This window comes from Ictalurus punctatus, chromosome 13 (genome assembly GCF_001660625.3).
Source record: "Ictalurus punctatus breed USDA103 chromosome 13, Coco_2.0, whole genome shotgun sequence".
Classification (NCBI taxonomy): Eukaryota; Metazoa; Chordata; class Actinopteri; order Siluriformes; family Ictaluridae; genus Ictalurus; species Ictalurus punctatus.
The window spans coordinates 8,754,525-9,042,882 of record NC_030428.2 but is presented as its reverse complement, the minus strand read 5'-3'; the positions used below and the strand labels follow the sequence as shown (position 1 = coordinate 9,042,882).

General features: G+C 40.1%; 10 protein-coding genes across 53 annotated transcripts in view; 7 read left to right on the top strand and 3 right to left on the bottom strand.

Moving 5' to 3' along the window:
* ank3b (ankyrin 3b) overlaps window positions 1-33,498 on the top strand; it is a 189,386-nt gene extending 155,888 nt beyond the window's left edge. For 15 of the 35 annotated variants that reach the window (XM_053684955.1, XM_053684948.1, XM_053684950.1 and 12 more), the window contains 22 exons: window positions 2,181-2,287; window positions 2,541-2,573; window positions 4,720-4,944; window positions 7,147-7,301; window positions 8,703-8,914; window positions 9,404-9,611; window positions 10,122-10,218; window positions 10,380-10,608; window positions 10,811-10,936; window positions 11,304-11,426; window positions 11,854-11,880; window positions 12,559-12,640; window positions 21,458-21,532; window positions 24,602-24,733; window positions 25,069-25,212; window positions 26,710-27,346; window positions 27,483-27,702; window positions 28,003-28,089; window positions 29,067-29,150; window positions 30,942-31,106; window positions 31,458-31,536; window positions 32,094-33,498. In XM_053684955.1, coding sequence (XP_053540930.1) covers window positions 2,181-2,287; window positions 2,541-2,573; window positions 4,720-4,944; window positions 7,147-7,301; window positions 8,703-8,914; window positions 9,404-9,611; window positions 10,122-10,218; window positions 10,380-10,608; window positions 10,811-10,936; window positions 11,304-11,426; window positions 11,854-11,880; window positions 12,559-12,640; window positions 21,458-21,532; window positions 24,602-24,733; window positions 25,069-25,212; window positions 26,710-27,346; window positions 27,483-27,702; window positions 28,003-28,089; window positions 29,067-29,150; window positions 30,942-31,106; window positions 31,458-31,517 — 3,228 coding nt within the window. In that variant the 3' untranslated portion in view covers window positions 31,518-31,536; window positions 32,094-33,498. The other 20 variants (XM_053684962.1, XM_053684954.1, XM_053684965.1 and 17 more) reach the window with 11 other exon arrangements.
* Window positions 33,499-39,852: 6,354 nt separating this feature from the next.
* ccdc6b (coiled-coil domain containing 6b) lies at window positions 39,853-66,893 on the top strand. 2 transcript variants are annotated; one of them, XM_017484063.3, is made up of 9 exons: window positions 39,853-40,215; window positions 43,189-43,338; window positions 47,581-47,709; window positions 50,855-50,958; window positions 51,114-51,274; window positions 52,188-52,344; window positions 54,567-54,667; window positions 61,641-61,762; window positions 64,539-66,893. In XM_017484063.3, exons 1-9 carry the CDS (start codon window positions 39,943-39,945, stop codon window positions 64,701-64,703), a joined length of 1,362 nt encoding a protein of 453 aa, XP_017339552.1. In that variant the 5' UTR covers window positions 39,853-39,942; the 3' UTR covers window positions 64,704-66,893. The 2 variants fall into 2 exon arrangements, with proteins under 2 accessions (XP_017339552.1, XP_017339553.1); XM_017484064.2 differs by lacking the exon at window positions 61,641-61,762 and having other exon boundaries at window positions 64,539-64,703.
* A 1,632-nt stretch (window positions 66,894-68,525) lies between these two features.
* slc16a9b (solute carrier family 16 member 9b) lies at window positions 68,526-73,767 on the top strand. The gene is made up of 6 exons (XM_017484062.3): window positions 68,526-69,090; window positions 69,696-69,929; window positions 70,902-71,045; window positions 71,519-71,614; window positions 71,699-72,538; window positions 72,641-73,767. Exons 2-6 carry the CDS (start codon window positions 69,725-69,727, stop codon window positions 72,823-72,825), a joined length of 1,470 nt encoding a protein of 489 aa, XP_017339551.1. The 5' UTR covers window positions 68,526-69,090; window positions 69,696-69,724; the 3' UTR covers window positions 72,826-73,767.
* A 21,924-nt stretch (window positions 73,768-95,691) lies between these two features.
* On the top strand, window positions 95,692-113,402 carry fam13c (family with sequence similarity 13 member C). The gene is made up of 10 exons (XM_017482614.3): window positions 95,692-96,248; window positions 100,735-100,927; window positions 101,272-101,413; window positions 104,592-104,673; window positions 105,683-105,888; window positions 106,260-106,343; window positions 106,456-106,551; window positions 107,315-107,499; window positions 110,402-110,503; window positions 110,940-113,402. The coding sequence occupies exons 1-10, from the start codon at window positions 96,080-96,082 to the stop codon at window positions 111,052-111,054; spliced, it is 1,374 nt and encodes a 457-aa protein (XP_017338103.2). The 5' UTR covers window positions 95,692-96,079; the 3' UTR covers window positions 111,055-113,402.
* On the bottom strand, window positions 112,839-142,744 carry phyhiplb (phytanoyl-CoA 2-hydroxylase interacting protein-like b). Of its 3 annotated transcripts, none has more exons than XM_017482615.3 (5): window positions 142,582-142,744; window positions 120,488-120,684; window positions 117,749-117,923; window positions 115,616-115,733; window positions 112,839-114,525 (listed from the first exon to the last, which is right to left on the bottom strand). In XM_017482615.3, the coding sequence occupies exons 1-5, from the start codon at window positions 142,685-142,687 to the stop codon at window positions 113,988-113,990; spliced, it is 1,134 nt and encodes a 377-aa protein (XP_017338104.1). In that variant the 5' UTR covers window positions 142,688-142,744; the 3' UTR covers window positions 112,839-113,987. The 3 variants fall into 3 exon arrangements, with proteins under 3 accessions (XP_017338104.1, XP_017338105.1, XP_017338106.1); XM_017482616.3 differs by lacking the exon at window positions 142,582-142,744 and adding an exon at window positions 134,281-134,478; XM_017482617.3 differs by lacking the exon at window positions 142,582-142,744 and adding an exon at window positions 122,701-122,913.
* Window positions 142,745-157,655: 14,911 nt separating this feature from the next.
* On the bottom strand, window positions 157,656-232,244 carry bicc1b (BicC family RNA binding protein 1b). Of its 5 annotated transcripts, none has more exons than XM_053684976.1 (22): window positions 231,777-232,244; window positions 213,450-213,496; window positions 204,009-204,078; window positions 188,424-188,503; window positions 182,606-182,764; window positions 179,385-179,438; window positions 176,890-177,078; window positions 175,349-175,600; window positions 172,623-172,754; window positions 170,508-170,724; window positions 169,601-169,762; window positions 168,718-168,765; window positions 167,337-167,509; window positions 167,068-167,209; window positions 166,128-166,281; window positions 164,226-164,382; window positions 163,795-163,834; window positions 162,947-163,101; window positions 162,468-162,624; window positions 162,077-162,237; window positions 161,650-161,749; window positions 157,656-160,718 (listed from the first exon to the last, which is right to left on the bottom strand). In XM_053684976.1, the coding sequence occupies exons 1-22, from the start codon at window positions 231,964-231,966 to the stop codon at window positions 160,588-160,590; spliced, it is 2,970 nt and encodes a 989-aa protein (XP_053540951.1). In that variant the 5' UTR covers window positions 231,967-232,244; the 3' UTR covers window positions 157,656-160,587. The 5 variants fall into 5 exon arrangements, with proteins under 5 accessions (XP_053540951.1, XP_053540952.1, XP_053540953.1 ...); XM_053684977.1 differs by having other exon boundaries at window positions 162,468-162,621; window positions 231,777-232,242; XM_053684978.1 differs by lacking the exon at window positions 168,718-168,765 and having other exon boundaries at window positions 231,777-232,243.
* Window positions 232,245-238,468: 6,224 nt separating this feature from the next.
* On the top strand, window positions 238,469-248,408 carry zgc:171971 (RNA_pol_Rpc4 domain-containing protein). Its single transcript, XM_017482630.3, has 9 exons — window positions 238,469-238,567; window positions 240,112-240,280; window positions 240,999-241,045; window positions 241,124-241,272; window positions 241,360-241,484; window positions 241,594-241,696; window positions 244,365-244,630; window positions 244,719-244,871; window positions 246,530-248,408. The coding sequence occupies exons 2-9, from the start codon at window positions 240,113-240,115 to the stop codon at window positions 246,671-246,673; spliced, it is 1,155 nt and encodes a 384-aa protein (XP_017338119.1). The 5' UTR covers window positions 238,469-238,567; window position 240,112; the 3' UTR covers window positions 246,674-248,408.
* Window positions 248,260-256,099, bottom strand: tfam (transcription factor A, mitochondrial). The gene is made up of 7 exons (XM_017484448.3): window positions 255,771-256,099; window positions 255,462-255,589; window positions 252,769-252,839; window positions 251,916-252,065; window positions 249,366-249,461; window positions 249,180-249,236; window positions 248,260-249,056 (listed from the first exon to the last, which is right to left on the bottom strand). The coding sequence occupies exons 1-7, from the start codon at window positions 255,851-255,853 to the stop codon at window positions 248,790-248,792; spliced, it is 852 nt and encodes a 283-aa protein (XP_017339937.1). The 5' UTR covers window positions 255,854-256,099; the 3' UTR covers window positions 248,260-248,789.
* An 826-nt stretch (window positions 256,100-256,925) lies between these two features.
* On the top strand, window positions 256,926-265,592 carry ube2d1b (ubiquitin-conjugating enzyme E2D 1b). 2 transcript variants are annotated; one of them, XM_017483753.3, is made up of 7 exons: window positions 256,926-257,212; window positions 261,827-261,890; window positions 261,983-262,014; window positions 262,152-262,229; window positions 262,314-262,419; window positions 263,491-263,584; window positions 265,072-265,592. In XM_017483753.3, the coding sequence occupies exons 1-7, from the start codon at window positions 257,189-257,191 to the stop codon at window positions 265,115-265,117; spliced, it is 444 nt and encodes a 147-aa protein (XP_017339242.1). In that variant the 5' UTR covers window positions 256,926-257,188; the 3' UTR covers window positions 265,118-265,592. The 2 variants fall into 2 exon arrangements, with proteins under 2 accessions (XP_017339242.1, XP_053540960.1); XM_053684985.1 differs by lacking the exon at window positions 256,926-257,212 and adding an exon at window positions 257,240-257,262.
* A 3,951-nt stretch (window positions 265,593-269,543) lies between these two features.
* Window positions 269,544-288,025, top strand: ipmkb (inositol polyphosphate multikinase b). Of its 2 annotated transcripts, none has more exons than XM_053684984.1 (6): window positions 269,544-270,235; window positions 273,210-273,295; window positions 275,988-276,084; window positions 278,876-279,048; window positions 283,020-283,101; window positions 285,292-288,025. In XM_053684984.1, exons 1-6 carry the CDS (start codon window positions 269,890-269,892, stop codon window positions 285,777-285,779), a joined length of 1,272 nt encoding a protein of 423 aa, XP_053540959.1. In that variant the 5' UTR covers window positions 269,544-269,889; the 3' UTR covers window positions 285,780-288,025. The 2 variants fall into 2 exon arrangements, with proteins under 2 accessions (XP_053540959.1, XP_017339243.2); XM_017483754.3 differs by having other exon boundaries at window positions 269,905-270,239.
* Window positions 288,026-288,358: the final 333 nt, after the last annotated feature.

The window sequence follows — 288,358 nt, the reverse complement described above, 5'->3', positions numbered from 1 at the left end:
ACAACAATCTCTTCAACAAAGAGCGCCTCTAAACCACTGGACATTCTAGTTTCTCTTGTTTGCTTTCTTAGGGCTGTATTCAGAGTTGGCAACTTAGAGTAAGATTAAAAGTTACATCAGTATCTACGAGAGGAAAGTTACTCGTATTCAGAGTCGGGTTATGCAGCCCAAATTGTTGGTAAATTGTGGGACGGCCCATTCAAATGATTCAAATCACCTGCATATAGTTCAGGATCCGAGGTTGCCGGATTTGGCTTCAGTAGAAGCATTTGTGTCTTCAGTAGTGTCTAGACTACTGTTTTGAAACAGAATCATTTGCCTTTAAACCGCCACAAAAAAAGAGGAGATTTGGAGTGAAGAAGGAACTGGTGTTTTCTTCTTTGCTGTCAAATGGAATGTTCCATCCATCCATCCATCTTCTATACCGCTTATCCTTTTCAGGGTCATGGGGGAACCTTGAGCCTACGCCAGGGAGCATCGGGCACAAGGCAGGGTACACCTTGGACAGGGTGCCAATCCATCGCAGGGCACAATCACATACACACTCACACACTCATTCATACACTACGGACACTTCGGACATGCCAATCAGCCTACCATGCATGTCTTTGGACTGGGGGAGGAAACCGGAGGAAACCCCCGCAGGAAACCCCCGCAGCAAGGGGATAACATGCAAACTCTGTACACACAGGGAATCGAACCCCCGACCCTGGAGGTGTGAGGCGAACGTGCTAAACACTAAGCCACCGTGCACCCCAAATGGAATGTTATGTCTTTAAAAAGTTTTTTAAATTAAAAAATGGAAGAAAAAAAAAACAGAAAAAAAAACAGACCGAAATACTGTATGAATAAGACGATGGCAAGCTTTGACATAAACATCCTAATCACATTACTCACTGCAAATCTGCTTGAATTTAACTTTTTATACAGTTTATTGTGTGCACAACTCAATGGAGCCATGAGATACTAAATCGAGGTCATGAACTTGCACTGTGTGTGCAGGATGTTTTAAATCACTATTTTTAAAATGACAAAATAATGCTAATTCGACATACTCCCCTGTAAAAAAATAAAAAACAAAAAAACAAAACAAACCAGGCTTACTTTAAGTTACTGCCTTTCAATTCATATCAATGAATTGTGGCATATTGATATATCCAATATTAACTTAGAATGGCATTCCATTGTTGTTGTTGTTGTTTTGTTTGTTTGTTCTTTTGAGACGGTTTACAGCCCAAACCATACATTTCAGTGTGAAATATTGTGATGACATCAAAATTATCAGACAATCGACTGCTCCCCACGTGCTCTGATACCACACAAGACTAGATTTGCATGTAACCGAGATACACCTCTGTTTTAGGCAAACTCCACCACATGCATGCAACTCACACAAATGCTTGCGGTCCGAGTACCACTGCGTGTAATTTCAGTATTAACTCCCCACTACAAAAACGTGTTCATCAACTCTGAATACAGTCCTGAATCAACTCTGAATATACTTTGTTTGTTTGTTTTTTTTATTCCTAAGGAGAACTATGTGTTTAGCTCAATGAGTGCTCATTACAGTGTGTTTAAAAACCATTCTCTTCTTCTTTAAATGCTTCAGGCTGTCTGTAAAGCGATGCACTGCGTTGTTGAGCCCCATAATAAGGTATTCAAGTCAATGAAGGATGCAATATTATTTTGCCGATCTTCAGCTCAAATGCAGGCAATATACGATATGAAGAAAGAAAAAAAAAACCCACAAACAAAACACCTGCATTTGCATAGTGGCCGTTAAGCTATATGATGCCTGAATTCCCTCAGCTGTCTGAGAAGCACTTGTTTATTTGCTGCTCTGTGATTTGTCGCCCAGTTTTCACTGCTTTAGAGTATTCTTCACATTATTTGCTTCTGAAATTTCAGTTCCTACTCTCCACTGCCCCTACAACCTGTTTTAAATATGCATGTATTCTTTGGACGCTTTGTGCCATCAGCCGCTCAGTGAGGTGATAAGTGTGGGGTTGAGATGCTAATTGCAATGTAGGCAGCACGTCTCAGCTCCACAACACTTCCCTTCGAGCGCTGTTTTATTGCCATGCATTGAAACTGAGGTCTTTGTTGTTGGGGTTTACCGCCCAAATAGAGTATTGACTGTGTGTGTGTGTGTGTGTGTGTGTGTGTGTTCTCACCCTCAGCATCTGGCTGTAGCTAAAGAGTATGACACTGACTCTCTGAGGCGATACAGTTGGACAGCCGACACCCTGGACAACGTCAACTTGGTCTCCAGTCCAGTTCACTCAGGGTAAGACGTGCGTGTGTGTCTAAAATGACATACGCCAAAATTCTATTGTAGAATAACCAGTCTTTTCCAAATGCATATAATGTTCATGCTCTCTCCTCGATTGTCTCTTCTACTGCTCTTCATGGATCCATCACCTGTCTGTCCTCTGTGTTCCTGCAAATGAATAACATTGCTCTGGTGTTGATGAAACTTGTTGATTTCATCCTTCCTCCGCTGTTCCGTTTTTTTTTTTTGTTTGTTTGTTTCGTTGCAGTGTTTCTACTCCGCTTCCTCAGTATGACTCCAGGTGATGACGGTTGTGTCCTGTGATTACACTTTCCTTCTTCTTCTATGCCTGCTGTTTTCTTTCTGTTGTTCTACACCTACAGAACAAAACTAAGTTGAACTATGCCGGACGAATCGGTAATACATGACCACTAATCTGATTGGACGAGCAGCGTTTTTCATTTCAGCACTTATATTTCCTATAACCGCACTCCGCTAGTTTGCTGTTATAACAACCTCCACTCTTCTGGGAAGGCTTTCCACTAGATTTTGGAGAGTGGCTGTGGGGATTTGTCCTCATTCAGCCACAAGAGCGTTAGTGAGGCCAGGCACTGATGTCAGGATCAAGTCACACAGCGACCATGGAAAAGCATGTCTTCATGGACGTCGCTTTGTGCAAAGATGCACTCTAATGCTGGAACAGGCCTCTTAGTTCCAATAAAGAGAGATCTTAATGCTACAACATACACAGATATTCTAGACTATTCTGTGCTTCCAACTTTGGAACAGTTTGGGGAAGGCCCTCGTATTTGTGTGATGGTCGAGTGTCCATATACTTTTGGCCATATAGTGTAAAGTACATAAAGAGCTTTTAAAACGTATCCTTCAGAAGACCCTCGAACTCGCACCCTGATCAGGTCTTGTGCAGAGCTGTAAAACTCCTGCAGGAACACGGATTGCTCCTAACACTGATTAGTAATCAGAATCACAACTACTTTCTGTGTATGAGATTCAGATGGCTTAAAGACATCAGCAAAATCCACGTGTCAAGTTTCCAAAACAACGACAAAGAACTTTTTAGCCAGTCGACTAAAAAGAAAGCTCATATCATCATAATATCATTTCTCAGTCTTGTTTGAAGAAGTCAGCGACCAGTAAAACAAGATGTCCTCGCATGATTCCCGATGAGCTCCAGGAATTCTGTGGTTCTGCGATGTCAGTCAAATCAAAAGTAGGAGGTTCCTGGCCACAAATCTACCATATTCTTTTGCAAACGCTAGCAGCCTGGCTTGCAAGGCTAATTTCAGACAGATGACTGTTTTTAAAAGGTCAAAAAGGATTGTATAAGGCCTTGAATCCAGTACAGGCTTAAAGTCTTTATTGGTCACGTATACATTACAGCACAGTGAAATAATGTTCTTCACATACCCCAGTATATCATAAGTTGGGGTTGGAGCGCAGGGTCAGCAATGATACAGCGCCCCTGGAGCAGAGAGGGTTTTCTCAAAGGCCCAACGGTGGCAGCTTGGCAGTGCTAGGGCTTGAACCCCCAACCTTCCGATCAGTAACCCAAAGCATTAACTGCCAAACCACCACTGCCCATTGTGGCGGCTGCCTTGCAAAGTACCACATGTTAACCGCACCACTGGTTTGCAGTTTTCCATAAGACACTGATTTGTGATCAGATTCACAAACTCAATATTTGATTTGAATGTTTTAGATACAGATAGCTCTGACAGTATCTGTTCAGTAGGCTCTCAAACAAACTCAGTGCACTGATCTGTTCAGGCACTGGAGCTTAGAGATGTATCATGAAGGTGTTGAAAATCATTTTGATTTCCAATGTTAAAGAACCCATCAAGAAAAACAGAGACGTTTCGATATTGACATAAACATGATAAAATTCCAGTTGCTGAATAAATCATTCTTGGTGAAATCACCAGAAATGAAAGCCATGCGACCAGTATTGTTGGTCAAAACTCTTATTTCCTTACCTGGTTTTTAAAAAAGCACAGAAACACGTTTGAAGACGCTCTTTTTTCAGTAACACTATTTTTTTTTTTTTTCCAGTACCACTAAATGACCACTTTTGCTTGCAGAGTGATCTGCCTTGGCAGTTTGCGAAAAACTTTGACTTATAAGCCATGCTTGTTCGATTGTTATTATAAATCAACAATAAATAAGGATCTAGAGATTTGCATCTCCCAGACATACGAATGCTGTCACATGACACACCATACCAAATGCCTCCATGAATAAACTGCCAGGGCTGAGCTCTCATGGTCTCACTTTCTAGCCTCTCTTCTGGTTTGCTTCTTTCCTCTCTGGTGTTTGGTTGTGTGAGTTCTTTATCACAGCATGGACACGGTTCTCACTGGTGATCACTGAAGGGCAAAGCCTCTTTCTCTCTTCCCCTTTTCATCACTGTGCCATGTTGCTCCTTACAGGTTCCTGGTGAGCTTCATGGTGGACGCTCGCGGCGGCTCTATGCGAGGCAGCCGCCACAATGGGATGCGCATCATCATCCCACCACGCAAGTGCACAGCCCCGACTCGCATCACCTGCCGCCTGGTCAAGCGGCACAAACTTGCCTCACCACCGCCCATGGTGGAGGGAGAGGGTCTGGCGAGCCGCCTGGTGGAGGTGGGACCTGCTGGAGCTCAATTCCTTGGGTAGGTCATGCAATTCTGCCATTTCTGTGTTCTTGTTTCTTCTTTACTCCCCATTTCCATGAAACCCATCTGTGTTTGGAGCGTGTGGTGGCTAGGAATTTCGGCAGTGACTAGCGTCAAGCCAGCCTCCGATACTTGACAGTAATGCTGCAATATACTGCAAAGTTCAATGTAGCCCACTTCATTTGCTATGTCCCAGTGATGTCATCCTCCAAGCAGATGAGTGAACTTCCCTTGATCGTGTGAGCAGTAATTTAGAAACAGTAAAGACTTCTGAAGGAGCTCCACCATAACGAATGCACAGTAGGGACTATAGTATGTGGAGAGGTTTAGAAGGCTAGCTTAGTTGAAGTGACTAAATGAAACACTAGTATTCCTGCAGCAATGACGGACTGTTTTGTGTTCCTCCTTTTTGTTCCTCTAATTGCTGCATGGATGTTATTCAGTAAACTCCATCTTCCCCGAAAACTCCCCTCTCTTAATGAGGGCGAGAGCTTCGTTAGCCGAATCCTGCAGCTTGGGCCTCAAGGAACAAAATTTGCTGGGTAGGAGTGTGCCGCTGAGAAAAGACGACACTGCTCTTGGTTGAAGCCATTGTTGGTTTTTTTTTTTGTTTGTTTTTGTTGGGTTGTTTTACTTTCCAGTCACCTGTTTCTTTAAGGCTTTCAGCTGACTTAGCGAGGTCGCTGAAAGTGGATCATGCTCGCTGTACTGTGCTTGTTGGGCATGTTATCTGCTGCTGTTATGGCTGCCAAACTTTTGCCCATGTTTGACCAAACTCAGACTCCCACTGTGCCATCCCATGTGGGAGATGGATTCATTTGCTCTTTTCTTTCTGGAGAAGGTATCATTCTTCTTGCAGTTTCAGAGAAAGGCATGACAGTCAACGCTGTACAGAATTATACTATAGGAATAAAATACATTACTTGATGTACCATACAGAATGGAGCTAATATTTATTATCACGTAAGATCATGAAATGCAAAAGAACAGGAGTAACATAGTTAAATATACTGAAAGTCAAAAGTTTTTAAACACCCTATATTTGAACAAGCAATGGTCTAATTTTTTTATTATTATTATTTATCTTATTTAAAAAAAAAAATCTAATTAAACTAATTAAAAGGCCTTTAACTAGGCCTTTGTAGCACATAGCATGTATTTGTGTTATATTTGATATAGGCTCAGCTGGATTATCCTCCTAATGCCCCTACCATTAAAACAAGCACTCATACATTTAAGAGTCCATTTAAGATATCTCTCTAGAGATGAATATTTAGATCCTTTATGGAACACTTATTTAATATTGTTCTGTATTTAATTGACATCCTGCCCCTGAACCTATATGTGTTGAAAAACTTCTGACTGGCAGTTTATATGTATTATTTTCATGGTACCTTCTCTGGGATTATACATTGAATGTAATTTTCTTTTTTTCTCATAACTCAGTGTGGACATTGTCTTGCTTGTCTGTATCTAAATGTCAATTTATATTTATATACAAATGCATCTATTTGACAATGTTAGCTTTAACTTCTACTGTTGGACAATCTAATCTAAATTACTAACATATGCTGAATTGTTTAAAAATAAATAAATAAATAAATAAATAACCTTCTATCTCTATCTATATTTTACGAATTAAGAAATGGATTAGATCAGTTTCTCAATCCTCATACTAGAGTACCCCATGTCCTGCATATCTTGGTGGTTTCCTTCCTCTAACTCACATAGTTCAACCTAGTTTAGACGTGATAATTAGCTGATGAGTTGAATCTGATGATTTGGGAGCAGGGACAACAGCCAAAAATGTGCAGGGTGGTGGTACTCCAGTAGCAGTATTGAGAAACTCTATATTAAAAAAAAGACTTTAAACGTTCTTTCTTAATCCTTTTAGTGCCCAATTTGAAATGTTGCATTCATTCAATCAGCCTTTTGAATCGTTTGTCTTTTTGCATCTCTTTACAATTCTGGGGCTTTAAAGCACAAAGTATTGACGCTTGGTGGACATTAGTATATATCCCTGTGTGTACAGTAAATAAAGACTTGTATATAAATGCTCTTATTATCAGGTGTACCAAGTGGTCCTCTTTTGCACTGCTGACGTATGCCCCACGCATACAATCACCAGTCATTTATCAGTTGAAACGCCACTTTAAAAGCATAGTCAGCTCTTTAGTGGTATATGATCTGTCCTTGCAGCCCTGTGATAGTGGAGATCCCTCACTTTGGCTCCATGAGAGGGAAGGAACGTGAGCTGATCATTCTTAGGAGTGATAACGGAGAGACTTGGAAGGAGCATCAATACGACTGCAAGACCGAAGCCCTCAATGAGCTGCTTAATGGCATGGACGAAGGTAGGACGCGCTAAGAACCTATAATTAGAATAGTTTGACTGTACCACCAAGAAACATCCATTCCGCCTCTAGCATCTAAATTCATATTAATGTGATTAAAAGTAAATCAGCAAGCATTTGGTGGAAGCTTCCAACACTTGTTGGTTGGAATTCTCCATGAGCAGCAGTATCAATAACAGCAAGAAATGACAGAAATAACAAGAAAGGTGAGGTCCTGAGGTCCTTCAGAACAGTGTGACCAGTGGCAGCTTTAGCACAGTGGTTTAGATGTTGGACTACTGATCTGATCGGAAATCCCAGCAATGCCTAGCTGCCACTGTTGGGTCCTTGAGCAAGGCCCTTAATCCTCAAATACATGCATGTAAATGTGTGATCACATCTTGTCTAGAGAGCCAGCCATCCTCTGAACGTGCAGTTTTGATATGTGTGAAATATTCTTGCGTAGTCATTGACCTTGTCATTCTACTGAAGGCTCTGTCTGTGTAGTGGTTCACTCCAAAGCGTCTGCTAACAATGCCTGCAGTATGCCAGTGAATTCTTGCCCTTGAACTTGGAAAGCATTAATGCACAAGCTGGCTATATGGCTAAACATTTCAATATACACTTACACTCGCCAGCCACTTTAATAGGTATGCAAGTATCCAATCAGCCAATCATGTGGCAGGTCAAGAGAAGTTAACAGGTCAAGAGCTTCAGTTTTGTTCCAAATTTCAGATCACTGGGTTGAGTAGTTCAGAAATTGCGGATCTCCGAAACAGTCTATAGGGTTTACACGGAATAATGTGAGAAGCAAAACAAACAAAAAAAAACATTCCCGTGAGCAGCAGTTCTGTGGGCGGAAGCATATTATTGATGAGAGAAGTCTCGTTCAAGCTGACAGGAAGTCTACCATAACGCTGACAGATAGTCTACTGTATCAGATCAGGCAATATTTTTCCAATCTTCAACTGTCCGGTTTTCAATAAAACCTGTGGGCACATTTCCTGTGCCCACTGTAGACTCAGACTCCTGTTCTTGGCTGACAGGAGCAGATCCTGATGTAGTCTTCTGCTGTTGTAGTCAGTCCACCTCACGGTTCGGCATGTGGAGCGTTCAGAGATTCTTTTCTGCTTATCGTGGTAGTAAAGAGTAGTTCTTTGAGTTACCAAAGCCTTCTTGTCAGCTTTAACCAGTCTGCCCATTATCCTCTGCCCTCTCTCACCAACAAGGCATTTCCAAGTTTTTTTTCCACACCAATCTGTGTAAACTCTACAGATTACAGTGCGTGATTGCACGAATGAGCAAGGGTAAAGGTGTTCAGAAGCTAGTAAATGACTAGCCATCGGTTCAGTGGCTAGTATATTTTCTCCATTTATATATCTCATACAAAAAATGATAATTGTACATGGTTTGTCCCTAAAGAACTGGACAGTGTGGAAGACCTGGAGAAGAAACGCATCTGTCGAATCATCTCTAAAGACTTCCCACAGTATTTTGCGGTGGTGTCTCGGATCAAGCAGGAGACTAACCATATGGGTCCTGAGGGAGGGGTTCTATCCAGCATGACTGTTCCTCAAGTCCAGGCCTCTTTCCCTGAAGGAGCTCTCACCAAGAAGATCAGAGTTGGACTTCAGGTATGCAGACCCGTCAATGCCAATTCAGAGTCTATACAGTTCTGTTATGAGGATTTTAGATATTATTGCGAGAACAGATTATTAGATATTTTTGTATCTTTACTGCTGCAAGATGCTTCTAACTCCCACAAGACACTATCAGGAGAATGAAGAGCCCCTACTTCAGAACAGTCTAACAGTTCGTATTCAAGATTTGGGGAATCCAAGAGAGCATAATCGAAAAAGATTGAAAAGATGCGGTGGCTGGCTTCACGGATCTCGGAGGAAGCGTGTGCTAGCTTTCATCATGTGATAGGCGAGAGCTAGCTAGAGAGCTAGATAGTGGGTGGTGGATATTGTCAAATGGCCAAATTGTGTGAAAAGGTGCTAAATAAAATAGGAAGGAAGATCATTAAATCTAACAGAAAGCCATGTTTCTGCTTGCCTTTGTTACTTGATAAAGTGTAATTAATAATAAAAAAAAGTATTAACCACTTGCTCGCTTTCCAGACCCAGCCAGTCCCAGACGAGACAGTGAAGAAGATCATAGGCAACAGAGCCACGTTCAGCCCCATAGTGACAGTGGAGCCACGAAGAAGGAAGTTCCACAAACCCATCACCATGACCATCCCTGTGCCTCCTCGATCAGGGGAAGGCATGAACAATGGCTACAAAGGAGATACAACACCTTGCTTACGCCTTCTGTGCAGCATCACAGGTAAGATTGGTCCATAAAACATTGCTTCTTTACATGCCTTTGTCACTGGTGGCTCCGTCTTTCGGATGAGACGTTAAACCGAGGTCCTGACTCTCTGTGTTCATTAAAAATCCCAGGACACTTATCGTAGAAGATTAGGGGTATAACCCCAGTGTCCTGGTGAAATTCCCCCATTGGCCCTTCTCTATCATGGCCCCGTAATAGTCTCCATTTCTGAATTGGCTACATCACTAATAGCTAGTGTGTGGTGGGCGTTCTGGCGCACTATGGCTGCTATTGCTTAATCCAGGTGTATGCTGCACACTAGTGGTGCTTGAGGAGACCCCCCCACCCCAATACAATGTAAAGCGCTTTGAGTGTCTATAAAAGCGCTATATAAATGTAAATGTAACTAACTGAAATCATATAAAAGCTTTCCTAAAGTGACGTCCTCATCTCCAGCTTTCAGTTGATGGCTTTGTGTGTCGCACATTTCCTTTTACATATGTGCTTATGAGGGCTCTTCCACAGGTGGCACCTCCCCCGCGCAGTGGGAAGACATCACTGGCACTACTCCTCTCACCTTCTCGAATGACTGCGTCTCGTTCACTACCAACGTATCTGCCAGGTATTTGGCTCAGGTTTCATTATGCTTCAGAAAAATGTCACAAATATATCAATTTCCATCAACATCATCAGCGAAAACAGACTCAATAGCAGCATTTATAAGGCGTCACAGTTAGCGCCTGTATTTAACTACAGTCCTAAGCTTTTGGCTTTTTTGAACAGGTTCTGGCTTGCAGACTGCCACCAGATTCCGGAGACGGTAGGTTTGGCCACTCAGCTCTACCGGGAACTCATCTGTGTGCCCTACATGGCCAAGTTTGTAGTGTTCGCCAAGATGAACGACCCTGTGGAATCCAATCTGCGATGCTTCTGCATGACAGATGACAAAGTGGACAAGACCCTGGAGCAGCAAGAGAACTTTGAGGAGGTGGCCAGGAGCAAAGACATTGAGGTTGGTCATTCAACAACAACAAAACTTCTACTAAAATTCAGGTTTAATTGACTTTTGTTCTGTCTTAACAAATATTGTACCACTGTACTGGACATCAGTGGAAGGAAAGTGAAATGCATTTATTCATTTAATCTTTTCAGACTGCACACAAAGCACATAATAGGACCTTCATGGCTACTTAACACAATTTGGATTTTTACAGGTTTTGGAAGGGAAGCCTATCTATGTGGACTGCTATGGCAATTTAACACCTCTGATTAAAGCTGGACAGCAGCTGGTTCTTAACTTCTATGCATTTAAAGAGAACAGACTGCCATTCTGTGTAAAGGTAATATAGTTGGTTCTTTTTTTTCCCCCCCAACTTGTACACAATACATAGAATATATCCGTCATTAGAGATTGAGCTTTTGCACTGTATGTGTGGTGGCCTGGGACAGGTTTTTGAACAGGTTTTCCAAGACCACCAAACATATGCTAATCTTATATAACTTTATTTAACTTTCTGAAATGTCCCTACAACTACAGTCACTTATACCCCAATTGGTCATTTTTCTTTAAGAGAGGGGAATTCAAGAGGGGCTATGGTTATGATTTATGTAAAACTGTTATAAAAAAAAAATAAAAAAAAAAAAAAAAGAAATGTTTTACATGTGTTGTTCATGCTTATCTGCTCATTCTACACCGAATCGCCAAAGGTGAGGGACAACAGCCAAGAACCTTGTGGACGGCTGTCCTTCCTCAGAGAGATTAAAAATGCAAAGGGGCTTCCACAGACTGCTGTCTGTAATTTAAACATCACTCTGCCCACGCTCAAAAAGGTAAGGTTGTAATGATCAAGTCATCTGTGTCATATCATGCCATCTTCATACTCAGGAAAGGTAGATCAGTGTTTGCAGCGATAAGGGATAAACTTGGTCAAAACTGCCTGAGTGTGTCTTTTATCTGTTTTGAGCTTCTCTCTGGTCGTTGCTGTGGCTATGGCTGACCAAATCAGAATTTTGATTTGGAACCATGCTTTGGCTGACGGTGCACAGGCTTATGCTTTTTCAATGGTATAATTTGTGGTTGCTTCCTGTATCTTTTTAGTTCATTTTTTTATTTCTGGTTTCTGTTTCTTTGCTGTGGCTTTGCGGTGGCTCTTTTTCTGTGTGCTCACAATCGCCCTTTTCACATCCTGATGTTTCTTACCCCTTGCTCTCCATTGCGTTATTCCCCGTTTCTGCAATGCATCTTGGGAACCAAAAGGATATGGACTCAGATCCCGATGAAGAGGTAATAGTCCTGTCCCCTCAGTTCCATGTGGTGTGCTGGTGATTCATTTGCTTTAGTTTTTAGGTATTTGCTCTGTGAAATCACACATTGTTCAGCTATCGCCTGTCATGGGGCTTTAATTGTATGATTCAGTCAATTTGCACTGGCTTAACTCCATACACTGTAAGACCACATATATTTCATATCACTGGCAAAAGATTACCATCATTTTTATTTACTCATCCTTGTACTCTGTCACATTGCTTTAAAGATAGCCGATGGCCTAGTTTAATGCTTTAAGATTGTTACCTCGAGTTTTAGATGTAAATGACATAACATGTCTACGGGGAATAAAAATAATGTTAATTGTATAGTCCATGTTTCGCATTTTTCTAAATTCTTTTAAGGTTATTATCACAGAACAAACATTGAGAAAGTGTATGGTCTTTTACAGCATAGCACCAACTGCCCCATATAGAAATATAAACGCTTTGTTTTATTCTCAGGTGTGCATACGACAGTTTAGCTGAAGTTATGAATACAGAAATATCATTTGATATAATGGCACAGTCAGACAACTTAACGTAGTAAAAGTCAGGTTACAAATTCTGAGAGTAAACTCTAATTACTAACATAGCTTGACATTCAGGGCTGATAAGGGGGGGAATTTATAGGACATTTTTGTTATTGTTGTTGCAGACTGAAAAGCCAGAACGACGTCATACCTTTGCATCTCTAGCCTTACGTAAGCGGTACAGCTATCTGACTGAGCCTGGATTGAGTGAGTGTGATATTTCATTAACATTCTTGGGAGAGTAACATTTAGTAGTGTGTACAATTAACATAAAAGCTAACATGTGACCAGTATAGACTATTTACCAATTGAAAATGCAAATGTTATATCTGCACATTCTTGCCATGCATAACAAAATCCTCATGCTTGTTCTATACAGTTTATTTTTGCATGGGTTATTATGATATTTAAGTTGCTGTGCTGTGCCTGCTCACTTTGTTAGATATTGTTCACTGTCTATGTTCTCTTTTTTCTTTTCTTTTTTTTTCATTGGAAAAGAAACAATGAAATGACCCATTTATTATCCATAATAATTTTCTTTACTTGACATTAAAGTCATAGTCTCCTCCTTTTTCATCCCCCTCCTACAACTAGTATTGCTCCTTTTGGCTTTGTGATTGTGCAGAGTTTTCATTTCTTTTTTGACAGAAATGCATGGAGAGTCACGAACAGACATTCTCTCAGATGCTTTCACAGTTTGCACTGAATTGCCTGTCACCAAGACTACTCAGTCCTGCATGATGAGTTATTATGGACTTAAGACCTACTCACTTAGCCTGCTTTTTGAAATAGTACAATTTGCTAAAGCACAGAAAATAGGATAGGATATTTTTTGGTTTAGTAATATTAATTTCTGGTTTGTCAGAATACCTGAATTTGGAATGAAACAGTTTTTTTTTTTTCCAAACAGATAAAAGGCACTTTAGTAAAAATCAAGGTAGCCAGTAACAGGGGAATGTAGCACATCTAAAGTCAAAAGAGAAATCGTTTTCCTCTGGGTTCTCTGCATTTGTCTTGCCATTTTGCAGTTTGTTTTATTATCTTGGTCATTATGTCGCAGTGTGATTTTGTTGTTGTTGTTTTTTGGGAGGGAGGGTCTTTGTCTAAGTCATCTCCTTTGTTGGATTTAAGTTATATTATGTATGCCATTTGTGGACCATGGATCACAGTGAATTTTCTTTTTTTTTTTTTTTGGCTCTTCATCATTCAACTCATTTATACCACCATGAAAGTATTGTTCTTCTTTCTTCTATGATACAAGCACCACTGACCAATTTTTTCCCCTCTGGTCTCTCTGTTTCTCAACCATTTTTGTTGATTTTTTGTTGGATTTTAATTTGTATGTTTAAAGAAACAGTTGAGCGAAGTACAACAAGAACACTGCCTGCTGGTTACCCTCACAAACCTGTCTTTTCAACAAGATCTTACCAGGCATGGTCGGCTGCTCCTGCTACCATCCCTGGGCAAACAAAATGTGGATTGGGTTCCCTCTCCAGCTCACCTTCCAACACGCCATCTGCTTCGCCATTAAAGTCAGTCTGGTCAATAACCTCAGCTTCTCCACTCAAGTCCACCCTGGGAACCACCAATGCATCTCCTGTAAAGTCTGTTAGCGACATAGCGTCACCAATTAGAACATACAGATCTCTCTCTTCACCTATAAAAACTGTTGTTCAGCAAGGCCAATACCCTTCTCCAGTTTCTAGTGGTCTCATGTCTTCATCTTTTAAAACCGGCACAGATCCTGTGTCAATCAAGGGACTTGCTGCTTCATTGTCTTCAAGACCTAACTCGGTACCACCATCTGGTTCCATACTTGATAGAACATTCACCACAATGACCCCCCCTGAATCTCCAAAGTCAGTTGCAAATTTGTATACTTCAGCTTTGTCACTCCGATCGACTCTTACTTCCGCATCTACCGTAGCAACACCCACGTTTAAAACCTTAACAAGTCTGTCGTCTATGAAAACATCTCCAGATCGAGGTACAGTCTCCAATGGGACAGTTCTCTCATCGCTTTCTTCACCAGCTGGGCCTACTGTTGTCTCTGCTGACACAGTCCTTCTTAATGGATCTGTGTCACCAGTCAAATACCCCTCTTATTCTTCTATATCACCCCGTCTACTCTCAGACGGATCTAGCAGTTTGCAGGAGAGGATACAAGCTACAACACAAGCAGCTGCTTCCAGTGTTAGTGCAGCTTTTTGTGAGGCTGAAAAAACTCTGATAGGCTATTCTACATCAAGCTATGACACAATAAAATCCATGACATCTCCTCTGAGATCAAATATGTCAAATTCAGTGTATAGTTCCTATAGAGCCCCTGGTCCTTCCGGTACCCCACTATCAACTAATGCTATGACCGTTCCAGTTTTCTCGCTAGTGAACGTTCTTCCCGAGCCTCAAGAAAAAAAGATATCAGACACAACTTCACCTCAGACAACCACTCATACACCATCATTTACTCCCAGATCTAAACCCTCAAAACCCCAACTCTTTATCCCTTCAGCAGCATTTAAATCAGCCACTGCCTCGCAAATGTCATCAAATCAAGATATTTTACGGGACGTGGCAGACATGAAAGAGGGTCTTATAAAAATGACTGCCATATTGCAAACTGATGCCGCTAATGTATCGAAGACGTATCAGTCCCAGGCTACCATGGCTAAAATGGAAGATGAGGAACCTTTCAGTTTAGTCGAGAAAGTTAAAGAAGATCTTGTGAAAGTTAGTGAAATCCTCTCGAAGGATGTCCTGAGTGAGACAAAAGTCTGCACTAAGGACAAAGCATCTGAGGATGAGTGGGAAGAGTTCTCTAAAGACGAAATAGAGGAGGCTCAACAGAGTGTCCTGAAATCCCATCCCACATTTGAATCCACCCTCCCGGTTAGACCACAGTCAGTGCAAGACAAGGACCTGAATTTAGCCAAGGTGGTTGACTACTTAATGAATGACATTGGTGCTAGTTCACTTTCGAAAATTGCTGGTGAAAAGAGCAAATACAATGAAATGAAGGAGGGGGAGGAAAAACAGAAACGTACATTCAAATCTGAGCATAAACTCAAAATGCCACCTCCAGGCATGCGCACCTCTCCTTCAGAGAAAGATTTATGCAAATTATCCGATTCGTACAGTGGTACAGATGCAATTTTGGAATCCCCTGATGACTTTTCCCATGATCAGGATAAAAGCCCACTCTCAGACAGTGGGTTTGAAACCCGAAGTGAAAAGACTCCTTCGGCTCCTCAAAGTGCAGAGAGCACAGGACCCAAACCTCTCTTTTCAGATGTCCCTATTCCCCCAGTCATAACAGAAACCAGAACAGAGGTCGTTCATGTCATCAGAAGCTACGAACATCCCGAAGAGACCTGCGAGCCCCTACTGGAAGAAGCTGCCGCATTGCAGACGCCTGCCTGCATCGAACCGGAGTCAGCTGCTGGCTCGATCAAAGACAAAGTAAAGGCCTTCCAGATGAAAGTCAGTTCTGAAGATGATTCTGTAATGAGCAAAAGTATGTGTCTGAAAGAGGAAACTCATATAACCACCACAACTAGAATGGTCTACCACAAACCCCAGTTAAAAGAGGCAGGCTCTGACAGAATCGAAGAAACCATGTCAGTTCGAGACATAATGAAAGCTTTCCAGTCAGGAAGAGACCCTTCCAAAGAACTGGCTGGGCTATTTGAACACAAGGCTAGTAAGGATTCGATCAAAGGAGATGAATTAACACCACGATTCCTTGACAAGGACACAAAACCCAAAGTTGAAAGAATAATCGAGGTTCATATAGAAAAGGGCAACACAACAGACCCAACAGAGGTAATAATCAGAGAGACAAAGAAACACCCTGAGTATGTATGCAAAGGCCGTAGTCTGAAGGAATTTTCGAACAGGGTAGAGGGTGATTTCGGGGCTCTGCAAGAAGACGAACTGTTTACTGCTGAGGAAACAGTGCCCTCTTTCTTAGAAACCTCTAGATACAGTACGTCTGTTTCTCAAGAGGAGGAGAGTCGACCCGGTTCTGCTCAGCTCATTGCTGATGACTCATATAAAGCTTTTAAACTCCTAAGCCAGCAGTCCATTGAATATCATGACGACGAATTGTCCGAGCTGAGGGGAGAGTCGTATAGATTTGCCGAGAAAATGCTTCTTTCTGAAAAATTAGACGCGTCACAGTCCGATACAGAGGATTCAGTCATTAACCAGGGAAACGGTGTCACTCCTGAATTAGGAGCAGAAGGATTTTATGGCCCCAAAAAAGAATCGGTTTTCAGGTCAGCAAGGGACACATCTGACAATTATTTCCATAAAGATCAGTATGATAAACTGACTGTGTTGCACTATACAACAGAACCTGGCAGCCCCAAACATACAGTCAGGATGCGTTTCACCCAAGATAGGCAAGACAGAAATAGAGAGAAACTTATATATGAAGATCGTGTCGACCAAACTGTTAAAGAGGCCGAAGAAAAACTAAGTGAAGTTTCACAGTTTTTTAGAGACAAAACAGAAAAGCTAAACGATGAGCTTCAATCCCCTGAGAAAAAGCCTCCCATGAGAGACTTCAGAGAGACAAGGTCAGGCCCAAGCTCAGTGTGCAGTAGTCCTCAGAAAACAAAGCAGAAAACTGAGATGAGCTCTGAGGAATGGGATAAGGGGAAGCAGAAATTGTTTGGTAGCATGAATGAAAGAAAAAGCACTAGTTTGCCAAGCAGCCCAGAGAGGCGTATGCAGTCATGCTTAAATGAGGACAAATCAAAACAGGAAAACAGTGCTTGGCAGTCAAAGCCAGGTGATATCTCTCCCCCGGTTCAAGTTAAGACTTCCACAGTGAGCTCTGTTAGGCTCAAATTCGAAACAGAGCTCCAAAATCAAGATAAAAGTATGCCAAGTACACAATCAAAACCACCTGTGAAAAAACTCCAGGAAAGTAAGTTACCCGTGTATCAATTTTTTGCTGGCTCAAAGGCTTCGAAGGTAGATTCCACAGAGGAAGGAACGCCTCTGAACAAAGCCGCAGAGAGTGATAAAAGTAAAGTGACCTACGGGCAAAGTTCATCTTTTAGTAAATTTGGCATTGCGTCGTGTTCATCAGAAAACCTTAGCGACGCCAGTAAAATCAGAACTAGTGAAAGTGGCAAGGAACAAATCCGTAACGCCGTAAAAGATGCTAGCGGTATCGATAAGCAGAGCACGATCAGTGTTGACCTTAGGGGGCAACATTTTAAAAATGATTTACTTGTAAAGGAGATCCAGTCAGATTTGACATCAAAAAAGAACCACGTTGACAGTGACGATACACAAATGAAGACTCTGAAAAAAAAGATCACGGAATCACAAATTCCTGTGAGGATGTCATCTGGTCACCCTGATGCCGATCAAGCAAAGAAAGCAGTTGTTAAACAATTGGAAAAGAGTGCGTCACATATACCTACCTTAGCTAAAACGAGAGTTCAGGGTCGCTCAGAACAGTCTAGAGATCCAAGTTCAGGTAACTACAGTGACACTAGTGCAGTGGAAAAGGTTACCACGGTCACCACCAGAGAAAGTTTCAAAGGACTGAAAACATTACCGGTTTATGTGAGTGTACAAGTAGGAAAACAGGGTGAGAAAGATTTAGCAGGAGGGGCGAATGGATCTTTCAGGAAAATAGTCGGGTCAGAGAGCCGAACGATTTACACGGTCAAACAGAGACAGCCAACGTCCCCTCAGGGTAGCCCAGACGATGACACATTAGAACAGATATCTTTTCTCGATAGCTCTGGGAAAAGTCCCATGACCCCAGAAACACCTAGCTCGGAGGAAGTCAGTTACGATCTCACTTCACGAAACCCTGAATGTTTCATGGCATTCATACCAGGCAGCTCTAGTCCAATAGCTGAAGTCTCAGAAGAATCAGAGGATTCAGAGCAAGACAAAGCATTTACATTTAAAGAACCTGCCCCAGAAAAGCTCCTAGACACCAAGCCGGCCAACAGGAATCAGGATACTGGACAGACAAGTAAAGACAAACGAGTTGCCTACATAGAGTTTCCTCCTCCCCCTCCCTTGGACACGGATTCATCACAAACAGAGAAAAAAGGGTCCTCTCCTTCCCTAGAGATAGACACTGATATGATGGAGGTCAACCTCCAGGAGGAGCATGATAAGCATCTACTTGCCGAGCCCATAATTAGAGTCCAGCCTCCATCCCCTGTGCCTCCAGGAGCTAATGACAGTGACTCAAGTGAAGATGAATCAGTATTTCAGCCCATTCCTGTTAAGAAATATACCTTTAAAATTGATGAGCAGGACCACGAGAAGGAATCCAAACTGAAAAAACACGACAGAAATGGCAATAATAGAGAACCTGGGATAAATGGTAATGGCAAAGCGGAGGATAATGACTATGAACAAAATGGCAATGATCAGTCCATTACAGACTGCTCAATAGCAACCACTGCCGAGTTCTCTCATGACACAGATGCCACAGAGATTGATTCTCTGGATGGGTATGACTTTCAAGATGAGGACGATGAACATGATGTGAAATCATTTGGATTTTCCAGCGAAAACAGAAAAGACATTTGGGCGTCAGAAAGCATGCTCAGGCCCAGTGACCGTTCTTTCAGCCAAAGTAAACTAGAAGTAATCGAAGAGGAATCACCAACTGAGGAGTACAAAAAGGCGAAACCTAAGAGTGATCCTTCTGTTAAAAAAGCTGAAAATGGAAAAGACAACGAAAAGGACAAAAAGCAATCAAATGAAGAAGGACTGCCTGACACGTACTTCAGCTACAAGCTTGAGGAAGAGTTTAATACTCCATTTAAAACTGTTGCAACAAAAGGCTTGGACTTTGATCCTTGGTCGAGTAAAGGAGGAGATGATGAAGTCGTTGATGCTAGAATTAAAGATGATGAGCCCAAGCCTTTCGGGCTAGCGATAGATGAGAAGTCTCAAGCGACTACGCCTGACACGACTCCTGCAAGAACTCCAACCGATGAAAGCACGCCAACTAGTGAACCTAACCCGTTCCCCTTCCATGAAGGGAAGATGTTTGAGATGACCCGCAGTGGTGCAATTGACATGAGCAAACGGGATTTTGTTGAAGAGAGGCTGCAGTTTTTCCAGATTGGTGAGCATTTATATGGACGGAGACCTGGGAATAATAGGGAAGGGGTCACAAATCCAAGTGTAGTCACATCACAACCACAGCAAGTAGAGCATGCACAAGTTAAGATGGATAACAGCTCAGTAATATCATACAATGTCATTCAGATTTGCGCTGATCGCTCGGACACTCCATCTCATGACAACATTATGGAGCCACCCTCATATTCAGAAGTCAGTTCTAATTTGTGTTCCTCTTTTAAGATAGGAGTCAAAGACACCTCTGGTGAGAATAAGGATTTGGTGTGTAAGGACCGGGACAGTTTTACACTTAAAACATCGCTAGCTTCAGAAGGCTTCAAACCAGAAACAAGTACAGAAAGCCAATACGAGCAAAGGACAGATTGGTCAAAGACAGAGCAGAATTGTATCCAGACACAGAACTGCAATAATAATAATAACCTACAGGCCTCAAGTGTTGCAAATACGCACATGCAGTACAGCACGATAGAACAGCATCAGCACTCACATCCCGAGTCCAGCTACTTTAAGCATATTCCAGAGGATTTACTCAAAACAGACTCAGATTTAGTGAGAGAAGAGAGCTATGATATGAACAAGGCAAATGTAATTCCACAAGGCCATGAACAAAGTGCTGTGAACAAAGAAAAGTTAATTCCACAATACAAGGATGCTAAAAGAAAGCCTCTAAAGTCTAGGTTGCCAATACTGGAACCCCGTCCAACAAAAGCCTATAGCAGTGCAGGTATAAGTTTACAGCGATCAAAGAAAGAAATGAAACCAGTGCCCAGCAAAAGACTAGATCCATTCCCGATGGTGAAGCCTAAATCTCGCATCCCAGCGTTGAAGGTTAAAAAAGATCCTAATAGTTCTTCTTCGATAGGAAAATGTAAGACAAGCACATTAGTGAAAGAGAAGAGAAGAACTCAGGTATTAGTAGCTAAAAGTACATCCAAGACAGACTCTCCAAGCACATCAAAAAGTAAGACAAGCCAGAAGCAGGTGCAGGCCGTGGGCAAAATCGCTAACTCAAAGGCTAGTGAAACAGTAAAGCTTGTGGACCGCCATTCCAATGAAGACAAAAAGATGCAGGGAGATGATAAGGATGAAGAAAGGAGCACATCCAGGAACACCTCTTTGTCAGAAGCATCCCAGCCCTCCACTACATCCAGGTCTGCTAGAGACGTGAGAGCAGAGGTTGAGCAGGCCGGCAGAGACAGGAGGAGGAGGAGGAGGAGTAAGAGGACGGGTGGAAGTGAAGGCAGTCAGGGTGCTGGGTCTCAAGTGGCCCCCCGCGTGGAAATCGAGCCTAGTTTGTAAAATTTTCCACTTGTATGATATTAGTTGCATGAACCATTGTGATTGCTTGTGGCGTGATTTAACTGTAGATGTCTATCATTATTTCATCTTTCTCTCTTTGTGTACTTGTGTCTCTTATTTTGATTTCACTCTATATGATGTAGTCAGCTTTACTGTAGCATGTTAATATGAGAGGGGCGCTGGACAGATCGTCGCCTATGCAGAGTACTATGCAGTTTGCATTAGCTTGTATGAATTATTTGACTTTTGGTCTTATGCAGAAGCATTTGAAACAATTGTCCATTGTTCATTTGTGAGTCTTGTACATCATCATGTATCCAGTGAGGTTTTATTTTTATTTTGTTTTGTTTTGATTGTGAGAGGAATTATAGATTAGTAGCAAATTGTTCTTTGCTAACTTACTCTAACACCACTGACAAATTATTAACCAGATGCCTTGAAACACTGCATTTGTCCTAGTTTCTCCTCAACATATCCCAAATTTAATTAATTTCTGGGGGGAAGGTTATACCAGTTTTCTCATTTTTATTATGTTAAATTTGATTTGTTAATGAATTTATTTACTTATGGCTATTTTGTTTTTACTGATAGGCCCTCAAAGTCCTTGTGAGAGGACAGACCTGCGAATGGCTATAGTGGCCGATCATCTTGGCCTTAGCTGGACTGGTAAGAGAAACAATCCTAACAATCCTGGAGCAGTGGTTCTCGATTTGGGGGGCGTGGAGAGATCGGAACGGGAGCGCGAATTGTTTTCAAGGAAAAAACACAGACAGGGCATCATTTGGGGACTCGTGTATTTTTAATACTTTTCAAATAGAATGTGTATGATTGAAAAACCCCTCGTTCCCTCTCCCCCTGTATTTGCTTATTGCTGGGGAGAGGCGGAGCTTATCCTACCTTTTATCTAGTGTATATTTAAAAAGTGTATTTTTAATACTTTTCAAATAGAATGTGTATGATTGAAAAACCCCTCGTTCCCTCTCCCCCTGTATTTGCTTATTGCTGGGGAGAGGCGGAGCTTATCCTACCTTTTATCTAGCTATCAGTGCAGACCAGCGCTGCCAACTTAACGTCTTTTCAGACCCCTTTAGCGGCTTTTTTTTTTAGCGGCTTTTTGGACAAATCTTAGCAACTTTCCAAATGTCGCCAGTACTGTCGTGCAAGCGCACTCTCACTCTGTTCAGTGAGTGTCTGAGAGTCGGAGATTTAACAATGCCATGGATAACGAGACGCGCCCTTCGTCCCAGTTTACATCATTCATATGTGAATGTTTTTAGAACGCAAGATGAATGTAATGCAACATGTTTTACATGTAAAATAGTCCACATTATTACAGCCTAGTTCTCTTGTTCAAAGTAGTTATAGCGTTCAGAAACATTTTTCATCATTCATGTTCCAGACCTGTCCGTTATATACAGTGAGGGAAAAAAGTATTTGATCCCCTGCTGATTTTGTACGTTTGCCCACTGACAAAGAAATGATCAGTCTATAATTTTAATGGCAGATTTATTTGAACAGTGAAAGACAGAATAACAACAAAAAAATCCAGAAAAACGCATGTCAAAAATGTCATAAATTGATCTGCATTTTAATGACGGAAATAAGTATTTGACCCCTCTGCAAAACATGACTTAGTACTTGGTGGCAAAACCATTGTTGGCAATCACAGAGGTCAGACGTTTCTTGTAGTTGGCCACCAGGTTTGCACACATCTCAGGAGGGATTTTGTCCCACTCCTCTTTGCAGATCTTCTCCAAGTCATTAAGGTTTCGAGGCTGACGTTTGGCAACTCGACCCTTCAGCTCCCTCCACATATTTTCTATGGGATTAAGTCTGGAGACTGGCTAGGCCACTCCAGGACCTTAATGTGCTTCTTCTTGAGCCACTCCTTTGTTGCCTTGGTGTGTTTTGGGTCATTGTCATGCTGGAATACCCATCCACGACCCATTTTCAATGCCCTGGCTGAGGGAAGGAGGTTCTCACCCAAGATTTGACGGTACATGGCCCCGTCCATCGTCCCTTTGATGCGGTGAAGTTGTCCTGTCCCCTTAGCAGAAAAACACCCCCAAAGCATAATGTTTCCACCTCCATGTTTGACGGTGGGGATGGTGTTCCAGGGGTCATAGGCAGCATTCCTCCTGCTCCAAACACGGCGAGTTGAGTTCATGCCAAAGAGCTCCATTTTGGTCTCATCTGACCACAACACTTTCACCCAGTTGTCCTCTGAATCATTCAGATGTTCATTGGGAAACTTCAGACGGGCATGTATATGTGCTATCTTGAGCAGCGGACCTTGCGAGCGCTGCAGGATTTCAGTCCTTCACGGGGTAGTGTGTTACCAATTGTTTTCTTGGTGACTATGGTCCCAGCTGCCTTGAGATCATTGACAAGATCCTCCCGTGTAGTTCTGGGCTGATTCCTCACTGTTCTCATGATCGTTGCAACTCCACGAGGTGAGATCTTGCATGGAGCCCCAGGCTGAGGGAGATCGACAGTTCTTTTGTGTTTCTCCCATTTGCGAATAATCGCACCAACTGTTGTCACCTTCTCACCAAGCTGCTTGGCAATGGTCTTGTAGCCCATTCCAGACTTGTGTAGGTCTACAATCTTGTCCCTGACATCCTTGGAGAGCTCTTTGGTCTTGGCCATGGTGGAGAGTTTGGAATCTGATTGACTGCTTCTGTGGACAGGTGTCTTTTATACAGGTAACAAGCTGAGATTAGGAGCACTCCCTTTAAGAGTGTGCTCCTAATCTCAGCTCGTTACCTGTATAAAAGACACCTGGGAGCCAGAAATCTTTCTGATTGAGAGGGGGTCAAATACTTATTTCCCTCATTAAAATGCAAATCAGTTTATAACATTTTTGACATGCGTTTTTCTGGATTTTCTTGTTGTTATTCTGTCTCTCACTGTTCAAATAAATCTACCATTAAAATTATAGACTGATCATTTCTTTGTCAGTGGGAAAATGTACAAAATCAGCAGGGGATCAAATACTTTTTTCCCTCACTGTAATTGTATAAAAGTATTTTTTTTTAAATCATAAAAGTTATGAAAAATCATTTTTTAAAAAGTACAAAAACACAAAAGCAAAAAAAATAAGTCTATGTATGTATTTGTATGTATGTATGTATCTATCTATCAAGCTATTATTATAGATTATAATAGCTAGCTATATATATATGTATATATGGTGTGACACATGATAGGGGAGGCTTTGGGGGGGGGGGCTTTAGTTACAAAAGGTTGAGAAGCTCTGATCTAGAGGATTAAAACTGTGATGCTCACATTTATATGACAGTTTAACTTTTATTTATTGGAAACTGTTAAACTTCAAAAATGAGTATTTGATAATGCTGTTTGCTGACCTGCAGCTTTATAATGATTTATAATGAGTCTTTATTGATCAAATATACAAATGCACGGTGAAATTATTTACTTCACATACCCTAGCATGTTAGGAAGTTGGGGTCAGAGCACAGGGTCAGCCATGATACAGCACCCCTGGAGCAGAGAGAGTTAAGGGCCTTGCTCAAGGGCCCAACAGTGGCAATAAATTTATACTGAGTAAATTTGTTTGTTTGTTTGTTTTTTTGGCATTGTATGCCCAGAATGGTCCTAGGTGTGATCAGTAGGCAGTACCATCTGCATTCTCCTGACCCGCCTGCACTGCAGTATTATGTACATGAGTCTGGAAGAGAGACAGACTGGTAATCTATTTTTAATGTGTTGCAGAGCTGGCCAGGGAAATGGATTTCTCGGTTGATGAGATAAATCACATCCGTGTGGAGAACCCCAACTCGTTGACAGCTCAGAGTTTCATGCTATTAAAGAAATGGGTCAGCAGGGACGGTAAAAATGCCACAAGTAAGTTCCTGCATTGTTTTCTTTTGCTAGACACTAAACAGCAGGGTCTGTTACATACATCATACCTTAAACGTCACAGAGATACCGCACATGCACTGTAAGCCATGGCTAAAAAGCTAAACGGCTCAAACCTTGTGAACATCGTGAAGACAATTCATACCGCTGCTTCTTTCAGAGTGGCTTTACTTTATAAGAGTCTGGTATTCTTGCGCAGAAATCTAACTGAGTGTAACTGTCTGAACAGGAGTTATAATTCTACTCTGTGTTTTTTTTTTTCTTCTTCTCACTCATATAACAAGTTCTGAAACTGAGTGTATTCTTTTCTATCCTTTTAGCGGATGCCTTAACTGCAGCACTGACAAAGATCAATCGGATGGATATTGTGACATTGCTGGAAGGGCCAATATTTGATTATGGTAACATTTCAGGCACAAGGTGTTTTGCAGATGATAACGCAGTTTTCCGGGATCAGGCTGATGGTAAAGTTTAGCCCCATCTAGCTGAACTCTGTTTCTCCTTTTATTTCTTTCTTGAATCTTTGCAGAAGTAAAAAAAAAAAAAAAAAAAAAAAAAAAAACCCCAAAAACCTAAAGGCTAAACACTTACTGATCTAAATTCAGATCAAGAATCCCAAATCTAAATTGTACTCGATTCACGTTTAAACCCGATGACTACATTTGATTTTTCAGTTTTTAATGCTGCTCCTTACTCAAACTGGTGTGACTAACCAGCGTTGGGCAGTGTGATATGATTGTGTTTAACTGTATGGATTGATATAATGCATGACAGTTATGAATATTAAAACTTAATCCCATCTTAGAGAAATGAAAACAATCATTAATCGCATCTTAAAATTGGGTTCGTTTGAATTGGGTTTTTTAATTTTTAATACGAATTGGAAGAAATGTTTCACGCCTGCTTTATGATTTGGTGTTGATGTGATATGATGGGATTAACATTTGGTCCATGCTTAAGGTTCATAAGCATTATGTTTATATGTATATGCCGTATTCTAAACAAAACCTATTTGCAAAATTTGTGGTAGTTCTGTTATACTGTAATTGAGCGCATACTTAGATACATGAAAACATAATGATAGCTACATTGCTTTTATGTAACATGCATGCTTTGACATGCTTTGTTCTACTCGTTCCGATAAGAATAACCGCTATAATGCAGTCTCATCTAGCTCTTCTGATAGCATGGTGGAATGTCTGCTTTGTTGGTGCCTGTAGAGCTTGATAGTTCTCTAGCATCCCAGTCTCTGAACCTTCCTGCTAGAGTGCCTTCTTCTAGTCTTCTGCAAAACCAGACCCGCTACTCTTCAAAGCCACCTGGCCGCTTCCACAGCGACTCCTCTGTGCATTTGAGCAGCACTCTTGGCATAGCTGCTGCTGCTGCTGCCTCCTCTCTCGCTATCTACTTTCTCGTAACTGCACTAATAATGCAAACTCTAGCTGCAGCTCCCTACTCACTGTCAGCTAACTCTGAACTGCTAGCTTCATTGTATTGGTATTCACAACTAACTCTGCATTATCATTCTGAGAGCTTTTTTTCTTTTCAAAACTACACCCCTATGGCGTCCTTGATCTTCTTCCCCGATTTCCCCCTTCATCATTCTCTGCCTCCTTACCTGTTATAACTGTGTTATCTGTTTGCAATATTCCAGTGCTGTGTTGTTTCTTCTTTTCCCTCCATTTATATCTGAAACCCACAATTCCTACATGGTATAGCCACATTATGTATGTGACACTCACTCTATAGCAAATCTATACTGGTAAATGAATCTGATACACATCATAACTGTTTTGCCATGTAATATTCTTTCATTTCAGAGTCATTACCACTGTTCCATTTTTGTTTAGTGTGTGTATTCAAAAAAAAAAAGCTCACCTAACAAATCTGTTGATGTGGTAGAGGCATTTTGGAGTTGTGGTGTTGCATCCACCTCAGTCCTGCTGTGTTGTATCACTCAGGTTACCACGACATCAGTCTGGAGCTGCAGAGTCCCTCAGATTTGTCCTATGAACCCCCGACCCCTCTCCGCCTCGACGATTTCTTTAGTGAGGATGGTAGTGTAGTCTCTCCCAGTAGAACCCTCATTAGACCCAGTGAACTGTCCTTGGCGACCACCTCCAGGGATGCACTCTCCCCAAACGCAGCACCCCCTACTGTGGTAGCTGAGGATTCCTCAATAGGAGGCAGAGGGTCTTGTAGTCGAGGAGGGGGCTCGACTGAAGATGACCTGGAGGTCCATGACAGTGACGAGGTGTCTAGACATCCGGAAGTGTTCGCAGAGAGCGCTCTCCGAGAGCAAGAGGTTCCTCCCAATGGAGCTTGTGGGGCTAGAAAATGTGGCAGGTCTGGTTTTGAAGAGGACGAGGAGGAAGAGATGACACAGGAAAAGTCTCCTTTTAAGGGCATTATCTTGGAGGAAGGGTCAGAGAATGAGGAGATATCCAGAGAAAGAGTGCAGGCAAATCTCTCACAAGTGCAAAAGACAGACAAAGAGATGTCTTCGATTGCAGGGTTGCAAGAAGGGGCATCCAGTGTGAGCAAGGAGATCTCTTCTTCAGTTCTGCACACGGATACACAAATGCAGCAAGAGAGGAGGTGAGATCGGTCAACTTTCCCTTTTTTTCATATTGAAAACATGGCATCTTTACTTGATATCCTCTAACAAGGCCTTCACATCAGCAGACCAAGCCCCAGTGGACGAGCTCATGGCCTAACTCTAATCTCTTTTTAGCCAAAAGCCAACATCCACTCCACCTGTGCTGCAAGCTGAGAAACAGAACGGGGAACATCCAGAGCTCCAAGCCGGGTCACTCCTTGAGGCCCAAGAACCACCCAGAAAGATGAAGGGCAAAGGCAGCAGGGACTCTGAGAAAATGGATAGGATCACCCCAGATGACACCACCGCTGGGCCAAGCACCATGGACCAGGAGACGGCAGAGCCTAAAGCTAAGGTACTGTTGTTGAGATTCATTTGCATTGAACTAAGAGACCCAGAACTCTGAACACTTTAGAGACTCAGAAACGTGCAAGTGGTAATATATGCTTGTAAAAATAACATGGTCCCATTCTTGTGGAGTTTGTGGTTAGGTTTGTTAGTCCTTTCAAATGCAATTCATTTTACTGCTTTAAAATCCAACCGTTCTTGAGTTTGGGGTAAAACAGTAGCTTGATGAAGGTGTCCTTTTTTGACGAAACCTAATCTACATGAGTAACGGCTCTGGGCCAACCAAAATATACTGAACTGCTTTCAGCAGGGAGCAGATAGAGACAATGAGTCCAGTTCTGATGAGGAACACACAGTCACCACCAGGGTGTATCGGCGGAGGGTGATTCTGAAGGTATTTGGTGTTTCTAGCGCAGGGTGTGCAGTGGAGTTTGTGTGTGTGCTTATTTATATATGTGTAGGCATGGATTGATGCACTCACTGCTTTTCCATTATAAGGTTCTCATATTTTCTTCATAGGTTATCATCTCTATACCGTTACTTATTATTCTCTTCATCTCTTTTTGTCTCCTTGACTTTACAGACTTTTCTTAAATCAATTCTGTCTTATCCTTCCAAAGGCTATTATTTGCATCACCATACATCTGATTCAGTGGCACTTATAAATGTTTTAAATAATGGAATGGAAATGTGGAATACATTTAGTTTTTAAATACTATTCAAACAGGATAAGCTTTATGTACATATATCTGTTTAGTAATGTCCCCCCTTACTCCCAAAATATTTCTTTTATAGTTCCACATTTTAATCTTGGCCAATACTATTTGGGGTTCTTTTTTTCTTTTGAGACAATGGAACAGGACACTTTCTGGAGTGACGAAAAAGCTAAATGTCTTCCCCTTAAGGATATAATGGAGTCTTCACTAACATAGCAATTTGGACAGGATATATGTATTACCTAAAAGGTAAAATATGGCGCAATCTGGATGAGACTAAAGATACAAGTAATAATTAACATTACCCCACCTGCCCATGTAAAGCTAGCCCAGTCATGAATAGGCCTTTAGACCTTACTTTGCAACGTTGAACGCTTGAATACATATTGACATATCCGATAACACAGTGTTGTTGTGAGATGTTGGTTTTCCCAACTTTATCCATGGCCTATTTTCTGTCAATCAAACTGAATACTTGATGTCAGTCATGCTATCACTGCATTACACACAACCAGTGGTGGAAATGACCACTGACAATGCCAGATCATACTGCTTTATGGAACTGCGTGTGGCTTGCACAAGTCTGCGTGTCTGTATGCGCATGTCTGTGCTTATTAATACATGAGTGAGTCTGTTTATACATCTTCCTCTATAGGGTGATCAGGCCAAAAACATTCCTGGTGAGTCAGTCACAGAGGAGCAGTTCACAGATGAAGAGGGAAACATTGTCACCAGAAAAGTAACCATGCAAATCAAAGCACCTTTAGCCATTTGTTACATTTCCATCCATCTGTGTATATATGTATATATACAGTATCTCACAAAAGTGAGTACACCCCTCACATTTTTGTAAATATTTGATTATATCTTTTCATGTGACAACACTGAAGAAATGACACTTTGCTACAATGTAAAGTAGTGAGTGTACAGCTTGTGTAACAGTGTAAATTTGCCGTCCCCTCAAAATAACTCAACACACAGCCATTAATGTCTAAACCGCTGGCAACAAAAGTGAGTACACCCCTAAGTGAAAATGTCCAAATTGGGCCCAATTAGTCATTTTCCTTCCCCGGTGTCATGTGACTTGTTAGTGTTACAAGGTCTCAGGTGTGAATGGGGAGCAGGTGTGTTAAATTTGGGGTCATCGCTCTCACACTCCCTCATACTGGTCACTGGAAGTTCAACATGGCACCTCATGGCAAAGAACTCTCTGAGGATCTGAAAAAAAGAATTGTTGCTCTACATAAAGATGGCCTAGGCTATAAGAAGATTGCCAAGACCCTGACACTGAGCTGCAGCACAGTGGCCAAGACCATACAGCGGTTTAACAGGACAGGTTCCACTCAGAACAGGCCTCGCCATGGTCGACCAAAGAAGTCGACCAAAGACGTGCTCAGCGTCTTATCCAGAGGTTGTGTTTGGGAAATAGGCGTATGAGTGCTGCCAGCATTGCTGCAGAGGTTGAAGGGGTGGGGGTGGGGGGTCAGCCTGTCAGTGCTCAGACCATACGCCGCACACTGCATCAAATTGGTCTGCATGGCTGTCGTCCCAGAAGGAAGCCTCTTCTAAAGATGATGCACAAGAAAGCCCGCAAACAGTTTGCTGAAGACAAGCAGACTAAGAACATGGATTACTGGAACCATGTCCAGTGGTCTGATGAGTCCAAGTTAAATTTATTTGGTTCAGATGGTGTCAAGCGTGTGTGGCAGCAACCAGGTGAGGAGTACAAAGACAAGTCTGTCTTGCCTACAGTCAAGCATGGTGGTGGGAGTGTCACGGTCTGGGGCTGCATGAGTGCTGCCGGCACTGGAGAGCTACAGTTCATTGAGGGAACCATGAATGCCAACATGTACTGTGACATACTGAAGCAGAGCATGATCCCCTCCCTTCGGAGACTGGGCCGCAGGGCAGTATTCCAGCATGATAACGACCCCAAACACACCTCCAAGACGACCACTGCCTTGCTAAAGAAGCTGAGGGTGAAGGTGATGGACTGGCCAAGCATGTCTCCAGACCTAAACCCTATTGAGCATCTGTGGGGCATCCTCAAACGGAAGGTGGAGGAGTACAAGGTCTCTAACATCCACCAGCTCCGTGATGTCGTCATGGAAGAGTGGAAGAGGACTCCAGTGGAACCTGTGAAGCTCTGGTGAACTCCATGCCCAGGAGCGTTAAGGCAGTGCTGGAAAATAATGGTGGCCACACAAAATATTGACACTTTGGGCCCAATTTGGACATTTTCACTTAGGGGTGTACTCACTTTTGTTGCCAGCGGTTTAGACATTAATGGCTGTGTGTTGAGTTATTTTGAGAGGACAGCAAATTTACACTGTTACACAATTGTACACAATTTACATTGTAGCAAAGTGTCATTTCTTCAGTGTTGTCACATGAAAAGATACAATCAAACATTTACAAAAATGTGAGGCGTGTACTCACTTTTGTAAGATACTGTATACAGATCCTTCCATCTTCATCTGCGTGAGTGTGAGAAGCGCGTTGTATTGCTTGACTTTAGCCTCTCTCTCAGGTCATCCGGAAAGTGGTGCGTCGAGTGCCTGGAAAAGATGAGAAAGGGAAGAAGAAGAGAGGCAGGCGCTCCAGACAGGCCGCTAGGGCAGATCGTCCTGCTGAAGAGGGAGAGGAGGAAGAGGTGCCCTCTATGAGCGCTGAGTGCCTTAGTGAAAACTCTGAGGTTGGGAAGGTGTGCCGTGTGCAGGCTTGATTTCCACTGGAGTTGAAAACGCTTGCGTGTGACTCACTGGTTGTGTTTGAAACATCTAAGACTTGGATGCTTGTGTGGACAGGCTGTGAACAAATGCTGCATTCTGATTTATGAACGAGAGACAGCATTCCCTTACCGAGTGGCCATCTCGCAGTGTTGATTAGTGCTTATCTGCTTGAGTGTGTTATTGTTTCCAGGTTTCTACCAGCTTGCACTCCAGGGAACGATTTTGTGGCCTAACCTACAGTATGGGACAACCACGAATGACGTGATTTGTGAAGATTTTAGCCGTCTCACCATCTCTTTCTTTCTCTGCTTCAGGTCGGAGAGGGAGACAAGAAGAAAGAAGGGCGACAAAGAGGGAAAAAGGGTCAATCGTAACAGTCATGTGTGCTATCCGGTATGTTAATATCCAGAAGTCATTGATACCATTTAATGTATAAGTTCCGGCTGCAAGTCCATGAAAAGAATCACGCTTCGAAACAAATCCAACTGAGATGCAGTCACACGGCTGTACAGACCGCCACATTGTTCCCTGGCAAACAGCACGGTGACCTGATCACTAGAGAATGCTCTGAAGGCCTTGAAATTCTGTGCGCTCACCATGCAACCAGCCAGATAACCAGTTTGTAGTAAAAAAAAAAAAAAACAATTAGTCAGTTAGTATCCAAATCTCCGTACCTACTTTACAAACAACCATTTATAATCTGGCACTTCATAGGAAATAAAGTAACATATAGAATGCAGTCAGCTGATAGAATGCAGTCATATGAAAGGCGTTTCTTCTTCTGTTGTCTCCGTTGCCACGGTCGCCGCTTAGTTTGCTGATTTCATCCGGATTTCAGGCAATCGTTGTGACAATGTTTATTGTTAACAGTGCTATACAAATAAAACTGAATTGAATTGAGCATGAAAATTAAGAGACGCTCTCTGATGCTTTTTGTGTTCCTTTGCTAGAGATCTGAACTTGTTTTCCTGGGAAAAGGATCACTGGAAACACAACGCAGGAGATCAGGACACAGGATTGTGCGTCTGCAGCCTTTACATAAACGCATGGTTTTTGGGAAGAGGACTTTATGATTTCGCATGAGCATGGAAAACCTCCGACTTTCTGTCAATGACACAAAGCATCTGATCGGTGCCAGGAAATGACACATTCGCTCGAGACTGTTGGTGGCATGAAGCGTCTTCTGCGCCTTATGTCGAAGGAGTGCCAATGACTAGAAAAATGGCACTGAAGCATTTCCATGACCAAAGATGGTACAAAGAGCATTGTGGACTGACAGAAATTGAAGAACATGTTTTTAAAACCACCTTCAACACTCACCTTACCTCCCCCTTCCTCCCACACTGCCCCCCCCCCCCCTTCTCGGACTAGCGTCGGGCTGTATAATGCTGTTTTTAAAGATCCTGTACATAAACCAGAACTGTACAAATTCTAAAGTAGCTCACAAAATTGTGAATGCACTGGCAAGAGAGAGTCACAATGTGTGTTGAAATGAAATGAAATGAAAAATGAAATGAATGCTGATATTAATTCCAACTTGAAAGAAAACGTTTAGGGGGTTAACTCCACAGGTACTTGTACACTTACACAAAGAAAAAGAACCTTTTTACACAAGAACAAGTTTGCTTGATTTCAACAGAGTACATTTCTTTCTAAGCATACCACAAGTCTCAATAATGACAAGACACACATAGCTGCAGTTGTGTTAAAAGATTTACTCAGAATACTAATATTTTGATGCATGTGATTCACCTTATTTTTGATTTGTTTCCTATCTACATAACCAGAGGTGTGGTAATTGTTCTATCTGTGTGCACACTCATAGCCTTGGTATTTGTCACTAATACTGTTTTATAATGACACCACTGTACCACAACAGACTCACAGGAAGTGAATGGACTTGATGGAATGGTAAAATTCTTGCAGCTAAAGGTTTCCTATGCTATGCAGTCGCGGACAAGCTTGGAGTGCGAGAGAGCGCGTCACGTCAACTGGCACACCGTTAACTTTTAACTGGTCTCATGTGAACTGGCACTGAGAAGTCTTTCTGTAAGCCAACCATTTGTAACCATTCTAACAGTGTATTACTAGGTTCCAAGGCTGCTGTGGTCATACGGGGCATTTTTTTATTTGGGTTTGGTGAAATATTTCCTTATGTTGAATATACTCAAAAAAAAGAGAGAGAGAGAGAGAGAGAGAGAGAGAGAGAGAGAGAGAGAGAGAGAGAGAGAGAGATCGAGATCACCTTCAGGTATTCATCGAATGATCTGGTAACAAACATGTATGAGAAACCATACACTGGATGATTGAATTAATTATTTAAGCATAAAATAAATTGTGTTCAAACTCTGAAAAGGTGTGATTTGAACTTTTATGTGTATGATGTTGAAAGAAGTATATGTGGCTCTTTTGTGTCAAAGACACATAGATAACTGTTCTCTAAGACTATATATATAGAATTGGAGACTTTCAGCTGTTTGCGATGAACAAATCAAACAAAAGCAATTGAAATAGTTTAAACAACACAACGAATGCTTCAAGTGGTTTCCCCAAATTCAACTGAAAATGCAACATATAATGATTTCTCCAGTCTCAAAATGATTCAACCCCCTGAATAGAATCCCTCACAACAGCACAAATATGCAAAACAGGTGTTTTCTCAAACACATCTGATGCAACTAATCAAGGACTTCATTAGTTGCACCAGCTGAGCTTGAGCTGGAACAGATGAAATACCTGAACTGGCTAGGGGTACAAAATATATTAAATACCTGGATGGGGGGGGGGGGGGGGGGGGTATTTGTTGTGTTGAACTATTTCAGTAGCTTTTGTTTGATCTGTTCATTGCAAATGGCTGAAAGTCTGAAAATTTGGACAGCAAACCTGACACACGTGCATATACATACATACATACATACACATATACATACACACACACACACACACACACACACACACACACATATACATATATATATGTTTTACACCACGTGAAATTCCTCAGTGTAAAAAAAAAACACTAAGCTTAGAGGAATATCATTTGATAATAGCTTGTTAGTTGCTGAGTTCACTGTGGTGAAGTTGACAAAAAATCCTTAAACTTCCCATTTCCCCTTCTATTCTCAGAAGGACAACTAATGGATACAGTATCACATGCTAAGATGTCACATGTCACACATATGGGTTGTGTAATGCATCATGTGTGTCAGATTTGTAAGACTTGCTCTCACTACCCCTTGAAAGACATCTAACCAGTATACCAACCTGCAGGTCCTATGCACTGTACATTTCAAGCCCTTTTGAGCTTAGCTTCCTTCATACACTACACTTCTACACTAACAAGGCGGTAGCAGAAATTGATTTGGCTTACTTGCACCAAAGGAATGGGATTTGAATCCAGTCTCCTTTAAGAGATTATGAACTGCAAGGCCTGCACAGAAGAATTATGAATATAATAATGTCTATTCTGCACATATATTGCGATTCTGCATCAGTCTGTTCCTGGTCTTATTTTAGCCAGCTGCCGTTGGCTCAGTGTGAAAGCAAATATTTTTTTCGTAAATGTAAGTGGGAAATTACTTTGTTCAGTAAAAAGTCTCATAAAACTGTTGGGACCAACCACAAACAACCGCATTTCTCATGTTTCTGAGACAAAGTTATTCGAAATACTTGCTTGTATTGATGGCAAACCACAAATTGTGCTTGTAGCCCAGTCAAATGAGCAGTGACTCTTTTGACCTTTTAAATGATGATGAAGACCAGGATCACTGTTTCTCAGCACATCACAGACGTCATCAGCTCACATTAAAATTGTGAAGCTATGAATCTATATAGTTGTTATTCATCTAAGCAAGCGTCATCTTAAGCAATCCCGGATAATTTTTAGGTGTTAATATTTTTTAAGACGTAAAAGTAGGACTGCAAGTGTGTTAAGAGGTACAATGAAAATGGAAGACGATGCGATAAATACTATTTCATCATAGCAAATGTCCAGAAATAAAGCCAGAAAGTACTCACATAAAGAGCTGACGATGAAGTGGGATTTGGAGGGACAAAATGCCTACTCACGGTCCTCATTTTTGTTAATAATTGGTTTAAAATATCTTGAATGCTGTGAATAAGTTCAAATATAGATACAGATAGTACAAACATAGATACTACACTTACAGTTAAATTAAATCAGTAAATGAAACTCAGTCTAAATGCATAAAAGGTAGCAGATCAAGTTTTTCCAAGACTATTCTGAATATAGCTAGATCATTACAAAACAAACTATATTAGCATTTTGATTTTGTTACAGGTATCTTAAGGTATGTATATGTAAGATAAGGTATACGAGGAAAAAACACATTTGCTTAGGGCTAAAATCTAACTGTGTCTAGCTAGCCATAGTTTCTGTAATAAATTGTTAATAAAATATATCTTTAGACAAAAATTGAAGTCACACCAATAAATCTAAGTGTTTACGTTTGGATGTATTAGCATTGCGGGGGTTTCCTCCAGGTACTCCGGTTTCCTCCCCCAGTCCAAAGACATGCATGGTAGGCTGATTGGCGTGTCCAAAGTGTCCGTAGTGTATGAATGGGTGTGTGAGTGTGTATGTGATTGTGCCCTGCGATGGACTGGCACCCTGTCCAGGGTGTACACCGCCTTGTTCCCAATGCTCCCTGGGATAGGCTCCAGGTTCCTCGTGACCCTGAAAAGGAGTAAGCGGTAGAAGATGGATGGATGAATGGATGTATTAGCATTGCAAATGAACTATGCTAAGAAACAAACAGCAAATAAACAACAACTCTGGCAGATGGAGGTGCTTCGCACCTTTCAGAAGCACCTTATAAAGAGCTACTAGAGAGTCCATGGAGATGCGGTATGGTGCAAAAGCCACCACATACAATTTTAGTTTAGCTGGGGACTTGGCATTGCCAAGCAGTCTCTCAAGAATAATGAATATTTTGGCATTCAGGCAATGCACCAAATCTAGTTAATGAGTTGCATGCCATTTTCAGAGCAGTTTCACCTAAGGCCATTCAAGGCCACACAGAACTGTTTCCTGGAATGCTTGGTCACAGTTTTCAGTTGGCAATTCATTGCGAGGATTCAAACTCACAGGCGCTGGTGACCTGGCTGGGGGTGTGTCCATCCATGTGGGACAGCAGATCTGCTTAGGAAGGAAGCCACCAGGGTGTTCTGAACTAATAAAAGCACCAGTGGAAACTAAGGTCTCTGTAGTATATGGTGTGCCCAGTAATGGGCCAGTATATCCTGTTCCAGCAGGCTGCCCAACTTCATCAAAGATAAAAAGACAGCCAAGAATGCGTTGACTTGACATCAGCGAAGAGGTTCAACTGGACATGCAAAACTTTTCCCCAGATCTAGCTTACCAGTTATGCGTGCTGATGCCACTCTCCTGGCCAGACTTGACAGCATGTTTGCTGCACCTTTGTACAACCCTAGTAGATAAATTGCTTTCAGTGAGATGTACGTAATTGTGGATGAGCCCACCTGAGGAGGTAGAGAGCGTTGTTCAACCTTGTGTCTGATGGTGTATATACCCGACCTTCACAACATTGGCTGAGCAGACCTAGATAGTGCAATTTCTCAGAACCAGTAAGAAAAACTTGAGGCCCAGGTGGACCAACCTCAAATCTAACTGCGTTCCGATCTCACACCAGTGAGCAACACAGTCCCTGTGCCCCTTGTCACACCACACTGCTCCCCAATTAATAAGGGAAGCTTGTGTAGTTAGAAAAACTTCCGTATTGAATGTTCCCTAGTAAAGATCTCACCGGGAGTTCTCAGACACAGCCGTAGAGTCCTCCAATGACGAATATGGAAAATGAGTAGTCGGTGGGCTCAGTTGAAGGACATTAACATCCAACTTGTGTGAGCTGAGTTCCTGAATCATTGATTTCAGCGGAGCCATATCTCTTACTAGTCATTAATAAATTCATCTATGTAGAGAGTAACTCAGACCGCTCTGTGGGCTTCTGGTTATATCTCAGTTGGCAGATGTGGATGTTTATATCAAGTGACTTGTTTAAGTTGTGGGGTTTTGGTCAGATTTGACTCTGAGTTAGGGTGTAAATCTGCCATACAAATGCACCAAATTGATAATGACACTGCCAGCATTCAGTGCAGAAGCAGTCCAAGCCAGACACTACATCCTTAGGATGATTTATGCTGAGGCAATGAGCACATAGCTGGTGCCTGTCACATATATGTGGGCCTTCCCCAAACTGTTGCCTCAAAGTGTGAGTCACACACTTGTTTACAATGTCTTTGTTTGCTGTAGTATTACAATTTCCCTTCACTAAGAGGCCCAAACCTGTTCCAGCATGACAATACCCCTGTGAACAAAGCGAGGTCAAGCCCACTGAACACCTTTGGGATGAAAGTGAAAATGGATTGCCGAATGAACCCCAGCCCTGCTCACCCAACATCAGTGCCTGACCTTACTAATGCTCTTAAGGCTGTATGATCACAAATCCCCACAGCCACGATCTAAAATCTAGTGGAAAGCCTTCACAATATAGGAAGAGTAAAGTGTAATGTGATTTTCAAAAAGCACATATAGGCTATACACAGGGTGTCCCAAAAGTATCCAAACATATGGGAAATTAACACTTTTTAGCAAAATGTCTTCCAGAATTGTTCATACTTTAAGAATGCCTTTGACAAAAGGAAATCGTTCTCATGGCTGGATCGGGAAGCTGTCGCAAGGTTGCGATGGACTTTAACAGAAAACATGGTAAGCACATCACACGCAGGACTGTTGCCAAACTTATTAACAAATTCAAAAAGACTGGAAGTGTTGCGGTCCAAACAAGAAGTGGACGTCTACGAACATCCACTGACGTGATACTCCATACATAGGGGACTTTTGGGACACTCTGTAGTGTAGTTTATAGTGTGAGTCTCTGTTACAAAATGACAACAAAACACAGGTCAAGCTGGTAGACCATTCCAGAAAGGAAATGGTTTCTGAATTATTACTACTAAGACAGAAAACAAAACAAATTGTGAACAATTTGAACAAATAACAAGGAAATTGGGTAGCTTAATGGCTAGCACTGTTGCCTCGCCCCTCCAGGGTTGGGGATTCGATTTCGACCTTCGCCCTGTGCATGGAGTTTGCCTGATCTCCCCGTCCAGGAAGGGCTGGTCAATCCATTAGGCAGCTGCCTAGGGCATCACCATATTTTGGGCACAGCCCCACTGCATCCGATTAACAGTACCAAGCCACATTTAACATTCCTCCGTCAGGGTTAAGGATGAATCTTGCCTAGGGCACCAAATGGGCTAGGACCGGCAGTGCGTCCAGGGTTTCCCCTGCCTTGTGCCCCAAGTCCCCTGAGATAGGCTCCAGGCTCCCTTTGACCCTATATAAGCAGTATAGAAAATGGATGGATGGATGGATGGAACAAGGAAGCTTGCAAAAATAGTTTGGACCAACTTGACTTTGGTTTTGGTAGCTGGTATCTGCAGACCAAGCTGGATTTTTCAGCAGGATAAAATATAGGAATGGGGCCCTATTCAACTGGGGTTGTGGGGAAGGGGCTTGCGTTGATGCTGCCGAAATAACAGAGATATGAATCCTTTCAGTGTTTTAACAGTGATGTTTAAATTTTCAGCATACATTATTTAGCATTAATCATTAAAAATATATATATAATTTGCATTTTTAGGGGGCCCTTGGCTTCTGGGGTCCAATGCAGTTGCCTAACTTTGCCTCATGATAAATCCACCACTAACTAATCCTTACAGCCTAGTACAGGTTAAAATGGTCTGCACTACTAAATTATATTATTTTATTTAAAGTGCACCTATTATGGTTTTGAAACGTGCCTAATTTTCTTTAAACGTTTCATACAATAGGTTTACATGCATCCAAGGTAAACAAACAAACAAACAAACAAACAAACAAACAAACAAACACGTTAAAGTGCTCATAATTTAAACTGCAGCATTACCTTTTTTTCCCCTCAGTGTCACAAACGACTCGTTCTAAAGGATGCATTCTAAACTCCGCCTTTCAGAGAGCATACTCTGCTCTGATTGGTCAGATGTCCCAGTCTGTTCTGATTGTTCTACCATTGTCAGCGATCAGCCAATGAAGACCAGAGGCGGGTTTTGTTGTTGTTGTTGTTGTTGTTACAAACCTTCGTAGGTTAGTACAGGAAGTAAGTCTGGAATCACTAACGACTCGTTCCAAATGTTCAGAATCGGTTCCTTCTTTTGGGAGTCAATAACTCCGTTTGTCGTGCGCTTTGATTTTTGAATCTTTGCAGACGTTTTTACATTCACAAACAGCTCTATAACACACTACATGAAAGGTAATAAATGAAAAACCATAGTAGGTGCACTTAAACAAATTATACACAAACGGCAGCTATATTGACTGCTGACCACTCCTGAGCTCAGAAAACGGTTTCGTTTTGAGTCTCCAAGCGGTTTTGACCTACTGTTTCGTTATTTATAAGTATTTATGAGGTCACTCAATCCACCCTACCACCCCCCAATTATTATTATTTTATTTTGTCCTCCTCCACTCCGGCGTTATTTTTCCAAACTCGCTTTTCGTCAATTCCCGCCTCCTGCGCTGTGAATGGCTGGCAAGCTCATACCGACAAGCAGTCCACCTATCATAGAGAGTCGGCTGAGATTCCCAGCCACTCACAGCACAAGACGCCTGGAGAGGCGGGGTTTGTTATCGAATGCGGGTGGGAGGAGGAGAGAGGAAGAGCTGAGAAGTGAAGAGAATGACGCTGCTGAGCTACACATTGCTGCCGCTTGTCTCAGATGCTCGCAGTGATCATGGCGGACAGCGCGAGTGAGAGTGACACTGATGGAGCGGGGAGCAGCTCGGCTACTCCCCAGTGCTCCACTTCTTCCTCTTCCAGCAAACAGCAGGGGTTCGTGATTTCCCCATTCCGTCTGGAGGAGCTGACAAATCGCCTAGCGTCCCTGCAGCAGGAGAACAAAGTGCTGAAGATCGAGCTGGAGACGTTCAAACTGAAGTGTAAAGCATTGCAGGAGGAGAACAGAGACCTGCGAAAAGCCAGCGTCACGATTGTAAGTGCAGGACCGAGCAGCGTTCACTCGCACCGTGTTCATCCGTGCCTGCGCTTCAGGGTTGTGCGAGGCGTGTCGAGCTTGGACTGCGTCTAGCTAATTATTTGTTTTGAGTGGTGTTTTGCTAGGTAGAACGCGCCGTAGCTAGCTCATGTTGTTAACCTTCCCTGTTGCCAGGTTAGCTTGAAGGCAGCTTGACATTGCTGTCACTTGTGACGCAAACATTTGTTTTCGCACGTGCATGTCTACTACTACTAACTCACCGTGTTGAAAATATTAGCTGCAATGCTAATCTCACGTTCTGAATAACATGACATTCTCTTCATTTAGCTGTAAAAGCTAAACAACCTCGTTAGAAAATAACACACTAAAGCACTACTGACAGTTTTAAATACTAAATTCCGTCTTTAAAAAATAAAATAAATAAATAACAGTTTTATCATTACCTGAATATAGTAATTGTGTAGTTTGAGCGTTGAGCTTGTTAGCTTAGAGGTTTGTTAGGCCCTAGCCAGGCTGGAGGTCAGATAACTGCTAGGAGTAATAATTGTTTGGAAATAAAACATTATATATCCAGACAGCTGTCACTGCTGTTAAACTGTTAAATTAAAGCCCTATTTAGACGGGATGAGTTTTACTTCAGGAGGTGGGGGAGTGTAATTATGTTATTAAGGGTATCTCTGGGATTTTATTCACGTTAGTAATTTTATTTATTCATTTTTAAAATGCATGTTCATTTTATTTATTGTTTGAAACATGGTAGAACATTATGCAGCATTTTAAAGTATTTAAAATGACTTGTAGAAATAACCTCATATCATACAAACCATCTGTGCGTTCAAGTCCTCCTTGGAAGTCTGTGTTTAAGAGTTGGGAAGCCGTACTCACGACATCACTTTGGTCAGAGTAAGATGCCGGTGTACCTTCTCTTAAGCCGGGTTCACACTGTACGGTTTCGGCCACAAGTTGCTCGTCTGAGACAAATTTTGAGAATCCTAAAAGATTTCTATAATCCTAGGCCAAAATCTGTAGTCTTCGATTCGTAGTTTGACATGTTCCCCGACAGCCGATTAATGGCTGTCGCGATCAAATTTTCCGTACGAGTCTTCTTGTGTTGTCCGTTTTTCATGTCTTGACTGTCGTGCAGTCTGAAGTTAATGACAACTGAGATAATACAGTGTGACATGGCTTACAGCGGGGATCGTGTTCGTACAGTCTGACAAGCAACAGTCGCAAACGACTATTAAAAATCGCACAGTGTGTACCCAGCTTTAATCAACTACAAAAAAAAGTTGCTTGAAAACAAATACCGCTACTTCCAGAAAATGAACAACGAATGTGCTTCAGACACGTTTCTTTAATCAATTTATGAAGCTGCTGTAAACTTTATCGTTACTTATTATATTGTAATTGTACAACGCTATCGTATTTTGTTCAGGCAATTAGCTTGTTTTATTGTAAATTAAAAAAAAAAAAAACAGCTTGACAAATACTTGCTGCATATACCAAACACGTAATAACTGGAATCGGCTTCTGAGATGCATAAACGTTCAATTTCAACAAATTTACCGTCAACTTCAAACGTTGCATCCATCGATTCCACCTTGTTTTCTTACTGACCTCAACTCGGAAAATCCAGAGTTTCCCACTCGTAATTACGACTTTGTGGTGCCGTTTATGTGTGCTCAAATCCTAAATACGATCTTTCCAACAGGACTTGAACGCGCCACGTGTCCAGACTGTAAAAGATTCCATAATGTCCTGTTCTTCCCAATAAAGATGCCCCAGGAATATCTTTTCTATCACTTCCTGCCTTAAAACAAAATATACCAAATATTGTCAGGGTTTAAAATGCTGTACAATAACATATAGATGTGTTTGTCAGAGAAGCAACAATTTTAATGTGACCTACTGTTGATGAAGCGCAACCTGAGCAGCCACAACCCTACAGGTGTTAATAATAAAGGTCACAGCAATCAGTTTGTATTATTATGAGGTGTATGTGATGCACATGGAACTTTATATGTGACAACCATGTGTACATCGTGTAGACGCTCATCTCTGTGATCAATTATGAATTTACCATTACCAGGTCTGAATTTGGTTGGGTAATGGGCAAAACAGTCCATTCAATCCACACAATCACTAACTGGATCATATTACAAAATATCCGACCATACTGAACCAGGGCTTCCCCAACAGAATTTTATATTGATCCAGATTTGCATGCTAGATCGGTTTTAATAGTCATGAATAGTACGCATGCAGTGAACTCGTGCAACGCATGCAGTGACCTCGTGCAACTCATGCATTTCTCTTTTTGTTCCCTCAGGATTATATTGCAGATGGACCGTTTTGTGTTTTGCAATAAAATTTATTATGCGATGGTATTAAAGAGAAGTGAAACTATCGCAAAGACGTTATTTATACAAGCTTTCATCAACACGGAAACTCGGTGGTGCCAGCTTTGGTGACTTTTTAGGCGGCAAATTGTAGCAATATGAAAAAAGCACTAACATTTAGTTAAACGCACCAGTATATTGTTATACTTTTTGCACAAAAACCAGTCTGTGACCCAGATTGTTATTGCTCAGTGTGTGAAATGTAACCTCGAATCACATCAGACCGCCATCCAGAAAAGTCATAATGTATAGTCATGAATGTAATATGAATTCAGCTTCCTTGTTTATATTCACCACTCCAGCTTTTTTAGACTGTGTGTCCTTGCTTGCCAAATAGCTCATAAATAATTGATAACGAGTCAACTTTTCATCATGGAACGCATTTGCCTGGAATGAATGTCCTTGAGTCCTTAATTGCACATTTACATATTTTCTATGGGTTTTGGTGCTTTTGACAGCTCACGTTAGAGACTTCGTGATTTGTCAAATAGCCCTCAACTCTTACTTGAAGTGCACACTTGTGGACTTGTAATTGCTTTATTTTTTAAATGTCACACTTTCTGATCTGCAGCAAGCCCGAGCAGAACAAGAAGAGGAGTTCATCAGCAACACGCTGTTCAAGAAGATCCAGGCTTTGCAGAAGGAGAAAGAAACTCTTGCTGTCAATTATGAGAAGGAAGAAGAATTCCTCACCAACGAACTCTCTCGCAAACTTATGCAAGTAAGTGCCGAGGCTCAGCAGAGACCGGGCTGGCTTTAAGTTTGCCCGCAAGACATGTAGGCCTATGGAATCAAGACTGTACTGAGAGCTGCCTTTTATGTTCTGAATGCTGCTGGGTAAAGTGACGATATATATAACCATCCCCTCTGAAACTATTGGATTGGCAAGGCCAGTTTAAAAAAAAAATAAAAAATTTAAATGAAGACATTTGGGTTTGAGATCAAAAGATGAATATGAGAAGAGGGTTTAGATTTCAGCTTTTATTTCTTAGTATTTATATGTAGATGTTAAAAGACAGAACATTATGTAGAACATTTTGCATCAGACCACCCAATTTGTAGGAGAGCAAACACATTGGCGCACGTGACTGTTCCTTGTTACCCAGGTGTTTCCTGTTAGATTGATTGATTGTTTAAACAATAAATAGATCTGAACATCTGCTATTGATTTTAGCCTTCACTTTCACCTGTGAAGACGGAATTTGTTGTTAAAAAGGATAAACCAACATGATGATCAGAGAGCTGTCTATGGGAGAAAAGCAAGCCATTTTGAAGCTGAGAAAAGAGGGGAAAATCAATCCGAGACATTGCAGATACATTGGGCATAGGCAATTCAATGACTTGGAATGTCCAGAAAAAGAAAGAAACCACTGGTGTACTGAGCAAAAGACATCGAACGGGTCGGCCAATTAAAACAACAGCTGATGACCGAAACATTGAGAGCTGTGAAGAAAAACCCCAAAACAACAGCCTCCATAGGGCAGGGGTGAAGGTAGCACAATCCACCGTTCAAAGAAGACTTAGAGAGCATAAATATAGAGGTCATACCACCAAGAAAGCCAGATTGGAATTCACAAAGAAATACAGAGATGAGCCACAAAAGTTCTGGAACCAAGCTTAAGCTCTACCAAAGTGATGGAAAGGCCAAAGTATGGAGGACGAAAGGATCTGTTCATGATCCAAAACAAACAAGCTCATCTGTGAAACATGGTGGAGGTAGTGTCATGGCTCCTTCTGGTACAGGCTCACTTATCTTTACTGATGGTGTACCTAATGATGGTAGCAGCAGAATGACTTCAGAAGTTTACAGGAACATTTTATCTTCCAGTTTACAGAGAATTGCATCCGAATTAATCAGGAACAACTTTATCATGCAGCAAGACAGTGATCCAAAACACACTGCCAACTCAACAAAGGACTTCATCCGGGGGGGGTGGTGGTGGTGGAAGGTTTTAGACCGACCAAGTCAATCATTCCCCGAAACGAACAGCAAATGAAAGAGGCTGTGGTGGCATCCCAAAAGAAGAAACGAACAATTTGGTGGTCAAGGAGTCGCAGGCTTATTGCAGTTACTGGAAGCAAGTGACATTCAACCAAATATTAAGTGTTATTTACTTTAATATACTTCAAGATTTATCTGGTTCTATACTTTTGCCAAAAAAATTGGGTGGAAAAAATGGGTTTTATGTTGTTTAAGACATCCAGATGTAAATATTAGGAAATCAAAGCTGAAATCCTAAACTCTCATGTCGTATATATCTTTTGATCTCCAACCCAAATGTCTTTGGTGTATAACACAAAGAAATGAATACGTTCAAATGAACGTACACACAATGTCAATATTTTATAATGAATACAAACTCTGATTTTAACAGTTGATTTAAAATTCTAAACAGACTATTTATACCTAAACAATTTATTGTTGTAGATCTTTTAAATGAAAGTTTAATTGGACCTTTTTATTTCTGATATCCTGATATGATATTTTTGTCACATCACCCATCCCTAGTTTTGACCTAGCTGGTGTTTTGCTTTAACTAGGTCACGCGAGATGAAAGAGGCTTCTAGAAGCTGCGGTTGTAATGGATTCATTATGCAGCTGTGAAGCAATGCTTTCGTCTGCTTTAACTTAATAATGACATGCACTGTGGATTGTGAATTGGCAACAACGCTGAGACATGAACTATCCTGACCGGCTCTATTTTTAGAACCTGGAGTGCTAAAATCAAGCTAAACAAACACAGCGGTTCCTCCTTATCATATCTGCATTGAAGACATGTGATCAGGACCTCTTGGTCTTTTTTTTTTAAAATTTATTTTATTAGATTTTTTTTAAAAGCAGTTTTAGTATGTGTACATGTACAGGACAGAGAGAGTACTGTGAACAGTTTGATTATTGTGCTAACTTGATGTAAAATTCGTTGGTAAAATGCAGACTATCAGTTCCTGTTTCGAAGGAGGAAACTAGGTGGGACGTTACATGATACGAATCAGAAGAACTTCATTTCTGCTGTAATCGGTCTTCAGTAGGAAAATTTCATGTCATGATTACCGTGACCAAAAAATATCACGGTGATCGGTATTATCACTGGATTGTTCAAATGTACTGAAAATGTACAAAAGGTACGGAGACACACACTGAAGTCATTTAAACAGGGTTTATATTTGACTATGAAGTGATGGATGGTTGTCACTGTTTTTTAAAAAAAAAATTATTTTAAATTATGTGTCAGATTTGTTGAGACATGAAATCCACAGCAGTGGTTTTGTTGGCCAAAAAAAACAGGGGAGCTGAACGGCTTTTGTTTTCGTTATTGCCGAACACGTGACGAGTAAGGAATAACCCGTCTGTACAGGATTTCAGATTTCAGTGCCACTATCCCCCACAGTGTGTTATTCTGCTTAAACCACAGCGATTTGCCCACAATTACAATGTTTAGATTATTAATGAGTGACATTTTTAAAAGTTTGTAGTTAGATTTGATGTTTGGGACATTTTGCTCACCACAGCTCCCTTTGTCCTGGAACTTTGACTGATACAGAGTGTTTACTACCAAGACCTTCTTTTTCTGCACTTTCTTCTTCTTCTTCACCTTCTTCTTCACCTTCTTCTTCTTCTTCTTCTTCTTCTTCTTCTTCTTCTTCTTCTTCTTCACCTTCTCCTTCTTCTTCACCTTCTTCTTCTTCTTCTTCTTCTTCTCCTTCTTCTTCTTCTCCTTCTTCTTCACCTTCTTCTTCTCCTTCTTCTTCTTCTTCTCCTTCTTCTTCACCTTCTTCTTCTTCTTCACCTTCTTCACCTTCTTCTTCTTCACCTTCTTCACCTTCTTCTTCTTCACCTTCTTCACCTTCTTCTTCTTCTTCACCTTCTTCACCTTCTTCTCCTTCTTCTTCTTCACCTTCTTCTTCTCCTTCTTCTTCTCCTTCTTCTTCTTCTTCTTCTTCTTCTTCTGCTTCTTCACCTTCTTCTTCTCCTTCTTCTCCTTCTTCTTCTCCTTCTTCACCTTCTTCTTCTTCTTCTTATTCTCCTTCTTCTCCTTCTTCTCCTTCTTCTTCTGCTTCTTCACCTTCTTCTTCTTCACCTTCTTCTTCTTCTTCTTCACCTTCTTCTTCTTCACCTTCTTCTTCACCTTCTTCACCTTCTTCTTCTTCACCTTCTTCTTCTTCACCTTCTTCTCCTTCACCTTCTTCTCCTTCACCTTCTTCTCCTTCACTTTCTTCTTCACCTTCTTTTTCTTCTTCACCTTCTTTTTCTTCTTCACCTTCTTTTTCTTCTTCACCTTCTTTTTCTTCTTCACCTTCTTTACCTTCTTCTTCACCTGCTTCTTCTCCTTTTTCTTCACTTTCTTCTTCTTCTGCTGCTGGTGCTTCACCTTCTTCTTCTTCTTCTTCTTCTTCTTCTTCTTCTTCTTATTCTTCTTATTCTTATTCTTATTCTTCTTCATATAGAGTTGGGTTGTCATTATGGACTTGCCTTTATCACCTGAGGACAGTGTAGGAATGCCTGGTAGCTTTACGATGATTATTTTGCTCATTTGCATACGGTATATCAGACAGTGATGAGGCAGAAAAGTAGCACCTGGCCTGTTGGTCACCTTCTGCTGACCCGTCTCTTGCATCTGTATTAAATAGGAAAGGTGGAAAAGCGCTATCCGTTTGTAATTTGCTTAAAAGAAGCATAATAATGCTGAAATTTTGGGGGAAAGTCTTGCCAAGCAATTAAGCAGTGAGTCATATGCTTTCAGGGAACGATTTAAGAGAGTGGATTTTGTCGAGCTGTTTCCCAAGGTCACATTCAAGGCTTTCAGATGTGTGTGGGTTGTTTATTTATTTATTTTTACATGAAGTCGTTTGCATGGAACCGAGTGGATTCTTCCTCCTCATTGATATGCAACTGTCAGCATGAATATTTCATAGAACCTCTCTAAAAGCTTGTTTCTCCTTTCTTTCTTCTCTTCTCTCTTAGCTTCAACATGAGAAAGCTGAGCTTGAGCAGCACTTGGAACAAGAGCAAGAGTTCCAGGTCAACAAACTGATGAAGAAGATCAAGAAGTTGGAGAATGACACCATCTCCAAACAGCTCACCTTGGAGCAGGTACACTTGAAGATTCCTGTTTAGAAAAGTCCTGCCCAGTGATTGCAGCCTTCTGAAGTAAAGCACGTTTCATGTACTTGTGAGAGAAATTCACCAGCAGGGTTTTGAATGTGAATTGCCAAACCAGTTGTAGTTCATGCTGTCAGGATTCTGCACTTTTGGAGGACTCTTTACAAGCAAGTCTGTGCATGGCTGATAGCAGAGCAGCATTTTCAGCGGGATGTAAAATATAGAAAAACCTTTTTTAATCCTATCTGTGTCTGAACCTGCAATGTGCCGTCTGCCTAATTCCAGCATGTCAACGTCTGTAAGAGGTAATAAATGGATATTCCGTTTAGGATGGGGGGGAAATTGTAAAACATCTTTCACGTATTACTTGATTTTTTGCTTTGTGACATGTTGCGTTATCATGCTGGAAGTAGCCATTAGAAGATGGTAAATTGTTGGCTTGAAGGGATGCACATGATCAGCAACGTTACTCAAATAGATTGTGACGTTCAAGCGATGGTTGATTTGGTAATAACGGGCCCGAAGTGTGCCAAGAAAACATTCCCCACACCATTACACCACCTCCACCAGCCTGGACTGTTGACACAAGGCAGGTTGGGTCCATGGAATTCATGCTGTTGACGTCAAATTCTTCCCCTGACTTCTGTGTTCCTCAGCAGAAATTGAGGTTCCTCAGACCAGACTACGTTTTTCCAGTGTTTCCATCAGAGTGAAAACGTCCGGTCCTGAGACAAACCCAAAGCCGCCAAATGCAGCGTTCACTGCCGTCAGGACGTTACGGCCATCTGTAACCCGGGAGCCAAGGGAATAAAATTGGCCGTGCTCTCTGGGTGGACAGGATGGCATTACTCCGTCTCCGCTGTCAATCACAGCAACACGGGTCATGGGTATATTGTAAGAAGGATATACTGGGCAGATAGAGCTGGCTTCATGTGTTTCAGCGGAAGCACATGTTAGCCATCACACTCCTTGGTTGGTAGCTGTCGTATGATGTCTGGCAAGTAGGAATTGGCAAATGAGGGAGAAAATACGGAAAACCAGGCGAGGTTTTTCTTTTTCATATTTATGACTGATTTCATGTAGGACGTAACAAATACCCACGTAGTGATTTTTATTTGAATATTGCTGCTACAAATGGTCAACCAGGTATTCAAATACCTGTAAGCACTCCAGTCTGACCGAGGAACTCTACAAACAACGGTATTGAGTAGAAGCTAACAAAACAAGTAGAATTATATTATGTCACGGTGTATGCTCCGATGGTTACCTCACCGGTAACTATTTATTTATTATTATTTTCAAAATGCCGGTTAAAGTGGATTTCTATCTATTATCATCTACCTGTCTGTCAAGTTCCTTACTAGTGTGGTGCTCATCCCTTTTTGTTTGGATTTCCTCATCCGACGTTGGCTCTATGGCCAGCTGCCCTGCGTACGATATAATGGCTGCATATTTGTGTGTGTTGACTTGAGACTTGACTCTGACTTGCACATAGCGACTTGTGAACGTCTGACACCTGCTGTGTCCACAAAACCACAGCCATATATGCATGGGTTTTGCACGTAGCAACATTTTACAGCAAGTACATGTGGTGGTGTTGTAGTTTGGCTCAGATGGATTTTTAACATGTGCTCATCGTTTATATGTGCATTGTATGTATTCCGAACGAAGCTTCTGCGCAAACGTACAGCGTCTGTCGTCATGCCAACCATACAATCGCGGAGAAAGAAAGCCGTGGACGTGACCCCGAATTACCTAATTATTGGATTTTTTTTTTTTGCTTTGTTGACAAATATAAAAACATGTCAGCAACGTGGGGGGGGGGGGGGGGGGTGTTTCCCACCAAATCTTAGTCACTTTAATTTGTTCTACTGCCCGACTGAATCCTCCAAACTGCATTTCCTCAAACACTTCTTTGAAGAGATCGTTATTACGAACATTTCTTCCGTCCAGTCTCTCGACAATCTTTTTGTCTTTTAGTATGTTCAGCAAATATTTTGTCTCCTCCGTCGACCAGTTCCTTCCACCGGACGCCATATTTAAGACGTCAACCTACACACTACCGCGCATGTGCACGAGGAATTTTTTAATCTGATTGAGAAAATAATAGGATTCAAATGTTTACATGGTCATTTTTTTTCCCCCATCTCGATTGAATTAGAAAAGGAATAAACCCGCCCCTTCCAATCGATCGGAATTTCAATCGCGTCGATAAAGGGGTTTACATGAAGGCTTTTCGGTCCGATTGAGCCGTCAGTCGGATTACTGTCGGATTATTTGGTTGCATGTGAACGTAGCCAGTACGGATGTGTGATATGGACTTGAAACTATATCACGATATGTTCTGGTATTTATTTCCGATAACGATATCAGTGATGATATAAATACAGTACCGTGCACCGCTGTCTTTGGCTACAAGTGACGGCTGTGTGCGGTCTTGAGAGCCTCAGAAACACAAACATTGATCTAAAAGTAAAAGTGATTTTCTGGAAGCAAACCAGTTCCAGATCGTAGAGGTACAGTAGCTCCTCGTTTAGCGATGAACTCCTCCTCGGCTTCACGTCCGCCTTCCGCCGTACTCGTCTTCGCTCTGCACGTGAGCTGCGAACGGGTCGCACGAAGAAATACGTCATCGACTAGGCTTTATCGTTATTATCACGGGAAGACTCATTATTATCGTGGGGAGAATTTCTACCGGTATATCACAAATGATAAGATGTCGCCCATCCCTGGTAGCCAGTTATGCTGAATTCTCAAATCTGATTGGTCAGGTGTGTTTTTATTTATTTTTTTATTTTTATTTTCTGTAACAGCAGTGCTGAGTAGTGCGGACTGTGTAACTGAGATCACCGTATTAGCAACTTATTCACAGGGACACATTAATGTAAGGATGAACCAAAAATGGATTCATTTCCTATAACAGCAAGCCCTGTTTTGTTTTATTCTTTAAAAAAAAAAAAAAAAAATCACCCACCACCTATCTTCAAGTAATATTTCCTGCCTTGTCACACGCCTTTATCAGAGCCATTAATATACTCATGTGTGTGATGAGGCATGTAAGGACAAATGAGTTTGCGTTCTACTTGGTTTTTCTACATTGTTTTTTGGGATTATTTAAAATTTTGTTTTATTCCAGCTCAGACGAGAGAAGATTGACTTGGAGAACACACTGGAGCAGGAGCAGGAGGCGCTGGTCAACCGACTGTGGAAACGGATGGACAAACTGGAAGCTGAGAAAAGGTTTGTGGTGATCTGTTCTTCATAGTGGAATAGAGACTCTTGTTAGAATTGCTGGCCCATTGTTCGAATCTTAGACACTTTAGCACGTAGCCATGTGTCATGCTGACGGTATTGTATTCGTAACATCCCGGTCCTGCCGTGTCCCGTCCGTACAGAATTCTTCAGGAGAAGCTGGACCAGCCGGTCTCCGCTCCTCCATCCCCCAGGGACATCTCCATGGAGATCGACTCTCCGGAGAACATGATGAGACACATCCGTTACCTGAAGAGCGAGGTGGAGAAGCTGAAGAAGAACCTGCGCACTGCTGAACTGCAGCGTGAGTGCTAAAAGCCCACTGAGGTCCACGTTCTCACCTCTGCCTTTCAGCAAGGCTTGTTGTGTAGGATACGACGTAGCAGGAGGTGCTGTATGTGGTTTTGTTTCAGCTCTCTGGTTGACACATGATGAAATATGACACTTTTAAGAAGGCTTTTTTCTTTCCCGTGAGATTATTGAGAGCTATGGGCTGATGACGGAGATGTTTCGGTCAGTGTCCACTAGATGGCGCAGCTGCATATAGCAAAATAAATCCTTTCCTGAGCACCACGCTGATGAAATCCTCAGCTTGATTTCCTCACATATTGCAACTGGGTCTCTTGGGGAATGGACATTATGCCAGAGGCAAACATTTATTTACGTCCCTGACAACTGTCACCATCCCATTGAGTAAGAAATGCAAGGCTTGAGTAAGATCATGTAGACTTGCTCAAAAATATTATTTTTAATCTATTTAAAAAAAAAAAAAAAAAAAGTGGTGTAACTGTCTACGATTTTGTCCTATTATCAGGAGATTGCAAGGTTGCAAATTCCCACCAGGGAAAAGGAGCTTGGATGTCCTTATTTTCCTCTCCTTTTGAGTTTGTCCAGACCAAAGGATCCAAACTGCAAAGTATTTAGTGTGGTCCTGGTTAAGGCTTTCTTTTACTTTCAAATTACTTTTATTGAAGTCTAATACCATGCATGGGATATGCAGTCTTGCCCTTGTTTTTTTTCCCCCCACGTTCTCATGATCTGAAAGACAGTAATGACATTGTCAGTTAATCTAATGACCTGTATTAAAAATCTCATTGGGTACAAGTCAAATCCAGTCCTGATTCGGTCCGGGCATCCCTGTCGCACGTATACATATACACGTCTCTGCTGTCATTGCAACGTTATCGAAACATCTGATGTTGTGTATGACTTCTCAGACACAGAGAATCGAGCTCAGTACATCGAGGAGGAGCGGCTCATGCGGGAGGAGAACATTCGGCTCCAGAGGAAGCTGCAGCGGGAGGTGGAGCGGCGCGAGGCTTTGTGCAGGCAGCTTTCTGAAAGCGAGTCCAGCCTGGAGATGGATGACGAGAGGTACAGAGACAGCGATTTAAAAAAAAAAATAATAATAATAATTCAAAAAAAAAATTTAAGATTATTTTTCCTTACCTTCAGCTTTACTCATGAGCTTGTGCATTAATGCAGCATTAAGAGAGACAAAAGGAAACATTAGCAGCATGAAGTGTGTTTGCCACAGGGGTTAACATGATATTTTATGCCTACAACATGACTACAAGCAAATAGCCAATAGCATTATCGTGCCTACACACACACAGAGACCATTATTCACGATCCCCTCCCTTCAAAAGCTAGCTTAAAAAGGTATGTTTTCAGCTGAGATCTAAAAACCTCTAGATGGAGCCTGCCAAATACAGAGTGGAAGACAATTTCTACTGTTAAAGCTCCGTTTGACAACAACTTAGAAAATTTTATCCGTCGATCTTAACGTCCTAGACGATTAGAAATCGGAGACATGTTGTGAACAGCTTTAAAAACCCATAATAAAATCTTAAAATCAATCCTATACTGAACTGGCAGCCAATGGAGATAGGATAACACTTGAGTAATGTGCAATCCCCCCGCCCTTTTTTTTGTGGTGGTCTACGGCGTTCTGTGCAAGCTGCATACGAGATAATTGACGCTGACTGATCCCTGCATAGAGGGAGTTGCAGTAATCTAGTCTAGAGGTAATAAAAACATGAACAACAATCTCCAGATCTTTAAAAGTACGAAAGGGTTTTAGCCTAGAAATCAGTCAAAGTTGATGAAAAGTACTTTTTCAGATTTTTATCTGTTTTTCAAAGCTGAGGGACGAGTCGATTATGACAACCCGTTTAACCGTTGTTTCTAGGGAAGCAATAGTGCTGGTAATCCTCTCTCTAACTTTTAGTGGACCAAATATTATTATCTCAGGTTTTCTTTCATTAAGCTGAAGAAAATTATTAGACCTCATTAAGACAGACCAATAGGGACTTCAGCTGCGTGTCATCTGCATATATATGATAAGACATGTCCTAGCGAGGACAGATGGACCCCAGCAGGTGCATACAATGAAAACAACGTAGGCCCCAGAATAGATCCCTGAGGAAGACCAGATTTTAAGGGGAACCACACAGGATGACGTGTTTGCAAAATTAGCAGAGAATGTTCTGTTCTGTAGATATGAATAAAACCATTTTAGAGCCGTCCCACATACGCCTTCCTCACACCCCAGACGTTCTAAGAGAATCGAATGCTCCAATATAATTAAGACAAACGCCATCCCAGAATCAACCGCCATCGGTAAATCGTTCACAACTTTTACCAGAGCGGTCTCTGTACTGTGACCAGCTCTAAAGCCAGAATATCATTTTCTGATTCAAAAAAAGTGGTTATTTAGGAAAGAACAACCTTCTCTAAATGTTTTTGTTAAAAATGGTAGGTTAGAAATTATTCAGCTGTGTAAAATCAAGGCCTTGTTTTTTAATTAAGGGAGAAACCACTGCTTGCTTAAGACCGGGTGGAACAACACCTTTAACTAAACTATTCACAATAGATAGTATACTAGGGCCCATGGTTTCAAACAGAGCTTTTAAAAATCGAGGAGGAATCGGATCCAGTGGAGTAGATGACTATTTCATGTGCGTAACGTTAGCTGCTAGGAACTGGAAGAGAGACCAGATCAAACCCATCAAATATACAAGAACTTGAGGGCTCAGAAACCTCAATAATAGAAGAAACTGTGTTTGCTGCATACGCCTCAGCAAAACGATTTGCTGTCACCTCCTTTACCGGTTGAACATGACAAATCAGCAGGTCGGCTTTCAGATATAAAGCAGATATATACGGTAACTATCCTCTGTAGTCCCATTACTGATAGACAAACCCATGGATAAAACCAGGTCAAGTAGCATCACAGACTGACTGTGTTAAGAGTCAACAAGGTCAAATAACTGCTTTCCCAAAGGATTATACCGGCAATACATGAAAATTAAAATCCCCGATAATTAAAACATTATCAGAGGTCAGAACAGTAAAAGAAAGAAAATCTGAGAAGTTCTGAATAAAGTCCTTCTATCTCTCTCTCTCTATATATATATATATATATATATAAGTTTTTTTTGGGGGGGGGTTTGGTTGGGGGATACAAATTCTATGTGCTTTTACTATAAAATTGTAAGCATCCTATAGTCTTGGAAGAATTGACAGCTGTAAACACAATACATACATACAAACGTATTATACTCTGATCAAATGTCTTTTCTGTTTTTCTATAGGTACTTTAATGAACTGTCGGCCCAAGGCCTTCGTCCTCGCACTGTGTCCAGCCCGATCCCTTACACACCCTCCCCAAGCTCTAGCAGACCCATATCACCAGGTACACACACTTCTTGTTAATGCTCACCAATAAAATTAAAAGAATAGTATTTCAGTGCAGTTGCATGTTCTAGAGGTCGACTGATTGATCGGTTTTGCCGATTAATAGCTGATAACACGAGTGAGGTATCTCACTATGGGAAACGCCTGGGGCGTGACCGATCCCAGAAGCACCAATTACACCACATCTGTCAGTTGACGGACAAATCACGACAGTGATGCAGGAGTCCCGCTTCCCTCATGTATATCACTGCAAGCGGTCCCCACTTCATTCTCAGCATAGCTATACTCCGTACGCCCATAAATGGTTCCCATGAGGTAGCCCTCAGCCCTTCCGGAGGACCGAGTCCCATGCTATTATAACCTAATATAATCGCTTCCACTCCCCAGTGGGACAGGCTCTGACTTGAAATAGATTTACCCTTATGAGAATCAGCCCATGAAATACATAACTGATTACTCTTCCTTAGTGCTTTCATCCTGTCCACATAGTGACGCGGTGCACGGACAGGGCACGAGCAATGAAGCCGCTCATCCTCTGATGAGGAAAAAGCCTGCGGATGGAAAGCCTGTAAATCCACCTGTTTACAGGCGAGAGCTGACTTGCTCACTTTAGGCACAAACGCTGGATTAGTTTTGAGAGTTATTCTAGAGTAATCCATAGCGAACTGCATACAGGAGTTATGAACTGACAAAGTGTGAAGTTCGCTAATCTGCTTTGCGGTCGAAAGAGCCAATAATAAAATAGCCTTTAGTGAAAGGAGCTCTAAATCAATACAATCTATAGGCTCAAAAGGGGGTTGAGAGTGTGCACTAGGGACCACAGACAGCTCCCATGGTGGAATCGGTGGCTTTGAAAGCCTGTGCAACATCATGCACCTCTAAGGCTCCAAAACTTATCCAAAAGTTCCTGCAGAAAACATGACTCATCCGCAACAGAACAGAGAAAAGGGACGATGTGTCTGTGTGCGCACCATCGCTTAAACACACTCTATTTCCGATCACACACAGAGTGCATTGAAGCCGCTCTTGCATTCTGAATATTCTCAATCACCCTCACAGGCAAACCCGTAACACTCAAGTTTAACCTCATGGGCCAGGGCCAGGAGCCACTTTCCTGGGGCCGGGTGAAAAATCTCCCAGTACACTTGAGAGAGGAGTTCCCTGCGCAGCGGGAGAGGCCAGGGCTGGTCGCATAGGAGTTGAATTACCTCAGTCAGCCATTTCCCTGTCCAGTTCGGGGCTATTCGTATGACTGGGTGACCGCAATTACTTACTCCTTTTTAGTGTTGGTACGGTCAGGCTCAGTGGAGTAAACGTGTACAGTAGTGCGTTTGGCCATGGGTGCACCAGAGCATCCACAGGCGCGTAGGCGCACCGTCTCTCACCAGAGAGAAGAATAGAGGGCAGTGAGGCGAAGAGATCTGCAGCAGCTTGGCTGAACCTCTCCCACAACTGGCTCACTACCTAAGGGTGGAGAGTCCACTCTCCGTACAGAGGGTTCCCCCTGGACAGGAGATCCGCCCCCACATTCATTACTCCCGGGACATGCATTGCCTGTAATGAATGAAAATGCTTCATACCCCACACACTCGACTTTCGTGCCAGACTGTGAAGCTGAAGAGATTGTGTGCCTCCCTGGTGATTTATGTACGCCACCACCGTTGTTGCCTGATCTGATCAAAATGTGGTGGTTCCTTAGGAACTGCACAAAATGTTTCAATGCGAGAAACACTGCTAACTGTTCTAGGAAGTTCTGTAGTGAGACGGCCCATCTCCCTTTCGCTATCCTGCCCTCGCACACTGCACCCCAACGTGTGAGTGACCCATCTGTTGTAACCACCTTTCACAGAGAAACTGCCCCCAGCAGTGTCCCTGACTCGAGAAACATGCAGAGTGATACGATCACTCTGCGGTAGAGGTGGCGTTTTGGACACAAACGCTGTGCCGCAGTCCAGTGCTGAAACTCTCTCATTCGCAACAGTCCCAGTGGAATAACCGAGACAGTTGAGGCCATCAGTCCTAACAGACGTAAAGATACGGGATCTTTTTCTCTTTCTGGAAAAGGGATAAATAGCCACGAATTGACCTGATGCGCTCCTCCGACAGAAACTCTTGATACAGGCCTGAGTTCAGTCTGAGACCCAGGTAGATTATCTCATTTTGGCACCCATCAGCTCTTCATCTCGTTGAACATATTTTAACCCTAACTTCTTTAAATGAGACACTAGCATTTTGCGCTCTCTCTCTCTCTCTGCCTTCTGCCATGACGGAGCGCACACCAGCAGATTGTCCAAATAAGCTGACACTCTAAGACTCATTATTCTCACTGGTGTGAGCGCTGCTTCGACACGCTTGCTGAACACCCTTGGGGCTAAAGAGAGCTCGAAAGGAAGTGCCAAAAGCCTGTGCCCCGATAGGCAACCCTGAGGGTTGTTCTGTGTGCCGGGTAGAGGCTTATGTGAAAATATGCATCCTTCAGACTGACGTAAGCCAGTCTTTGGGGCGAATAAATTGTGATAGCATCTTTAACGTCAACATTTTTGTACTTGTATTTTATGAGGTGTTTGTTGAGGTTCCATAAATCCAGAATGGGATGGAGACCCCCCCCCTTTTGGAAATGACAAAATACCGGGAGTAAAAGCCATGATTGCTGTACAACCCGAATGAAAGAGGTTATTTCTTCCTCTAAAATCTGAGCTGACTCCTCTTCTGCTGCTGACATTATTTATTGTGGATAAACCCCAAGGATGTACTACACAGGTGCACCGACTCTCCGCGTGAGCAGCAGGCGGTCTGTTGCAACTCTTGCTCACTGATGGCGCGGTGGCGGAGCTGGGGGTTGCAGCTCTGAATTGGACGTTATCGTTTTTATTTTCACACAGGTCTGTGCCCTTGGCCCACTGCCTGGATGCACAAGGAACATTTGCATTTGTTTCACACACTGTTAACCTCCTCCTCTGTCTTGCTGCATAACCCGGCGGGTGGAGAGGGGAGAAACAACATGGGGAGCACTGGGTGAACTGGTGCCAACACTCCAACCTGAGAACTGTTTTCCTCTGAACTTGAATTGGGATTGGGTGTTGAGCAGTGAGCTTCCTGGGGAGGCAAGTAACAAAAGCCTCTACAACTTTCTTGCGAAGGTCACGCTGCTGCCGCATATTTGTCACAGCACCTCCGAAAAGGGCTTTCAGCTCCACTGGAGCATCAAGGAACTCCGCCTTGTCCCTTTCCGATAGGCCTGATGCTCAAATCCACAGGGCGGGTGGGTGGGGGGATGACAACGACATCCCCAGCTCCTCCATACAGTGAGGGGGGAAAAAAGTATTTGATCCCCTGCTGATTTTGTACATTTGCCCACTGACAAAGAAATGATCAGTCTATAATTTTAATGGTAGATTTATTTGAACAGTGAGAGACAGAATAACAACAAAAAAATCCAGAAAAACGCATGTCAAAAATGTTATAAATTGATTTGCATTTTATTGAGGGAAATAAGTATTTGACCCCTCTGCAAAACATGACTTAGTACTTGGTGGCAAAACCCTTGTTGGCAATCACAGAGGTCAGACGTTTCTTGTAGTTGGCCACCAGGTTTGCACACATCTCAGGAGGGATTTTGTTCCACTCCTCTTTGCAGATCTTCTCCAAGTCATTAAGGTTTCGAGGCTGACGTTCGGCAACTCGAACCTTCAGCTCCCTCCACAGATTTTCTATGGGATTAAGTCTGGAGACTGGCTAGGCCACTCCAGGACCTTAATGTGCTTCTTCTTGAGCCACTCCTTTGTTGCCTTGGCCGTGTGTTTTGGGTCATTGTCATGCAGGAATACCCATCCACGACCCATTTTCAATGCCCTGGCTGAGGGAAGGAGGTTCTCACCCAAGATTTGACGGTACATGGCCCCGTCCATCGTCCCTTTGATGCGGTGAAGTTGTCCTGTCCCCTTAGCAGAAAAACACCCCCAAAGCATAATGTTTCCACCTCCATGTTTGACAGTGGGGATGGTGTTCTTGGGGTCATAGGCAGCATTCCTCCTGCTCCAAACACGCCAAATTGAGTTGATGCAAAGAGCTCCATTTTGGTCTCATCTGATCACAACACTTTCACCCAGTTGTCCTCTGAATCATTCAGATGTTCACTGGCAAACTTCAGACGGGCATGTATATGTGCTTTCTTGAGCAGGGGGACCTTGCGGGCGCTACAGGATTTCAGTCCTTCACAGCGTAGTGTGTTACCAGTTGTTTTCTTGGTGACTATGGTCCCAGCTGCCTTGAGATCATTGACAAGATCCTCCTGTGTAGTTCTGGGCTGATTCCTCACTGTTCTCATGATCGTTGCAACTCCACGAGGTGAGATCTTGCGTGGAGCCCCAGGCCGAGGGAGATTGACAGTTCTTTTGTGTTTCTCCCATTTGCGAATAATCGCACCAACTGTTGTCACCTTCTCACCAAGCTGCTTGGCAATGGTCTTGTAGCCCATTCCAGACTTGTGTAGGTCTACAATCTTGTCCTTGACATCCTTGGAGAGCTCTTTGGTCTTGGCCATGGTGGAGAGTTTGGAATCTGATTGATTGATTGCTTCTGTGGACAGTTGTCTTTTATACAGGTAACGAGCTGAGATTAGGAGCACTCCCTTTAAGAGTGTGCTCCTAATCTCAGCTCGTTACCTGTATAAAAGACACCTGGGAGCCAGAAATCTTTCTGATTGAGAGGGGGTCAAATACTTATTTCCCTCATTAAAATGCAAATCAATTTATTACATTTTTGACATGCGTTTTTCTGGATTTTCTTGTTATTCTGTCTCTCACTGTTCAAATAAATCTACCATTAAAATTATAGACTGATCATTTCTTTGTCAGTGGGCAAACGTACAAAATCAGCAGGGGATCAAATACTTTTTTCCCTCACTGTATTAAGTACATCCAGCCTAGAGAAACCTTTAACAGGCACCATGAGAGAAAAGGTTGTCCCCAAAACAGTGCATCTCTGCAAAGCAAGCTGGGATGGCTGAAATCAGCTGTTTGGCTGGGGGAGTGCGTGATGGCAGTCTCTGCCCATCATATAAATCCCTCTCTGTGCCCTGGCCTTCCTGTTGTGATGGCCAGTTGATAGAAAGTTTAGCAGCTGTTCTTCTACACATTTCAATAAGGTCCAAGACCCCCTGTATGGGGGAGGGAGACTCACCTGTCGCACTGCTAGGTCTGGAAGAGGGATTAGGAGGGAGAATTGCTTGATCTTCCTCCACATCATCTTCCAAGAGATGAGCAATCGCCTCATCTTCCTCATCCTCTTTATACCCTGCCAAGGGGTCTGATTAAAGGTGTGGGGGGGGGGGTTATTGGGAGAGATATCATCCATTAACTCTCTCCAGCTATACTGGGTTTGCTGAGCAGCCCCGTCTTTCTCTGTGGGTGGTGCAGAAAAACTTGGATCCTCCTTATTGACGGCAGCAACTCGCATTCTGCGCTCTGATATCCTTAACGGGAAAAGGGAGCAGTGTGGGCAGCACTCGGGATTATCAAGCACGGCCTGTGTTTGTCTAAATCCCAGACACGCAATGCATAGAGGATGAGCGTCTTTGGATGAAATCATCGACCCACTAGCACACGAGCAAGAGGGATCTTTACACTTTGTTGTGCTGATGGGTAGCAGTCACCTTAAGAGATGCAAACAATAAGATATAAACTCCGTACACCACTCAATGTGGGAGGATAAAGGAAAAATGAGCTGTAACGGCTCGTGAAGATTGAGAACTCTCCTCGACACACTAGTTCTGACCAGAAAACGACAACAGAAGAAAAAATTCCCTCGGAAGAATAAGGGAAAAATAGCTGCGTTCGGAGACGTACCTAAAAACATGAGCTCGTCGAACGAACTGTTTAGCAGCCACTCCCTGCGAGGATCTGACGAGGATAGCTTCCGTATAACGATCTCAAGGGAAAGAGAACGAGAATGACTCAGGGACCGCTTGCAGCGATATATATGAGGGAGGTGGTACTCCCACGTCACTGTCGTGATTGGTCTGTCAACTGACAGACGTGGTGTAATTGGTGCTACCAGGATCAGTCATGCCCCAGGCGTTTCCCATAGTGAGATACCGAGCGAATGCTTGAAACTATCGGTTATAGGCAAAAATCCACACCAGGGGTCTGCTTTTATTATATAGCACAAGAACGGCCTCTAGAGGCGAAATAAAAACCATCACTGACAAATTTTGTTGTGTTATTTATTTATTTATTTATTTATTTACTATTATTCATTTTCGATTGTCTCTTTATTTGGGGTTTTATTGCTTGGTTCAGTTTGGATGTATATCTTTTTTATTTAGTTTAATATTTATTAATAGTTGGTATTTATGTCAAAAAAGTACAGTACATTTTCACGATACAGTCAATACTGTTTGTAATAAAGCTCAGAATTACTCTACTTTTCAGTATCAATTAAAAAAATTATTCAGTATCAATTTAAAAAAACTATCGGGTGATTAATCGGTTATCGGCAGGTACTGCACAACTTGGTTATCGGTAAAATCCACTATCGGTCGACCTCTAGCATGTTCCCAGCTTTGATAGTTTTTGGTTACTACTATAACTTTAGGTGAAGAGTGTAACTAGAGTTTGAAGTTAACTACACAGTTAATAGATGTTTTCGGCCTGTGTTTTCTCACACCTCCATATTCAAGACAGAAGCCCAACACATTACAGGCCTGGCTCACACTTAGAAAGAATTCTTTCTCATTCTTTTGATCATGGATCAAGAGTATTCATGACAAACAAATACTGTAGTTTAGCCGTGCTTTAAGAAACAGATGATTTGTGCAGGTATTTTCTCTTTTCTTCGATCTGTCCGTGTAAAACACCACCTTTATAGAAATTCCATTCAACGATGCAATGTGCTCCATTTTAGAGTCTACCAAGGTTCTATAGCCTGTTTCTGTGATGTGTCATAAACAATATGCTGTGTTCCTCTGGCAGGGCTGTCATATGCCAGTCACACGGTGGGCTTTACCCCTCCAGCCACACTGACCCGTGCAGGCATGTCTTACTACAACACGCCAGGCTTACACGTTCACGTGGGAGCCTCACATGGCATTGCGGTGAGTCACTATCAGAATGTGTGTTTCATTTCCTCTAAACATCACCTGCAAACCCTGCACTTCATATCATTGCACAGTGCCCTGAAAGTCTGTACGATTACCAGCAATCTTGGAGGATTTTGAATCTAGAAAAACATCATTGGATTGTGTTTGTGTGGAAGGAAGGAGGACTTCAGTGGCTGCTTCAGTTATTCTGTTTGTGTGTGAAAGCTGAATCTGAAGCGTATAAGAGAGAACTGCAGCGTCCATATAAATCCTTATGACAAAAAGAGTGCTTGGTAGTGCTTGGCTTGGCAAATTAAAAATTGCACTTGTTGACAGTGTTCAAGCGAGCCACGTTGTACTCGAGTACTCAAGCTGGGACCTACGGGTCTCTGCCTTTTCTATTGGAATCTTCAGTATTTGTACAGTTGTAATAACAATTATTCAACCCCCATTGCAAATCAGGTTCATTGACAAAATTTACAGACTTTCTGCTGTTTGCAATGAACAATTCAAACAAAAGCAATTGAAATGGTTCAATGCAATGAACGCTTCAAGTGGTTTCCCCAAATTCAACTGAAAATGCAATTTATAATGACTTCTCCAGTTTCAAAATTATTCAACCCCATGAATAGAATCCCTCACAACAGCACAAATTTGCAAAACAGGTCTCAAGCACACCTGATGCAAATAATCAAGGGCTTCATTAGTTGCAACAGGTGTGCTTCAGCTGGAACACATGACATGAAATACCTGGACGGGGCAGAACAAGGAAGCCATCAACGCCTGCAGCCAGATTTCTGAGAAGGCAGGTTGTAAAAAACCCTCCAGTGACTTCAAAAGACCTGCAGCAAGACTTGGTGGCAACAGGCACTGAGGTTTCAGTGAGCACAGTAAGGCGTGTACTAAACACAGAAGGCTTCCATGCCAGAACTCCAAGACATACAGCATTACTGACCAAAAGCATAAGAAAAGTCGCTCAAATTCATATAAATAAGACACAGGAGTTTTGGGATTCTGTTGTGTGGAGCGATGAAACAACACTGGAACTTTTTGGTACGATGGATCAGCGGTATGTCTGGAGAAAGAAGAATGAAGAAAGAACACTCTGTCCACAGTCAAGCATGGTGGTGGCTCGGTGATGCTCTGGGGCTGCTTTGCATCCTCTGGCACTGGAAACCTGCAGCATGTGGAAGACAAGATGGATTCATTGAAGTATCAGGAAATCCAGGAGAAAACATGCTGTCTGTGAGGAAGCATCATTGGCCCTTCCAACAGGACCTTGATCCCAAGCGTACCTCAAATTCCACCAAGGCTTGGTTGCAGGAGAAGTCCTGGAAGATTCTACAGGGCCATCACAGTCACCTGACTTCAACCCCATAGAAAATCTCTGGTGGGATTTGAAGAAGACGATTGCAGCACGCAAACCCAAGAATATTACTGAACTGGAGGCCATTGCTCATGAGGAACGGGATAAGATTCCTCAGGAACGCTGCCAGAAGCTGGTGTCTGGCTCTGCATCTCGTTTGTAAAAGGTCATAACAGCAAAAGGGTGCTCTACTAAGTACTAAAGATGATTGCCATTAAGGGGTTGAATAATTTTGAGACCTGGAGAAATCATTACAAGTTGCATTTTCAGATGAATTGCGGAAACCACTTGAAGTATTCGTTGTGTTGAACTATTTTAATCGCTTTTATTTGATTTGTTCATTGCAAACAGCTGAAAGTCTACATTTTGACAATAAACCGGATTTGCACTGGGGGTCGAATCATTTTGCAACTGTACCTTCAAAAACAAAATAGATGTACAAATGGCTTAGTTGAATTTCTCAAAATGCAACACAAACTAGCAGAAATGCTTTTGATCCTATAGAGTGCTGACTTCACAGCACTTTTATTTTTAGGCATTTTTAACTTCCATATGGTGGTCGTTTTATGGCGTTTCCAGCAAAACTCTAATCAACAAACAGGGCATGCTTGGTTCTCTCGAGTTCTTCTTCTTCTATACAGCGAGGCCGCCCTTACTTATTTTGTCCTTCTCCTGTCATGCTCGTTGTGATCCGTGTGACAAGGGCCTTAATCACATTCTGCACAACCTTTCCTGAACATGTTTGGTTTCTGAGACATTAAACAATGCTTTCCTAACTAGAGGTCAACTGATAGTGAACTTTACCGATAACTAAATTGCGCAGTACTTGCCGATAACCGATTAATCAACCGATAGTTTTTAAAATTGATACTGAATGAAGGCGTAACACTCAAAAGTAAAATATTTCTGAACTTTATTACAAACAAAAACAGTACTGACTGCACCATGAAAATGTACTGTATTTTAATGAAATATTCATATATATATTAACTATTAATACATATAAAAGTAAATAAGATGTATATCCAAACTGAACGTAAAAGTAACACTCCAAATAAAAATAGACATCCAAAATTAATTTTTAAAAAACACTTCAAATAACAACAAAATTCGTCAGTGATTGTTTTTATTTCGCCTCTAGAGGCCGCTTTCGTACTGTATAATCTGTACTATGCAACGGAAACAACCGGGGAAAACCCCAGAAATCAGTGTGGATTTTTGCCGATAACTGATTGTTCCAGCAGTCAGTTATCGATGCCAATTAATCGCCAAAACCGATCAATTGGTCAGCCTCTATTCCTAACTATAGAAACTTAGCATTCCAAGCATAATCTTTTTCCCCATTTGAACAGATTTCACATAATCTCTGAAATGGACTCCATGATCCCAAGCCTGTTTTACATGCTCCATTTCATTCTCTGACAGAGGCCATCCCCAAGAAGAAGTAACAGTCCAGACAAGTTCAAGCGCCCGACGCCACCTCCTTCCCCGAATACGCAAGCTGGAGCTCAGCCTGGACCCCCTCCTCCTCCTCCTCCTCCGCCCCCTGCAGCACCAGCGCAGCAGCAGCAGCAGCCCGCACAGCCGTAATGCATGAGTTCAGAGTGGACTCGGACCAGAGCTACTGTATTCCCGCCAAGCCAAAGGCTTATCTATCCTATGTACATGGAATCAGCATCTTCCTCTTGCACTGAGAATCAAATAGGCTTCACTGTTAATCTGTGTTGTTTTTTTGTTTTTCTTCGTTATTTTTGGTTTCGACGGCAGTTCAGTGGTCTCGTGGCATTGATTGCAACACTAAACCTGCTTGTGTTTTTTTTTTTTTTGTTTTTTTTTTCTTCCCTTTTTCATTTCTTCCACTAGAAATCCCTCCTCTGAAAGAAATGCGTATAGCAGAGCGTGTTAGAGAGTGAAGGTAATCAATTTCTTGTTCAGCCTCAGCTTTTGGATTGATGGAGATTTTAGCACGCCTGTAACGCAAAAATTACCGCAAGAGAACTCTCATCCGCTTTGCTTGCAGAAAAGGGAGATGGAAAAATATGCGATAAATTAAATGGCTAGCAAGTTATGCCATTTTTACATATAAATGAGTCTTCTAAACAGTAGCACACTAGGCACGTGCAGCCGCTCAGGTGCTGCCGAGAGTTGCTTTTATAGGCACCAGATGGGTTGTGGGAAAGTGCAGCTAATGGCTTTTAAGGGAAGCGGAAGAGCAACCATGCAGACATGGTCAAATGACCAATTAGCCAGAAGCGCAGATGCTGCGGTGCCTGTTCACTTCGTGCTTAATAGCAAAATATGCTCACGTGGCAGTAAGCGTTTGTCCGATTTTGATAGACTGATTAGAGCATGCATGAAATGCAGCCTGGCCTTGCTAGGGAGATGATTGGCTTTCTATACACATGGTTCATTTATATATCTATATATAGAGATGTATAGATATAAAAACTTGTTGTTTTTTTTTTGGGGGGGGGGGGGGGGGGGGTTTGGCTAAAAGCGTGAAAGCATTCTTAATGGTGCAAAGGGAGAAAGAATGCTTTACTTATATGCTGCTGGTGGTGTATTGAAGTTTGACTCTGCCTAACTGTCAACATGTACTGATACACCAGTTTATTCTTTCTTAACGTGTTCGAATGAAACGCCTTGGATTAGGCAGAAGGACAGAGGTGTGTACGTTGTTCTCGTACCCAGTTCACCTCCACCCACATCCTATCCTTAACAGTGTCTGTAAATGGTACCACTGTGATTCCGCCCTGCCCCTTTCACACCCCCGTAACGTGTTCTCAAATATAGATGTGTGAATTGTTTTTTGAAGAGAAAAAAAAAAGAAAAAAAAGGGGGGGGGGTGTTGTGCTGTATAGACCCTCAAGGTATAAGTCTGTCACCGAGAGAAAGTGTAAATAGACATATGCCCTTTTTGCAGTATATGCTGGGACAGAAAATTTCAACCTTTTTTGGTGAAGCATTTGAAATGTCTCCCTGTGATTAGTATGCATCTGTGATCTCGTCTTCGACCTTCTCGTCTATGGGTGACGCTGGTTCGTATTCATTTATACAGCCTGTTCCACGTTACCAAATAGCATTCAGTTAGTGCAGCTAAAAAACATGTAATAAAAAAAACAAGGCAGAACAAGAAAACATAAAGCACTTACTGTCTATTGTGAAGAACGCTAATTTATTGAAAACAGATCAAAATGAAAATCAGCTCGGTGATAGAATTACCGGTACTGAGCAGCTCCGTCGTGGTTAAGGCACAGCTGTGTAGTGAGAACACTGTTTGTGGCATCGGGCCTCTGCAGTGTAACGACACCACGTCCTCCACCACCTGCTCCACCACTGCTGCTTTGGAGGAACTGCCTCAATACCAAACCTGTTTGAAGTTCGTAGGTGTATCTGTCTCTCACCGTCGTCGTCGTCCCCCCCCCCCCCCCCCCCCCCCCCCAAAAAAAAAAAAAAATCCCTTAAGGGGCCCTGGAAACATACAGGGCCCCCCATTTGTTTCCCTTTTTATCATTTCAATGTAAATGTAAATATTCGTTTCATTGTGTAAAGGAAAGACTTGTTTTACCATGGTTGCAAGTACATTTTGTGTTTTCAAGTTTGTTTGCCCTTGTCATTTTCTTTTTAAGACTGTTGACAAATGAATGTAACGTTTGCTCATGTTTTACTGCTATCTTCAATGTATGGAACACCTTTGAGCCTTAACTCACTGTGGTATTGCTAAATGTAAGCATTATCTAGCTTTTCCCCACATCAGATAATTAAAGCCTTAAGAATGTGGTTTCATTTGCCTGATCTTGAATCGTTTCAAAGTAATAACAGTTTTGTTATTACTGTAAAAACTTGTGTACTGAGTTTCAGAGAAGTGTTTACTACAGGCTAGGATGAGGTAAGAACCTGCATTGTACGCAGTTGCACTCTGTCCTGGATAAAAGCTTCTGCCGAATGACTAAAAGCATTATTCAAATGTAATCTGATTTAACTTTTCCAATTCAAACAGTTCTCACGGTAAAGGCACGGGATGAGCGTTTGCTCTTCTGTCAGAAGCTGCTGTGGAAAGTGAGCTCTTGACCTTGCACTCGGAGTATCAGTAGGAAAGTCCTCTATGCTGGCACGCATGCACTCGGATTCATGATTTTATCTGCTTGTGTAAACCGGATCTCGGGTTAGGCAAACGTAGAGTGGCTTTAAATGTTTAAATCCAGGTGCCCGTCATTGAAACCGGCGCTGGGTTGATCAGGTTTGCTGTAACGCACACGAATGGTGTACGCGTGCATGCTTCTGGACTTCAGCACCAACATTTGAGCAGGATGATCTGTGTAAATTAGTATTTTGTCATCTCGGGAAACTTAAATAGCTTATTATATAGTACTAAATTAAATAAAATTTTACACCGATCATCCTGTTAAAAAGTTTAAATCCCTCTGACGTGCAAAACTGGATCTTGAAATTACTGTTTTACTTTTTGATCATACAGTTGCCCCTTTTTGCCATCTCAGATCTCCGGTCCTTAGTTCGATCCTAAGCTTGGATTCCTTTCAGTGTAGACTTTCCATGCACGTTCTCCTCGTATCCAAGTGGGTTTCCTCTGGGTTCTCTGGTTTCCTCCTATCTCCAATTTTTATTTTTTAAATCGGTGTAGGTGACACTAAATTTCCCAGTGTGTGAATGAGGATGTGAACATGTGTGCGTTTGTGCAAGATGCATCGAAATGGACTGACGTTCCCATCTCATAGTGTTCCCGGGATTGCCTTCGGATCGTCCTCAGCGCTGACCAGGATAAAGCAGTTACTACAGATGAATGAATGAATTTTGTTGTTGATATATTTGTGCCGTATTGGACAATTCTACTTCCCTTACTTCTTTACATCCCTTAATTTATCTCCAGGCTATGTATGACACCACTCTGCCCTGCTGGAAAAAAAACTAATGGCTATAATGGGAATTGTATTGCTTTTAATGGAAACTGTAAAGGTCCCTGTGAGTCTTCTATCGGTGGCATGTTATGTCTAGCGGATACCATTAAGTACCGGTAATGGTTTTAATGGTTAGTTGATGGTTTGTAATGGTATTTGTTTCTATTGTGTGTGTGTGGGAGGGATGGGTGCATTTTTATTTTCCATTTTTCACTACAACCACCTATTAGAAACGTCCACCAAAGAGACAGCTTTAACTCTTCAAGAGTAAGCATTTATTCCAACTCTTGTTTATTTGACATCCTTTCCCTGGCCACCATTTGGTTTCCTGGTTGCCATTGGTGACCGCAGCGGTGCTGGCGTCCTCTCAGACTGCATACTAGCGTACTAAACAGCCAAGTGCACACCAGTACAGGCATAAACGTATAGTGGTATACTATTTAGTACGGTAGTATGATGGTTAGAACGTGGCACGTTTCGGCTGTAGACACTGGTGGCAGTTATGTTGTCTTTAGTAACCGGTTTGGACCGGAACAGATACACTTGCTGCTAACTGCTAATAATAATCATAATAATACACACGCGCAACATGTTTAGCATGAATGCTAACAAAGTGTTGATGATGTCTGGCTTTTCCTGTCTCGTTTTTCACAAATTTGTCCAATTTGCCTGGTATTTCCCTTCCAGACTAAACGAACACTTATTCAGTAGCTATCAGACATACTGTAATTGGGCTTTTCTGTGGTGCCTTTGTCTGGCTGGGAAGTTATAAGAGCATCGAAATGTGAGCAGACCAGCAGGAACAGCTTCAAACCGGTTTCAGCACCGCCGCAACAAAAGCGGCTCCAGCACACTGCCTGAACTCAGAGAAACACACACACTCACACGCAGTGGACAGCTGGTATGATTCAGCTGCATAAGAGTGTAACCAAAATTCGTTTTTTCTTGTCATTTATCCAAAACGTCATGATATTACGGTTCGGTCGTGTAGCGGTCCAAAGACGCAGTTCAGCATCTTAACCGCGCTCTTTACATTTCAGCGACTGGCTGCACATTTCTGGGTAAGTCGTGTTTATTTTTTTATTATTATTATTTTTAAAAAAACTTTCTAATCATTTCGTTTGAATTCTGTTAGTTGTTGTTGTCAGAGCTAAACCAGAATGATCCATATTTTTTATTTAGCACGGTTGTTACTTTCGTTTCCGTGTTATTTATTTATTTATTTATATTTTTTATCCAGATGCATAGGCTGTTGGCTTGTTTACATTTTTGACATCCGGTTTAAATGGAGATAAAAAAAAAATAATAAAAATAAATAAAAAGCACAGCACAGCAACATTGGCGTCATAGTGAGCACAACAATATTAGAAACAAGATGGCTAATTCCCTTCCAAACGACTCCATATACCCCATACAAGTGCACTAGATAGGGTTTAGAAACCATTATTTCACACCCTATGTTATAATGCACTATAGGGACCCATTTTATAATCCAACTCCTGTCTCTTTAGAGCATGGCCATGCATGGTGTTCAAGTTGATGTAGTGTACAGTAAGTGGCGTTCTCGTTAACGAATAAGTGGGGTAAAACTTCACGTACGACGACAACAACAACAAAAAAGTAGTGGTGTGTTTATATAATGTACTTTTCTTCTCGTTCTGCACAGGATCTCTTTGAAGAACCTAGCCTCTAAGAATGAGTCTACAGAGCTCTAAGAAAGCCATGGATGGAGGCTGGGGCTGGGTCATTGTCGTGGCCTCGTTCATAGCCCAGCTCCTCGCCTACGGCTCCCCCCAGTCTGTTGGAGTGCTGTACCCCGAGTGGCTCGATGCCTTCCAAGAGAGCAAGGGGATGACCGCGTGGGTGGGTTCTCTCGTCTCCGGGGTCGGCCTCATTGCCAGTAAGTTGGACAGGGTGATACATTAAAATGTAACTGCGGTAAAAGTTTACCCAGGTCACAGTACGGACAGATCCGTAGGACGGTCAGTCGGTCATAAGAAGGCTAAAACTGCAGGGAAAGTATGTATATTCCCGCAAACTACTCTTTGAAGCCTCTGCCGTAAATTCTTTACTGAGTAGGCATGTGCTCTACGGGGGATCGTTTCATATAATAGCCTAATACTTAAGAGTAATCCAGGTTAAGCACTCGCACTGAACTCTACCCACTGAGTACCTTTCAAATTAGGTGGTTACTCTTAACACCAAATGTTGGATACAATGAAGAGCTGTGGTTATCAGTGGGGTCCTTCTTCTGCTGGAAAGTTCAGGAATAAAGAAGTTTCATGGCTCTAATAAATGGACAGAATACTATTGTACACATTTGAATAACATGGCTAATATTTGAATCATTGGCTTATGTTCATAAAATAAATCTGTACTACTTTTTGTAAAAGAAAAAAAAGAAGCTTCAGAACCACTGCCTTAGAAATCATATACAGTACAAATGCAAGCAGTAATCCTATCTACAGACTCAGTAACTAGTGCTGATGAGTCACTTTTTAAACATTATTTTGGCAATGAAAAATGATGAAATGCCAACATGGGTGTTACAATGTTCTCAACCCCATTGAACTGATAAGTCCTGACCTGGCCTCGTCAGCATTTCTTCTTCTGAAACAAGCTATTAAATATGTGAAATAAAGTGCAGTGTGATAATACATGTTCCATCACACTATTGGCAAGTCAAATTGTTTTTTGTCCCTATTGTTGTTAGCCAAATATGTTGCTGCAAGAATCCTCGGAGTGCATGTTCAGTTTACTGTATACTGGCTTGATTATAATCCACTGCTTTTTTTAAAAAATGATATATTTTTATCATCATCTCCACGGTGTTGTTTTTTAACAGGATGACATTCTCATTTTTTTTGTGCAGGTCCCATATGCAGTGCCTGTGTGGTAAACTTCGGAGCCAGGCCTGTGACCATTTTCAGCGGAGTCATGATTTCTGGAGGCCTAATGCTTAGTGCCTTCGCTCCCAATGTCCACTTCCTCATGTTTTCCTATGGCGTAGTCGTCGGTACGTTCTGTGTTTTATGTTTGCAGAGGAAATCCCTTGCCTCATGATAGTAAAATTAGGTCAGTGGACTAACAATGGCAGCAGGATTTAGGGTTGAACTGCTATACGTTTCTATGATCATCTGAGGAGGAATGTTTAAAACATTTAAACAGTCCTATGGTACATTGGACCTTTTTTTTGCATTAATGCTGAAATGGAAATTTGAATGATATCCTTTAATTAAATGAAAAAAAAAAACAAAACATTTATTTAAAGAGATTATAATACAATACAACATTTGTTAGTTGTTTGGAATGGGAAAAGGGTGGAAAGCTACAGAAAAGCTATATCTAATATAAATAAATATATATATATATATATATATATTAAAAAAAACATGCATTCCTTTATAATCACATTTAAGCAAATAACTATAGTTTGCTAGTGGATTTGTGTAATTTCCCTCTAATAACCTTGTGCTTTCTTTTAAACAGGAGTCGGCTGTGGACTTGCGTATGCTGCTACTGTGACCATCACATGCCAGTACTTTGATAAGAAGCGTGGCCTTGCTCTTGGCATCGTTACTACAGGTAAAGCCATTAAACATAGTTAATGCTGTGTTAATAACCATTAGCATAAAATGTTGTAATACTACATTCATCATCACTTTTCAGGTACAAGTATTGGAGGATTCCTTTATGCCACTGCACAGAACGAGTTCATTGAGCTTTTCGGTCTTGATGGCTGCCTGCTGCTCATTGGATCGTTTTCACTGAACATCGTTGCCTGTGGTGGACTGATGAGACCATTACACTTGCCAGCTTACTACCTCAAGCAGAGAGCTGCCCTGGTGGAGAAGGCTGAAGAGAAGCTCAATGAAAGGCCCCTGGCCCTGGACCACTCCATCAAAAAGGACCTGCCCGTCACTGATCTGCTGATCCCAGTGGAGACCAAAGACACCTTGGCTTCTGAAAAGGAACTGCTGATCTGCTCAGCCTTGGTCAGACTGCTCAAGAAGAAGCAAAAGGCCTACATCGAGTACTTGAACTCCATTGCTGAAAGAATGAAGGATCGGGTATTTGTAGCTATGTGCTTGGCACTGTTCCTCTACACCGTTGGGGCATTTCCTCCACTGCTCTTTCTGGAGGACGTAGCCCAAAGTGAGGGTTTGATTGAAGGTATCAGCGTTGTCCCTCTGGTCTCAATATTTGCTATTGCAGGGGGCATTGGGAAGCTTCTCCTGGGAATGGTGATGGACGTCCGCTGGATGAACAGCTTTTTTCTCTACGGAGTCACACTCGTAGGCAGTGGCATGGCACTGCTGCTGATCCCTTTCACTACGAGTTACGTAGGGCTCCAGGTGATCTCAGCAGTGCTGGGTTTCTTCTCAGGGAACTGGTCTATCACACCCTACATGACCACCAAGGTGGTTGGCATAGAGCGGCTCACAGAGGCCTACGGGATCTTGATGTTCTTTGGTGGATTTGGGATCATGCTGGGACCTCCAGTCGTAGGTAAGCATAGTCGTTGCTGTTTAACCCAATACCACTATCTTGGCGGTGTATCCTGCTTGCTGCCAAATGATTACGCTGACGAGTTCCTCTTGTTGCTTGCAGGCTGGTTCTATGATTGGCTGCAGTCCTATGACCTGGCTTTCTACTTCAGTGGGAGTTGTGTGCTGCTGGGTGGAGTGCAACTTCTAATCTCTGCCCTGTCCTGCTGGGACAAAACCCACGACTCATCTGCCAAGCCTGAAGCAGAGTGCACTCATAACTGTGACCGCGTGGCTGCCGTAGCCTAAAGGATGGACAATCTTTTCTTTGCCAGTGATTTGTCTGCTCAAAACCTTTCTGAATCTGAAGATGTTTTTGGTTGATTTTACTTTTATGCCTTATTGTTAGTTGATGTTTGAATTTTTGTCATTTGATGCTTCAGTCGGTGTTTTGCAAACACCAATGGACTCAAACTCATCCTGTTTTCAGTTGTCTTTACCTAGCCTTGTTTTATGAGGCTACAGGGTATGCTGGCAAATTTAAAAAGAAAAAAAAAAAAGACTAATTCTTCATTATTGATGCTGTCTGTTTTTCTTGAAACGCATGTCCATGCATTGTGTTTCTTTTATATTGTAGTAACTGAGATCATTATACCATGACACTCATTCAGGACATGATGCAAATGTCCAACATGGTTGTATTGAAGATGGACCACTATACTATGTTCTGGTCCCTTATTAATGACATCTTCAATTTGATTGTTAGTTGTTTGTGTTAATGTTGTACCAAAGTTTAAAATTTTTTTTATTGTATTGGACAAAGGGTTAAATCGACAATCTCATGCCACAAATTTTAAACCCGGTCTGTTTTTGTGCTGCTGAAGTCGTCTTTTCCATCTAGTGTTGGCCTGTGATCATCAGGAGCACAGCATGTTTCAACAAGGTGACTAACCGGACTCAAAAACTATTCAAGTGTTCGATGTGTGTCAGTCCACTTGGATTTCATTTCATTTCAAGCAAGTCAATATATTTCAAGCAATATGTAGATATTTTTTGTGTCTATTTCTATTTGTTTGCACTAACATTTTTAGACTGTTGTATTTTTTTACATGCACTGAAGTAGGTTGCACAGTGTTGATTTTCTGTATCGTTCGTGTCTTTCTTATATGAAGAGTTATTTTACTTGAACAGCTGCTGCATGATATTATTATTATTATTATTATTATTATTATTATTATTATTATTATTATTATTATTATGTAAAAAAAAAAAAAAAAAAAAAAAAAACCTTGACAAATGATCTTTGGTTAGAGTCATACCAGGTGTGAAAGACCCATACACTGTCTTCGCACATGATGCCACCTGTGATATTTATGTATGTTGTTTTTTCTTTTTTAACTTTAAAATTAGAAATAAACTAAGCTTGATTAAAGCAGTTGTCAGCATCTATTGAATATAATTTATCAGTACTTTTTAACACAGGATGGTGAACACTGGCGATTTCAATCATAACATACAAGTTCAGAAGGTGTTGATTGATTAATTTTTTAGAACAGCAGCTCTGACCATAGCGTTGGCTGCAAGGCAACTCACAGGTTTATATTAATGCACTCTTTCTAATACGTTATCATTTCTATAAGAACAACTTATTCACATGAACAGCAGATCATTTATGATCTCCAGATCATTTATGCCTAATATTGAACGGATTTCTCCCGTCATTTATCAAAGAGAAATGTATAGTCGTTAATATTAAAGTGAAGTTTCTGTAAGGATATGTTAAATAAACATTTTATTTAAGCAGTCTCTGAGGTCAGCAACAAGTTCTCAGTAATGACAGAGTCTTCATGACAGAGGACTTTGTACTTTATAGTTTCTCAGTAGCGAGACAAGCTGCATTGTCTCTCTTAGTAGCTTCAAGTGAGGGGGAAAAAAAGAGGCTGGTAAAGGAGATGACTGTTTATGATTGCTATAATGTGTAAGTAATAATAGGAAGTATTATTCACATACGTTCCACAATATTAAATATAACTATAAATTGATTTAAAAAAATTTTTTTTTACTGAAATTAAATTAAAAACGTGTTAATCACTGGAAAATTGCTGTGGTATAAAAAAATCATTCATATTAACCCCTTTGTTGGTTATATTCCTATGAAAGCATGCCTTATGTTTTATTCCTTGCATATCTCACCTTCTGGGAGTTCTTTAAATTTCCTGCAGAAGGTGATACCTTTTATAGTCCTGTTCAAACTCCTGTTCAACTCCTGTTTGAACTCCAAGTATTGTTTTATTATATGCAGTTGTAAAACCTGGAAAGTACCTGACCCCAGTGAGCTTATCCTGGTCAATGGTGATATAGGTTCTATAAAAGTATAATCATATGTATAAAAAGATTGCAGACAGACTTCCATTTATTTCCTGCAGACAGTGTTGGAGAAAGTCTAGCTTTGGATCTTGGTTGAGACACTGTTTCTGTCTGTCTCATGTCATTTGACCTGCATCCTGTGCTTTATTCATGCCATTGGTCTTGTATGTTTTTCCACATTCATCAACTTATTGCTTGCTTTTTTCTTTATATTGCATGATATACTTTTATAAATGATTTCTCCCCCAATCACTTTTAAGGAAACACTGACTTAAATATTCGCCCGGACAGAGTTGACTATAATGTTCTGCTGAACATTTAAATGAACCTCTGACAAGCAACCAAAATGGCTAGTGCTTTCATGATGAAAACATTCTGAAACTGGATTACACAGTACATGCTTAAAAATACAGTGGTGCTTTAAAATGTAGTAATTTTCTATATATCTGCATAAATATGACCAAAACATCATATTTTCATACAAGTTCTAAAAGTAGACAAAGACAACCTAATAATAACTTTGGTCAAAATAGAAAAATAGATCTTTTTGGTTTAAATGAGAAAGGTTATGTTGGGAGAAAGGAAAACACTGCATTCCAGCATAAGAACCTTATACCATCTGTGAAACATATTGGTGGTAGCATCATGGTTTGGGCCTGTTTTGCTGCGTCTGGGCCAGGACGGCTCGCCATCATTGATGGAACAATGAATTCTGAATTATAGCAGAGATTTCTAAACGAAAATGTCGACATCTGTCCGTGAACTGAATCTGAAGAGAAATTGAGTCATGCAGCAGGACAATGACCCTAAGCTCACAAGTCGTTCTACCAAAGAATGATTAAAGAAGAATAAAGTTAATGTTGTGGAATGGCCAAGTCAAAGTCCTGACCTTAATCCAATAGAAATCTTGTGGAAGGACCTGAAGCAAGCAGTTCATGTGAGGAAACTCATCAACACCCCAGAGTTGAAGCTGTTCTGTACTGAGGAACAGGTTAAAATTCCTCCAAGCTGACATGCAGGACTTATCAACAGATACTGGAAATGTTTCACAGCAGTTACTACTACACAAGGGAGTCACAGCAGATACTAAAGAAAAGGTTCACATACTTTTCCACTCACAGATATGTCCTATTGAATCATTTTACTCAATAAATAAATAACGAATAATAATATTTTTGTATTATTTGTTTAATTGGGTTGTCTTTATCTACTTTTAGGACGTGTGAAAATCTGATGCTGCTTTAGGTCATATTTATGCAGAAATGTAGAAAATTCTAAAGGGTTCACAAACTTTCAAGCACCACTGTTAATCAGATCCTCTGAGACCCGTTGAGTCAAATTTAAGTGAAAAGCTTTGCCTTACAGATTAAGAGATTTCTATAAAGCTGGGAACATATTGGAAACCAAATGCTATGAGACAGAATACACTTTAACTAAAGGTCATTGTTTGGAGTCAGTTATATAAACGTCGTAATTGGAGTCAGATATTTGCACGATAAAATGATCACATATTTAACCTCCAGGAGTGCTTAATTCTGCCATTGGTTTTAGGTTAGCAGAGTGTTTTTACAGTGCGCCTGTAATCATGCTGTTACAAGCAAGAGCACACAATACAGACACCACACCATTTCATAAACAGAGGCTCCCATCAGGGTGTGTTGATCTCTGTAGTTCTTAAGTGGAGTTCTGGGTTACTGGTAAACAGATACCTGTCCTCCTAAGGAGAAAAAAAAAAGGTTGTGCAAAGAAACCTGTGAGTGTGTGATGTTTATTTTTCCTTGAAACTTTCCAAAGCCCTTTCCCCTGGGTGTGCCTTGTTCGACTCTTGTTTGGTTACACTTTCTTTTCACTACTACTTCTCAATACATAAATCAAGATGACATTATCATATTTCCTTTCAAACTTCCAGATAACATCCAGCCATTTAATGGACAAAGTGTCATATTGACAATATAAATCATAATAAAGAATCTTAATGTAAGTCCTGTAAGTTACAAGGTAAGGCCTACATGGACGTGTTTGTCCCACAGATGCTAGATCGGATTGAGATCTGGGGAATTTGGAGGCCAAGTCAACACCTTGAACTCATGTTCCTCAAACCGTTCCTGAACAATTTTTACAGTGTGGCAGATCACATCATCCTGCTGAAAGAGGCTACTGCCATTAGGAAATACTGTTTCCATGAATGTATGTACTTGGTCTGCAACAATGTTTCGGTAGGTAGAATGTGTCAAAGTAACATCCACAAGAATGCTCAAGGTTTCCCAGCAGAACATTGCCCAGCGCATCACATTTTCTCCACCAGCTTGCCTTCTTCCCATAGTGCATTCTGGTGCCATCACTTCCACAGGTAAGAAATGCACACACTTGGCCGTCCACATGATGTAAAAGAAAACATGAATCATCAGAGCAGGCCACCTTCTTCCATTGCTCCATGGTCCAGTTCTGATGCTCACATGCCCATTGTAGGCGCTTTTGGTGGTGGACAGGGGTCAGCAGGGGCACTCTCACTGGTCATAGCCAGCATGAACTTTTTCAGCAGTTTGTGCTATAATAGCTCTTCGGTGGGATTGGACCAGACGGGCTAGCCTTCGCTCCCCATGCACATCAGTGAGCCTTGAGCGCCCATGAGCCTGTCGCCGGTTCACTGGTTATCCTTCCTTGGACCACTTTTTGTAAGTACTAACCACTGGATACCATGAACACCTCACAAGACCTGCCTTTCATCTAGCCATCACAATCTGGCTCTAGTTAATGTCGCTTAGATCCTTACACTTGCCCATTTTTCCTATTTCCAGCACATCGACTTCAAGAAATTAATGTTTACTTGCTGCCTAATATATCCCACCCCTTTACAGGTGCCACTATAACGAGATAATCAACATTATTCACTTCACTGTCAGTGGTTTTACTGTTATGGCTGATTATTTTTTCCTACCCAATTTATTATTATGGGCAATTTTGTTTAGATTTATGACATCCTATCTAATGACAGTCCTATACTTTCTGCACATAATCAGCTTTGAAATTATACACAGGTATTATTGCATTTTAGTTCATGATAGTCTTGTCTACACTGGAAGTTTGGCTTGCGTGGTTTAAGACAAGAGAACTACATCTACCGCAGGACCATGTTCTGTTTCACCCTCCTGAAGCAGCAACAAAATAAAAATGTATTATATTCTCATAGCTTTATGCTGGAATGAATGACTGTCGTGTGGGAAAGTCTGAGAGCTTTATGAGAGTATAATAAACAATACAATGGTGTATTAATGGTATCCCTACAGGCTATAAGACCTTTATTCCAGGATGGTACCTACATGTATGCTGTTGTTAGATAACAATGTATGCCAAATGAATAAATGCAAATAGAATAAAGATCCAAGGAGGAAAAGGGAGCCTAGTATTCATGAATGTAAGCAGCTCACTAACTTGTATTGTGCTGACCTAATCATTCTTAATACTTATCGTTTCACGTACTTAAGAATATGTAGTTATCTAATAAAATGTTCGAAGAGCATGGTGCAACCTACTCTTAACACCAGAGGGCGCTATTTAACTTTACCATGTTGTTCCATTAAAATCATTTTCAGTGCATACACAAAATTTTCATTGCTTGGAACACATTCATTTGTTTTGAGCAAAGATTAACGATATGTCAATGCAAACTGATTGTGCTAATAATAATAATAATAATAATAATAATAATAATAATAATAATAATAATAATAATAATAATAATAAAAGACAATACAAAGTGGTATTGAGAAAAGCTTCTGCATGTCAATTCTTGAACTATTTTGGCTGTATGTTGCAAATGTGTGAGATAATATTATTGTAAAGAAATCAATGGCCACTTGGGTGACCATGGTAACAGGGCAAAGGCAGGAGACGTAGTGCTTCTGTGACGTGCCGTGTAGATTGCACTGTTTGATCAGGGTATAAATAGCACAGCAAGGCCTGAGCTTTCCTCTCTGCTCATGCACACACCCATACACTATGAACACACAAACATACACAGATTAAGGGCTCGGTCTTAGCAACTGACATTAGATAAAAAATAGTGCCCTAAAGTGATCCTGACCCACTGCTTTCAAATCTAAACCTGCAGTGAAAGAGCCCGGTGTAACATGCAACACAGAAGGAGGAGGATAGATTACAGGCTAGAAGTACACTAAGCTCTTTAACATTAATCCCTGCCTGCCTTTTCCCCTTAATCAGTATGTTTATAATTATATTTTATAATGCGATTTATAGTCTTTTTTTTTCTTCTTCATCTACAGATCATTTAATGAGTCTATTTCTTTTCATAATTTGTAGCTAATTCATTTCTACCACTCAGCTCATTTTTTGGAGTTGAATATCCTTGTGTGTCCAGCTAAGCGAGGCTCCACTCAATTTAATTGATCTTTTGGGGTTAATTTGTTTAGTTAATTTAAAGGCTTTAGTTAATTTAGTCTTGGGAAGGCTTTGTAATCCCAAATTGGATCAGGTTGTGCCAACACTTCAGCGCACATGCATTGCATGTGTTTATGTGTCATTTTTGATACATGGGTCGGCTCTTTTTTTAAATGAAGGGTGTCGATGATCCTGAAGAAATACATTTCTAATGTCATGTCTTCATGTGTAGAGCCTTGCTTATCAAAAATGGTTCACTGAGATTATACAGCAGGTCATATAAGATTACAGTAGACCAGTTTATTATATCATTACATCATTTATGGCCCAGTAAAGAAACTACAGTTAACTGATATAAGGCATTTTTAGTACCCTACAATGAGATCAAATAATCTCTATAGTTACAGTAGAGTTTATCGTTCTGTTTATAGAAAGTGGTTTACATAGTTAATGAATATTATAGACAAAAGCAAGGTTTTCTGGAATTGTTTCATTATATATATATACATATACATATACATATACATATATATATATATATATATATATATATATATATATATATATATATATATATATACACACACACACACACACAACTGACACCCTGGATGGGATGAAACCCATCACACACCCATTCACACATTACAGACAATTTAGAGATGCCAATCAGCCTACAACACACGTCTTTGGACTCGGGTGGAAACCACAGTACCTGGAGGAAACCCTTGAAGCACAGGGAGAAGACTACTGTTGGGTCCAAGTCCACCTTTGTCGAGTTTGAGTCAAGACCAAGTCCTTAACCAATCAAGTCCAAGTCTGAGTCCAAAATGGGCCGAGTTGGACTCATGTCTGAGTCCTTAATGGTTGGGTGCAGGTCAGGTACAGCCGAGTCCAGAAAGTAATTAAATTCAAAAAAGATTTGAAATAGCAAATGTGAAAAATGGTTTCAAAGAAAAAAGCATGCAGAGGTATATGTAGAACTTTTATTATATTACAAGTGTATGAGAATACAAATGAAGCTGTTTTGTTATTGTATCACATTACACTGTGTCCTCCAGATCGAGTTGACATTTCAGTGATTTGCTGCGTCTCCCCCACAGTTATATAGTCTGAGAGAGAGAGATAGAGAGAGAGAGAGAGAGAGAGAGAGAGAGAGAGAGAGAGAGAGAGAGAGAGAGAGAATAGAGTATAGAGTATAGAGTAGAGTTACATTTAGCAGCAGGTCATAACAACAAGCTTCATGCTTTATTACTGCTTTTAATCTGTCTATGATTCACAACAAAGTCATTTCTGAACACAGCTCTGTTCTTGTAACCTTTTCATTTTAATTAATTAAAATCATTATCAGCAGGGTTTATGATATTTACTTCATTAAGAAGTACATTTCACATGAAATTCAAGACTGGAATCACTAAACGCGAATGTTTAAGAGTGGGCGATATGACATATGATATACGATCTTATTTCACGATAACGATACGTTTTCTCAGGTAGTTCTATCAGTAGTACTGAAGTAAGAAATACTATGGAAATTGAATAAAGCAATTAAATGTAAAATAAAATAGACTTCACTGCATGACAGTGATTCTTATGAAATTTATTGAAGTCAAATGAGTAAGTGAGTGATTTTCTCTGGGTCTTTTGTTGTTTGATGAACATTAATCACACAGGCAGAAGCAGGTTTATTAGACTGCTGTCACTTTAAGACCTGATGCACAGATCCAATATACTGTACTGACACACCTCCGATTTTTTTCCCAACTGTTTACATTCACTTAAGACATAACCGGCTGTGTTTACATGAATACTCGACCAGACCTGCATTCTGACATGTTGTGTGTATTTATTTGACGATCCAAGTGTAATAAGTTGCTAAAGAGAGCTCAATTCGGTACTCACACGTTAAGGAGGCTTTCTCTGCGCATTAATTTCTTGTTATCTTTATTTTATTTTATAGTGCTTTTATAGCGAAATCTGTACATAGATGTATATTTTGATCTCTAATGAGTCAAGCACAGGCAACAGTGGCAAAGAAAAACACCCTGAAAAGACTTGAGGAAGAAGCTGAATTAATTTTATGACTCAAAACAAAACAGGGACTAAAAGAACTTGTAGCAAAAACATAAAGACTAGGAAACATAAACACAGAGAATTAGCCAGACCGAAGCAACAGCAAACAAACAAAAGACAATGAGTGAAGTGCAAAACGTGGCTTATGTACTAGTGATTCATAACCCCAAACGTGAATCAGGTGCAGACAGTCATGTGACATGATCAGGTGAGGTTTCCTTGCTACGGTCTCCTTTAAATTATAAATTTATATCTGTATTTCTGTAAAACTGCTTTGTGGCAATGTCCATTGTTAAAAGCACTATACGAATAAAAGTGAACTGAACTGAACTGGGTATCTCACCTCTGAGCTAGGTGTTGGAGTTCCCCCAGAGATACACACCATAGCCTGTTTCTCCTGCAACTTTTCTTCATGTGAGCAGAGTTCCATTTGTAATTCTGAGAATGATCAGTTATTGTTAATTGGCCATTCCTGGTAACACATAGATGTTATATACTTCAATTTAAATTGTGTTCTTATGTGATTTGTTACTTTCTGTTGTTTTATACAGTGTTCATCTAAAATGTTGGGAATTTCAACTCCTGGGAATTGAAGGTATTGTGCGGTGCAGGAGCTCATAATTTTGTGATTGCTATTTAATTTTTATTTGTTTCAAACGATGTAAGTGGGCAAGCTAAAGAATATATTCATTTGTTTTCTTTTTCTTTTATAAAATTAGCCCCACTGCCGTACTGTCAGAGGTAAAACTTGTAGCAGCACTATAGTCAGATCAATTACTGAATAAATGTAAATCTAAAGAACCCTTTAAATGTGTTCCTGGTGGTAAATCTAAATCCACGTTCACACATTTTTGGTACCAGGAGTGGGGTTGTTTATTCAATTTGACCAATGTGCAACAAATAGCATAGCTAAGCTAAACAATACTGCAGTGGTGAAGATTTTGTAGTGGGGTGTGTGTCGTGGTTAAAACGTCACCCTTATTAACTACGTAGCCAATGGGCTCTCAGCCTACCACACTATAGAAATGGTCGTTAAGGCCTCTCAGAAGGCATCATGGTTGAAAACCCGCACCTTCCTTTCGATGCTATGGACTACAGAGGTATGTGTTTTTAGCTTTGTTGCTTAGCTGTGTGATGCTAGTGTTGTTCATTTACCATGCGATTTACTTGTTTAGTGTGATGTTGGGCTACCGAGACTGTGTGTAGGTGTGATATGCTGCCCAATCTCAGTGCGGTATGCCGTCAAGGCTCCCAACTGTGTAACATGGTAATTTAACGTAGCTCCGGTCGGAGCACCAGCTGTCGTCGTCACAACTATTAAAGACGCTATCATGACTTTTGTATGTACCATCGTGAGTATCATGTCATCGGATCACGGTGGGTAAATCGTTTAGTTCTGTCATTTGAGCTAAACTATTTTACATGCTTTCCAAATTGAGGTTGTAACACCTGTTTGTTCTTAGGGTCCTCGATTTTGCATGCGTTAAGGCGGGCTGAGTGAGATGTGGTCATATCGGTATAGCGCCTCCCCCTCACTCACAGAGCCACGTTGCTGTTTGGTTGGTGCTTGATGCTCCGATTTGGTTTTATTTTGTTCTGTTGTTTTACTTTGTGTTGGTTACTGTCACTGAGATCAGCTTTCTTTAATTCAACTGTGTGGTAACAGTCTTTATCAGTTATGCTGATACTGCTACGTGGTAATAGTGGTTTTGGTCAGTTTTGGTAAACTTGCTACCTGTAATCAGTTTGAGCTCGGGGTTATGTCTGTGTTTTTGTGACAGTAAGTTTGTTTTTGCTTTATTTTATTCTTTTGTTTGTCTGCTTTGAGCATATTGTAATTGACTTTGTGTTTTTGTTTTCTCCTTGTAGGAGCTGAGTGCTTCCTTCGGCTGGGGGGGAGTTCTTTGCTGCAACTTTAGGCTTTACTTAATTAAGGGTCATCATTATTGCTGTGTTTATTTGCAGTGAATTTTGTGGGTATGATTCTGATTAGTGGGGTGCTTTTCCCTTTTGTATAGCTGGTGCTGTCGTATTAGCCTGCCTGTCATACAGGAAGCTTCAGCCCTCCTATGATTATTGTTAACCTGTGACTGTTTTATTTGACCAATGCCTGACTGCGTTGGATGTTTCTTTTAAAATAATTCTCGGCCAGTCTTTTTATCTTTAAAATAAAATGTATTTTTATATTGAAACCCATGCCTCTGGCCTGTTCTAAGTGGAACGTACTTGCGTGTCTTTATTTGGGTTATTTCCCCGTTTTCTCAGGGTGGTGTAGTTGGTAGAAAATGAAACAAGCAAACCACATTTCTATATGTGGCGTAGTTTTTATTTTCCCCGTTTCTTCGGGGTGGCGTAGTTGGTACAAAATGAAAATAAGAGCCACATTGCTACAATTTGTAGGAGCAGGTTTTGGAGGCTGTGATCAGCATGGGACTGGTTTTCCAGTGTACTGGAGCTACTGCAGTTACTACACAGCCTGGTTCTGCATGGAATAGTTCCTATAGCCAAAGGTTTAGCTCCCAGGATTTCCCGGGTGCATCCCGGGGCAGTGTGCCAGTGTGCAGGTGTGCCCGAGGTACTTAAGGTACTGAGAGGACTTAATGAATTTTACACCAAGGACATTAACTCTGAACAAAATCGATTTAATCTCGAGAAATTCCTATCCGACCTACTCTTGTAAAATGTCAGACTTGGAAGAAATGCCGGTAGGGGGTGTGCAGGCTCCTGTTGAGGGGGCTGTGGGTAATGATGTACTAGAGCAAATGAGAGGTCAAATTCAGGAGTTAAGGGATTGGAGGAATGATACCCTGGCAAATAGGGCTACCAGTGGGGGCAATCTGACCCGCTCTTATATTTATGTTCCTCGAGAACGTCAGGTTCAACCTTTTAGATGGGAGGTCTGTAGAGGAGTTTATTGAGGCGGTGAAAAGGGTTCTAAGAGCTAGAGACCAAACTCAGGAAATAACAGTTGGACTTCATTGTCTCACACTTGAGGGGCTCTGCACTAGAAGAGGTGCGTTAGTGTGTGGGAAATCAGTCCATGCAGGCTGGTGATCTCTTCACTTTCTTGCGTGAGGCATTTGGGGAAGGGCGAAGTAGGACTCAATTGTTACAAACCTTTTACAGTTGCAAACAATTAGAGTGTGAAAGCCTTCGTAATTACTCTCACGCATTTTCTCGCATTTTAAGCTCTATTGCAATCTGTAGGAGGCTTTGCTAATGAGCAGGTGATATTGCCTGATCAGTTTGTGGAGGAGGTGCGGGACACTTCGTTAAGGCGGGAACTGCGCAAGATCATCAGAGAAAAGCCCAACTTCATCCTGCTAGAGATTCGTAATGAGGCCATTCTTTGGCCCATGGAGGAGACCAGGCCTGCAAGGGCTGTGAGTAGCAGACCAGTCCATTCAGAAGTGCTTGGTGAAATTGGGTGTTCCTTTGTTGGGGTTGAGAACAAAATGTCTACTGTGTTAGATGATATTTTACAGGTCATTTCTCGGCAGGACAAGCGAATAAGTGAGCAGGAACAGAATGTCTCAGAGCTCACTAAAGCAGTTAAGGAGTTGACTTTACAACGGTCGCTGTCAGTTCCTCAGGCTTGTGCACCTTTGTCTAAGGCCCCTCCAAGGTTTACAGAGGAGGGAGAACCTATCTGTTTCAGGTGCAACGGGGTTGAGCATATAGCTAGACGTTGCACCGTGAGACGAGGCAGGCAACCCAAAATTGTGTTGAGTGTTGCCAAAACTACAGAAAAGCAAGAAAAACGAGCTTCCTCAATTATTTTGAGCCAGGCAGCCCAAGGGTCCGTTTCTGGCTTACCACCAGAAGGAACTAGTCGAGACAGGTTCCTTGAATGGGCCGTTGGAACATGCCGATGGTGGATCTGAAGATCAAGGGTGTGCCTGTGTCATGCTTACTAGACACTGGTAGTCAGGTCAGTACTATTACTGAGGGTTTCTTCCGAGAGCATTTATTTGGGGATGAAAGTGATGTGTTGTCTACATCTGGTTGGTTAAAGATCACTGCAGCCAACGGTTTAGATATTTCCTACTTAGGTTACCTGGAATTGGATGTGAAAGTTCTAGGGATGGCTTTACATGATTGTGGGTTCTTAATTGTTAAAGAAACTCCAAATCCATCACCTGTATCAGTGCTCATCGGCATGAACATTATTAGTAAATGCCGACAGATAGTATATGCTGAATTTCATACCACTTTAAACGGTCGACTTGATTCAGACTGGAGGACAGCTTTCCAGCAGGCACAGTCAGTTGAGTTAGTCAAACGGGTGTCCTTTGCTCGAGTCGCAGGTAAGACTGTGGAGTGTGGAAGTAGGAAAGCGGAATGGTTCTATATGGTTATTAGAATCAGCGAATATGCCTTTACCAGAAGGTTTGGTTGTAGTGCCTACATTAGTCACGTCTGAGTTACCTGTGCGCCCAGTAAGGGTCCTTAACCTGTCATAGGAAGACCTTTGGCTTCAGCCTAGGGCCCGCCTGGGAGTGTTGTTTGCGGTAGACAGGTCCAGTGCGGATGCATCCTGGGAGGTGAGGTTTCAGAGGATTTCTGCAGACACAGAGCAGGTCACGATAGGTGCAAATCATGGTGGTGAGTCTCCGGGTTAGTATGGGAGGCAAGCCTGAACAGCAGGTCCAGTTGAAAGCAGTGCTGAATAAGTACTCGTGTTTGCGTTGGAGGACGAGGATTTGGATTATACCGACAAGGTTCGACACGAGATACATCTGACTGATGACATACCCATGAACCAGCCATACAGGAGAATTCCCCCTAACCACTATCAGGAGGTTAGAGAGCACATTGCTAGGTTGTTGAAGAAGGGTGTTATTCAGGAGAGTGCCAGTGCTTATACCTCTCCAATGGTGCTAGTGCGCAAAGCTGATGGCGCACTAAGGTTATGTGTGTATTACAGGAAGCTCAATGCCAAAACGAGGCGTGATGCATTTCCTTTACCCAGAATTGATGAGAGTTTTGATGTCCTCAGGGAAACTAAGTTCTTTTCAACCATTGACTTGGAGTCCAGGTACCATCAGATTGCGGTGAGTGAGAGAGAAAGGGTCAAGACAGCTTTTACTACGCCTTTTGGTTTATTTGAGTATCAGAGGATGCCATTTGGGGTATGTAATGGGCCGTCGACTTTTCAGCGGCTCATGCAGGCCATCATGAGTGATTTGATCTTTCAAGTGTTGATAGTGTACTTGGACGATATTCTGGTGTTTTCACAGATGTTTGAGGAAACACTTGGAAGATTGGAGATGGTGCTGAAACAGTTGGCTGAGACCGGTTTAAAGGTCAAGCTGGGGAAATGTAATTTTCTCCAGGAGGCGGTAAGATTTCGTGGTCATCAGGTGTCAGCAGAGGGGATTGCACCTGATCCGATCAAGGTCGCTGCTGTCAGTGAGTGGAAGACTCCGGATACCGTCAAAGAGTTGAGGTCATTTTTAGGGTTTTGTAGCTACTATAGGAAGTTTATCAAGGGCTTCTCAAAGATAGCTGGACCCTTGCATGACCTGGTGAATGCTTACTTGCGTGAAGGCAGGTGTATGAAAGGTAACCGCCGTTGGTCGTCTGAATGTTACAGTGCATTCAACCAGTTGAAGGAGTAGCTTACAACAGCCCCTGTACTAGGGTTTGCTGACTTCACCTGTCCTTTCATCCTTGAAACATATGCAAGCCAGAATGGTTTAGGAGCCATCCTGTACCAACTGCAAGGTGATGAGAAGAGGGTCATTGCATATGCAAGCAGGAGGTTATGCAATGCTGAGAGAAATGCCCGCAACTACAGTAGCATGAAATTGGAGCTACTGGCCCTTAAGTGGGCCATAGTCAAGAAATTTTGGGGCTACTTACTTGGGTCTAGGTTCGAAGTGATCACCGATAATAATCCTCTCTGTCACTTGCAGACTGCTAAACTAGGAGCCATCGAACAGAGATGGGCAGCACAGCTGTCTGTTTTTAATTTTGAGGTGAAATACAGGCCGGGCCGGAGTAACGTGGCCGCTGATGCTTTGTCTAGGCAGGAGTTTGCAGGGGAGCCTGAGCCTGATCCCGATGCTGACTGGGATGAGTGTGTAGCGATTTGTAGTGTGGTTAGTAGAGGGACAATCTTGGAACCTGAACTTGCCTTGAAAGGTGTTGAGTGTTGTCGGTTGAGACAGGTGCGTGCATTTGAGACTGGTGAAGTAGCTATCACTAACGTTCAAGGTAACACTCCCATGCTTCCCGGAACCAAAGAACAACTGGCTGAGTTTCAGAAAAATGACCCAGTTATCAGAGAATTCAGCAGGTTTTGGTATTTTGGTATTAAGAATAGACCAGTTCTTCTGGTAAGGAAGACCTTAGCTGGGCCAGTGAAGCGTCTTTTGAAGCAATGGGACCTCATAAAAGAAAGGAAGGGGTCTTCTGAGGGGGGATGCTGGCAGCTGTTGTTACCAGAGTGCTTGAAAGAACAAGTGTTGAGTAGTGTGCATGATGGTGTGGGGCATCATGGCACTGAATCCACAGTGAGTTTGCTGAAGCAGAGGTGTTTCTGGGTTGGCCTTTATGAAGATGTGGAGGAATGGGTAAAGAAGTGCCAGCATTGCATCCTTACAAAAATGCCTCAACCCAAAGTACGTGCCCCTGTGAGAGCATTTCTAGCCTCCAGGCCTCTAGAGGTGATTGCAGTGGATTTCACAGTCCTAGAGCCTGCTTCTGACGGCCGTGAAAATGTTCTCGTTGTTACCGATGTGTTTACAAAATTCACACAGGCAATCCCCACAAAAGTTCAGAAGGCAGACACCACAGCAAAAATTTTGTTTAAAGACTGGTTTATGTAGTATGGAGTCCCAGAACGGCTGCACTCTGATCAAGGCAAAAACTTTGAAAGCAAGATTATTGCTGAACTGTGCAGACTCTATCGGGTGAAAAAGACTCGTATGACTCCTTATAGGAGTCAGGGAAATGCCCAATGTGAACAGTACAACCAAACCCTGCACAACCTGTTACACACGTTGTCTCCAGAAAAGAAACGCCATTGGCCGGAGTACTTACCCGAAGTAGTCCACGCCTATAATGTGACTCCGCATGCCACTACAGGGTTTTCCCCTTATTATTTACTCTTTGGGGTTCAGCCACATCTGCCCATAGATGCATTGTTGGGTAGGGACAATCTCAGAGGGAATCTCAGAGATCTCAGAGGGAAGCGGGACTGGTTGTCTGTTCATCAAGAGAGACTAAAGTAAACCCATGAAAAGCCTAGGGAGTACTCAGAGCAAAAAGCTCAGGAGAGGGTGACCCAACAGAATGAGAAAACTTTTTGTCCCCATGTTGGTGTAGGAGAGTTAGTGTACTTGCGCCATCGGCCTGCAGGCCAGAATAAGATTCAAGATCTCTGGGGTCCGCTTGTGTACAGGGTTGTAGATGTGTTAGGAACTACTTACATGGTGGAACCTTTGGAGGGCGGGGCAGTTAAACGGGTCCACAGGACAGAGTTGCATCCGGGTGCCGTGCCCATTCCTAGGCCAAGTAGTAAGATAAAGCCACCCTTAGGTAGACCACCTGTCCCTGTGGAATGGTGTGAGACTTCTCAGGGTACTTTTGAGGTCGACGATGACAACTTGGAAGGTAGCCAGGTACAAATACCTGTTGATACTGGCAGAGACTCTGTGGAATCAGAAGGTGTTGCCCTGAATGCAGAGGTTGAAGATGAGCAGGTTCAGTTATGGGAATTTGAGATGGGTGTCTTGGGTAAAACAGGCAGGAGAGATGTGCCATCTCCAGCTGTGAGGAGAAGTATGCGGACAACTGCTGGTGTTCACACAAGTCCTTTTCATGTAACCAGATCCACTTGTAATGCAGTGAGTATGAGCACAGATATGGTGTCCCAGGTGTTAACCACTATTGGTGTTGCCTTGTTTGAAAAGGCATTACAGAGCGCCATGAGTGCTGAAAGTTGAATGATTTAGTCATCGAGGACTCTGACTTAATGGGGAGAGTATAACCAAGTGGTAAATGGTCTGATTATTGCCTAAGTTAGAAAAGCTGTTATTGCCTAAGTTGTCTTAGAGGTGTCAGTAAGTAGCGATGTTAGGTACAAGTGAAGAGGCTAGGCACATGCACACACACTACGCAATGTTCTGTGAGAAGTGTGGGAGAGAAGTCCGCTCTTAGATTTGCTTGGTAGATTTCACACCATCCAGTGGTAAGTGTAATAGTTCATGACAATATTTTGGTTAAATACCACTTCTGGATGTATGTTTTCTTAGCTTATGGCAACAAAATATCATATTAAGAGAGTTATATCGCGTGTAATGTCTGCGATGGTATGATGCAACGCCATGTGGTGCAAGGCTATTTATTTATTTATTTTCCTTTGCTAGTTCACAATGTTATATACTTCAATTTAAATTGTGTTCTTATGTGCTTTGTTACCTTCTGTTGTTTTATACAGTGTTCATCTAAAATGTTGGGAGTTTCAACTCCTGGGAATTGAAGCAACCAGCTAAGCAATTAATAATAGTGCTAACTCTAATGTTGTAGATGACCTTCTCAAAGTAGCTATTAGTATAGTCAGTGTTATAGATTTAACCAAGTACTGTGTCTGTATGTTAACTCATCTAAAGACAATACGGCTATAAATTAGTTTAAAAGTAAAGAAGGGGACTTCACACTGATCACACTATGAGCAGCCTTGGTTAATGGTCTGAAATTTTAAGTTGCGGGGGTGTTTCAGGTGGTTTTTCTGGTTGTAGACAGTGAATTACAAGTTGTTCTACCCTCTTCTGCATACATGAGGTCACAGATGCCCACGATTGGCTAGTGTCACTGTGACTGACAAGGGGAGAGAGTATGCCATCTCTCCCAGCAAGAGAGCACAGCAAAAATTGGCTCACATGACTCCCAGCCATGGATGTCTGTGGCATATTTTAGGATTTGCATTCATGATCTCCTGACAATAGAGTGAATGCTGTTTATTGAGTTTTAATCTGCTCTAATTGAGTTTCTGCCAAGTCGTGTATACCATCAGACTTGAGATTGGCAAGGACTGGAACTTTTTTTTTTTTTTTTTTTTTCCAAAGCATTTCAGCTTTTTGAAGCACCCAGGCCTGAAAGAGGAAGTAGGGAGGGACAGCTTGAACTTTATTACAGTGATTCGCTTTGGTCTGTCTGTTTGAAATGGAGATCAGTGCCATAATTGGACGTCTCCAGTGTGTCATCTCTGCCAGCGTCCATGTGTGGAGATGAGTCAGGCCATGAAAGCTTCAAGATCTACTTTGCTGGAGTGACTCAGGCTGTCCTGCTCTCTCACATCCATGCGACTCTTTTATACACACAGCTCACATCAAACAACACAGGATTGCCAAATGGCACATTAGCAAGCTTTCCACTGATGGTTTAACACCTGTGCTCCGTCATCGTGCAAAGCTGGACCAGTAAAAAGCTGCTGAAGGTGATAATGAAATTCCCACAAAGTTTCATGCAAATAATTAACATGACACAGCAGGTGAAATATAATATTCTTCAAGTCTGCAATGAATATCACAAGATGAATGATTGTATGTATTGGGAATAGATTAAAACACTACAGCAAGCTAACGTGAGAATTTACAATGTTTTCCCAGTATTGTATGAATCCTATAGATACCAGATTAACTAAGCAACAGAGCAGCAATAATAATTAAATAATTAAATTGTTCTTTTAATTAATGCTTATCTGAAAGGCACCTGTTAAGTGATTTGATAAAGGCTAATGATGGCATACAGCAGACATTAGTATAGAGTTGTCTGACTATATGTACTGCATATACTTCTTTAATCAGTGTAGCGTTTACTTTTATTTTATATCTGGACCTTTTTTTGGCATGAATGCTCATTTCTCTAAGTGTAGATTAAAAAAATTTAACACAAGCTGATGAATTATTCCATGTTTATTTATTTATTTATTTCAATTATGGAATTATTGCACCATGGTACATATTGTTAATCATTTAACTTGCTGGCTACTGTAGCATGTCAGTACTCTGTAGCATGTCAGTACACCATGCCCCCTTGTTGTAGATTTTGTTTCTGCTTAGAAAAGTGCTATATAAATAAAGTTTTACTTACTTAATTTTTAGCTACACAGGTAGCTATCTAGCTACCTAAATGGTTGGTTTTATTTATGCAGATCTTTCCAGATGTGTTGCTCAAAGTTCATACACTGCCTTGCATCAATATTTACCCTCTTGAATGTTTCCACATTTGTATTATGGACTTAATTATGATTCTAACGGAATATTTAATGGTGCTCAATACTTTGTATTGTGACACAAAGATATTTGTTGGGTGCAGAAGTAATTGCCCCTCAGATGAATACTTGATAGAACCAATTTTGACTTACGGCTGCAAGTCTTCTGGGATACGTCTCTTTCAGCTGTGCACATGTGGATCTTCTGTTCTTCTTGGCAAAATTGCTTCTGTCAGACTGGACTTAGACAGCAATATTCATGTCTTATATTCATGACTGGAACAGGCTTTCTTCTAGGATTACCCAATATTTCTCTCAAGCCCTCAACCCTGAACAGTTTCCCAGACCTACTGATGAAAAACATCCTCGCAAGAAGATGCTACAACCATTATGCTTCATTGTGTGGATGGTATTCTCAGAATAATAAGCAGTGTTGGGTTTTCTGCCAACTATAGCGCTTCCTGGCATGCAAAAAAAGTTTCATTTTGGTCTCATCAGACTTGAGAATCTTGCTGAGTCTTCATCATACCTTTTGGTAAACTCCAAATTTGATTTCCTATGGCTTCGTTTTTCAATAATGGCTTTCTTCTCACCACTCCTCCATGAAGCGCAACTTTTTCTATATGATACATTCCCAGAACTTTGTCATGGACTTTGATAGCACCTTGTTCATCCGGATGCTGTGTGTTTAGGTTTGTTCTCTAACAAACTGTATTTACACTGAGATAAGGGGACACTTCAATTGAACACGTGTAGACCTCATTCAAATAATCATGTGACTTCTGATGCCAACTGGTTGCACCAGAACTAATTTAATAGGGCTTCCATGCAGAAGGGTTGAATACTTATGCTATTACAACTTTATATATAAAAAAATTGTAATTAATTTTACAGACTATAGTGATTCCCCCCTCACCCCCACTTTTTTGTGCAGATTCATGACATCTAATCCCAGTAAAGTTCATTTTAGTTTCAGGTTAAAACACTCAAAATGTGGAAATGTTCAAAGGGAGGTGAATAGTTATGTAAGGCACAGTAGCTTAGGTCAAAGTATCAGGAGGCAGCATTAACCTGCGGGTTAATGCTAGAGATTTCATACTCATGATCCAAACAGACAGACTGAGGTCAAAACCAGAAAACAGCTGAACTCTCTGAGACACCATCAGAATCAGGAAGTATCAACATAGGTTATTATTAATTGTGACTTTTCATTGTTGTGTCTAGATTCATCCTTTGTGTTTCAGACAGTCACAAATGCAGATGTTTACAGAAGCGATGATCTGACTTTTTTTTGGACAATTCCTCCATTTCCATGCACTCACTAAACATCACTCTCATAGCCTTCACTGAAAAAATGCCCAGACTTCATAACTAACCATGATATCCCTATGGGTTTGTGTTACAAATAGCAATACCCGCGCTCATGTCAGTGAAACCACAAACCAAAAATAAAGCTGAACGGAAAATATCACAGTATCCAGTGAGAAACTGATTTTTAGTTATTATGTAACACAAGACCAGCAGGATGTGTTGCTTTGTTGTGCTGTGAAAAAGAGAGGAATTATATATATTTAGTGTGAATGAAAATGGTCTGCCCATGACATTAATTCATTAGTTGTATTGACTGTAAAACAGACTTGCATTTCCCTTTTGTCTAGAGTGTTTTGTCATCTCCAAAATTATTGGCATGGTTTTAAAAATGGGCCAAAATGATATTTTTTTAATTTTACAGTGTGTCCCAAAAGGTCTCCATACATAGGGAAAATTAACACTTTTTAGCAAAATGTCTTCCTAAATTTTTCATACTTGGTTTATATTATATATATTTTTTCAGATATCCTTTAAGAATGCCTTTAACAATAGTATTGAAATCATTCTCATGGCTGGACTGGGAAGATGTCACAAGGTTGCACTGAACTTTAACAGGAAACATGGCGAGTACATCACACATGACACTGTAGCCAAACTTAGTAACAAATTCAAAAAGACTGGAAGTGTTGCACACCAAATGAGAAGTGGACACCCACGAACATCCACTGATGAAGGCACAACTGATGTGGTGCTGGTAAATATAATGCCCTATGTATGAGACTTTTGGGACACCCTATATAATGATATACATTACATATTGCACACTAATGTTCCAATGAACCGAAAGAAAAGACTGCAAATTGAAGAGGAATTGCTCTCATGCATATACATTCATGTGAAAAAATAAATACACCCCATGGAATTAAAAAAAAATCGTAATAAAAAAATTTTATATTTAAAAAAAAAAAAAAAAAGTAAGTCTTCCAACTGTTGGTGTGAAAGTGCATGCTTCTACAATCAGAAAGAGATTGCACAAATTTGACCTACATGGGAGGTGTACCAGAAACAAGCCTTTGCAAGAATACAGTTTGCCAATGAGCATATAGGCAAAGACCAGGACTTTTGGAATAATGTGCTCAGGACAAACTCAAAGATAGTGCTGTTTGGCCACAGTAACAGCAGACATGTTTGGTGCAGACCAAAGACAGCTTTTCAGGAGAAGCACCTCATACCAACTATGAAGCACGGTGGTGGAAATGTTATGGTTTGAGGTTGCTTCACTGCCTCAGGGACTAGACAGCTTGCATTCAACTATGAATTCTGCATCATATCAAAGAGTGCTTGAAGATAATGTGAGGCCATCTCTCCAAAAGTTGAGGTTGAACTGAAAGTGGACCTTTCAACAGGATAGTGATGCTAAGCACACTAGCAAATCCACCAAGGAATGTCTCAGAAAGAAGAAATAGAGGGTTGTGGAATAGCCTAGTGAAAGCCCGGATTTGAATCCCATTGAAATGTTGTGTGGGGATTTGAAACGGACAGTATATGCAAGAAAACCCTCAAACATCTTGTAAATGAAAGAATATTGCATGGAAGAGTGGTTAGAAATTCCAGCAAGTCGATGTCACAAGAAGTTATTTCTGCTAAAGGGGGCAATACTAGCTTCTAAGGCCAAGGGTGTACTTACTTCTTCCACAAAAGAACATTTCTGTTGAATAAATGATTGAAAATTTTCAAGTATATCAACTTTATTAACAGGCACTGTTTCAAAGATGATCAAATGTGTTCTTGTCCAAATAAATAAATAAATAAGCCAACAGTTTCCATGGGGTGTACTTATTTTTTCACATGACTGTAGCTTTTTTTTTTTCTCTCCTGAAAACATAAAATTCAAATTCAAATAAAACATACTAGTGGATCTTTGATGTTTTAGAACTATATTGTGGTTCAAATGAAAATGAATTGCATTATGATTTCAGTCCTTTAAGTACTTCCCAGGGAAGGCAACAGGAAATATTAATTGCAAGCATGCAGATCATTTTAAAAGCAGAATATTATATGTGCAGAACCCCCCATTGTAACCATGCGGTTAAGCTCAGAATATCATTGATATTACTGCGTGTGTGTTTGTTGAATATATATATATATATATATATATATATATATATATATATATATATATATATATATATATATATATATATATATATATATATATATATATATTTATGCTCATTTTCAGGCAGGGCTGCAGCTGACTTCACATCCATGCACAAAGACACTAAATGCTGACGTGATGTGTGTCACCCGTGCGCACAACCACACAGTTTTTTTCCCAAAGGAGAGAGAGAGAGAGAGAGAGAGAGAGAGAGAGAGAGAGAGAGAGAGAGAGAGAGAGAGAGAGAGAGAGAAGATAAAGAGAATAAGGAGGGAAGGGGCTGGATGACTCATCCTCGGTCTCAGTGAAGCTTGCACAGCTCAGTCTCCTCTTCATATGGCTGTCAGACAGCGAGTGGAGGATGCAGCAACATCAAAGAGAAAGACATAATTTCTTGACGTTAGTCCGTGCGTTTCTGCATGTATGGACTGCTCTCTCCTTGGCCTGCTGTTGGAAGCTGTATTTTCTCCTCCTCCTCCTCTTTTTTTATGAATGGATAAGGGGAGGAGCTATGCACTTGTATCACAAATTATATCACGTGTGAGAACATTGTCCGTCCCTCAGATGCGGGAAAAACCTCCATGCCACGCCTGAGAAACCCCCGCCTTGCCTTCTTACCCCACGCATCCACTCCTCACTCCTCACTCCTACTCCCTCACTCCAGCCAGTTCTCCTATCGTTTCAGCCGGTCTCATCCGGCCTGGCCTGGGGCTTGCTGACGCTAGCAGACCCCCCCACCACCCCACACACACCCCTTCTTTCTCTCTCTCTCACTCTTTCCCACCACTGCATGAATAATCCAGGCAAAGGTAGGAACTGCCGCTGCAGCATTCATATGATCGGAGCACATTCACTTGCCTCCCTCTTGAACACGCATGTGAGCAGCAGCAGAGGCAGGGCTGAGTGCCGTGTGTGTATGTGAGAGCGAGACTGCAGAGGCATTCCAGCTCTCCATCTCTTCGTCTGATACCCGCCGGATTGCTCAGGCGGCTCCTCTTCCTCCATCCCAGCCTTTCTGCCTATACCTCGTTGGCATGTTTTGCTTCTGCCTGCAGAGCTCTCTGTTGAAGCTCCAGGCTTTGGAGGAGGATGCCAGCTCGCCGCCGGATTCTTCTCCCGATGAAAGCCCAACCGGCATGGGTGGCAGGGACGACACACCACCCCCCTCACGCGGCAGCCTGCGGGATGAGAACAACCCTCAAGGTAATACACCTTCACCATGCTGATCCGGCACACCATCTCAGTCATGCAGCTGTGCATCTGCTAGCATCCTGATGCAGGTGGAAGATGTGACGTAGTATATTTCTATATGTCACGCTTCCTGGAGGCACTGGATCCTGTGTGATACGCCATGATATGGATAAATGCACGGCTTTGCGCTGACAGGTTCATCTCCCATTGATTAATTTCTGAGAGATTGACTGGAGGAGAATGAACGATTGAGAATGGGATTTGTGGGGATGTGGTGGCCACCTGCTTTTGTTTTTGGCTCGTGGTGCCATTTCACGCAGGTGTCTATTAATAATGCGGCGAGTTGGAGAGATATGCAGCGTGGCCGCACCTCCTCACAGCATGGCTTTCTCTCTTTCTTTCACTAACACACCCCTTTAAGCTGACACCTTCAGTACATTTCAGCGTTCTACTGTCATTATTTTCACCTTCTTTGCCTCTCTCTTTACTTCCTGCTATCTTTCTTAAGCAACCGTTGTTGATTAGTTTTTAAAATTTATTTATTCTCTCTTGTCTTGTCTCGTCTATTTATAGATCATAAAACAGGGTCAGGGATCGCCCAGAGGTTTTGCTTATATTTTTGCCATCAGCCGAGAAAGGTCTGATGACTCAAAGGTTGTTATTCCTGCATGTGTGTTAGTAAATACATATGCATGTATGGATGCATCCATGGACATTAATTCTACCTGCTGTTTAACATTCATCCTCTTCTCTAATTTGATTTACACTCAAATCTATGCTTACAGTCTGGTTTCATTTTGAATGTTCACATATGATTAATGTGATTGAAAGCATAAAGTGAGTAAGGTTTCAGTGCTCACGTTTGTAAACACCTCTTACGAACCTGTAACCTGCTGAGAAAACAACAGTCTCTTTTCAAAAGCACCAGCAGTAAGAGAAGAAAGTGCATACAGGATTAAAAGTGACTTTTTACCCAAGACATGTCACAGTAAAAAAGCCTTTCCGAAATCTCTATAAACCAGCCTGAAATGAATCCAAATCATATCCACCCACTAAAGGCCATTTTTTCTGGCCCAGTGTAGATAAAAATAACCTGATATGGGAGGTAATCTGTCAATCTGGCAACACTGGGTAATTACAACTGTGCATTTGTTGCTGATGCAGAAAATACCAGGATAAACATGATCATATTTTCCCTGTATTTTAAACCTTGCATTGCTTCTTGTCTTGAGAATGACAAATGCGTTTTTATTTTTCATTTTCGTTGCGGTGTCGTCACATATCGAAGTGTGGAACTTTCTAGATTTAACTTCAGTGACTGGACTAAATGATTGGGGTTAATCTCTGCTTTTGTATTTGAAGGAAATATGTGTCTGGTGTTTAGCTAGAATCAATCCACATCACAAAGGCAGTTCCAGAGTATAACGTGAGGTGATGATGTATTTTCGGAGGTGTGATGAAACTCGCCAGCTTTTCACACATGCACCGAGGTCTGGATTTGTGAATAGTGACTGTGACGCTTGCAAAGACTTGTTGAGTTGCCTTGAGATCTAATGATATGAGGTGCTGTTTTAGGCCATTATACAAAGTTTACATAACATATTCATACAAATTATGTGATTGTGCCCTGCGATGGATTGGCACCCTGTCCAGGGTGTACTCCGCCTTGTGCCCGATGCTCCCTGGGATAGGCTCCAGGTTCCCCGTGACCCTGAAAAGGATAAAGCAGTATAGAAGATGGATAGATGGATGGATTCATACAAATTACTCTCACATTCACCAGGCTACCTCCCATATGCAATACTTTTACCTCAGATATTTATTTGAAAAGAGTCACATTCATTCTTTCTATAGATTCAAACATTTGCATGTTGGAGGGAAAGAGAAATGCAAGTCTATTTTACAGTTAATACAACTAACAAACCTGCCATGGGCAGGTGAGACAACAAAGTTAGGGTGCTTCCATCCATTTTCCGTACTGCTTATCCTGCACAGGGTCACCAAGGAGCCTGGAGCCTATCCCTGGGAACTTGGGGAACAAGGCGGGGGACACCTTGGACAGGTTGCCTGTTGCCAATCCATTACAGGGCACAATTGCACACACATTCACACACTACAGACAAATGCCAATCAATCTACAACACATGTCTTTGAACTGGGGAGGAAACCAGAGTCTGGAGAGCAACCAAACTCTGCACACACAGAGGCAGGATTTGAACCCCCAACCCTGGAGGTGCAAGGCAAACGTACTAACTACTAAGGCACCATGCGCATTAGGGAGCTTATTTGAGATTAAACATACAAAATTCAAATTGGTCCGAAGATAGTGACTACTTTTCTATAACAGTAGTGCTGGCTCCACCACAAATCACAGGTTTAACATAATGCATTTGTTTTGATAAGTTTCATTTTTATAGTAACAGCTCATTCTTATGGACTTGTACTCATGGACAATAGACTGGCTGCTGTTCAACATCAGGGGTGTCAAACTCAAATTCTGCCTGGGCCACATCAGTACTTTTGTGAGCCCTTGATGGGCCATAATGTAAGGCTGAGCAATCAGCTCCATAGTTCAGTAGTCAGGGCACTGATCATGGAGTCGGCCATTTTAAAGGCTGTCTCAATCGCAAAATCCATCCAGCGCACTAAAAAATTCCCCAAAACCAGAGAGCATCGATGCTCACTATGTTCCCTTACAGGAAATGACATCATATTTTCTGAAGCCTCTCAGTTCGAAAAAAAAAAAAAGCGGACAAACTACAAATGTAAGTAGCTTGTTATCGTTGTTGTTGCTCTCAAATAGTTCTTACTTTAGCGATTTTTAACTTTATTTGACATTCTATGTACGATTTGTTTGAGTCTTAACGACTTTTAAATGTTAAATGTTTTTAAAAAAATACACTAGCTAGCCAACGATCCTGCTTGAAGTACCATGACAGAACAGTGTGTGATTACGCTAACAAATTTATGTCATATAATGTCAGAAAGATATCGGTCCTGAATGTTGTTGATAAATGCCAGTGGTGACGTTTTACAATGTGAGTACGTGGTCATACGTGGCCAGAAATTGAGTCATCAGTGTCCTGATGTATAGTGATCCAAGGTCTTTACCAGTGCCCGAACTTGTGTACACGATATACTGATTCACGATGTAGGGAGCTAGGGAGCTGATGAGACACACCCTTAGGACAAATCTAGGAAAAAGAAGGGCTAACAGAAACTATTACATGTATCATTTATTAAACTGATGAAAGTTTTTTTTGCGTATCAGTTTTCCAAATTGAAAACAGATAATTTTCAATACTAATTATATATCTATAATTAATAATAATCTGAGAAGAACTCACACAGGCCATGAACATATAGTACAAGTTCATAGTCTTTCTTTCTTCCTCAACTTTTCTGTTTTCAGCATATTCATAGTTCTCTACACTCTGTGATACATTTTGAGATTTGGCGTCGGAGATTTTATCGCACTAAAGGCCAACACCTGACGCATTTCTGAATCTTATTTTAGACATGGGTCTGACATGCATTAAACTCAGCAGATAGGCGTTGATTTTAACCAGCATTTTAGCTCAGTGAGATGTGATGCGAGCCCACACAGGCTGTACAGTGTTGTGTATGGGAATGTAGGCGGTCACTATGCTATGGGTGGTGTGAATTTTAGACATTACTGGACTAGCGGTAGGTAGGTACTGTGAGCATCTTTAATGTTCACGCAGACAAAATAATACGAGGTCGACATAAATAAAGTCTAATAATAAATGGATTAAAAACATGCCGTTATATAACAAAGGGAAAAAAACATAATTGCTGATATGGTTAAGCTTTCTGTGAGGAGAGGTTTAACATTTATGGAAGGAGTCTCAAGTGTCAGCGCTAAGACTAAGAATGGAGGTTACAAGAAAGTTGGGAAACTCTACTGTATAGTTGTTATAATGTCAGTAATATGTATCATTGCTGTGGTATAAGAGGAATAAAACACGTCAGGATGGGCTGTTATTGAAAAATAACCAACCACCCCATTGTTGATTATTTTCCTAGGAAATATAGAAGGAAGCATCAAAAAGAGAACAAACACAAACAGAAAAACAAGGGAAAAAACTAGGAAATCCCAACTAGATCTAAAGAACTAGGAAACAAATAAAAAACCTTAAGTAACACAGGGGAAGAAGGCTCAGAGATGCACATTAACATGGGGTAAAACTTCACAAAGAAAAACAATGATGAGGATATGTACAGACAAACTAATCAGGAACTAAACCGGTAACAGGTGGATACAATCAGGATGACGTGCCTATGACATAACAAGGGGCGGAGACAGGACCAGGAAGCCAAAAAGAAATAATGTCACAATAAAAGCATAGGATATGCAGATGGTGCAGGGGATTCGTGACACCTTACACATTAATGTAAAGGCCTAAATGGCACCTCATATAAAGTTTCAGAAACAGTTGCTCTGTGTGTGTGTGTGTGTGTGTGTGTGTGTGTGTAGATCGTAGGCAGTCTGAAAGTGACTACAGCAGTGAACTCCAGCAGAACCCTGGTCCCAGTCGGCTCATCTCTTACATTACAGATGGGAACAGCCCTTTACTCTCACCACGCTGCGCCAGCCTCAGCCTCAGCCAGCGCTTCAACACCGACCCTGAGAGTGCACCATCACCTCCCTGCACACAGCATCTCATCCTGTACGATTTCTCTCACACACACACACACACACACACACACACACACACACACACACATACAGACCCTGAGAGTGCACCATCACCTCCCTGCACACAGCATCTCATCCTGTACGATTTCTCACACACACACACACACGTACAGACCCTGAGCGTGCACCATCACCTCCCCGCACACAGCATCTCATCCTGTATGATTTCTCTCTCACACACACACACACACACACACACACACACACACAATCACACAGTGTTTGCTTCTATATTATACAATGTAGAACACCACCACCTGTTTATGCCTCAACAGATGAAGAATTAAACCACGACTGTCTCATTCTCTCTCTCAGGCCTCGTTGGATGGTCAGACCGGAGACGTCTGATGATGATAAAGACACACAATCTATTCCATTACTCACTAAACACATCCAGACGCTGAAGAGAAGGATACGCAAGTTTGAAGAACGCTTCGAACAAGAGATGAACTACAAGGTACGAGGTTGCCAGATTGAAGCAACCGTCTAGACTCTAGAGTGTAATTACAAACAGTCTCCAAATTACATTAATATCAAATGCTGATGTTTTTGGTGGTTTTAGGTTATTTCCATTCAAGCAGTATTCTTGTTATTGTTGTATTATCTGCCAATACTCCGTATATACATGCCTATTTCAGCACTTGGTTGTACATCTAATTCAAATGCTTCATTCAAGATTTTGAATATAGATGAGCAGAAGCCATTTTAGCTTAAAACAGGACCGACCATGTGGGTGAATTCTTCTTTTGAAAAGTGGCATCGGTTACATAGTTCCTCTAAGTTAGAATATATCTTACACAGTATTGCTTTACTGTAGTAAGTTCGATGAAGAACCTTAAACTGTATTAGGCTAAGATGAGCACAGGAAGTCACTGTCTTTTAAGCACTTCAGATATTTCTATACCTAGTTCGTCTACCCAGCCTGCTCAGATCCTATCTAATGACACATTATTGTGTTAATTATACTGGAAATCTGGCACTTAAGGGCCTTAATATGCAAGAGAACAGGTCACTAACTAGCATGGAAACAGATTCCATGAGAGAGAGTTGATACGATTGTAACACGTTTGTTTTCTTTAAATTCATGCATACGACTGTGACCCAGGGGGCACAGTTACTGGTTAGTACGTTTGCCTTGTACCGCAAAATTTGAAGGTTCAATTCCCACCTCCGCCCTGTGTGCATGTTATCCTCGTGCTTCGGGGGCTTCCTCTGGGTACTCCAGTTTCTTCCCCCAGTCCAAAGACATGCAATGCAGGCTGATTGGCATCTCTAAATCGTCCGTAGTGTGTGAATTTGTGTGCAATTGTGCCCTGCGATAGATTGGCACCCTGGCTAGGGTGTCCTCTGAGTTCCCTAGAATAGACTCCAGGCTCCACCCCGACCCTGTGTAGGAAAAGCGGTACAGAAAATGGATGGATGAATGAATGTGACCCATTTATGTGCATATAGGGCATCACTTCTCCATGTCTGTTTGGAAAAAAGTCAGATTTGTACACTTTTTCTAGAGCTATTTGTAACAACAACAACAACAACAACAACAACAAACAGTTTGTGCCAAGTAAGTCAATATGGAGGGAGAAATATATGTATATACAGTGGTTCTTGAAAGTTTGTGAAATATAGAATTTTCTATATTTCTGCATAAATATGACCCAAAACTTCATCAGATTTCCTCAAAGTAGACAAAGAGAACCTAATTAAACAAATACGACAAAAATATTATTCTTGGTCACTTATTTATTGAGGAAAATGATCCAATATTGCTTATCTTTGAGTGGCAAAAGTATGTGATCAGGCTGGAAAAGGTGACAAAGAGTTTGGATTCCACTAATCCACAGTCTGACAGACTGTGTACAAATGGAGGAAATTCAAGAGCATTGTTACCCTCCCCAGGAGTGGAGAAAAACAAACATCACTCCAAGAGCAAGACGTCTAATAGTCTGCGAGGTCACAAAGGAACCCAGGGAATCTTTTAAACAACTAAAGGCCTCTCTCACATTGTCTAATGTTAATGTTCATGAATCCACCTCCAGGGCAACACTAAACAACAATGGTGTGCATGTCAAGGTTCCAAGGAGAAAGCCACCACTCTATAAATAGAACATTGCTTCCTGTCTGCACGTTTGTTAAAGATCATGTGGACAAGGCTAGTAGAAAAATGTTTTGTGGATAGAGGAGTCCAAAATAGAAATTTTTGGTTTAACTGAGAAGAGTTATATTTGGAGAAAGTTAAACACTGCATTCCAGCATAAGAACCTTATCCCATCTGTGAAACACGGTGGGCCAGGACTGCTTGCCAATATTGATGGATCCATGAATTCTGAATCATACCAGTGAAATGAAAATGTCAGGACATCTGTCCATGAACTGAATCTCAAGAGAAAGCGGGTCATGCAGCAAGACAATGACCCTAAACGGTTAAAGAAGAATAAAGTTAATGTTTTGGAATGGCCAAGTCAAAGTCCTGACCTTAATCCAATAGAAATGTTGTGGATGGACCTGAAGCAAGCAGTTCATGTGAGGAAACCCACCAACATCCCAGAAGCTATTCTGTACTGAGGAACGGGTTAAAATTCCTCTAAGCCGACGTGCAGGACTGATCAACAGTTACCGCCAACGTTTAGGTACGGTTATTGCTGCACAAGACACTAAAAGCAAAGGTTCACATGCTTTTCCACTCACAGATACGTAAATATTGAATGATTTTAATAAATAGATAAAGTTGTACTCAAAATTATTCAACCCCCATTGTCACTTTTACAGACTTTCAGCTGTTTGCATTGAACAAATCAAACAAAAGCAATTGAAACAGTTCAACACAATGAATGCTTCAAGTGGTTTCCCCAAATTCAACTGAAAATGCAACTTATAATGACTTCTCCATTTTCAAAGTTATTCAACCCCTTCGTGGCAATCATCTTGAGTACTTAGTAGAGCACCATTTTGCTGTTATGACCTGCTGCAAACGAGATGTATAGCTTCTGGCAGCGTTCCTGAGGAATCTTATCCCGTCCCTCATGTGTCCAATACTTTAACTCAAACCAAAAAATGTTATGTGATCCAGCTCTACCCTATATAATTAAAATTTCCATATTGTTAGAAACTGATACATTTTTAACATGACTAAAGCAGTGACCTGGGATTTAACAAATGTGTAAATAACTTTCTAAAACGATACACAGGTTAAAGCAGATGACAAGGTAACATCTGAACTTTTTGTTCAGATACTGAGTGCAAATTGCTTAGCCAGACTTTGACAGCACTGAAAGATAAGGAAAGTGTGATAAGGTTTGAAGTACCATAATTGTAATAGATAATACGGTGACGCTTAGGATTCACACATATAATAAAAAAGTGTTGGAAAGGTCATGAAACCCAGTATACCAGTATATTGGTCAGCCATTCACACAATTATCTCGTACTGATCCCCTCTTGTGGTAAACAGAGTTACTGCACCTTAGTGAAATACAAAGTTGCGTTTTGAGACAGAGACCTCACAAGTCCACACTCTTTGCTCATATTACTCTATTAGTAATTAATAGGCCAGCCTTAAATAAGGAATGTAATGTAATGGTGTATGTAAGGGTGTACCTGATTGTTTCTTTCTTTTTCTTTTTCTTTTTTAACTCTAGCCCTCCCATAATGACAAGACTGCTAATCCAGAGATATTCCAGCTCATGAGTGAATTGGCCAAGTCTCGCAAGCAGCTCAAAGGTGGGTAATCTTTATTTTATCATAGCAATCGTCTTAAAAGAATATTTTCTACCATTTGACAGTTAAAGCTCGGGCCAACACAACCTATATTAAAAATTATTTAGTTATACTTTATGATTTACAGATTTATGTTACAAAGATGATGTTCAGGTCATTTTAACTCAAGAGTAAAACTATGAGCTACAAAATGACAAATGAATGAACAAATAAATGAACAAACAAACAAACAAACAAACATCTTTAGTACATCTATAATAGAAAAGCCTGACCTCGGAATTATACATTTCTAACTATGAAAAATACATATCCTCACAGTACCCTGTCTTGAACATCATAAAAAATGTGTAGCTCTTAAACATGATGTGCATGACAGACCGCTGTAGATGATCCCTGAATGTTCTGCAAGGAAAAGTGGGTGAAAATTCAGTAAACATGCATAGAAAGACTCCGTATGCCGCATGCCGTGATATCTGCCAAAGAGGATGTTATTAAGTGCTAACTTAGTAGGGTGTCCAAATTTTTGGACATGCCACAATTATCCCACCTCCCCCCCACCACAGTTCATCAAATATAAAATAACCTTGCATTAACATTTTATATATTAATTATTTTTTAGTAGTTTGCTATAGCAGTTGTGTTCACTTTAAAAAACAATAAAATATGTAACTTGGCCAGGGGTGCCCAAACTTTTGCACACAACTGTAAGTTGAACTGTAAGTTTTACAGCTGTAAGTAAGTCTTAAGAATTACAGTGTCAAATTCTTATAGAATAGTCACATAGAGCCTTTGTTGTGTCCAATAATATTTATGCTCTACTTAGGGTTACTATATAGTGATCAGAACATAAGCATTAATAATCAAACCCAAGTTGAAGTGATTATATACGCATTGCCGTACCCGGACCTTTTTAAATACACCTAGCTGACTGTAATAAATGTAATCTGTCTGAAATAAGAGGCTCTTGACTGTTTTTTTATCGCTTCTTTTTCTGTTTTCATCTGTTCTTCAGATCTGAAGCTGAGGCAGTCAGTGGAGGAATCACGAGGCCAAGAGAACGACCAGCCCACAGGCACCTGTAGATACTCAAACGGCCAGCATGAGGCGCCGGAGCAACAGCAGCAGCAGCACAAGCCCTCTCTGGAGGAGACGGTGGACATGCTGCTAAAGCGACTGAGGGAGAAACGCCAGGCCCTTGGCCTCCCAGACAACATGAAGGTAAGGCCATCTGTGGCTACATTCTATTTACACAGTAGGCGAGATCTCAGGGCAGAAGAGCAGAAGATGATTAACCTTTATGTTACATTCACTGTTTAGAAATAAATATTCTGGTGGTCACACTGATGTCACATTATAGAACCATAACTTGAAATTGTTTTTAAATAATATTATTTAGATCTTATCGTCTTCATATTCATGTCCACAATGTTCATAAGAATGAAGACGTTGGGGATTTATTTACAATAATAATGTGTCTGCAAACACAGGTTAACACATTTCATATAGTGAATTGGAAAAAATAACTTTAATAAAAAATTTGAAACGGCTCTTTCTGACCCATGCTTAATCGTACCTACTCGTGTTCTCAGGAGATGACCCAGAGGCAGATGGCACTGGAAAAACTCACACTGCAGAAATGCCTGCTGTATTTCGAAAGTCTACACGGACGCCCTGTAAGACCCTTTCCACCACCGACATGACCGATTCATTATTAGCATGGTCAGAGAAAGCTAAAGGCACATTTTGCTAAGCTTTGTGCTAATCTCTTGTTGTTGTTTTTTTCAGGACACCAAGCAGGAAAGGAACCTTGTGAAGCCACTCTATGACAGATACCAGATGGTCAAGCACCTGCTGTGTGCCACTCCCACCATAACCACCATCGTACGTGCAGCTTCACTATGCTCTCAGAAGAGTGCACATAATACCAAAATATATATTGCACTGGTTTCTGAAATGGAATGAAATTTCAGGATTTGAAATGACATCAAACTAAAGACCAGGAGATGAAGGAAATTAATTATGTTTGTTAGTCCTATTTTCTTTAAAGATTACCATTTTCATTCATAAATAAATAAATAAATAAATCATCTTTTAATGATTAAGGTGACGTGTTCTTAACAAGTAAGTCAGAGTTGATTCTGTTTCGGTATTTCTTTAAGCCTGTTCCAGCATCAGCTTCTGAAATTTCATTGTTCATGATTGAATGTGTACGTTCTCCCTGTGCTTCAGGGGTTTCCTCCGGGTACTCCGGTTTCCTCCTCCAGTCAAAAGACATGTATTGTAGGCTGATTGACATTTCCAAATTGTCCATAGTGTGTGAATGTGTGTATGTGTGTGATTGTGTCCTGCAATGAGTTGGCACCTTGTCCAGGGTGTCCTCCGCCTTGTGCCCCGAGTTCTCTGGGATAAGCTCCAGGCTCCCCGAGACCCTGTGTAGGATAAACGGTATGGAAAATGGATGGATAATTGAATGCTAAACCAAAATACAATATGTTATACCATAATTGAAGCAGCACCCATTTTAATGAAAATCCTCTCAGATGTTACATCGATTTGCACTCTTCTTTAAGTTCCTCACATGTAACTACACTACATAGCACAGTTGAAATCAGCAGACTCACTGCTTTTCATTCTTGGGCTTAAGGAGGAAGAGGAAGGGTCTGATGAAGAGTACGTGCAGCAAAGTCAGCCCCCGCGGCAAGCAACCCCAGAATCAATGGAGGAAGATGAAGAAGGGGACAGCGACACAGCATTTGTCTCTCCTCTGGATGAGGTGAAAGCGGTTCGACAGCCTGTGCTCAACATGTCCAACCTCCACGCTGCTTCAAGGTGGGACACACTTCAGTTTCATTAACATGGTGGTAGGAACACTTCAGTTATGCCAGTGTTCATAAGACTATAGGACGTAAGCTCTTCCTGCCAACTGACGTGAATATTTCTAAAGATTTAAAGCTGTCATTAAGACAGCTTTAGTCAATTTTTACATTTTTGAGTCAAATGACATATATTTTTGTTGACATATGGTGGTGTTATGCTTTTTTCCAGGCTTAGATTAGAACATTATGACAACGAATTTATAGCTCAGTGCAATTCTGTCACATAAGGGTAATAATGTGACGTCAAAATAAAATCAACCTCCATATAATTTAGGGTCAGAAAAAACACACGTACAGTAACACTGTCATTATAGTGTCATGGCATTGGTATAAGTGGTCATAAAAAATAAATCTCACTTAACACTTACGTCTCATAACACCAAAACCTTCAAGAAAAATCACTCACTTGACTCAGGAGTTAAGCCACATTCACACATGCAGTGATTTTATTGTTGCAAGTCGCCAGTCTGTGTATTATCAGGTAAGCCAGTAGACGTTCCTACTACTGGTTGCCATAGTGACATTGATCAGAGGGCGGCACAACTAGCATTCCACTTAGCACTGAGAACAAACCAGTTTGTCTTGCCGCTAAAATGAAACATTCTGGACGGAAAGTGTGCGTGTATAAAATTCACCAGTGTATTTATGCATCATATCCTACGAGATGAAGGAGAAGCAATGTTTGACACTTTGGCCATTTATCTGCAGAGAAAGCCCAAGCGCCGGCCTGTTTGGGTCCACAAAACAATTCGGACACTCAGGCAACATGTCGGATCACAGATCACGCGCTCTACTGTCTTCACTCCCATTAGTAGTCGCTGCACCAATTCGCTCCAAATTTGCATGAAGTGAAACTTTTCTCAATTTTACCGTGTCACTGGACACGCCCACATCTAGTCACCAAAGGTCGCTGTCGCTCGAAGTTGCCAGCACTCAATGAAAATGAACGATCTCCGGTGGCTTTGTCGCTGCGAATCGCTGTATGGGTGAAGGTACGTTTAAGCCATTGTAGACATCCAAATTGAAAAAAGCGTTCCTTTTGACTGTTGTCTGTTATAAGCCTTTATAAATGCTTATGTAGTTTTATGTTAGTTGTCATGTAGCTCTATCAATACTGCTCTTAAGGAAAGTGTTAACCAAGCTCTGTACATGACTAAGACTATGAAAATAGCAATCTCAGGAACTTCACAGAGCTAATGTCTTTACAATGGTCAAAGTGATTATCATCTTATGACAGTCTCAATATGTTGAGAAGATTATGTTTAAATCCGTTAAAATTTGAGATGCACCGATGATAAAGGCAATTTTTCCGCTATCGGCCATCGGTTGATCAGGGTCGATTATATCCTGGCAATCAAAAGGGGGCGGGAAAACACACCGATTTCGTGCTGTGTGTAAAGAAGATGTCTCTTGTGTGGAATGATGACAAAACTGCAGTTTGTAATCTCTGTAATCTCTGCACTGCTAAAATTTGTGGACGCTAGAGCAGTCCACACGAGTCTAATTTTTATTTATTTATTTTTTCCCTGCACTGCTCGAGCTGAATTAAAGCACCAGTACACCGTTGAAAGATTACAATGAAGATGAGTTGGCAAAAAGTATATATTGCACAGAAAAATATATTTGTAGAGTAGTATATTTCATATGCAGTTAATGTTAATATATAAAAGTTGATATTATATTTGACCAGTTTGATGTCAGTGATGGAGTAGAAATGCTTTTGTTTGTGGTGAGTGAATGTGAGACTAACAGGAGTTTTTTTTTTTTACACTTCAGTCAATGCTAATATGAATTAATAACATTCAATAAGTTAATAATCTAACTTTAATCTTCAGAATTGAGTTCATGTGTTAATGTTAATTAGAGTGATGTGTTTTGTGTTTATGAGACCAGTCACTGTGAAACAACTTGTTGAAATGGAGAGAATAAAGTTTTTATTTACATTTCTTTCAGAATTGTGGAATTAATTATTATTCATATAAAAGAATGTATAAAAGGCAGAACTATCGGTATGGGTTATCAGTACCAGCGATATCACTCTGAATAATGGGTTATCGGTATCGGCCGAGAAATTTAGTATCGGTGCATCTCTAGTTAAAATGTTTCATACCTGTAAGCCACAAAAAGAGCACATTCATTTGAAGGAAATGTGAAAGAGATTCGCTTCCTGGTAGCATCCACCTTCTCTGATTTCTCTCATGCCCAAGAAAAACTTTTGGGCTGGGGGTTGGTGCCACATCTTACTAGACGACTCATCATGGAGGACCTGCTTATTAATATGGTTTCAGGACACCCTGTTTTATAGCAGCAGTGTGCACATATAGTATTTATGGGGAAAAAATGTTTCACAAACTAACTATATAAACCTGCTAATAAATATTCATTCATTTTAATAAGCTAACAAGCTAGTAGCGCTTAGCAGTCTGCAAATATTAGCTAACATAATAGCTGAACCATGTCACACCAGGAACGCTGATATTTACATAATATATTTGATAATGTGACTTAAAAATCGAACAAAATCTTACAAATATAAACTAATGATTATCTCTATAATCATTGAACTTGAACTTGAACTATAATGGGAATCTCTATCAGCTGATTCTCAGCTTTACAATGATCTTAAGACCCTAGACTGTAGCCTTACTGTACAATCATCCGAGTAATCTCTCTAAGAGTGCAAGTGATTCTCAATTTTTTTTTTCAAGATTTAATCTATAACAGTTTAACCTATACTATGAACTCAAACATTTTAAAGCTCACGAATGAGTGCAGTTTATAATCTGAGAACGATTAATAAAGGATTAAGGTTTGCTGAACACCGTGGTGTAAATGAAATGCTTAATGATTTGCAGATCTGAGCTGCTGCGGTTTCTGCGCGAGACCCGTGCAGAGAAGAAGAGGAGACGGAAAGCCATCAGGGAGTTCGAGGAGCAGTTCTTCAGACAGATGGGCAGGTAACACTCGAGGGACACACTGCAGTGGCGTTAACATGTTTTAATGAATACGTATGTTACATTTGGCGCTCGCAACACATGAACAGCAGGAGAAAGAAAAAGATACACACATCCACGAGGCATTTCAGTTTAGTTAGTGTAATGCACATCAATACAATTGAGAAAAATAAACTGGCAGAGACGGGAAAACTCAATGCATCAAAAACACAAATGATTCTGTACACACACACACACACACACACACACACACACACACACACACACACACACACACACACACACAGTGTTTCAAATGTCAAATAAAATTTCAAATAAAATCCATTTTCTTTTAGCTGATATCCACTGACACAAAACTATTCCAATAAGGCAACACAAGGTCTCTAGTAATGTTTCCTCCTCTCCTTTTTTGTCTTTTTCTGCTCTCAAATCACACAAGGACTGCACAGAAGGATGACCGGATTCCAATGACAGAAGAATACCAAGAGTACAAAAGCCTGAAAGCCAAACTACGCTTGCTGGAGGTTCTGCTTAACAAACAGGAAACCACATAGACTATTCGTACATACATACATGTGTATATAAATGTATGTATATGTGTATGTATAGTGCCCGCCACTAATATTGGCACCCTTGGTAAATATGAGCAAAGAAGACTGTGAAAAATGGTCTTCATTGTTGAATCTTTTGATCCTTTGTTCAAAGAACAAAACTTTCTTAAATATAGGTGTGCAGCAATTATTGGTAACCCATGAATTCATATGAGAAACATATATTTGAAGTATATTTAAAACAAATATATTTTATAGTACACCTGGGTGACTAGGAACAGGAAATTGTTCAACCATGACTTCCTGTTTCACAGGGGTACAAATATTAGGTAACACATAGGCCAAATTCCCTTAGTCATTCATAACAAGGGGTAAGAGAGAGGAATATAGCTGTGATGTGCGGCAAAAGGTTGTTGAGCTTCACAAAATGTGAAGTGTCTATAAGAAAATAGCACAAACATTGAAAATGCCCATTTCCACCATCAGGGCAATAATTAAGAAGTTCCAGTCAACTGGAAATGTTATGAATCGACCTGGAATTGAATGCGTGTCTATATCGTCTCAACGCACTGTGAAGAGGACGGTTCGAGTGGCCAAAAAATCTCCAAGGATCACAGCTAGTTGCGTCCGTCTTGGGGTCAGAAAGTCTCCAAAACTACAACATGAAGTTACCTACATCACCTCAAGTTGTTTGGAAGGGATTCAAGAAAAGGGAGGTAGTAAAATGTATTGCCTAAAAGGGTGCCAATAATTGTTGCACACGTATATTTAACAAAGATTTATTTTTTTGGATAAACCTGTGTTGTGTTTGCAATTGTTTGATATCCATGAGAGCAGAGTACTTTTTATGAAGGTTTTTAAAAAATGTCAAAATATTAAACAATAAAGACAATTTCTCAAAGCCTTTTTTGCTCATATCTACCAAGGGTGCCAATATTAGTGGAGGGCAATGTGTGTGTGTGTGTATATATATATATATATATATATATATATATATATATATATATATATATATATATATATATATATATATTTCCTGGTTTGCCTTTCAGTACAGATCTAGACATTTGGACCAAACCATGTTTTTACTTACATATTACATGCTTGTGCCATAATAACACTACAATGCACTTTAACTCTGATTCTACGTTGAGCTGCCCGGACGTCCCAGACACAGGGTTTGATCTATCACTAAGAAGAAGAAGAAAAAAAAAAGCCTTACATGGCTACTGCATGACGTACAGTAACATGTAAATACAGGCCTCTGTTTTGTGCTTATTCTTCATTCCAAACTCAGCGGAGACTGACAAATCATGTGTGTCTTAAAGAGGAAATGAAATTACAAAAAATTATGAAATATGGCACTTTATATTGTTTTTTGAACAGATGTTTTTTGTTTGTTTGTTTGTTAACCAAAGCCTGAATCAATATGCAATTTTCTTGGTTTCTTGTTCTGAGTTTTTTGTCATTCTGATGTAATCTGAAACAAAATGACAGTGTGCTCTCAGACGATCGGACCATGATGCTCAGGGTTCAAGACGGGGACTTTGTCATGAGCGAACGCCGAATTTTTATGCTAAAACCCAGAGCACTTAGATTTATAATCATATGCAAACTCACCAGCTGCTGAAGCACACAAATGCTTGTGTTAGTGGCAACTGATATACAGTGTGAACTATCGTGACCTATTGTGAATGTGTCCCTCTATTACACTTAGTTTTTTCACAAAAATGAAATGAACTGAATGACTGTGACACATTAAGAAGCCTCCTGAAGGACTGGCAGAATGACAATGACAAAGATTTATTTTATTTTTTTTAAAGATATATAAGAAACTGATCTATGCTCTACCATGAAGCACAATGGTCCTTTTTAATGAAAGTCTGAAAGTGTAACACACTCAAAAGGAAAAGAAAAAGAAAAGAAAAAAGCCTTGAATTTCTGTTCAACAATCAATACAGATGTTACCAACCTTGTTTTGCCGTTTTAACCGCAACGACTTATTCCAATCATGTTTTGTGTCTTGCATGCCAGCCGACTTCGAATTGTTGAGATCTTCTACAATCAATTGTGGTTTGTTTGGTGTCATGCTGTGTTTGCTGTGTTCCAGACTGAAATTGACGTACACAGACACGATGACTATATTTTGCTGTTTGAATGAACGCTTTTAGTGCATGTTAATTTTGCATTGGTTTTTGCAGTAGATTTGTGCAAATTTGATTTCGAGAAACTCTTTCTGCGCTAGAGTGTGCCTCCATTTCTGGTCACAAAGTCCTCGGTATTGTGCACTTCTGGTTCCGTCCCGTTTTCTAAACACTGGTTGAAAAATAAATATTTTTCTATTTCTACTACTTGGCATGTTTATTATGTGTCAAACACGGTATAATAGGTTTTTCGATTTGAATAAATAACATGAAACACTGCAGAGCAGCTGTCAAAGAAGTGCTGATGTCATCGTTTTTTCAATTTCAGAATCATGCTGCAGTGATGTCTACTGTGCTCGTTAGAATGATCTGAACACTGTGTAATATTAATACACACTTATATATATAAAGCCATGTTATACAGTATATCCAGCTACATTATCAGCTTGACCAGTATGCTACTTTATGTTGTCACCTTTGGCAAAATATGACATTGTAACTCTAAAACACGGTTTAAAGTTTCACAGCCAATAAGGATTAAAGGAGAAAATGTCACTTTTTTGACAGACACAAGGGTAGTCCGAATGACGCCTCCGGACATAGATAGAAAAATAGGGCTACAGTATAGTCGAACTCAATAAGAGATGAGTGTTTGCTTAAAGGCTGAGAGACACATGCTGCTGAGGAGCCTTGAGACTCCTAAAGGGTTATTAAAGGAGAGTTAAAGAAAAGACCTCAAGGAAAGAAAACAGGAGAACAGAACAGAACAACAAGGGGCGCTTGAACATGGATTTAGCGGCCAACGCTGATGTTACAGGTCTTGCAGCTGGGGTCCTTCTTGGCGTTGATAGTAGACAAGCTCATGAGCTGGTGCCCACTGATCTCAGCCACCGTGCCCAGGCTCAAGTCCACCGGGTCTGTATAAATCACCTCAAGGATGATGTCCTGCGCATGGTGGAAAGAAAGGTGCCCCTCTTCATCCTCAGAACACGTCAGAAACCGGTTGTTGGCGATATCCAGCAAGGGGAGCCTTTGCTTGCAGAATTCATCGCCTGGCGAGCCACGTGGTGCCAGCACTACGATCACATAGTGGTATGCCGTGTACATGCAGTAGAAATCAGCAAAGTACAGGTTGGTGTCGTGGTTGAAGAGAGCCTTGGCTGGCACCTGGAAGCGGTATCGGCCGTACGGTGAGTCCTGTGGCGGAGCACCTGTATTGAACTCGGTGTTACAGCTGAAGAAGATGCCTTCCAGCTTGCCACTAATGGGTGAGCCGTGGCTGCCGCTGTTGTCCTTCACTGATGGCAGCATCTTGTTTTTCTGCGCATCCCTGTAACGAGGGTGCATTTATATGTAAATATCTAATCATAGCAATTCATCATGTTGCATATTAACATATTAGACTTTACTCATTAATTAAAGAAAACAAAGACTCGAGAAACAGCTGCACTCGTCAATAATCAGCGAGTTCTCAAATAAACCTCACCAGAAATCTGTCAATTACAACTCAAACATCTACTTGTGTGGGGACGAAACATAACTGATGGTAAAAAGACGGAAAAAGCTATTTGTTTAAACAGGATCACATACATGAATGCTGAGCTACAAGCAGCACTGACACAACTGTTTGATACAGCAAAGAGTGAACAGAGAGCAAGGCTTAAATGTATGATTAAGCGATACAGTATAAAAGAGATGCTGAGAAATAGAGGAAAATAGATTGGAAAAGCAGCTTATGTAAACACCTAAAATCTCTCCATAAAGTCTGTCAGAGGCAAATGCCTCTAACAGGGCCCTGTGGGACTCTTTTGTGGAAGGTAAATGGAGCTAATTAGATTCCAAGGTGCTTCTCACATCTCATTTCATCTCTGTTTTTCTCTTTTGGCAGATTTAATATGGCTCTTTTGTTGGCTCCATTAACTTTGGCTGCAGAACCAATCGTCTCACTCCTTTGATCTTTTTACAGTCATCGCAAGCATAAAAGAATGAGGATGCATCGACAAATCAAAACTCGTTCACTTTCAAGCTGCCCTGCATATGTTTCCACATAACATCTGTGACACTGCGAAAAGTGGGCTTTTAGAGAAACTGCATGAGTGGGATTAAAAAATTCACCCAATACAGGTTTATATACTAATCGGATACAGATATGAATATTTGGAGCACTAAAGAGATACAGACACACATACAGATGCAGATTGTGACATTGCATAACACCCCTATTGTATTATAAATGTTGAAAAAGAAGCCTAAAGCGGTAATAAATTGCAGAAGTCTAATGATATATTTTCCTTTACCTTTCTATTTCCCTTTCCAAAAAAACTGTCTGTTGTATCAGTACCAGTATCTTGAATATATCAATAAAAGTGTTAGTAGTAGAGAAAATGTTTTGTTTTGGTCAAACCAGCAGATCTACATGCCTTGCATGGTCAAAGTACTCCTTGTTCTGGTTGCGATAGAACACAGAGAATGGCAACATTCTGCCTGCGATGGCCTCCGCTTTCTCCAGCAGCTGTGTAAGATGGACCGTGGAGTAATCTGGGTGTAAGAAAAGGGAAGAAAATGAGGAAAGAAGCCAGAATGAGTTTCAGGTAGTCAGATGAAACCATAGCAACAGAATTTGCAGATAAACACTGCTAAATTATTCTTTTATAACTAAAAGATAAGTGGTCTCAGGAAAAAATATCACCTTTTAAACTTGAACAAATATTACAAATTATAAGTCCTTGAATAGACATGTACAGTGCCCTCCACTAATATTGGCACCTTTGGTATATACGAGCAAAGAAGGCTGTGAAAATTTGTTTTTATTGTTTAACCTTTTGATTTTTTGTTTAAAAAAAATCACAAAACCACTCTGCTGTCATGGATATCAAAATGTATGATCAAAATGTATCAAAAAATATGCAAACAAAACACAGGTTTATATATATATATATATATATATATATATATATATATATATATATATATATATATAAAGATTTGTTAAATATAGGTGTGCAACAATTATTGGCAATCTTTTAATTAATACTTTGCACTACCTCCCTTTGCCAAGAAAGCAGCTCTGAGTCTTCTCCTATAATGCCTGATGAGGTTGGAGAATATATGGAAAGGGATCTGAGATCATTCCTCCATACAGAATCTCTCCAGATCCTTGAAATTTTGAGTTCACCCCACAGGTTTTCTATGGGTTTCAGGTCAGGAGACTGGTATGGATCCATGGCAGGATCTTGAGTTTGTGGTCAGTAAACCATTTTTGTGTTGATTTTGATGTATGATTTGGATCATTGTCCTGCTGGAAGATTCAACCACGGCCCATTTTAAGCTTTCTGGCAGAGACAGTCAGGTTTTCATTTAATATCTGTTGATATTTGATAGAGTCCATCATGCCATGTATCCTAATAAAATGTCCAGGGCCTCTGGTAGAAAAACAGCCTCAAAACATTAGCCATCACCACAGGTTGTAGATTTGGAGACTTTCTGGCCCCAAGATGTAACTAACTTCTGCAATTCTCCAGCTGTGATCCTTGGAGAATTTTTGGCCACTCGAACCGTCCTCTTCACAGTGCGTTGATACAATATAGACACTTGTCCAATTTCAGTTTGATTCACAACATTTCCAGTTGACTGGAACTTCTTAATTATTGCCCTGATGGTGGAAATGGGCATTTTCAATGCTTTCAACAACCTTTTGCCACACATCACAGCTTTATTCCTCGGTCTTACCCATTGTTATGAATGACTAAGGGAATTTGGCCTATGTGTTTCCTCATATTTATACTCCTGTGAAACAGGAATTTATGGTTGAACAATTTCCTGTTCCCAGAACAATATCAATGGGAATATACCTCAAATATTTTTTTTTCTCATAGAATTCATAGAGGTGACAAAAGATCAAAAGTTTAAACAATAAAGACAAATTTTCACAGCCTTATTTGCTCATATTTACCAAGGGTGCCAATATTAGTGGACGGCACTGTATAATAATTATGAAAAACCACACATTTATTAAAGATATTACAGAGATTATATTCAGGTGACAGACCGACTCATTGTACAAAAATGAGTCCAATTTAATTAGTTTCCCCAAACAAGTACAAGCAGCCAACAAGTGCTCAGCCAATTTGGGAATTTTAAAAGTTTTAGCTTCCTCATGAAGTCGATTCAAAACATGCCAAAGAGTGTTTAAAGCTTCACGGGCAACCCGCCAAAACATTTTAAATCAAAAATCAGTTAACACTATTCTTGGTTACTGCTTAATTCCATATGTGTTATTTGCTAGTCTTAATGTCCTCTTTAATATTTCAAAATAGTAGAAAATAAACACAAGGAAGCATATAGGTGTGTTCAAACTTTTGACTGGTATCCTACATCTTATTTACATGAACCACACCCTAATTTATGCAGGTGTTGCGACAGAGAGCCAATAAAAGGAAAGGACTCAGCAAGCTACAGTTATCCAATTATCAAGGGAAATAATATCTAGTAACACTAGTAATATAATGAAGGGAGAGAATGTGTTTATGTGAGTATGTGTGTTTTGCTCTCACCAGCTGTGCAGAACTCCACGACCTCACTCCACTCGGAGACGGCGTAGTCTCTGTCACTCTGTTTGGATGCTGTCTGGACGGCTACAGTGTACTCTGTGCGTGGGCTCAGAAACCAGTGGCCTCTCACTGTCATGGGCAGAGGCACTGCCTTTGCTACCAGCTTAGTGGGTACATCCTGGGGCATGCAGAGGGCAGAGCAGGATATTCATTAAATATTCAAAGCAATTAACCCATCTCAACCTCATCTGAGCTGGTTTTGAGTTCAGATTGAGCTCCTGAAATACCTTATGACACTTCCAAATGCTAATTTGCGATTGGTTAACCTAAGAAACATACAGCTCAGCTCATTTTTTATGAATCAAATAACATCGTTCTGCACAGTTATTTTATGTTCATAAATTGTCAGCAAATTCATTGTTATGATTCCATATGTAACCAACAATATGTAATCAGGGGGCAGTGGTGGCTTAGCGGTTAAGGGTTACTGGGTTACTGATCGGAAGGTCGGGGGGTTCAAGTACCAGCACTGCCAAGCTGCTACTTTTGGGCCCTTGAGCAAGGCCCTTAACCCTCTCTGCTCCAGGGGCGCCGTATCATGGCTGACCCTGTGCTCTGACCCCCACTTCCACAGGCTGGGGTATGCAATGAAAACAATTTCACTGTTCTCTACCGTATATGTGACCAATAAAGACTCATTATCATATTTTCCCCAAACATCAAATGGTCTTGTTTTATAAGGTAAAATGAAGTTTTCCCCTATTACTAGAATGGTGTTTTAATTCATCATTTTCAGTGGAACTGTTGTATTTTATGTCAAAATTATTAATATGGCTGGATTGGGTGATGGTAGTTCATGCCATAAATGATTAAATAACAAATGTGCCATTGCATTTGTACAGATCAGACAGTGATTATGCCACTGTGCATGAATACTTCATTTTTTAACAAGTCCAAATAAAATTACATTAATCAGCATTTGCCTTTTTTAATAGTTGATCTTTAATAAGCTAAGAAGGCAAGCCTTCACGTACAGTGCCGTACACTAATATTGGCACCCTTGGTAAATATGAGAAAAGAAGTCTGTGAAAAAGTGTCTTTATTGTTTAACCTTTTGATATTTTGTTCAAAACATTCACAAAAATACTCTGCTCTCACGGATATTAAACAATTGCAAAGAAAACACAGATTTAACACAGATCAATTCACACCTTTAATATCTGTATACCGTGTTGATATTTCTGTAAAGCTGCTTTGAGACAATGTCTATTGTAAAAAGCGCTATACAAATAAAATTGAATTGAAATTGAATTTATCAAAAAAAAATCTTTGTTAAATTTAGGTGTGCAACAATTGTTGGCACCCCTGTTAATTCATATGAGAAAAATATACTTGAAGTATATTCCCATTGATATTTTACATGTTTTTAAAAAAAATTTTTTTTTACAGCTGGGTGACTAGGAACAGGAAATTGTTCAACTATGACTTCCTGTTTCACAGGGGTATAAATATTAGGTAACACATAGGCCAAATTTTCTTAGTCATTCATAACAATGGGTAAGAGCGATGAATATAGCTGTGATGTGCGGCAAAAGGTTGTTGAGCTTCACAAAATGTGAAGTGTCTATAAGAAAATAGCACAAGCATTGAAAATGCCCATTTCCACCATCAGGGCAATAATTAAGAAGCTCCAGTCAACTGGAAATGTTATGAATCAACCTGGAATTGGACGCGTGTCTATATTGTCTCAACGCACTGTGAAGAGGATGGTTCGAGTGGTCAAAGAATCTCCAAGGATCACAGCTGGAGAATTGCAGAAGTCTCCTACATCACCACAAGTTGTTTGGAAGGGTTTCAAGAAAAAAGCCTCTACTCTCATCCAAAAACAAACTCAAGTGTCTTCAATTTTCCAGACACTATTGGAACTTCAAATGGGATCGGGTTCTATGGTCAGATGAGAACTACATAGAGCTTTTTGGCAATAAACACCAGAGGTGGTTTTGGAGCACACGGAGAGGTAGCCATGTGGAAAAGTACCCCATGCCCACGGTTAAATATGGTGCTGTCTCTCTGTTGTTTTGGGGCTATTTTTCTGCCAGAGGACCTGGGCATTTTGTGAGGATACATCAAGGCATCATGGACTCTATCAAATATCAACAGATATTAAATGAAAACCTGACTGCCTCTGCCAGAAAGCTTCAAATGGGCCGTGGTTGGATCTTCCAGCGGGACAATGATCCAAAACATTCATCAAAATCAACACAAAATGGATTACTGACCACAAAATCAAGGTCCTGCCATGGCCATCCCAGTCCCCTGACCTGGTAACCTGTGGGGTGAACTGAAGAGGAGAGTCCACCAGTGTGGACCTCGAAATGTGAAGGATTTGGAGAGATTCTGTATGGAGGAACGGTCTCAGATCCCTTTCCATGTATTCTACAACCTCATCAGGCGTTATAGGAGAAGATTCAGAGCTGTTATCTTGGCAAGTATTGAATAAAAGGGTGCCAATAACTGTGGCACACATATATTTAACAAAGTTTTTAAAAAAAAATAAACTTGTGTTTTGTTTGCAATTGTTTGATCTCAATGAGAGCAGAGTATTTTTTGAATGTTTTGACCAAAATATCAAAAGGTTAAACAATAAAGACAATTTTTTCACAGCCTTCTTTGCTCATATTTACCAAGGGTGCCAATATTAGTGGAGTGTACTGTACTTAAAATGGCACTAATTATGTATACCTTGTGCTTGAACTTGTTGGCATTCTTGTTCTCTTTCTTGTTAAGGTCAATAAAGTAGTGTGTGATGCGCTCCTTGGCCCTGGAATCCATGTCCCAGCAGATCTTGAAGGAGTCACAAGTGATGTTGCTGATTTTAATGTGCTGAGGAACAGGGAGCTCCTCCATCTCTGCAATACCACTGTCCTGGGACTTATTTCCTGAGAGGGGGAAAGACACAGAGAGGGATATAGAGACAGAGCTTCTTAAAAAATACAAAGAGGTCCCTGTGAGCTTGAGGACTCTCTTTCTGGAGGCTTCTGCTTTAGAACAATAGGCGGTAAACAATCCAACACCCAGCTGGGGCCTGAATATATCCTATATGGCACTAAGTATGAGCTTACATTACATTTTTCATTGTTCAATCAGTTCAACCAGCACATGGAAATGCATACACACAGAAGTGCAGAACCAGAGTGGATTCTTTAAAATTCTGAAGGTTGTGACAAGAAAAGTGTACAAAACATTTTAGGCACTGAATGACCTTTGGGTGGTGCATCTGAAGCTGAGACTATATTTCCCATAACTAAGTCAGGGTAAGGCTCAGGGGGCTCAATATCAGCGATATTGACAGAGCTGAGCTGGACAGTGAGAAATTCTCAGTGACTAATAGTGACAGTGATAGTGAAAGCTCAGAAACAGAAAATACGCTAATTGGTATACTTAGACAAGAGCTGAGATGAATAGAGGATCAAAGATAGGAGACAAGCCTGATGCTAGCTATGGAACATTTGCTAGGCTGGCACCAGAGAACTAGAAAGTGTCCAAGATGAGCGAACACAAGAGTTCAAGACAGTCCCAAGTGCAAGAATAGACAGCAGGGACAGAACAGATCATTGGAGAATGCACAAACTCAAGAACATGAGCATGATCAGAGGCAGAGACTGAGTGAGGCATAGAAACAGAAACTGAGCTGACAGAAGGAACAGAATCAGACTGATTTTGGAAACAGAACAAAAGATTAACAAAACAGTTGCTGAGTGAACAGAATGAGCACATACAGAAGCTAAACTAGGAACACAGGCAGAGACAGGCAGTCCAAATAAAACAATTAAAGCCTACACAGGGGACTTTGAAGAGAAAATGAGCACCGCTCTTGCAAGAATGCAGTAAACAAGTTTACAACATTCACTGCAGTATTATTACCGGAGGTCAAGTTCGAGTAGAAATCATATTAATCATTGCATTTAGTAGTAGTAAATTCCAATGGTGAGAAAATATATGTGAAAATGTAATTCACTAGTCTGTTTTAAACAAAAGTCTGTTTTTAGCAAAACACAGCAAAAGGTCGCTAAACACATATACACATCAGACAATTTGACATTTATTTCACTTAATAGTTTTTTTAATTAGGTTGAAGTGCATTGTGATTGGCTGTTGCTTTCAGACCTACAAAAGAAAGGGAAGAGTATTTGTAGGCAGTCACAGCCATAATCAGAATGGACAAGATGGAGCTACTGAGCTAGTAGAGAAAGAAGCTGAGCCTGAACCAGGAGTATGAGTAGAGACAGGAAGTAAGATAGCAGGGACAGGGGCTCACAGATCAAGAAATAGAAGTAATGGCACCAGTAGATTAGATGGGTTGAATTTGAGGCTGGGGTTAGGGTTGTGACATGAGAGGTTGGACAAGTGGTGAACACAAGTGTTTGGTGTCGCTGGCTAAGGCACACAAGCAGCTTAATCAGTGGTCAGGCTAATTCACCTTCTGTGCTATTAGCCTGGGATTCACAGCCTCAGTTCCCTTGACTGTACACTTTCTTGTGAATTCACTTCTTATTTTTGAATGTCAAACTCCACATGCAAAAGGATTGACTGATCTCGGTTGTGAGGGAAATTATTCATTTTTACTTTGTAATAGTTTTGTTCTTGTTCTATTTCATTCTCATCAGAGGATAACGCCTAAGAAGGCCATCACTGAGATCAGTACAGAATGTTTATCTGCTTACAGAGAAACAAACATGTTCTTCTGTTCAAGGTTCATCTGTCCAAGATTCTAAAACAAAGCCTGTTTGAACTGCCTCAAACCGCTTCTTATTGGTACACAGAATTATGTCTATATGCTCTGCGTTTCATATATATAGTAGTGATTTAGTACAAGGGCTTCAGAGCGCTCTCATTATTCTATCCTGCTTTATTCTAAAGTGTATTAACCATCTTTCTGTAATAAATCTTTTTACCTTCAGAGGACGAGTCTGCAAGTGTTTTCTAATTTCCACGACAATTTGGCTTCTCCTGGCTGGGCTGCGCGAGTCTTTCAGGTTTTCTGGACAACAAGCAAACCAGAGGACATTCGTGGAAAAGTTTCACCCTGAAGCCTGTGTTGACGTGAAGGCAGTTTGTCCTTTATTGAGCAGAGCGAAAGACCTACCACTGACTGGTAGGAATCATGGAGAATTTAGAATTAGAATTAGAATTTTATGAAGTCACTGTGTATTGCTGTCGGTATGGAAGGGAGTCAAGAATTTAGAATTAGAATTTTATAAAGTCATTGTGTATTGCTGTCTGTATGGAAGGGAGTCAATGATATAAGAAATGCGTGTATTACATTGAGAGAATTATTATATGGAGCAATTTCTTATAAGAAGTTCCAGGAACTTCACCTCTGCAACGGCAGAGAGATTGGTGTTTCTTAGATCACAGCTTCAAAACTAAGATATATACCAACAGGTATATATATAGAGAGAGATAATAACGGTAAAAATATTTGCTAATAGAAAGAGTCCGTTTCGAGGAATAAATAAGTAAAGAGAAGCGCAAGAGGTGCAGTATTTTTACGGCGGATTATTATCAAGTGGCATGCCCCATCGACTCATTCCCTCATATCAGCGCTACATGATATATTTGGCAAATTTAACACACAAGTAAATGTTACTGAGATAAAAAAAAAAATTTAAAAATAAAATAATAATAAAATTCTTTAAAAAAAAAAAGAAGGGAAGAGAAAACTGTAAATCCTACCAAATTGCTGTATGTGGACTCGCCCTCACGGGTAAACTCTTTTACATTCTTAAGGTTTGCTCTACTGAACCTATAGGTTATATGATTAATTGAATGTCTAGAGGTTTGGCACACATTTTGAACCTTTTCTGTCTGTGCACGAGAATGCATATTCACTTGATTTTCATAGCACGTTAAGTTGATTAAAACTTTGAAAGTTATAGAAGCTGTAAAAATAAAAATAAAATAAAATAAAATATGGAGAAAACATATAGCAAAGCACATCCTGTGACAGGGTGCTCATATGTTGATCCTAATGTCATGTTTATGCGTGTGAATTATGGGGAAGGATGTTTGAATCAATATGATGTATGGGTTAATGAATCTGCTTTCCCAGAAAAAGGTAGTTTTAGCCTCAGACAGTTAGAACAACTGAAATTTAATTTGGAGACAAGGGAGAGAGAGAGACACCCCTAAAACAAAGAGCGAAGTGCAGTTTTTAGCAGACTGGAAGGCATTTGCTGAATGGCACATAAAAGAGAGAAAAAATGTCAGGGAGGACCCTCATCTGTTTCTCAGTGCGCTAAATTGCAGAAAGCCGATCCCGACCTGGACTCCGCCCCACCGCGATGCCCACAACCAGTAAGGAGGGAGGAACCTGCAGTTTCAGAGGCACCTCCTCACGATGAAGCGGCCCAGCCTATGCCACTCCATCCGAACCTGTCAGAACTGCGCCACCAACCCCCCCCGAACTATGCTCCAGCTGTCCTCCCGTCACCGGTGGCGTTACACACGAGATCCCAAGTGAAGGGACCAACAACATTGCTGCCTGAGGGCTTCAGACCAACAAAACTGGACAGAGAAGGGACAGTGCACGCCGTGGTAAATGCCCCAATGCTAGAAGTGTCCAGAGAAGGATGCTCTGTGCTAGTTCACAGACCCTGGACATTGGAAGACATTGGAGCAGCATGACGCATCTGCCCGCGCTCCACGAAGTAGGAGGATGAAAGTTTGGGGATAAACTTCAGATATTCTGCAGAGAATTCAGACCCACTACTCATGAACTACGACGACTGCTCATGGCAAAACTTGGTACGGACTGGATCAAGGTTTCACGTGAGTTCCCAGAGAACAATGTGGGACGATGAAGTCAACACAAGGTACAGAGCACAAATCGTGGTGCTCCAGCAGAAGCTGACGAACACCTTTCCTGTACGAATGGACATGACAAAAATAGTTTTTGGGTAAACAACAAGACTCAGAGACTGTATCACAGTACCTGTCCAGGCTCACTGAGATCCATGACGCAAACTCAGGCTTGGAGAAACCCGACGCTCTGGCAGATGGGCAGGCGGCCGTCACAGCATGGGAGGCACATCTCAGAAACAGCTTTATGAACGGCATTAAACCAGAAACTGCCGCTATAATCAAACAACAATGTATCACCTGGGACACCGGAAACCTCACACAAGTGGAGAGGTATGTAATCCACGTTGAGAAGCTCCTATGAGAGGCAAAGGAAAGAAATATGGAAAGGAGAGGAAGACCAAAAGCATGCAGACGAGGAAGACCCGGCTGTCAGGGCTATGGACCAGGATTAAACTGTTACAACTGTGGAAAAGTTGGACATTTTGCAGGAGATGGTCCAGAGCAGAAGCGAACTGATGGGCGGAGCTAAGGGAAGGGTGAGGCACCTGGGAACAGAAGAGGTGACATCAGACACCCAAACTATCAGTTAGCTCACAAAGAACAGGAATATATGCACACACTCACATCCAACATTAGTCAGACTGACAATTCACAAATGTCTGAACCAGTCATGACCCTTAACCTATTAAAGTATAATGCCTCTCCTTTTACACAGTTACCATGTATATCTCTTGTAGTTAATGGACAAAGTGTCACATTTTTGGTAAGGTTCAGGAGCAATGTATTCAGTAATAAAACACTTTGAATTAAAAGAATCCCCAAAAGATGAGTTCACGGTCACTGCTCTCCATGGGTGTAACAGTACATTCAGTATTAGACCAAATTTCGTCTTCATGTCCAGTCAATCTACTGGGCAGGGACTTAATGTGTGTTTTACTCATCATTGTAACTCTGTTTGTTAAAGAAACAGAGCTCTGTGTTTATCAATGGTAAATGCATAACGAGCCTAGAGCCTGTGCTCGTTTGTTGACGTTGGCACATGATAAGATGAAGGACAACTATGTTGATTTTATGCCGCCCTCTGCCCTTCATTGCACAGTGCAAGTGCATGAAGGAAGAGACTTTAATTTTGAGAAAGAATGGTTTATGGATATCCCAGAAAGCAAAGAGCTGTGTCTGACAAATTTTGTGCATGTTCAGTCAAATTGAGTGACATGCAGTGGTGTGCATTTTTCGTCCCAGAATCAGCGCCCTACATCTAATCAGCTAAAATAAAGAACAAACAGTAGAAAGGTGTGGGACTGTGGGTCAGATTATGTGAGAGTGGGAAAATTACAGACTGGGAACAGAAACCCACCTCCAACATGTGGTACAGCCTGACGGTGGGAATTTATAAAAAATTATTTCTGGAAATGTGCAAGGTTAACCGGGATGTTATTAGAATGTTTATTAGAATGTTTCTGAACCTTGGGACAAGCCCCCCATCCCTAGAGATACACCCACAATTAAAGAAGGTGCCGCTCGGGCTGTGGGCCCAAGGGAAACATGACGTAGGCTTGATTAAAAGTGCACCACTAGCCGCGATCACGCCCAAATCTGACTTTAGGCCCAGACCATCTCAATACCCTCTTAAATCAGAAGCTATCGAGGGCAATGACCAGGGGTCATTGTTCCCTGCCGTGATTTGTCAGTGCGCACTCCAATATTTCCGGTAAAGAAAGCAAGAAAAACCATACAAGCTGATGAATGGAGATTTGTACAAGATTTGCAAGCGGTTAATGCAGCAGTCAAACAGAGAGCTCCAGACCTGCCAAATTCTTACACTATATTAAGCCAGGTTCCAGCAGATAGCCAATGGTTTTCAGTCGTAGATTTAGCTAATGCGTTTTTTCAGTATATGTCTTGATAAAGACAGACAGTTTCGGTTTGCATTCATATTTGACGGACGTCCTTACACTTTCTTGCTCGTGTTAAGGGAATTGAGAGTCACTAACAATATACAACCAAATGCTAGACAGCTTAGCACCTCAACCACTTTGTCCAGGGCAAAGTGTGAAACTGACACCATTAAATTGTTGCAGCATCTTGCCAAAGAAGGACACAACACAGCCAGTCTCTCCAAATTACAGTATGTACAACAAGAAGTGAGATTTCTAAGGCATGACATTTCTGCAATGGGAAAGAAACTCTCAGCTGAAAGAGCATCTGCAATCCAGAAGATTCCCAAGCCTTGGACCAAGAAACGGGTTCTATCTATCCTAGGTATGCGTTCGTATCGCAGAACTTTCATTCTAAACTATACCATTCTAAAAGCACCGCTCAGAGAGTTGGATCCAGTTTCCCCCATGGGTACGTGCAGTAGCAGCAGCTGAGAAAGCTGTGATGGCATCCAGAGACCTGGTAGGTTACACAGAATTGAACCTCTTGGTTTCACATGAGGTGTTGTCACTCCTACTTGAACAGAAAACCTCACACCTGTCCACCCAATGGTGGCTGCACCATAACACCATACATGCAGAATGTCACTATAAAATGATGTACTTTCCTTAACCCTGCTACTCTTCTTCCAACAGAGGGAGACGGAGAACCACATGACTGTGTTGTACTGACTAATGAACTCTGCTCTCCTAGAGTCGACCTGAAAGATGTTCTATTGGAAAACTCAGATCTGATCCTCTTTGTGGACGGGTCAGCGACACGTGACCCAGAGACAGGTAAAAATCGAGTGGGCTATGCAGTAGTAGCACACGAGACGGTCTGTCAGGAAGTCTCCCCTCAAACCTTTCAGCACAAGCAGCTGAACTGTATGCCCTCATAGAAGCATGAAGACATGATGAGGGACAGTCAGTAAATATCTACACAGACAGTAGATATGCCTTTGAGGTAGTACATAATTTGGGGACAATTTGGAAACACAGGAACTTCCTGACGAGTTCAGGAACACATATAGCCCACCACAAACTATTCTCTGAGCTGCTGGACGCAGTCCTACTCCCCAAGACTATTGCAGTATGCAAATGTGATGCACACACTAACAAATTAGACCCTGTTTTCCTAGGAAAGCTTGAGTGGGCAGTGCAGCAAAGCAAGCAGCTGCGTCTATGGTCCCAAAGCACAAAAGAAAATAATCACTCCTTCTTTACAGCTTTCAGACCTCCAAGCATGGGCTACGCGGACGAGGAAAAGGCTGTGAGGTGCAAAGCAGGCTGCATGGTTGTTGACGGAGTTTGGCGATGCCCCCAGGGCTGTCCTTGTCTTCACAGGCAGGGACCATGCGTCAAAAGGGGGAATGATAGCTGCGATAAAGCATTAGTTTCTCTAATTACTCTAAAAAAAATAAAAAATAAAAATTGTTTACGCTGTTTGTGCAACTCATAACAAGAGTTGAGGTTTGAAGGTAGAGAAGGCCACGTCCCTACGTTCAAACAGGACTCAGATGTGGTAGTGATAATGATAATCTCCAGTGATTATGGCACACCTTTTGTGAGCCATGCCCTTAAGTAGGTGGGTGAATATTTGGGTAATGAATTAAAGCAGCACCGTGCATATCATCCAGCTAGTGGGGGGGTGGTAGAGCGAGAAAATGGGACACTAAAAAACAGACTGAGCAAATTCTGTTCTGAAACAGGTTAGGATGGGCTTAGCCCCTTTGGGATACTGTTTGGGAGACCTCCACACACCTTGGGAGTGTGAGTGGGAGACCTTCCTGATGCTGTAGCATGTGATGATGCAATGTTAAATTACTGTGCAACCCTGTCCTCTGCTCTGCACTCTATCCACAAGCAGGTAAAGGCAGCACTTCCAGCTCCAGCCACGGGTCCGCTGTATGATCTGAAGACCGGAGAGTGGATCATGATCAAGGACTTCCGCAGGACCAGGTGGAACAATCCACAGTGGTCTGGGCCATTCCCGGTTCTCCTTGTTACTCATTCAGCAGTGAAAGTCAACCAGAGAGCCACATGGATGCGTGCAAGCCACTGCAGGAGGGTGCCAGAGCCAAGCATTGAGCTGGAGAAGACAGGACTTCGGCAGGAGGACTAGAAAGTGATTCTCTATCAAGAGGCCTCTAGGAGGACCAACGCTCACGAGTGACGCGCTGCATATACATGCCCACACAAAGTCACACTTCCCCTCGTCATGCAGACACATAATGGTTATTCTATCATTGAACACATGAGGTCTGCGATACGCAACCCTCCACAGACTAGCGAGATGGGGTTTGATTGGCTGAACTCAGTACTCAGGGGATGGGTCTCGTGGATATTAACCGTCAGTCTACCAATAGGTGCAATAATTCTTCTTGTCTTGCTCATTTTTCCTTGTATCGTTTGTCTTGTTTGGAGCAGTCTCTCACGCTCGTTGAAATCACTAATGACCAAACGCTGATGTGGACAAAGACTGAGTACGATCCCTATGATGGCCAACCTGACTTGTATCCTAAACCTGACTGGGTATCAGATCCTCCCAGCGGCACTGATGAGGACGACCCATTGACATCCATTTCACAGCTCTTGTAAATATTCCTTTGACCATGACGATTCTCATTTCACTGTAAAATAAGCTTGCTTGACGACAGGATACTTTATATCCGCAAAACAGCCTTAGCGCCTTCATTATGTCTGTTTTATAATGAATTCAGTTGAACCGTGAAAGGTTTCTGAAGTTCTGATGTACTCACAGAATAGTAATTTCTCTGTCAATTTTAGTTATCATATTTTGTAATGATAAAATGGGGGAAATGTGAGGGAAATTATTCATTTTTACTTTGTAATAGTTTTGTTCTTGTTCTATTTCGTTCTCATCAGAGGATAACGCCTAAGAAGGCCATGTCATTTCACTGAGATCAGTACAGAATGTTTATCTGCTTACAGAGAAACAAACATGTTCTTCTGTTCAAGGTTCATCTGTCCAAGATCCTAAAACAAAGCCTGTTTGAACTGCCTCAAACCGCTTCTTATTGGTACACAGAATTATGTCATGCTCTGCGTTTCATATATATAGTAGTGATTTAGTACAAGGGCTTCAGAGCGCTCTCATTATTCTATCCTGCTTTATTCTAACCTGTATTAACCATCTTTCTGTAATAAATCTTTTTACCTTCAGAGGACGAGTCTGCAAGTGTTTTCTAATTTCCACGACAATTTGGCTTCTCCTGGCTGGGCTGCGCGAGTCTTTCAGGTTTTCTGGACAACAAGCAAACCGGAGGACAGAGGACATTCGTGGAAAAGTTTCACCTTGAAACTTGTGCAGAGTGAAAGACCAATGCAGCCTTACCACTGACTGGTAGGAATCATGGAGAATTTAGAATTAGAATTAGAATTTTATGAAGTCATTGTGTATTGCTGTCTGTATGGAAGGGAGTCAATGATTTAGAATTAGAATTTTATGAAGTCATTGTGTATTGCTGTCTGTATGGAAGGGAGTCAATGATATAAGAAATGCGTGTATTACATTGAGAGAATTATTATATGGAGCGATTTCTTATAAGAAGTTCCAGGAACTTATTCCTCTGCGACGGCAGAGAGATTGGTGTTTCTTAGATCACAGCTTCAAAATTAAGATATCTACCAACAGGTATATATATATATATATATATATATATATATATATATATATATATATATATATATATATATATATAGCAAATTTAATGCACAAGTAAATTTTAGGAGATAAAAATAAATAATAAAATTATTATTATTATTAAAAAAACGGTTTTAGGCAGACACGGTTTAGTGTATCTTGCCGTTATATCATTTAGAGCACTACAGACTTAGTGTATGTGCCCACTCCCCAGCAAAACTTTGGGTGCTTCAAGAATAGGTCTGAGATTGGTATTCATTTCCCTAATTTCATTCTCAAAAGCATCAATTTGTGTACTAGACCCTATAGCTAAGCACCTTCTTAAACAAATACTACCAGAAATACTAACTCCTCCATTAGTATAGGCTATGAACCTAAATCATAAACTAGCACGTATCAGATCAATTATTAAAAACTGACCTTAACCCTATAGGCCAATATCAAACATTCCCTATATCTTCAAGATCCTAGAACAGGTGGTAGCTCAGCAGCTACAGTAATCTAATACTAACAAAGGAATGACGTACATTAAATCTTTAAGTCAGGTTATAGGCTTCATCGCAGTACTGGAACAGCATTGGTTAAAGTAGTAAATGACCTACTACTGGCCTCTGATCAGCATTGTGTCTCCTTGCTTGAGTCAATCTCAGTGGAGCTTTTGATACTATAGATCTTAATATTCTTCTAGAAAGACTGGAACATTTTGTTGAAATTAAGGAAATTTTTTTTTTTTTTTTTTTTACTGGTTCAAGGCTTATCTGATTGAACATTATCCATTTCTAAATGTAAATGATGATGTATATAAAAAGCCATATTTGTTGTTCCACAAGATTTCCATGTTTGGTGTTCTTGGGCCACTGCTTTTTTCATTGTATAAGCCACATTTATGTATAATTATTCATAATGATGGTATTAACTTCCACTGCTATGCTCCCACACAGCTGTATGTTACCAGGTGTGCCAGGTGACAAACACCAGCTTAATAATGCTGAGGAATATGCAAAGGAAATTAGACACTGAATGCTGAATAACTTCCTCATACTATATTTGGACAAGACAGAAGTATTTCAACTACGGCTACAGGCAGCTAGAAGTAAACTTTCTGTTTATGTAGCAACTTTTGAGGGTGTTTCATTTCCTTTCCATCTTGGCATGATTATTGACTCCAGTGTCTCGTATATAATATAAGACAATGAATTTTTTACTTAGACAACTGCTGCATTTCCATCCTGGTTCCTCAATAACTTATGAAGGAAAGAGACAGACAGACAGACAGAGAGAGAAAGAGAGAGAGAGAGAGAGAGAGAGAGAGAGAGAGAGAGAGAGAGAGAGAGAGAGAGAGAGAGAGAGACAGAGAGAGAGCTGTACTGTGCTGTCCTCTTGAACAAGAGCTGAAGATTAAAAGTCACACCTTAATGAGAGGACCGAGTTATCACACAGATGTAGAGACAGATACTCTCTAGTCTGCTGTGCTTTTTAATCTTCATCTATTCTCTCCTGCAACAAAAGGAACTCAAGGAATAAGAGCTCACCTTCAAAAATCATACCAAAGATTACAAGGAATCTCTTGCTGATTCCCTGATTAAAAGGCAGGGAAAGGATGAAGACAAGCACAGATTTTTGGAAAGGTATGTCTATATCTAATTACAGAGCAGAGTGTCTATACAGGTCATTGAAGCAACAAATTAATAGCCCATCTCTCATAACACACACTCACGCATACTTGCTGGCTGTGGCATGGAATTAATTCTGATCTGATAACCCTGCAGCAAAAAAATACAAACTGAGATTAATTTCCATACTTAGGAATAATTCAGAGTTAATAAAATTCCCCATAATTAACAATAGGGCAGGAACTGTGCTTTTGTAGATGTCTGTCACATATGGATCAACTTTCCACATTTCATATTGTTCAAATGGATTTCTTTGGGATTTTAGGCCACTGACCCACACAAAATAGTCCAAAATGTCACAACAAAAAAACCCAACCTATATTCTTTAATTTGTTCATTTGTAGCGACCATCTTGGGAACACTGTGCATGAGGCGGGAATACACTTTGGATGTTTGCCCGTCCATCACAGGGCATCATGCACATACTTTCACACACTTATTTACACCCAGGGGCAACCTAGAATAGCCAACCTACTAGTATGGTTTGGGGGTGGGAGAACAACTGGAGAACACAGAGGAGACCTACATGGACATGGCAAGAACATCTAAAACTCCACATAGACAGTAATGTAAGCTCAGGATTGAACTGGGAACCCTCTTAGATGGCAATGCTACTCTATGCCACTGTGCCACCAAAAAACATGTCAATAAGAAACTGAAAATTTTTGACTGCACATATAATTTTTGACTACACTCACCCTCTTGAGACAATATTTGGTAGAACAACTTTTTTTCTGCAGTTACATCTGTGACTCATTTGAGATCTCAGTCCTGCAAATTTTGCCCTTTGTTCTCTGTCATTTTTGCCCAGAATTCTCCCCAGGGATTTTCAAGTATTGTCACATATTCTCAAATGGCTTTGGGTTTTTCCTGCTGAGAGTTAAATCTCTGTCTCAGTCTTAGATCACTTGCAGACTAAAACATTTCCCCTGGTTTTGCTGATGAAGGGCATCCCTACAATATTATTCTACCACCATCTGGCTTCATATTGTGGACAGTATTATCTGACACATAGCATTTCGCTAAGTCCAAAAAGTTCTCATCACACCAGACCAGAGACCATTTTGGGGCCATTTTGCCTCTCACATGCCTTTTGGCAAACTGGGATTTGATCTTGATCTTTCTTCTTGGCACTGTTCCATAAAGCAGTTTCCCCCATTTCTGCTATTGATCTGTCCAGCTTCAACCAGGAGGCCAAGAGGTACTCTTGGCCTCCTGGTTGTTTTTCTGACCATTACTTCCTTACCTGATCATGAGGTTTTGTTGAATAGCCTCTGTATTCTTTTCATTTTTCAGTAATGGATATAATGGTTTTTTTTTTTATTTTGAGGTCATGTGACTCTTTAATTTTACACAGCCAGACTCCATTAAACTAATTATGTGACTTATTAAAACAGCTGATAGCTAATTTTACAGCTTTTGTCCCGTTTGACAATATGGACTATACTGTGTAGATCTGTGACATACATTTCCAATTAAATGTTCATTCCAGAAAACTGAGAATGTCCAAAGTGGTTGAATACTAATGCACGGCACTGTCTGTTTCCAAATGAAATGACAATGCATGCACCATTAATAACTGAACGGCTTACAATCAGAGGATTACAATCAGACAGTGGCATTTTAAATTTTAGATTAAAATCTGAAACTTAATGCACAGATGTTTGTGCTTACAGCAATCTTTGACCTTAACTAAACTCCATTAGTAATAACAGGCAATAAAGCTAGCAGGTGACAGAATATGACCAGTGCTCTTTAATATGCTTAGTGTTTTACTGTCAATGCATAATTAATTCCACTCATCTGTAACAGTCAGTCAGTCTAATTCATACCATATATTCTGCATAATCTAAAGATGATTTATGAAGCAGAAAACCCAGAAATCAACAATAAACAACTCATGCAGCACTAACCACTTGCATTACAATCACTGTCAAACAGAAAAGAAAAAAAAACCCAGGCACTTCTTCCACTACATGGAGCCAAGTTTTCATTGCACTGTCCTGGGAATACAGAACCTCACAAACTTTTCTCCTTGTAAGGGCATTTTAATGGAAACCAAACCAGAATCATTATTTAGGGGTTTATTGCTGGACTGTCCCAAGATACAAATTGTTCAAATCAAATATAATATTATTACAGACTTTACATTTTCTTGCAGCATGCATGCTGTTACATTTTCAGTTCCATGTGATGGTATTAGAAAGATAACCAACTTGAATAGATACGTCTTATAAGAATCAAATGAGTAAGCAGAAAACTTTTTTAACCAACCCCATTGGTGGCAGGATATATTTTCAAAATTCAGTAGATTACTCTTCCCTCCTTTCCAAATGTAAACTTTAGCCCAAACCAAAACAGCTGGTGGTTTAAGAAGGTCTGGAAAAGATTAGAGTCAAAGAGAAAAGTACCTACCAGCTCAAAAAAACACCGTCTTGTAACAGCTTCTCTAGATGTCCTTTGCTCATACTGTGTGAAGCACACTGTGGTGTCCTAACTAAGTATGCACAAGTGTCCAGCTAAAGCACTAATGCTACGTGCCTGTGCACTTGCCTTAAAGGGAGACTGCCATGCTCCCAGGGGAGGAGCACGGATTATGTCATCAGCTAAGGCTCTCATGATTAGAACCTGTCAGAAATGAGAATGAGCGAAACAAAGAGGGAGGTGGAATGAGATGAATTTTTTTTTAGCATGATAAGCTCCTGGCTGCAGAAGCTGAATACAATTCCCATTAGGAAGAGAAGTCCGAATGTTCTCACCCCCGCCCTTCTGTCTGCTTTCTGCTCATTCGTTCACTTTTTCAAAAGATTGCGTCATTTTTTTTATTCGCCAAGTGATCTACTTGATCCACGTTCATTAATTATTTAAATAATTGTACTCCATGCACTATAAAGGGTTAAATTTTGTGTCTCACTCACAGCCATTCGGTTATTACAGCTAATCCAGGTCTCTGAGGCATGTTTTCTTTTGCCTTTCAGACTATCTGTTCCTGTTCCAAGTTAAAGCTAATGGAGGAATTTCCACCCACACACTGTATGGATTCTGTACTGTATATAAGTCCAGGGACACTCATGTGACCAGATCACAATAGACAGACAGAGCACACAAGGCTGCTGACAAAGCGTGTCTTCATTCTCCCTGCTCTCCCTGATCTTCACTTTACTGAGCCCTACAAGGACGTTATTCAGCACAAGGACCTTCCCTCTGAACTGTGTCACCCTCCTCACCACCACGCTGAACAGCGTGGGGAAAAGACCATGCTTTTGTTCTATTCATCCGGAGTAGTAATTAACACAAAAACATGGCATTGAGGGAGGCTCATACAGTACAAAGCACTTAGGAAAGTCATTTTGGAACCCAGTGCGTGAGCCCCACTGCCTATTAATAGCATTTGCCTTCTTAAGATTCCTTTATATGGAGGGAACAGTAGAAAGGCACCAGCAATACTGTACAATGCAGAAGAAGAACAATGCAGCGCCTTACTTAAACATTGTCGCAGACAACGAAAGGGTCTAGTATCAGCCTAAAAATGACTCCCATTTAAAAAGCCCCCTGTGTAATTTAGTCTTATTATAAGTTGCACTAGCTAAACCTCTCATTAAGTAGCATCACTTGAACATGAATGGGCATAGCAGGACAGAGCTGGTGCTGTCATGGTGAGACGACAACACAATCTCGCCTCATCTCCTCTCAGGCTCATAAACTATGCAGGTGCACCTGTGAGCACCATGTCTGACCATGTAATGTTTCTCCACATTTCTCCATTGAGACCTATGCTGAAGATGGAATAAAAGAGAATAGAAGAGCTTGGGCTTTATCAGACCATTCTTGTGCCGGCAGCAGTGCTTAAAATTTTGATCAGCTGCCCTATAAATAACCTATGCTTCATTGTTTAATTCTTAAATCAGTCTGGGAGGATGGTGGAGACAATCTGTCTTCTTGGTAGAGGTACAGGAGCAAATGTTAACCTTCTGAGGGGAATTATAGGGATGGTGTTTACCATGGAGGATGACTCATGGCTAGGATTCACCCAAAGTAAAGACCAATCCTGAACACATACTCATAAAACGCACAAAGATAGACAGTGCAACATGTCAACAGAGTTAACATTTTGACATATTAAGGGTCTTGTAGAAGTATTCACCCCCTTTGAACTTTCCCATATTTTGTGGCATTACAATCTGGAAGTGAAAAGGACTTAAATGGGATTTCTACTATTTCATTTACACAATATGCCTAACATTTAAAGGTACATTTTGTTTTATTATTGTGACACAAAGGTTAATTAAAGAAAATAGCAGACATTTGTTGGTTGCGTAAGTATTCACCCCTTTGGATTTGGCTACAATTACAGCTGCAATTCTTCTATCATATTTTCCCGTATTTAGCTCCAACCATCTTGCCGTCAACTTTGACCAGTTTACCAGTGCCTGCTGGTGATCCTCACAACATGATTCTACCACCACCATGCTTCACTGCAGGGGTGGTGTTTGCAGTGTGATTAATAGTTTTGAGTTTCCAGCAAATGTAGTACTTTGTAGCATGGCCAAAAAGTTCCAGTTTGGTCTCATCAGATCAGAGAAAGTTATAAACGTGTTTTCACCACAAGTGTCCACCAGGCCTTTTGGTGAAATCCACATGGGTAATGACTTTAATCTTGCCACTCTTCCATAAACCCAGGTTTTTTGAGTGTCAGGGCTATGGATGTCCTGGGAACAGCTTCTCTCATTTGAGCTATAGATCATTACAGCTCTTTCAGAGTTACTCTTGCCCTCTCGGTTGCTTCTCTAACAAAATTCCTGCTTACCCTTTCAATGACTTATGGTTGATGGTCTCCTCTAGGCAGAGTCATGGTTGTGCCATAATATTTACATTTCTAATAATGGATTTAATGGTGGTTTGCAGGATGTTCAAAGTTTGGTTGACTGAAATTTCACCGTCTGTCCTGATCAGAAGTGCACCATGGACACACTCCATATATTATAACGCTGGCAACACTTCAATTGTTTAAAAAAAGGACACCGCTTCTTCACACTGAGTCAAGAGATTTTTAGCAGATGTAATTAAAATGCACCCATCTTAATGACAGCTCTAGATAGGCTTGAATTTCATTATGGTTAACCACTTGGGCTTTCGTCTGCCCCAGAGAGCAAGCGCTCATCTTATGAAACAGCTGAGACATGCGTCTATGCTTTATAAAGTCGAGCACCATTGGACAGGCCTGTAGAGGTGCAGTAAGATTTGCAGATGCACTTTTTGCTTTCTTTTTCCAGACACTATTTTTTGTGAGTAAAATAATGCATAGGATTTGGGTGTTATATACAGTATTCTTAGTATTTTTATGGCCATTAGCAATAAGTTGATGAGAAGGGGCATGTATATAAAACAAGGTTGGGTTAGAATGCAGACATTATCAAGAGACACAGCTGCAATATCCAATTAAATCAGCACCTCATTAAAAACTGTGGACAGATTTCACATGATATTTTTAGTGGTAGAATTTACTAGCAGACTGAAAGAACATATACAAAAAAACATGTTCATTCATGTGAGCAGTCAAGGAAAGCATTTATATTGACTAATTCCTCATTTTTACATGAGGCAATGAATTTGGATTTTGTGAGTGGGGTATTTTATTAGTTTTAGACATTATGGATTCTATAAATGAAATGATGTGTGATAACATGTCAGCTTTCTGATTTGCATTTACTAGCCATGGCAAAGATGTTTGATTTTATGGCCCTAGTTAGCAATAGGGTGATATTTATACTGAAGTGAGGTGATGAAAGTATTGAACATCCAAAATATGTAAGAAATGGGACTGCACTTTTTAGGCTAGTCAGCGAAACACAGAAAAGAAATTCTGGTGTACGCTCAAGCAAATTATCAATAAATTATCATTATATTAGCCTGCAAAAAAATAGAACCCATATACGTTTGGTGCTTTCTGGATAATGATAGTAATATCAGTGATATGTTGACATGACAAAATGTTGACATTTTGAAATCAAAGAAAATGATGTTGTTATTGTTTGCTTTAATCCTGTGATAATTGCATTTCACAGTGTCTTCACATTGACTATGAGATTTATAAATGCATCACAGGACATGCCGAAAACTTCTTCAAAGAACACAAATAATTAGGTTTATAAATAGAGAGGTGTTAATTTATTGTTAGGTGAAAATGCAGCTGCTCTCTTACAAACCTTTCATGTGTACTGTTAATTAGGGACAAAGTGTGAAACCATGAATTAAGTGGCTATGATAGGAAGCAGGGCAACATGGCTAGTGAAAGTGAATGTTGGCAGTCACCCATAGTCCAGTATGTCTGACTGTGCAGTCTCGCCAGGTGCTGAGGAGAGTCCAAAATCAGCGCATTAAGCCAACATTAAGAGTACAGGAGCATATGGATGGCCCAATAGGGGTGTCTACAAAACCTGATGAAGCCTGGAACCTCAGCACCTCACATGCCATAAGAAGAGACCTATTTTTGGAGGATATGTAACAGTTTCTATAGTATATTTAACAATATACTACATTGTGCGTGTCTGGCATTCTTGGCAATTGAACTCACAAATATCTGGTCACTATCACCAGTTCTTAAATCCAGATACACTAAGAACACTTAATACATATAAAATATTCTCTTAAAGAGCATTTGAAATACTTTTACACTTCCACAAGCTGAACTCTGGCAGAATTTCAAAAGAAAATATGCAACCCTGAACTTTTCCACCATGTTGGCCCTTTTGGGCATGCCCATTATTTCAGTAAACCCAGCAGCAACTAAAGGTTATACACAAATGTCACTCTTCAATCTCTGAACAGGCTCTCTGAGGGTTAGGTTTGCGTGTAGCATTCAGAAATTTGAACCAGTTTTCAGGGAGCATTGGCTATAATTGTATGCTATTGCTCAGGGTTAAGCAACTAAGAATTCTATTTTCATAGTATACATTGTACTTACTAGCAATTTCAATGAATGTTCAGGACACTGTGATAAGTCTGCTAGAGTCTATTGCAAATTCATGCATCAATATTTTATATCAAGATTTTTGTACTGTAGCATTACACATTGTAAATCATTTTAAGGCAAGTATTTTTACCTACTTACGAAACTTTTGGTCATGATTCCAATCTTGCTTGTATATAATAATGTAATATATATAAATCTTCTAAATACACACACACACACACACACACACACACACACACACACACACACACACACACACACACACACACACACATATATATATATATATATATATATATATATATATATATATATATATATGTATATATGGTTTGGGTGTTCTATATATAAGCACAACCAGAATTATTTTGAGAGATTGTCAGAAACATATCTCTTTAGCATTCATCGGTCTGTTCCACTGGCAAAGTAGCAGATTGTGTAAATTTTTGTCAGATATATACCAGGCACCCATGAATAGAGCGGCAAATATGAGATGTGACTGTGTAACACTCTGCATTCAGCCAGACTCAGTGTGGTTACTTCATACTGTGTGTGAAATATAGCTGTCATTGATACCACCCCACTTGCAATGTGTTTTGAAAGGAGGAACGGGAACGGATATGATGTGCTTGCACATGGAGACACAAAACATATCTGGGACTATCACTAGTCTTGAATTAACACCTTGGACACAAAAGAAGACTTAGAAGACAGGGCTTAATTCAACACGGGGGAAGGGCAGCACAATCCCACTGACTGGTTTGGCAGTTGTAGTTGTATGTAGCTGAAGGTTTTGCTAGAAGTAAACTTTTTTATTGAATGTCAGGCTGCAAATTCTGGGAGCTTTTTTATTTTAATTAATAAGTCATAGAGCTATAATCTCTTGGTTTCAAAGTCCACTGGCTTAAATGACCCTTGTATTATTGGTTTCTGCCTGCGCCTAATTAAACACAGTAACACCATTGGCGTAGACGCATCCAAACAGCCAATACTGCCACACTAAGCATGAATGGGCTAATAATGATGAATCAAATCTTTTTTTCTGCCCATGTTTGTCTTTTCTCAAAGCCACAAGCTCTGCGGACACAATTAGTAAATTGATGGCCTGTGCTAAATTGCTCTATTCATTTGTTAGGTGGGTGGGCAGGCTTGACAGATGACAAAGTCTCCCCTGGACCCAGTGCTCACACACACAGCTGGACCATGCAGAAGCAAGCATTTAAAAACTCGCACCATCAGTCTTCCTCGAAAGGGCTGCCCCAGCTGGGGTTTCTAGGGCTTTTCCCAAGGGTTACATATCCCCTCACCACATTATAGTCTGCCTATCTTCACATATTAATGACTCTGGATGGAAACCAAATGAAGTGGCTGATACAAAACAACACGTCACCGGTGAGGTGAATCAGGAGGTAGAAAGCACAGGGATGAGTTGGGACTGAACAGAATGTTCCAGCATGACTCAGCCATATTGATTATACTCGCATCATGCCCCATGATCTGCCACATCAGCCCTGGATTCCATGTGTGCAAAATGAGAGAGCCACCAGCATTTGTATGTTGGTCTATTGGGAACATATGGGCACATGTTACTGTCCCACCCCCACTATAATAACAAAGAATGACATCACAAGATCCCATCTGGCATCGGAATCTGTATTAGAGCATGCATGTTTAAATAAAGTAGACCGTTTTCACTGGTGCATGCAGAACTGATCTCAAATCAGCATGTTAGTGAGGAGAAAGCAATGTATATGAACAACTGACATACAATGCAAAAACTCATACTCTTTCTGGGTTCTTTTATTTCACCACAAACCATCATAGTAAGAACACACACTCTTTCTCTCTCTCTCTCTCTCTCTCTCTCTCTCTCTCTCTCTCTATCGCTATCTCTCAGCCTAGCCAAAGGGGCTCCAGGTTCCTCTAACAGAGTGCTAGTGCTGGTGTGGAATATAAAGTAGCCCCGCTAAGAAATTCACTCGAGCACACACACATTAGCCATGTTCTTCAAATCCAAACTGTGTAACAAATGTACTGCAGGGTGTACATTTTGTATACCTCATGATGCACATAAGCATGCAGCCTATGTTACATTCCGGAGAAGAAACATCCTGAAAGTCCTGAATAGTCCTGAATGACATGGCGTCCTTGCTGCTAATAAAATAAAGTATACCCCAGGACAGGTTAGGAGTATATACATTTGTCAGTAGTACCTAATATTTATGGACAGTCACAAGGACGAGCACATCAGTATCACCATAAGTCACAGCCCTTAATGAATGTTTAAGGGAAGAAAGTAATCATGCTGGATATGTTATCAAAATCTGTAGTGTTGAATTTAAATCAGTGATTAATTATCGTGTGTATGTAGACACTCTGTAAGTTGTACTTCGACAGTGTGGGTAGTCAGTCCTGCTAAAAAAAACAATAGAAACCCTCATGGAATTTGTGATGGTTTTAAAGGGACTTGTATTGGTTTTAATAGAAACTGTAATGGTCCCTGTGGGTCTCTGCTGGGAATTTGTTGCCTTCTATTGGTGGCATGATATGTCTAACGGATACCATTAAGGACCAATACTGATAATGGTAATGCTTTTAATGGTTAACTGATAGCTTATAATGGTAAATGTAGAAGAAACTATTCGAATCTCTGTGATGGTTGAACTTTTTTTTTTTTTTTTTTAATCAGCAGGGGTGTTACTTTATTTCTCACTCTAGAGATTATTAAATATTTCCCTGCTAAAAACAACAACAACAACACCCCACTAGAAACCCTCATGGAATTTGTAATGGTTTGACTGGTTACAATTGGTATTGTAAGCATTTTAATGGAAACTATATTGGTCCATGTGGGCCTCCACTGGTCATTAATTGCCTTCTATTTGTGACATGTTATGTTTAGTGGATACCAGTATGGACCAATAAAGGTAATGGTTAATGGTTATAATGGTTAACTGATGGTTTGTAATGGTATTTAAAACATTTTTTTTACAGTTTTTTTTTTTTTTATCAGAATGGAGTTACTTTATTTCTCACTCTAGAGCTTATTCTATTATTTCCCCAACACCACTGCTTCTAAACTATTAGACTTTAATAGAAATGGCCTCCATGCTCCTAAGTCACCTTGCTTCATTGAAAAGCGCACTGCGAATCCCACTCTTCTTGAGAGAAGATGAATCAGCACAATGTGCTGTTATAGATCAGACCTATAGACCAAATTGTGTTTGTTTTCTAGCTCATAAGTGGGCATAGAGGCTAGTTAAATCTAACATAGAATTTGTTCCTTGTAAGAGAAAGGCGGGTGTCTTGTCTCAACCCCCACCACCCCAGCAGTCTTGTGAGTCTCCGAGAGGTACGTGTCCATGGTGCTGAAAATCAGACTCAAGTCGAAACAAACGCTGTTCTTTATTCTAGGGCACGTGCTCGTCTTTCAGAAGTTGAAATAAAGGCGAAAGCTCGTGCCCAAATTAGATTAGACTAAACCAGTCTATAAAATCTATCACAGTGCTGATTTGACTAGCAACCATTAATCCAACACTTCTCAAAAAAAAAAAAAAGATTTCTTAATAAGATTTCTTATTCTGCCACGAGAACTATCTGTGTCGAGAGAAATATGAATAAAGGCAACCTTTGATTGCAACAGGAGGAAAGCGAAACCTTTCCATACGCGCGCGCGCACACACACCAAATGAGAGTGTGTTTGAAAGAGAGAAATGATTTAGCTGGACAATAAACACTGGTACCTTCTCTGTCACAAAGCTGGATCGCGTCCAAGCTCAGATTCTTCATCACGTCCTCGCACGGGCTCGTGGGGCTGCTCACACTTCGAGCCACGCGTGGCACCTCCATTTCTTCTCACTGATGATATCCCGGCAGCAGATCCTGCACTGAGCGGCTCGCCTTGCCTTCCTCCTCTGTCCCCTACCCGGCTTTCTCAATGCGTGACGTCAGCAAGTCGTCAGGATGGCTTTGTGGTAAGGATGGGCTGTGTACTGGTACACCAGCTAGTACACTCCTGCAGGTTACACTCACTCACATGTTCTGCTCGTTATAATTACTAAACAGTGGATGTTCTATTGACCCAAAGTCATGCCTTTATATACATATATATAGATATACACATGTATCCATCCATCTTCTACCGCGGGGGAACCTGGAGCCAATCACATACACACTCACACACCCATTCATACACTATGGACACTTTAGACACATGTCAGCATGTGTTTGTACTGGGGGAGGAAACCGGAGTACCCGGAGGAAACGGGTACTCACGGGGAGAACATGCAGAACTCCGCACACACATCCCGGTGGGAATTGAACCCCAGATCCTGGAGGTGTGAGGCGAACGTGTTAACCACTAAGCCACCGTGCGCCCCAATATACACACTATATATACATATACACAGTACTGTGCAAAAGTCTTAAACACATGCAAAGAAATTCTGTTTAGCAAAGATGCCTTCAAAAATAATGAAATTAAATGTTTCTACATTTTTAAAAAATACTATAACGAGCAGTAAACAGTAATAAATAAAACAATAGTGAATATTTGGTGTGATGACCTGCTGCTTAAAAAAATGTGTAGTCTCAGGTAGAATTAATGCAGTTTTTTAAGGAAAGGAGCTGTAAGTGTTATTGAGCATCTTGCAGAACCAGCCACGGTTCTTTTGGGGACTTTGACTTTCAAACTCGCTTCTTATTTTTGTAGCAAAACCCAGCAGCCTCAATTATGTCTGAAAAGTGTCTCTTATGTAATATTCTGCTGTCTTTTATGACATGCAAACATTTTTCTGTAACACTTAATTTTCTGCCTGAAAACTAATGTTCGGAAATCTAACATGCTTTTTTGTACTGACTCGATAATGTAGAAGTCATAAAATAAAAATCTATAACAAAGTTTGTACCAAAACAAATAGTGTACCTAAGACTTTGGCACAGTACATATGTATACTCTATATATACACAGGAAAATTTATATTATATCCAACCATCTTAATAACACTTTGTTTTAAGGAAAACAAATAAGGTCTTGTTATTTGTTAAATTTGCAATTCTATCTATCTATCTATCTATCTATCTATCTATCTATCTATCTATCTATCTATCTATCTAACTTCTAGCTTCTTCACTATGTATTAGTCTTTATTCATAAATACTTGTATTAGTACATAAAGTGCTGTGAAAAAGTATTTGATTTCTTTTGTTTTGTGTAGATCTCATACAGTTTTTAGACGATAATGTTATTTATTGAAGCAAAAAAGTTATCCAATACCAATGGGCCTGTGTGAAAATGTATTTGACCCCATAGTTACTAATTCCCCAAATCTGTGAAACTGCATTCATAATGGGGTTCAGCTGGATTAGACATAATCAGGCCTGATTACTGCAAACCCTGTTCAATCACATCAACACTTACATAGAACTTTTTCAACAGCAGGAAGTAGGTTAAAAGGTCTTACCCAGGATCACACTATGCCAAAGTTGAAAGAAATTCCAGAGACGATGAGGAAGAAGGTGATTGAAATAGATCAGTCTGGGAAGGGTTACAAAGCTATTTCAAAGGCTCTGGGACTCCAAAGAACCACAGCGAGAGACATTATCTCCAAATGGAAAAACTCGGCACAGTAGTGAACCTTTCCAAAAGTGGCTGACCTTCCAATATTCCTCCAAGAGCACAGTAACGACTCATCCAGCAAGTCACAAAAGAGCCAAGGACAACATCAAAGGACCTACAGGACTCTTGCATCAATAAAGGTCACTATTGTTGCATCAATAAAGGTTCTTGACTCCACTATCAGAAAGACACGGGGCAAAAATGGCATCCATGGAAGAGTGGTGAGGTGGAAACCACTGCTAACCTAAAAGAACATTAAGACTCGTATGAACTTTGCCAAAACACACCTTGATGATCCTCAAACATTTTGGGAGAATATTCTGTGGACTGATGAGTTGAATGTGGAACTGTTTGGAAGACAGGAGTCCCGTTACATCTGGCGTAAACCAAACACAGAATTCCACAAAAAGAACATCATAACTATGGTCAAGCATGGTGGTGGAAGTGTGATGCTTTGCTGCTTCAGGGCCTGGGCAACTTACAATAATTGAGTGAAACATGAATTCTGATCTCAACCAGAAAATCCTAAAGGAGAATGTCCGGTCTTCAGTCCGTAAGTTGAAACTCAAGTGCAACTGGATTATGCAGCAAGACAATGATCCAAAGCACCGGAATAATTCCACATCTAAATAGCTCAAAAAAGCTAAATTAAAGTTTTGAAGTGGACTGGTCAAAGTCCTGACTTGACCCAATCGAGATGCTGTGGCAGGATCTTAAACAGGCAGTTCATGCTGGTAAACCCTACAGTGTGGCTGAACTAAAGCAGTTCTGCAAAGAACAGTGGGCAAAAATTCCACCACAGTGCAGTGAAAGACTGATCAAAGACCAGTTATCAGAAGCGTTTGGTTGCAACAAGATTTTAAGAGGGCAGTTAGTTTTTCACATGGGTGTAGGTTAACTTTTATTTTGCTTCAATAAAAAAAAAGATTCAAATAAAAATAATTTAAAAATTAAGGTTGCCTTTGTTTTTTGTTGTATTGTTGTATTGTTGTAAGATCTAAAACTATTTAGTATGAGATAAACAAAAAAAAAACAAAGAAATACATGGAGATTTCTTATGTCAAACAAATGACTAATATTTACCTTACTATTTGTGATTATGCGCAATAAACACATTATTAAAACCTTTTTATACAAACTAATGAATAATCTAAATTCACAGCTTATTAGACTCCACATATCTCCACAAATAAAGAAGCAACAAGACCTAAATGAACCTCTTATACATTATGTATGTCATATCATAAAATGATACCAATACTTCACTTTAAATATCAGTGATATAAATTATAGTTACACATTAGATTACATTGTAGATTACACAAAAACCTTCCACACGCTTCAGAATTATTTTAAAATATGTATCTGTGCACAAATGTGGAGTGGAAACAAAAAACGGAGAGAACTCGCACATTCGCAGAAGACACACATTCACACATGTACACGTAAGTGCAATTTAGAGTCATTAAAAAAATATATTACTACTACTACTACTACTAATAATAATAATAATAATAATAAGTGGTATACAAGATTCTATGTACTACCCTAATTCACCCTATTCGTGTTCTTGTTGAGATCTAGATTGTTCAGATCGGCATTGTCATTCGATCTTATCTATTTTGGTTACAGTAGTTTAACATCACAAATATCTTTCTCTCTCTTAGTCTCTGTGAAATATAAACTGCTGTATCCTGCACAAGACAGCTGTGCTGCCTCAAAATGCAATGTGACCTTGTAACATCAGCTCCACATTCCCTGTTGAACCGCAGACACGTGATTTTGCGTCCCAAAACGGCCCGCAAGGATGAAACGATGACCTCTTAATAATGAATTCATTTTACGTCAATAACCGTTTAATTCTGGTCAGGGTGGTGGTAAGTCAGACTATCCCAGGAACACTGAGCACAAGGCAGGAATACATCACTGCGGCCGTTTATTAATCATGCCAGTAAATCTTTGATTTCGATATCCACTTTAACTACAGTGAGAAATGTTTGTTCTGCTTCTGAATGGTCAAACACAGTGGAGAGATTAGCTGTGAATAAGAAGTGAATTACACTGACTTCTTATGTAATAAGATTACTGGCCATCTGCCTCTAGCATGAGCTTCAGCTCTAACACTAGTGCAATAACAGAATTGAATGAGTAATTGAATGAGTTTCACTGTTATAAATAGCGGCATAGCACATATCATGTGTTAAACAATCTGTCTCACTTTAACACATGACACTCAAGGGCTCCTCACTCCAGTAAGTTCCAGTGATCTATGTATCGCTGTAATTAAGTATCCTACTACTAGTCTGCCAACAGCTACATCGACAAGTGATTAAAATAATGCTTAATATAGTGTTGAATCAACATTGTTCATTTAAACACCTTGGATCCATTGATATGTCCATGATGTACATTCGTCACTCTCGTCCATAAATTGCCTATTAGTTTCACTGTACGACTTGAATAATATGTTTTAAGATGAATAGCTAAATAATAAGCTAGTACTTTGAAGTATTACATCAAGCTGGATTTAACAGAAATAGTTGAGGATTTTGTTCTGAAATCTAACTGGGATTATCCAGAATAAACAAAATCCAATTGCATGGGAAATGTGCCAACAAAGGCATTATCATGCATTTAAGAGATTTTAAATACTCATCATTATGATTATAACAAACCTGTCTCAGAGAAAAAAAAAGTTCACATGCGGCTTATCTCTAGCATCTTCTATACATTGGATATTAACATTCTGGTACAAACTTGGTACAATGTTGCATAGCAGCATATCAAACTTTCATTCGAATGCTCTGTATGAGACGTTCTTGCAGCAACGTATTTTTTAACCAAGCTAACCTGTGCCACTATGCTGTTTACTAAACATTGAGATGTAATAAATATTAAAACGGCTCCTTGAAACTAATGCAATTTCGAATGAAACTTCTCTCCTTTTCTGCAAATGCAATCAGGCTAGTAAATCACGTGATAATGCAGTACAGTACGTGGTAACGTGAGTTACAGAGACTTTCCTCATTTTGAAAATACCTCATTTTGAAAATAACAGCGTTACTATGTGACCTGATTGTGTTTAGAGAAAAGAGGAGACGTTTTATGAGCCCAGTAAGTCTAACCAGATGATGTGAAAAGCACAAACTTTATGCGTGAAGCAACAATCACTATTAAAAAAAAGAGATCAAATATTTATTACATATTGATGCTATTCAAAGAGCATAGTGGTAGAGGTTAGCTTGGTTAACATACTTTGTTGCATGCAAACATTTTTTTTTCTCTGAGACTGATTTGTTTTTATTAACCGACATAACACTGATAACTTGATGGGTTTTCCTCCATGTTTGCTCCAGATCCATAAAACATGCCGGTAGGTGGCGTGGCTAGAATGGTAGAGTGAATTGTCTTTATAGGGTGACTCTGGATCCTGGATTCTGATGCAGAACATGCAAAACATTGAATATAGTTTAAGCGTATTTTTTTATTATAAATGTTTCCTTATGAAGATAATCTTTATCTATTTGCTTGGACTATGTCAATAAAGGCTGAATTCTGAAGTCTGTTGGTGTCACAATGATGAAATGGTGGTGTAGAAAGTTCCAGATGATGCCTTCAGACTTCATTTGTCACTGTGATCGAGACCCCATTCGACTGGATTTGGAAGCTTCAACATTGATTTAGGGTCCACTTGTGCTATCATACCTGCAGCTCCAGTCGACAGTGGTTGGTCTCTCAACAGCACAGTTGTCCTCCAAAGTGTTTTTCTCCAAATAAATTCTCCAGGCTATTCTGTTTGGAAGTCCTCTGGAGCAAAGTGGTTGCTTTAGATAGTCAAAGCCCATAATGTAGACAGAGGTGTGTTTATGTGTCACTGTAAATATGGTGGCCATGAACACAACCAACAAAGAGCAGCACATTTAATTGAGTGTGTAGCTGAAAAATGAAGAGATAAATAATAAAGTGTATAAGCGATTATTTATTATAGAATTATATAGAATTCTGGCTGGAAATCTATGGTGGGTAATTTCTGCCCTGTAGCCAGTAGGTGTTTGACAAAGCATCTTAAAACATTTCAAATCTGAATGCTGAATACAATATTTAACATTGATAATATTTAACATTTCTATTTAATATTTAGTATTAGCATAAGGTTTAACATTGTGTCAGCGATTTCCTCTCAACAGCCTCAACTGTGTTTACTTTTGACACATGTTTGTTTTGGTTTCTGTCCTGTCTCCGCCCCTGTTATGTTATTGGTTCTTTCCTAATGTCTTAGCTGTTTTGTGTTATGCCATTTGATTTTGTTGTATATTTTAACCCCCATGTGTCTTTGTTCTGGGTGAAGTATTGTTTCTGTGTTTTGCCGCCAGTACTCTACCGTGTCGTTTTGTCCTGTTTCTCGTTTCATGGTTATTGATCCGGTTCTCGTTCTCAATCGTGATTTTCATTTTTACCTGTTTGCCGATCACCCGAACCCTCGCCTGTTTTGTGATGGTGATTTTTCAGTACGATTTGGATTTGTCTGCCTGCCTCTCTTCAAATAAATCTGGAACTGCACTTGCGTCCATCTCCAATCTATGTTTACATGACACATTTGAGTTTTCCATTCCATTGTATTCATTCAGATTTCAGGCTTTAACCCCAAGTTTGGGTCAAGAGAGCAAAACGTTGCAGGTCATATCATACTTTGCTCCAAATTCATTATGATACTGACAAGAAAGCAAGGCAATAATGTAGTGTATATTGCCTACATTACTCTTTTTTTTTTTTTTACAAACAGAGCTAAATGGAATTAAATGTTCCCTTGTACCCTACACTTCATGAAACATCCAACAATAAGTTAGTCTTGGAATGAAAACACTGCTTACCTTTACTTAAGCTCTGCTGAATTAATGACTAAAACCATGCACAAAAATATCTACTGAACGCCATTTGCCCTTTAACAAGTGATTTCCTTGGACAACACATCCAAGGAAAAGACTATAAATAATGTCTTTGTATTGACAAGTGCTGTGAGGGTGATTCCTATTAATACATTATGCTAAGCTATTCTCCCAGGGAGCTTCTTGGCAGTCTTTTCATTGCTAAGTCCAGGTAACTATTTAAAATATACAGTCTTGACTTTGGACTTCGGTAAGGTCCAGGAATTTATGCTGCCTGGGCTGAATTTTAAGTTTATTCTGTGTCTTTGTGTAAACCCTTGACAAAGTCTATCCACTTTTTAGCATATAGTTAACACAGTATTCAGTTCCTTTACTGGTACAATAACCACATCCCTTTAGCAAGCCGAACCTTGAGAATCTGGTGGCTATGAGAATTTTTTGCCTGAGGTTTCAAGGCTGTTTAATTTTTAAATGTTTCCTATCAAGCCTTCAATCCAGCATTCCTGTGGTTAAACAGTCAGAGCTGGGAGAGTGCTGCTCCATTCCTGAGGAAGACGAGTTTAGCTGGCGGATTGTCACATGCAATTAGGCACGCTGACATAAATCAAGCCCGACATGCAAGAAGATCTTCAGTGGTGGTCTTACGCTCGTGTGCAGAGCATGGTGCAGTGGTGGCAGGGGGAAATGTGTGTACGTGTGTGTGTTGCTTGAAGGTAGACAGAAGCAGCGGTAATCCAGGCAGTAGATTAATGCCTGGGGCGTAGACTGCTCCCAGAGTAGGGTCATTCAAGTCTACCAACCCCCCCGCCCCTTCTCTATCTCTCTTTCTCCCTTTTTTTCCATGAAAATCCTTCACTGAGCCTCAGTGATTATATTACAGACCTAATATACTCCCATTTGTTTTATTTGGTCCATTAGAGGGTGGTGGACTGAAAAATGGCTTCACAGCAGATGCTGTTACAGTGATGCATTCATTCCCGCAAGCTATTCATGGAGTTTCCAAAAAAAAAAAAGGAAGTATATGGACACACGTGGACATACGTACACAACAAAGAAGGCAGGTGATTATGAAGCAGGGGTTTAAATGATAATCTACTGCTGCAAGCTGTGGACTTCAGCTCCCCCCCAGCTCACAGGCATGAAGCATTTTTCTGCATTATTATGGACAATATTCTAAGAGACTAGTACAACCTCAGTTTAACTGAGTAAAAGCAACCAGAATTGATGCCTTTTACTCGGTCAAGTTACTGCAAGCATTTTAAATGGTTACATTTTAACGTCCTGTTAATACAGGAAGGAATAAAATCTGATGGGGCATGATGTTTTGGGAAAATAATCAATAACAGGGTGGTGAGATGTGGCCTGGCATGATTTTTTTTTTTCCTGAAGTAAAACCCATTTATATAACATTCAATGTTGTAGAACGTCCCAGCAACAAATTAGTTCCTGGTATCACCACATTATAGCAGCTGGAAACAGCATTCCCCACACCAGCCTCTTTCTCTCTCTCTCTCTCTCTCTCTCTCTCTCTTGAACAAGACAAAAAAAAGCACAGCTTGGCAGAAAACGTAAAGGAGCAGCTGACACTGGAGACTCCTTAAATGTTAAATAAACCTCTCCTAAGAGAAAGCACTATCATATCAATGCACGTTTTTTATCCACTCATTATTAGTAGCATATATATATATATATTATATATCAATTTCTTCCCAATTTAGTCAGCTGCCAATTTACACCCACCAGTATGCTTCCTTATAATTTGACAGCTACCAACTGGAGGGGATGAGGGTTAAAATGTGCTTCCACAGAGACCCGTGCAGCCAGCCAACCTTTCTGAGCTGCTCATGCTGCTCATGCTGCATAATAGGGCAGCTTAACACACTCGGAGGAAAACGCTATCTTCTCTCTTTCGCATACGTAAACTCACGATACACATGACTGGCTGTGAATGAAAGGAGAAGGAGCGGGTGGGCCATCCCTCCTACTCGGAGAGTATGGCCAATTTTGCTCCCTTGGCTCCCAGCCACACATTTTTTATTATTAGTTTATTATTAGTTATTAGATTATTTGATGTGTCCACCATAGAAGCTGCTGTGAATTTGCTTTATAGTAAAACTATGATTTCCATTGCAACCGGAACTACTGTCAGAGCAGCTGTTATAGAAAATGAATTAACACCTTCTTAGTTAACAATTAGGTTTAAGAATTCAACAGTGCTACAATATAATAGGTTTAACAGAAATATTTGGTATAGAAATAGAGGATGATTTCTGTAAAGCTTTATCAAAGCTCATTAGGTGACATACTGTATGTGAGGAGGCCTCAGTTATCAATACTGTCCCATAGTGTCGTATCTGTAACTTTTTATCCTTATCTTGCAAGTCATTTCTTTTTCATTAATAATAGCCCATTCATGAACCTTTAAGTCATCTTCTACAAAGTATCTACCTGTCATCTTTTCTACCTCATATAACATATGAAGCGCTAATCCAACACAAACTCAATTATTTAAGAAGCCCATTTGTCAGTTGCATTTAAAACACGGCTATGAAGCAGTAATTTACACCTTCCACAACTTGACTTAATAAGGAAACCCATGTGTCAGTTAAAATAATAGGAATGTAATAGACACTTTGCAGAAATGTCTCTAGGCTGAATGAATGTGCTGTTAGTTGCGAGTTAGGGGTAATAGATCATAATGATAAGTCAGGCCACTTCATTATTTCTTGACAGTAATACACGCATCAGTGATCCTTGGGCACTCATGACCCTGTCGCCAGTTCACTGGTTATCCTTCCTTGGACCACTTTTGGTAGGTAGTAATCACTGCATACCGGGCACACCCAACAAGACCTGGAGAAGCTCTGACCAGTTGTCTAGCTATCACAATTTGGTGCTCAGATCCTTACGCATGCCCATTTTTACTGCTTCCAACACATCAACTTTGAACTGACTGTTCACTTGCTGCCTAATTTATCCCACCCCATGACAGGTGCCATCATAACGAGATAATCAATGTTATTCACTTCACCTGTCAGTGATTTGAATGTTATGGCTGAAAAAAATTTACTTGGTGTAAATCCAAGTAATATTACAGCTGTGTCACCTTCCGTATTTGTTTATGTGCCTTGAGGCAGCCGGACACACGCTAGCTGATGTTAGAACAGTACTGATGTGTCACTGAGTGAAACTGATGTCAGTGAGTCAGAGACTGACAGCATTATAAATAGAAATAAAAATAGGTTGTTGAGATGACAGATAGGTATGTAGATTCCTTTCGAAGTAATAGCAATAGGTCTGCAAAAATCAAACAGGTTGCACTGCTTAATTTTACATTACTCTTGTAACGTAATCTACAACAGCCCCAAATCTGAAACATTATAACAAGTTTCTGAGTTTATCCTGTTAAACAACAAATATATAAAAGCTCAGGCCTCTCTCGTCTGCTCTTATGTAATCAGAAGAGAAGTATTTCCCACAGTCTGAGCATCATGTAGTGCTGCTTATTTAGATCAGATTATCAGCTTCTAAAGGCCCAGCTAAGTTAACGTTTTTGAAAGGTGATTATGGGAAAATTCAAATTCACACACCTTTTCCAATGAACTTCAAATTAATCAGCCAAGTCAAAATCAGTGCCCAAATTTTGCTTAAGCGTTGCACTTAGGAGTCTACGAAGCTAACAAATGATGACATGGTCAATACTGTTCCATTATGTGTAAGTGACATTATTCCTTTAGATCCTGTACAAAAGCAGTAAAGCTGACACAATGTCAAACCGATTTGTCAGGCATTCAGGTTTGTTGATGGAGCGACTGTACAATGATATCCCAGGGTGACCTCATGCCTGTGTTACCTTATGCTGTGTTCCTTATTAGTGATGCTGTCATCGCTAGACCTGCAGGAGTCCCTGATTGCACTCTGATCATAATAAGCACCCTTTTAAACCAGCGTTGGATAAGATTCGGTTCAATACAGGTTTATTTAAACGGGGCTTTTAACAATGGACATTATCACGTTTAAATTTATGGCATTTGTCACAAAGCAGCTTTACAGAAATCTAGATATAGAGTTAGAATTAAATCCCTAACGTGCAAGCTAGAGATGAGAGTAGCAAGAACAAGATCGCTCCCTGAGACAACATGTGGAAGAAATCTTGAGTGCAACCAGACTCAAAAGGGAACCCATCCTCTTCTGGGTGACACCTGATCACGATTAATGAGATTATGTGTCAGTACGCTTCCACAAACAACACAAGCATCAGTGTCTTTTTTTGATTTCATTAGAGTTCATAGCTTTAAATCTCTAGTATCCAAGTGATGTTATTTCTAATTTCCCCTTGGGATCAATACAGTGTCATCTTATCCACTGAAGAATGAATGAGACATGAGTATAGACTGCTTTCAGTAAGTGCAGTCTTTAGGCTATATTAGATATAAGAGCATACTTAATCTATTCTCTCTCTGTCAAACTGTTCAGGATGTGCAAGCAGGTCCATGAATTGAAACATGATAAAGAAGCATTATGTAGTTAGAACTCCATAAATTTAACTTATCAGTTCCCCAATAGAAAATTGTAAAACTATAAGATAGGCATTGATTAACATCCATCTTCCTGCTCCCTTAGTTACTTGTGAAGGTCTTCATCAGTGACTTACAATTCAGAACGCATTCTTACAATAGAGATAAACAGTCTCATTCCGTCGTAATCAGATACCGACTGTCAAAATATCTGCCATGCTCCTGTGCCACAGTCTAGAATCTTAAAATGCAATTTTCTCATTTTTCACTTATTGAGGTAACCGGACTTTAAAATGCTATAGCATTACTTGGCCATATTCAGCAGCACATAGCACCGAGAGTTAATTCAGGACTGTAGGTGTTAATTGAACTCAGGGGATTTTGCCGTGAATACAGTTCATGTTGATGCATGACTGGTCCCTAATGAAGCTGCTCTGTCCTAATGAAGTGTTCAGTATAATCCATGTGTCTCTCTGCTATAACAACACTCCCTATTTACAATCCGTGCCATTTATTTTTAGTTGAATTAAAGGTAAGGGAAAATGCAGTTAGAGAGATTTAAACTTTACTTAGCCTAAAACGATATGCATTGATGGTGATACAGTGTCATGTATTAAACGTTATGAAGGTGTCCTCACCTTCATAACGTTTAATACATGACACTGTATCACCACCAATGCATATCTTTTCTGGCACGATGGATCAGCGGTATGAAGAAGAATGAAGAAAGAACACTCTGTCCACAGCATGGTGGTGGCTCAGTGATGCTCCGGGGCTGCTTTGCATCTCCTGGCACTGGAAACCTGCAGTGTGTGGAAGGCAAGATGGATTCATTGAAGTATCAGGAAATCCAGGAGAAAACTTCATGCCGTCTGTGAGGAAGATGAAGTTTGGGCGTCATTGGACCTTCCAACAGGACAATGATCCCAAGCATACCTCAAATTCCACCAAGGCTTGGTTGCAGGAGTCCTGGAAGATTCTACAGGGCCATCACAGTCACCTGACTTGAACCCTGTAGAAAATCTCTGGTGAGATTTGAAGAAGGCGGTTGCAGCATGCAAACCCAAGAATATTACTGAACTGGAGGCCATTGCTCATGAGGACTGGGTTAAGATTCCTCAGGAACGCTGCCAGAAGCTCTGCATCTCGTTTGCAGCAGGTCATAACAGCAAAAGCGTGCTCTACTAAGTACTAAAAGATGCTTGCCATGAAGTGGTTGAATAATTTTGAAACTGGAGAAGTCATTATAAGTTGCATTTTCAGTTGAATTTGGGGAAACCGCTTGAAGCATTCATTGTGTTGAACTATTTCAATTGCTTTTGTTTTATTTATTCATCACAAACAGCTGAAAGTCTGTACATTTTTAAAATAAACCTGATTTGCACTGGGGTCGAATAATGTTGATTTCAACTGTATAGACTGAAGTGCACAAGATAAAATAAGCTGCTTGATGTTTACATAATGTATTTGAAGGAAAACTCCACCCTGAAACACATTACATATGTATATATTAAAATATTTGTGCTATGCTTAATAAATCTGGTCATAATTTGTTTGTATTTTTGTTATTATTACTTCACGTGTGTTTAATAGGAGAAAAAATCAACGCTCTCATACATTAAAGTGAGATTTAGACGTGAGCTCCTTCAAAACAATAACACAAGAGCTTCTATTCTGACTCATCATTTTCCAGTGACATTTAATGTCCTATGAAGGAGAAATCGAATATAGAAGTAGTCAAGACAGCAAATACTGGAATGCCTCAAACTCCCAGTATGCAATGCAGCTATACGATACATTTACGGCAGAGAATTGACTCAGCTAGTTAGCGAGCTATGAGATGACAAGCGTGATTGCATTGATAGAGATAGGATCATGAACATTGAATCTTTGGAACCTGAACCGTTCAAGCAGAGTGTACAGATGAGATGAGAGAGCTAGACACACTAAAGTGCTGCTGCATTGCTCTCTTAATGTAGTTGAATGAAAGAATTTTCAACTAAAATCTCAGAATTTTGGATGCCATTAAAGAACTCTAAAGATGAATATACATGTTGTTCAGGGTGGATAAAAGTGATACTACTATAAACCCAATCCTGCCAAAGTCAATGAGAAGCTTTTCAAGGTTAGTATTGTGAAGAAACTCTAGGGAAGATAATCAATAATGAAACAATACATCCTCCCTAGAGTCATTTTTGTACTCTTAAGGAGCTGGTTCTATTAATAAATTGTACTGATGAATAATTTAAACACAGTAAAAAGGGGAAGCCAGATGCTATTGCACACATTTATGCTTTTATCGCCCTCTAGTGAAAACAGAATAAAACACAGCGAGGCTCTTAGCGTTTTAAGGTGTAAGGGAAATTCTTTCTTTAGCTGCTTAATTTTTGTAACATGTAATCCTATCCCATAATGGGCTGTTTTTGCTGAAAATTTACAGCCATAATATTTATGAAAGACTCATTTTTCATTGTCTCATGTAGGCCTAAGAACAGCTACAAGATGGCCAGCTCAGAAATGAAAAAAGCAGGAGGAAACTGAGCTCCTCTCTGGTCGTGAATGCTGAGGAGCTCACCGAGTAATCACAAGATTGTGCGCTTGTCAGCAAATATGTTATTGGAGCCAGGCATATAGAGAGACGCAGACAAGCTGCAGACAGATTCTGACATCCGGGCTTTCAGTTCTTTCCAGTCTAATTTGATACGATTAGACTCGATTGACCCATCAACCCCATCAGGTCTTAACTTTAGCTCTGAAACAAGGCCTGTGTGCTTGGATACTTGATGATAGCTGAACTTTTTCCAAGAGCGAAGATCATTTGCTCTCTGTTCCTGTAACGAAAAAGAGCATGTGGTCAGAGTGCACACTGGAGAGTTATTTAGAAATCCTCTGGTAACTCTAATACCTTAATGAGAAACAGATTTGGATGGAAACGACAGATCTCTCAAAATGGCAGGAAGAAAAATCGTTTTTTCTGGTCATTTTCTGTACACGCTTCATTAAAAAAATACTTCCTAATTGGCACTGGTGGATGGTTTCCTATTTGCTGCATCCGTCGAATTCATTCTCGATGGTTTTTGATGTGGTGCAGGGAATTCAGTGCCTCTGTCCTCTCCCTCATGTGCCCATGAGCCAAACAATGTGGCTGGATTAAAAGGGCAAAGACAAAACTTCACCAGAGGAAAATAAAACTAGTCTAAAAAAGTAAATTGTTGAATTTTTTGATGCCTCCACCACAGGCCGCGAATCAACCGTCCTTATTTTGGAATGACTTTGGCATGGGAGTCTGAATTTACAATACAAGATGAAAAAATAGAGAGAGATGCTATTTTCAGATTAAATATTGCAGTCTAGCTCTCCTCTATACTAGACATAGAGTTGCCTGTAATTTGCCGAGTTTTGGTTAATAGTTTGGTCAGACAGCGATGCATAAAAAGAATGTTAGCTCTCATGAGAGGAATGTGTGTGCTGCTGAGGTCATGGGCAGATTTGTGTCATTATAAAAAGTCAGCGTGGGTGTGGTCACATTCATGGCTTGTGCCTAGCAACAGCAAATGGATGGATAAAGCTGAGCCGGCAAATAGCTATACTAGGGGTGGACGGGTTCACTGGAGGATTCCAGAGAGATGGATCACTGAGGATCTGGCAAACTGCACTTGTCTTCATTGTATTTGAAAAAGATTTTGTTATTAAACGGAACTACCAGGATTTAGGGCTCGAGTAAGTCTTGTCTTGGTTTGCAACACAAACCATTTCAAAGAGAATGCGAATAAACACAGAACGAGAAATGCAACATCTGAAAGGTTTACGTACATTTTATTCGTTTGTAACAAGGCCTCCGACATGTAAAGAACATTCAATCGTACCACATGTTCATGGCATTAATACAACGTTATATCATAACAGTACCAAGGAGTATTTTATCTGTGTCAAACTCACAGATTCCAAAAGAGTCATTTGCAAGGCACTGGCCAACTACATCGTATCCATCTAAAAGATATGTATGACAGGGATGATAAAACATTTGGCAGAGCAATACAAATTAGTGCTTTTGTTTATTCCCTTATCAGCAATACGAATGCTCCAAATACCGTTATCTTGTACACCACTGTACATGATTATCACGGAGCATTTGTTCATTTGGTTGTGACTCAAGATCCTCAAAAACAAAAAGGAAAAGAAAAAAAAAAGTGCTGGCCCTGGTCACAAGGCCATGTCAAAATATTAAGACAAATTTTTCTGTTCCCTTATTGTCTCCTCTCAGGGAGTGAACGAAAAATAAATCTACAAATCAATTACAGTTTGGTCGCTCACAAATCACACAAATACAAAAATAGCATTTGATGCATATAAAGCACTAATCAGGTATATCAAGGCAGCAATATACTGAAATCAGGCAGCCTGTGAACTTGATTGGAACAAGACTGCGGTGCTTTAAGTAGAAAACATTCATTATATGGCAAAGCGATTTCTTTGCATAGTCGGTCGATTTGATTTCGCAGTTAATACTGACAGGAAGTTTTTTCTTCCACTTGTACATACCATATTTGGTATAAAACCTAAAGTCAAACACTACATACCCAACTGCTAATTAATCATCTGCTGCTGTCTGGAAATGACCATGACAAACTAGTAGGCAAAAGTATAAAAGACTATAAAACTGCAATATGCACAATATGTATTTCAACAGTACCTCTACTCACATGTAAGGTCATACACAACATATGGAACAATTAAATGCAAATACAATAATACTATACATGTAAAGATTAAGCAATGCGCTGCGAGATTATTCCATGAGTGGTTTAGCAACTGTACATCCATGTCAAAACGCTGTAATGTTATGAACTACTACAGATGGGTTTTTTTTCTTTTTGAAAAGCTTCGAAAAAGGCACTTGATGGATTGAACCGTGAGAGAACGACTGGCAACATTCACAGCTTTGCGTGCATCTATGCTGACCAGATTATGCAACTCGTACCCTTGCTTCTGCAATGTCACATAAGGAACCTACAATTTGCATGAATCTGATAAAACACACAACTGAACTCTCGAAATGTCTTATTTTAATGTTGTGTAACATAAAGAAAGTGGTGAAAGGCAGACGAAGAGGTAGTTAAAACCTTGCAAACTAAGCGTTGCATTAGTAATGCTCAGGATTTGCTCAAATATTCACACTGAGTGTGTGAGTGTGTGTTTCAGCCTTGGTAGAGGTGTGTGAAGGGAAGTAAAGGTTGCTAACAAGAAAATCCTGGGAGTTAGAGAGAAAACAGCTAATTTCTTTCAGATGTGTGCCAGGAAACAATGAGAAGAATGTGGGGGTGGGGTGGGGTGGGGTGGGGTGGGGGGCTGGTGTGACTGATACTTAATAATAAGCAGCTCTCCCATTTTTTTTAAACAATCAAAGTTACCACAATCAAAGAAGCTACTGGCTGACAAATCCGAGATTTGTAAATTCACAGGTCAAAGTTCACCTAGATAAAGCCAGCGTGAAAAGAAATAACCACTACCAAGAGCAAATCATGTCCTGCGTCCTTTCCCCTTCAGTGAATTTGTGTTTCCACTGGGAGAATTTTATTCATGTTTGGTCTGACTGCTGCTTTTTGTGAAAAAGAGTATGGAATCATTGTTTTCAGGCAACTCCAGTATCGCCATAGCGATAAAATGGGGTAAAAAGCAATACATGGTATGGCTAAACCATAGATGTTGGAACTGCTGCCCAAGTCTGACCAATAGCACCTGCTACCTACAGTTATTTTTATTTATATCCATCTGCAATATTTTCCAGAGGAACTCGGTTACATTTTCTAAAATATAAATAAATTTGTCATTTCTGTCTTTTTTTTTCATGCATTACACCATCTAGTGCTAATCGCTTTTTGCTAAATGCATTGCTGTTACTGGAACATGACATAAGAATGACACAATGAACTAAAATCCCCTCCAAACTGAGACAATGCCGTGGTACAGCTACATACTTTCTTTGTATGTAGTAAGATCTTAAATTGAGGCTTGCTGAGTCCGAGATCTTTTCTTTTTTGGTTGCAATCCTAGTCCCGATGCACACCTCTGGCCTGTGGTTTGCTGGTGATGATCAGAGAGACTGCAGTCAGGGTCTTTGTTCGTGTGTCAGCTAATCAAAGAGGCCTAAAACTTCTCTTTGAAATGTATCTTGTATGAATGAAAGTGAGGAGTAAACAATCGGAGTTCCAATGCATCATGATTAAAAAGCTGAAAATAAAAAGAGGACCTGTAGTGTCTTAATCGAAACCTTGTAAGTGCTATATACGCTCCATGCACATCTTGTAGGGCAGACTAGAGAGGAATCAGCCCACAGGCAAAGTATTTAGTACTCTTAAAGTGCAAAGAATTAGTATGACACAAGTCTAAGACAAGGATATAAATTAAAAAATTGAACTAAGTACACAGATAGCTCCTTATACAACAACAGTGCAGGAGCTTTATGAATCCTTCAGCATTCCCTTCATTTCCACATGAGTACTATACTGCATAGAGTACCATATTGTACATAATAATCAACATTTACACAAGTCCTCCAAACTCAACCTCCTTTCCAAAGACATTCTTTGTGTATGTGTGTGTGTGTGATTTTTTTTTGGCACTGATTCCCAGGGTTTGGTCCAGTATTGTTTATTAAGGCATCAGGATTGGCTTTGTGCAGTTAAGGCTGTCTGTGCATCAGTAACATAAGGGCGGATGGACCAGGGCTCACCAGCGCCCACTCACACTGGCAATGTCGGCGTGGTACTGGCGTGGCAGACGCCCGCTGGCGCCGCCCTCCAGGAACGAAGACCGGATGTTTGGTGGCTCGAAGAGTTTCCTTCGGTTCTTGTTCAGATCTGTAAAACACACCAAAAACATTAGTAAATAATGCACCTTATGAATTATGTCCGTTTTAACATTGCAAGACACAATAAAAACTTATCCCAAATGACACTGTATGCATCTACCTTACTTATTGACTTACAGATAAGTGTGTCTTGGTAGTATGTGGTACTCTCTCTCTCTCTCTCTCTCTCTCTCTCTATCAATCTATCTATCTAATACACAGCAAGTACTTTTGATCTGTAGAGAGCATTTACATATACACAGGCTTAACAGATCCAGAGCTCCATGGAATGTTTTTTTTTCTTACAGAGGACACAAAAAGTGAGGGAGGATGCTCTTCTCTCAGCACATGATTCCATCAACCCAGACTATACTACATTTTTGACTGGCTCAAGACCTCAGCAAGAGAAATAAACACTGGCCCACAGGCATTTCCTGTCCTCAGCACAAATTGGCCTTGTCCTTTCTGTACCTCCAAGCTCTGGAATTCACAAGCATGTCAGCATTGCCCAAATATAACAAGCATTAACACTGAAAAAGGCAGTACTGCGCTAACCTCAGACCTAGACTCTATATTTTAATCCACTGGGGGACCACTGCATCAAAGGAATCACCCTTGTTACATTGTAGAAAGCCGTTATTGTTATTTGATGGTTGGTGCTTTTGCCGCAACTATGTTCAAAGTGGATTGCAATGATTTGTGCAAATTTTGATTGAAACCAAAGACTGCCAAACATGGGAACAAACTCAAATGGCTGACAGTCTAGTATCTAGATATAGATATAGACAATCACATGGAGCCTGGCATGTGCACTAGTAGCTGACAGCTCCATTCATCCATTCATTCATTCATCCACTCTTAAGAGGAATTATGGCTGGGTCTTCTGAGAATCTGAATGTCTTTTTTTTTTATCAGTTAGGATAGTAGGAGAAAAGATGTACCTGAGATGGCCAGCAGCATTTTCCGGCGAGCTCCAAATGTGGTGATGCCCAGTTCCTTCAGGTCTTGATCGGTCAGAGTGAGGAACGTCTGCAGGTCAATCTGTGAGGCAGACAAAATGGTGTCTATTGACCCTGTAGGAGCTGACATATCTCGAATGGTCTAACGCACAATTCTCAGTTTGGATTCTCACTCTCTTAGGCCAGATGTTTAAAATTCAGCATCTCAAATGAGTCCAGGTTTTTTGGTAGATTCTATATTACATCTTACAGACACCCTTAGCCAGAGCGATTTACACTGGAATACAACATGGCCCAGCTGGGGGTTCTTAAGCCTGACAACTTTCTTCTATAGCAAAGGATAATATTTTAAACCTCTATTTGATAATAGTGAGCACCTCCTAGAAATTCCGTTTTTTTAAGCCAGTACCTCCTGTTGCTGAAAGACATCTGTGTACTTCCCTAGGCCCAGCTTGCTGAAGAGCTCTGGCAGGTCAGAGCCTTTTACAGAGGTGCTGAGGTTACAGCCGTTACTCCCGGTCACTGAGGAGATGCAGTCCATGTAGTTGCTGCTGCTCAAATAGTGTTCCACTGTAAGAGAGAGAAATAAACAGAACTGCTCTATTCAAAGACGCTAATATGTATAATCCACTAGTATATTATTAAAGCGTCTAGTTTTTGTTAGCCAGCATAGCAATTTTGAGCAAAGTGTTTTCACCTCACTGGCAAATCCACCCTGTCCCAAAGAGTGCAACTGTGGTCATGTGGTCCTCAACTGTCCGGGTAGATCAACAGTCTTGAAGGAGGACTGCAGGTCTTACCTGACTTGTTCTGCTTCCTCTTGGGACTGATAGGTGTTGGGAAATCGCTGTGTGACGGGAGCCCGCTCCCGTTCCTCTCCCTCCAGTTGTCCGAGTCGCTGCCACTTCCCACTCCTTCTCTGCTGTTGGAGCGTGACAGCGATAGCGGAGATCCCTGCTATGACACATAGCTCCATCACTACTGTTCACTTTAGCCACAAGCATCCCTAACTCACTGACCTCGAAAAAATGATCTCAGAACGTCCAAGAGATTTGCCTTGAGTCTAAATTTCAGTATCAAGCACTGTATCAACACTGAACAAACACCGACTCAATACACCGACTCTGCATTTCCTCATCACTGACCAATAAACGCTCTGAAACAGGTTTTCAAATATTCTCAGCACTTTCTGCAGCTCATCAACTACTATTAAGGCTTCACTCTAGACATGGTAACCCATTCCCAAAACACTGTGAGAAGACGCAGTGGCTGTACTCACCTCGTAAGTAGTGGACATTGTAGGCTTGTAGGACACATGGTTGGCCCTACGAAGCTCCTTGATGGTTTCCGCAGGCATGGACTTGGAGAAACCCAGGCCGCTCCACGTGTTTGTTGGCGTTCGCACCTCTGTCACTACCGGCTTCTTCAGCATGGCTGAAAATGCACCGAAAAACAGGTCTTTCTGTGAATTCCTTACCATAATTTCAAACGTACAAACTACTTTTATCGATGTGCCCTGAATAAATCAATCAAAACAAGAATGTTGACTAAGCAGTGGCAATGTCAGGTACACTCTATTAATAATAATATTTTACTACTTGGCATCGTTAATGCACGTTCAGCACATGGAACGGAGAAAGAGCTTATTAGGATCTTGTTTATTGTAACAGTATTGCAGAATGTTTATTGTAAAATGAACCAAGGCTGTAATGACATGCTGAACACTGCCAGATCTTCTGCCCTTGGAAAATCAGCAGTTCTATTCTACTGGCACGGTGGATTAAACATACATGCTGCCTTATTTTGTTATGAACATTAATTCATCCCTTCGTCTTGATTAACCACTTTATCCTGAACAGGGTGGCGCTGGATCTGGAGCCTATCACCCTGAATTGTATGCCAGTCCGTCTCAAGGCACCATGAACACACACATTCGGACACTCATTCACACCTAGGGGCAATTTCGAGTCACCAGTCTAACCACCGGCGTGGTTTTGGAGGAAGTGGAAACTGTGGTTTGGAGCGAGAGGAAACCGGAGACAGGAAATCAGGGATGAAAAGAAGACTCTAAAATTCATAAGCAGGACACCAACACTTCAATAGAGATTAAGTTTGTCTACCACATACCTTTGGTTGCCAGCAACTTCTTCTGCTCATAATCAAAGGCCTAGAGAGAAAGAGTGAATCAGAGAGTGTTTAGGCTATGTGGGGAAGAAGACAGTCATCCTATATCGCCTGTCAGCTTGCTTTACAGAGAAGCAAAGGCACAAACTAAACACTGCCTCATTCTGTCACAAGTATTTACCATACACTGATGGACAGACTTATGTTTACTTTATACTAGGTCCAGTAAACAAACAAAAAAAAACACAAAGTCTGAGAGGACCCTTAGCATGTGAGCTAACAAAAATACATTCAGACCTACGCAGCATGGCTCACTGAAACAGATTTAGCATATAAATTTTTGATACAGACATGAAGTCTATTTCCTGAACACGGTGACGGATGCTGTAGCCTAACAGAAAATGAAGGACATGAAAAGGCACATGCTAGAGTACCTGCATGTTGGAGAAGGAGGACTGCGGCGGGAGACGGATGCGTTCTGAGTTCTGCTGAGCGGCTCGTTCGGCTGCTCTCTCACTGCCTGGAGCCCGTTTATCTGCCACGGGACTCTCGGAAGCACTGGAGTCCGAGTCGGAAAGCAAACAGTCAGAACTGGAGCGGCAGAGACAGAAAACGGTAGAGTAGAGGGAATGAGAGAGAAATAAAGAGCAGGAGAGGGAGAAGGAAAGAGAACAGAAAGTAGTGTTTACTTGTAATATAATGACGACAGTGATGGCAACACCTTCCTAATTTACAACAGAAAAAATCTATTCCAATAACCTACTGTAAGTGATTCTAGTCTCTAGTATACATGCTCTCAACATCATAGAACCGTCTGCTTCAGAAGCATACTGTCACTGGAGACTATTCATTTGATTCAATGCAAGTCTTCTACATGAGTCACACACCTGCAGGCATAGATAGCATTCATAGCACTTTATTGCCCTACTTAAGTAAGTTGTTTGACGTTTGCTGCTGACCTTTAAAACTGCCCTGAGCACTAGAAGAAGACCTGCTGGGACACACAGCTTATGCTGGTTAATAGCGACTAGGTTTCCGGTAAACACTGTGGTACAGTATGTTACAGACAGCAATCCAATTCCTTGACTATACACATCCTGATTAACAACCTGTGTATGTTTCCTATCAGATACTAATACACGTAAGAGGAGTTTGTGGGTTACTCAAATTCAAAAATAAATTTTCTTTCTCTTGTAATAAATAAGAAGCAATGATCCAAATAAATCCAAGTGTGCCAATACATTCAGTAAAAAAAATAGATCATTATGAGCGCAAACATTGTAAGAGGAAGTTAAAATATTTAACACTTTTATGTGACTTGTGAATGGCATGGAAAGGTCATTAAAAAAATTGTTATACTACCCTATCAGCACAACACAGTGAACAGGAAGCCATTTAGGTTTCAGTCAACCTCAGAGAATATGATTGTATACACATATATCTCCATCCATCTTCTATACCGCTTACCCTTCCTTCAGGGTCACGGGGAACCTGGAGCCTATCCCAGGGAGCATCGGGCACAAGGCGGGGTACACCCTGGACAGGGTGCCAGTCCATCGCAGGGCACAATCACATACACACTCACACACCCATTCATACACTACGGACACTTTAGACACCCCAATCAGCCTACCATGCATGTCTTTGGACTGGGGGAGGAAACCGGAGTACCCGGAGGAAACCCCCACAGCACGGGGAGAACATGCAAACTCCGCACACACAGGGCCTATATACATATATGTGTGTGTGTGTGTGTGTGTGTGTGTGTGTGTGTATGTATATATATATATATATATATATATATATATATATATATATATATATATATACACATACATATATATATATATATATATATATATATATATATATATATATATATGAAAACTTAAGTAAATAAATAAAAACAAATTTGAATAAATTTTAAATAAATACATTTTATGATAAATACATTTATGGAGTAATATTTTCTAAAGCTGCCAGGAAAAATACATTTGAAGAGAGAATAAAACATCGTCAGACAATCACTATGCTACTATTGATGCTTGCCGTACCGTTCTGTCATGTAGAAAAGTGATTCTATCCAGAGACAATAGCCTGAACTATTTCTAGCACTACCCATACCTGGACAGGAAAGGTAACCAGATTCGACTTGGATATGTATGTACAGTATATACATGCTCACATGGCAATAGAAACAATGAAAAATGTGAGATCAGGATTGATTTGGTAAGCTGCTACTCTATACCTGTCTGTTAGTGCTTTTCTATACCATATCATTATATCATTAGTAACAATACACACCATAATCTAGTGGTAAGAATGTGAGAACATACTGTAAATGAGAGTTCTTTGTGCCCTGCAGTAACTCCACAGCCTGCCTCTTGCCTGAGGCTGTTTTACAGGAGGCCAGCATCTGCTTTAGTTCACTGCTGCTGCCCGAGTGTGAGGGGCTCCGCGGCATGCCCACCTCCACGAAAGTATCAGATCCTGAATCACAAACACCCATGCACACACACACACACACACACACACACACACACACACACACACACACACACACACACACACACACACACAGCTCTGAGCCAAATGACAGACATCTTCGGTTAACAATTGTATAGCATGACTACTCTTGACATAAAGGAATCTGGAGTCCACCGCCCTCATTACAGCTTCACTGCTCACCAGAGACAGGAAACTCTAGTTTAATTGACTCCTAGTCTGAGTGAAGGACAAAAACCATACCCTTATCCTGGCTTTTGGAAGTGCAGCCAACTCAAACACATCTTAATGGTTACAATGCAGGAATACGGAAATGCTTGGCCTTCAGGAAAGCATGGCTTAACCATTTGGAACCAAACACACATTAATACATAACTGAACCGGCCAAAGTCAACACAATCCAATTTCAGTCAAAAGAAATGTCAAGGGGTTGGTGCCAATCAAGCAGTTCACCACATTTATCCCTGAATAACATGAGAATTAGCTACTAACTCCTTCATAGCTGGCACTAACAACAGCAGGAGCAACAATTTCTTCCTGGAGATTCTACTACTCAAGCATAACAAGTATACAAATGTAAACTTACAGTTTAGAGATAATAGCTTGTCTATGCGACGATTCCTAAATATACATAAAGACAATTGCACTAGGTGCCAAATAAACCTGAACCTTAATGACATGAACTAAAACCAGATCGAATGCATGAAAGACAGGAGCAATAATCATGTGAGTATGCTAAATATGTTCACATCCATACAACAGTGGGAGTACCTTGATCCTGACTGGACTTGCTGGACAGTGGTTCAGAGGGACAGTGTGTGCTGGCGTCCTGGGCAGGATCTCCATGTGCCGCATTCAGAACTTTGTCAGCCAGTGAGGAAGTGGCCATTCTGCTGTACATAGAGCTGGAGTGCTACAGCACAAAAGAGATGCAGATCAATTTCAGAGTGCACACCTTTTTCATTCACATGACATAGAACATTTTACCATATTCATCTTTTCTAGCCTGACTGGTAGAGAAATATTCGAGGCTGTGTTACCTTGCCGTTGAGGGAGGAAACGGCCTTGCTGCAGTCTGTGACTCCATTGACCTGTGGGTCTATTGGGGCAAGGCCAGGTGGAGGGGATGGTGTATTCTGCGTGTAACTCTGGAGCAGGATGTTGGTCAGTGTGGCCTGAGTGGCTGGATGGATCATCAGGGGCGATGAAAAACCTTGAGATTTTGGTGGAAAAAAAACTCATTATATACTCTATATAGTCAAACGTATGTGGACACCTGACTTTCACACTCATACGTGCTTGTTCAACATCCCATTCCAGATTTAATCCTCCTTTCCTGTTATAATAACCTCCACTCTTCTGGAAAGGCTTTCCACTAGATTTTGGAGCGTGGCTGTGGGGATTTATTCTCATTCAACCACAAGAGCGTTAGTGAGGTCAGGCGCTGGTGCTTAGTGAGGAGGCCTGACGTTCAGTCATGCTGGAACAGGTTTGGGCCTCTTAGTTGCAGGGAAGGGAAACTGTAATGTTAAAGCATGTGAAGACATTCTACACAATTGTGTGCTTCCAACTTTTTGGGAAAGACCAACATATGGGTGTGATGATCAGACATCCACAAACTTTTTGCTGTACTGTGTATTTATTCACTGATTACAAAATAAATTACAAAATAAACATAATAATTAACAAATTTTTTTCTCCTAACCACAAATATGGTCAAAGTTTGCACTGGAGGCTAAGGTATTTAACACAGACATTTTGCACCAAACTTTTCTATATGAATTTCGAAAATGTAAACAAAAATAACCTGAATTTAGCAATAAATGCCTGAATATATTTACAAAAATGCCTAAATAAATAATATAACACTTAGTTATAACACTATGGATAGACAATTGACAATTGATGAGATGCATAAAAAAGAATGATGGAAATAAGTTTTTCTGAATAAATGATGGTATAGGGGAGACTAGTGCACTGTTTGGACAGAAAAAGAGACATAATTAAATTAAATTTAAATTTAAGAAAACAACATCAACAACAACAACAACAACAACAACAACAACAAATTACACCATGATTGCTGAAGATGATTAAAATGATGATTAAAAAGATGATTAAAATGATTACTGAAGATGAATGAATGAATCAAATGTCAAAACTACCCATTATGCTGCTGTTTTGGTGCTTTTCTTCCCATACACAACCGTCTTCAGGATATTTATGACCATAGTTGATAGAAACATTCACATTTCCATTTGCAGGCTTTTTGGGAATTAGTTTAAAACTGTGAAATGTTTGAATGGAAACCCAAATTTGTCTGCAGAAATACTAAATGATTCACTAAAAAGCAGAGTGAGTCTGGATACACAAATACAAATTTAAAGCGGAAATAAATTATTATATTATTATCCACACAACCTTCAGAATTCCAGTATATTTCCAGCTTCAAACTTTGGGGGGTGGAGCCTGTGGGGGCAGAATAATACCAAATCAGCAGCAATGAAAACAAACGAGTCCAGTTGTTCAAGGCAGGTTAATCTGTGTGTGTGTGTGTGTGTATGTGTGTGCGCGCATGTGTATTCACATTCACAGAAAGTTTTGGCTGAAACTGGTGTCCATGAATTAGCTTTATTAGCCTCGTAGCACCAGTTCAAAATAAAAGAAGTAAATGTTGTACATGTCTTGGTTGATTGACCTTATTTATGGACGATGGTAAATTATGTACATTTAATTTCTTGTCAAGATATTCCTTTAAATACTATAGCCTTTTTATAGTGTCAATAAATGTATTTGAATAAGCACACAGCTAAAATGCAGGGGCTATTGCACATTATTCTTTCTCAACTTAATATTAGTTAGTCTGCTAGCTACTTTGGCTAGCAGTTTACATAACATAATAGCCGAATCTAAAATAGCTTGCTAATGTGTGGTTTTATCTACATGATCAAATACGTAGAAGCGTGTTTGCTAGCTCGTTTGTGAACTTAGCTTACTGCTTAAATCAAACAGGTACTGCTGGAGAGGTAGCATTATCTAGGCTAATCACTTAGCTGGTAACACTGGTACAACTGGCTAGCTTAGCTAATGTTGCTATGATGTATCAATTCTGTTAGACGTGCGCATTTGTGGGTGTGGGTGTTTTTTGTGTTTAAGTGTGTAAAAAGCTTTACTGCGTGGCCAAGTTAAAATTAAAACACTGCAATTGATCTATAGCCCAAGCTTCTAAGTGCACTACTATGCAGACTGGTTGAAAATCAGCTGTTGAAAATGGTGTGTTCACACGTGTGTATTTTTCTCACACCTGGTGTGCTAGTTGGACTGGCCAGCGAGTTGGACCAAAGTGTAGGACTAGGTGTTCCAGAGGAGGGGACATGCAGGGGACTGATAGAGCTGTTGAGGGCGTTAAGGAGAGAGTTGGGGGTGGACGGGGCACTTAGAGAAGCAGCTGTAGGACCAAGCAGACCTGAAACATATGTAGAAATCAGAACCATGAGCCATACTGTCCCTCCTCTACTAACAAAGCAAGAAAATAAAGAAGGATGTATGGTTTATTTACTCATAAATCATAAGCAGTAGCATTTACACAAGAAATGTGGTATTCACGAAAATCCAGTTAGTTCATATCCAAAGTGTTCGTAGCCTACAAGACTTCCTCGGTTTGTGAAAATCACGTCTAATGAGAGTCAGTAATGTGAATCAACAAATCCATAAATTAAATCAAATAAGACTAGCTTTTTAATTAGGATAAAAAAGAAATGCCATCCTATAGAAGGAGTAAGAGTTCATCCGTGCCTGTGCTAGCCGACACGCTTCAATGGACGAGCTCCATTAGTAGAAGATTTATCGCACACTGCGCATAGGAAGCTCTTTCACTGTTCAGTCATCATTTTCTCGTTTACTGGTTTGTGAGCTTTTTGTGTGCAATTTGTAATTGACGAGTGATTGGCATTCATCAACACACCTACACATTGGCATTCATCAACACACCTGGAAGAAATTTACACACAACTTTACTAAACGACTGATAAACGAGGCCCAAAGATCACCACTCACAATGAACTGCTAATCAACCATTTCAGTAACAATTCACTCTGCTGATACTTTCAATAAAATAAAACAAAAGGGTGTTTATTTATTTAATTCGTTACTACATATTATAACATATTTTATAGCCTACTCCAGGAGGAAGCATGCCACGTTTCTCTTACCCAGGCTGGTGAGACCCAAGCCGGCAGAGGTGAGGATGTCGATGCCCACAGGGCAGCTGAGAGTAGGGGTCAAAGCGGACGGAGGGCTGCTGCTGCTGCTACTGCTGGAGGAGGTGGAGATGGACACACACACTCCACTGCTGTCCAGGCCAAGCAGATAGCGCCGGGCTTCATACATGTTCAGAGCGTTCCTCTCTACACTCTTCACTATCACTGACTGTAGACAAATGAATAAACAAATAAGCAATATGGAGTCACGACATCCTAGAATCCACTTTTACAAGCTCTGTATTTTCCAGTGTTGGAGTTTAATGATGAAATCCATCGAAGCACAACTGGCAAATGATAAAGAACCGAGCACACATTTTTTCATCAGACATGAAAAATATTCAATACAGAGGCATTCTTTAGTTATATAATGTTATTAATGCCAATGAAATCAGTGTTGTTTTGGGTCATTGCTTGGAGAACGATGGAGAATTAGGCTTAGTACAACCTTTTTGGGTTTTTTTTGGTTTTGCTCTGAATCTTTGAGGTTAATATAGCCAACAAATCTGCCTCATAGAAGTCTGCTTCACCCAAAATGAGGCAAACTGTATTCCTCAAAACACATCCAAATCATTAGTAACAGTTGTGATGTGACAGATGTGATTTTGGACACAGGATGACTTTCTGTAGTATACAAACAAACTTTCACCATGTAGCTGAATACTAACCTTATAGGAGGAGCCATCGTGGACAACTTTGCTGACATTTTTCTATTTGTATTTTGGTGGAATTACATTTGTTAGTATCCATCCATCCATCCATCCATTTGCCATGTCACTTATCCTAGGGTCACAGGCGGCCTATCCCAGGGAGCTCAGGACACGGGGGGAAGACACTGGATGGGGTACCAAGCCATCACAGGGCAAATTCACACACTATGGACAATTTGGAAATACCAATCAACCTACAACATATATTCCGGAAGCATGGGAAGAACATGCAAACTGCACCCACGCAGAGGCAGAGGAAGGCAAGGCAAAAGGAAGGCAAACGTGCTAACCACCAAGCCACCGGGCCCCCACACTTGGTGGGCAGTGGTTGCTTGGCGGTTAATGCTCTGTGTTACTGATCGGAAGGTTGGGGGTTCAAGCCACAGCACTCCCAAGCTGCCACTGTTGGGTCCTTGAGCAAGGCCCTTAACCCTCTCTGCTCCAAGGGCACTGTAGCATGGCTGACCCTGCGCTCTGTCCCCAACCTCCTAACATGCTGGGGTATGTTAAGAAAAAAGTATTTCACTGTGCTGAAATGTATACGTGACCAATAAAGACTCATTATCACTACCTTCTTATTTTACACAATCGATGTATATTATGTAGCCTAACAAGCAAATTTATGAACATATACATACATATAAAAAAAAAATGGATATCCTGTACCGTACATATCAGAATTGCAAAGTGCAAATCTATTGATGCAAAATCTTGGCTGACTGACTGCCCTTGACATGGAAAATTGTGCAAATGAATCGAAACGCTCCTTAAAGACCGTAATGAAAAACATTCCTTGCGTTGCGGTCCTTCTAGCTAAAATATATGAAGATGATTATAGAAGTGGAGGCCAGCTTACGTGAGCGTGCTTCATCATCATGGACAACTGATATACTGTATGTTGCCCATCCTAGCAGTTTTCAGAAGTACTGCTTTTAAACTAGACGACCCTTCGAGAAATGGAATAACAAACAGGCCAATCAGCATATCATTTGAAGGAAGGCAGATTTATGCGCTGAAATGGCGATTTGCACAGTCTGCTGATTTGGAACTGAGCCGTTTGGGGGAAAAACACGAGATCCTGTTTCGTCGTCTGACCGTGAGCGGGGATATGAAAATGAATGCTGAGGAAAGCTTTCCAGTTTCCAGATTCCCAAGTAAAAACCACACACTACTTCTGCATGTGCCTGCCATACGGTGCATTGATCCACTAGTCTGACTGCAGCCTGAGATGAGATCAGACCTTCAGGCTCCTTCACATGTTTATAGCTATGAGTTAGAACTTTTCACGACCTTAATCCTGGGTGGGTATGTGTGTGTGTGTGTGTGTGTGTGTGTGTGTGTGTGTGTGTGTGTTTACCTTGCTAGGCTGTTTAGGTTTGGGTTTGACACTGATGAACACATCCAGTTGTTCCATGAGAGATGTGACACACTGTGGATCTACTGCAACGTCTTCTTTGATATCAAACATCAGGACCAGTGGGAGGCAGCCCTGTGTCACACCCATGTCCACACACACGCACACACACACACACACACACACACACACACACACACACACACACACACACACACACAGAGACACATTTGTCTTACTATTACTATCCTTGTAAGGGCCTTCCATAGACATAATTATTAATGCATGCATTAAATGCTATGCCTAGACCTAAATATAAAAGTAAAGTTATCTTAAAGTAATATTAAGGTTTTGTTTAAAAACAAACAAACAAAAAAACAGGAACCAACCAAATGTTCCCACAAGATCCTATACTTGAGAGGACATTTTGTCTCCACCAAGATAACACACACACACACACACACACACACACACACACACACACACACACACACTCCACTACCACCACCAGACAGTGAGAACGGAAGAATGGAAAGCAACTTTCAACAGAGTTTTAAATCATTGGAACTTTAAGTGCCTTAAAAACTACTTGGCTCACATCCTAAAGTAACAGAGCTGCAGTTATTTTACTGTGATCCACCCTCTCATTCTCATGTTGAAAAGAACAACATCAGCAGGTACAGCATTGAGGAAACTCGGCACATTAACTCAACAAACCCAGCAGGCGCTCTGGAACCACTGAGAATACACTAAATAGTGATGTAGCACTGAATTACTTCAGGCTGTGGTTGATTAAAAGTTTTTGATCTTGTATGCATGCACATACGATTGTCTTCTGCTGCTGCCGATGGTCCCATGTGGCAACATGACTGATTTGTACTTCCTTGATGCCTGAGTTTGAGCCTTCCTTCAGTGGATAAACTCACCTGGATACTGCTGCTGTAATCATGAAGACCCTGATGCTCAAAATGAATACCCTTTCAACACCATTTGACTTGACTCTTCTACAACTGGACACTGTAAAGATTTCTTATCACACTATCCACTGTCACCCTGAAGAGGATGGGTTCCCTTTTGAGTCTTCATCTCAAGGTTCCTTCATATCGCCTCAGGGTTGTTTTCTCTTCGCGATTGTCCTCTTTGGCTTACTCAGTAGGTATCTAAACCTACATAAAGATCTGTGTAAAGCTGCTTTGTTCAAACGTCTTCTGTTAAAAGCTTTACACAAAATGGAATTGAATTGAAATGAAATTTTTGACTAATCATCACATAATTGTGATTAACTATTATATCCTGGCAAACGTTTATAACTTTGATAATATGAACATAACATCCTGTAGGTTTATTCTGTAGAACATCAAGAAAATCAGACCCTATCTCACTGAACAGGCTACACAGCTACTAGTCCAGGCTCTTGTCATCTCAAAACTGGCCTACTGTAGCGCACTACTCTCGGGCCTCCCAGCCAGCTCCATCAAATCCCTTCAGATGATTCAGAATGCAGCAGCACTCCACTGGCTTCCTGTAGCCGCCTGCATAAAATTCAAAACCTTGATGCTCACCTACAAGACCTTGTCTGGAACAGCACCCCCTACCTCAACTCTCTCCTGAAGGCTTACGTTCCCTCACGCAATCTGCGATCGGTTAACGACCGGCGCTTAGTGGTTCCTACTCAGCGTGGCTCAATGTCCCTTTCAAGAACCTTCAAACTGACTGTCCATCAGTGGTGGAATGAACTTCCAACCTCAATCCGGACCACAGAATCTGTCACTTTTTCCAAAAAACAGCTGAAGACCCACCTCTTCTATGAGCACTTAACTAACCTCTAAAACGCCAACCCCACATTATATATATATATATATATATATATATATATATATATATATATATATATATATATTTATATATAAACAACTTACTCTGGCTCTTACTCCTCTACTCTGCACACTTTGCTTCTCTAGAACTAAATGATAAATCTTGTATGGTAGCACTACTTGTATTGTTTTTCGCTTGATATATCACTTTGCTTGTATTTCCTCATTTGTAAGTCTTTTTGGATAAAAGCATCTGCTAAATGAATAAATGTAAATGTAAATAATACTAACGTAATAGTGCACACATACTATATGATGGTACAACGCTTTGATTATACAAACATCTGGCTTACTGACCGCACATGAAACAGGACTGTGGAGTCTAAGGATTAATTGTGATCACCTCGAATGAGAGTTGCATAGCTAAGAAGAGATGAAGCATCACGATGCTGTAATTACTGTTTTCCCACAAAGTGCAAGGGGAACATTCTCTACTTGTGTGTTCCCGAACGAAGAGCCTATGTTTATGCTATTTCTTTTCTTTTGCTCTGTGTATTGCCACCCCCGCTCTCATTCTCACTGACCACCCTGTAATGAGTCATCTTCTCTTCCTCTTCTTCTTCTTCAGTATATCACACTGAACTGGCCAGAGGGCCAGAAATCTGAAGAAGACCACAGCAGCATGTGACAGCTAAAGGCACTGTTTTCTATTTTGCCTTGTGGGAGGAATGCAGGAATTCAGACACACACACACACACACACACACACACACACACACACACACACACAAACACACAAACACATACACAGAAGAATAGAAGAAAAACATAGACAAAAAAAAAAGAAGAACAGAAAGACATAAATACGAAACAAGTCAGCTGGACAGAAGAGAACAGAAAAAGAAAGACTTTTTACCATGAGGTACTGCCGTGCGAGGCATACAGAGTCAATGGTGCCCTGGATATAGACGGTTGATTTTTTTTGCGGGCAGTTTGGATCGGGGAAGTGCACTTGCGCGCCGGTTCTCTGCATGATGTGCTTGATGTTGCTGCCGTTGCGGCCCATCATGGCAAGGTGGTGCTGAGGTGCGATGTCCAGCTGCGTGCTCACGGTAATGGCGCTTGCCAGGCTCCCGGCTAAGTGCTCCAGCAACATGGCCGTTCCCCTCTGCAGCACAACCACAAAGCAAGCCTGAAATGATCTGTCAGGTCCTCTAGTGGCTTTCCTCCGACCTATCAGCATCAACTGAGCAGCATATAACGGTACATTTTTAACCGTCTTTAATGAATAAAGGGATGAGTGAGGTAATACCACCCCAAAGTGGGTTATTTTCATATAACAGCAAGGCCCGGAGTTTGTTATTCCACTTATACTGACAAAAAAGTTTCGAATTTATAAATGAATAACACGTTGCGATCTGACAAAAGTTTCGAATTTATAAATGAATAACACGTTGCGCTTTTTAACCATTTTTGGTCATAATTAACGTAATGGAGCGTCCATGAAACAAGTTTGTTCCTTGTAACACTTACTTTATAGCAGCTATAAACGTTCTTCTCTCACCAGCCTCTCTTTTTCTCTCTGTTAAAGTCAATACGACAAAAACCAAAATGCAGTTTGTTACTTTACAGAGAAACCAGAAAGCATAAACTCCTCTGTACTGAAAACTCGCCTGCGGGGAAAAACGTACTGACTGTTACAAGGCGCTGATACTGAGACTCCTTTCATAAATGTTATAAAAGTGTTTTTTTCTCTTAACAGAAAAAAAATTCATCATATCATAATAAATCGTCGGTTTATTATTAGGCTTTGATTACGTGGAGCGTCCTCCATACAAGCCCCGGTGTATGAGCTGTTACTGTAGAAACAATAACAATTCTAATAACAGTAACGTATTAGGACGAGCGTATTAACATAAACTTGTTGTTTATAGTAAAACGAGAACTGCTCTCAGAGCCGTGGTGTTATAGAAAAATTAACCCACATCTTCTAGTTTGAGAATTTGACCAAAATTCTTTATACTTCTGGCCTTCTGGAATGATCCAGATACTTTTATTGGTCAGTTGCTGGACAGGAAGAAGAGGAGAACATGCTGCGTTTTCTGTGGCCCCTTTAGCTCCCATTTACTGCCTGTAGAAGCACTTGGTTTTGGCATGGGTATTATGACCCCAGCTCTCAGCACATACCACACATTGTAAGTGGCCTTCTGGGGGCAGACCTGGAGCCTCTTGTCTCTAGCTCTGGACCCAGCAGGCCACTTGGAAGTGAGGAGAGGATCATGGGTAACAGATCAAGCTCCATACAAGCCGTTGGAACTTTTCATCAAAAACACAGCAGCCTCTGTGACATAACCTTCAAATTGAGTATGTACAGCTTTTCATCTGAAATTTTAGTTTAATACCAGTGTGGGTTGAAAGAAAGGGTTGAAAGTCTCTAAAGGTGCGTGTTGTGCATACCTTCACAGCTGCAATGTTGTTCTGAGAGCCCCTCACAACCCCCGTAGCACCGTAGAGCCTTGAACGCTGCTTGAAGGCCACAGAGATGTTGTATGTCTGAGAGATGTGCTGGATGGCTGGAGAGCTGGGGTCAGGGTTCAGCTGTACTATGACTGGCAGCTCGAACATTAACACCAAAGGCAGCAGCTCCTTCAAAAAAAAAAAAAAATCTATCTATCTATCTATATATATATATATATAAATTGGCTTTGTCTGTATTCACTGAAATCTTCTATCTGGGATATCTGATACCTGCTGATCAGTATAAACGGGAACCAACTGTTTGGCGCCATCACTGGGGATGTGTGACCTTGGCCAAATCCACACCCAAAACCACTGTGTTTGGCTTGAGGCCACATGCACTTTTTTAACTGCACAGAAGAATTAAAGCTCTTTGCTAAACTCCTGCGGTCATAGACGCATGAGAGACAAGTTACTACACAAATGAATCATGAGCAAAAACATTGCTCCATAATACCATCATGTATGATTTTGATCCTTCACATGCCCTAGACTGATGAAATAGTAAACAAGCGCGACCAATCAGACAAAACGCACCCATGATTAGTCCCATATGCGACAGGGCCTGCGCATACACTCACATTCTGTACCAGGGGCCAAAATGAAAGGCCTCGTGAACCCCGTCAGATGTGGTAAAGGAAGGAACTTCCTCTAAAATGTAAAGGCCTCCATCCGTCAGGCTGAGCAGAAACATCAGAAGCAGTCAAGGACAAAAGTGCTGACGCTTGAACATTCCTAAACTAACAATTTTCTCATTCTCATGGGGCTTAAAACCAATACCCAGGTTCTGATTTTGTTCATAAAAACATCATATTTGGTTTTTGCTCACAAAGGATCATTTTTAAATGGAGAATCAGTAATGCGTTTGGTTTTCTGCATGTTTGTAAAAAGAGCCTTTCTAAATCCTCCTGGCTCATAAGAAAAGAATGAACTCAGCTCCAAGAAGAATGCAAGGCTAATTTTTAAATCGCCTAATCTCACTGAAGCATAAAAAAAAACAGTTTAAATCTCTGAAAGCCAATAAGACACATGGTCTCTGGTCAGTCTTACTGGTAATACCTAGAAAGACACCTACAGTAAGATGAAAACGCTTCTCACGATAGTAATGGTTCCTTCCTGAACGTTTATGAATATTAATATCAGCAGAACTCTGGTCTTGCTGGCAGGAAAAGAGAAAGGAAAACTTAAAATTTCAGTCTCCTACTTAAGTGGGTCAGTCAAACGCACTCCATCTCTCTTCATGCTGTCCACTAGCTGTCAAGACAAATGAGAAAAACTAAGGCAGGCACTCCTTCAAAGACCAAAAAGGAAAAGGGAAAAGTGGAGATGATTGGAGTGGTCAGGAGTGGAATTTCCAGCAGCATAAGTCACGCGAGAAAGATGGAGAGTGAGAGAGAGAGAGAGAGCTAGCGGCTGTTGGTGTTTCATTCCCAAGTATATGTTTCACCCACATCACTTTGCTTATACTATATGGCTCAAAACCCACACTTGAACTTCCTGGCTAGATGCTCATTTCTTACAAATTGCTTTATAAATGGTAAAAATTTTGCTATCATTTCTGGTGTAAAAACCTACAATTAATTGGGGTTCAGTTTCTGAACAAAATCCCACAGAGAGTGGATTTGGTCTTGTTCATGCATGTTCTTTAAAAAAAAAAAATTGGTTAGGAAGAACCTCAGTAGTCTTGTAACCTGAGGAAAGAGCCCGGGTGCCGGTGAATTGAACCAGAGCAGCAAAAACACTCAGTCAAATGGCGCAGGATGCCAACAGCTTACAATTTTTAACAGCACAGCTCCGGGTCACTGCCACGTGTTTCACATCAGAGATATGTACGCAAATCCAGAGTCTCAAATCTCATGTCCGGTTTTCAACATATTTTCCGTACATCCACCAAAACATTATCAGTTTCTACTTATAGTATCATACAGTAAACTTCTCAAAACAGGTTAAAGAGTTCTCATGCATGACATATGTTGTGCTTTTTTCTGTTCTGCATCAGCTGATCCAACTAATCAGGTAAGTCTCATCCTTTGGTAGATCCTGTGAAACCACTAAAATGTACAGAACAAGGTTACTCCAGGACAAAGACTGGAAGCCTCTGTGTTAAAAGACACATATTTGGCTTTGTAAAGGTAACACCAGCAGGGGGCGACACTTCAAGCCATCATACAGAGGCATTTTCTTTTTCTCACAGAGGAATGCAGGTGAAAAACTCATTTCATCTGTTAAAAACATTATACATGTCAACACCATCCACCCCCAACAACCCGTGACCTCCGCTCACAAACATTCATCTACTGACCAGGACAGCATGTTGGACACCCGTCTCAAAGTTTTCAGTAAGAGCTAAAGGGACTGACCATGTGTTCTCATGCAGAGCTCATAATAAATAGCTATAAAGTATTTACGAGCCACTGTCCAGTGTTTTTACTTACCCTGATTCTGGCCCGGGCTGCCTCCACTCCTCCCGGCTGGCCTGCAATAGACACCTACAGAGATGGAGACAGAAAATTCACTTCACAAAACACGTGCTCAGTGCATGTGAGCGTCCGTTAAATCCCTTAACAAATGAAACGCTATGTTTGTTGATCATTTTGACCATCAGCTCTGAGTCAACCACAGCGATTACCAAATAAACTGAGATGGGTGTAACTAGGGACAAATACGAAAGAGCATCAGACTTTTTACGAAACTGGAGACACGGCTCGGGATGTTTAACATTCCTACAGTCTCCTTTAAAATGAAACATGTGTTGTCATAATGAAATACTGCATCTCTCGAAAGCACATAAACAAGAGCCTTGCCATCAATTGTTATCGTTGGTGTGCGACCAAGAGCCCAGAACTTTCTTCAGTAGTGTGTGGGGGTCAACACATTTCTTTATTGCACACTTTCTGGCTGTTATTTACATGCACACATGCATGCACACACATTCAGACACTTATTATTATTATACACTTATTAAACCGGCATGCTTTTGGACAGTGAGAGGAAACTGGAGAACCTGGAAGAAGCCCAAGAGAACATGGGGACAGCATTGAAAATTCTGCAGAGACAAGAACCCTATAGAAGAACCTGGAGCTGAGATTTGGTGACGCTATCTGCAATTAGCAGAAACTAAAACTCAAGCTAAAATAGAAGCTAAAACTCATTTACCAGAAGCTCTGCTACATCCCAACTTGCACTGAGTTGGAAATGTATCTTGTGTCCAATTAATGAAGCTCTAACCCAGGGCTATTCAATAGGTTTCAGAATGGGGGAGCCAACGAGATTTGCCTATTTTAATTATCTATGTAAACACAAAGACACATGCAACCAAATATACAACACAAATCTCAACAGTCAGTCACATAAAGCCATTTCCATATTCAAATAGCAGCGTACATCCTTACATACATTTCAGTTCTTACATATTAGACCAAATCTGTATACAAAAGCTGCATTTTTTACCAAATGGGAAACATAGCCTTTTCCTTTATTTATTTATTTATTTATTAACAATAGCGCTGAAGGCTTTTAAGTTGTTAGTTATGTTACATCTTTGATAGTGATTTAATAAAGCAATAAGGTATGAGAGGACATGTCTTACATTCATTTTATATTGGATAAGGACATTCTTGGGCACAAAGCAAAGCAAGGAAAAGCAGTGTTCAATAAGTAATTGAATTTATTATTAATAAGATTCATGATCATTTTTCTGCCATGCAATTTAGTCTGTTATAAGTAAGATTTGGTTGCAAAGCAACATAATGGACAAAGATTAAGGCAGAACAATGACTTAAGTATACCAATTTTACTGGTTAAAAAGCAGGAACATTAACACAGGCTTCAGATATGACTCAGACAATAAATATTTTGTAGCCCGTTTTGATTAACTATGCTAATTTTCTGTATCTGTGTCAAATGTTTTTGCTAGCAAAGTGGGAAATATTGGTCAAAGCTGAGTCCCCACTCAGGCACCCCACTCGCACCACTTTATCCAACTCATACTGAAAATGAATGATTGCATGCTGTTTTGTTAAAAGCCCTTAATGCATACATGATATGTTTTTAATTTCATTTAATCATCTGGAAATAATCAACCAAAAGACCAGTAAAAATTTACTCAAGGGCCACTAATTGAATAGCGCTGCTCTGGGACTGTCTAGGAACATTATCGAATCAAGTACCTGCTTACATTTACTTCCAATTTACTGTGCCACTCGAGGATAAAAGAAAGTAATAAGATTTCCTAGATCAAGCTGATAAAATTCCTGCTGATAAAATTCACTCACACAAGCCCAGAACAATGAATCAACAAAACAAAAGATCAAAACACAATATGATTAATCACAATATGATTAAATAAATAAATAAATAAATAACAAGGAAGACGAGGCAGAATACGTACAACAGAAACTTAGCAATGAGATGCAGAAACATTAGATCCTAAATCGAGGTGAAATAGCAAACAGGTGTGAATAATAGGAATAATGAGGAAATAGCAACGGCACCTGGGAAATGGAGTCCAACCGGGCGTCTCAATCAGCTCCCTAGGTCATGAATCAGTATATCGTGTACATGAGTTCAGGCACTATTAAGGACCCCGGCTCACTATACATTGGGACACTGAGGACTCAATTTCCAGCGACATGACTACATATAAAACGTCACCACTGGCATTTATCTACAACAGGCAGGGCCGGTATCTTTCTGACATTATATGTCATATAAATTTGTTAGCTTAATCACACACATTTCTGTCATGGTACTTCAAGCAGGACCGTAGGCTAGTTAGTGCATTTTTTAAAACCATTAAACAGTTAAAAGTCATTAAGACTAAAAAAAATCGCATATAGAACACCAAATAAAGTTATAAATCGCCAAAGTAAGTAACCATTTGAGAGCAACAATGATAAAAAGCTACATACATTTGTAGACAAATTTGGCTGAGAGTTCATTCACCTTTTTTTTTTTTTTTTCGAGCTGAGAGGCTTCAGAAAACATGACATCATTTCCAGTAAGGGAACATAACGAGCATCGAGGCTTCCTGGTTTTTGTGGTGCGTTGTGGGATTTTTTAGGGAGGGAACGTTCTGGTGCACTAGAAGGAATTTGCGATTGAGACAGCCCTTAAAATGTCTGACTCCCTGATCAGGCACTCCCTGACTACTGAACTTGGGAGCTGATAGTGACGCAACCCCAAGGTGGCCAGGCTACAATGTATCCTGGGAAACTGACATCATCATTGCAACTGGTACTAACATTGAAAATGCTTGAAAGTTTGTGAACCCTTTAGAATTTTCTATATATCTGCATAAACATGACCTAAACATAATCAGATTTTCACATTCTTTTGACCAAGTATCATATTTTTGTCTCATTTGTTTAATTGGCTTCTCGCTGTCTACTTTTAGGACTTATGTGCAAATCTGATGATGTTTTAGGCCATATTTATGCAGAAATATAGAAAATTCTAAAGGGTTCACAAACCTTCAAGCATTTTCAATGTTAGTACCAGTTGCAATGATGATGTCAGTTTCCCAGGATGCATTGTAGCCTGGTTCTAACATTAACATAGCTTCTAACATTAACATAGACAGAACCTTATAATTTGAAGGTAATGAAAAGCTGTGTATATGTGCATTTGTTGGCATATGAGTGTGATAAGATCTGACCTGGTTGCTCTTCTCCGCTTGGTTGTTGCGGTTGGAGTCAGGGAAGTGGATGTGGCAGCCCGTATCCTCCATCACCTTCTTGATGTTGTTACCTCCCTTGCCGATGACGTGTGAGTGCTCGGTGTGTGAAACGTCCATTTTCAGAGTCACGCGATTGCTCTGTGTCAATAAGCAAATAAATGGATCACCATTAAATTGCTAGCATGGACCATACTTTCATTAAAGCGGATGTTATGAAAGCTTTGATGACTAAGAACAGCACCAAACCTGTCAGTAAAGGGTTGATATAGATCTATGAGCTCCAGGAGTGAGTCATAGTTTCCCATTACAATTCAGGCTCGCTTTTTCTGTCCTCTCGGCACACCGTATACAAATGAACAAAAGCTAACAAAACGACGTAGCGCTCTGTATCCTTGTCCAAATCAATTAAACAAATGTTTTAGAAAGCACATGACATTCTGCAGTATACTGTAGCTTTAAAAATTCCTTTATTCCAGGTGCTACAAAGTATTACTTCTGACATCTCCCAGATTGGCATCAGGGACTAAGGATTCAGTAGTGTAGTATTTGCTACTTCAGTAAGAAGCTATGCTTTCTTTAAACTTTGAACAAACATCTTTACTCTGAATATGCTGATTTGTGCTGTTTAAGAGTGCGCATGAATCAAAGCCATTCTAAATAAAACTATAAAGTTGTTTAGCGTTTTTTTTCTTCCGATTTTTCATGAACATAGACATGATATAAAAGGGTTTATTGACAAAGATTATTTGAAGGGGATGGGAAAAATGACAGACCATGATTACTGCCCCTTGATTTTTGGGAGTCATGTTCCATCCATCCATCCAATTTCCATACTGTTTATCCTACACAGGGTCACAGGGAGCCTGGAGCCTATGCCAGGGAACTCGAGGCACAATGCAGGGGACATCCTGGACAGAGAACCAACTAGAGATGCACCGATACTAAATTTCTCAGCCAGTACGATAAACAAATATTCAGAGCGATATCAGCCGATACTGATACTGATAGTTCTGCCTTTTATGCCTTCTTTTAAATTCATAATAATTAATTCCACAATTCTGAAGGAAACACAAATAAAAACTTTATTCTCTCCATTTCAACAAGTTGTTTCACAGTAACTGGTCTCATAAACACAAAACACATCACTCTAATTAACATTAACACAGGAACACAATTCTGAAGATTAAAGTAAGATTTCTTAACTTATTGAATGTTATTAATTCATATTAACAGAATTAACTGACTGTATTATATAAAAAAAAAAACTCCTGTTAGTCTCACATTCACTCACCACTAACAAAAGCATTTCTACTCCATCAATGAACATCAAAATGGTAATATATAATATAAACTTTTTTATATGTTAACATTAACTGGATATGAAATATACTACTCTACAAATACATTTTTCTTTGCAATATATACTTTTTGTCAACTCATCTTCATTTAAATTTTTCAGCAATGTACTGGTGCTTTAATTCAGTGCGAGCAGCTGGAGAAAATTCGAGTCGACGCCGAAACTCCTGCTTCACTACTGTAGCGTCCGGTGTCAAATTTTAGCAGTGCAGAGATTACAGAGATTACATACTGCATTTTTGTCGTCATTCCACACAAGAGACATCATCTTTACACACAGCACGACATCGATGTGTTTTCCCGCCCTCTTTTGATTTACAGGATATAATCAGCCCTGATCATCGGATGTTTTTAAACTATCGGCCGAATACCGATAGCGTGAAAAATAGCCTTTATGGGCCGATACCGATTATTGGACGATACATCGGTGCATCTCTAGTACCAACACATCGCAGGGCACAATCACACACACATTCACACACTACGGGAAATTTGGAAAAGATTGGAAGTCAGTCTACAACACATGTCTTTGGACTGGGGGAGGAAACTGGAGTACAGGGAGGAACCCCCCCGAAAGCATGCAAACTCCACATACATAGAAGATGTGGGATTCGAACCCCCAAGCCTGGAGGAGTGAGGCAAACATGCAAACCACAAAATCTAATGTAATCTAGAGTATTATCAATAGGGCAGCAATGAAACTATTAAGGATGAGCAACGCATTATATCAGAAGGCATCACCGATGGCATGATAAGAATCATGTTGGGCAAACTATTACACACATGTACTTGACACATTAAGCAATGTCTTGTTTTATTTTAGTCTGCAAGACTTGGCTGGGTTCATGCCAAACATGCAAAACTGAAAAGTTGTAACCCTTTTGTTCAAACAAAAAAAATCCCCACTAAACGTACAGTTCTGTCATCTGTCCTTCTGCGTAATTTGTACTTTGATTAGCACAACCCTTGCTTAGTCAATGTACTTTTAATTTCTCTTCCAAGGGCATTTTTTGGTGGAAAATGACCTCGTAATCGACCTTGTTCATGTTCATAATACCTGTGCTCATATTTCATATCACTGGAGATAATGTATTAGAGATGATTTAGGTGGCGTTTCATTCTGTGTAATCACCTGCCAGAACTGTCCCTGAAGACCAGGTTTGGGGAGTAACGGAATACATGTAACAGCGTTACGTAATCAGGATACAAAAAACTGGTAACTGTAATTCGTTATAGAGTAATAAAGTAATCAGATTACAGGTACATTTTGTAAAATAAAAATGGGAATACTATCAGGATTACATTTTGTTTAAATATAAAACCAAATAATTTTATATTTTGACATAACACAGTATAGACAGCTGCTTGATTATAGTTCTGGATCTCTCTTGCCAGTCGTGAATCACATAAGCAACCTCGTGGTGCGTGCGGAAATTTTTTAGACCTTTTCTAGACCTTAAAAAAGCTGGGATTTAAAAATGAGAGAAAATGTCCGGGATTCTGCTTTAGTTTCATTATGATGTGTTTATGGTCTAATACTGCATTATGCGTGCGCATATTTGCATCGCTTTAACCCCTCTCTGTACTTCCCACCTTCTCGCACACCAATTGGTCGATTATAAAAGGCTTGCAGCAACCATTGGGCAAATTACTGCCTCTCAACCATTATCCTACTCCCAGTGGACATGCGAAGGTGAAGCCCTGTTGTGAACGGCATCAAACAGTTGCTTGACAATAGCAACAAATGACAGCTATCCTGAGTCGAAACGATACCCATGGCCATATAAGGTCATTTTTAACTTCATGTTATCACATTGCTTCGTATTACATGGCCATTCAAATGTGTAAATGATGGCGGAAGGTTCACTCGTGGTATCTGATATTTTGTTTTATTCCGTGGACATTCAAAAGAATGTAAGAATTGATATATATTTATGTGATGCAAATAGTGCTAATAGTGTGTCTTTTTTAGTGTATTAAAATCTGAATTCATAATAAAACTGTTCCGAACACTATTAAGACAAGAAAAAAAAAAGGTGTCCTCATTTTGGAAAACCAGAACATGGTCACCCTAGCTTTTATGATGTAATGTTAGCCGCATCAGGGACGGTGCTCTTTTATTTATTTATTTATCTATCTATCTATCTATTTATTTATTTATTTATTTATTTATTTATTTTCTTAAAACAAATCCAAACATTGAACATGTTTTTAAGCTCTAAAATAAGCTCTAAATAAAAGTATTTTAGTTCATATTGATTTTCTCTTGACTTTATTTACATATGTGACCTTGAAGTAATCCAAAAGTAATCAGATTACATTACTTTCATATTGTGATACTTGAATTATGTTACTGACTACATTTTTTATGAAGTAATTTGTAACTGTAACGGAATAAAATATTAAAGTAACCCACCCAACCCTGCTGATGACAGGCTGCATGAATCTACAGTGTGAGCTAGAACGAAGTCAGCCCCAACCTCGCTTCTTCATACCGTTCTGTGTATTTTTCTTACAACCACTGGTGGTGCTGTTGCGCTTTTTCTCACAAAAATCCAGAATAATCCACATTAAAACATTTATCAGCAAATAATCTGATGGGGATGCAAAAATGAAACCTTATATTGTTAAACTGTACTTCAAAGTATACTTCTCTTAATTTAGACATACACGATCCATGCAAAATGATGTTGCTAATCTGGTTTTATTCCTGTCTTTCTATTGGATTTCTTCCAAACTCTGGCATGGCAAAACTATTTCTTGTTATTATTTCTACTATTACATAAACGACTAATGTTTCCCTTTAGGAGACTGATAAATTGTGTAAACAGCTAGTGTGCATCTAATACATGTTGTAAATGCTATCCCATGAGGAGTTTGGTTGGACACGTTTGTTTTTTTCCCCCTGATAATCTGGCCCTGATGGCTCAGATTCCGATCAGATAAGAAGACTGTCTAGTTCAGGCTTTAGCACCTGAAGCTGTTCCTAAACTGTAACCAATATATACGAGAAGGGGCATTGATATAACAAGATATAAGACAGTTTAGCTGTCCTGCTCTTCTTCAACACAAAGTTTGCCCTCCTGTAGCGATGGAATGCTCTGCAGATGCTATTATCACAGAGGAGCTCAGGCCTCCCTCTGTGAGTTATTATCTAACCAATGAATGACGTCTATCTACGATTCGCTGGCCAGTGGAATCTGAGAGTGACTGCTGAGTGCAGGGTCATTGGCTAAGAGAGACCTCTGAACTATATGTAGACCAGCAGGGGTCTCAGAACAACAAAGTCACAAACCATGTGCTAAAGTTTGTGCAGCATAGAGGACATGCTTCTAATCTACAACTGGGCTAACTGGACTAACAGACTATTAGGATAAAATCTAACACAGTATGTGTAACGATTCTTAATAGTGCACATGTGACTCCAAATGCAGCTGTAACAGCCAAAATAATAATAGATATACAAACAAATAAAGGACTAAGTTTAAAAAACTAGTATTCTACTCAAAAAATGTGCATTTTGAGTAGTTTTTGAGTTTGCACATCAGAGATGCTTCTTAAACCACGGTGATTTGCCAACTATTACAATTTTAAATATTATTAATAAACACATCCCACTTTTTAATTGTTACATTATGGAAAGTCTGTGAGACTCGAGTGCTTATTGGGTTTCTCTGTAATATGACAAGCTGCAGGGTTTTTTTTTGTCTCATTAACTTCAAGAGAATGAAAAAAGTGAGGCTGGTGAGGAAATAACTGTTTATAGCTACTATAATGTAAGTGATAATTAGTACTAACTCACGTCCTTTTATTTTTTATATATAGTTTTTTCTTTGATGTACTGTATAACAGCACATATTGAATCTGTTTATGATTAGTCTTAGATTATGTGGATCATAGTCCCTTTGAATAAGCTGCTATAGGAAGGATAACTTATTAGAACAAGCCCATTAATATCATCTCATTATTAAAGTTACAATATAAATATTCAAATCCGTGCTGCTACAGAAAATTAATCAACACCTTTTCATTCGAGAATTCAACTGCTCTGTGGTATAATTTTTGTAATCAACACACACTGTTAAAGCCTATTATTCATATGTAATATCACAGCACATACCAGATGTAAAACGACTTCCCTGTCCTTGCGTATATATTTGTTTTTCCAAATATATTGCCATGTTGCCATGTTGATTTGCAATGACTTATCAATGAATATATATATATATATATATATATATATATATATATATATATATATATATATATATATATATATATATTACACAGTATAACAATTTTGTTTTTAAAAAAAAGTCTCTACTTTGATGTTGGCATGCTACACTCTATCACTTTCAATTATGATTTACTTGGAAAGCCAACAACCTTCATCACATTATAATACAATTACTTGTATTTATGTAGCTCAAGAAGTGCCTACCTTCGTATCGAGGACAGACATGATCTTCTCCTTAGCTTCTTTCACGTCGTCCCTTTTCCCACTTACTTTGATATGTGGATCTGCAAAGCAGAGGGTGAACAATCAACAATCAACAATCTGATCACTGCAAGTTAACGTCCTACCATTGGTCTTCACCATGTCACATTGTTTTGTGTGTAGTTACGTAATAACATGAAGAATACTTCACTGCAAAAACAGCACAATAATTGCATTTCGCTGTGATCCTGCTTTTCATCCATCGGGTCGGAAAGTTGTTTGCTACAGAGTTACAAGAGCAATGTTGAGCTGCACTTTTAGCTAAAGCCAGGCTTTTATTTGTGTCATTACAACTAGCCGCTCCTAGCCCCTGATGCCAAACAGAATCTTGTTGTGTTAGCTAAGTTTCCATTACTCATTCATTATACAAAGGTTTAACACTTGCACTTAAATGTAGAGTACCGAACTTTCTGCCATGTTCTGAAGCTGGTCTTGCTAACCATCTATCAGTGCATGTTTTTTTTCTCTTTTTTTTTTTTTTTCCAGTTAGTCTCACAAGCCAGGCTTCTAGCTTTCACTACAGTACAGCTAATACTAATCTCTAGTACTAATCTGGTACTTTTTGTCAATAAACACAGCCATGAACTGCTTTCTTTCACAGAAAGTGACCAAACATTTTTCCTCTAACCTGTGAGCAAACATGCGAGATTATACTGTTTACTCATCATTAAATTCAATGTTTTCAGTCCAGGGACTATATCTTGCTCCAAGAATCCTATTATGACACAATATTTGACTTTTTTTTTTCTTGCAAGTTTCACAGACCTTTAGACAGCCAATAAGATTCCGTGTTCAAAATTCTGTAGCCTGTGGCCAGAAAAGTGTGCAAAAGATATCAATATACTCTTGATCTATGTATGGAGCATCTAAGGCTGAGACTAGCTTTCAGCAGATGCTTTTTTCCATCCATCCATCTTCTATACCGCTTATCCTTTTCAGGGTCACGGGGAACCTGGAGACTATCCCAGGAAGCATCGGGCACAAGGCGGGGTACACCCTGGACAGACAGACATGCCAATCAACCTACCACGCATGTCTTTGGACTGGGGGAGGAAACCGGAGTACCCGGAGGAAGCAGCACGGGGAGAACATGCAAACTCCGCACACACAGGCCACGGTGGGAATTGAACCCCCGACCCTGGAGGTGTGAGGCGAACGTGCTAAACACTAAGCCACCGTGTGCCCCAGATGCTTTCTTGTACTTTGAAAATAGAAGTATTTCTGAAGTCACAATAGCAACCACCAAATTAAAATTAAGAGATGAGAATACAGGCAAGGCATCATTTTATGCTAAAATGACCTCCATCGTGCGCATACTGCGGCCACTGAATTTAAACATTCATTTCATAATGATGGCTTTCGGTGCCAAAGGCAATGAGCAAAAAAAACATGCTGAATTGCTGTGCGACACAGAGGCGGATTCCTCCACCACAAAATCCTGCAGAACAACAATTCACTGCGATTAGGTGGACCCTGTAAAGGGAGCTTGCCTAAATGCGGCTCAGGCTGCTTGTCATGGATTGGTCAAATGACAGACTATTAGTTAGCCACTACTGACCTTGGTCTAACTGCATGTAATGCAACCGATTTCTGTGGTCGAAATGAAGTGCTCGCTAGAGGTTTCTCTGTTTGCACTGTGGTGCAGGAGGAACTTGGGAGAAACGCAGCAAAAAAAAAATGTGTATTAAATGGCCAGTTTTATATTGAAGGGCTAATTCCCGGTGGTGTAAGTAGTAGGATTACATGAATGAAAGATCTCTCACTTTACGTTTTTAGCCATAACTCTTCTCAGCGCTCTGTCCTTGACTGGCATGATCTTGAATTGAGTATAATAGAGTACTGGAAAGTCGTTGGTGGTTTTTATACAATTACAAAAACAAAGCTAGATAGTATACCCAGGCACCAGCCAGGCTATCCACTTGCTCATGCGCCAACCAGCTCAAGAGTCATATCACTATTCATACAGACGTGAGACGTTTGGGAGGATTTCTGCATTTGTTGAATGATTGCCATCCAATAATTACAACAACAACAACAACAAAAATAGAATAAAGGCAGTTTTATTTAACAATCTACAAGCTCAACATTTTACAAGCCCAAATATTCATGAAACTACCATGAAAAGTTTCTAATAAATAAACATTTGGGACATACTTTATTGGAACTAAGATCAACCACATGCGTTCAGTAGCTGTTAATCAGTTGTGATGTGTTTAGTAGGTATTTCTTTCCATTCCTCTGGTTTAAAACTGTTTAAGTTCACTGCACGTTTTTTGTACAACCTGTTAGGCCTGCTTTGGATCACACCAGTGTTCACACCATTTCAACCAGGATTGCAATCAGGACACAAAAAAAGAAATACTGTTCTGTTGTTGATTAACTTCTGTGTTTTGGATCAGTGTCATGTTGCATGACCCAATCTATTTGGAGCCTTAAATCACAGACAAATTGCCTGAATTCTGCTACAGAGTGTGGAATTCATTGGTCCCTCAGTGATCTAACCCTGAGCCAATGATCCATTTCCACACACCCTAAATCATTCTTCACTTTTAAGACATGGTTTTGGTGTTCATATGCATTTTTTAAGCGTGGGATTTCGCCAAATGATTCACTTTTTGTGCTGTGGAAAATCTAGCTGGATGTTAGTAAACTTGAAATAGATGAACATGTATCTTTTTTGTTTCGTTTTTGGTGTAGTTTGCACTGTTCTCAATGGAAATATCCAATCATACACTATATGGCCAAAAGTTGTACCTTGACCATCACACCCATATGTGGGCTTTCTCCAAAGTGTTGCTAAAAAGTTGGAAGCATAATTATTTAAAATGTCTTTGTATGCTGTAACATTACAATTTCCCTTAATGCTTAAGCGTCGAAAAACTCGCGTGTCCAGCACAGAGCCCTGACCTCAACTCCACAGAACACCTTTGGGATGAATTGTAAAACTGACTGCACCCCAGGCCTACTCGCCCAACATCAGTGCCTGACCTCACTAATGCTCTTGTGGCTGAATGAAAGCCTTTCCAGAAGAGTGGAGGTCATTATAACAGCAAAAAATGGACTAATTCTGGCCTTTAACCATACAGTGTACATTACTTTTGATTGATATTAGAAGGAAACATCTGGATATCTTATTAAGCTTAACCCATTTTAGGGTGAACACTGCATAAACCATCACATGTATACCTGGCCTGAAAACCTAGCCAAATTCATTCACAAGACAAAACTATTCTGCAATTGGTGCATACAAAAAATAAAGCTAGGCCAGGTCAGATTTAAAGATACACCACCGATAGTCTTCCGAACATCTGGCCATTGGAAAATAAAGTGGAGTAGATCAGACTTCCTCTGCAATGTGAAATGATCTTAATGACCGTTGAGCTTTAATTCCACAGAGACCGCATATACTACAAGGCGAAATAATATGAATCCTGAACCCTATCTATTTTTTGCTGGTTCACGCAAAGTTGATTAAAAGAATGTAAGTAGTCACACACGATTGTAAAGATATGACGCAGAAACAGCTCTCTATGATTGCTTCAATTTGGAGTATGTTTGGAGATGCTGCTCAGAGTTAGGTTAAGCAAAAATTGCAGCGTGTGCAATGCTAGTCATAGTAAATGTGAGAATTACGTTATAGGTAAGTCATAAGTCATTGCAAAGACAATACATTCATGATCTTAAAAAAAACCCCAAACTGCTTAATTCTGTTCAGGTTCATGGTGGATCTGGAGCCTACCCCAGGAACACTGGGCACAAGGTATGAATACACACTGTATCAGATGCCAGTATATCTCAGGGCATCTCACTAATTCATTCAGTCATTCATTCAATCACTCACTCATTTTCAGTAACCTTTTTATCCCAGGAACTGGTGGACACACCCTGAATGAAACAGCAGTCAATCACATAGCACCATGCACACACACATTAATACACTCATTCACACATAGGGGCAATTTAGAGTTGCCATACCACCAAACTGCTGTTTTTGAGAGGTGTGAGGAAACTGGAGAACCCAGACAAGCCCCATGCAGACACAGGAAGAACATGCAAAACTCCACATAGACAAAGTTTAGGATAGAACCCTGAATCCTGAAACTGTGAGGCAGGAACACTACCTACCAAACCACTGCTCCACCCTCAAAGCCAATGAAGACATTTCTTTAAAAAGAAAGAAAAAAAAAGAAAAAAAAAATTGGATAAAATTGAGTTATACCAGAAGCTAAAAATGTTAATCAGATGACTATGGGGAAAAACATATCCAAAATTATGGTAGGCATCTGGTAAAGCTAAGCCATCAATAGAGATTGAAGGGTATGACATAAGGGTTAAGGGTTGAAAATGTGGCAAAAAATATAATGCATAACAGACTCCAAAGAAAAACAAACATGCCAAATAAGTGGAAGGCTCTGCCAAAAAACAAACAAACACACATTTTCTGCATATTTTGATATTTTTAACAGAGAACTAGCCATTAAAACTACTCCGAAGTGCAGCTAACACTTAAACTGCCCACAGCTGAAATGAGCAAGAACCAAACTGCCAACATCCCTAACCCAGCTCTACAAATGGGTGCCAACTAGCATATGTACACACTGATATTTGCAAAAGAAAAATGGCCAAAGCATTTTTTGTGGCAATAATGACCTAAGTATGAAAATTATTTACACACTTCAAGAGTTCTTCAAGGGTTCTTTGGAAGTCCTTAAATTTCTATACAGTCTTTGGGTAAATGTTTCTCCTTTGAGATTTCACTCAGAGGACCAAAGAACCTTTTAAGGATTCTTGCCCTCTTTTTTTTTACAGAATACAGAGAAAACCCACACAACTTAAGTGTACCAGATTATGAAACACATCCCGCGAATGCTCGGAAGCTACATGAGCTTCTCTATTTCCCGTAGAAATGGTTTCAGTTTACAGATATTAGATTAAATAAGTAATATATTTAAAATCTTTGCACTCATTAACTTTATACTATGTTAATGGTAACGACTAACTGTTTTTAAGATTGTATGTGACATCTAGAACTTGGCTTCCTGGGATTGGCTCCAGGTTCCTCCGCGACCCTGAAGAAGGAATAAGCGGTAGAAGATGGATGGATGGATGGATAGATCGAACCTGTAGCAATATATATGTTGATCGACGCGTGTCAGATAATCATAGTGACATGGCCATGTCATGTATAGAACAGATGTTTTTAGTAGATGTTGTTGCTTTCAGTTCACTGGGAGTTGATTCCCTGGTTCCAAGCATTAAAAACCTAAAGTCAACTGAAAAGCTTTTGAGAGAATTCCATTCTCCTTGTGGAAATATAGCAAGAAAAATACATTTAGCATCCAACTGTTTCAGCTTGGGGGTCTGATTTGGTTAACATAATCACTGGATAATATTCTCACGCCATGAGACTGTCTAATAAATGTTAGTAATGTTGTATTGCAGGTATTGACTTGTTATTTAATTAAGCCTAGTTAAGAGTTCTATTAGTTGACTGAAATGCTGGTAAGAAATATTCATTATATTATAATATTAATCATAAGATTTTTTTGCATATATTTTTTTAAAGAATCCAACTAATCAATTAAACAAGAAATAAAAATATTTGTTACTTGCAGATCTGCGTGACATGAGACTAGGGTTCATTGTCACTCACTTGATGATTCTATGGTCCTGAAAGTGAACTCATGGAAGCCAAATTTTCAGAAATGCTTTTATAACCCCTTCCATTGACCTTCACCAACTTTTCATCTGAAGTCCACTGAAACCTCTTTTCATTGGGCCACGTTGCACAGAATCCTGCTGCAAAAAGCACAAGGTGTGGGCAGCTCAAGTCCATACATGAAACCTCTTGAAGTTTTAAAAAGTTCATTATCCTAGAGGTTCATTTTTCCATCATTGACCTCAAGTGTTCAAACTGTTCACTCAAAAATGCTGTGTGCACAAAAATACAACTGTCTTCATTATGGACAAATAACATATTACACTGTAAGACCGATTCAGAATCAAATCCACACCTACAATGTACACTGGACTTGACATCAACATACATAGAAATGGATTTGACGAAGGAATGCATTCCCAGCCCTGTCACTATACTGCTGTTTTTAAAAATAGGCACATCTGGAGCTGCTAATACACCTCCAAGCCCACCTCCCTACTTCACTGCTCCCCCATGCACAGCTGGTTTTAATAAGTGTTAATGATGGCACGAGGCACATCTGTACAAATAAAATCCACAGAACGTTTACTTTGAGCTAATTTCAGGTGCACATTTAGGAATGTGAAAGGAGGACAAAATGACAGACTGACATATCTCTGACAAGAAGTCAGTCATAGAGCATAGTGGCCTAACACAGATTAGAGGAGAATTGTGATAGAAGTCCGGCTACTGCTGTATCGTGGAAAAGGAACTAAAATTCGAGTATAAGGGTGTAAAGTCAATCCTAATCCATACATCAGTCCTTCTAGGATCTTGCGATCACATAAATGAAAAATCAAAATCAAGCAAACGCTGCAATTTTTCAAAATTACCGCAGATTTGGGTCAAGACGCATCACGTGACGTCATCACAACGCACATTCAGACTATTTGACTATCACCAGCCAATCAGAAACCCGATTCGGCATAAACAGGAAGTATTACATCCCCAGTCAAGACACAAGGAAGTGGTTAACATTTTTTCCCCAGTGTAATATATTCACTTATATAACCATAGACCAAATCAAATGATGACTCAATTTATACATCTTATGTATTTGTATTTTATACTGGTATCAGCCATTTTATAAATGAAGCACAGCAATGAAAAACAGCTCAGGCCTGCAAAACTAATCTTCACTGAATACAATAAACAACAGTATAACATCATGTTAATGGTAAACTTTTTCGATATTTAGTGATATATACTACATGATCTAGATTTGATTGAGGACATTTTGCACTACAGAGGAAAGAGCTTACTACATGACTCACGTAAAAAAAAAAAAAAAAATAGCCTATTTGTAGCATTATAATTCCTCGATCACAGATCATAACAACTGACGTGAAAAAATTCTCCAATAAAAATAGATTTATAGGTTTACTCTGCACCTGGCAGCATTGTTCACTTTGAACGCACGGCAAATGTTGCACCTACCATGATCTCATTTTTAAGTTAGAACTTAAGGTTATATTAAAACAATGTTACTTTAACTTCAAAGTACTGGCCATTTTACGTTCAAACTTAGCTACGATAGAACTTATGTTCAGCCTGGGCTACAGCAACAGGCCTCTTATTTACTCCATAGGTGGCGCTGTGTGCTAAATGGGGTATGTGTTAATCAGAGAGCAGTGTTTTACAGGCTCTCAGCTGTTTGGAGTGGCCTCCATGGTGGATTATGTCATGCACACTGGGGCTCAGCTAATTCGCATAGTGCCACTACTGGCACTGCTTGAAAAAAAAAACCCACACACGCATACACATAGACAACCGAGTTCAACAGCAAATAACACCGAAGCAGTTAACACTGAGCACATTATGTTTGGAATGCAGTCCTGTGAAACATTAAGTGATTGTAGTTAAGTATGTGTGCATGAGTGAATAAGCTACAGTATTGGATTTGGAAAAATAAAGGTCTTACTACAGTATGTCCCTTTCTGTTCTAGTATTTTAGAATTTTTGATACATCACGTAAATCAGCCAAGCCGGCATGTTTGGAACCAGCACCTTGAACAACAAGCAGAAAAAATGTGACTTTCGCACTGCATGTGACCGAACAGATGTTCGTGAGCTTCGTGAAAACAAAATGCACTCACGAATGCTGGCAGAAATCATAGCATCCCAGACATATTTTTCCTCCACCAGAGAGTATTGAAATTATAAACGTACCTCATTAAGGATTGTAATGATTATATCTACACCAAATGGCTTTATCTTTGAGTCACACAGTGGCTGCGTATTGCCCTTAAGACACAGATGACGCAAGACACATAGTTTCCAGATTCATTCTGTTCAAGAGTCTTTAAAACTCACATCACCTCTATATCTAAGACACGACCAAGGACGTGTTTCTGAAAGGCCTCGAGGGAGACGAGTGAACTTTCTGGTGGGCCTCCTGTGAGACTTGGTGTTTATTTCACTTGCAAATGCTGCATCGTGATGTGATTCCTGGCTTTTGACCCTGCACCTAATGGCCACCATGTCCTTTAGTAAACACACAAGCAGTGAGCTTGGTAGTCCCGCAGTGCCCATAATTATAGCCCATAATGTACACCTTCAGAGTTGCCTACATTGCTAATAAGAACATCCTAGCAGGCATACAGAGAAAAACAATAATGTTAATAATGTTACCACAAACTCCCGTAGCGCATGCTGGTTTATGAGACAGCTAATTTTTCCCAAGATGTACTCCAAGTAAGAAAATAGCAATGTGCAACCGCTATTAATAATAAAACGCTCCTCTATTTTCTCTCACTTACCAAATAAATAGCCCATAGTCCTGCCTTTGTCTTTTCTATTGGTCAAGAAGAGACCCATGAATTCACAGGCCAAAGTTAGATGGAGTCAGACAAGGTAACTGTTAACATGAGGAAATCTGCAGCTTTCACTTCCAGAGTCCATTCCCCCTTGAATTTAGTTTTATTCACATTTTTATCTGACCACATTTTAGCTATATATATATATATATATATATATATATATATATATATATATATATATATATATATAAAAGGAGAAAATTGTAGCTTTCAGGTGTTTTCCATAATGTAGAAGGAAGGGAACAAAAAACTTCATTGCTAAATTACGGCTAAATGGTAGACGTTGGCACTTCTGCACTTTACAAAAATCCAAATCAGTAATGTTCTGATTATCCATTGAATTTGAATGCTATTGTCTGGAAATGCGTATTCATCTCCTGCAATGAGAACTGGGTTTAATAGAACAAGAACGGCTCCATTAAACCACCCATAAATTCCAGTGTCTTCCCAATCTGGTGTCACGGCAAAGCTTCATTGTGTGCCCTTTAGTACCCTGTCTTCAGAGCGAGCAATTTATTTGATCTGGTTTAAGAAAAAGCGAGGTGATTTCTGTCTTTAAAAAAAAAACTGCTGACAAAAAGACCAAAAGGTCTTCATTATAGGCAACAGACCTTAAATTCCCCCTGGGCTAACAGGACCATCTAGTCAGTGGCATACCAGATCACAGAGCTCCAGCAGCCTAGCACGATTTGCCATGGAAATAGCGACGCATTCAGCGGCCATGCCGTGTGGGCCAAGCGAGGGGAGCTGCAGAAACGGTACGCTTCGGATTTGTTTTTCCAGCTGCTGCACCCCTGTACTAAGACCTGTTCTGCTCCCCTTGTAAATCACGCCAAACAAGTAAACACAGATTCGTCAGCAGTTTCAGATTGGATCGGCCCACGCGAGACAGGATGAGAGAAAAAAAGAAGAGAATTATCAGTTTTCTATTCCGGATTCATAAGTGAACGGATGCTTGGTCCAGAGTGCAGTCAAATTAATTATATTCTGGCTAGATTCAATTCCGTTCTCTGATTCTGAGACAACAGAAGTTTTGTAACTGTTTCCATGCATTTCACGCTTTTTAAATTCTTTTTGCAGAAGGATCGAAACTCAAAACAGGGCCCCACTGCTTGTCTTGTCTTGTATAACAATGAAATGTTTTTTTTTTTCTATCCCAAATTACTATTTTCTTCATCTCAAGGCACATAAAAACTTTTAAATTATTTTGGTTGTTTTCTTGATGTTAGATGAGAGTCTAATTCAAAGATGGAGGAAGTGTGATGGGTCTAATATCACACCTTGTGCTCCATAGTTACAAATGCGAACCAGGTTTTGACACACCTCATTACTCTCAAGACAAAAAGACGCACATGATCTTTCTAAAATAAATAGGTCACTTTCATGCTCATTTAAGATGTCGTTGAAAAAAAAGAAACATTTTTTCCTATTGTTCCTCTTTCAATAATAATTTAAATTGGGTCATTTTTACAAAAAAAAAAAAAAGCGCACCAGGATTATGCCCTGTGTTACTATTACATTTGTTGTATAGGTGTTTATTGCTTTATTGTTAGTTTTCGCTGAACACACCGATAATCAAGGCACATTGATATTGTTATAGGGGGCAGTTGTGACTTGGCGGTTAATGCTCTGGGTTACTGATCGGAAGGTCGGGGGTTCAAGCCCCAGCACTGCCAAGCTGCCACTGTTGGGCCCTTGAGCAAGGCCCTTAACCCTCTCTGCTCCAAGGGTGCTGTATCATGGCTGACCCTGCACTCTGACACCAGCTTCTTGACATGCTGGGGTATGCGAAGAAAAGAATTTCACTATGCATATGTATATGTGACCAATAAACACTCATTAACATTATCATTATATTATGCAGACATTATTCCCAAAGCATAAACATGCATCTTCACAAATGTTAGGCTTTACATCTGGGGCTTGGCTAATGAATCTGAGAACATTCCGTTTGTTGTGTCCGTCATAGTTACAGCAAACAAAAGGTCTGGAGAGTTTCCCATTTTACAAACTGTGGTTTTAAATTGCTTACTGCTCCATCAGTGAGCTAGAAGAATAATGCCAGAAGGACCTTGACCTCAGAAAGTGAGAGGAGTAAATCAGCGCCGGCCAACAACAGCCGAATAGAATACTAATTTTAGACTGTGCTAGTAAATTATGCTTTGACACGACGAGGAGCACAAATTAAAACCAACTAGAAATTCAATATTATTCAGTGGTAAAAATTTTTGTTTTTGTTGTTTTAGATTTAGACACAGCAGTGTAACAGAACGCAGTACACTACAAATCATTTACATTTATAATTTGTCGTAAGAGTAACTTGAGCAAAAAATGCGTTGCCTGTTATTTTCTAACCAAGGTATGAACTGTTAACGATGCATCCAATCTCACAACCTGAAGTCATTACATGACCTGTATCTCTGACCAATTTACACAGCATTGTTGACTTAGGCTTAATATTATCATTAGATATGATGTGGGATGTCAAGTAATTAGTAGAAGAGGCAGCGGATACAAATGCAGACATTGTGGAAAGTTCGATACTACAACTAATCTGGTAAACACAAAAAACATAGACTAAACAGATGATTAACTAGATATTCAGTCTAGGGTGAAAATGGCAACCCACAAACACAGTGACAATAACAGAAGCTTGACAAGCTAACAGATAAAAACGCGAACTTAAATAGTGGTGCTAATAACGGTGAAAGAGGCAACAGGTGTGAGTGAACATGTGACAAGGTAATGTGACGTGCTACGGCTGATGGGCAATGTAGTCAGGCATCCGTTTGGCGCTCTCATGACATGGGACTGCATATTTCAGGTCTATAAACCAGAAGACATCATGTACTAGCATAAAAGATACATGAGATTATGGAATAAAATGCACAGATTACATTTATTAGACATTGCGATGCTGGAAGATAAAGGGAAGAATAAACAAGCAGGAAAGTTATTAAGTGAGAAGTGAAAAAGATGATGTAAACAATTGCTGAGGTTTGTGGCAGGGCCTGGAATGTTCCAAAGTTGACGCAGCGTCACTGTATTAAATGAAAAATCCACCCTGAAAGACTTGCATAGTGGTCTTTATAATTAACATGTGAAGGGTTATGTTTGGAAAAAGGAAAACACCGCATTGCAGCATAAGAACCTTATCCCATCTGTGAAACATGGTACTGGTAGTATCATGGTTTGGACCTGTTTTGCTGCGTCTGGGCCAGGACGACTTGCCATCATTGATGGAACAATTAATTCTAAATTATACTGGCGAATTCTAAAGGAAAATGTCAGGACATCTGTCCATGAACTGAATCTCAAGAGAAAGTGGTTCATGCAACAAGACAACCATCCAAAGCACACAAGTCGTTTTACCCAAAAATGGTTAAAAAAAAAAAAAAAGAGAGAATAAAGTAATGTTTTGGAAAGGCCAAGTCAAAGTCCTGACCTTAATTGAATAGAAATGTTGTGGAAGGACCTGAAGCAAGCAGTTCATGTGAGGAAACCCACTTTCACATACTTTTGCCTCTCACAGATGTGTAATATTGGATCATTTTCCTCAATAAATAAATGACCAAGTATAATATTTTTTTGTCTCATTTGTTTAATTGGGATCTCTTTATCTACTCTTTATCTGATGTTTTAGGTCATGTTTATGCAGAAATATAGATCATTCTACAGGGTTCACAAACTTATAGCAGCATTGCATTCTGGAACTTTGAGTCCAGCATTTGCTGTCGCCACTATTTCTATGTTGGACTTTCCATTAATATGACGTTGCTGGAAAAGACATTCGCCCCCAACAGCGAAACCTGACCATTATCAGTTATATTTAAGATCAGTGATATTTTTCTATTATTGAACGCCATTGTAAATACTCTAGCAAATGTAATGTGCTTCAGGGTGGACATGTCCTTTAGGGATTAGAATAGTATAAATGAATAGAGAAGTGTATTATGGTTTTAGCGTGTGCTGAGAAATCTCTGCTGAAAGTCTTATTTTTCCTACAGCTGCTACACAATAAGGTCTGTTGAGAATCAGTTGGAGCTTTACAGTGTCAAATGAGTTAAACAGACGAGCGGTTCCAGAGTTACCCAGCATCACCTCGGAGTGTGTGGAATGGAATGCATCCTCCTGAGACACATAAGTGTGCAGCTGGCAGCAACTCCACTGGAACTGGTATGCAAATATTTCAGGCAGCAGATTGTCCTTGTTTGTGCCTTTCAAGCGATTGGACAAATGATCATATCTGATCTGATGGGTTTTTTTTTGCTCATCGGAATAGATGAGACAAACAAAAAGTCATGGTTCTAGCTGAATGTGAGGCTGTGGAGACTTTGAAGAAGATGAGAAACATCTGCTTTCAATTAGTAATGACAATAACGATAAGCCTGAGCTTTGAAGAGCTTTTAATCACTCAGGTTTAGAGAATAATTATCTAAGTAGCCACTGTTGGGCCCTTGGGCAAGGATCTTAACCGTAATCCTCTCAACTATCTGCTTTAATTGTGTTTTGACTCACTTGCTAAGTCCCTTTGGACAAAGTAAAGCTACCTGTTTTGTTCAACAGCAAATGTTGGCTATTTGAATTTGAATATAAAAAAAAAATGAATAGTGCATGTGTTAAACACTAAGAAAAGCAGGGTGATCTTTTCAAACACGTGCCTCGTGGCCGTCCAAACGGCTGTCGTCACATCTCACAAACACCAGGGGTAAGCACTGCATCAAAGCCAGGAGACTGTTTTGCTCCGGAGACAATATGCTGGACGTTTGGCCTTCATAAGCTGCACACAGGCTCACAGTGAACATCTTACAACAAAGCGGAGTCCCTAGGGGACAGGGGCGTGCGACACAGCGCCTGGTGCAGACCACATGTCTGAGGCTCTGCATATGTTTTCTATCCTTAATTAGCTGGGATGCTTGCCACATTCAGTCACCAGATAACGGCGAAAGATTATGTAAGGTTTGTTCATCGGAGCAGCCAATGCCCAGGGCCGGCGGCCAACACGAGAGAACGTGCGGTGGAATTTGAATGGCCTCTGACCCGGTTATGACCTCCTGCCTGCAGAATGAGTGTGTAAACTTCTCTTTAGAGTTTAGAAAAGGAATATGAGCTGCGTTTGGGAAAACATGTCCTATCATTGCTAGCAGGTCATCAATTGCTGTATAACAATTCAGATGAGTCATTTAGCACACAATTAAGGCTATCATATAAAGCAAATCCTAGGCTGTGGGCATATAGAATTCAGTATGTTGCATATTTAGTGCCAGACTGCAAAAGACTGGAACAAATAATTACCTAAAATAAAGTGGTAAAAAATGTACATTGTCTACTGAAAATCTCATTAAGCTAATCGCAGTGTGGAATGTATGTGCAAGCTGTTCTACCTTCATGATAGCGATTGCAAAACATTTTCAGTATAAAGACAGCCGAAACTGAGATAACACGCAAAGCATCATAGTAAGGTGCCAAGATGATGCTGGTGCTGTTTACTAAAGGCATGTAATACTTTGATAAGATGAAATGTTCTTAACAGAAGTGGAATTTGTTCCACTTCAGCTGTAAAAGTGTGTGCGCACACACTTGCATTTATAGTGTTTTTTGAGCTGTTAAACTATTACTAAATGTGTGACAGTTTGGGAAACCCATCCATCACCATGGTTGAATTCTGGCGGGCAAAAAAGACCAAAAATCAGGCTTTGGCCAAAATTGTGTTTTTCTGCATATATCATACTCTGATACGTGGTGCAGTCAGAACTGAATCTTTAAAGTGCACCTGTTATGGTTTTTCAAATATTACCTTTCCTGTAGTTTGTTATAGGGCTGTTTGGGAATGTAAAAACGTCTGCAAAGTTTTAAAAATCTATGCGCAGGACAAACGGAGTTATTGACTCCCAAAAGAAGGAACCGATTCTGAACAGCTGAAACGAGTCATTATTGTAACAAAAAACCTGCTTCTGGTCTTCATCTGCTCGTGGACAGACTGAGCCGAAACTCATTATTGTAGTGGGCGTTTCCTTTTCGAAACAAGCTGACAGAGGTAGACCAATCACAACACACTGTTGCATCTGACCAATCAGAGCGGAGTATGCTCTCTGAAAGGAGGAGTTTAGAATGAATCCTTTAGAACGGATCATTGAACGAGTCGTTTGTGACACTGAGGGGCAAAAACGTAATGCTGCAGTTTAAATTATGAGCAAAATAAAGTGTTTTTTGACCTCGGATGCGTGTAGATCTATTGTATGAGACCTTTAAAACAAATTAAAAACGTTTCAAAACCATAACAGGTGCACTTTAAATGCAATTTTTAGATTTCAGAACTATAATACAATACAATGCAATAGTCTTAGGCCTCCTATTTTTTTTTTTTGGTACAAACTTTGTTATAGATTTTTATGTTATGACTTCTACATTATCGCATCAGTACCAAAAACATGTTAGATTTCCAAACATTGGTTTTCTAGAACTAAATTAAATGTTACAGAAAAATGTTTGTACGTCAGTAAAGACAGCATTATGTAAGAGACACTTTTAAGTGCAGATTTTTCAGACATAATTATGGCTGTTGGGTTTTGCTGTAAAAATAAGAAGCGGCAGTCATGGTCACCAAAAGAACCGTGACTGGTTCAGCAAGATGCTCTATAAAACTTACAGCTAATTTCCTTATAAAAACTGCACAAATCGTATCTGAGACTACTAATAAATTTGTTAAAGCAAATGGTAGTCACACCAAATATCGACTTTGTTTCATTTATCTCTGTTTATGTATGTATGTATGTATGTATCTCTCTCTCTCTCTCTCTCTCTCTCTCTCTATATATATATATATATATATATATATATATATATATATATATATATATATATATATATATATATGTGTGTGTGTGTGTGTGTATATGTGTGTATATATATATATATATATATATATATATATATATATATATATATATATATATGTAAAATGCCAAAATGGTATTCACACAGTATATATGTATACAGACAGGGTCTTACCCTTCTTAGACTTGGCACCAATTTTCAACTTTGAAGGCCATGCAATCTGAGTATTGGTCTCCTCCATGACCTGTAGGAATGGAAGCCACAAATATTACAACACATCAACCTGGTTCAATCAATACACACTTAGCAATTACTGCATTGCTGGTTAAAGAATATTTACACACAAACTATTTTATGGCATTTTCATACCATTAACCTACATGCTTTTAAACAAAATCCAAAACAGAAAAGTATTCCTTGATTGTACATTAAACAGTTATCATGTATGATATGGTTATAAGTTTGAATGTGAACTGAAAATTAGGAAACATGCCAAATCTTTTACACACGTCCATCCACATTTCTAGTGCAGGACATACAATTCCTGGAAACTACAAACAGATCTTGGAATATGTTGGGCAGTGTTAAAGTGGATCTCAGTTTAAAACATCTGTCCTGTTGTACTGGTGGTTTGCCCTTTTCATCTGCTCATAGTGGCAAGCGTGAAAGACACACATTGTGCTTGGCATACGGCTTCGCATTCCAACCACTTGACTTCTGCTGCTGGAATTAAAAAGTCAAGAGTACAACCACTTAAGAGGTGATTAATAACTAACCGCCAACTTCCCATCATGAGCTGAGAAAAAGAAAATCTGCATTCCACTGGAGTCTCAGATTCACGTATGAAGTCATTACAACATCTAGGAATGGACATTTTTCCAAAGGGCAAGAAATATTCTAGGCAACCTTCATCAAAAATGATTGAAACCTGAACAGTTTTCATAGTGCCTATTGTTTTCACCATACAAGCTTCATTTTCTTTCATTCCTGACTGAGGTAGGTAGTCATCTAAACAGCTGACATGCTAATAAATTCGTAGGGCATTTTACAGACCTGTCTAGTGCTAGTTCTGGTGTTTTTTTAAAAAAGTCAACGAAAAAACATAGCTCTCTTTGTCACGCCACTGTGCCGCTGAAAGCTGCCAGGCCTACAGTGCTGTGGCTCGGCATCACCCAATAACACATGTCCAGCTGAAAGAGGGAAACGTCCTCCAATTAAAACAATCTGAGCTGAAACGTTTACAGTAAAAAAAAAAAAAAAAAAAGCCAAACTCAAAGCTCAGTTCCTTTCTGGAAACTAGGGATTTATTAGAGGGTGGGAGAAAAGAAAAAAAATCCCTCCGAATTTTTTCAGCATTACAAATGGAGTAGAAAGTCGCCCACAGCAATCAGAAGAGGAAAGTCATAGAAGTGGTGGTGTTTATGAATATGGCTTCATGTCCACCTAGTTGACTTGCATGTTCAGTCACATGTAGGCATGCTCTATTAACATCCAAACTTTTGCACAACTGGACAGGCCAGAATCCAAATCGGAGTATATGACCCAACCAGTGAGCGAGGTGATTTTTACGTAACACTCTTATTTTCCTTTTCCAGACTTGTAATGTTTTCACTATGAGCCACAAAACTCGACACATGCCATTGAAGAGTTTTCAAATGGCTCAGCCTGAGCCCAAGATGCAATCACTGTCTAAAGACGTCACATTTGTGTGATAGATTTGAGTCATGCTTCTGCACATCTTTTATGCTTCATTGGCAATTAAGAGTGTAAAGGCCAGTGCTGCCTCGGTGGCAAATTTTAACAGATGACTCTGACTCAGTAGCGAAGTCTATTGTGTACGCTATTCCACTCTGATGTCATTGCTGATTTTGGCAGCGTCATGCCCATGTGAGCGGCACGTTTAATCAGACCACACACACTACAGAAGGGCTAATGCAGCCACTGTGTTTTACACCACATAACACACACTTTCCTGCACTTATGTATTTTATGATTGGACATTTGAACAAATTCTAAGCTCTGAATTTACATGTTATGAACTGACATCTGTCGGTTGTACACGGTTGTAAAGTATGTGCAGCTTAATGCAAGCATTATCAATCGTACAGGCAAGGACTAGGATGTATTAAAAAAAATAATCCAACTCTTAAAAGATTCTAAGCTGGCCAACAATCAGATCAAGAGCTGCAGTACATATGCACATTGTGATGATCAGATTTTGGAAGGAGCTGTAAAATTTCCCACATTGTGATATTTAATGCTCCAGCTGAGCTAAGTGTGAGAACTGACTGCCATGCTAGCTCTGCTCTGGCACCTGCTTCCTGCCATAGTCCCACTGACAACAGCTGTTCCTGCGCCACCCTCGGTTTCAGAACCAGACTCAGTCAGGAGCTTAATTCGCATAAACAGCTCTCGGCTGTTGTTATGTAACCAGTTCATGCAAAAAAAAAAAAAAAAAAAATTGTTCCTGTCTATTGATTCAGCTGAGTCATTTGATTGAGTTAACATGTAATATTTTCATCAGATTCAAAGTTACACAAGGTGCAGGAACTCAAGTTGAACAAATGCATAAAGTTCATGTATCCCAAAGGATGACGTGTTGGCCGGTCCACCCAGTATCATAAGCTAGAAACGAAAATGCCATGGAGGTCCTAAAGGCCTTTTAAAATAAGTGGAATAGGAGGAAAATCCTTGGGCGCAGAAAGCTGAAACCACGTACTGCACATTTACCAAAAAAGATATCTCAGAAGACTCTATAAATGTCAGTGAAATTAAGGAGGGAACGTATGCAAGTCAACATAAAGTACGGTGCCTTTTCTTGACTAGCACATATGCCTGAAATCTGAACTTATCATATACTCCTGGCTCAATCTTTTGTGAGCTGTTCTGAGAAGACCTGTTCCAAAAAAAGGACCTTTGTAGACAAACTTTTAACATGATGACAACAGGATGATGATTCATCCAGGGCAGAACCATGTCGCAGTAGAGGTTTCTTGCCTCACAGCCTGGTTTGATCCTGGTCTGTGTGAAGTTTCTCATGTTTTCCCCTTGTGCACGTAGGTCTCTTCTGCATTCTCAAGATGAATGAAGGATTCATCTAGCGGCATGAACCTTTTTTGGGAAACAGGTTTGTCACTTTCAGTCTGAGTAATCAGAACTGCAAAATCAAGCTACTCAGTGTTTGTGACTCATATGGCAAAGACGTACATTAGTTGACGAAAAAAAATATCAGGCTTCTCGGGAACCAACACAGCCTTCCTAATATGGAAAACTCCCTTGTTCCATGTACAGTAAATGGTAGTGTACACAGTGAACTGACCATGGCTATATCAATGGCTGACTCTCCCTTCCTTAGGTAGGTCTTATAGGAACAGCTCTACAAATCCCAAATCCCGTAAATTCAGAATCCTCATGATTTAGCAGCACATTCCTTCCTATTTTTAGCTTCATTTTTATTCAGATGGTTTTCGGCTGAGGGGGTTGGGGTTTAAGTCGTAAATGAAAGTTAACCTATAGCCCACACTGCATTTCCTCTGTTAAAAGAAGCAGACATGACTCTAGTTTCAGATTAAAGCAAAGTCGTTAACCCTGAACAAGACTTTCATATTACACACTGGCATTGTTTATAGTAGAGCCTAACTCTGAGAGATGAAGCAAACGATTAGGGCATCATATAATAAGATAACTTGGCCAAGCAGAGGAAAAAAACAAGCCTCTTACAATCAAAGTTTGAATGGTTTTATAAATAACATTGCGACCACACACATGCAGTTACACACATATACAGTACACCCGGGTCTGAGGCTTGGGGGGGAGGGGGGGGGGGGCTTGCCTCCGTTGTTTCAGGATAAGCATGCATCAGAAAAAAAAGGCAGAAACAAATCCAGGCCAAACAGAACACTTCATCACAGGGCTCAGCGGAAAGAAAGCAGACAGACAGTGAGCAAGGCCGTGAGGAGTCATCTGTTCGTAGGCGTGGGGAGCGGCCTGGCCCACATCACATGCCTGCACGACCACTGTTTCCATAATATCCCTGTCCCAGGGAGAAGTGTGTTTTTTAATTGGCATGAGCTCTGAGAACATGCCGAGCCGGGAGTCTCAACCGTCATTGAGGAACTTACCTCACAGCCTGTGTACTCAGTCCAGAGTGTGATGGGACGGTCCTAGTCACCAGATCACTGTTTCCATGCAAACCCGTTTTGTAGTATAGTGTGGATCGTGTCTACATTTTCCCTTGTAGTCAAATTTGATACTGCCTGATATCATTTTTGATGAATGTTAATTTGCTTGTCTTAAGTGACAGCATGTTCACTAAGCTGGGACCACTGGAAAAATGAGCACTAAGTGAAACAAAATTAAGAACGAAAACAACGATTCTCAGGCAAGGTATCATGGTAAGAAAATATGACGATAAATCAATACAGATTTCCAAGGAATTTACATGAAAGAGACTGTGAATTTTTAGGATTTCATATCCATTTCAATGCCAGATGAAAATGAAACAGTATAATTAATAACAGAAACACAGTACAATGTCAGCCTTTGTGCTAACAGAAGGAGCGTGTTTATTTGAACTGAAATAGGAAGTCGGGATTCTTTTACTCTATGAGAAACTGAAAAGCCACCATTAGGTTTTCGGAGCTGTCAATTACAATATATCGATTCAAATATATTTCAAACATGTTTTGAACATGCCGTGGACCACTATTAAATCCATTATTAAAAATGGAAAGAATATGGCACAACCACAACTCTGCTCAGAGGAGGCCATCCACCAAAAGTCAGTAAGGAGGGCTGTAGAGAAATAACCAAGAGGCCAAGTGAAACTCTGACTGAGCTAGAGAGATTCACAGCTCATAGGTGAAAAGCTGTTCACAGGACAACCATTGCCCAAATGCACCACAAAGCTGGGCTTTATGAAAGAGTGGCAAAAAGAAAGCCAATATTGGAAGAAAAAAAAGCTATGTGAAATCTCATTTGAAGACTCATCTGGAAATAGGTACTCTAGTCCAGCAAGACCAAAATCAAGCTTTTTGTCTTTGGTACAAAGTGCTACATTTGGGGGAAACCCATTCCCACAGTGAAGCATGCTGACTTTTCATCAGCAGGGACTGGGAAACTGCTCAAGGCTGAGGCCAAGTGGATGGGACCAAATACAGGGCAATCCTAGAATAAAATATGTTCCGGTCTGCAAGAGACTTGAGACTAGGGTTGAGGTTTACCTTCCAACAGGACTTTGATACAAACCATACTGCCAAAGTTACTGGGGACTGGTTGAAAACCAAGAACCTGTATGTGTTCCCCTGTCAATCCGTTCGAGAATCTGTGGCAAGACTTGAAGATTGCTGTTCACCAATGGTCTCCATCCAATCTGACAGTGCTTAAGCAATTTAGTCAAAAAGAACAGATAACAATATTCCAATATATTCCAGAAGACTTGAAGCTGAGGTGAGTCTACAAAGTATCAAACCCACACATTTCTGCTTTTTTATTTAATTAACCTGTGTTCGTTTTTGCACCTTCAAATATTGGGTAAATACATTTTTTTCAAGTTCATTTGAATTCTACGTTGAATTCTATGACAAAATGTGGAAAAGTTCAAGGGCTTTGAGCAGCTGGTTGGTATTGTAATACAAAGTAGCAATCAGGCAAAATGTAACATTTACTTTAACCATAGTCTACTCTGAAGCAGAACATCTACCCATTGTGCTGAGGATTTCTGTCAGGCTCATGTTACCATCTCCACATCTGATTGACAACTCGTGTTAAATGGTGGTTCGCATGTACTGCACTGTTTACGAACATGCCCTCACATTGAGCCCAATGAAAAGTGCTAATAGAGCCGTTATGTTCCAGTACTCACACACCTGATTCTCGTTACCTCCAGCTCCTCAACTAGTCCAACTACAAATACTTCTCTGTGTACAATCTGACTTCACTTTATAAACAATTGTGGTTTTTGGAAAGTCTAAGGAGAAGAGGAATGCTGAAGCACAGCTGCCACACAAGTATGTTTTGTTTCAGGACAAAGAATGAGTTAACCAGGCAGTAGTGATGATCAGAAAAGTGTATTGGTTTCTTGGCAGGAAGTGTAGATGTATTGTAAGTCCTTTTGATAAGATTATCTGGACGAGGGATATCGGATGTCTGGTTTAAGTCTCAGTCCTGGACGGGTTGCGAGGAGAGAAGGTAACTCACTTTGAAAACTTGTGATGGTCCGATTCCGTAAAAGCTGTTGCACTGGTGAAACTGTTTTGCTGAAGCTGGCTGTGGAATGTGAAGTACTCAAGAAATCACTTATGATATTTGTTCCCAATCATTTTATGGCAAATATAAGACTATCTTACGCTTAAACAAACATGCAAACGCAAATACTGACACGAGATCCACTATAAGCACAATCACCATTAATTCGACTAACAATATTGTGTACCTTTACTGCTACATTTGTCCCAGTGGGCTACAGGGAAAGAGCTCATGAAATCAAACATCACTTTGCAGTTGTCTGTTAATCCCAACTGCCTTCACTTTAAATCCTCAGACAGTAAAGAGGGCCGTAGGGTTCCTCTGTGCATACTAGAAGAATAGCGAGGGTTCCTGAGGTTTCGTCTCTGTTGGAGAGCTGATCTCAGCTCCCAGGGTGAGTGTAAACATCCATGGAGTTTGAATCCTACCATTGTACTCAACGCCAAAGCTGAGACTCTGATAGGCAGGAACTCACTGTTGTGACTGAAAACATCTCTGAGTTCTTTATCGTTCTCTGAGAGGGGCAGACCTGCGATGGGCAGATTGTTCAGACAGAACAAATGCCAATCACAGCAGGAATACTTCACCTAGCAAGGTGTGAATTGAAACACAGATGACAGACTGTTTAAATGAAGAGACTAATTCTTGGCTTTTGAGAGATTACTTTCACTATTACATTATGCATGCGTAAACGGTGTCATTTCAACCCTTGCAAAAGACGGAAAAAAAGCAAAGCAATTAGTGCAACTCATTTTAATGGAATTAAATTTGTGCTAAAAATAGTGAACGTAAATTCAAGAAAAAACATACAATGAGGAAGAAAAAACACTGAAACTGAAAACAGTGACCTCAAAGGGAAAAGTGTAACATGGTCTTCAAATAAACAGCATTCTTTGTTAACAGTTTTCTAAGCTTCGTTTTCGCTAATCATGGTTTATGAATGCGCTGCCAGAGTTTTCATGTACGCTTTCAAATTTCTCATTTACTCTCCACAAGTTTACGTTCGCCATTCTGACACAAACCTCTTGTGTGGGTGGGGCTTAACAGCGATTTACTCTCATTGGCTAGTGAGGTTTGGATCGACAGCTCTCTGACCAGGAAGTAGAGACTGCAGTTTCGCAAATTTTGGAGAGCATTCTGGATGCGGTTCTCTGTATAGTTATAGTGTTTGTACTTTATAGAGGAAATTACCTACTTACTTACTTACTTACTTACTTACATAGTCAGTATATTAGTTTGTAATTAATATTTGAGGTTTGGGTAGTCTCATACAACTATTTTTTTTCGAGATGAGCTCTCAGGAACGGCACAGAGCGTCGTCGTCATCATCATCGTCATTCTCCTCCTCCGCTGGACACTTGAGCTGTCGATCCAAATCTTATTAGCCAATGAGAGTAAATCGCTGTTAAGCCCCGCCCACACGTGAGGTTTGCGCCAGAATAGCGAACGTAAACGAAAAGTTCAAAAGCATAAATGAAAACTCTGGCAAGCGCATTCATATACCATGAGTGAAAAGAAAGCTTAGAAATCTGTTAACAAAGAATGCTGTTTATTTAAAGAGCATGTTAAATTTTTGCCACTGAGTTCACTGTTGTCAGTTTCCGAGTGTTTTTATGCTCTCTCATTGTATATTTTTGTTCATATCTTGAACAGTTACGTTCACTACATTGGGCACAAACGTAATTCCATATATAACTCTTTCGAACCCTTATTGCCAATCAATTTAAGGCTGTTTTTAGGAGAATATATAACATGTATATCACCTCCACATCATTTGAGATTACTACTGCAATTTAACATAAATCATTATCCTGATTTTTGTAGTTCATTAGACGTATTGTCATTCTCAGTGCAGAATGTCTCTGGTATATCATTTACAAATTTTCTAGATAAAATACCAAATTAAATAAAAAATAATTGTTTGCAGCAGACTCCACCGAAACCTTATATATTCTTTTCCTTTCCTTTCCTTTCCTTTTTTTTAAAAAAAAACTTTTTTAAAATACTTTTTTATACTACACTTCTGAAATCAGCTGCATCATGCAACAGTCCTAAAATCATGCAAAAGTCAAAAATATTGATATATATTTCTATAATTGTGGTAAACATTAATTATTTTTTAAAAAAGAAATTTGTTTATAAACATATTTGAACGTTTTTTTTGTTTCTGGTACAATGTTTTATCCAGTTTTATCCGGTTTTTACTATATTTACATTCCATTTATATTTTTATTTAGACTATTCGTGATCTGCAATTTTAAGTAGTAATAAATTATCGAAACACTCTGGATATGTTTTTAAATAATTTATGCAAGGAAACATAAGCTAACAGCCAGTTTTTTTTAATACTGTGGTTTTGAAATGGTTGATGAAATCGTTGAACTTAATGAACATGCTGAAAATCTTCCTCTGGATATGTTGACATTGCTGCTGCCCAAGAATTCTATGCATGTAGTGTGTTACAAAAGTGTAACTGTCTTTAAAGGAGCCTAAGCCTACTCACTATTTTTTTAAACATCATTTGTAGGGGCCCTGTACCGATCTGTCATTTCTGAAAACACAGGCTGTTTCCTCCCCATCAAATCCTTTACTTCCATCTTGGCTGACAACTTAATAAATGATTATTTGAAAAGCCAACACTGGCATTCCTGAAGCTCTGGCAGCTACAATCTGAAGCAGTTTGAGGTCCAGGCCACAACACAGTGTATCCTCTAGAACGGGCTCCCTCAGCCTAGTGGGTTTATTTTCCCACACCTTTCAGGTTTATACAAACCTTTTAGCCTTTAGTGCGAATGGGATTCTTCACTGACATCAGACCTACGGCAAGTTGGAGAGTGTATTTATTTTGAAGGCGTTATTCCATTCTGCCTGTAAAGTAGCCAGGACTTGTACAGGAGTGGGCCACCTGCCGTGGTCTCACTCAGGTCCTGGCTTGCATTTCCCACCCCTGGGCCATCTGGCCAGTCACACACATTCGCCTTTCTGTGTTTATCCACCCTGGTCCTGCTAGTGCTCTGGTTAAAAGCCTGCAACCATTTCCCTCTACTGTATAAAGGTATCGACACAGGTTAAATGTGCTTGTCTTGGCTTTGGCAACAAATGGATTCAGGCCCACCTCAGCAAAAATGGTCGGGTTGCCATTCAGCAATTGGACAATGTTTGTAAAAGTCATTAATCAGCAGTGCAGCACCAACCTGTGGCACTTCAGAGAAATTTGACCATTGTGCGGCTTTCGCGCTACCAGGGCGACAGAGCATAGTTAAGCATGTCCATATGTCATTTGCCTTTCACATAACTGTGTAGGCTATGTGATTTTGACCTATTTTATACCGCTACATGGACCTGCCAGAGAAATGTGGTTTCCCTTACCTTCTGAAAGAAATCCTCGCCTCCATTCACCCTCCCCTCAGCGGCAGCTGTGGAGAAGAAAGGGACATTTTAGAAAGAATAAAACATCAGGGTTCACTTATGGATGTATATGAACAAAAATCAGCAAGTAATCTTGACACATTTTACCACATGGCCAGCAGTGGAAAAATCGCTGTCATTGGCATTCAGACAGGTATCGTGCACGGGCCAATTTTCTGCTTGTTGGCAACAAGATGTCTTTGCGGGAAATGTGTGGGTTTGCATTAGGTTAAGGCTCATATAAGAGTTGTGTTTGGTGCATATGAGTAGGTCCAGACAGTTTTATATTGAGGAAATTCCATGTTCTCCTTCACAGCCATAGAGCTCAACCATCAACCGTCCAAAATATTAGTATTAATATAAACACATCAACTCCGCCAAACACTGAAGGGTTAAACTATAGCAAGTGTGCTTTAAAATAATCCATCCAGCATGTATATGGAGCTTGAATTTATACGTGCCAAAATTTGACATATGACAGTGTAAGACCTGTCACTAATCAACACATCCGGTTCAGAAAATAGAAAGCAAACTTGGATCCTCTTACCACATACCATATAACAAATAATGCATGTCTGAGCTTGATTAAAGGTAATAATATTCCAGGTTAGAATCACAAAAGCCAGTGAAATCACTAAGGGGAACTGACAAACCGGCATGACCTACAGTTCATATGGTGACATGGGCAAAATCCTGTTGCCACACGCCCAGCTAAGCCAGACAAATACCCAGCGTGCATTTATATCCTTGGAATTACAGGGATGTTTTTAGAAGCAGATTCACTACAAACTGCACAAACTAGCAGAGCACCATAGGAATCAGCTCTGCATTACAACTAGGCCATAAAAACACATCCTAACCTGTGTAAAATGATTTGCATGAGAAATGTAGCTATGTACGAACAAGTTTATAAAGCTAATCACGTTCTGATATAGGATTGTTTTATTCATGATTTAACAAAATCATCACAAAATCATCACAAAACAATCCCACATTTAAAGAGTCTAAGAGAGTAGACCGTGTTCAGGATAACGCCTCAACAAGTCTGTACTGGCTGTTTCAAATATTATATAGTCATTATGGTCTAATGATAAATGAGCACATGTTTGAACCATTAACTCAGAAAGAGACTCAAGATAGAAATATTATCTGTCTCTAAAAAAATACATGCATGTCTATTTTCAGGGTTACTGGCTTGTAAAAACTGTAATAACATGAATATTACCATAAGAAAATATCAAGTCCACACATCTATATATCATATTTTCCAGACTATAAGGTGTGGATTCTTTGGCATCTCGCCAGTACTGCTGTATATACAGACGGGTGATGAATTAAAAGAAAACTCCATTTATTTTCCTGGTATGGTTTACACTTGGAGTACGCTCAGAGTGAAGTGTCGCTATACTACAAGCAGTAGAAAGTTCTTCTGACTAAACATCTTTATGCTATGAGGAAACATTTCTATCCGGCTGGAGGTGGTCTTTTCTAAGACGGTAATGCCCCGATCCAGAGGACACGAGGGCTCACTGAAGGGTTTAATCAGGATGAAATTATGTAAATCATATGCTATGGCCTTCACAGTCACCGGACCACAACCCTATTGAACATCTACTGTACAAATGCATTAGACAACTCTCCACCACCATCGTCAAAATGCCAGTTGAGGGAATATCTTTTGGCAAAAGGGTCTTGGGTATATTTCCAGAGACTTGAAGAATCTGTTCCAAGATGCATTGAGGCTGTTCTTACTAACACACTGCTTACTGTATTTCTATTAATTTGTCAGTTGTCTGAAAACATGTTAGAATTGCATTAAAACGTGTCAAAATGTATTACCCATATTACCCATTTTTTAAAAATTTATATATTGCTTTGAACAATGGACATTGTCAAGATATTAATATATGTAACACCAGCTGGGCCAAAAATTAAACAAAACAGTACGAATAGGTGTCAGTTTTCACCAGTAAGCTGAATCTTGAACTATGTGTATTTCCAGCCAGTTCTAGTGCAGCAAAATCATCTGAAAAGTACTGGAAAGTTTTGGATATTGTTTACATTTCATTTTAAATTGCAGTAATGGTTATTTCTCTCACAGAAAGAAAGAACCATTTTATTGCACTTACAACAAACGTAAAGGGAACTGCATTGCTAATGGAAAGAAAATTTTGTTTGAGCACCTACATGCAAGAATAAAAACTTGCGTAAATTTTTTTTTTTGCCACTGATGTTATCTTTATACTGTGTGCAAAGGTTTTTGGTTGGCAGTTGGGTCAGCAAAATATTTTCTCACAGTCAGAAGTACAATTTCTAAAACCCTCAAGGGTTATTCGTATATTTATGACATTTATTATCAAATTCCCACATCTGATTATGTAAGAATGTGGATTTTACACCAGTGGATGGGTTGGTTCTGAAATGTTTACCAGTTCTATGAACCAGCACTGAGGCATGAAGTGCCAAGGTCTATATTTTTTTTTTAAAACCTGCACAAACATTCTGTAAAACTGATTATGTGGCTTATGCAGTAAAGTGAATTTTCCCCTAAAAGCTGACAGAATGTTTGTGTCTAACATTTTCATTCTCTCATTTTCCTTATGCTTTTCCTGGTGGCCTTTAGAGGCAACAAGCTGAGTAGGTCATCCCAAAACTTTGTCTTCAGTCACAGGTTCTAGATTTTCCTGGGCAATCCTCAGATGTTCCCAAACCAACTGTGAGATATAATCTCTCCAGCTGGTACTGGGTCTGCCTTTGGGGCTCCATCCAGTTGGAGGTATCTATTTGAGCTCTAGTAGGAGCCAACCAGTGGGCTTCCTTAAAAGATGCCCGAATCACCACAAGATAAGCAACGGTTCTTCTACGAGGCTCTCCCAGATTGTTGAGCTCCTAACCGTATGAAGGAGAGTTAGCTCAACAACCATGCAGAGGAACCTCATTTCAGCAGCACATACTTATAACCTTATCGTTTTGTTCACAGCTCCTGGCTATAGTTGAGGAACATATATGAAAGCATAGATAGACAAATAAACAGATGACTTTGCCCAAACCTGAGCTCCTGCTTCGCCACCACAGATTGATACAGCGACTTTAACACTAACACAATTAATTTGTTAATCTCATGCTCTTTTCATACTGGAGTAAAATATTATATATTACACTTTATTAACAAATACATACTAATTCCATACTTATAACTTCAAAACACTAAGCCGAAAAAAAAAACCTCCACGCCAAATAAGTCACCACTCTTTTGAAGTCATTACTCTTCTTCTCCATGTTCTTATTTTGAGCCAGCTTCTATATACAGAAGCCAAACCCACAAAACCCTCTGAAGTTCACAGAGAGTTAAGCAGGGGACTTAGAAAGGTAAAGCAATGAGGCTTGACATAGACGAGTATTCCAGTTCCAGCTGAGAACTTGCAGGACGCTGTGATAAATCATCTGAATGATCAGGCTGGCAGGCAAATGTCGAGACTCTTTAAGCCAGTCCCCACATTTTTGCAGTGAATTAAAAAACCATGCCCTTAAATGGAGCAAGTCTATGAATCATCATTATCCAACATGGTGTGCGCGATGGTTTCATGAAGCAAAATTGGTCCCTCAGTGTGTCTTTGCTTTCATTTCTGTATACGGTATATAATGTATAAATGTATAAACCCATTTGGCCAGTGTCATCTCTTTCACGTTATTGATTCAACAAACTCTTAGCAGTAGAAAGCTTTTGGTGGGTGACCTATATTAAACACATTTACATTTTACATTTATTCATTTAGCAGATGCTTTTATCCAAAGAGACTTACAAATGAGGAAATACAAGCAAATATTATATTAAATAATTGCCAAGTTTAGATTTGCTTGAAATGATTTCAAGCCACATCAAGCTCTGCACTACAGACAAACCCAGGGTCAAAACCAAAAGTGGCTGTTTCTTATTCACCAAACCAGTGTAATATATTTTACAAGTAATTCCCCTATTGCCATCAAAGTACTGTATCTCAACTGGCAATACATTTGTGTTAGTGATGACCTTCCTAATATCTCACATTATTGTGTAACCAGCTCTCTGAGGAAATTATTATCAGCTGTTGCCCTGGCAATAACTAAACAAATTCAAGCATGTGTAGTGTTTAGCATGGTTCAAGGATGATTTTCTCCAAACTGTATTTGCTGACCATCAAAACTTTTGGCCGCTATGTCATCAGCTGCACAACTAACATCAGGGAAAGACTGTATAATATGCACTTATGGATGGCCGGTCTAACGGACCTGGTTAAATACATCACAGATTAACAGCATTCTTACACAGCATTCTTGAGGACATTTCATGTCATGTTACATAAAATGGTCAAATGATGCAAAACCACAAACACACAATCAATGTCCATGCAGTCAACTAACAATATGTTTCATTAAATATAACTTTGGGGCAAAGTTATTTAACTGTCATTCAAAGTATACAGCTAAGCCCAGGCTTTCAAGAGAATGGGTAAAAACCATTGTGTAGGGCAAATATTACACACAATGATTTTAAATTGTCCACTCAAACAATTGGAGAAACTATTCCTCTAACAAAAACCATTCTCATAAAAAATAAAAAAATAAATAACAGAATACACCTCGAAAATTCCTTAGTCATCAATCACGATGGGAAAACGCAAGAGCTTTTACCACAAAATAAACACATAGCGGTTGCACAAATTACATAATGGATATGTTGTAACAATACATAAACCGCTAGAAATATTTCTAAACACAATCAGGACCAATATCAAACTTTTAAAAGTCTGGAAGAGTTGAAAATTTGCCAGCAATTGGACCCATCATTGAAGATTCAAAATTCAAAACTACTACAAAATCCTTTTTTTTTCAGACTGAGTATGAGTATTTCTTTTGGTAATCATCAATACCCATACCGATACTAATATCTAAATCAGTAACCTACTTAGTATTAATGAATCAGGGATGTGACAGAACATTTTATTAAGCTCCATTTGTTTCCCTGGTTTACATAGTGGCCATGAAAACTGTACTGAAAATGTGCCTGTTCATGCATTTAAACTACTAGGCTCATTCTTTTTAACATTAACTAGTTGAAGCACATCAGCTAGCTATATTAATTAACTGGGCTTGACCAGAGTTACAATTGCATTTACAAAAACAAATGCATCAGACTCCCTCACTGTCAAGGCCAATAACGGTTAATCATCAAGAACAAAATACTACGTAAGGGTTGCTGTTTTCACTGACCTAGGGTTGTCTGTAGACATTTTTTTCTCGCATAGCCAGTGATTGCTGCGGTATCAGTATCAATGCATCCCTATTCAAAACTAGTGAACAACAAAAGAAGTACAACAGAAACTTTTCTGAGAGAAAACCACAAGATGCAGCGCCTGAACTTCACCAACCGTCGTCTGAAATACCGCTGAAATCACGGCTTGTGGTCAGATGAGACCATAAAAACATCTTGGCCCCACACACCTGTTTGGCACAAAAGTACTGCATAGAAGGAAAATCCCCCAAACACAGTGTAAAATATGGTGGAGGATCATTGATTCTCTGAGCTTTATTGCCTAGTGGTTCAGATGTTCTTGTTAAGATTGATGACAGCATGAACTCTGCTAAATTCTAGGATATTTTAGCCCACAACCTACCTCTGCCAAAAGTCTAAGAATTGGTCATAGACGGCCATATATCTTTCACGAAGACAATGACCGTAAAGCTATATCCAACCTAGGAAAAAAACCCGATGTCTGAATTAAAGAGGGATGTCCACATGCAGAAGCCTAAAAGTATAAAAAATAAAAATAAAAAGATTAAAATGTTTTGCAAGAAATGACTTTTCCAGTATTCTCCACAAGGGTCTCCAACTAGGTTAGACATCACAGGAAGCGCCTCAGCACTGTCCCTTACATTATGCATATTTGGCTTAATGTTTTCTGAAAGCCATTAATAAACCATTAATCTTGTAGGTTTAAGCTTTAAATATCAGCTATAAATACTTCTGGAGCCAACCGTATATCCCCAATATGGATTCCTGAGCCCAAATAATTAAATACAGAAAGAATGTTTATCATAATCGTGCGTTCAACCCTTCTGACAGACCATAACAGAGGTGAATTAGTGAATATCAGTTTGAGATTTCTGCATTTCCTTATACAAAATATGTACTAGAGTTGGGGCTGAGTGACTCCACACATAACACTCTCCTTTCTCATATACTTACAAAAACAAAACTGACGATGTCGAACTAACACTAAACCTATATTAAAAAGGAAGCATGCAGTATGTCTGCCCAGTCTAAGGTTTCATTTAACATGTGAGTCAGTCCATAAAAATGTGTGCTGGACTCCTGATTATCTGTGGATGCAGAGTTATGAGCCAGTGATGTCCACACCATCTATGAAAGTTGGATGCAGTGGTTGATTGGGAAATTGTTATCAGCAGCTGTGTTCCTTGGCCTCATACAGTGGGAGTATGTTTTGTCCATGGGAGGTTTTCACGTAAAGACTATTCTCATTAAGAAACACAGATTAATTGCCACTTCTCATGCGATCAGCATGGGATGTGTACATGTATAGACACCTAAAACAGAGTTTCAATATGTGTGTGGAACCATAATAGCAACTATTCAGGAAATAAATCTCACAGAATCTCATGCATTGAAATCGCTAGCCCCATTTAGTGGCTTTTAAAGAATGGGTCAAGCTAAGCTAATGAAGACAGTAGCAAATGACAAGATATTATTGCAAGAAAAGAAATTTTATTAGGTTTCTTTTTGGTTAAAAAAAAAAGCAACACTGAAAGCAATTACACATGCACTTATCATCTGCAAAAAACATATGGATGGTTAAAACATCACCTTGCAAATAAATTATGTGCATCATCTGAAAACCGCATGGAGACTTCATTAAAAATAGTTATTGGGAAATAGTATCAGGGTGCACCCACACCATCACCACCAAGAAATAGCGCTGTTGCAGTTCTGATGGTGAACAACAACCATTTTGTTTTTGTCTTTAAGCAGTCAAGCTGGCTCTGGAGAAACAGGACCATTTCTTTCCTTGTCATAACAAAGTCTCTGGTCTGAGCCAGAGGTTTCTTTCTTTCTTTCTTTCTTTCTTTCTTTTTTTTTAAACCAGAGTCTCTCCAACAGCTGCATTGAATTATGCGTTGTGAACACTGGGAACCTTCCACCCACTGCTCCTCCAGGGTCCTTCTGACCAGAACAGACCGAGTTGGAGATTCAAACACAGTCCCAGCATGCCGATTCAGGTCATTTGTAGCATTTATTGACCCGTCAGAAGCAAAGCATTAGGTTTATGATGTGACAATTAAGATCGTCAGGTTTTTTTTTTAGTAGGATTAATTTATTTCACCAAAATGACAAGCCAAGTAATGGCTCTCTCTGCCATGAATGGAGGCCCTGGCTAGCAACGGCTGGCTTTGGAGGTAGTTCTTGGGGAGAATGCCATGTTTAACCTCTAAAAAGCATGGAGAAGTGTTTCCCTAGGCTACAGTCCAAAGGACAACCAGGCCTAAGCGCATTCCGGCCAGCACTTACTCACTGCTTTATATTTTCATTTAGCACAACAAAGATGAACTCTTTAAAATGCACAAGCACACACGCACATACACACTGAGAGAGACGTCGGCCAAAGTATATTTCATCCACAAGCAAACTTCACTTTTCCATAAATTAAAACTGCTGCCTATGATTTGTGGAATGAATTATTTGCACAAAATTATTTAAACTAATTAAAAACATCCTAAAGCCTCACTTTGGCAAAATAAGAAGGTTATTGATAAAATAAGAAATGAAAAACAGGAAACTTTGACTGAACATGTCAAGTACGTGTTTGCCAAGTTCAGTCCAGCTGTTTTTCCACAGAACATTTACCACTGTTGTAGCAACAATTTCTTATTTAGAGCACTTTAGAAGCAATAAAGCCGGTGTTGTGTCAAAGGTACGCTTGTTAAATGTAGCAGTTAATTTGTCTGTGTTTAGATCTCAGGTAACTGGAGTAATCTGTGGCTTGGCCATCAATAATAAATCAATGGCATTAGTCAGTTAGAATACGGATTAGAATACAGATCCGTCATTAATGATTAACTGCACAGGAAGAAATGAATAATGCAATATTAACATTCTAGTAACTACTTTTAACTGACTAGAAACTCTGATTCACAAATTAGTAAGTAATAGCACACAGATGAATGCGGTAGTTCACTATTAGCTAATTAATAACTACTAATTGTTTCATGCCACCCGGAGAACTACTAAGAAACTATATACAGCTTCATAATTAATGCGAAACTGCTACTGTTAACGAATAGACTGAATGGATTGTTTACATAATCAATAGGTAATAATCAAATAATCAAAATCAATATTTAGGTCTATAAAAGAGGTCAACTTGTAACTCGGCCACATCATATTCTATCCATCACAAACTAAACAGAACTAAACTCAAATAACTGAGGACTGAACAGAACCAAACAAATAAATCAACAAAGGCAGCAATACAGACGGCAATACAGACAGACTAGTCCACTTTGGCCACACAGGGGGGAAACACTACAAACTTCAAAGTATAACATTAAATACAAGGCCAGAATAATTGAAATAAAGATAGAAACAGATAACTAAAAAAAATAAAGTAAGAAATACATAATTATGAATTAGTAAGTAAAGAAAACGAACACAAAACATCTCACTTTCCCCACAGCCAATCTGCCTCTTGGTAGCGGCAAGCTGAACTAAAAATAGCAGTGAATGAGGCGTGTTGGCCTTTAATGTGCACGACCCCATCGGAGATTCCGCAAGGCAACTATACTAGGGATGCACCGAATGTTCGGCATCCGAAATTATTCGGCCGAAAATAGCAAAAAAAAGAGCACTTTCGGTGTCCGGTGAAAAGGCCGAACAAATTTGACCGAACAATGACGTGTTTGATGACGCGACAAAATAGCCTAGCAACCAGAGTGAGATGCGCGAATAATGTCACGACCTCAATGAGGGGGCGTGCGCACGCACGAGCTACGTGCACGAGCTACGTGCTCTTCGGATGTTTACTGTGGACACGTGCATTTGTTTTGTTTCTGTTCCGGAGTATTCTGTCACGTCGCGAGACGTAAGGGAGTAGAGTATGGAAGCAGGTAAAGACGTATTTATTTAAGGGCAGGCAGACAAATCGTAATCCAAAAAACTTAGTCAAGACAGGCAAAGGGTTATCGGGCGATCGGCAAACAGGCATAAACGTGGCAAAGCAGGAAACAAAGTCGCGGTCACAGAAAACAGGGTCAAAACACAAAACAAGAAACATGAACTAGTACTATGGACTGGGAGCGGAAAAACCAAACGAAAACTAATCTATAGTAAACGAACTAAACTCTCTCTCTCTCTATATATATATATATATATAAACGAACTAATTAGTTAGTTTAAACTAACTAAATCTATCCAGGGACATAACATTAACAACGTATCTAACTATACTATATCTACTATAATACTCCGCGAGGTGTACAGAGACACGAGCGGTATATATCCCGAATATAATCAGCCGTATAGAACCCAAGAGATTCCCAAAAACCATTTTCTGCACTCTTTTCAATGCACTTTTTAATGCACTTTTTAGTTGTAGACTACAGTGTGTTCCATTCTTTCAGCAGTCGGTTATAGGCCTAACATCGGCTATTCAAGGGGGGGCTCAAAGATAACCACATCCAAATATTTTTATTTGACTCATTTATTTATTTAAAGTTATATTGTGCCTTGTTGGTAGCCTATGCCTGCTGGAATGAAAAGAAATTGTAGTTTTTGTAATTGATTTTTTTCTTTGAAAAGCAAGACAAAATAGTAAAAAGCACATTTTGACTATTTAATTGATGCAGTGGTGAAAAAAATGGCAAAATAAATGGAAAAAAAGTGAAAAAACATGTTCGGTATTGGGCCTTCGGCCAAGTTCCTCATTATATTCGGTTTCGGCTTTGGCCAAGAATTTTCATTTCGGTGCATCCCTAGTTCAAAGGCATGACGAAAAATTGACAGCAGGAGTAAGGTCCCGAAATGTGCATTTAAAAAGCCATTTCTTTACAATGATCCATAGTTAGTAAATAGTTCTCTAGGAGGAATGATAAAATGTACTAATTATTAACAGCTTACCCAAATCATAAGTCTGCTATTACCTATTGATTATGTAAACAACCTAGTTTATTTGTTAACAGTAGTGGTTTCTCATTAATTATGAAACTGTATATAGTTTCTTAGTACTTCTCAGGGAGGCATGAAAGAATTAGTAGTTATGAATATAGTTTCTTAATACATTTACATGTATGGCATTTGGCAGATGCCCTTATCCAGAGGGATTTACAGAAGTATCAATAACTACATCCCAATACTGGTTCACTGGGTCACAGACTAAAAATACCATCACTTTTAAAACTCTGTTGGGAGGTAATATAGAAAGAAAAGACAGATTTTTTTTCCATTTTTTAATGAAAAGTACTAATTTAAGTATTTTAGGAAGATGTAGGTCTTTATATGTGGTTTGAAGCAGCCAGTGTCTCAGCTGTTCAGACATCTAGGGGAAGTTCATTCTACCATCTAGGTGCCAGAACAGAGAAGAGTCTTGATGCATGCCTTCCTTGTACCCTGAGAGAGGGTGGGACGAGTCGAGCGGTGCTAGAGGATCGGAGGGAGCGTGGTGCAGTGCGGGGTGATAAGTGATTTGAGGTGTAAGTGGGTGCTGGTCCATTTTTGGCTTTGTAGGCAAGCAGCAGTGTTTTAAATCGGATGCGGGCAGCTACAGGAAGCCGGTGGAGGGAGCGTAGCAATGGGGTGATGTCGGAGAAGTTACGAAGGTTGAAAACAAATCATGCAGCTGAATTTTGGATCAGTTGCAGAGGTCAAATGGAAGGAAGGCCAGTGGAAGACCTGCCAGGAGTCAGTTGCAGCAGTCCAGTCTCGAGATGACAAGAGACTGAACCAGCACCTGAGTGGCCTGTATGGATAGAAATGGTCGCATTCTTCTGATGTTGTAAAGAAGAAATCGACATGAGTGTATCAGATTAGCAATGTGAGAGGAAAAGGACAGTTGATTGTCCATGGTTACCCCAAGGTTGTGTGCAGTCACAGAAGTTCTCCGGGAGGCATGAAAGAAATAGTAGTTATTAACAGTTTCTTAGTAGTTCTCTGGGAGGCATGAGAGAAATAGTAGTTATTGATTAGCTAATAGTGAATTAGCATACATCTGTGTGCTATTACTTACTAATTTGTTAATCAGGGTTTCTATTCAGTTAATAGCAGTTACTAAAATGTTAATATTGCGTTATTCATTTCTTCCTGTGTAGTTAGTCATTAATGACGGATCTGTATTCTAAAGTGTTATCGACGTTAGCAGCAGATCCTTTAAGTCCTGTAAGTTGCGAGGTGGGGTTTCCATGAATTCGAATTGTTTGTCCAGCACACCCTACAGATGAACGATTGGACTGAGATCTAGGAATTTGGAGGCCAAGTCAACACCTTGAACTCTTTGTCACGTTCCTCAAATCATTCCTAAACTATTTTTGGGCACCCATGACCCTGCCACCAGGTGTCCTTCCTTGGACCACTTTGGTAGGTACTAATCACTGTCTAACCAGTCGTCTAGCCATCACAATTTGGCCCTTGTCAAAGTCACTCAGATCCTAACATTTGCTCATTTTTCCTGCTTCAAACACGTCAACTTTGAGAACTGACTGTTCGCGTTCTTCCTAATACATTCCACCACTTGACAAGTGCCATTGTAACGAGATAATCAATGTTATTCACTTCACCTGGCATTGGTTTTAATGTTATGTGTGTTGGTGTACACTTTGCTATTAGTGTTTTTCTAAAGAAGAAGAGATTGCTCACTAAATCCTACCTTTACCGAAATACTAGCATGGCTAACTATGTTAATACTGACAAGCAGATATCATGATGATTTCTGATGTAGCTAACAGACGTTAGATGAGTGTTAGCTTACCATTGAATAGCCACCCAAAATAGACTTTGGACTTTGGTAGCTTCTTGTTAGCTTCGGTCATGGTTTTGCATCTGACAGAATCAGTACAGACAACATTCTGAGAAACCACAGCACCAAATATTCACTTTGTATACTGCACACAGGTAACTGACTAGCTTTCATTCACTACTAGCACTGACAAATTAGTACACAGACCAAACACGTCACAAAACCTTATCGTACAGTATAAGAGTTGAAAGAATGCAACTTTAAAGCCTTTTTTTCTGAATTAAATCTTTGAACCATCCATATGCACTCACAATCTGACATGCTGCATGCTTTTTTTGACCTCGTTGACTAGCCATAATGATTGCAGCGTTATAGCGCATTATATAGAAAAAGATTTGAAACTGCATCCACCTGCACTGACTGGAAAACAGGAAAGAGGCACTACACCCAGTTGTGTGCCAAGCATTTCAGGGATGTAATAAAGTGGGGAGACAGTGAAAAGGAAAGCATCACACGAGCACAGATGGTCTAAGAAATAATTGCAGGTATGAGACAGATTACTTTTTTTTTCTTTTTTTTTTTTATTATGATTACATATAGTATCTGGCGTGCCATCACAGCATCTCTACAGAACAGCGTGTTTGTCCATTCCTGAGCCAAATCACTAAAAACACAGTAGTCCTACCAAACAATGTAGAACTACCACAGCAGCCTCACATGTGTAATAACAATAATAATAATAATTATTATTATTAATATTTTTATATCTTTTATATCTTTTTATAGTGCCTTTATAGAAACCCAAGGTCACGTTACAATTAGAAAGCAGACACAAATAACACAACACAAAAAACTCAACCAAAGCGGATTGCGAAGGGACTGTGGAATAGAGCTTCAAAGTGAAGGGGCAGCTGTACAGAAAGCCTTACCACTGAGCAGGGTCAGCTTTTAACGTGAAATGAACAATAGGCCAGAAACAGATGACCTGAGTAAGCATGATGGAGTGTAGGGACGGACGAGATCAGCAATGTATGAAGGGGCTAGACCACTTAAGGCTTTGAAAGTGATAAGGAACTGTGGGAAAGGAAAGTGATGAGAACTTTGTATTGGATACGATATGAAACAGGTAACCAGTGTAACCTGCGCAGGACAGTGATATGTGATGATTTCTTACAGTGAGAGAGAACTCTGGCTATAAAAATCTCTGGTTCAATTTGGGCCAATAAAAAAATTTGATTAATCACTATTAACCATTAATTAAAAAAATAAATAAAAAATTAACTAAATATTATGATTCATCACGAACAATTATTTTAACAGTCTGGCTGGCTATGTTTATTTATTTAATTTATTTTCACATTCTACACACATTAGAAACATAAATTTGCCTTTTGACAAATTAGTTTGAAATTATTCTGAAAGCATGCTGTATTCTACAGTTCACTGCCAGTGAAGTATTTCTCTCTTCTACAATCCGTCTGCTTTATGGCTTTGGTAGGGGTTTCGCACATTTTTCCCCCCAAAAAAATATTATCAAAAATGATCTTCACATATTTTTAAGTCTTTTTCATTGTGTTATTGCAAACAACATGACCTGCTTGAGCTGTCGTCATGGCGACAAAATGACCCTCGTTCCCAGTCCCTCACATAACTGGTGCCACGGTTCCAGACCAGCAGGTTTCTGGTGCTGTAAGAGAAGCAATCTAAGTGACAGAGAACTTGTTCTTTTGCAGTGCAAAAGCCGAGAACAATTTAAGGTTAGGCACTGAGAGTGGAAAAGCACTAACACTGTCTCTAACATTTAAGAAGATCCCACATTTGCTGCTGTGCTTTATAGGGTGTATAACAGGAAAAGCAGATAATGGAAGATACTGTAGATTTAGAGGCTGTGTATAGTATGCACATATAATCTGTAAACCGTTATGGTATGAACTAACTAAAGTGTATAATTTAGCCAGAACAAACTGGGTCTGTTTATAGAAGATGGAAAAGCATGCTTCTTTCCATTTTTAGCTTGCATTTCCTCCGGACTATCACTTAGTGGCTTAGAATATGTGTGTATGTCTGTGTGTCAAACCCTTCCCTGTAAGTTGTATTACACACACACACATAGACATTGAATGTGTAGGAGAGTTTCCTGGACATGTTCTAAGATGGTTGTCTGTTTCCTGTGTTACAGCTCATTATTTTTAAAAAAAACAAACAAAAAAGTACATATTTTACACAAATGCATACTACGCTCACAAAATCTGACTGTCACTAGTGTCTGTCTTTTACCATACAAAACCTGCAGTGACAATCTGACATTCCTCGATTTTTCCATTAGAAGTTCGCTACACCATATGTCCTAAGTGTGCGACTTCGGTTTAAGGAGCAGATGGGCAAAGAGTTGACATGTAGAGGGCCTTAAATTTAGACAGGAAACAGATATGCTTTCTTGCTCATGTCTTGACGGTGGCGCAGATGACAAATTCAAACTCATGCTCCAAACGACTCAAGACTGAGTAACTGCTTAATGGAAGCCGGCCAGGCCAAACAACAACAACAACAACAACAACAACAACATTTTAGCTGAATTGAATTTAAATGTAGAAACACTGCATGTGCCATTTAGCCACGACATTGCACTTTAAAGCCAGAGCAATGCTACACTGGTCATGAGTGCCAAATCAAATAAACCCGTTTTAAAACCAAATAATTAACGTCACTGTCCGAGCTGTAGAATAGCGCTCGACAAAAGAGAGGGCCTTGAATATTGACCATTTGGCTCTGAAGGTCTAGATGGTGTTGGCACCTGTTCTGCTTACACTTTCGTACCGAAACACTTGGAGAAATAAACCCTGTGCAGTGCTATTAAGCTGATGAGCGAGAGCTGCGGCAACATGAAGCAGCCGGGTAAAATTCTTTCAAAGCCTGAGGATGGAAAATCTCTCTTTCACACGCATGCATCTACTCAAATACACAGAATCCAAAGAAAGAAGTCAGTGCAAAAACATTTGAGAAGTGGCAGGACATGCTGCGTGACAGTGCCTGTATGCTTGGCACTTTGAGGTAAGGCTTAAACATTACTAAACCCTCACTGGGCTTTATTTTAACACACCTTCGACAGATTGGTCACCAAATCCATCATGGTGTGAATCTTAGCTGTACCAGATTTTGCCTTCAAAGCTGTTAGTCAGCAATTTATATCTGAATTTCCAGTTTACATCGGACACTAAATCTATCTGATCAAACAGCCATAAGTCTGTTACATTTACTTTGGCATGGTGAGCTTGTTATTCATCTCAGACTTCTCTCTTCCTCTTCCAGCTGCTTTCAAATGCCATTCCAGCAGCAAGCAGGAGAGAAAAGCATACGGTACGTTACACTTCGTTTCTCTTGTATGACGATGATCAGGCGTCTGTGGTCAATATGAAAAGGAAATTTGTATGCAACGTGAACTACAGATGAACAGGTCGGGTTGTTACAGTGTCATGGTTGGTCATGGTGTATGACTGGATGGTTACTTCACCGATTTTTTTTTTCTGGCTAGAAGGCTGTGACTTCACATTCTAGGACTGCCAAGGTTCACTGTTGGGCCCTTTGGGGAGGGAACAGTACATTTTCAATATGATCCTTTCAAAAACCACTACAAACTGTAGTGCGTGTATAAACAGGGTTATACTGTAAGGTGGCCACCAGTTCATTTACAGTTTATATTGGGGGGATCCATCCATTCATCCATTTTCTGTACCACTTATCCTACACAGGGTCGTTGGGGAGCCTGGAGCCTATCCCAAGGAACTCGGGGCACAACCCCCAACCCTGGAGATACAAGGTAAACGTGCTAACCACTCAGCCACTGTTTATGTTTGCATGATAACTCACAGAAACATGTTCAATGGCTGATTTATTACACAAAATGTGTAAAGGTTGGAAGGTCTTCGTTGGTTTAAATGGAAAGAAGGTTGAGCTCGGGTTACTGGCTGTGTGGAGTTCCTGTGCATGACCATGTAGGTTCTAATTTCCTCTCACCTTCTAAAAGCATGCTGGTATGTGGACTTGCTACATTAAATTGCCCCTAGGTTTGAATGTGTGTGCATGATGCCCTAAAATGGACTGTCATGCCATCCAGGGTGTATTCTCGCCTCAGGTCTAGTGTTCCTCCGGCTCCACCATGACCCTGACCAGGATGAAGACGTTACTGAAGATGAATGAAAGAATGAATGAAAGAATGTTGCTTTCTTGCTCTCCCCCTGTGCAGTGAGCTCAGCGAGTGTGTATGTAGTTGAGTAAAGTGAAGCTGAAAGTTACGAGTGTATTTGTGTTGACGTTATCTTTTTTGGCTGCTGTGTTTCTGAGTGGCACACTGCCGACATTATTATACTGTTACAGTACCCTAACATGTACAACAGTGATCGTGAGCTTTAAGGAGATTTAAAGTTACATTACATTCCCTAGGTCCTTGGATTGAAGGTAAAAGACGTACATATCAGCACTGGTTCTCAGAGTGAGTGGGGTCTATGAAGCATAGCCATGGGGTCTGTGATTTTTTAATTAAGTTACAGCGGTGGACATCACAACCCTCTACGAGTAATGTCTCCGACCCTAATGTGTTCTGTCAGTGGAAAGTTCAGAAATAGAAAGCCTTATGGTTCTAATAACAAGAAAAACATTATTGTACAAATGTAATATTTGTTCTGAGGTCCGTGGAATTTATTTTACTTTTAAAGGAGTCTCTGGGTACCCCATTGACAGGTGTTTTTAGTACCTTTTGTTATGGAAGTGCAGTATTATAACTAAGTCTGACCACCTTTTCCAAATAATAAATCAAAACTGAGCATTTCGAGGGGAAAATAAAGAAGCCAAACAACTGGCAAAAGCATTGTGAGCAGTGTCTCATGGACTGTGTGTTTCAACACTGACTCCTATTGGCAGGGTTTGCACAACATGGATAAAATATGATATTGTAATTATACCACAAAGCCTGTGATTACATGATGGATTTAAAATAAAATAAACAAAAATCAGTGAAGCTTTAATATTACCTAGTTAAATATACAAATGGATACAATGTGAATACAGATGATTAACACCAATTTTCATTGGCCTAGATTGGATGAAGCATTTAATGAATTAATTATGCATGTAGCAGTTATGTAGCACTTTGCATATTGCAACAAAGTCTTGCAGCATATTTCGTTACCATAGTAACCAATCATATCAACAGAAGCAATATACAGTATTGCGTCATACTGATGGCTTTTGTGTGGGAAAATAAAGCTCTCTCTCTGGTGTAAACAAAAAAAAAGCACGGGTGGCCGGATAGGACATCAACAGAAATGTTTAAAGGACTCCCTTCCCTGCTAAAAAAAAAAAAAAACCAACAACAACAACAAAAAAAACCCACAAACAATAGACACCATCACAGAAATGATAACGGTTTCCACTACAAATAAAATCACAAACCATCAGCTAACCTTTAAAATCCTTAATGGTGTCCACGAGACATAACATGCAACCAACAGATTTCAACAAATTACCAGTAGAGATCCGCAGGGGCTTTTACAGTTTCCATTAAAATCAATACAATTCCCATTAAAACCATTACAAATTCTATAAGAGTTTCAATTGTTTTGGGGGGTGGTTTTCAGCTGGGATAGCCTATAATTAAAGGTAGAAGACAACAAATGCGAATGGTTGTAAAGTCGATGTAAAATAATAATAATAATAATAATAATAATAATAATAATAAGAAGAAGAAGAAGAAGAAGAAGAAGAAGAAGAAGAAGAAGAAGAAGAAGAAGACTAGATGTTTGTAGAGGAGGGATAAAAACGTCCAAAGATGAAATTTGCATTGTATAAGAAACCAATAAGCCTCAAAACAAAAAGTGTTTTAAGGCAGATAACGGTGAAGGACTTGTGGGAAATTAAGCATGAGTGATTAATCCACAACCAAACCACTCTCCTTGATCTATCAGTAAGAATAAACGGGACTGGGTGAGTGTGGAGATAACAATGTGGAGATGATCACTCTTTTAAAAGCAGAAGCCTATAAATCTCATTCTGTGTCCTGAGACTGAACTCAACCCAAACCATCACCAAACAGCGCGTATTACTGCCCTGATGGCACAATAATGCTGTTTATGCCTATAAAAAGCACCATTTGAGGGGTTTTCCATGTCGTACCGCTGTATAGACGTGGCCTTATTTAGTTTAGAGCTCTAAAATCTGGGAAACTACTCAGCGTGGAAGCATGCAGTTAGCAGCCAAAGTTTCTTTTTATTCAACTCATGAACACAACTTTTACCTAAAAGCATGAGCTCGAGCTTCTTGCGGTCAACACGGAACCTCTCTTCGGTCCACTCGGGGTCGTGGGGCGCCGCCGCTCCGCCGTGTTGCTCCTCGTCCTCGGAGCCGTGCGGCGGCGGGGAGTCGCTGGAGCTCGGCGCCTCGGGCTGCTGCATGAGCGCGCTCACCGAGCTGCGCCCAGCGGCCATGGTGTCCGCGCGTTTCCCACCGACCCAACGCGGCGCCCACACACACACACACACACACCACGACACACACGCGTGCACGCACTGCCCACAAGCGCTCTTCAGGCGTTAACGTCTTGTTCTTCGCGTCGGACGCGGTCCCGTTAAGTTCCCGTGGCGTGAGGAGGAAGACGCGCTCGGCATTGCGCTCGTTCCGCTCCGGTCGGGAGCGCGCTCTTTAACTGCGCTCGCGAGAAGAGCGCCGCCCTTTTGAGAAACTTCTGAGCAGGACAGAAGGGTTGTCTACTGCGCGCGACTCGCACCCTGGCCCAGTGCGACACCCAGTTAACGGAAGGCGAACTGCCTCTTTCTGAGGGGTTCTGCGAGCGGGCTCGGAGGAATAACAAATCATCATCATCATCATCATTATTAATTCATTTCAATTCAGATTTATTTGTATAGCACTTTTAACAATGGATATTGTCACAAAGCAGCTTTACAGAATTACAGGGCTATAGATTTCAGGATATAGATTTTACATTTATAAATGTATCCCTAATGAGAAAGCTGTGACGGTGACGTGGCAAGGAAAAACTCCCTGAGAGGACGTGAAGAATCCTCATCGGGGTGAAGGATCAAGGGAACCCATCCTCATCTGGGTGAAGGTTCAAGGGAACCCATCCTCATCTGGGTAACACCAGATCGTGCGATTATAAATAATTGCTTATAAATAATAAATAAAGTTTCCAATTAGAACCAAAAAGATTCCAGCCTGATGGCACAGGAGAACCTTTAAAGTTACACAAAGAACCTTTTACTCTCAAGTTCTTTAGAGAAGCATCTATTTATTGGTGTTTTAAAGAACCCAGAAATGGTTCCTTACAGCAGTGCTACAAGGAACCATGTAATCATTTTTTAAAAAACAAGAAAACAAACACTTAATTAGTGTTTTAAGGAACCTAAGGAAGGTTCTTAAGTGTGATGCCAGGAGTCAAATTTTCCAGTCCCACAAAGAACCTTATAGGGTTCATTTTAACCTGTTAAGGGATGATGATACATTGAAGAAACCAATAAACTGCACTGGAATAAAGTTTGTTTGTCGTTGGACGTTCGATATTCGCGGATATGCGGAAATTAAGGGACCGTCTCTAAAGTTACATACAACATTGTTATACACGTTTCTAACTTCAATAGTATTTGAAGGGAATGATGTACAGTCACAAAACCAACTGTAAAGTGTTCATCTAGGTGTCAGGTATCACGCACACCTTTTAGATTTCTGATATTTAACCCTACAATGCATGAACCAAATAAACCTTCACGAATGCATAAAGTGTGTGTGTGTGTGTGTGTATGAATAGCACTTATATATATATATATATATATATATATATATATATATATATATATATATATATATATATATATATAATAAGACATCTATTTTTTGAAGAAAACCATTCAATCCAGTACGGGTCATTTTGACCCCCTTTATGCATTCGTGAAGGGTTTTTTTTTTTTTTTTTTTTGGTTTATGCACTTTACAGTTGGTTTTGTGACTGTACATCATTCCCTTCAAATGCTATTGAGCTTTAAATAATAGCATATTTTGTGTTTGAGCCCATTCTGTAGTGACATTAATGTAATTTTATATGATTTAATAGCTCATTTTGATAAATATAAAAACATCTAAAATGTGTGCTTCATACCTGACAGCTAGATGAACACTTTACAGTTGGTTTTGTGACTGTACATCATTCCCTTCAAATGCTATTGAAGTTAGAAACGTGTATAACAATGTCGTATGTAACTTTAGAGACGGTCCCTTAATTTCCGCATATCCGCGAATATCGAACGTCCAACGACAAACAAACTTTACTATAGTATAAACTGAAGAACCTATGATGACATAAACATAAACAACTTCTTTAATCTCCAGAGAACCATACAGCTCAGCTCAAGAACCCCGTGAAAAATGGTTCTTGACAAGAAGGTGGTTCTGAAATGCCGAACCTATGGTGCTGTAACAAACCACTGAAGAACCTTTATTTTTAAGAGTGTATAACTGTATACTACATGGTCAAAAAGTGCAATTGTGTAACCAGGAAGTGCATTATTATGATTATGATTATTAGGCACAGCTGGTAGCGGTGCTGCCTCGCAGTTTCATGGACTTTTACATGTTGTCCCTAGCTGTGAATGTGTGCATGCTCCCCTGCTATGGACTGCTGTACCATCCATGGTGTAACTAAGCACATACTTGCCTCACATCTGTTCCCATTATATGCTCCAGATCCACCGCAACCAAAGGATAAAGCGATTATTGAAGATGAATGAATGAACCATACTGTATGGCCAAAGGTTTGTGGGCACCAGACCATCACAGCTGAATGTAAACCTTCCCCAAACAGTTGCCACAATTTTGGAAGCACAGAATTGTATAGGATATCACTGTATGCTGTGGCATTACAATTTCCCTTCACTGGAACTAAGAGGCTCAATCCTGATTCAATATGAACATGTGCCTGTGCACAAAAAGACATGATGTGCCAAATTTGGACTGGAAGATCTCGAGTGTCCTTCATAGATCCCTGACCTCAACCCCACTGAACACCTTTGGGATGAACTGGAACTGACTTAACCCCAGGATTCCTCACCCAATATCAGTGCCTGACCTCACTAATGCTTTTGTGGCTGATTGAGCACCAATATCCATGTTCCAAAATCTAGTGGAGAAGAGTGGAGGTTATTATAACAGTAAAGGGGGACTAAATCTGGAATGGGATGTTCAACAAGCACCCGTGGCTGTGTTGGTCAAGTATCCAAATAATTTTGGTCATATAGTATATAGGCCTTGGTCGTTATTTATACTATAATAAGGCTTCCCTCCACCCTCCATCATTATAGTTAGCAGGACAATCCTGACATTTATGGAGAAATCACAAATTTCACAAATGGTTGTAAGATTTTTTTTTACATGTAATTAACCTGTGTGAATGAGCGCATTTCAACATGTTATGCCATGAAATTAGTATTTGACCTTATGTGAAAAATGTGATCATGTAATGAAGAGTTATTCGTGTCAGAAAATCCCATCTGTGTAATGAAACCACACACCATACATGCAAAATATTAACATCTGAATAGTGACATGGGTCCTACATGGATAAAGCTCATACCAAGTGAAATGTAACACTTGACTTGTCTAAAAGCTACTTGTGTAAATTTCACAGGCTTCACATAGCCTAAAAGATTTGCCACAACCATAATATGATTTAGATTTATAATGAAGGTTTACCTATTTGTTATTTGGCATCATTTCAAACAGATACATTGGAACAAAAATAGCTCACACAAACTATAATATACAACAGATTAGATCTGATTCATATACAATTAGATAACCACATTTTTTATTTGTCAAATTATTTTTTTTTAAAAAGTTTTTAAAAAACCATGACAATTTTTATAACTGACATAAATGAATATGACAAACACAAGCTGCGCCTCATAGATACACAAAAATGAACATGCTGCAACAAACAGAGAAATACTGACATCTCTCGGTGTGTTATGGTAAAAGATTATTGCTTTAATAACAATATGAGCACTGAAATAAAATGAATGAGTCAGAAACACCCCTAGCATAAAAGAAGAAACCAAATCCTGAAGACTGAGAATTTCATGGCATATGCTGGTGTATATAATTAGTCAGTATACTCATTTATTTAATTTATTCGTTCATCTATAGTAACAAACTTCATCCTTATCAGGGTGGAAGTGCATCCCAGAAACACTGGCCAATCCACCTACCTGTATGCTTATTAGAAGTGGGAGGAAAGTATAGAATACAGAGGAAACCCACACAGACAAAAGGAGAAAATTCAAAACTCCATACAGACAGTAACCTGAGCTTGGATCGAACTGGGGACCTGGGAACTGCGTGGTACAAACACTACACACTTCACCACTGTGCCACCCAATATGTTAAATTAGTTATACAGTATTCTCAAAACAACTATATAGACAAATGTTAATGTAGTAAACACAATTGCTAAACATTATTTCATTAAAGTCTTGCTTGAAATATTTGGAGTCTAGTTCTATATATTTGGACCCTAGACTAATTGTACTATATGTATTAAAATACATGCATTGTATACTAAAATCAATAAATGGTCGAGTCCATATTTGTGGTAACATTTGTGTCCCATTGATATTACACCAATCAGCCATAAAACCCCAGAGTGTTAAAGTGAATAACATTGATTATTTCGTTACAGTGGCACCTGTCAAGATGTGGAATATATTAGGCTGCAAGCGAACAGTCAGTTCTCAAATTTGATGTGTTGGAAGCAGTAAAAATGGGCAAGCGTAAAGATCTGAGCGACTTTGACAAGGTGATGGCCGATACTATTAAATCGAACACCTTTCCAAAGCAGCAGAAGACGGTGGTGGTCATAGCCAATTAGGAGGGAAAACTGGTCCGAGGAGCTCCGTCTTGACAGTCATCTCAGCTCTGTAGCTAACATTCATATCAGTGATGTAGGCTTGCTAACAAGAATTGAACAGACTTAGCTTGTTAGTTAGTTACCATGCATAATTTCTACTGCTTTAACAAAACTACATAGCTTGCCTACATCTACTCTCTAGCTTGTTAGTTCACATTCTTACTGGAGAGTTGCCGATAATGGACACATTTAGCCAGTTAACTTTGTTTAGCTAAAAGATCTTTTTTTTTTTTTTTTTTTTTTTTAGGTAACAAATCAGTTTATGGCAGCTGCCTAGGCAGCACCTCGGCTTTCTATGTCACAATATCCTCAATGTTGTAATTGTAAAACATTCTTGAACAAACAACAAATTTGTAAGCATCATGGGACTTGTATGGCTTCGATTTCTCTCTGTAAACGCTCTGAGTTTCTATGAGATATGTATTTGTCCGGTCATTGCATGCCAGGCCACCGACAGCATCATTTTAGCAACTGACAGAACGCCAAGCCCTAACGATCTTCTAGAGTTACACCATAAAAAGTGTTCATTTGGCCAAAACCACTCCCTGTCTTTTAGTGTTAATCATAAAAATAGGTGCTAACATTTTAGCTAACAAATCTGACTCCTAAAATAAAATTCTTGAGCAATTCTTCAGTCAATTACAACCAAGTAGCGTCAGGTTGCTAGGCTACTCAGGACTTTTTTCAACCAGATTTGTGAATCGATATTTGTTTACAAACACTATATAGATCAGTTGATCGATGCAGTATATTTGATCACTTGAGATTTACATTACTTTCTCTTTATATGCAAATTTACACAAACTCAGAGCTCTCTTGCTACATGAAGGTTATTCCAAACAGGTTGTTCATGAACACAACATTTCTTCTGTAGATGCTCCTCTGAACGATTTACAAATACATTTGTTCGTATCCAGTTTGATAAATGAGGCCCACTGCCAGTGAAGAAACCATGTAGAAAATGTGATATTGTTAAGATTTTTGAATGGTTTAAATTTTCTTAAACTCAGTGCATCCCTGATGAAAAAAAAACAAACAAACAATAAACGCATCACAGAAATTCTAATGGTTTCAACTACAAATACCATTACAAACCATGAGCTAACCACTAAAACCATTAGCATTACAATTATTAGTAATTAATGCCACTAGACATAACATGCCACCAATAGAAGGAAGGCAACAAATGAGAGACCCATAGGGACCATTACAGTTTCCATTAAAACCAACACAATTCCCATGATAACCATTAAACCTATGAACAAATTATATGAGGGTTTCTGTTGGGGGGTTTTCCAGAAGGAATTTGTCCTAAAACTTTGTTTAATTATGCTTCATTGAATTAAGTCTCACGCATTTATGCAGTTCTGATTACTAAAATTACTGATGTAATTTTATGAAATGGCCTTGAAGGTCCGGGGTTCAAGTCCCGCCGGGGCCATGTGTGTGCGGAGTTTGCATGTTCTCCCCGTGCTGCGGGGGTTTCCTCCGGGTGCTCCAGTTTCCTCCCCCAGTCTAAACACATGCATGGTAGGCTGATTGGCGTGTCCAAAGTGTCCGTAATGTATGAATGGGTGTGTGAGTGTGTATGTGAGTGTGCCCTGCGATGGACTGGCACTCTGTCCAGGGTGTACCCCGCCTTGTGCCCGATGCTCCCTGGGATGGGCTCCAGGTTTCCCCGTGACCCTGAGAAGGAGTAAGCGGTAGAAGATGGATGGCCTTGAAGGTTTGTCTAGTAACATTCATATTAGTCAATGCAAAGTAGCCTGTATGGATAGTAGGTGAGGAGAACAGCTAAGTAAAATGCTCAGGTATGACCTATGTAAAGCATACAAATCGATTATGTATACACAAACATCTTATAAACGACCTAAAAAGAGTGGATTTGTATAATTCGTGAACGTCGCCTGAATACAACTACTATTCACCATCACAACACAAGCTCTAAAGACTAAACCCGTAGACGCCATGTATTTATTCCCATGTGGTTACAAACTAGCCAATAGGAACGCTCAAAGCGTGGTCACATGATCGAAGCTTTACAAAGATGCACATACTAGGAAGCTGTGAAAGCTCAACTGTAAGAAAGATGATATAAACATAGCAACCAACACGTAAGTCTTGCACTGTTACTGTTATATTGTGTATTAATAACGCGTATTTTATATTGTGGGTGTTAATTTTTGTGTTTATTTGTCGTGCACGAGAAACCAAGCACAGTTGTTTTTCTTACGCAGGCGCGTATAGCCTTTGGCTAACATGAAGGCTCGCGCGCATAGTTCCAAATCCCAAACGGCTCCCCTTTGGAGCTGTAGTGCACTAGATGGAGCGAAGAAGTCATTGTGTATGTAGTGGACTTATAGAGGGACTGTAGACGCATTTGGGATTGAGCCTGGAAAGTAACGCCCACTCCCAGCACTGGCGCGGTAACGATAGATTGGAACTCCAGCTTGGGTACTTCCAGTGTGTGCATTTGATATTAGTTGGTGTTACTGTTGTTATTTATTATTTTATTTTATTATTTTATTCCACATAAAAACCGTTTATAAGACCAAACACGCTGTAGTTCACCCTAAAGTCTCCAGAAACAGTCCCACAGTACTGCTACATGCCATGAAAATCCCACCAGGACTGGGATCCTGTAGGTCTCAACAAAATAGTTGCAGGAGTAGGTGGTTTTTACTCTCATACAGATACACACCATGTCCAAAAGTTTTTGGACACCTGACCATCACTCCCATATGTGCATGCTGAACATCTCATTCCAGATCTAGATTTTTTTCCTAGCATGGTTGTGTGGATTTGTGCTCATTCAGCCACAAGAGTATTAGTGAGGTCAGACACTGATGTTCCAGTCCGTCCGAAAGGTGTTCCGTGGGATTGAGGTCAGGGCTCTGTGCAGAACACTCATGCTCTTCCAGTCCAACCTTGGCAAACCATATCTTCATGGATCTGACTTGGTGCACACGAGCATTATCGTGCTGAAACAGGTTCGAGTCTCTTGGTTCCAGTGAAGGGAAACTAACGTTACAGCATACAAAGACATCCTGTACCACTTTGTGGCAACAGTTTGGTGTAGGCTTACATATGGGTGTGATGGTCAGGTGTCCACTAACTTTTGCCCATATCGTATATGAAGCTAAGACGGGTACCGTTGTTGTTGTCACGTGTGGGTGTGCAACGTACAGCAGATCAGCAAAGTGAGCAAACTGTGAGATACTTTGACTCAGCAGAGGCACCAATGATCTCTTGTACCGCCTCACCAAAATAAGAAAATGCAAAGAAAAAAAAATAAAATAAACCATAGCTATAAGTTTTTTAAAAATTTTTTATGCCAGCCTATTTTCTGTAAAAGCATGGATCGTGCCGATTGATGAACTAAGCAGAATATAATGCTTTATAGTATTTATAGTATAATATAGTACTAAATATAGCACGCCCCTTTACCATTTTCTAGTAATATCCTCTAAACAGACTAGTTTAGCCATCTGTCGATATCCATTTTGGTGTTGAGTGGAAACTCTTCTTCTTCTTCTTCTTCTTCTTATTATTATTATTATTATTATTATTATCTTGTAATTATCTCCAGCATACTATGTAGTAGCTAAGTACTCTAGTTAGAACATGACTATTTGATGTACTATTTGACATTTTACAGAATGGCAGAAGGTGGTGACCGAGAACCTGTGGCCAGTTCATCTGGGAGTCTGCGTCCGTCTTTCTCTTTGGGAAGAGGACTGGCAGGACGCTCGTTACTGAATCCTCCACCTCCGGGCAGACTCACATCCCTGCGCTCCAGAGACCTGACACTCGGGGGATATAAAAAGGTCACGCACACTCACTCATTCATATACAATAACGTTACGTTATGTGAAATATACTGTCGCTAATGTTAATGACAAAATTCGCATTTAGAAGATATATGCATTCAGAATTTACAGTCTGTCTCTACCACTAATACAGATCAGCAATTTTGATGACATCATTCTGCACTTCAGCTTTGCATCAGATTTTCTGTCCAATCAAATGCGCTCTAGAATCTGAAGTGTCCCGCCCCCGACAAAATAAAAATCCATGGTGGTAACTGTCAAGTACGGCTTAACTCGGGGCTGTGAGGTTAGATAAACGCTATTGGCTATTTTAAAAGTGGGCGGAGCCACTCGATATGTCCCACCCTGATTTATCGAATAACGTCGCGCGTTTCGAGGCACTTCATGGGGACTTTAATAGCTGGGTTCCAAGCACAGACCTTCTTGCTGTTGTTTCATGGTGTCAGTGAAATTTAAGTAATCTTGCACGTGGGCATTTTTTCAAATGAAAATATTTTAGTTTCTCAAATGCTTTTATTCAAAGTGATAAAAATCCAAGCATAAGTGAGGTTTATGCGCCTTGCTCAAAAGGCTAACACTGCATAGACCAAAAGCAGGATTTGAACACAAAACCTTATGGAAACTTGTTCTGATGCAGCAAGGAAACCAGCACGTACTTGTATAAAGTAAACACCAATTTAAAATACTGACTTGAATGATGTTCTTGTTCCTGCAGAAAACATTTGTACCAAACGTCCACTCCATCCGTAAAAGCAAAGACGAGTAAGTGTCAGTGTGAAAATAATTGTCAGCCACGTTTAATTCAGCGTTCAGCCGACTGAACCCTTTTCTTTCACGCAGGTTAAAGGAGGAGCCTCGTACTGCGCCGAAGAAGGAGAGAAGAGAAAGGGAGGACAGGCAGAGAGAGCGCAGGCGGAGAGAGAGACCCCAGACTATTCAGTCACACTCCATTTTTGAACAGGGTCCTGCAGACACCTTCAGGAAAACAGGTAAATGATTTCACACCAAAATCAACCAAGAGTGCAGTAATAGTAATAGAACACAGTGAAAGCAGCAGCGGCACTTTTATTTTGCAGGAAATTGGGGAACCACAAATCTAAGCGACTATGATCCTTCAATTCTTACTAGGAGTGTTAAAAAGGAGAGGAACGTTCCTGAGGAGAATGACGATGGAATTTTAGAAAAGCTTCAGCGAGATGATGTAAGTTGTAGTCATTTTTGCTTAACTCCCTGAAAATCTTGTTTTAAAATGTTTTATTGTTAACATTTTTTATTCCTCTCTACCCAAGTCGTGTATTTTTGCTTTGTAGTTCATAGATGATCCTGGCCTGAAAAACGACCCCAAACAGACACCAATAAGACTTCCACTGCATCAATCATTCGACTACTTGGCAACAGACACGTCAACATCTTGTAGGTTCAAAAGCCTTTATCAGAACAGTATTCGATGTAGGAGAAGAAAAAGACTTTTTTTTTTTTTTTTTTTTTTACTCAGGAAGAAACGAAACACATGCAAATGACACTGTTTTTATACAGTCCCCTCCGAAACCTTTGGAACAGCAAGGCCGATTCATTTGGGTTTGAGATCAAAAGATGAATATGAGGAGAGAGTTTAGAATTTCAGCTTTTATTTCCTGGTATTTATATGTAAATGTGTTAAATGACATAGAACAGAGCACATTTTGTATCAGACCACCCAATTTGTAGGCAAGAAAAAATAGTGGAACATGCGACTGACAGGTGTTTCTTGTTACCCAGGTGTGTCCTGTTAGACTGACTGTTTAAACATTAAATAGCTCTGAACATCAACGCCTTCAGTTTCATCTGTGAAGACTGCATTTGTTGTTAAAAAAGGATAAGCCAACATAAAGATCATAGAGCTCTCTATGGGACAAAAACAAGCCATTTTGAAGCTAAATATCAGGAAATAAAAGCTGAAATCCTAAACTCTTGTCTTATATACATCTTTTCATCTCAAACCCAAATGTCTTTGGTGTATAGCATAAATGAATTGGTCTTGCCATTCCAGTAGTTTCAGAGGGGACAGTACTTCAGTAACCAAAGAGCTCCTTTAAAGTATATGGTTACTACTTGCAGTATCCCTGATTTATTTAAAAAAAAATTTTTTTTTTTACAGTAGGTGATAAGAGGTAATTCTATATTTGTGTCAGAATAAAGAACTGCTTCTCTACCCCTAACCACAGAAATAATTTTATATACACAATTTTAGTGCAGGAATTTACACTTGTTCTTTACGTGTAGCCTGAATACATGAACATCACAATGTTCATAAGCGGTTTGACTTCAGTACCTGGTGTAGCTGGATATGGAAGGCGTATACGAACCACAAATAGACCTTACTTTTTGCCACTTGCACCTAGGCCTGTCACGATCACTGCTTGTGTTGGACGATATATTGCCCCAGAAATAACTGCGATAAACTATAGTATTGTCATTTTAAGACCATTTGATGCTACTGTTATAATGATGACAAAAATAGCATAATAACACAAGTACATCGTTTCAAAGAGTGACGCACTTTTAATTCTTAAGAATTTTCAGACATTGGACTTGGAATATCAAAAAAGAAATCCTCCATCCATACCGCTTATCCTTCCTTCAGGGTCACGGGGAAACCTGGAGCCTATCCCAGGGAGCATCGGGCACGAGGCGGGGTACACCCTGGACAGGGTGCCAGCCCATCGCAGGGCACACAATCACATACACACTCACACACCCATTCATACATTACGGACACTTTAGACACGCCAGTCAGTCTACCATGCATGTCTTTGGACTGGGGGAGGAAACCGGAGCACCCGGAGGAAACCCCGCAGCACGGGGAGAACGCGCAAACTCCGCACACACAGGGCCACGGTGGGAATTGAACCCCCGACCCTGGAGGTGTGAGGCGAACGTGCTAAACACTAAGCCACCATGTGCCCCAAAAAGAAATCCTAAATAAATGAAACATAAATAAAATAAAACCACACAACCAAAATAATAAATAAAATGGACTGTAATACAATATTGTGAATTCTTTATGCATTAGTTATTCACCGTCTGTATTTCAGTGCATTGTTATGGAAAGCGCGTATTCACAACGTGACACCATTCCACCTAGAGCTTTACTTGTGTTCAAGTTCACTTGTGCATTTGCGTCGTTTTGTGCAGAAGCGAGTTGTAATATTACGTTTATGGTGTGTAAATGTCTGATTCATCTCATATGTGTATAGGAAGTGTTTAGGTGAGTTAATTAACTCTCTAGTAAAGCGCTTCAGTTTACCGCTGTTCATTCACTGTTCAGCTTCAGCTCACGCAGCTTGAGCGGCTCCATCCCCGACATTATTGATTTTCCTTCAGAAAACATTGTTAGTAGATTGTTAATACTTTGTGTGTCATTTTTTTTTTCAACAATAGGTTTGAATTAAAATCTGTGCTGAACACTGTGCATTCAAATTTAAGTTGTGTAAGAAGCCCTAGCACCAATGTTAATTTTGATCTTAAATTCTACGAATGTTCGAATGTTTATTCGACAGCCCTAGAGCAGACGAGTGGACAGAAGCGGCGCGAATGGCTAAAATGTTGGTGACGTTCATTCGTATGTAAACAAACATGCACGTGAGCACAACGGGCGATATCGAGGTCAGCAAAAAGGATCGAGTCCATATGTCCAAATCCATGTACATATATCGTATGATAAGTTCATAAAGTGATTATCGTGACAGGCCTACTTGCACCGGAGTGCCAGTCTTTTCAAAACATGTACAAAATATAAACGTGTACAAATAGAGCTCATGTGGAAATCTTTTTGTAGTGTTTAACTACGTTTTAATTTAGAGAGTGAGGCATGTTTTAAACCAGGACCTGCCATTTGGGTCTGGTAGTTTAAGGGGTTAAAAAGTACATTTGAAGAAACCTCTATGACGAGTTGGATTAATGGTCCAGTTTGTTAAGTTTTTTCGCACAAGAAAATACTCATCTGAACTATGATTGCCAGTGTAATTATATTAGAATGTAATAAAATGACTGAATACAGATGAATGACCATCCTTTATCATATATAACATTGTTTTCACAGTAAAAGAAGCGCTGTCTGATCACACTTGTTCGAAGTCAGTAAAAACGCACGAGAGGATTCCAACACAAACGAGTGGAGCTTCTGCAGGTCCTCAGCCTCCTAGTGTCGGAGATCTTTTCCAGCAGATGAGCGTTTCAGAGAAGGAAGAGCTTTTATTCATCCAGCTTCCCGACACCATTCCTGTCCCCATAAAAGCTCTAACAAGTGAAAAGTCTGTGAAAAAATGTGATGCAGAAGACAAGCGTGCCTCATATTTCAAAGCACAAGTATGTCGAACATTCAGGTTTCGTTCTCTCCAGCTGCAGTTTGCTCCAAAATATTTTTAATACTTGAACGTTGTTTGTCGTTCTTTAGGATCCAGGGGAGAAAGAGGCTGCACCTGTGCTCTCGGACTTCACAGAAGGATTCGTAGGAAAAGTGCAAATTAGGAAATCTGGCAAAGTGCAGCTAGTCATAGGGGACATTACACTGGACGTGTCGGAAGGTGCAGCTTTCTCTTTTCTGCAGGTGAGATTACACACTGCTGCACAGGTGAAACATGGCTGGCAAATAGTTCAGTAGCCATGCTTACATTTCTGTTTATACAGTAGGTCTAAAAAGTCAACCCCCCCAACCCCCCACCCCGGTTAAAATGTCAGGTTTTTCTGACGTAAAATAATGAAACCAAGTTATAAAATAATGAAACTTTATTGGGAATTTTTAACCTGTGAATTAAGACATTAAAACAATAAGAATCATTTTAGGGGGAAAGAGTGAAAAGAATGTATAATATCCTGGTTGCATAAGTGTGCACACCGATAAACTTATACTTAGTTGAAGTGCCTTTAGATTTTATCACAGCATTCAGTCTTTTTGGGTAAGAGTCAATCAGCTTGGCACGTCTTGGTTTTGCAAATGCATTCAAACTGTGTCAGATTGGCTGGGCATCTCCTTTTTGATTGGATTTAGGTCTGGACTCTGGCTGGGCCATTCCAAAACCTTGATCTTGTTTTAGTGAAGCCATTCCTTTGTTGAGCTGGAGGAGTGCTTCAGGTCGTTGTCATGCTGAAAGGTGAAATTGCTCTACTTCTTAAGTGTTTTAGCAGAAGCCTTCAGGTTTTGCACCAAAATTGACTGGTATTTGGAGCTAAACATTATTCTCTCCACCCTGATTAAAGTTCCGGTTCCAGCTGAAGAAAAACAGCCCCAACGTATGATGCTGCCACCACCGTGCTTCCCCATGGGGATGGTGTTCTTTTGGTGATGTGCTGTTTTTTTTGTGCTAAACTTATCTTTTGGTATTACGGCCAATAAGTTCAACTTGAGTCTCATCAGACCATAACACATTACTCCACATGGTTTTGGGAGGTTGGATGAAATTTTTTTTTTTTTTGATTATAAAAGTCTTCCATTTTGCCACCCTACCCTATAGCCCAGGGATATGAAGAATTCGGGAGATTGATGTCACTTGTAGGGAGAAACTAGTACTTGGCAGCCTCCCTGACCATTTTTCTCCAGATCTTCTCATCAATTTTCGAGGAACGTCCTGTTCTCAGTAGTGTCACTGTCGTGACATATTTTCTCCACTTGTTGATTAATGTCTTTAGTGTTCCTTGGAAAAAAATTTTCTAACCCTCTCCTGATTGATATTTTTCAACAATGAGATCCCGTACCTGTTTTGTAAGCTCTTTCTGGCCCAGGGCGTTTCTAGTTGGATGTGACTTTAACTGATGGCAGGTGTATACTAATTAGTAGTTAACATGAGTTTGAATGTTATTGGTTGATTCTGATCACTGCCACATTCCCACTTATAAAAGGGTGTGCACTTATTGTACATTTTTTATTTTACAATGAGAAAAAGCTCTGACATGGTTTATTTTTTTAATATCACAAAAACCTGCCATTTTAAAAAGGGGGTGGGGGTGTAGACTTTTTAGATTCACTGTACATCTAGGAGTGTTTCTCAATCCTGGTGCTGGAGACCACTGGCCTTCGCATTTTGGTGTGATCCTTCCTCTATCTCCATTCCATCTAGTTCAGACTTGTTAATTAGCTTGTGTGGTGGTGTAAGTGGTGTAGCTGTAGCATAAATATTGTGAATGGAGCATCAAGGTGTGTATTCTGGAACAGTTTAAGGAGGACACATACAATATTATGAACAAGCGTTTCTGTGTGTGCTTTCACAGCAACTCGTGTGTGTGCGGCTCACAGAGGGTCTGACCGGTGACATGACAGTGCTTGGGGATGTCAAACACAAGCTGGTGTGTTCACCTGACTTCGAGGATCTTCTAAAAGGGTCAAGACTCCGTCACACATCCAGCCACTCTTAAAGACTATTCAGAGAGGATAAGCTTTCCAGACAGCCTGTAAAGTAAGGTTACCAGAGGACGTTTGTAAAAATTGTCACTGATTTGCAGTTATATAACCTGTTATCGGAGGACGTGTGGCCAGGGCTTGATACTCTACACGGCTATATGACATATGTAGGCTGTACCTGTGTTAAGAACACAACAGCCATCAGACTCGTCACAGAAGCGACCGAAAGTCGGATGTTTTAAACTCAAAACTTTTACATTTCAGCTCGGCTGTAGAAAACGATTGCTTTCTGGAGTCTCCTTGAAGAAAAAGGAGAACAATTCATTTTCACAGAATATGATGGACTCATTTACATTTATTCATTTAGCAGACAATAAAAAAATGAAAGTCCAAAGCGACTTACAGATGAGGAAATACAAGTAAAGCGATATATCAAGCGGAGAACGATACAAGTAGTGCTATCATACAAGATCCATTAATTGAGTTCTAGAGAAGCAAAGTGTGCAGAGTAGGATTTTTTTTTTTAGGATAATGTGTGGTTGGCGTTTTAGGGGTTAGTTAGGTGATGTGGGTCTTTAGCTGTTCTTTTGAAGATAGTGACAGATTCTGCAGTGCAGATTGAGGTTGGAAGTTTATTCCACCACTGAGGGACAGTTAATGTAAAGGGGCTGTTCCAGACGAGGTCTTGTAGGTGAGCATCAAGGTCTTGACTCATTACTTTACAGTCCTTTTATAGTAGGGGAAGGATGACATAAACCAGGGCTTCCCAAACTAGGGGGTTGTGAGGAAAAACTAACACTCATTTGTTTTAAATTAATATAATGGATATTAACTATGAAAATGGATTTTGTATGCTACTATTTTGTAACGTTCCTCATTCTAACAAGCCACGTTTGAATGAAGTGTGTGTGCACTATTTTACGTAGTTATAGCTATACTGACACTGTACTAGTGTTTTTTTTTTTTTTTTTTTAAAAAGTCAATTTCTCAGTCCATCCACTTCCACTAGTTCCTCGCCAACATGGCGTTCCTCTGACTCATCGGGAACAAAAGACGTCAAAGACACCGAGATATTTATTGAATACGGATTTACAAACATGATGGTGAATAATGAGGAGAAACCAACATGCCTGATGCCCGAGTTGTGGTGCATTGCAAAAATACCCAGAGCACACAGATATTTGTTTGTGTGCACTGACAATGATTGTTCCCTTTGCTAGCTTTATCATGCAGTATAAAGCCTAATTCAGTGGTCTTATCTGCATTAAAGTAAGGAATAATACATGGTGGTATAAGAGGGAGAACACAATTTGTGCATGCAGTTATAGGACGATAATACACATCAGGATGGTGACAGTAACTCTGCTCCCTGTCAGCCGGTCACACCACCCCAGTGTGGATTATTTTACCCATCATTCAAAACATGATGCACCCTTTCAAACACCCGTCCTGGCGTTTCGCTATATAAAAATGCAAGTTCACCCGTCCCACTAGACAGTGCAAGGAATATTTTTGTTTGTTTGTCCTGTGCCCCCAGTATAGTTGTTCCAGATATACAACCACACATTCTGTATAAAATACACTCCAATTACATTCCCACTTGATCATGATCAGTTTCTATTTTAATAGTGTAATACTGTGTGTGCTTCCTGTTGTTTGAATTTGTTACATTGTATAGATACTTCATGTTGCTTGTTTCTTTTATATAAAATGTAGATATTTATTAAGTAAAAGATACGATACAAAACATATACGGCTGCTGGGATTTTTAAGCGTGATACACAAGTGGGTGTGTTCTACAAAGCAAAAAAAAAAAAGAAGAGAAAGTTAAGTATTGCAGTGATTTTGATTATTGTTAACTTCATAATAACAAAACAAAAGCAAACGCAGTAGTCATATAAACTCAGTCTTGCCTACACATGCACCTGATGTGTAACGGCTGTTTAAGCAAAGTCTTGCCAGCCCAAACTGGCCTTTAACGGATTCGTCACAGTATGTGTCACAAATACTGCTGTTTACACCATGAACAAACAGCATTAATCAGGGAAATGTATGCCCTTCCAAAGCGGTTTTATTAAGGACGGTGTACACTGTCTTAATGCATACCTTCCCACTACACATAGCACTCGCTCACTTCTTAGTGCTACTCGTTGTACTTTTTGTTTCAGCAGCAGCAGCAGCCTTTTTCCCCGCGGTTTTCTTGGCAGGCGCTTTGGCCTTCAACACTTTCACTCTAGATTTCTTTTTGCCACCTTTAGCCGCCGCCGCCGCCTTCTTACGCTTCGACTCTTTCCGTCGAACGAGATCCTCCCTCCCGAGTTCAGTCATGTGCTCCTCCCATGCCTTCATCTCATTTTTATACCGAACTTTGTCATCTTCCGCTAACTGCATATATATCTAAACACAAAAGCATGGAGAGAGAGGAAGAAAAAAAAAAAAGACAGGCAGTTAGATGTACATCAACTTGAGAAAATCTCAAATGAAATAATCGCATTAAATAAATAAATAAATGGGACTTGCTTGTTTCTGGGACAAGGACAGTCTGTTCCAGTCATCGAACAGTGATTTCATTTTGCCCTGAAAGAGGAAATAGCTTTAAAATGTTACAATCCCATATATATTTAACATGTTCATGGTACGGAAAAGCCACAATCGCCCTTGTAAGAATTATACCGATAAATAGTACGTCCAAAGACGGAGCTTTACCGGCATAGTGCTTCCTTTTGCTTCTTCAAAGTGCTCCGCCATGAAAATGTTGAAGCCGGTCCTGGGGCGTTTGGGCTTGCCGAGACTGTTCAGTTCCTACACTTGCAACAAAACAACTTGATAAACAATTTTATAAATGCTATGTGTACAATACAGACTGTCCAGAAAAAAAAAAAACAAGCAGGAAAATAAAAAAACAAATAAACTAGTAATACTGGACATTTTTGATAATGATTTTATAAATGACGTGTCCATTGTATTAGACCATAAAATGCTTCCACATGGCCGACATTTTTTGCTGTTGCACTGCTGCTCAAATACAGGGACAGTTTTTTTTTTTTTTTTTTTTTTTTTTTCTCTCCTTGTAAAAGTCTAAAAACGATTTTACAGTATATACACTCAATGAAAACTTTATTAGGAACACTGTACTAATACTGGGTAGGACCTCCCTTTGCTCTCAAAACAGCCTCAATTATTCATGGCGTGGATTCCACAAGATGTTGGAAACATTCTTTTGAGATTCTGGTCCATGGTGATGTGATTGCAATCAATTCTTGCAGATTTTCCAGGTGCACTTTCATGCTGCGATTCTCCCGTTCTACCACATCCCTCCCACAAGGTGTTCTGATGGATTCAGATCCGGTGACTGGGAAGGCCACTGAAGAACACTGAACTCCTTGTCATGTTGATGAAACCAGTTTGAGATGGATTTTTTGCTCTGTGACATGGTGCATCATCATGCTGGAAGTAGCCATTAGAAGATGTGGTAATTGTGGCCATGAAGGGATGCACATGATCAACAATGTTACTCAAATAGGTTGTGGCTTTCAAGCGATGGTAATAACAGGCCCAAAGTGTGCCAAGAAATCATTCTTGTACCTTTTTGGTCAGCTTGAGCCAGTCTGGCCGTTCTCCATTGACCTCTCTCATCAACAAGCCGTAGAACTGCTGCTCACTGGATGTTTTTTTTCTTAATTGCACCAATCAACAGTTATAGAAATACTCAAACATCTGGCAATGACAATCACACCACAGTCAAAATCAGAGATCATATTTTCCCCATTCTGATGGTTGATCTGAACATTACCCGTATCTGCCTGATTTCCTGTACTGCACTGCTGCCACACGATTGGCTGATTTGATAATTGCATGATTAAGTAGGTGTACAGGTGATGCTAATAAAATGCTCCGTGAGTGTACATCGATCAAATTTAATTCACAATATCGAACTCAAAACACTCCCCATTCACCTTGGCAGCTTTAAAGTGGGAAAACAGCAGAGACAACAGCACTGGCCACAAAATTAGGCTACAGATGTGAGCTTCCAGTGGGTCAGTTAATATCAGAGACTTCAACACCTGCGCAACTGTCAGTCAAATCAGATTCACTGCCACATCTGCTGTTTTACTGGGAGAAAATGAAGACTGCTCTTTTGAAGTACAGTGAGGGGAAAAAAGTATTTGATCCCCTGCTGATTTTGTACGTTTGCCCACTGACAAAGAAATGATCAGTCTATAATTTTAATGGTAGATTTATTTGAACAGTGAGAGAGAGAATAACAACAAGAAAATCCAGAAAACGCATGTCAAAAATGTTATAAACTGATTTGCATTTTAATGAGGAAATAAGTATTTGACCCCTCTCAATCAGAAAGATTTCTGGCTCCCAGGTGTCTTTTATACAGGTAACGAGCTGAGATTAGGAGCACACTCTTAAAGGGAGTGCTCCTAAATGTTCTATGCAGAACATTTATGCAGTACTCCAATCAGCCAATCATGCGGGAGCAGCACAAAGCATAAAATCATTAAAATTGCAACAGAGCTTCTGTTAAAATTCACACCCAACATGAAAGGGGGCTGGGGGTGATGTAATGTCAGTGATGCTAACCCTGGCATGGTTGTTGGTGCCATATGGGTTGGTTGAAGTATTTCAGAAACTGCTGATTGAATGGGATTTCCACACGTAACAGTCTGCTGAGAGTTACACAGAATGGTGCGGAAAGCAAGCAAACTAAAAAAAAAAAAATCCAGTGAGCGGCAGTTCTGCAGGTAGAAACGCCTCGTTCATGAGACAAGCCAGAGGAGAATGGACAGAGCTGGTTTGAGCTGACAGGAAGCCTATGCTAACTAAAAGTAACCACCATTTACAACCGTGGTAAGCAGAAAAGAATCAATAAACCTACAACAGCAAACGACCACGTCAGGTTCTGTTCCAGTCAGCCGATCTTTCGCGTACTCTTTTGTTTTGATTGTATGTACTGCGCTGCCGTCATGTGACTGGCTGATTGGAGAACCGAATGAACGAGCTGGTGTGCAGGTGTTCCTAATAAAGTGGTTGGTGAGTGTATATGGAAATCAATAGTGCTGCGCAACGTCTCTAAGTGCATGTTTTAGGTCATCGGCTTTTGGCGATGATGTTCAGGACATTTTGCGGTTTGTTCTAGACGTGTCCGTGCAGGACGTGCTCTTCAGAAGATTCGGCTTGGAAACAGAATCGTTCCCAGATCATGAATAGTTACACTACAGGCGATACTGACGAGCCTTCACTCACCCTCTTCTTCCTGATTGCTCTTCTTTTCGCCGCCTTCTGTCTTTTCTCCTCTGCGATCGCTGCAGACTGGGCAGGCGTGAGCTGATCCTGGTATGCCTTCTTGTCAACTTTGTACTGCTCCCTAGCTGCTAGGGATGCTTCTTCAAAGGGCTACAAGAGGAAAGCGATCACAGTGACTACACATTAGTCATAATTTTTTCCAGAATAAAGAAGAAAATGTTATAGTGACAGGGTGGTGAGATGGTTACAGTTCCAACGTTGATTATTTTCCTAAAACAGCACACTCTGAAGTGTTTTATTTCACTTATACCACAAACATTATAACTATTACAGTCATTTGTTAATTAAACAACGCGTCATACTTTTTATCCATATCGTTGTGTTTAACGTTGTGGAATGTCCACTAAAGTTACTTCCTTCACTTATATTATAGCAGCTATAAACAGTCGTTCCCTCACAAGCACACAAACTCCTCGTTCCTGAAGTGCTGCCACTGGAGACTCCTTCTATAAATGTTAAACATTTCCTTACAGAAAACTTCACCATATCGACGATTAGATGTTTTTCTTTGTTTGGTTCTCTCCTGTTTTGGTTTATCGGTTTATTATTAGGCGTAGATTACGGGGCGCGTCCACGATACAAGTCTCAACAGCTTTCTATTTTATTTTTACTCATTTTCCATGTGCACCAGTTTGAATACAGAAAGATCACCATGTGCACAGTGTGAGGAAACATTTCTGATTTCAGTCTGGAGAAAGGATATTTCTTCAAGATTTTAAACCACAAGATCATTTCTTCAGTTACTACATTTGTCCAAAAAAACAAAACAAAACCAACCACCACCCAGACTTACCTGTTTTTCCTCTGGTGTAAGGGTCCTCCACTGCTGTGCTATCTTTCGGACAATGTCCACAACTTTGATATCTGGAGGTTGGAAACGATGGTTTTATTTAGTCACGAGCAAATGAGCAGGCTACAGCAAATACACTTCTCAACATGGTGGAAATGGAACAGTGATAAACACAAGGTTTGATTTTTGTGTTAAAGGGCACCTATTATGGTTTTTAAAATGTGCCTAATTTTGTTTTAAAGGCCTCCTACAATAGATCTACATGCATCTGAGGTCAAAAAACACTTTAACGTGCTCATAATTTAAACTGCAGCATTACCTTTTCCCCCCAGTGGCACAAACGACTCGTTCTAAAAGATTCATTCTAAACCCCTTTCAGAGAGCATACTCTGCTCTGATTGGTCAGATGTCCCAGTCTGTTGTGATTTGTCTACCGCTGTCAATGAACAACTGATGAAGACCAGACGCAGGATTTTCTGTTACAAACCTACGTAGGTTAATACAGGAAGTGAAGTCTTGAATTACTAACGACTCGATTCAGCTGTTCAGAATCGATTCCTTCTTTTGGGAGTCAATAACTCCGTTTGTCCTGCGCTTAGATTTTTGAAACTTTGCAGACATTTTTATATTCCCAAACAGCTCTATAACAAACTACAGGAAAGGTAATATTTGAAAAACCATAATAGTGCACTTTAAAGGCTTTGTTTCTCTACAGTTGTGTAACCGGACCTTAAGTTTTTCAACTTGATGAATCTTTCATACGTGGGAAGTTTTTGTTTTTTGCTTAACAGTCAGATATGCATATACAGCAGATAAATGCTTTGAAATGAAAGCATTTGTCTATAAATCAGACAGTACGTTTACATGGACAACAATAGTCCGATATTAACCCAATTAAGAGTATACTCTGATAACGAAGACCAACTGTATGTTGATACGTGAAATTCTGGAGGGACATCGGACGGCGTGGCGCGATGACGTAATGACGTTGACATTAATCGATCTATGTTGTATAACATGTAAAACGTGAACATGAAAGGAGTATTCTAAAAGCGACTCATGTAAACACCTTAATCACAATATTGTCTTACTCAGAGTAACATCAATAATTAGATTACTGCTGTCCATGTAAACGTAGTCAACGTCAAACTGCAATACATCATCGTCATCAGGGCTGCACGATTATGGCCAAAATGATAATCACGATTATTTTTGATCAATATTGAGATCACGATTATTCATTGATTTTAGGGACAACATATTTTTACTGCACCTTCACATTTAAATAAACAGACCGCTGCTTTCACCTCCATGTTGTGCTACACTCCTGCTAATGTTCAAATCTTTGCATCAAATTAGACTGGACCTTAAAATGCATCGTCTCGTAGAAGCAAAATATCAATAAAATTGTACCCAAAATATAGGATAAGTAAAAATAAAAATGCCATCAACCAAATGAAAATATGCATCAAATATAACAGTTCAGGCGAATGCAGAAAAGGCAATAACGGTGTTTACAGGAGGAGAGACGCAGACATATCACCCAATAGAGAGGTGCAGGGACGACGTCATTTTGTACTGAAACCCGGAAGTTATCATCACACCGGTTCCCTCGACAAAAACCCAGTAGGATTTCCCCATAGGCTTTTGGATTATTGCAAGACATAATCTCTGTGCTCAACAAAAGTTTACAACACGAACACGTTTTGTCCATCAAGATACTTTTCACAAATGAACACAACTTATGAAGTTTGAAGCCTAAATATAATCGCCAGAAACAAACAGCTAACCGTACGCTATAAACGTACTACACCACGGTCGCCCGACTTCAGCGTCACCATCACCGAGCTTCTCCAAACTTTATTTAAAACATTTTCCATAATACGGATTCACTCTGTGGATGAATCTTCATCCACGTTTTTTTGGGGGGAATTGCGCACAGCATTCCTGAACCAGTTTATCTGTAACGTTTTTTTCCTTTTCGGCGTGATGACGTTTAATGTCTCCGACAACCTCTGTAGTGTCATTTAGCAACCGCCAAACTGCCACTGTTGGATCCTTAAGCCTCAACTGCTCAGACGTATAAATTACATAAATGTCATTCTGGATAAGAGCATCTGCCAAATGCCGTAAATGTAACGCACTTATTATTACACTGTTTAAACTAATAGACTGTTACACAATAAACTTAAAATGCACAGTTGCAGAGTAATAACCCGTCTGTACAGGATTTCACTGATCTTTTATTTTTTTAGATTGTTGCGGCCGACGCTCGATTTTGCTGCTGCTTTTTTCCCCCAAATCTGTGATGCAACCTTCATTGTTTTTTTGTGCTATAACAGAAAACTACTTGAACTGGTGCTGTCCATTTAGTACTGCCCTTCAGACACTAAATAAAATAGTTACATGTCTCCCAGAAGACAAAATACTAACAATTTACACTGATCATCCTGTTGAGAAGTTTACATCCCCCTGGCTCTTAATGTATCGTGTTGCCTTGATGAGCATCAATGACTGTTTGCACCTTTTGTGTATGAGTGCAGAAAAGCTCATGATGATCTGAATACTCATGAACATGCAAATTAACCCGTGACGTCACCAGGCGCCGTCTAGTGACATTTTGAGCATGCACTGACTACTTTCCCCTGAAAAGAGATGTTGGAGGGTTAATACTTTATACCACACACTAATCTCACCTGGATTCTGTCTGACCACGACGGGCTGCTGCTCCTTCACATAGCGCAGATATGCAGTCAGAGGCCTTTTCGGAGGACCACCAGCTGTAGTGCTGAAGTTCTTTACTGTTGGAGCGACACAAGCGCACCTGCAAACCGTGACACCACACACACACACACACACACACACACACACACACACACACACACTCTCTTCTATTAAACAAATCTCCTCCTGCAACATGCAAGTTAACTGCTCATGAAGGAGTCTCCTCTCTCTCTCTCTCTCTCTCTCACACACACACACACACACACACACACACACTTTACCTTACTGTAACTGCACTCGAAAACAGACTCCAAGATCTGGCCAAAAGATTAGCACCGACTGTCATCAAGTTGAAGGGAGCCATACTGCCAATGAGTCTGAGACTCTCTCTCTCTCTCTCTCTCTCTCTCTCTCTCTCTCTCTCACTTACTCACTCACTCACTCCAACACTATGAGCTGATGTGTGAATTACAGAGTGAAAAAATAACCGACAAAATAATAAAGTTGCTTAGCTTCGCTAAGTTGTTTTGCTAGCCACACGAAGCCCCGCTGCCCTTCTGCAGCAGCATGAAACGCGCCTTCTGCAGCCCAGGTGCATTGTGGGATACCAACACAGTATTCTGAAATTCACAGCGGTACATTCGCGCTGCTTTTTCTAGCTGCGCGGAGCACAAAATCAATCTGACTGGAAAGAATAGCATGTTTGAGCATTTTAAAACGAATGAACTGTTTTATAAATGAAAGAACAACTTGATTGAAAAAATGTGCGGAGTTTTATCTTTATTTATTATTATTATTATTATTATTATTATTTGCAATACGTACTGACGATGCTAGCAAAAAGAATAAAGAAGACAAAATACAATAGTATTACACCATAGTAAAACGATAATATAATGTACCAATAATAGTTGATTATAGGTGCTCTGTATTGTATTTTTTTTATTGCTGTTAATAATATTTATTCAAACAATTAATTAATAATTAATTAATTAATACATAAATAAATACATTTGTTCCGTTTACATGTTAATAAATGAAGTGTGAATGAAGCACTGTATAAAATAAATGAACAAGTAAACACTGTAATGTTTATTTAATTCAGTCCCGAGGTTAGGTTTTGTGAATGTAATCGTTTTGACATTTAATAAAAAAAAACATACAACAAAGTCAAAAGTGAAAAAAATTTTTAATGCATTTTTCCGTGTATTATTTAAATATTATTTATCTAGACACTGCTCTGTGTGTGCGTCTGTGTGTGCGTGTGCGTGCGCGCGGCTCCATTACATCAACGAATCTAACACCAATGAATGAACGCCTTGTTCACCAAATCACCCTGACGTAAGACTTTTATTTTGGCGTTGCTAACCGTCCACAGCTCGATCCTCAACCGCGCGCTGTTTAACACGAAGTGCACTAGATAGGGGGGCTCCACACGTCACTATACTTACAGCTCGTGTACGCGTAAGTGTACATGCACACTGAGTGTCGGGTCGTTTGTGAGTTAACCCCGCGAACCAGGAAGTAGAAGCTGCTCGAGTCTCGGTCCCATCATCTACACCAGCTTCTCTCAGGGAAACACAAAGTATTGTTAGCTCTTCTATAGCAATAAACTTGGACACGTTATCGGCAGGCTTCTTGAGCTGATTTACACACACGCACACACACAAACAAACACAAACACAGACACAGAGTTGCTATGGCGTTAAAAAGAATACAGAAGGTAAGAAGTGGATATCATGGAGGAATTTGACAGTCAAAACCGATACGAGGGTAAAGTTTGCTTCAGGCAGCTAACCTAGCATGTATTTATTTATTTATTTGTTTGTTTACTTTGCGGCTTGCACAGAGGTCACTCGTGTTCTGTCCTGTTTGCGTGCGTGCTGTTTTTATTTCTGTTCATGTATACTCCCGCACTGGATGTAGTAGAGCTAGCATTCTAGCTAAACATACTAAATATTAGCTGGTAATGTTAACTGCTTAGCTCATTCCTGGACTGATGTTTAGCGTCCGCGTTCTAGTTATATCGTGTTATAGTTGTGTATAAATATTCTAGATATAAATATACATGTTCTGTATATATACATGTATATATTAATATGTATTAACGTGCTGTGCTTTGTCATCGGGTGTCCTTTCAGTTTTAGTGGCGCTTCATTGGACGTAGATTTTGCTCGCGTTACTTCGTTGTGTACTCTGACGTGACGTTGTTTGTTTGTTTATTTATTTATTTATTTGTTAGCTTTGTTTAATGGTAGAAGGCTAGTTTGGGGTTTGTTTCCTTGTTTATAAATATATATATCCATGGTTTTTGGTCAGAATGTTAACAGCAAAAACGTTTTTTTTTTTTTTTTGGAGAAAACTACCTGACATTCCTGTTATTTATATTCACGTAGTTATTTAGCCTGTTTATCAGTTCGTTTGGTAGTTTGTTTACACAGCGGTCCGTTTCGAGAAAGGCCCAGGCTAGACAAAGCTGTGAATAAGCTAGCTTAGCTGCTCTCTTCTTACTACAGTACAACAGCCCGGCGTTGTCTTTCCACTCGGATTCACACACACTGTGTATGAGCCCCGCGTCAATCGGTTGCCATTGTACGAGTACACAATTCAGGAGTTTCTAGTTTTAGTTATCTTTATTCTGGTTCAGGATAAACCGAAAGCACTGCTGTGACGCGTCTCTCGGTGTGTGCGCTTCGATTTTACTTGGAAACGACTTCCGGCGTTGGGGAATGTGGAAGTGCGTCTGACTTTGCTCGAGGTATGACGTCACAGGTTGCCACGCAACCTCCCCTGGCGGTAAAAGATCAATAACATTGTGATTGGATGTTCGGATCATTTTACTGACTCGGATCTTTGAATCTCGTTCAGCAAAATGAACAAATGTTTTTTTCGAGTCATTTCAGCAGAATATGATTGAAATGTTTACGTGTTAAATTCCCCTAACACAATCTAGTACTTAAAAACTATAACGTAAACTATAGGCTAATGCAACCAAGGTCGAATTATGAGAAACAGGAAATATTAATTAATAGCTGAGCATTAGGTCTTCAGGCTATGCAGTCCATTAGTTCACCTCACCTACCGATCCGAGTCGTTCTTTCTTTTGTCACGTCTGTTCCCCGGAAACAGAAACAATTAGTTCAGATCTTGAGTCTTCGGGTTCGAGTCGTTCATTCATCATGTGACCACCCCAAATGCTGAATGTGGTGGAGCTGTGACGTGCTGAACGAATCATTTCTGTGTACAGTACAGAACCTGTGGGGATATTGCTGCACATGTGTGGTCACAAATGAACGATTCACTCTCTGAGACAACTCGTTGTTACCAAGTCATATTAAAGATTCGTTCGAAATGAATGACACATCACTACAATACCAGTCATTCAGTATTGAATAGTTTGATGGTATGTACAGTATACAGTACACTACTCCCGGCTTTATTAGAAGAAACTCAGCTTTCCACACTTGAAATAGTTAACCCTGGGTCATTCTAAACCCCGGGGTAAACAGATTCATGGGTTATCTTGTTTCATGCTTTATTGGGGTTAGCAATTCATAAACACCTGATATGGAGCCCGCACTGTTCAGTTTCTAACACTGCATCATTTCACAATGTACACAATGTTGGGTTTACACCGCAAAAGCGGTGCTTATCCTGCTTCGGAGCAGGGTTTCATTACCCCGGGTAAAAAGTGGTGCTAAATTTCAAGTGTGAAACCTTCCTCTATCCGTTATTAAAATCGGGGTTTAGAGAGATAACCTGGGTTTAAGCGCAGTGTGATAACTAGACTAGAGGTCGACTGATAGTGGATTTTACAGATAAGCAGAAAGTATGCTTCACTTTGTACACATACACTAGGAACATACTGTACGTGCGCCGCCCGATTTTTCTAAATGGTCGCACATGCGCATTTAATTCTTTTGCACTATTTAGTTGTTCCACAAGGTGGCAACAGTGACCCAAGGCCATTGATTCTCAAGGTAGTCGAAGAAAAAACTGAATAAACGGAAACGAGTGCAGGTTAGAAAGTACCTGCGTTTGTATAATTCTAGCCTTAAAGAGTATAAGGGTTTGTATATGGGTGCTAATCATGGCGAGAGATTGTCCGTTCTTTGTGTGGTTGTGATTCTTCTTCATTGTTGTCCTTCACACCAAAGGACTGCTTTACTGCTTTGTACTAACTCTAGGCCAGGAGGGGTAGTGTGCAGGTTGTCATAATGCGCATACGCCGACCGCCTGTGTATTTGTACATGTCAAATACTTTGAAAGGCTATGCATACAACTGTGCACATATGCTAGCATACCCGTGAAAAAAACGAAGCATACCAGAGGCTATACCGATAGCTAAGTTGGGAGCTGTCTGCCGATAACCGGTTAATCAACCGATAGTTTTTAACATTGATACTGAATGAAATCACAACACTCGCAGTAAAACATTGCTGAGCTTCATTACAAAACTAAACAGTACTGACTGTAGCATGAAAATGTACTGTACTTTTTAAAATAAACAAAATTTTAATATATATGAACCGTTAATAAATATTAAATTAAATAAATGATGTACGTATATCCAAACCGGGAAAAAAAAGTGACACTCCAGAATAACACATAAAAATAGAGACATCCAAAATGAATCGAAAAACACTTCAAATAAAACAACACAATTTGTCAGTTTTTATTTCACCTCTAGAGGCTGCTCTAGTACCGTATAATGCCAGCCGACCCTTCTAAATGGTAAATGGTGCACTTATGTAACTCTTTTATCCAAAGCGCTTTACACCATGTCTCATTCACCCATTCACACACACACCAGTGGTAGCAGAGCTGCCATGCAAGGCACTAACTTGTCATCGGGAGCAACTTGGGGTTCAGTGTCTTGCCCAAGGACACTTTGGTATGTGGAGTCATGTGGGCCAGGAATCGAACCGCCAACACTACGATTAATGGACAACCCGCTCTACCACCTGAGCCACAGCCGCCTTTCTGAGTCGCTCCCGCAAAGGATGCAACCGGGAAAAACTATCGGCGTGGATTTTTACCAATAACCTTTTGCTGAAACTGCAAGGTGCCTATCAATCGGACGACCTCTAACGAAAATCCCTTGAATGACTACGTTTGTAGACACCTGACCATTACATTCATATGTGTTCCTTCTCCAAATCATTGCCACAAAGTTGTACTGTCACTATGCCGTAATATTACAATTTCCCTTCACTGGAACTAAGAGTCCCAAACCTTCTCCAGCATGACAATGCGCCTGTGCACAATGCGGGATCCATAAAGACATAGTTTGCCATGGTTTGACCTCATCGTCACTGAGCACTTTTGGGATGAACTGGAACACCGACTGCATTTCTCACCCGATGTCAGCGTCTGACTGCACTAATGCTCATGTATCTGAATGAGCACAAATCCCCACAGCCACACTCCAGAATCAAGTGGAAAGCCTTCCCAGAAGAGGGGAGGTTATTATAACAGCAAACAACTCCATGTTAATGCTCATAGCTTCGGAATGAGCACATAGGGGTGTGTTGGTCAGGTGTCCACATACCTTTGGCCATATAGTGTATCTAGAAACTAACACCAGTCCTGTTAGTTTTCTGAGAATAACCTGGCTGACATTCATTCTGGAATATTAGACGCCATATAACTCTAAAAATGAATCAGTATCTTCCTGTCAAAATCAGTAGCGACTTGAACGGACATTAAATGTGGAGGGAATTTGCCTCTAGAGTAAGAAATCCCTGAGCAAGATCGAGAGCTGGCCTTATAGTAGGTAGTATAGTTAGTACAGTAGGCCATGTAGTTGACTTTCACTTTACAGTCTCTGCAATAACTTTCTGCATTCCTGCCTGTGTAACGAGCGCAGCTTAAAAACATAATACTGAAAGACACTATTTATTTTTCTTCTTCTTCTCTTAAAATATCTGAACCAATCAATCAGAGCAGTGAAGCCCTGGCAGGTGGTCTACCTCTATGCCAAATACCTGAGACCGCATTCACAAGGAATGCTTAAAAATAGCTCCAAACTCTTTAATATGCATACACCAAACACTCAGGTTACACGAGTAACCGTGTGGCTCCTGGTGTACCTGAATGCTGAATAACCAGTACCGATGACACCTAAATTCCAAAACCTGGTACCCAGGATACTTGAACACTAAATATTTATAATAAACACCTGGTACTCAGGAACACGATATCACACAACATGATTCAAAAGGCTTTGTTATGGTGTATACTCATTCAAAACTCGTGAATAAGTTTGCATTCCTGGTTCCCCATAATCATTAAGCTTTTTTTCTTTTGTGTGTGTGTGTGTGTGTGTTACATTCAGGAGCTTCAAGATTTGCAAAGGGACCCTCCTGCACAGTGCTCAGCTGGACCTGTTGGAGACGACTGTAGGTCTATCGATCGGTCTACTATAGGTTTATTTGTTAACGCTGTAGCCTTTATATGTAGAGTTAATGTTACTGTGTTCTGTGCTTCGTAGTGTTTCACTGGCAGGCGACAATAATGGGACCTGTAAGTATTTTCTCCTTTGAAGCCGATTTTGATTTTTGTCTATAAGAAAGTAAAGGTTCTCTGCTAAGATTTTGCTAGGTAAAGCTAAGATGAAATTAGTTTTTCTTCTTATTTTTTTTTTTTCCTTCCTCTAACAGACTGATAGTCCATACCAAGGAGGGGTCTTCTTCCTTACGATCCACTTTCCCACAGACTATCCCTTCAAGCCTCCAAAGGTAATTAAGAATAACCCCGTCTGCCTCCATGTCATTCGATGGCGATTTGATTTAACAAACTTTTTTTTTGTGTGCTTTTAACAGGTAGCATTTACAACAAAAATTTATCACCCAAACATAAACAGTAATGGAAGTATTTGCTTGGACATCTTGAGGTCACAGTGGTCCCCAGCACTAACAGTTTCAAAAGGTACAGACATTTCGTTCCAAGTAATGCCACACATGAGTATATTACAATTATACCACAGCGCTGTTGAAATCTTGAATGTGATTGGTCAGAAGATGTTGATTTTATATGTTGATGTTTATTTTAAAGTGCTTGTCCCGGTACGTTATCATTTCTATAGTAACAGCACGTACACAGTTTAAAAAAACAAACAAACATGTTATATAACAAACATCTAATCACTGATATGATGAGGATTTGTGTAAAGCGATGTCTGTATAACATTTACGGAAGGAGTCTCCAGTGTCGGCGCTTTGTAAAAGTCAGTTGCTGTGTCCGAAATCGCATACTATGACAGTACGTACTAATCAGTACATGCGCGTATTATGACTACCATCCCGGACATACTACATCTGCCACGTTAGCGTTGTCATGTGACCTTCGACGTTGCATTGTGCGATTGTTTGACTCACGCAGTGTGTATCGGTTGCACACTGCAAAATCTCGCCAGAAGCAATACGCCATTCAGGTCTTTCTCGCATATTTACAATCCAGACATACTACCCCTCTGGCATACTGCTTTTCGCCTACTATATAGTAGGTAAGTACGCAATTTCGGACGCAGCCAATGAGTTTTCTAAAACAGGAAGTCTTCTAGACGGAGGACGTTGTTTTGTATTTTGAAGAACGGCATAAAAGAGAGGTTGGGAAGGGAGCAGTTGTGTATAGTTGCTATAACATAGCTTATGTAACAGGAACTATCTTGTCTCACGGCCGTTTTAGAATGGTAAATGTAACTCTAAATGGATAAAAAGCACTAAGTCATTCATGAATAGATTTAAAATGGTTAATAGTTGGCATATTGCTGTGGTATAAGAGGAATAAAACAGTTTTGGACATGCTGTTATTGGAAAAGAATCAACTTCCAGGTGGTATAAGTGTCTCTGCTATGCATTTGGCTACCACCCTGTGGTTAATTTATTTTCCTTTAACAGCACACCCCTTGTCTGTGTATTCCTTATATACGTTCATATATTGTGTCAAAGCTCAGTATTTCATAAATGATATACACTGCTTTGTTTTCTTTTTGTACAGTTCTGTTGTCCATATGCTCCTTGCTCTGTGACCCAAACCCTGATGACCCTTTAGTTCCAGACATAGCACACATCTACAAATCAGACAAAGAAAAGTAAGTGCATTACTATGGCATGTGATACACCTGATTTCTGTTCTTTTATTTGTTTTTATATATATATATATATATATATATATATATATATATATATATATATATATTAATGATTGTGCTCTTATTATTATTCTCCATACGCTCATTAAATCATTTTGAATATACACTCACTGAGCACTTTATTAGGAACACCTGTACACCTACTCATTCATGCAATTATCAGATCATCCAATCATGTGGCAGCAGATCAGCGCATAATATCATGCAGATACGGGCCAGCAGCTTCGGGTATTGGGGGAAAAGGGGAAAAATGTGATCTCCGTGATTTTGACCATGGCATGATTGTTGATGCTAGACGAGCTGGTCTGAGAGAGTTCAACGGAGAATGGCCAGACTGGTTCGAGCTGACAGAAAGGCTACAGTAACTCAGATAACCACTCACTCTGTTCAATTGTGGTGAGCAGAAAAGCATCTCAGAATGCACGACACGTCAATCGAGCTGAATGAGCTACAACCGCAAAAGACCACGTCAGGCTACAGTTCTGTCAGCCAAGAACAGAAAGCTGAGGCTGCAGTGGGCACAGGCTCACCAACACTGGACTGTTGAAGACTGGAAAAATGTACCTTGGTCTGATGAATCTTGATTTCTGCTTAGGAACACAGATTGGTTGGGACAGAATTTGATGCACACGAAACAGCATGAATCCATGGACCCAACCTGCCTTGTGTCAACAGTCCAGGCTGGTGGAGGTGGTGTAACGGTGTGGGGAATGTTTTCTTGGCACACTTTGGGTCTGTTAAAATCAATCTACCATCACTTGAAAGCCACAACATATTTTAACGTTGTGCATCCCTTCATGGCCACAATTTCCCCATCTTCTAATGGCTACTTCCAGCATGAGAATGCAGCATTTCACAAAGCAAATAACTCAAACTGGTTTCATGAACATGACAATGATTTCACTGGTCTTCAGTGGCCTTCCCAGTCACCGGATCTGAATCCAACAGAACACTTTTGAGATGTGGTAGAATGGGAGATCAACACCATGAAGGTGCACTTGAAAAATCTGCAGGAATTGTGCGACGCAATCACATCAACATGGACAACATTGAGGCTGTTTGAGAGCAAACGAAGGTCCTACCCAGTATTAGTATGGTGTTCCTAATAAAATGCTCAGTGAGTGTAATTCTACACTCTTATAGAAAAAAATGGATTATTAATGATTTTAGCTTTCTAAAGAGATTCTACTTGTAGACTTTAATGGTAGTAAAACCCTCTGTTACTTACAGAGCTCCACCTAAAACCTTTAAGCATTCCCCCTAGAGCCTTTTAAGTTGCTAAATTTAATTATTTCCCTCCCTAAGAGTGTACTAACCTGTTACCTAGCAAGTCATAACAGGCATATATATGCGTGTGTGTGTGTTTGTGATTGACACAATTTTTTTTTATCTTGTGGTTTGTTTGTTTGTTTGTTGTTGTTTTACAGATACAACAGACTAGCAAGAGAATGGACCCAAAAGTATGCAATGTGAAGACTTAATGGACATTTTTTAAGTCACAGATCACTGTCAATTCTAGTATCTAAAAAAAAAAAAAAGTACTGAGGTTATATTATTAAACACATCGTATTGATAACATTGATCATCTGCAATGAACAGTAAGAATAGCTGAACTAGTATTTCAGACGGGAGCGTTTTCTTTGCACAAAACAATAATGAAGCGGTTATACACTTTGTGCAGTTGCTCCCACCCATCCCCCATTAACAACCCCCCCCCCCCCCCCCTCCCCCTTCAGGTGGTGTTGGGCACTTTGCATTTTCTCTATCATATTCTATATCATATTTAAGATTGGCATGGCACTGTACAGCTGCAGTTACCCCAAGAGAGGGAAATTAAGAACCTGTTTTTCTCATTCAATCAAGTCCATTTTCTTTAAATATTTTTATTGTATAGTTTCAATGCAACTATACTTGATTTTTTTTTTCATTAAAATTTGTTTTAAAATGACGTGTCTCTGTTTATGCTTCTCGTAACTTTTTATACTGTACAGTATATCACCTTGACGATGGAAAGCGGCTAGACCTGAGTGAATCTTTCAGGTGGTCCCCAATTCTATTGTTCCTTTTAACATTTCTAAACATGAATCACATCAGCTCAACATGTCTACAGTCCTACTGACTTGATTCCACAAGCCTCTGATGACTGATCGAATAAACTTCACTTGAACTAGATGTGTTTTAAAGCAGTAATGTTGCACAAGATTTCCATTTAATTCACACGTTACATAAACTAGTCTTCCTGTCTCACAGCTCCAGAATACCCTGCTTCGATCCTTAGCTCGGGTTTCTGTCCGTGTGGAGTTTCACATGTTCACTAAAAACATCCTTGGAAGTGAATAAATTACACCTAGATGTGAATATGGTTGTGCTTTGCGATAGACTGGCTTTCCATCCAGGGTGTATTTCCTTCTCATATCCAGTGTTCCCAAAATAGACTCTGAATCCACAATCTTTTACTCAAGATAAATAATATCTTCATATGAGTGCATAATCAAGGGGAATTTAATATGTTTGTACCTTAAGTAGTATCATAGTTTACCACTAATTAAGTATGATGATACCCAAAACACTGCGCTATCTGAATTAACATCTAGATGTGTGTAATACTTAGACTCCCAAATATTTTGTTCATCTTCTCTTACTCACATGGAATGTCAAGGAAATATATATAAAAAACAAAGTCACCATGTCTGTACATGTCTTCCCACAGGAAGTCACATAGCATTTTGTTGTTCTCTACTTTGGACTGTTTGTAAACCAGATAATAACCTGCAATCATCATTAACTGATAAGAAATATTTTCCATTGCAGTTGCTTCCTCAGTTACTTGCTCATTTGAGGTAATTTGTCTATAGTGGCTTAAAATATAATGCCTGCAGGACCATGGTGCCACACACTACATGGGCCAAAACACTGTAGGCTCCATAAACAGCACTATATAAAGTGCAAATAATATGACTGGTTTGACCGAAGATGAGTGCAACAAATTACAGTCCTGAAAAAAAGAAAATGAGAACTTGTGACCTCAAACTATAGATACAAGTACTCCATTGCTTTTTTGGTCAATTTTTTTTTTGGAGCATATTAAAGCTTTTGAAATCCTGTATACAGTATGACATGTAAGGCCATCTTTTGAAGAAAAAAAAAACAAACATTTAAGAATTGTTAGTAGATATTACAGAATACCATGATCTTGAGTTGGATGTTTGTTATTGGACTCAAATTCGAGTCAAGATAACCTAATGACATCGATATTCTTACTTTCTTTTTATTCTTAACTAGTACTAGTAGGTCACTTCCTTTGGATAAAACTCCTTGCAGTGATCATAAATTGTATTGCCACATCTATGATTGTATCAACTCCCTCCTTCTTTTAAAAGTCATTTCCTTTTAGATTTTGTATTGAGTCAGATTATGTTGCAGATGTACAGTATGTACTTGTATGTAAAAGCATGCTGAATGTGAGTGTCCTTAATGAGATTTTAGTGAATGAAAGAATAGTGAATTGAAGCAACAACAAATTAAGTATCTGTCAGTTGTACACTATTAATACAGAAAGCTAGTCAAACTTTAGTTATGTGTAAATAATAATAAAAGTTTTCTCTTTTAAGTTTCTTGGCTAGTTTGTTCCTCTTCGGTATGAATTACATATTTATTTAAATCTGTCTAATATGTTTCCAGTATGAATTTCAACCATGTTATTCTCAGAAAAGTAACAGTTAGTGTAAAGCTATGTAAAGTTAATATTTAGTGTAAAGTTATGTATATACACTATATGAAACCTGACCAACACATCCATATGTGATTCTAACCCAAACTTTTGCCACAAAGTTTGAAGCACACAATAGCTATAGAATGTTTTTGTAAACTGTAGCTTTAGGATTTAACTACACTGGGTTTAAACAGCCCAGACATGTTCCTGCATAACAGTGCACAAAGCAAGCTCCATAAAGGTACTTTTGGCCATACAGCAGACATCCCACCTCTCCCGGAAGTTCCAGGAGTCTCTCATTTTAATAACTTTGGCTTCCTGACGCCCGCAAATTATATACAATATCCCGGAAAACTATTTTTTATTTATTTAGTTATCTATCTTGAGAGAGAGACAGAGAGTTCAACGGTCATTTCTAATGGTAGAAGGTTCTGGAGAAACCGAGAGAGTGAGTGACAGAAGAGAGTGACACAGCGAGCGTCCTGATTGATCTGTCTTTGTGCTAACTAACCTATCAGATTTCTCGGTAGGCGGGCCTTACAGTCGACTCTCTCTCTCTCTCTCTCTCTCTCTCTCTCTCTCTCTCTCTCTCTCTCTCTAGTTCATCCATTAGTTCGGTTCACTTTAGTTCACCCCCATGGTGGGTTAAATGACTGTAAAAGACATGTTGAGGTGTTTAATAGGTGTCATTCGTCCATTAGCATAGCTAACTTTATTTTAACCAGCTGCTATAAGGAGCTACTGTATTGATGTCTAGGTGATGAGGCCAAACTCCCTGTAGACATATGTAAAGTAGTTATTGAATAATAATAATAATAATAATAAAAACATAATGAGTGGAATAATAAAGTAATATTTACATTTATTGCAGACTCCCTTAACCAGAGCGACTTATATTTATCTCATTTATACAACTGAGCAATTGAGGGTTAAGAGTCTTGCCCAAGGGCCCCACAGTTGTAGATTGGCAGTGCTGGGGCTTGAACTCCTGACCTTCTGATCAGTAACCCAGAGCCTTTAACCACTGAGACACCATTGCCACCACTAATATAATATAGTAATATATAATACGAAACAGTGTAAGTACATATTGTAATGTCACATTTTCTGCATATACCAGAAAAGCTGTTTGGATTAGTGTGTGTAAATTGCAGTATGTTGTTAAATAAATAGTTGTGTTCTGTCATAATAAATGTCAGGTCCTTGTCATGTTGTGTGGTTGTGTGTATGTTCGAAGCCATATATAGCCATGATGTAGTGTTGTATATCTGTTGAAATATGAGTGACACATGGTATGCAATGAAAAACATGATGGCAGACATGGATTACTGGACGTCCCTGTTGAAAAAAAAAGCAAACAAAAACAAAACAATAGAAACCCTCATAGAATCTGTAATGGTTATAATGGGAATTGTATTGGTTTTAATGGAAACTGTAATGGTCCCTGTAGGTCTCTACTGGTCATTTTTTTGCCTTTTGTTGGTGACACGTTATGTCTAATGGATATCATTAAGAACCAATTACCAATTAATGGATATCATTAAGAACCCCCCCCCTAATCCAAGTTAACCTTGTTGCTTGACCCACTTGTTCAAACACTGTTATAAGACAATAACAAATTACAAATGAGAGAAACCTGAAACTGTTTCAACACAGGTGACGCAATTTGCCCTGAGTCATGTTCCTGGAAAAAAAAAAAGTTCCATACTTTTGTAATGGTGCAACAGGGATGACGTAGAAACCCCTTCCCAACCCCAATATCTCTCTCTCTCTCTCTCTCTCTCTCTCTCTCTCTCTCTCTCTCTCTCTCTCACACACACACACACACACACACATCTAGAAACGAGCATGGTTAAATAAATGATATTTCAGTATGGTAAAAAAACAAAACAAAACAAAACAAAAAACCTACATGACTTTTAACACGATAAATGAGATCGTTACCCGGAAGTAATTTTAAAATGTTACACAGTAGGCTTTTATTTATTTACAGCGTGTCTGGAATAAGATATTCTTGATAATGTATCTGGAAAAATGTATGTAAATAAACCTGGGTAGATAAAGTATATGTGTATATATATTTATTTATATACACACACACGTATATATATATATATATATTTTATAGGCGATATTCCACTCGGATGTACGCTGTGACCTTTGTGGCGGCTCTACGTCACGCGTGATATCACGCGCGTGTCGTGTCTTCTGGGATGGGGAGGCAGAGAGAGAAGAGCGAGCGTTGATGTGTATGAGAATGAGCAATAATAGTGTTTTTGATACGACTCCGCGTTTAAATTGCATGGCTTGTCTTTTTTTCTCCCGGGTGGGGCGTGGTGTTGTTCCCTTTCCCGGTATTTCGGAGTAATTAGAGGAGCCGCGCTGTGTAAACATCTCTGAAGTGAGGAAGTGGGATGTGGCCCGGCTCTATCTTCGCTTGCGGTCTACGATGTGACACAGTCCCAGCGCCTCGGGCACGCACTGCCACTCTTCCACGAGGATATATAAAGACGTGAGTGATGGCATCCGCTTCATGCAGCTGGACCGCGACCGCGACAGCGACGGCTGTTTTGGATTCGCCTCGTGCTGGAAAACTGAAAAGCGATACGTGTGTCGTGATGTAGCGGACTGTGGTGCGTTTGGGTTTTTTTTTTTTTTTTTTTGCCCCGACAAAGCGTTATTTGCGTCGGATAATGGACTCGTCGGTAACGCTGGGGAGGCTGGAGCTCGGGCACGCCACCGTGAGCCCGGACACGTGCCTCAATGGCCCGAGGGCGAAGGAAAGGACCGCGCAGCAGCACGCGGGGCCGCGCGCGGGACCACTCGGTTGCGTGCCGCTTTCGCACCAGGTCGCGGGCCACAAGTACGGCGTGGACAAAGTAGGTCAGTTTACTGATTAACCTGTTTCCTTTGTATCCAAGTTAAAGCGTCAGTGCGCCACCCACACAGTAAGTTACTCTCTAAAGACGCTGGCTGAAGTGTCTACGCAGTAGGAATAAGTTCTGATCAACAACAGGTTTAATTCCCATTAGACATGTACAGGGCTGCACAATATCGCACATATCGAATATTATCGCTATACCGAGCATGCAATAAGCCCAGGTCCCAAAGAAATCAAATAGACACTTTGTAGTGTTTCGTATGAATATGTCTGCCTTAATGTTCTCTATAAGCTAGTGCGCTCCAAAACAATGACAAAATTCGCATTTAGATATAAAACACGCCGCTAATACGGATCAGCAATTTTGATGACATCATTCTGCACTTCAGCTCCTCATCAGAGTTTCTGTCCAATCAAACGCTCTTGAGAATCTGAAGTGTCCCGCCCCACCGACGTTATCGTGGTACTACTAACGGTCATCTAGGCCGTGAGGTAAGCTGAACTCTATTGGTTGTTTAAAAAGATGGGAGGAGCCACTCTGTGTGTCCCACCTTGACTTCCTGTTTCAGTGTAAATTTCGTCAAGTAGTGATGGGAAGTTCGGATCATTTTACTGACTCGGATTTTGGAATCTTGTTCAGCAAAATGAACGAATCTTTTTTACGAGTCATTTCGTTCATTTCAGCAGAATATGATTCAAATGTTTACATGTTAAATTCCCTGACACATTTAATACTTAATAAACTATAAAATAAACTACAGGCTAATGCAGCCAAGGCTGATTTATGAGAAACAGAAATGATTGATTAATTAACACGTCTCGAGTGTTCGGGTTGGAGTCGTTCGTTCATCCATCCCGTTTTCGGTAGTTCATGGTGCATTGTGTATGGGGCGGTCACAGGAAGAACAGACGACTCGAACCCGAAGACTCAAGACATGAACTAATCATTTCTGTTTCCTGTACAGAATCTATGGGAAGGATGCAGCGCATGCATGGTCAAAAATGAATAAATCACTCTCTGAGACAACTCTTTATATTATGAAGACCACATCACTAGTTTCAAGGCACTTCACTGGGACTTTAACATATCAGTGAGTGGTGTGCCGTCACGTTTCTGTCAATGACGTGACTGTACAGTTTGCTGTAATAATAAGTACGCACTTTCAGATTGCACTTAAGTGTGTTAACTGAGATGAAAGAGTCTCGCTGGGTGAATATCAGCTGCGATAATCAGATATCAGTTTGCATAAAAATATGTGGATGGAAATATAGCTACTGGGCAGTACCAGGAACATACTGTGATATGGTGCTTTACCACTGCAATGCTCGCGTGTTGCGGTCTTTCCACTGCGTATAGTACCTGGGTTTATTTAAAAAAATTTTTTTAGTACCACCTTGGTCGAGGGTCTGAGCGAGCCGAGCCGATACTAAATGTGAGTCACACGCTGAGGGAGTAGGGAATTCTCCTTAACGAGTGGTTCTGTATTGTACCTGAATAAATGTCATTTAATTCATACTTTGTGTACAGTAATGTTCTATTAATTGAAAATTATGTATTGTTTATCTCATTACAAATAAAATTACAATAAAAGTTTCTGTCTTAGATTTTTACATCTCGCTTGTTACCGAGTTCCAAACAGGCGTTTATCGAAGTCACTCCTGTCGTGGTTGAATCTAACTTAGTCAGAATCCAATCTAGGTAGAATCTAACTAATCGAGCACTATGTAGGTTCTAGAGTGGCATTATTTTACGTCCTTAATAGCCTCCATGTTCAGTGAACAGGAAAGGCGTTTGGAATATGGGCGTGACCGTGTATTTGTACAGGGCTTCGATGAGACAACATTATTCCTGCGTGAAGGTGAGTAGAAGATAGCACTAAACTGCAGTGGAAAAGCAAGCCTAGAAAAGTAAAGCGAGCCGAGTCGAGTTGAGGAGTACCGTGCAGTGGAAAAGTGGCTTTATACACATGCATCTGCTGATACTTTTGTGACAAATGCTATGCAGCCGATGGCGGTCTAGTAAAACAACATGCCTAGTTTGCTTATTTTTTCAAGATTAAGTCTTAGATGGGTTCGATGTTTGAATGAATGTTCATGAAACTCCACCCCCAGGATCCACAGTGGCTCTTAGAGTGTATATAAAACGACTGACAGGATACGCATCCTTACACAAACAAGCGTTCTGGACTAGAAGCCCATTTTCCCCAACAGGTTTTCTCAGTGACTTTTGCTAAGGCCACGACTTAATCTATTGTTTTTTTTAATCATGTTCTACAAATCTTCCAGGTTATTTGTACATTTAAGGAATCTTTTTTTTTTTTTTCTCCACTATTGCCCCTTTTAAATGACAGTTGTTTCGCACAGAGTAAGTTCATTCGTTATTTCATTTGTTCATCCCTCTTCAGTAAGCCCTTTATTCTGGTCAGGGTCATGGACATTATTCTGGCAACACTGGGCGTGAGGCTGGGACACTCCCTGAACAGGACACCATCCACACATTTTCACACACTCATACACATCAAGGAACAATTTAACACAGCCAGTACACCTCCCAGCATGCTTTTGGGAGGTGTGAGGAAACTGGAGAACCCGAGAAGAAACCCAGATGGACATGAGTTCAGGATCGAATCTGGAGCTGTGAGGTGGCGACGCTACACACTGCGCCAGCTTCTCAGTCTAAATTCATTCACTTTATCGGGGGGGACCCTCTTAAATCAGGTTGATTGGGAAACATATTCATTCTCAGTATGTGGAAATGTTGCAAGAGTGAACCAGTCTCAGCAGTAGTGACCGTAACAGTAACAGCTATGTATTTGGTGTAACCAGTAGTCAATATGCCACGTCTTTGTAATAAAATGGAAATATGTTGACTTGCTGTGTATTGTGGGAATGGCAATCCACTTGTAAGTTAAAAAAGAAAAAAAAAAAGCATGTTTGTGGTTGGTTACATCTGTGGTTGGATTTAACTCTAGGTATACTGCAGCATCCCGATGGTACGGTACTAAAGCAGCTTCAGCCTCCTCCCAGAGGACCCAGAGAGATGCAGTTCTATTGCAAGGTAAGTAGTGTTTAAAGGTACACTTTTGTCCTGCTCCATTATCTTTCATAATTAGGCCTACATTTCTGTTTGATGTGTATTATTAGCACTCTTCAAAAGAATTGGCAAAAATGACCAACAAACACTGGACACAATGACTCAGAATTTCATTAAAAAAAAGATGGAGAAACCACTTATGTTTCCTGTAACTATCAATATATATTTGCTAGTAGTACTTTCCCTCAGAATTTGGGGCACAGTTGACACCCCTAAATAAAATGTCAAATAAATACAAACATATTGTCGACTGATGTGTCACGGCAAACCAGCAACTCAATTTCCCAGAATGCAACACGAACTACAAACATGGCCCATGACAGCTCCTAATGGAACACACGCGCGTGTGTCATAGACACATCACCTTCTCCTGATGACTAATCACACACCCCTGTTCCCAATCACACTGACCATCACAAAACACTACGTAAGAGACTGCTCATTCACAAGGTCTTCACGAAGTAATGTGTTCAGTCGCTATAGTCTTTGTTTATTTCTAAGCTGTTCCATTGTTTTATCTATTCTGGTTTTGTTTCTGCTTTGCCTTTGACCTTGATTCCTGCCTTACCTGCTCTAGCCTGTTTGTCTGACCACTGCCTGTCTTTGTTTATGTCTTTTGCCTTGCTCTCTGGATATTATACTGTTCATTAAAGCTCTTACCTGCAATTGCATCTGTCCTAGCCTCCAATAAGTGACATCCGCTTTAAAAATTATTGTGTTTTATAATTGCTTTTAGTCACCAAATGCAAGGTTGCACGTATACCCTTTTGCCATCCATCTCCAAGCGGAAAGCAAAATAACTTTTATGTGATCTGCACAAGTCAGGTAGTGGAGATAGAAAGTTATACATAAGAAAAAAATGTTTGTCATCTTTGCAATAAATCTACAGTAGGCTCTTACTGTATATGCACATGTTTTGGGAATGCCCTGTAATGCTCTCATTCGGGACCTTTTGTATGCATTGCTCTGACGTTTTACACTTGGAGATACCCAAAGACCCCTTGCTCTTCCTGCTATTGGATGACTCCACACTCCAGCTAAACACACATCAAAAAAGGACTTTATTGGCAGCAGGTACCGCTGTCAAAAAAGACTGCGTTAAAGCTTTTGGTGGAACCATCCAACGGTGGAACATCCAAGCTCAACGGTGTAAGGGATAAAACTATTCATAGCTAGGTGGAAATCGCTGAGGAGTTATCGGACAAATTAAAGCCTTGATCTCTTAATTCATTTATTTTAGCTAGCAAGTCACTTCTATCTAAATGTGGGTAGTTTTGTATAGTTCATTCAATTTGTATTCTATATATGTTTACATTTGGAAATAATGCACACAAACAAACAACTAGGACACTTGAAAATTTGCCAGAAATTGCACACAGGAACATACTGACTCCAAACTCAGTGTGAGGAAGGTGGTGGAAAAAACAAAGCGGAACACATTCACACACTTTAGTTGATTTTAGGATTTCAAAATCTTGAACTTATTAAATCCCTATCTTCATACCAACAAGCTGTTTGGAAGTGTTGCATGGAAAAAAGCCACTCCTGAGAGCATCTCACAAACTGTAGCACCAAGCACCGACTTAAAAAAAAAAAAAAAGTCAATGGAAGTACAGCTGAAAATAATGGTGTCCTGTGCACAATGAGAACTTCCAGATACCCAAAGTAAAATGTTGCAGCGAATGTTGCACTGTTGCTGTAGCCTTGGCCTGTTTTTGGTGGCATTGATGGCATCATAGATTCTGCCAGGATATTTTAGCCAAAACCTAGTTGCCTCTGCCAGACCATTTCAAACTGGCCATCTCAGTTTCCAGATTTGAACCTTATTGAAAAACCTGTGGTCTGAATTGAAGCGGAAAATCACATGCACAAGTATAAAAGGCCTGGAAGTGTTCTGCATGGAGGCCTGGACCAAGAGCTTTTGAAAAGTGTCTCTTCTAGCTTATTCCTTGTTACATGAAGAGATGATGGGGCCTCCGTACTGTTATCAGAATATATATATATATATATATATATATATATATATATATATATATATATATATATATAATAATCTGTCTATCTTGTGTTAAAATAAAAGTATGCAGTAAACTCAATCTTACCTGCACGTGTTTATTTATTTTCTAATATAAATTGCTGCTCATTTCCATGACAGGTTCCTACAGCAATATATTCATATTAAACTCATGTTTGGAGATGTTCTTGGCAGTCTGTCTCATATAAAACAAAACAAAACTGTTTATAAGAACTTGTCTCTGTTTATAATCATGTCTGTCTCTGATGCTCATAAGCATGAAGATAATAGTGACGCCTCCAGAGGCCTGCCATTGCTCACTGAATCCTGAAGATAGACTTTTGAGGAAAGACCAGCTGGTCTCTCAGTCCAAAATTGCTTTTTGGGCGTAAAATGTTAAGCTGTCCAACTCCGAAGCGCATCCTCATAATGACGGATGCTGCTAGCCAGTACTCGTATTTCATCTTTTCAGCATGCTCTAATACAGCGAGTGTTTCCAATCAAGATTTCATCTTTTCCCATTGTGGTTCAGTTATGTAACGAACAATACTGACAAGGATCCACCCACACCACAGCACATTTCATATTTCCTCCTTATGACTGGTCTTTAGTTTACCTGGTCCAATCTTGTGTTTTGTGCAGGTTTATGCCAAGGATTGCTGTGACCCCTGCCTACTCGATCTGCAGCAGCATCTTCCCAAGTATTACAGCACTTGGTCTTCTCCAGACAGCCCCACAGGTGACCAGCACCAGTTCTTACATCAGAACCACATGTACACATGATGGCTGCAACAGGAATCAAACGTTTCCTCAGAAATGAACGCTACGCATACATTAACTCAAAGATAATAGAAACGTTCGAGGAAGCACAACTCAATGTGTGTCTCAGACCTTACACACTACGGTCAAAAGTCTGGAGGCACTCGACTGAAATGTTTCTCATGGTCTTAAAAACCTTTTGATCTGAAAGTGTATGATTTAAATGTTTAAAATCGGTGTTGTAGACACAAATATAATCGTGCCGACATATTCATTTCTTTCATTAGAAAACTAACATTTTATTTACAAAAAACTATTTTTTTTTAAAATGGATGACTTGGCGTGAAATATTCTGAAAAGCAGCCAATAAGAGTCCAGCGTCGGTGGGAACTCTTTTAATACTGTTTAAAAAGCACCTCAGGGAAATTCCTCAAGAAATCGCTCGAGAAAATGCCAAGAATACATTTCTGGAAATTCTAGGCAAAAAGGGCGTCTACGTTGCATATGTAAAATACTAAATTATTTTGTTTTATTTTGGATTTTTTTTTAATCACAACATAATTCCCATAGTTCCATTTGTGTTATTGCAGAGTTTTGATAACTTTATTATTATTCTAAAATGTGGGAGGGGTGGGGGAAATAAAGAACGTGTGTGTAAACTTTTGACCCGTAGTGTACGTCTGCCCTGGTTTAGAACATATTTCAGTGTTTATTTTACAAAACATGCACGTTTTATGTGAATGTTGAATTCAGCAAACCTCTCGTAGATACAGAGATGTCAACATCTACAGTTCAGCTGTGGCAATCATGTTTTTTGATCCCTTGTTATGGGAATATTTTGTCCGTTAAAATTTGTACAGGTTATTCAGTAATCAAAGTACGGGGTAAATATGCTGTGTATCACCATTTAATACTTTCTTTCAGTATGTAGACTATCTCATCTCATGTTTTATTTTCAGCCTGTCACGCTAATTACATTATCGACTTATCGTACGATATACGGATGTGACCTTGATCATTTTTTGCGGACCTCGGTATTCCCATTGTGTTCACGTGCGTGTTTGTTTACATAAGAACGGACGTCACCAACATTTTAGCCGTTCGCGCTGCTTCTGTCCTCTCGTCTGCTCTAGGGCTGTCGAATAAAAAAAATCAAATATTCATTGAATTTAAGATGAACGTGCACATTTCGAATGCAAAAACTGTACATTCGAATTTAAGATGCATAGCAAGCACTAGCACCGATTTAAAAATAAATTTTAAAATAAATAAATAAAAATATATTTAAAAAAAAAAAAATTTAAAACCGTGTTGAAAAAATGACACGCAAGATATTATACGATGCACGAACCATGTTTTATTGAAGAGGAAAAATCTAGAAAGAATAGTTGTAGTGTTTCAAATAATCCAGTCATGTCGGGGATTGAGCCGCTTAAGCCGCGTGAGCTGACACAAGGGCAGTTTTCATATGTTTTTGTTGATTCATGTTTAAGTAAATATATGAAATGCGAGAATTTTCGGATTAATTTTTTTCTATTTTCTTGTCAACGACAATGCCATTCACTGATTTTCGATGCCATTTTAGTCAGAGTAAAATTGACGAATCAAAAAATCTGACATGATGCAATATTGACTAAAATTAAAGGATATTTTTGTCAGAAGACAAACTATTTTTTGACATTTCCGATTCCTGAATATTCTTAAGAATTAAAAGTGTGTCGCTCTTTGACAGGGTGTACTTGCATCATTATGCTATTTATATTCTCATTATATCAGTGGCATTAAATGGTCTTAAAATGACAATATCGTTTATTGCAATTATTTCTGCGACAATATTTTATTGAGCTATTATTTCTTTTGCTTTGGACAAAAGTTTGATTCGTTTTATGGTCTCCTTCATGTCAGTAATAAAGACTTTTTTTTCTTCTTCTTCCTCACTGACCACTTTATTAGCAGCAAGTTTTTCCAATCTTCACCTGTCCATACTTAGTGATCCAGTAGAACGTAGTCTCAAATTCCTGTCCACGAGAGTGGAGTCTCCTGTTGTTGTAGCCCATCTGCTTCAACGCTCGACATGTTGTGTATTTTGAGATGCTTTTTTGCTCACCTCATTTCTAAAGAGTGGTTATTTGAGTTACCGTAACCTTACTGTCGACTCAACAAGGTGTTCACGCCCACAGAACAGCTGCTCTGTTTTAAATTTTTTTATTTATTTATTTTGTGTAAATTAAAGAGCCTGTTATGTGTGTAAATCCCAGGAGATTAGCACTTTCTGAAAACAGCCCATCTGGTACTAGCAACCATGTCATGGTCAGAGTCACATGAGTAAGCAGGTGTACAGATGTTCATAGTAAAGTGGCTTATGATAACCATGACAATGTTGACAAGGTTTAAAGATTAACTAATGCGTCTTGTCGATGTTGTTTTTTTTTTTTTTTTTAAATTTATGTTCATGCTTCTCCCTAGGGACAAATATGCCAAGACTCTGAGTAAACTTGCCACCATTTTGCAGGAAACAATTCTGTTTGTGTAGCAGCCATATGTGTACATGTACATAGTTATGTGTTGGCTATAACCCCAGTCTAATGGTCGCCGTGAATGCCAGAAAACTGAGTGACCGGCGTATTTAGTACAACTACAACTGCCCAGCAGAATCTGACACACAGAATGCAGTTACCATTTCAAAAAGGGAGAATATCATGTGGGAATTAGAGTCAAAATTTGCACTATGTCATGTTGCTAATGGTTATGATGATCCTCTTCATGTACAGAGCTGTACCTGAAGCTGGAGGACGTCACACGGCGCTTCCAGAAGCCCTGCATCATGGACGTGAAGATCGGCCAGCGTAGCTACGACCCCTTTGCCTCACAGGAAAAGCGTGAGCAACAGATCAGGAAGTACCCACTGATGGAGGAGATTGGCTTCCTGGTGCTCGGGATGAGGGTAAGCACTCACTGGCTCCTTCCTGTTTTATTTGAAAATAAATAGACCGCACACTCGAGATGCTTTCTCATTTCCAGTCCCAGAGTAATCCTACTCAAATACACCTTTATTCATTAAATCCATTAAAAAATTAGGTCATGGGTGGAGTCAGGTATTTTCCCACAGTGATCAGATGATTTTATTATAAATGATAACATCACTGTAACAAGAAAATCTCGTAATTATTTGAAAATGCTTCCAGCCTTTTACACTGTGCGAGTGTTTTCATAATAAGTAAAAGTAGCAGTATGATTTTATCAGCTGCTAATCCATAAAGACTTATTGTATTCATGGATTTCAATGATTTCTGCTCAACAAGTGAGTAATTATTATTATTGTAATTATTATTTATTTATTTATCTATTTAATTATTTATTTAAACAAAAAGGCCTGGGGGTGTGCAAGCATCCAGCAAAACCACATCACAGACTAGCAGGAAGGCTGTGCAGTTTTCTAAACTGGACAGCTATGCTCTGTGGAAATGGAAAAACAAGATAAGTGATGCAAATCAAGTACTGTGGCAGTTCATACTGGTACGACTCACCATCATCAAGAACCTGATGGGCTTGATTCCTACACCGCTCTGAAAGACTAATATAGAAGCAGACAGCTGTATTTGTATGCACCTGTGCCAGCTGCTCTAGTGTCCTGAATTACAAAAGCACAGGTGGATTAAAATAGCACTTTAAAACCGGCAGTTTACTGTTGATGGTAGAGATGCACTGATCTTGTACTAAGTATTGACACTGGTCGGAAAAGCGGGATTTTGATCAGCATTAGGTTTTCTTATTCAAGCTGCTGACTTTATTTTGCGCCGTGAACATGTGTGTTGTTGACTGAGCCTATGTAATTGGCACATGAACACAGTACACAACTCGTCTTAAAGTTTATCACCGTGTCTGTGATATTTTGCATGACAAAACGTTATAGCAGAAGCTTTCCGGGAGTCAGTTTGGTTACTGCGAGGATGTCAGTGTTAGACTATTGGGTGCATTTCTAATCCACTCAAACTGTCAGTATTCAAACATTGTCCTTTGTTTTCCTATTGATGCTGTTTGGCTGTCAAGTGTAGGAACGGATTTAATTTTCCATATTTCCTTGTTTATAAAAGATGTTTTTGAAATAAATTTTCAGAAGGAGTATTTACTTAACTGGTGAAACACAAAGTCAAGGTGATATTAAAGTTCAGATATTTATATACTAACAAGTTCTCCTTAGAGCAGGGGAATTCATCTAAAACGTCTGTGTTTAAGTTCCTGCTGCATAAAATCCCTTGCTTAACATGACTGAATGGCAACATTTACCTTTTAATCCTTAAGTATTAATTATTAGTTCATGTCTATAAATAAGACATCAAAGAGTTTGTTTTGTTTTCCACTAGCACTTCATTCCCATTTTGGACTAGTGCCATGGACTCTGAACAGATGAGGCAACTTGAAGTGAAGCATAAACGTGTTCATGTCTGTTTAGTCATCTTTAAGCATTCTGTTTTCACCATTGTATTATTATTATTTTCCTAATGAGCTATGGTGTCGCTTCACTAATCAGACCAGAGAGGATAAAATAAGGAATATTCTACGAAAGTCAAGAAAACTCGAGGTTTTCAAGTTTGATCATTTATAAAAATAGATGCGATTGGCGGCAACAGAGACTCGCTAAACTACGGCACGTTCTTTCCATAAGTCAAGCTGTTGTACTACGGTATTACAGCGCTCGTTTCAATGTTCTGAAAATACTTTCATGCATCCGCAGCCTGACCCTGGTCCACCATTTGATGACCCCTTTCCTACAGAGCAGATAAAGTGGACGGTTTCAGCATTATGTCTTGCATAAAATGTTCAAGTCCTCCAACTCAACTCTGTGCTCTCTCTGGTCTCTGTGCTTTGAGCATTGGGCTAATAAATTATGCATCCTCTTGTAAACAGATCTATCTTTGGGAAGATGGATATCTTCTGTTGGTTATCGTCACTGAAAGACAGTGGGAATTTTAGCTTTTGGAACCGGCTGGGCATCAGTATTCCATGTGAATGCGTGTGTGTGTTATCAGTCTGACAGGATGAACTTATCACTCAGGCAGGCCTGAGAGACCTCTTTAATCAGCCTTCAGCTTTGCTGACCTCCCCTAGAGTCCTTCGTCAGTCTAGCGGACTCGCCTAGAGGCTCTATTGTCCTTATCCAAAGCCCATCATGAGGTTTACACAACAGCCATCGCAGTTATGTGAGACTGAGCCGTTTTTAACATCCTAAGAGGAAACACGTACTCGAAACTACAGAGCTCGTCTGACAGGTTGCGTTTGTGTGCTGCTATTTTTTTATTTATGAGGGTTGTGGCCTGTCATTCTCACAGCAACACACAGTGAAGTGGCTCTGTTCAAGTGCGATGTATGAATGTCCTGACATTTATCATTATTATTGCGCTAGGTCTGATGAAGAGAATCACAATAATAGCAAAATGAATCTGAGTCGTTATGACTGATCGGTATATATACACTGTATAACATTAAAACCCACTGCCTAATATTGCGTAGGTCCCCTTTTTGCGACCAAAACAGCTCTGACCCGTCAAGGCATGGACTCCACAAGACCTCTGAAGGTGTGTTGTGGTATCTGGCAACCAGACGTTAGCAGCAGATCTTTTAAGTCCTGTAAGCTGTGAGGTGGCGCCTCCGTGGATCGGGACGTGTTTGTCCAGCACGTCCCACGGATTCTGGATCAGATTGAGATCTGGGGAATTTGGAGGCCAAGTCAACACCTTGAACTCTGTCATGTTCCGCAAATCATTTCTGAACAATTTTTTGCAGTTTTGCAGGGAGCATTATCCTGCTAAAAGAGGCCAATGCCATTAGGGAATACTTTTGCCATGTGTTGAGGTAGGTGGTACGTGTCAAAGTAACATCCACATGAATGCCAGGACCCAAGGTTTCCCAGCAGAACATTGCCCAGAGTCGTTTTGGAGATACACTGATGCAGTCATCTAGCCACCACAATCTGGCTCTTGTTAGTCGCTCAGATCCTTACGCTTGCCCATTTTTCCTGCTTCCAACACATCAACTTCAAGAACTGATTGTTCACTTGTTGTCTAATATATGGTAAATGGTCTGCACTTGTATAGAGCTTTTTAACTTTGGCGGTTTTACAAAGTGCTTTAAATTGTTTCTCATTCACACACACACACTCACACACCAATGGCAGCAGGTGCTACCTCGCCATCGGGAGCAACTTGGGGTTCAGTGTCTTACCCAAGAAGACCTGTGGGCCGGGAATCAAACCGCCAACCCTACTATTTGTGGACAAGCCGCTCTGCCACTTGCGTCACAGCCGTCCCACCTCTAACATCTTGACAGATGCCATTGTAACAAGATAATCACTGTTATTCACTTCACCTAATGTTGTGGCTGATCGGTGTATATAAAACTCAGTGGTTGTTTAGAAAGCCAAACAGTGGAAAAACGTGTGAATGATGGCTCATCAATGTCACTTAATGTCATGGCAAAACACAAAGTTGTGCTCGAGTGTGTGAAAGCTTTCATCTTGTCTCCGGCGGTTTGTTTTTTTGGCAGGGATCATGGAAAAAACTGTTTAAGCTTCAAGCCGTTAAGCCTTATCTCGGAGCAAAATGAGCCATTGCTGGTAATTACACTACTGATTGAGTTGATAGTCCAGATATTTTGCCCTGTCTCTTGACAGACTGAGATTTGCAGAGCATCAATATTAAATTGACTCCTTCCTGGATGTTTAACCGGAATTCAATATTCTCTGCTTACTTATTCATCTAGTTGGTTAACTAGTGTTATATCCTATTGTTTCCACCAGAGGGAGATCACGTCCTCTGCTAAAACAATTTGCATCCACAAATATTCTTGTGTGTGTGTGAGATTTGTTTAATAGAAGAGACTGTGTGTGTGTGTGTGTGTGTGTGTGTCATTGTATAGGTGTACAACGTGGGCTTGGACTGCTTTGACACATATGACCAGCATTATGGAAGGGGTCTCAAGAAGGATACCATCAAAGATGGTAAGATTTTAAGCCGTGCACTCCTTTAATGTATTATAAATAGACCCTGTAAATCCACAGTAGTTGAATAGACAGCAGTTTTATCCACAATGATATTTTGTAGTTGGGTTTGGCAAAGTCTCATGCTATTTTAAAGGACACAAATCTACCTTGAGTGACTCGCATGATAATTTTTTATAACTGATATGTCATCCTCAGTACTGTTCCTACATTACCCACAAACAGGGGTGGATTTAGTGATTTGGGGGCCCTAGGCAAAATATAGGAATGGGGCCCTTATTTCAGTGTTTTAACATTGATATTAAAATTTTCAGCCTACGTAATTCAACATTAATAGCAGTAATCAAGGGTGAACTTAGACCAAAAAGTGGCCCTATACTTTCTGGCCCTGAGCGGACCACCACACCCGGTCCACAACACGCAAGGTCATAACACACCGGCTCGTTCATAGTTAGACCAATTTTTAACACCACTTAAAAATATACACAATACAGAAACATAAATGGTATTTAAACATTTATTTGAAGTAGCACTGAACAGATATCAAGTCATATTTGTAAAATAGGCAGACATAAACAGAAGAACAGTGGGACAAAGAAAATAAACTGTACAAGTCCTGAATCAGGACTGAAACTCTATATTTTAACACTAACATGAATCCATATCTAATCATTTTGCCCCCAAAAACAGACCACTACTATAATAATAATAATTGTACATTTTATTTTCTAATATGAATATTATGAAATTAATCTTGTTATTAGGCCTATATTAATAAATAAGTCTATTTCACTATGACCACTAACCGAGAGGAAACCATGTCGCTGTATGGTACAGTAGGACAGCAACTTATTAAAGTATTATACAGCCCCACCCATTCATACACAGTACGGACAGAGTTCAGTTTCATCTGGACAGACAGACAGACAGAATGAACCATGCTGAGAAAGAGAGAGAGAGAATGAACCCTGCTGCCTGTCCCAGCCTCGCTGTTCTTTGGCTGTAATGCTAGAGCCGTTGGCGCCTGCAGAACTGCAACTTTGCCTTCACGCCAAAGGCAAAATCTGTTCATTTAAACACTTCACAGGCTTTGATAGAAACTTTTTGCTTTCCTCCTGCTTTGTCCTTTTTTCAGCACCGCTGCTTCGCTTCATTTTTCTGCTCTCTCTACACTACATATGACGTCGTCAACGTTTGCACGAGTTGGCTCCCTTTTTCCTAAATCATTTCTGCAGATGAGAAGTAAAATTGTGAAATAGTCCAGTGAAGTGGGTGGATACACTCATAAATTAAGGATTCTGATGGCATTTTAGCATATGGATTTTTAGAAAAACATAATTTAATTAGTGAAAAATAAAAATAAAACTTTCTTTACCATAAGTTTATGCACTGTTTTGGGGGCCCTTGGTATCTCAGGGCTCAAGGCAAGTTTGCCGACCTTTGCCTAATGGTAAGTCCGCCCCTGCCCACAATGCCGTTTAGCCCTCCCTTCATCTCCACCGAAAAAAAAAAAAAAAAGAACAATGAAGCAGCACTTTAGTCCTTTATTGGACTCAGCTTTCTTACCTTCTCATCTGAACACTCCGCTCAAACAGATCAGCTTCCAAACGCTTCAACTTTCATGCGAATACCACCATCAACGCCATCGTGCTGTCAGCTCATAAATCACTAGCTAGCCATCCTGAGCGTCTGGCGTAATTAGGCACAACTGTGCCATGTAGCTGCATTGCATCCTGGAACTTTGCTCTCTTCATTACTTTTATATTTTCCTCTAATTACCATTAATAGGATGTTGAATGTTGCTGAAAAATGGCGAGTGAGAAAAGAAGCTCTTGTTCTTTTATTTTTAGGTGTTAACAGCAAAATGTGCCCGTTCTCAGTTATGGTTAAAATTGATCATTTCTTTTTGTATTAAACACCATTGTAACTGTGATAATGTCCCCCTGTGATGTCAGCGCAGCAGACAACCTCATACAGCACCAGCCAACAAATTTCAGTATAACCATATTTAATGTGTTTCAGAGTTAAGAAACAATCTAACTGGTCTGTAGAAGTATGGAGTCAGGCTGAATAATCTGAAAAATTTTACTCTACCCTAATGTTCTCACACAAGCTCAGGTTAACAGGTTATTTTTCTTGTTTCATATCCTAACTGCCACGATTGTCATCATGTCTCTCTCTTCAATACAGGACTTTCCAAGTTCTTCTACAACGGCAACCTCCTCCGCCGAGATGTCATCACTGCCAGCATCGCCAAGGTCAAGAGCATCCTTCGTTGGTTTGAGAACCAGAGCCAGCTGAACTTTTATGCCAGCTCTCTACTCTTCGTCTACGAAGGCCTTCCCTTGGCCCCAGAGGAGAAATCCAGCACCCGGAGCCTACAGAAGAATGAAGGTGTTCTGGAGTACAACAACAACATCGAGCAGAGCCTCTCCACAATGTACTCCCTGCACAAGAAAGGCTGCATGCAGAGCCACCATCAAAGCAAGCAGGACAACAGCGCATGGCACAGCCTCACACAGCTGGACGCCGGCGAGCAGGAGACCGAGGAGATGCCTGAGGTGGAGGTCCGAATGATCGACTTTGCCCACGTCTTCCCCAGCGAGGTCCCCGACCACGGCTATATCTACGGTCTGAGGAACCTGCTCATGGTGCTGCAGACGATACTGGATGACTAAAAAACGAAAGGTTTCTTCTCATCGTACTTCAGCCATAATGCTCTGCTCATCTCAAAAGAGAGGAAAATTTTAAAGTTGTAGCTACTCTCATTCTTCTCTACCCTACCTGTCCGGGCTCAGCACTACCTGGACTACAACAAAGTAACCATTTGAAAAGCTTGGTCTTATAGTTGGTCTATCTGCACCTGGTTTTCTTTCTTTTTCTTTTCTTTTTTTTTTTTTTAAATATTAAAAAGTGTTTTACTCAGGTAAATCGATGGTCATTTATAGTATTTATCCTGGCAATGGCAGAAATTAAATTCTCTCACCTTTAGTCACCATCTTAACCCTCTCTCTGCTTTGCTTCAGCATTTCCCAAGACAAGTTAAACAAGGTATTGTTTTTCATTTGTTTTTACATACAGGCATATTGTTGCTTCTCACGGCTGTAGTTGGTAAGACTAAGGACTTTGAGTAAGTACATAGTTGTCAATTTCTATAACCTGCGCTGCCAAGATGACCCTGCTTGTGGTGATTTTGAAATGTGCGATTTTTGACTAGCTTACATAAACTCCCCTGTGTAAATATGGTATTATATTTTCTGAAATTGAACCATTCAATGTGCTCACCTGATGGTGGGGAGGCTTGGCTCTTTATTGACATTTTAAAACGTGTCAGATATATTGATTAGCTGTTCTGCCTGTCTTGATCGAGGAAAAAAACACGCAAACTTCAGTTCATAACCTTTCCGGCTGTCTTTAAGCCATGCTTTATTAATGCCGTATCAGCTGGTCGAGTGTTTTGCTACACTTTCCTGAGTGAACGAAGTGTTCCTGTGCAGACAAGGTATCAATTTGAGTGCTGGAGGCAAAACCAGCAGAGTGATCTCGATTATAAAAATAAATGGAAAAAAAAAATCCACTGGAAATAAAGAGAGGAAAAAAAACCCCCATCAATATCAGAATTAAGACCAGATTTTTCTTTTTCCTCTCCGAGTCATTGGACAGCTATTTTTTTTATTTATTTATTTTTTTAAATTAGTTTATTAGTCCTTAACTTTGCATTGTATTTATATTAACAAATTCTGTTGCAGCTTTTTATTTTTTATTTTTAAACAATCCTTTTAAAAACCTAGGGCATTGCAGATTTTATAGAGTTTCATATAGGTGCGTAATCACTGTATACACTGACATACTTAATCTGTGAAATTTATTACTCATCTCAAAGCTGACAAGTTTCTTGCTTTACTCTCCGTTATTCTCTGTAAAATTGTTTCTGTTGGAAAGTGTTGTTTTCCAACAGAATGCATTTCAAGTTACGTAGTATGTCTTATGGCCTTGTCTTATGATGAACGACTGCTGCTGCGTTCGACTCGTCGGAACCTCCGATTTAACATTCCTGTTGATTTAAGCAGAACAAGGGCATGCTTTCTGCTCGTCCCCCGAAGAGGAAAGTTGAGCTCTGAAGGGAAAAGAAAAAAAAAACAAAGTTGGAATTGCATGTCTTTGGGCAAAGTCGAAACTACCCGTGTGTTTAATTCCCTGGCTCTTGTCTCACTCTCAGGAATGTATAAGTGTTATGAGGACTTCAAAGTAGTCCAGACATCCGTATGCAAGAACTTTAAGGAAACAGGCCGTGGGCCAGAGCTAGATGCATTTGTTCTGTAGCTTGCATACCGCTAAATTGAGGATTTTATTTGCATTCCATTAAAAAAAAAAATTATTATTATTATTATTATTTTGGTTCTGCTATTACATTTACAGCATTTCTTTACATTCATGCACTGAAGCAATTGGACATACTGTATGATGTATACATCAACCTTCCTGCTGTGAACTAATCCATTCATGTCTAATTTGTTTGAAATCTTATTCTCACTTATAATTTTATTTTATTATTCTTTTTAAACAGTTGCACCTGACTGAGATTTGCGCTGGTGCTCAGAGCACTTTAATGATTTGCTAGACTGGATTTTGCCTATGGAGCTAGTTTAATTGAACTAACTGTAAAGGTATCTTACATTTTAAATGCCTCAAAATAGAAGGATCTTACTTTAACCATTTTGTAACCTGGTTTGGTTTTGTTTGAGCTCATTCTTTTACCTGTGGTAAATAAAAGGAGTTTTTTTTTTTTTTTTTTTTTTTTTTTGCTATTTACATTTTCCAAAAGGAGAAAAATCAGGGTAAATTGTATCATGTTAAGTGGAAAATGTTAAGTATAATTAATCTTTGCTGTCCTGGAATATGCAGGCTCATTTACACCCAGTGGTTTAAAAAACAACCCATGAAGCAGCAGGGTTGCGCAATATAATGGGTTTAAGTAGCTACATTTGAATGGTTTCCCATGTGCTGTATAATTCTGCAGTTCAGACTGCAGAGTCATTTTTGATCTGTTTTAAATTGAGGCTCTGGAAGAAATAATCCAGGTTGCGGATCTGTACTGGAATGGCCATTCCTCATGTGAATCCTGTCCTAATAGACTAAACCAATTACAGTTTTTGTAATATAGATGTAAAACATGTAATAACCAGACTCGTATATTAGGTGTATATTTGGCAAATCTATCATTATTAATAAAAAAAAATTGCTCTTAATAATGCCT

Bases quoted from the DNA above. Each gene is read 5' to 3' on its own strand.
- fam13c (XM_017482614.3), top strand. From the start codon at position 96,080: ATGTTTTGCTTCTGCCTGCAGAGCTCTCTGTTGAAGCTCCAGGCTTTG. The intron at 104,674-105,682 runs GTGGGTAATCTT...TCTGTTCTTCAG, and splicing joins GTCTCGCAAGCAGCTCAAAG to ATCTGAAGCTGAGGCAGTCA. The intron at 105,889-106,259 runs GTAAGGCCATCT...TCGTGTTCTCAG, and splicing joins GCCTCCCAGACAACATGAAG to GAGATGACCCAGAGGCAGAT.
- bicc1b (XM_053684976.1), bottom strand. From the start codon at position 231,966: ATGGCCGCTGGGCGCAGCTCGGTGAGCGCGCTCATGCAGCAGCCCGAG. The intron at 179,439-182,605 runs GTCAGATCTTAT...CCATCTCTGTAG, and splicing joins AAGCGGAGAAGAGCAACCAG to GTGTCTATTGCAGGCCAGCC. The intron at 168,766-169,600 runs GTGTGAGAAAAA...CTGCCCCCACAG, and splicing joins CAGTCCAACTAGCACACCAG to GCTCCACCCCCCAAAGTTTG.
- ccdc6b (XM_017484063.3), top strand. From the start codon at position 39,943: ATGCTCGCAGTGATCATGGCGGACAGCGCGAGTGAGAGTGACACTGAT. The intron at 47,710-50,854 runs GTACACTTGAAG...GTTTTATTCCAG, and splicing joins AACAGCTCACCTTGGAGCAG to CTCAGACGAGAGAAGATTGA. The intron at 61,763-64,538 runs GTGAGTCACTAT...ATTCTCTGACAG, and splicing joins GAGCCTCACATGGCATTGCG to AGGCCATCCCCAAGAAGAAG.
- slc16a9b (XM_017484062.3), top strand. From the start codon at position 69,725: ATGAGTCTACAGAGCTCTAAGAAAGCCATGGATGGAGGCTGGGGCTGG. The intron at 71,046-71,518 runs GTACGTTCTGTG...TCTTTTAAACAG, and splicing joins TTCCTATGGCGTAGTCGTCG to GAGTCGGCTGTGGACTTGCG. The intron at 72,539-72,640 runs GTAAGCATAGTC...TGTTGCTTGCAG, and splicing joins GCTGGGACCTCCAGTCGTAG to GCTGGTTCTATGATTGGCTG.
- zgc:171971 (XM_017482630.3), top strand. From the start codon at position 240,113: ATGGCAGAAGGTGGTGACCGAGAACCTGTGGCCAGTTCATCTGGGAGT. The intron at 241,046-241,123 runs GTAAGTGTCAGT...TCTTTCACGCAG, and splicing joins ATCCGTAAAAGCAAAGACGA to GTTAAAGGAGGAGCCTCGTA. The intron at 241,273-241,359 runs GTAAATGATTTC...TTTATTTTGCAG, and splicing joins AGACACCTTCAGGAAAACAG to GAAATTGGGGAACCACAAAT.
- phyhiplb (XM_017482615.3), bottom strand. From the start codon at position 142,687: ATGGAGGTGCCACGCGTGGCTCGAAGTGTGAGCAGCCCCACGAGCCCG. The intron at 115,734-117,748 runs GTGAGAGCAAAA...TCTTACACCCAG, and splicing joins CGTGGAGTTCTGCACAGCTG to ATTACTCCACGGTCCATCTT. The intron at 114,526-115,615 runs GCATGTAGATCT...CCCTCGTTACAG, and splicing joins GAGTACTTTGACCATGCAAG to GGATGCGCAGAAAAACAAGA.
- tfam (XM_017484448.3), bottom strand. From the start codon at position 255,853: ATGGCTCCCTTCAACTTGATGACAGTCGGTGCTAATCTTTTGGCCAGA. The intron at 255,590-255,770 runs GTAAAGTGTGTG...CACGGTTTGCAG, and splicing joins TCGAGTGCAGTTACAGTAAG to GTGCGCTTGTGTCGCTCCAA. The intron at 252,840-255,461 runs GTGAGATTAGTG...TCCAACCTCCAG, and splicing joins CGTGGTCAGACAGAATCCAG to ATATCAAAGTTGTGGACATT.
- ipmkb (XM_053684984.1), top strand. From the start codon at position 269,890: ATGCAGCTGGACCGCGACCGCGACAGCGACGGCTGTTTTGGATTCGCC. The intron at 270,236-273,209 runs GTAGGTCAGTTT...ATTTAACTCTAG, and splicing joins ACAAGTACGGCGTGGACAAA to GTATACTGCAGCATCCCGAT. The intron at 276,085-278,875 runs GTGACCAGCACC...CTTCATGTACAG, and splicing joins TTCTCCAGACAGCCCCACAG to AGCTGTACCTGAAGCTGGAG.
- ube2d1b (XM_017483753.3), top strand. From the start codon at position 257,189: ATGGCGTTAAAAAGAATACAGAAG. The intron at 257,213-261,826 runs GTAAGAAGTGGA...TGTTACATTCAG, and splicing joins CGTTAAAAAGAATACAGAAG to GAGCTTCAAGATTTGCAAAG. The intron at 263,585-265,071 runs GTAAGTGCATTA...GTTGTTTTACAG, and splicing joins TACAAATCAGACAAAGAAAA to ATACAACAGACTAGCAAGAG.